Consider the following 288,358-nt stretch of genomic DNA (forward strand, 5'->3'; position numbering starts at 1 on the left):
TAGGAAAAGAACAACAAACTAAACCTAATACCAGCAGAGGGAAGGAGATAGTAAATATTAGGGCAGAAATAAACGATATAGCACTAAAAAAACCCCAATAGAACAGATCAATGAAAGCAGATGCTGGTTCTTTGGGGAAAAAAAAAAATCAGTAAAATTGATTAAAAAAAAAGAGAGAGAGAGAAATGATCCAAATAAATAAAATCACAAATGAGAGAAGAGAAATAACAGCCAACATCACAGAAATACAATTATAAGAGAGTATTAGGAACAACTATATGCCAAGAAACTGGACAGCCTAGAAGTGGATAAATTTCTAGAAACATATAACATACCAAAACTGAAACAGGAAGAGAGAGAAAATTTAAACAGACCAATTACCAGCAAAGAAATTGAATCAGTAATCAAAAAGCTCCCATCAAACAAAAGTCCAGGACCAGACGGCTTCACGGGCAAATTCTACCAAACATTTAAAGAGTTAATGCCGGGGCGCCTGGGTGGCAAAGCGGTTAAGCGTCTGCCTTCGGCTCAGGGCGTGATCCCGGCGTTCCAGGATCAAGTCCCACATCGGGCTCCTCCGCTGGGAGCCTGCTTCTTCTTCTCCCACTCCCCTGCTGTGTTCCCTCTCTCGCTGGCTGTCTCTCAGTCACATAAATAAATAAAATCTTTAAAAAAAAATAAAATAAAGAGTTAATGCCTACTCTTCTCAAACTATTCCAAAAAATAGAAGATGAAGGAAAGCTTCAAATGTATTCTATGACACCAGCATTACACTGATACCAAAACCAGGTAAAACCATACCAAAAAAAGACAACTATAAGCCAATATCTCTGGTGAATATAGACTCAAAAATCCTCCATGAGGTATTAGCAAACCAAATTCAACAATACATTAAAAAATCATTCACCACCATTAAGTGGGATTTATTCCTGGGTTGCTAGAGTGGTTCAGTATTTGCAAATCAATCGATGATACATCACAATAAGAACCATTTGATCACTGCCATAGATTACAGAAAAACCATTTGACAAAGTACAACATCCATTCATGATTTAAAAAAAAAAAAAAAAAAAAAAAAACCTCAACAAAAGTAGGTTTAGAGGAAATATACCTCCCTCTGAGGCAAAAGAAACAAAAGGAAAAGCAAAAATAGACTACTGGGACTACACAAAATAAGAACCTTCTGCACAGAAAAGGAAACAATCAACACAACTAAGAGGCAACCTACACAATGGAAGAAGATATTTGCAAATAACATAGCCCATCAAGGGTTAGTACCCAAATTTATAAAGAACTTAGACAACTCTACACCCAAAAAACAAATAATCCAATTAAAAAATGGGCAGAAGACATGAACAGACATTTCACCGAAGAAAACATCCAGATGGGCAACAGACACATGAAAAGATGCTCAACACCATTTATCATCAGGGAGATAAAAATCAAAACTACAATGAGGGGCAACCCTCTCAGATCCCCTCCCTCTCCAGGAGCTTTGTACTATCATGCAATAAACTTTACTATCGCTCAATAAACTTTGCTTTGTTGCCCACCTTTATAAAAAAAAAAAAAACCTACAATGAGATATCACCTCACACCTGCCAGAATGGCTAAATCAACAACACAAGAAACAACAGTTATTGGAAAGCATATGGAGAAAAAGGAACCCTATGCACTGTTGGGAATGCAAACTGGTGCAGCCACTGTGGAAAACAGTATGGGAGTTCCTCAAAAAGTTAAAAATAGAACTACCCTATGATCCAGCAGTCCCGATACTGGATATTTACCCAAAGAATACAAAAACACTAATCCAAAAGGATACATGCACTTCTATGTTTATAGCAGCATTATTTATAATAGCCAAGATATGGAAGCAACTCAAGTGTCCATCAGTTGATGAATAGATAAAGAAGTGGTATAAATACATAATGGAATGCTATTCAGCCATCAAAAAGAATGAAATCTTGCCATTTGCAACAACATGGATGGAACTATAGTATAACGCTAAATGAAATAAGTCAGTCAGAGAAAGACAAATACCATATGATTTCACTCATATGTGGAACTTAAGAAACAAAACAAATGAGCAAGGGGGTGGGGGGGAAGAGAGAGAGAGAAAGACAAACCAGAAACGGACTCTTCACTATAGAGAACAAAGTGTTCATTACCAGAGGGGAGGTGGGTGGGACGGGTGAAATAGGTGATAGTGCGTTTGTGATGAGCACTGGGTGATTAAAATAAAAACGTAAAAAAATAATATGCAAACATCGATTTTAAATAGACTGTTACAAATATAAGGTATTTCATGTAAGCTTCATGGTAATCACAAGCAAAAGCCTATTTTAGGTATGCAAAAGATAAAGGAATCTGGGGTGCCTGGGTGGCTCTGACTCTTGGTTTCGGCTCAGGTCATGCTCTTGGGGTTGTGACATCGAGCCCCATGTAGGACTCTGCACTCAGCGTAAAGTCTGCTGAGATTCCCTGCCTCTCCCTCTCCTTCTGCCCCTCTCCCTCCCCCTGCTCAAATAAATAAAATCTTCAAAAAAAAGGAGAGTGGTGATGGGCACTGGGTGTTTTACGCAACTGATGAATTGTTGAACACTACATCAAAAACTAATGATGTACTATATGTCGGCTAATTGAACATAGTTAAAAAATAAAAATTGAAAAAAAGAAAGGAATTTAAGGATACCACTACAGAAAATTATCAAACTACAAAGCAAGAAAAGAAGCAAAGGAATCACAAAATACAGAACAATTAACAAAACTGTGATAAGTACATATCTACCAATAACTACTTTAAATGTAAATGAACTAAAATTTCCAATCAAAATACACAAAACTGGGGGGTGGGGGGGAGTGGCACCTGCCTGGCTTGGTCACTACAGCATGCAACTCTTGATCTCAGGGTTGTGAGTTTAAGCCCCACAATGGACATGCAGCCTACTTAAAAAAAAAAAAATAAAGTACAAAATGGCTGAGTGGATTAAAAAATAAGACCCAATGATATGCTGCCTACAAGAGACTCCCTCAGCTTTAAGGACACACACAAACTGAAAGTGAACGGGCTGAAAAGTATATTCTATGCAAATGGAAACCAAAATAAAGCTGGGATAGCTATACTTGTATCAGACAAAATAGACTTTAAGACAGTTTCTAATAAGATACAAAGAAGATCACTACATAATGATAAAGGAGTCAAACAAAAGGATATAACATTTGTAAATATTTATGTACCCAATATACATGCACCTAAATATATAAAGCAAATATTAAAAGACCTAAAGTGAGAAATGGACAGCAATACAATAATAGTAGGGGATTTCATTACCCACTTCCATCAATGGACATATCATGCAGAGAGAAAATCCATAAGGAAACATGGGCCTTAAAAAGCACATGAGACCAAACACATAACACTTACAGAACATTCCATCCAAAATCAGCAGAATACACATTGTTCTTAAATGCACATGGAACACTCCCCAGGATAGATATTAGGCCACAATAAGTCTTAATAAATTTTAAAAGACTGAATTCTTCTCAAGTGTCTATTCTGACAAGAACAGTATAAAACTAGAAATCAGTTACAGGAAGAAAATGGGAAAATTCACAAATACGTGGAGATTACACAACACGTTACTGACCAACCAATGAGTCAGAGAAAAAAATCAAAAGAGAAATTTAAAAATATCTTGAGACAAATGAAAATGGAAACACAACATACCAAAACTAATGATGGAACCAAAGTAGTTTTAACAGGGAAGTTCATAGCAATAAATGCCTACATTAAAAAACAACAAAAATCTCTACCAACCTAAATTTATACCTCAAGGAACTAGAAAATGTACAATAGCCAAGACATGGAAAATGTCCATTGACAATAAATGGATAAAGAAAATGTGATACACACACACACACACACACACACACACACACACACACACATACACACAGAGGAATATTATCCATAAAATTAAGGAAATCCTGCCATGTGATACATCAGTGGAACTTGAGGGCATTACGGTAAGCAAAATAAGTCAAACAGGAACAGACATATACTGTATGATAAATCACTTATATGTAGAATCTTAAAAAATTTTTTTAATTAAAAAAATTTTTGAAAAAAACCCTGAACTTAAAGACACAGAGATCAAATTGATGGTTATCAGAGGTGAGGGGTAGGGGGTGTGCAAAATGAGTGAAGGGGGGTCAAAACGTATATACTTCTTGTTAAAATGTCATGGGGATGTAATAGTTAACTATATCGTATTGTATATTTGAAAGTTGCTAAGAGTAAATTAAAAAAAAAAGCATAAAATTCTCATTACATGAAAAAAATTTCTATGTGTGGTGATGGATGTTACCTAAACCTATAGTGGTGATCATTTTACAATGCATACATATATCAAATCGTTATATTGTACACCTAAAACTAATACACTGTTACATATCAATTATTTCTCAAAAATAAGATGAATTTATATTCATTTTATATATGTACATATTCAAAATACATATAAACACTACTTTGTCTATCTACAGATATCTCTAGAAGACACACAGAAATGACAATAAGAGTTGTTGCTTTAATGGGGGTTGGAGTTAAGGGTGAATAAAATCTTTTTAATTTACCTTTGTACTATTTGATTGTATTACTGCACACATAATACCCACTAAAAACAATTATGTGCTCTTGCTATTTCTCACTCCTTTATTGCTAGTGGGCTCCATTTATCTTAGCTGTTTGATCGGGTCCAAGAAGTCCACCCTTTGCACGGTACCTGAGCAGAGAGCTCCCCAGGCCAGCTGTGTGAACTTGCAGCCACGTGTCGGTTTTTTTTTTTTTTTTTTTTTTTTTGAGAGAGAGAGTGAGTGAATGTGAGTGTGTGTGTGTGCACACGTGCAAGTCGGGACAGAGGGCAGACAGAGAGGGAGACTCTCAAGGAGACTCCCTGCAGAGCGAGAAGCCTGATGCAGGGCTGAGATCCCAAGACCCCGAGATCATGACTGAAGCCAAAATCAAGAGTCGGCCGCTTAACCAACTGAGCCAGCCAAGCGCCCCGCAGCCACAGGTCTCCTTACTAATGTGTCAGGACAACTAAATGTTCTTGTGACACGTAACCTTATTAGCCTAGTCAGGGCGTCCTGCCCGGCCTTCCCAACCACAGTTATTAAAAACTCTTATAATTTCCTTTTTGTTAATGGTCTTTTACTAAATTAGTGAATATTACTTTCTGGATAAAATTTCCCATTTGTGGCCGCTTTATTTTGTCCTTTGGCTGAGTGGTTTGGAAACAATAATAATAAAAAGAGTAATAGTAACTAACCCTCATTATGTACTTACTATGTATATTATTAGTTTGCTAGGGCTGCCAAAACAAGTACCACATACTGCGTGGCTTAAACAACAGAAATCTTCCTCAAGATTCTGGAAGCTAGAAGTCTGAGAGCAAGGCATTGGAGGGCTGGCTTCCTCTGAGACCTCTCCCAGTGGCTTGTAGACGGCTGTGTCCAAATTTCCTCCTCTTATAAGGATACCAATCATGTTGGATTAGGACTCACCTTAATGACCTCATTTTAGCTTCACTGCCTCTTTAAAGGCCCTATCTCCAAATATTCAGTCTGGGCCACTAGAGGTTAGGACTTCAGCATAGGGAGGAGGGAGGAGGAGAGCAACACAATTTAGCCTGTCAACGTATGTATGGTGCAATATGCCAGATGCTTTACAAACATTACTTCATTTAAGTCTCACTGCCTACCCCATGAAAGAAAATAGAGGCCAAGAGATTGAGTAGTGTGACCAAGGTAGTAGGCGGCAGAGTCAGAATTCAAGTTCAGGCTGATAGACTCCAGATCCCACACTTAACCATCACACCACATATGTGCTTTTATAATGTGTTCTATAGGGTCCATTCAAGTTTCCCAAAAGAGAGAGAATGAAATGGTTGCTAGAGTGAGCAAATAGAAAAATTCCATTCCTCGAACCATTATCTTTTCCAGTGGGTGGTGGCAGGAGCCCCAGCCAACCCTCATGTCTGTGTCCTTGTAAACCACAGTGTCTTCCCCCGGCCTTCCCGCCTGGGGAGCACTGAGGAGCAGACGTCCTGGTCATTCAGCCTGCTCTCATCCCAACCAAATCCATGGAAGCTGAAGCAGGAGTGTAACCATACAGCAAGCTCCTGCTTCCTCAGGGAAAGCACTGGGGGCCCCTGGATATCACAGTCAGCTATACTCGAAAGCCCATCATATCTGGCTCAATGCCAAGGCTCTAGAGTTCCGTGTTTAGGAGGAGCCAGAACAAGCCGAAGTTTGCCCACAGTCCCTGGCACAAGGCAAAGGTACAAGAAGATCCCTGCCCGGAGCAAGGTGCACAGCTGTGAACTTAGATCGCTGAAAGCAGAGATGGCAGCAGTCAAGTAAGGACACCTACAGTGTCATTACTAACTGCTCAGAGAAGACAGGAGAGTGCGCCGTTTAGTTTCTCTCAGCTCAAAGGTTCCCACTTTAAAAATATCTTTCCCAAAGACTCCAGTGAAGTGTGAAGGGGGTGGAGCGCTTGCTGTCCACCTGAGTCACACTCCAAGCTAGAAGCATTTAACCCGATTAGCACTACAGTTGTTTTAAACAAGACAAAAAAGGCTGTGGTCACTAACAGCAGGCTTTCAGCTGCAGGTTCTTCAGAGAAGGGAAGCAAGGAGAAACACCCCCGGTTTCTGCTTGCCGTGCAATTTTGAAAACTTCCTTTCCATTCTGAAACAAAGACATAACTGTAATCATCTTAATCAGTAAAATATTCACTAGATGTCCAGCTAGCAAAAGCTTCTTCGGTGGACTTGTAAATTTAGAAGTTGGATCATAAACTTAAGAGAAACTGAAGGGCCAGAAATGTTAGATGTCATCAAAAATGTTAGATGTCATTTGTAAAATATCCAAGTACAGTGAAAATAATACACTATTCACACTTTAGGAACCCAATACAACTACCACATATATATTGGAACGCTCGCAATCTAAAATCTGGAAATATTCTTGACTAATTTCTGGAGAGATGCCAAATTCATTTTTAAGCTTCCATGAAATGAAACACCAAATTTATCTTAGACCAACGAGTATTTATTTATATCAATATTTTATTCAAACAAGCTTTTACATTGTACAAAGCCATGTAAGTTGTGAGCAGTCTTAAATACAGATGTAATCAATCTACGAGGCCATCCCTACCTCGTTAAGTCCCCCAACTCAAAACAGATTGGTGAAAACCTGGCTAGAAAGGCCACCTCCAACCGGTGCAGATTTGGTTTCATTTCAGGTAGGATTTCAAACAGAGCAAGCTCCCCAACACGTGCTCAATGACCATAAAAACGGGAAGCAAAGAGAACAAAACTTTGAGGTAGAGGTCTGATGCACCCTTTCATCTACTCAGTATGTGGGTGATACTAAGTTGACCATAATGGGCTAAACGTCTGCTTAGGGTTTGAAGCAATACTAACAAAGGCATGGATTTCTCTATCCTCTTCCTATAGCTCATTTCTTCTGGGAAAACTGAGTAGGACAATATTATCTTAGTTCAACAATGGAAGCACCCTAAAAAATTAAAAACAGAACATATAATCAAGGAATCGCACTTGTGGGGATACCCAAAAGAACTGAAAGCAGAAATTCAAACAGATACGTGTACATCGATTTTCATAGCAGCGTTATTCACAATTGCCAAAAGGCGGAAGCAATAAATGGATAAACAAAGTATACATTCAAAAGACTATTCCTCAGCCTTACAAAGGAAATCCGACACATGCTACAACATGCTAAGTGAAATAAGCTGGTCATAAAAGGACAAATACTGTATAATGCTATTTATATGAAGTACTTACAGTGGTGAAATTTGTAGAGACCGAAAGTAGACTGATCGTTGTCAGGGCTGGTAGAGGGTGGAATGGGGAGTTACAGTGTGTAATGGGTTACGGAGTTTCAGTTTTGAGGATGATGGCTGTGACGATTGCATAATAATGTGAATGTGCTTAATGCCACTGAATTTATACACTTAAAAATGGTTGAGATGGTAAATTTGATGTCTATTTTATCACAATTAAAAATAATTCTTTTGTTTTGCTTTTTAAGATTTTATTTGTCAGTTATGGGGCGCCTGGGTGGCACAGCGGTTAAGCGCCTGCCTTCGGCTCAGGGCGTGATCCCGGCGTTATGGGATTGAGCCCCACATCAGGCTCCTCTGCTGGGAGCCTGCTCTTGCTCTCCCACTCCCCCTGCTTGTGTTCCCTCTCTCGCTGGCTATCTCTATCTCTGTCAAATAAATAAATAAAATCTTAAAAAAAAAAAAAAAAGATTTTATTTGTCAGCGACAGAGAGTGAAAGACAGCAAGCACACAAGCAGGGGCAGTGGGAGAAGCAGACTCCCCGCTGAGCAGGGAGCCGGATGTGGGACTCGATCCCAGGACCCCGAGATCATGACCTGAGCCGAAGGCAGACACGTTAGACTGAGTCACCCAGGCGTCCCTGAAACTGATTCTTTTAAAAAGCACTCTGTAACCTCACCAAGTTGTTCAGAAGCTAAGAAGCCCACCACCTTAAGTCACTCATGTCATCGAACAACTTTACCACTTCTCCAGGCCATCCATTAACGACATAACCAAACACATCAAGGGCAAGTTGCCCTAAAGTCAGAGACAGACAGGAAAGGCACTCTGCATTTAAAAATATAAGCCAAAAGGAAGACAATACGTAAGAATTAACAGCCATGGTGCAAGAACCTACGCGATCTTTCCTGCAGAATTAAAAGAAATGAACAAGGCAGAAGTAGAGGACAGGAGAACACATAATTAAGACAACCACCCCCAAATGTTAGAAAATACAGAAAAATTCTCTTTGCAAAAAATTCAATGTTATACAATTTTAACTCATTAAATATGAAACTACTTATAGCTAAAGCAAAATCCAAGTTCAACCTAGCTCAAATGCCAACTGGCCAAAGTGCATAAAGGGAAAGAGCGTAAATCCTCCTGACAAACGAGGTGACCAGCCTCAGTCTACTTCCTTGACACACGTGGAAAGACAAACCTTCTCTTTTAGATTACTAAGCACAACTTTCTACCATCAGGACCCAGTAAAACCAGGCCTTTCCTAAAGTGCCATGATAATTTATATTAGGCCATTTGAGAAGGTATCTAGCACAACCTTTCTGACCCCAGATACTTGTAAATTTCTTGAATAACAGAAAATAAAGCCTTCCTGGAAACACCTTGTGTGATTATTTGATACTTGGTTTCTCCCGCTAGACCTGTGTTAATCCAATATGGCAGCCACCAGCTAATGCAGATATTTACATTAAAAATTCATTTTCTGTGTATTAGCAATATTTCAAAGGCTCGATTCACCACATGTGACCAGCGGCTACTGGGCAGTGCAGATATAAAATATTCCCATCATTGTGGGAAATTCTACTGGACAGTACTGCTTTAGAGGGTAGGGTCCACGGAGGTAGGAACATTCTGATCTTTTCACCACTGTAACATAGCACCTCTCATAGAGACTGACAAATAGGAGGCATTCAACAGACATAAGAAATAAATATTCAACAGCCAATGCAGTAAATGGAGAGGACAGAAGAGAACTCAGAATAGAGTTTGTGTGTAAGAGAGAGGAGGGGACGCATGGGTACTACAGACTCCTACAGATTTAGGGTCAGATTTAGAAAAGCAAAAACAAACTGAGTTCCCAAAAGTAGCAAAGAATTTGACCCTCTCAAAAAGTGAATCTTGCTACCAAAAATGTGGTCAGTCCACAGACCAATAGCTCCCCATCACCTAAGAGCTTGTTAGAAATGTAGAATCCCAGCCCCTAGTACTACTGAATTAGAATCTATATTTTAACACGCAATTCAAATGCACATTAACATATGAGAAGCACTAGTCTAGTTCTCTACTCTCCAGACTGAGCAAGTAGCCCTTGCTCAGCAAATTTGGAAAAAAACAAAAACAAAAACAAAACACAAAAAACTACAATGTACAACTGCATGCAAATCTATAATTGTAATAAAAATTTCAATTAAAAAAAAGGCCCATTTCTAACAAACTTGGACCACCTCTACCCCCACTGTACCCCCACGGTATAGGAAAATGTCAAACACATAATATCTGTGAGTTCATGTATGCAAACGCACACACATTCACAGCACTATGAACAAGTGGCACTTAACACAGATACAGGGTATCCCAGAAGAATGTATCTACTTCCAATGAGAACTTTAAGCTCTATTTTAGTAATAACTTTTAAGTGGCAGGAGTGATACACTGCTATGGTAAACCAGAAGTTCTGGTTATGAGAAAGCTATCCTGATTATTCGATGATCCTACCTGAAATGAAATCATTATATATGCAATCCGGGTCTCACACAGTTTTCAGGAGGGTGTTACTCCACTGATCAGTTAGGATGTTTTGTTTTAATAAATTACAATTCTTCAAACTAATAACCAGTCCATCAACTGCAGCATTAATGTCTCTGGACACAAAATTCAAGTTGTTTCTGAAAGTTTATCTGGTAGGAGGGAATTTTTTTTTTTTATCCCTTTACCCACGAAATTACATTGATGAGAAATATTAAGAAATTTTCCAGGTGTTTAGAATTATAAATTATTTATACAGGGGTGCCTGGCTGGCTCAGTTGGTAGAGCATACGACTCTTGATCTCAGGGGTTGGGAGTTCAATCCCCACAATGGGCACATAGCTTACTTAAATAAAAACTTTGTATAAATTACTTACATTTTTATGTCCTTCCCTAATCTTACAGCATAACCTTTTTTTAATACCTTCATTACTTTTATGATAAAAACTGATTTTTTAAAAAGGATTTTTCTTTAAGAAAATTGAAAGATGCTCTCAAAGTGTTCTTGGATTTTACTATGAAAATATAACTGAACTGAAATTTACCTACTTCTCTCATAGAAAGCTGCATTTGAACAAGTTAAAAGCACAGTGGGAAAGAACATAAAATGTCAAGGAGAAAAAAAAGCCTAACTGAGTTAGCCCATCCATTGCTCACAAACAAAAAGAATTTCCTCTATCAGGTTTATTGGCCAGGCCCATGGGGAGCCTTCTACCCCCACATCAGCTCACTCAGTTTGGTACCTATAATCACTTTCGATGACTGCTGAGGGCTTCTTGTTCCCAGCTCAAACTTTTTAGTTCTCTCAGACCTTGGTTTTGCAAGTACCAGATTGTAGCAAACACACTCTAAGTTAATCCCCAGTGAGTCACATCTCAGTACTAGCTTCTCCCCAGGAGTTTGGATAGAACCTGTGACTTGCTTCTAGCCAAGAGCATACGGCAAAGGAGATGGTATGACACTCCTATGATTGTATTATGTTAAAGAAGACTCCGGCTTAGCAGACGCGGGTGAGAGATTCTCCTGCTAGCTTTGACGAAATGGGCTGCCATGTTGTGCGAGATCTACAGAGGGCTGCACGGCAAAAGACCGTGGGAGGTTCTAGGAATTGGGACTGGTGGCAGCTCACAGCCAGCAAAAAAAAAAAAAAAAAAAAAAAGCACCTGAGCCCACTACAGCAAGGAACTGAATACTGTCACAACCACATACATGGCTCTGGAAGAGAACCCTAAGCTCCAAAAAGGGGCACAGCTCTATCCAACATCGTGACTGCAGCCCCACAAGACCCTAAGCAGAGGACCAGTGACGTCGTGCCCAAATTTCTGACTCGAGAAACTGGGAGATAAAAACTGTCTGTTGTTAGGGTGCCTGGGTGGTTCTGTCGGCTAAGCGGCCAGCTCTTGATCTCAGCTCAGGTCTCCAGCTCGTGGTTGCGAGTTCAAGCTCCACACTGGGGTCCCCACTGGGTATGGAGCCTACTTAAACAAAAATGTTGTTGTAAACTGCTAAATCTGTTATTCAGCAATAGAAAACCTCAGTATTGGTTACTTGTATATCAGCAGACACTTACCTAAGGACTGATTATTAGAATGAATGCTAATTCTCAGAATCGTACAAAGTCATATCCTTCCAATATGGAAATACATCATCAAACTTTAACAATGCCTACAAGCTCATATGGCCAATCACATTTCGGTTTGTGGAACTCTGGTGGATTTTCCAGTGTGGATTTCCAAATTTTCTGCCATGTTCTTATTATCATCCTTCTCTCCCTGAGCTGCAGATGAATCTCTGTTCTAGCAAGCCTCCCAGCTGCCAAATAGCACCTCTGCCTAACTTCCAACAACCTGAGAAAAGGCAGTCAATGGAACACAGGTGGCCTCCAAGTTCCTGCTAAGAGAAACGTACAATACAACAAGAGCAAAAATACGTTTTTTACTATTAATTTCTCCACTGGCCCTCCCCAAAATTGCTAGATTATATACAACCCCATATTGTGGCAGGTATTGAAGGTGAATGGGCAGTAGTCAAAAAAGATACTTCATTTCACTCAAGAAAAAACAAAGGCGAATTTGTAGAAATTAAATATGAGAAAGCAAACATATTGCAAGCAGGCAGAAATTACATGTTATTCACCATAAAACATGGTAAAGAGAAATAAACAAAAGCTGCAGTACTAGTCATTTATCAAAGGAGAGCTCATACCAGCTTTGCCACACTCATAAAGTACCTTTGTGATCCCTGACTCCTAAGCCACCAGGCCCCTTTCTAATCATTATTTTGGTTTCCCAGGTATTTCAAACTCAGGAAGGAAGAGCCCTGGGTGGGTGATACAAACATTCCAAATACTGGAAAAGACTGTGTCTCTTTGTAAATTATGCTAGCAGCCTAGTTTAGTGCTTACAATGTCATCACCAGCCAGACTCAATGAGGAGCAAATTCTGGAAGAGCAAGGCTCAGACCCAGACTTCGTTACTTAGGTAGGTCCCACTACTAACACAGTAACTCTGGAACAGCTTTTAAAGTCGGAACGTTGCATCCAAACCCCACTTGAACACCAAGAAAATCAGCATACAAAAATAACTTTTCTTTTTAAAATGTCTGTAAAAATAGTAAAATCTCCATAATTGAATGAATTACTGCAAGACACCGATTGTAACATGCAACATTATTTTGTATATCAATTACTGTCAATTAAATGTTGTCACAAAATGTTACGTGACCACTGACTTTAAGACATATTCTGATTTTAGAGATGTTAAAAATGTGGGAGAAAATGTAAAAAAAGGTACATCTTAGAACTGATGAAGCACAGTACTGAAAAATGTGTTTTGCAGGTAATTATTAAACACTGAGTCTCTTAAATTGACATGTATTCATAATCAGCATTCTCAAAACTATCAATTTTGTTTCACTTCTCATTTGAAATGAAGAATTGATGGCACTTATGTTAATTTCTAACAGATGCCTTGCACAAACTTTTTTTTTTTTACTTTTTTTTTCTTGCACAAACTTTGAAATTGATGGATTCCTAGTTTGAAAATCATCTCATTTTCACTAATAGAATCACAGATCAGGAGACGGATAAACAAGGCCTACTTAAGTGAAGTGACTGAATGCAGGGCCACAAAACTAGTAAGCAGCAATCAAGGTCTGAAGCTAGGTCTATAGGGTCCTGTTCCGTGTTCCCTTCACAGAAATCAGAGATCAAATGAGGCATCAGCATTCTCTGGCGCAACACTACAGGGAGGGCAAAGCAATTAATACAAATCTCTGTCCATTTTCAAAGTTGTTCTCTTATGAAACGACACTCCTCTACGTCCCTGGTGGAATACCGATGACTGATCATTTCTTCAGCTAAACGATTTGACTACTAGATGGTCTCGTTCTACTAGAACGGCACCCAACTTCTCAACAACAAACCCCTTCTTTGCATGCTCTGAGGGGTGGAGACCATAAAACATTACCTAACCAGCCCCATGCCAAACACTGGCCTCACAACAAGATCCTGCTGTACGAGACCATTTGTTCTTTATGGAAAACTCTAGGAATTACAGAACCTTTCAAAACTTTGTTGCGTTTGCTATACTCTGAACTAGAAGTTTTGATCCCCAAAACATGTTGAAAATCTGTTAATGCTCTGCTCTGACTGGCTTCTTTAGAACTGGAGATTATTCAAGGAGGTCAGAATAATCCATCTTCTCTAGGTGTTAGTCCCTTTTAGCCTGGTTTCTCGCAAGGTGATTCACAGGGGACTTGCCACTACTAACCGGAGAGGACTCCAACACCCCTGCACTGGAGTGGGATTGACTGGAGACTTCAGCTAAGGGCTCCGTCAGAATATTTCTAGATGTCTCTATTACAGAATTCCTCATTGTATCATTCATTTCAATCACTTCAAAATCCATTTCATTCCATTTTTCTGCATCATCTTCTTCATTCTCTTCCTCATAGTCATTTAGCTCGGAACTAGACAGCAAAGCTTTCTGGTCCTCGCTTTTTCTGTGTTCTTTTCGCTGTTGATTGAGAGGTGAGGTGGCTAATTTATAGAGCACAGGAAATAAAATAGCCGTGGCTATCGCTGCTCCCAAAGACGTGTACAAAACTACAGGCAAATCAGGGTATTGTCCTTGAAGAATCCCAATTATTGCAGGAATAGCCATTTCTCCCAGGGCAGCACCAACTACAAAAAATGCTGCAGATTTCCCATGGATGGTCGTGTACTGCTCAATCCAAGAAACACCACTGGGAAACGTGGTTGCCATCGAGGCCCCATACACCGAAGTCGCTATCCAGAGGCAAACTGGGCTCTTGTCGAAAAGCACCAGCAATAAGGATGATGTCAGGCTGCCAATGTTGCTTAACACAATCATGGTTCCAGGTTGTAAACATGTAGCAAAAAAGATTGCTAGGCCCCTGCAGGCTGCAAAGGTCCCCCAGAAGATGGAGTTCAACCCAGCCGCTTCACTTTCTTTCATGCCAGCATGGGTGGTCGCAAACGAGAACACGTAAGAGCCGTATGTTACCTCGGCTCCAACATAAAAAAAGAAGAACAGAAAAAGGAGACAAAGAAGGGCGTTGTGGTATTTAGCTCTTCGAGACCGCTGAGCAGATGCTTTTGCTTTTTCCTGCCTTGAGCTTTTCTTTAAAAACAGAGCCAAAAATAAGACAGCAACTACAAAAACGTAAGTACCGATAACAGCGTACGCCCACAGTAAATTCATATTGTCAGGTACTCCGAGTAGAGATTCTGAGTCAGCTTCGGATGACTGGTTGAGGGCAGAATGGTTAGAGTCAGCCTCTGTGTGGTTTTCAGCAGACACCGTCGTGCCCAGTGCCAACTTAGCCAGCAGTGGAGCCAAAAAGGCACCCAAGGCAAAACTGAAGTGTAAGGCCTGCATGTGTGGGGCTCCTCTGTCCCCCCAAATAGCCAAGATTAGGACGTTACCACCTACCAATGAAAGATGAGGAAAATGATTTAATCATTAACAGTTCATTACTATCAGAAGGAGGATGAGTCTATTTTACATGGCACAAGGATTAAAGTATTCTCAGTTATCAGATGTTGCAACTCAGTCAATGTCATGATTAAGGAATTTTTTTTTTAAAGATTTTATTTATTTATTTGACAGAGATAGAGACAGCCAGCGAGAGAGGGAACAAAAACAGGGGGAGTAGGAGAGGAAGAATCAGGCTCATAGTGGAGGAGCCTGATGTGGGGCTCGATCCCATAACGCCGGGATCACGCCCTGAGCCGAAGGCAGACGCTTAACGACTGAGCCATCCAGGCGCCCCGTGATTAAGGAATTCTAACCTACCACCACCAGAGAACTCTGAGCATCGGGAACATCACATACTCACAAATGGATGCTACAAGCCAGTAAACCACTACCTCCTAGAGCCAGGCACATTAGCCCAAGGCTTTTTACAAGACAGTTCTAACACCAGGCTGGCAGGGGGGAGAGGGGGAGGAGGCAGGAAAGAGGTGGATATTTATTTATTTGTAAACATTTTAAATATATATTATCATCAGATAATAGCCAAATTACCAAAAAGCCAGTTGAGGAAAATTATTTATGTACATAGCAGATGCAAAACACATGTTCAGAAATCTGAACACTGTAGAATTCTACTGGGCCCCTTACAGGAAACAAAGGTGAAAGGCAAGAAGCACCAAGTGTTGCATTTTCTTCTTTTTAACCTATTTGCAGATAAACATACAATTGTACCCCATAATTTCACAACCAAACTAAGCCTAAAGTATAAAATATCCCCAATGTATCAGATAACAGTAGAGCAGGGGAAGAAAAGAGCTGGCTTTAGGGGTAGACAAATGCCAAGTATGTTGTTTAGTAGGTTTTAAAAGATTACAAGACACATGGAGAGGATCTCCTGCAGGAAAGCAGGAGCTTTTGAGGGGGGTGGCAGGAGAGAGAAGGAAAATAATACACAGCACAGGTTTCTCTTAGTTCAAAAGGCAGAGTGCTTTTTAAATTAGCTTCTTCTATGATTCCTCAGCCAAACACAGTTTCAAAGTTGGTTTAACCTATTAACCTATCAATTCCTCCCATACTACATTGATAAAGTTCTGTCCCAAAATGAAAGCCCACTCACCTGCACCATAATTACCCACATGGGGTACCCTTTCCTGTTTGGATACTGCAAATCAATAATCTCTCACTGAACAAAATCGTTTAAATCCACTCCATGAACTGCTCAAAAACAGACACCCTACTTGGCAAGAAGAGCAGAGAAGAGTAGTTGCCAGAAGGTAGTTCTGAGTGGGTGACCGCATGAGCAATTCAGTAGGTTGGTGTCATTTTACACTGCAAATGACAGTTTGATGTCCTCTGCTCTACTTTTTCTAGTAGAAAGTCCCTAGTCTCAGATGACACTGAAGGGCTCACTGACCTGTATCCAGAATGCCAGCTGAAACACCAAAGACGGACATCATGACAATCAGTAAGACTGCCGTCTTACAAAATGGAACAAGGTAGAGACCAACTGTGGTAGTCAACATTGACACCCCTGAGAAGAAAGGTAAAAGTCAGCTATAAAAAACAATATTCGCAGAGTCATGAATCAAGTCAGCATCATAAAAACTCCCAGAAATGCAAAGTAGGTCACGTTTCAACTGAGTAATAGTGAGTGGATGAGAGGTGCAGCTTCTACAAACGGTTATTGCCTTTACAAGCTTCCATAATCTTTATGGACTATAAAATAGAAGTTAACCTAACAAGTACATTTCTAGCATTGCTGATAATCAAACCATATACTACAGGGCAAAGTTTTACAGCAAAGCTGACACCTCAAAAATTTCCTTAAGCTTCTCATATTTCAAAAAGATTTTTAGATATGAGGTAAAAAATTAAAAAGAAAAATAAAAGGCAGTTACGATAGTTTGTAGTAGAAATGTATTAAGTAATTTAGCTTGGGAATAGGGAGGGAAACACAAGGATCTATACATTCTCAACCCACTTTGGAAATCTCAGCAATTACTCATTTATTCATCAACGACAGTAAATTATTCTCCTTACTCCCAAAGCAGTTTTATCACATTAATCCAGATTTTCTTTAAACGTGTCTATTTACTCAAAAAAGAGTAAGTTAAAAGCTTTGCCAACTATTTGAAGGGCGAGGTCTGGGGCATTATTACCATGGGGTGGCTGGGACAAAAATTTAGCCTATGTCATTTCACCCCCAGTACTTCCCACCTTCATTCTCAGTTCAGGGCCTAGCCTGGGCAGGTTCAAGGAATTTATTCTGATCTATGGTGGCCCCAGGAGATCTGCCCTAAACCCTGATAAGCAGAGTTCTTTGGACAACTAGTATGTGATCCAGGGGTGGTGCCTAAATTACAGTGACTGTCAGGAAGGCTAAAGATAGTAACACATTCTAAGGCTAATCTAAATTTCCAGAGTGGCTCCGCACAGATTCCCTATAACTGCCGAGATGAAAACAGGCACCAAGGAAACCCGATTTCCACTGAGGACAACCACCTGAGTTGTCAACCAAAATGTTTCATATTTAAAAACAAATTGTAAATGCCTTAAAAGTCATAAAAAGCCAAAATTGATCTTTACTTACCCAAAAGTAGAAAATGATTCATATTGTCAAGAAGAACTCCACCAATCACAGAGCCACTCAAAAATCCAAAGGCACGGCCCACAAAAATCAGAGAAAGACTGCTAATATTACGGTTCACATTTGTTGCCAAATCTTGAAATGTGGGTCCCAGTATAGCAACACTCATTCCCTAAAATTTAAAAAGACAAAATCCTTTATTCACAATCATTAAAATAATGTCTATATGGTAGCCTTTTTCACTGTTAAAAAAGGAGGAGGAGGGGCGCCCGGGTGGCTCAGTCGGTTGAGCATCCACCGCTTGATATCAGCTCTGTCATGACCTCACCGTTGTGAGATCCAGCTCCGTGCTGGGCTTGGAACTTGCTTGAGATTCTCTCTCTCCCTCTCTCTCTGCCCCTCCCCCACCTCTAAAAAATTAAGTTAAATTACAAAAGAAAAAGGAAGGGGAGGGGATTTCAGTGTAATGTAGGGGATTAAATCCCACAGTCAGGAAAAATTCAGGATGACAGTACTAGGACTACTAGAACTATAAGTTCCTGTATCTGGTGTGTCAAACCCTACTGGTTTTCTAGTTTTGACAACTCTCAAGTTTAAAAAAAAAAATTCTTTAACTTTTTTGGCTCTCTGCTGCGATTTTGTTTCCTTTTTGAGTAATACCACAAAAAACTCTTGTATCAACAGTAAAATGTAACATTAAAATAATTTTTGAAATAGTTTTGTGCACTTTGAAATATACTACATGCACAAATAACACAGGAATTTAGATGTTAAAAATGTAAATTATCAAACCATTAAAATAGTATTCCTGTTTTTTGATGTTGTTAAAACAGCAATATTTCTGGATGCACATGGTGCCCCTCCTCTAACACATACAAAATACACAGAAAATAGACAATTCAAACATTTCTAAATCTGTATTTTTCTTCAAAGAAAACCCCAAGCCATCAGAGAATATTTGTTGGACACTTAAAAATGTTTCTAATGGGTCTATGCTTCAAGAATAATTCACTCTAATTGGCCTTCTCTGCTCGAAACAGGGGTGTGCATCTTGCCCAAGACAGAGCAGTCCCAAACTAAGGGCAGAGCAAGCGCCTGGTACATGGAGGGAAGGCTGAGCTCCATCTCCAATCAAATTACTCCCTGCCTGCAAAGCACTTAAAACAGGACCTGGCACAAGCTGAGGGCTCAAGAAGCGTCTGCAATGATTTTTCTTTTTTCAAATCAAAATACTCTAGGAATCTGTTGTGACTTAAGCGAAAGACGCTAAGTGACTTTCTCAGAGGATTCTCTGAGAAGTGACTCTCCTCAGAGGACTCACCCTCCCAAATCCCCAAGATCCTAATATTCCAGACAAGTGATGAGAGGGAGGTCTCCAGAAATAAGGGAATTGTGGGGGCAGTCAAGGGGTTTGTCAAAAGGCGCTTCTAGCCTTGCAGTTTGCTCTAAGAAAAGCACTGAAGGATCTAGAATTGTGGGCAGAGTAAGAGACATATTATTTCTGCCTCCACCACTTAAAACCAGCTGTGTGGTCCGGAAAAGTCATTTTCCCTCTCCGGGTCTATTTTCCCCATCTGCAAAAATAAGGAGTTGCCTGAATTGGTCAGACAAGAAAGAGGAAATCCCAGAAAAGCAGCTTTGTATAATAATTTGGGGTCTGCGTGGGCTCAAGGGGGCAGGAGCTACAGACCTGGCAACACCCCCTTGCATCTCTATCTCCCCACCCCACGTAGAAGAAGTAGGAAGGTTTGCTGGAGCTGGCAAATATATTAGGAAAATCAATTTCGCACTTGACAATAACCCTCCAACATTAGAACTGTGCCCATTTTTCAGATTAGGAAACTAAGGCTGAGGCAGACTAACGCGCCCAAGGTCACACAGTTTGCAAGCGGCAGAGGTGAGACGAACTCAGAAGACGGCGTTCTCTGCAGGACGCCTGCTCACGCCCCGGCCTGGGAGGATTCCAGCCCCGGCTCTCACCAGCCCCAGGAAGGCAGCACACAGGATCACGGTGATGAACCAGCGCAGCGTGCTTCCGGGCTGGCGGCTCCGCCGGGAGCCAGCCACCACCACCGCCTCATTCTCCGCCGCGGCGTCGGCCCGGAGGAGCCGCTGCCCGGCAGCCGGGGCCCCGGCCCCACGGAGTTCCAGCTCCAACTCCAGTTCGGCGGCTCAGGAGAAGCGGTCTTGCTGCCGCCCGGCTTCTCAGCGAAGCCTCGGGAACTGGGAGCCGAGCCCCGGCCCCGCCCCTCCAGGCCCGGCCGTCCCTGCTGGAGCCACTTCCCCAGGAACTGCCGCTGCTCAGGGCGGGGAAGTCGAACTTCGGAACACGCCTGGTGCTGCAGGCCGGTGACGCGAGCCCTTCAGCCCGCAAGGTGCCTGAGGGGGTCACGTGGCGGAAATGTGGCCCCTCGCCAACCACGGCGTCTCTCAAACCGGAAGCTTATATGGTTGCCTGGGAGACCGGACGTGGCGCCCGGGCCGCCGCATCACACACAGCTGAACCCACAGAGGCCCGGCCAGCGGGCGCCCCGTGGCGGAGTTGAACTGAAGCTGCAGCCTGGGACCCGCCGGATTGTGAGGTAAGACGTGGCCACGGGGTTACCGGCGAAAAAGCGGGCCAAGATTGGCAGGGTATGGCTTTGCACCCGCTCCCCGGGTCTCCTCGCAGGGCAAAGGGAGCCCGGGGGTCTGTCCCTTCTACAGCTTTCTAGACTTGCTTCCCTCGCTCCTTTGAGCTATGTCGTCCATCTGTCACTCCACCACATTTGTTGAACCTCATATGTAAGCGTTCACGGGTATTATCTCAATGAATCCTCATAACAACACTCCAAATTCCACGTTATCCTCGTTTTACAGATAGCTGGTTTAAGTCATAGAGAGTAAGTAGCAACGTGCCCGAGGTCAGTCAGCGAATCGGGGGCTGTACGCAGGGTAACAGTAGCTCAAGAGCAGTCCGGACCCAAAGCTGAGGTTTCGAGCACGCTCTGGCTCCAATCCCTGCAAACAATACCATTGCTGTGGTATTATTTGGAAAGTGGAGCAAGACGCGGACTGCCAGGATCCCTGAGTAAAGGTGTGCCAGCGGAGAAGGAAAGGTCTTGTCTTCATCCAGTTCCAGCTTTTTGATTCCTTTTGCTCTTTCACCAGACCACGGCCTCAAGACGTGTGAATATTTTTTGTCTACCGAAATGTGCTTTTGCACCTGAGTACTTTTACCCACTTAGGCTCCCAGACTGCAAACCGAAATCACATCATTTCCTTTCCAACATCTCTCCAGCCCCATCCTTTGGGTCATTAAGCCAGTACAGATGCTGTGAGTTAAGTGAACCTGTGTTAGATTTCAGAATCAGGGAAGGCCTCTTTGAGAAAAGTTTGTGGTTGAAACAAAAGGTATATGTATTGAAGAGAATAGGTTACATGAAAGGTAGGTTAGGTCCAAATTACCTCCCTGGAGTTCTGTCTTGAGCGACACACCTCCGACTTGTTCACTGAGATTTAATGTAACCAAAAATATTCTGTAGGAATTTAAGCTTCACAGTATTTCATCTTTATCACCTAAAACCAAACTCCTTTTTTCCTAAATAAATTTGCCCCTGCTCTGCGATGGTCCATGCCGATACCAGTCATCTGTGTAAGGAATGTGAGATCCTTTCTTGATGCTTCTTTCTTTCTCGCTCCTCACCAAGTTCTGACGATTTTACCTCAGTAGATATTTCTGAAACCAGCCCTCTATGCTATTATCACAGCCTACTTTTAAAACTTTATCACTTCTCACCAAAACTATTCCCCTAAGTTCCTAATTGGGTTTCTCTCCTCTAGTCTTCTGTTCCCCCATCTTTCACCCCTGAGTAGCTCACTGAAATGAAAATCTGCTACATGAAACCCTTCAACTCCTCAAGAAAATTCAACGTCATTTGCTCTCACCCACCCCTCTAGCTTTATCTCTTTAGTTACATTCCAGCAACATCAAAATTGCTATTAGTTCCCTGCATGAGGTTTCTCTCTTCCTTACCTTTGATCATATTGTCCCCTGTATCCAAAATGCCTCCTTTCTCTTTCTGCTGTGGGAGAGGCTGCTAACTATTCATCAAAATCCATTTGCCCTTTCTTCCTAAGTAATTGAGTTATAACCCAGAGCATGGCTGCCCCAGCTCCACTACATTTCGCAGCTGAATTTGCAATTAAGGGTGCCAATAGAATGTGAGCAGAAAGGCCAGGGCAAATTCTTCCCACTGACTATGAAAAACCTGTTGTTGTTTTAAAAATGTTATTTATTTATTTATTTATTTATTTATTTATTTATTTATTTATGGGGGGGGGCAGAAGGGGGCGGAGAAAGAGGGAAAAAAAAACCCTCGAGCAGACTCCCTGCTGAGAGTGGAGCCCCGAGACGGAGCTCAATCTCACAACCGAGATCATGACCTGAGCCAAAATCAAGAGGCGGGCGCTTAACTGAGCCACCCAAGCGCCCCAAACCTGTTGCTTAAATTACTGAATTCTTGTTACAGTAGCTTAGTCTCCCCTAAGAACACCTGCCTTATTCCTGCCTATTTTCTCAGTAATCATACATATTTTAAACAATTTAAGAGAAAAAAATAAGGATTTTTATACTAACCTAGATAGTTGAATTTTCTGCTGCTCTTCCTTCATTCCTGAGGTCTCCTGGTTTCCTCTCCCTTCACCCTCAGCATTTTTTTAGGGCGATTCTGCTGACAGTAGCTTTCTAAGTTTTCCTTCATCTCAGAATGTCTTTATTTCACCTTCATTACGGAAAATATTTTTACTGGATGTGGGCTTCTGATTCATAGTCACTTACTTTCCATGACTGGAGGTGTCATTCAAGTGTCTTCTAGCTATGCTGGACTCTGCAGTCATTCAATCCTTGCTCTTTATGTAGTAGTTCATTTTTCTCTGGCTGCTTGCAAGATTTTTTTTCTTTATCTTTGTCTTTCAGTAGTTTGATTTTGAGAGATCTAGGCATGATTTTCTTTGAATTTAAGTTCATCAAGTTCACCAAGCTTCTGAAATCTGTAAATATACATCTTTCACCAAATTTGGGAGGTTTTTAGCCGTTACCTTTTCACAAAATTTTTGTCAACCTCGTTCACCTGTCTTTCTGGGACTCAAATGACTTGTATGTTAGACCTTCTGAAACTGTTGCACAGGTCCCTGATGCTCCTATGTTCTGTTTTTTTCTAGCCTTTTTATCCCATTCTGCTCTTCAGTTTAGGTAATCTCTGTTAACTTAGCTATCTTCGGGGCGCCTGGGTGGCGCAGTCGTTAAGCGTCTGCCTTCGGCTCAGGGCGTGATCCCGGTGTTCTGGGATCGAGCCCCACATCAGGCTCCTCGGCTGGGAGCCTGCTTCTTCCTCTCCCACTCCCCCTGCTTGTGTTCCCTCTCTCGCTGGCTGTCTCTCTCTCTGTCAAATAAATAAATAAAATCTTTTTTAAAAAAAATAGCTGATTTAGAGTCTTTGTCTGAATACTCCAACACCTGTGTTATCTCAGGGTTATTATGGTCATTGTCTTTTCCCTCAGGATTTGACCACATTTTTCGTGATTCTTTGAATGACAGGTATTAACCTTAAAAATAAAGCAGCCAGTTATTTTACCAGCAAAAATGAATTTATTTGGGAATAACAGAGAATTGCAGTCTGGGACAGCAAGCTATGGCAAAACCATTAGCAAGTCTGGAGAACAAAGGAGAGGACTCCTCTTTTATGGGGAAAGGGAGAAGTTGGGAGAACTGTTATAAACAAAAAGTCCATTGGAGTAAAGTGGGAATTGAAAGTATAGTGGCTTTTCATTGGCTGAGTTGTGACAGTCTCTCACTGACTGGGCTGTTGCCAGAGGAGGAGGAAAACCTCTCTTCCTTCCTGCTAGGAAAGTAAGGTAGTATTTAGAAGTGGTACCCAACTTGCCCCATAGCAAGGTATGTCTCCTACTGTTGGATCTGCAGTTGACCACGAGTGGCAGGGCATGAGAGCTCCCCCTGCTGGCCCCCTGACTTCATTGTAAACAAAGTTTCATTCTGTTCATTTTTACACAAGTCATTTTCTATCTCATCCTGAACATAGTGACAGTTAAAGTTGTGCTGTCTCTGGATCCTGTTAAAATCCTCCTCTAGAGAATGTATGTTTGTTTAAACAGGCAATCAGCCTGGTTGAGTTCACATTACGGGTTTTGTATCACCTTCTGCGGGTGATGGTTTCAATCTCAGTTCAGTTTTCAAAGCCTCTGCTCTGTTGCTCTGGTCTGCCCTGAACATGTACCACTCAGGGGATAGTCTGAGATTTGGCCCATGATTTGACTGTTAGTTGACTTTGCTGGGCTGTGCTGCTTTGGGTCTCTTGCAGACAAGTGCAACTCAGCAGTGAACCTAAGACTTACAGTGGTCTCTACACAAGATTAGGAATCACCTTCTCTAACCCTGTCCTCTCCCTCCTCCCTAATCACTTTCCAACTCAGAGAGGACCCTTGTCTCAGTATCCCTGGATAGGGAGACAGGGTTTCTATCAGAGTGTTAGCTACGCATGCAGCCAAACAGTTCCCACATGGGGCCTCTCCTCAGGACAAAACCACAAGAAAAAAGAGGGGGAAAGGCCAGGAAACCCATCCCCTGGCAGGTGTCTTTTCCAAGTTGTGCCTCCCCTTCACAATCTTTTCACAGTCCTCAGGCAGTCGTTGTCTCTATTTTGTCATGAGTTTTTAGTTGTAATTAGTGGGAGAGATGGATGAAAGTAGGTTTATGATGCCAGAGCTATACCGGAACTATTCCTACCTTTAAGAATCTGCTTAGGCGTGGGGCACCTGGGTGGCTGTTGGTTGAGGGTCCGACTCTTGGTTTGGGCTCAGGTCATGATCTCAGGATCATGGGATTGAGCCCCGTGTGGAGCCCCAAGGCAGCTCAGCGTGGAGTCTGCTGGAGATTCTCCCCCTTGCTCTGCCCCTCCCCCGGCTCATGCTCTCTCTCTCTCTAAATAAATAAATAAATAAATAAATAAAATCTTTAAAAAAAAATCCACTTGGGTGTTACTTCCTCTAGCAAGCCTTTCCTGACCCTCCTCTCCCTCGAGGCTGTTGTAGTTCCGCTTCTTTGTGAATAATCCTAATGGTCCATCTACTGCTTCATACAGAACGTTCCTATTTATGTGTTGTCTTTCCTCCTATACTCAGAGTGTCTGAAGGGAAGGTACTGTGTGTTATTTATCCTTTAGCATAGTGCCTGGCACAAAGTGGGTCTTCAATAAATGTTTGCTGAATGTAGTAGACTTTCTCTGGTCACCCTACCCAAAAATCTGAATTCCTGTGTAGTTATGCCACTCCTCAATTTTCTTACACATTCTAGCTTGTATTATAAATACTTTAGAATTATCTTTAGTTTCATAGTAGAAGGTAACCTCAAAGTTTTGTGTCTCTATCTCCCCTGTAGCATTGTATTATATACTTAATAAATATTACTAAACTGAATTGAGGTTCAGTAAACTAATTTCAAAGTTAAAAGTTTTAATTCAAACTGATCAAACTTTGCAAACAAAAAACAAAAGACCTCCTCTAAATGGAAGGATCTACTTTCTAATTCTCCCTGTTTCACTCCTGAAAGCAGCAGGATACTTTGTCCAGTTGCCTCCAGAGGTCACTCATCACCTTTTAAGAAAAAAAAGTGTGGTGAAAACCTGTTTTGTGCAGGTTTCTCTTTAGGCTAATAGTGAGGATAAATTTTTTGTGTGAGATAATTCAGGAGAAATAAAAATGTTGATGGGCCATTTTTTCAGTTGAAAATATAGTTTTTTTTAAAGATTTACTTATTTGAGAGTGTGTGAGCAAGGGGAGGAACAGAGGGAGAGGGAGAGAATCTCAAGCAGACTCCCCACTGAGCTTGGAGCCCAACTCAGGCACACGGGGCTTGATTCCACAACCCGGAGATCACAACCTGAGCTGAAACTGAGTCCCAGCTCAACCACTGAGCCACCCAGGCACCCCTCAGTAAGATAACTTTTGTTTGCACTATGTACTTTGAAAAGTTCAAAATAATACTGAAAGGATTTGGCATGGGTATTTGATGGAATTTTTTTTATCTCATTAAAAATAAAAACTTAGGGGCACTTGGGTGGCTCAGTTGGTTAAATATCTGCCTTCGCTCAGGTCATGATCTTGGGGTCCTGGGATGCAGTCCCGCATCAGGCTGCATGCTGAGCAGAGAGCCTGCTTCCCCCTCTGCCTGATGTTCCCCCCACTCGTGCGCTCTCTCTCTCAAATAAATAAAATCTTTTCTAAAAACAAAAAAAAATTAAACCTTACTGATTTTTAAACTTCCTTTTTTTAAAAAATATAAACTTAGAATTTCCTGTAACTGGTTTCATTGTAACATTCAAGATTATAGGACTGTATGATCTGCCATTATAATGGTCTCCTATGCTGTTTTGATAAGATACAATCTTTGGCTTACTGTACTGCTATTAGCCAAAATTGACTTATCAAGAGAATAAAAACAAAGCAACACAAAGTGAGAGATTGGCTACTGTAGTCTCAAATAGAAATAGACTAAAATGTCTTAAAGTACTAACTGCTTCAGGAGCAATTAGAGTCATCTGCATTTAAAAAAAAAGGGGGGGGGAACTACTTTAGGGCTTTAAGGGCTCAGTGAGAGATACAATCTTCCTCCTCTGTGGGCAGAGGCATCAAGGTGGCCACTTACCCAGGGCTGGATGCCACTTTGCCCTGGAGCGAAGCCATTCTGGTTTAATCCCTGCCATCTAATACCACACTGGCTACCATCTGCTTGGGAAAAGTCCAACACCTTTGCAGAAATCCCACAATGCCTGGGACTGTTGTGTTGCTAAACCAGGAACAAACACCAATAGCAGGTTTGGGTTTTTTTTTTTTTTTTAATTTCTATGCAAACCATTTAAAAGCCCACCTGTTCATTGATTTTTAGTCTGTGCCATGCATAGATGTAACAGTGAAAAAAGCAGACGAAAGTTCTTGCCTTCCTGGACGGGGTAGAAAATGAACAAATGCATCTGTAATGTATCGATAGTGATCAGTCCCCTAAAGAAAAATAAAGCAGAATAAAGGGGATAGCGAGTGATGGAAAGGGGTTATTTTCAATTAAGGTAGTGTTGGGGAGGGCGCCTGTGAGTGACATTTGAACCAAGCATTAAATGAAGTGAGGGAACCAGCCCTGCTCGAAGAGCATGCCAGAAAGAACAGCAGGTACAAGGATCCGGTAGCCAGGGGCGCCTGGGTGGCACAGCGGTTAAGCGTCTGCCTTCGGCTCAGGGCGTGATCCCGGCGTTATGGGATCGAGCCCCACATCAGGCTCCTCCGCTATGAGCCTGCTTCTTCCTCTCCCACTCCCCCTGCTTGTGTTCCCTCTCTCGCTGGCTGTCTCTATCTGTCAAATAAATAAATAAAATCTTAAAAAAAAAAAAAAAAAAAGGATCCGGTAGCCAGAGTGAGCTTGGTGTGTGTGAGAAATGAAAAGGCCAGCATGGCTGGAGCAGAGTGAAGGGAAGGTTGGTAGAAAATGAGAGCGCAAGCAGGGTTCTGGTTGCATGGGACTTACATGAAGGGTTTTCCAGATGTGTGGGGAGAATACAGTAGAGAAGAGCAGGATGGAGAGCAGAGAGAGCTGCGTTTTAATAGTTCTTTAACAAAGTTGTTGTAACCAAAACTAGGAAATAAAAAGAGTCACTGAAAAGTTCCATTGTAGACATCTAGAAAGAATTGAGAGTGAACCCTAGATCAGTGAAGGAATAATTTAATAAAGTCTGAGGTAAACAAATTAGTCAGCACCTTGATCTTGGACTTCCCAGCCTTTGGAACCGTGAAAAATAAATTCCGTTGTTTCAGACACCCAGCCTGTGGTAGTTAGTTATGGCAGCCCAAGCTGGCTAAAATAAAATCTTTCATAATGTTTTGTGTTTTTAATGCAGGTAACAACTCTTCATGGTAATACCTGAATTGTTATAACTGAGTATTTTCTCTTATATTCAAATATTTTAAATATAAATGGATTATTAAACCTAAAAAGAAGCCCTATTTGGTTAGTAGAACATAGTAAATCCAATTAATAATAAAGATAAAAATCAGTATATGGGTGCTGTCATTTAGAGAAGGTGAAAAGAGGAAAAGAGATGGAGAGAGAGAGAGAACGATGAATGAATAAGACAGATGGGCTACTCAGGCTAGACCCCAAGATCAAGTCTCTTCAGAGATCAACTTTCCAAGGTTATGAATTCAACTGTTAGTTCACCTAGAGCTGCTCAGTTCCCAGAAAACTGACTCATGACCAGACCCAAAGATGCTGATCTGTAAACCAAGTGATATGCCCTGTATCTAGTGTTCCCAAGGCGCCCTTTCCCGGTGAGTTGGTTATTTGGACCAATCTGGACATCAAATGATAGGTTAAGTGGAGGTCAGAAGACTAAAGCCCACAGGCCACATCTGGCCACATCCTGTTTTTGTAAATAAAGTTTTACTGGAACACAGCCACACATATTTATTTACACATTATCTATGGTCCGGTTTTGCACTACAGTAACCGAACTGAGTAGCTGTGAAAGAGACTTCATGACCCGAAAAGTCTGAAATAATTACCATCTGGCCCTTTACAGAAAAAGTTTGTTGACCACTACATTTCAAGTTTTTCTATTATAGCAAAAAATTGAGGAGAAGGAACTTATATATGCCCTTTAACTGTAGAACCAGGGGCGCCTGGGTAGCGCAGTCGTTAAGCGTCTGCCTTCGGCTCAGGGCGTGATCCCGGCGTTCCGGGATCGAGTCCCACATCAGGCTCCCTGCTCTGTTGGGAGCCTGCGTCTTCCTCTCCCACTCCCCCTGCTGTGTTCCCTCTCTCGCTGGCTGTCTCTCTGTCACATAAATAAAATCTTAAAAAAAAAAAAAAAGAACTGTAGAACCAGATAAATTGCCACTTTCTACTGTCAGGCTTATTTTTTGGTTGTATTAGCAAAATCAGAATCCTGGAAGTGTTGGGGATGTAGTGATAAATTCCTATTCTCTAATGCTCTTTTTAAAAATACCCTTGAAAACAAATAAAATAAAAATAAAAATACCCTTGGCTTCCGAATTCCTAGTCTTCCCATCAGTTCAGCCCTGATAATTAGGATTTAAAATTTCTATCTTTTCTTTCAGGGAGATGACCTAGACCTGTCTGAGATTTAGATTGTGCCCTAGTCTCATCAGCAGTATCTTTATAACTCCTTACTGTAGTGTATTATTTTCGCAGATTCCCACAGATCTTATTTATGGCCTTTTCTAAATGGATGGAAAGAAATGAGACAGTAGCTGCAGGGGGCACATGGGTTTAAAAAGAGGTCTTTTCTTCCCCAAGATGGGAGAAATAATAGCATGTATGTATGCTGGTGGAAATGATCCAGGAGAGAGGGAAAAATTGATATAAAAGACAGTTAAGGAAGCTGGAAGTGTCTAATTTGCAGGATGGGAGATGTAGGGGCAACTAGTGAGCTGAATATTCAGAGAGCTGTTCGGATATTTTTAGATCCCAGGAGTAAGAGTAGGGAACAGAGTGAAGAGGGAACAGACGTGGTAGGCTGAGAGGGAGTGGGGAATGGGAGGGACGGAGTCAACAGGAAGAGCTCAGAGTTGAAGAGTGAGCCAAATGGAAGTGACAAAGAGGAAATAAAGTGATCATAAGTCACAATAAAAGAGAGGGATGAGGTTAAAGATTTCAAAGATGAAGCCATTTCCAGAGATGACAAGGTGGTTCCAAGTGTTGCTGTTGAGTGTGAGAGGACATAAAGTTGCTCCACATGAATACTGAGCACTGGACCAAAAGCCATTTGCTGGAGTAACGGACAGAAGTACGAGAGTGACCAGGGAGGTCCCAGATGCCTGCAACAAGGACAGGTGGTTAAGCTGAGTGGCGTGAGTGTGGAAGCAAAGGGCCCAGCTATGGAGGAAACCACTATTTGGGGTAGGGGTAGTGAGCTTCCTATCCCTGAAAGAGTTCAAGAAGGCACTTGTGACTCAAGGATTTAAAAAAAGAACTCTTAGATTTGTTAGTTGGAGATTTGAGAACTTTCCATGTTACGTCTGATACTGTAATTATTTGATTTGAGCTATATCTCTAGAAAAGTTAGATTTCCTATATACATTAGAATTCCTTTTTTTCTATAAAAATTATTTTCCCAGGAGAGTGAATTTTATCCCACTTAGGATCAGTAACAATTTCTCATATCCAGTCTCTCCTGGTTCTCTGAAAAGCCCTCGAGAGGCCTGCACATTTTTGCCTCTATGCGCAGGCATGTCAATAATTATTGGAGTTGGGACACCTGGGTGGCTCAGTCAGTTAAGCATCTGCTTTCAGCTCAGGTCATGATCCTGGAGTCCTGAGATCAAGCCCCGTGTCGGGCTCTCTGCTCGGCCGGGAGTCTGCTTCTCCCTCTGCATCCCCCCGCAACCCCCTGCTCATGCTCTCTCTCACTCTCAAATAAAATATTTTTATAAATAAATAAATAAATATTGAAATAAATGATATATCACAATTCCACATTCTTGAGTTTAATGTATAAAATCTCTTTAGCACCATTAAAGGAAACTGATGATTTGCTCTGTGGTTAGGGCATATCCAATAATAAACGTGCTCTGACTGCAGAGTCAATTTCTCTCTCAGCGGGTATCCACCAAAATTCTAGCCTGGTTCTTGATCATCCGCTGAAACTGTCAGTGACTCAGGGGTCCCAAGTAACAGCTGAAGGCAACAAACTTCACCAGTTTAAGTAAAACAGTAATGCAAGTCAAACTACAACAAAGGAGTCGCAAAGAGAATCATTTTTGGACCCTCCAGTGCTCTGGGATCATTTCTGTCCCTGTCACTTGTCCAGGAGAGAGAACGACAGCCAAGCACGCTTGGAAAACACATATGCAGCTTAACAAGCACACAGCTTATTTTTCTTTCATTCAACACAGACGGTTTCCTTCACTTCAGTAAGTTCTCCTTCCCTCAGCTCCCCAGGGAATTCCATAAATATAATCACAAAGCCTCATAGAAATGTGCTAAAAGTTGTTTATTGTATTTACTGAGAATACCATGTTGTTCCACAGTAAAGTGATTTTATTCTCCAAATGATTACAAAGCTCTTTCCATTAAAAATGTTTTGGTTATCTCTATGAAACTGCGCATTACAAAAAATCAATTATAAAGTACACTCTTTAAAAAGAAAAAAACATTTTTTAAAGGCAAGTACTAAAATACTGCATACTGATCAAACCCAGCATAATTATTTCACATAGTGATCTATATTTAAGCAACTATTGTGCCAAAAACGGCATCCTGCATGGGCAGAGAAGCAGGGCCATGCTGCGGCATACGGCGTGCACTTGGAATAATTTGGTTTTGATGTCTAAGATATAGCATGTTTTTCTAACTTTGAAAATATGCAAATAATTTAAAATTACCTTTCAGATGAACATTAAAATAAGTTGACATGAAAAATGTCATATTATATGAGGAGATACTTAAAATATCCAAGCTCTCTCTTAATACTGTAGGGTTCTGTTTGTTGTAGCTATCATTTTCAGGCTAAAATAAACTGATAGGAGAACAAACTGACAAAATGCAAATTGATCAAGCATTGCACAGTGCTTTGGGAATCTTACAGTTCTCAAACCACATAAATTAAGTTACATCAGAAGTTAGTAAAGGGATATTTAATCTCACTGTACAGTAACTTCTGATTAACAAGCCCCCATTCTCCCTTCCACATATAACTCATGTTGACAGTAGTAAGGAGTTATCATTAGTTAACAGAGAATCCAGTATACTCTAGTAGATTCTAAATGTATTCCTAATTTCCTAGAGTGTATCATTTTCCTAATTTAGATTTATAAAATCCTCATAGAGTTAAGGGAATCTATAAAAGCAGGATTAAATAAAATCCTGTTGTCCTCACTTCATCAGAATCCTACTCACAAGACAGTAAGACTCAGAGACCCACGTGGGATTTTAGGTGGGTGTCATACAGTCGGCCACAACCATGATGCTGATAACCCAGAATAAATCATAGTTCTGAGATTTGCTCAGACTGACCCGGATCAAAGACTTCAATTTTACTAATTTAAGTCTTTATGTTAAATCTGAAAGATGAACAATGATACTTTCGATGAGAATTTTTTTAATGTAACTCATTATCCAAGTTTTAAGACTGATGACTCCCCTAACTCTAATTTTAGCCTGAAAATAGCTTAAAATATCCACTTAAACAAGCTCACTAGAAAGCTGTTCTGTACATACGTAAATATATATATACAATAAAAAATATATACAACTTTCTATACACCCTCAGAGTTACAGAATACTTTGAATAGCTAACTTTGTGCTAGAAACATTGACAAGGGACTTATTTTTATTTTTTAATTGAGATATAACTGACATATAACATTGAGTGGGACTTTTTCCTTAAAGTTACTACCTTGGGGGGGCATATTCATTACTAAGTTTTCATTTGGTGATCATTTTCTTATCAGCTTCATACTTTAAAGCTTTACGTGTTAATGAAAATTATATACCTCTAAGTAGATTTCGGAACTCAATTGCTTTTTAGGTGAGGTTTTTTCCTTATACGTACATACAAAATACAACATACATAATACTGCTCGATCTACACATTTCCTATTGTGATATATATACTTAAAAAGAAAAATAATTTTGAAAGGAACATGAAATTTAGCACCAATTTTGACCTAATTTTTCTTTGGCAGGAAAAAAAGGCACCAAATATATAGACTGCTCATTGCATGGGGTCAAAAAGTAAGCACTCATGAAACCCTCAGTCCCTGAAATACTATCCAATATAGAATGAATTATGAAAGATCCTCTGACCCATTAACTTTCTAGTATATTAGAATATACTACAGAAGACTACATTTAGGGACGAGCATAACAGAAAATGTTTGTGTGTTTACCCACATTTAAAATATTTAACAAATTGACTCTTCTAATAATGGACAGATATTAAAAAGTATTATTTGGTAAAAAATAAAAGTCATATATCAGAGGCTCCAAAATAGTGTCACAGATTTCATTTGATTTCCAAAAGTTATTTTATACTGATAGTTCCTACCACACACAGGGTTAGTGACGTTCAACTCCAAAATCCTCTTCTTACAGCACTCATACTGAAAGGCCAGAAACATCTTTAATTAGATGGGGTTAACTCCTCCACCACAGCCACACTCAAGGACAGCATTTTTTTAAAACTCCAGTGAGACAAAAGTTCATTGCCACGATCCCTGTTCACTAGGAAAGGGGTGCCTCTTGCAGGAGTTTCACACGTAAGCTGTAAGGTTAAGACACAAGCATATCATCTGTTGTCAGTGATTATCCACTTGCCTGCCAAAGAAAACAAATGAAAAACAAGGCTTCATCGTCAAGCTGCCAGTATAGTTTGAAAAGCCACTGGTGAAACATTTTAGTAAGTGTTCGTTATTATATATAGATTGTAAATTTCTTCAGCTTTCCTGCTTCAGATGATCCACAGGCCACATTAGTTAATACTCCTTTTTTGTTTTTCTTATATCTACTTATCAGAACAAAGCACTTAAGAAATTTTACTGATATTTTGGCCCCTTTACTACTGGCACTCCCTTGCCTTTTAATCTGAGAGTCACTGTTAGCTCCTTTCTGATTAAGCAAGAATTGATTACGCTGGGCTTTTAATTGGACACCGAAAGCTGAGGTAGGTGGACTGTCATGATCAAGTACTTAGGAAAGGTTTTATTTCATTCCCAACGTCTAACACACTAACAAAAAATTGAAATCTTGTTTTGTAAATGAGGTAGCCTCCTGTATTACATGCCAAGAAAATAGTACCGTGGGAGCTCTCCTTGAATATATAGAGATCAAGATGCTTAATGTTTATTATTGAAAAATTGGCAAGGTAAGTAAACCAGATCCCAGGTTTCAAGGTTTCTTTGAGTGATTCAAAGATGTGGCAATGAATTGTTTCATGGGTCTTGGTTGTCTCAGGAGGAGTCATCTAAAGCCATCGGATTAAGTCCACATTTACGTAAGTTCAGGAATTGTGGTTGTTTAAGTTGTAGGTGGGTTTCATATTTGCTGTGGGCATTTGGCCCTTTATTTTTGAGATTGTCACCTATCACTCTACAGGGTATTTATAAAACAAAGCATTAGTGTCTGCCAACAAATAAACTGATAAAAAGGGCTGTGACTCTAAAATTATAGTGAGCCCACAAGCTGTCTATTGTTGCTCTCCATCTTGTTATTCTTTGCCCCACGAACCATTCTCAAACTCAGCTCCAGATGGTCTTTTTATTTCCTTTACGCCTAAGTATCAACAAAAATCAGTGAGTGTAATACGAGCAGAATTAATGATTGCCAGTCAAATAGAGTAGCAAGCCTTCCTTCTCTGCTGTGTTATTTCACATTAATCCACATCACCATTACAAATGGCAAACTTGTTCTTCTGTTTTAGTAACAAGGTAAAAATTTTGTGTTTTTAAGAGTTAATTTAACTGTGATGGTGATACTTTTTCTATTAGCCAAGATACTACTTGTCTTTCAAATTAAAGAATATAAATGTAAAATAAGAACGTTTCACTTCCTTCTCCTTTTCACACATTGGAAAAAGCAACAATTTTCAGCCTAATGCAAACATTGCTCCTTAATGTTTATGCCAGTAACAATGAAGTTTTCAGTGTTAGAAATTTCCTAAGGAGTTTTAAAACTAAAATTGTTTACATGTTTTTTAATTGGAATTAATTAACATATCCTTTCCACTTGTATATCCAGACTCTGGGAATTTACTCTAACACCATTCACCATAAAGTATAACACAGCCTGGGGCGCCTGGGTGGCACGGTGGTTAAGCGTCTGCCTTCGGCTCAGGGCGTGATCCCGGCGTTACGGGATCGAGCCCCACGTCAGGCTCCTCCACTATGAGCCTGCTTCTTCCTCTCCCACTCCCCCTGCTTGTGTTCCCTCTCTCGCTGGCTGTCTCTATCTCTGTCAAATAAATAAATAAAATCTTAAAAAAAAAAAAAGTATAACACAGCCTAAGGCAGATTCATTAGGAACCGCATCTGAGGGGCCCACTACATTCCAAACCATCCTCCACGATGTGCTCTCAGGACCAAGATTTAGCGAAACTTTAATAGAATATGAAAATCAAAGTAAAAAATTATGCCCTCCGAAAATACTCATGTTAAGAACTTGACAGTCTTTTCTCTGAAAGCATTACCTTAAACATTTAAATAAAGTTTTACATATTAGCACAAAAGATGCCAGTTACATGAAACATATTACTTCCTTCCCAGATTTTAATCACATAATTAAATCATGTTTTCAATGTAGACCAATAGAACTCTAAGTTCAAGGCTGAGAGCAAGCCGTTCACCAGGTTACGTGGAATCGCCTGGGCTTCCACCCTCTGAAGCCATAGGGACCAGTAAGCAGGGCAGCTAAGCAGCCAGTGGAACTAAGCAAGGAGGTTAATGGACTCCTCAGCAGGTTTTTGAAGGATAGGGGGAAGTAAAGAAAGAATGATAAGGAGAATGAGAACAGGAAGAGCAAGCAAAAGAGACATAAGAAAGAGTGGGAAAGTGCACTGCCCGGAACGCCCCTCAGTGCCACTCACGCTGGACGTGGCCTGCCCCTGATCACTGCATTTTCTATTCAGTTTTCCATTGATTTAACAACAAACGTCATCCGGACATAAAGTGGTTTACAGTGCAGTTAAAAGGATTAGAATTACCAGAAGTAAAAACAAACCTGTGTTTACTTTACAACTAAGTGTACATTAAAGTGTAGAAAGTTGAAGCTAACCGAGTTTGCTTCATACTTGCGCAGAGCCCATGGGATCTTCTGCAAACACGTATAAACAAATACTGTGGATTGGGAAGTACAAATGAAGTCCTGCTTCTGTTTATGAATAGAATTTGAAGCTTAACGCAGGCACTATGCAATCTCCAGTGGACATTACAAGTCTCTTAGTAGGACTGTAGACTTAGGATTGCAACTGTGATCAAAGAAATTTATAATTTTGAATGAAGTATCAATCTGGGTGGTTTATTATTACTGAAACGGATGGATACCAAGAGTATCTACTGCAATACAATTTAAAATGTTTCTGGAAGATCCATGGGTATCTGTTACAATAGTATCTGATTCAGAGTCTCTGTAAAGAGGAATAATTGCTCCCCTTATATTGTTGGCCTCAAATGCTAGAACCTTTTGAATGTGAGAATTTGCTGAGTTTTATCAGAATTAGGACGATGAGATAGAAGGCAGAGTTCTGACTCTATTCTTTTCCTCTCGAGTGCTAGATTGAACAAAAAAATTTAGGCCCACCGGGTCACTTTATTGCAAATAGTAACACTGCAGAAATTAGAAAGGATTTACTCTGAAAGATTAGGTAACGTTTCTTGGTCCAAAACACAAATCCTTATGAATATTAGTATTTTTCATTTTCTAAGTTTGCATAACTTTCAGAACTTCAGACTTCTAGAACTTTTTGTACCAAACATGTTATGAAATATACATTTTATAGAATTTAGCATCTTTTATACTCTTAAACTTTGTATTATTACAGCAAAGAACACTCCATAACAATCTATTATAGTGGAGCTTTTTCAGTATCATAGAACCTGTTTAATTCATTCCATCTGACTGAAAACTGCATGTGTAATACTGTACATGAACACAGTATTCTGAGATCTAAGTTTTATTATAAATACTTCAGCTACTTTGCTTTTTTTTTTTTTTTAAGTAATCTCCACGCTCCTACTAATGACCCTGAGATCAACACCTGAGCTGAGATCAAGAGTCCGAGGCTTAACCAACTGTGCCACCCAGGTGCCCCACTCTTTGCTCTTTGGAACCTAACCAAGCGAGATCGAGTCTTTGAGTTTCATAGTATTACTTTTTTTTTTCCTTTCTAAAATCAGCCAAATTTTGAAAGGGAAACATTTTGGGGATCTTTACAGAGTAAATTTTCTCTATTAGAACTCTTTCTGTAAAATTGGCAGGGGCAAGCGACAAGTCTTAGGAGTCTGTGCTAAAACTATAAAACATTTTATAATGGCAGGTTTGATGACTGGTCTTAGTTGTAAGTTTTTGCTGATCTCACAAGCACTGATTTTAATGAGGAAATAATGTATTATATAATTAGGCATGAATAAATGAAGAACCGAAAAATATATTATCATTTCTAAGTCTTTTTTTTTTTTTTAAGAGCATGTGTGCTTGGGGAGGAGGGGCAGAGGGTGGGGAGAGTGAGAGAATCTCAAGCGGACTCCACACCCAGCGTGGAGCCTGATGTGGGGCTTGAACTCATGACCCTGAGATGGTGACCTGAGCTGAAATCAAGAGTTGGTCACTTAACTGACTGAGCCACCCAGGTGCCCTTCTAAGTATTTTCCAAAAGTTTAAAATATGAAAGGGCAGAATGGTCAAAATATAGTTGTTTTTTAAGCGACATAACCTTCCAAAAAAACAAATTACCCAAGTTTCCTAAATATGAAATATAGAAGTACTAAAAGTTACAACCATGTGTATGTCGTGGTAAACTGCTGAATGTCTTCACAATCAAAAATCATTTAAAATCCTATTAAAAATAAGTTGCACATTTAGCATTCCTACTCCGAACTTCTGGGTTTTCTAGCTGTTTAATTAACCACCTCACTTCCCTCTAGCCCCCTATGTGGCCTGTCCCCCCCCCCCCCAACTACAAATCCATATGCTCTTCAGGTTTCTACATCCTCAGCTAAAGACAAAGAAAGAAGAGAAGCTGGAAAGAAAAGTAGGGAGATAAAAGATTAAGCTTCTGGCCTTCCAGAGAAATTCAAAACAGATGGCTCCTGGAGGTGCTTTAGGAAAAGATTGCATTCTTCCCAGGTGAACAAGCTACATTGGAGAAGCTCTAATACACATTTATACTTAGGATTTAAATATACTTTGCATATTATTAACTTTCAAAGACATAAATAAGAAACATGTACTAAAATATAATTTCAGGATGAGGAAAGTGTTCCTATTTTTGTAGAAGAGTATATATAGGTCATGGCATGACTTTGGTTTTAATTTTAGGTCTTTAAAATTTTAGTAGCTTTCATACAAGTGTCTTTGCATAAATGGAAAAAATACTGGGCATGTTAATGTGGAGCGTGCAGGATAAATACCAATGAGTGCAAATTTTTGCCAGAAAGTTTTATAAATACAGAAGTTGTTTCTCTTTATAAGTGCTTTTAACCTTTCAAGACCAATTAATTTTATAAACCAATTTGAGCAATTGTTTCTATCAGAAATATTTTCTGCATGAATACAAAGATTTTCTTCCCGTTTGTACCTGAAACTGCAACTTGATAACATACTCAGTAAGACTCCGTGGAAATGTCAAGTCCTCGTGCTAACAAATCCCGAAGTGAGAAAAATGCTACGTTAAAATGGCCAGAATCTCTTTCATTCATTCTATTTCACTTTATTGTTTCACTTTAAACAAGTTCAGAAATTTGGGGAGTTTCTGGCTACTTGAGTAAAACACACTGCAAAGCGAAAGGGAACAAAGGTGAATGGAAGAAATGCGCCTCCTGAATTGCTCCGCCTTATGACCAGGACCCCTCCCGTGTCACGCACTGCATCTGAACACAGTGCTACCATCTGCTCCCAGAAGCGCCCCGACACCGGAGCAAGGCAGAATCACTTAATTTCAGATCTTGTGTAACAGCAGGCAAGCAGCTTTAACACAGACTTGAGGTTTAGGTAGATCTGACATTATCTAGAATCCAGGCTTAAATCTTGTAAAAAGTTTCCAAATAGCAGAAGAAATTAAAACAGAGATACCAAAATTAAAAACATCACATGAGACAACAAACAGTATTTCCAGTCCTAACCAAACTGCAACCCTTCCATTATAGCTTGAGGTATTTTTAAATATTTGTACAAGCTTATTAGCCTTCACAGTTTCTAGAGTTGCTTTTTACTGAGATAGTGTCAATGCTCACAATATTTGACTTCCCGCCGTATTTTTCATATACCAGAGTCTCTGTCCCCACACTCATGGAAATATCAGACAGCTAGCTATTCAGTGGCAGAAAATGGTTCTTGTAGTAATAAGGGTTCTAGTTCCCAATTATTGTGCTATTCATAGGGTGTAATTAAAAAAATAAGAAATTTGCAATTTATATAAAAGGAAAACTTGCTTAAACTTCTGAAAGCAAGCTCAGTCTGGTGGAGGTATTTAAGACATTAAATAACAGAGTCAGATTCTTTCTTAAAGATTCCAGGTGAGCTCGACAGCAGAGAGTTCTGATTATCCAACATTTTCTCCATCTTTTCTCCTCCAGTGGTTTTATCAATCTCTCTTTGCTTCTTACTGTGGATCCAGGGGATAAAACAAAGGACAGCACCTCCAATAAGGGGGGGGATTCCAGCGAGGTAGAATGCCACGTCATAGGAGCCTAGCTTGTCACGAAGTAATCCTGGGAAGGGAAAAAACTGTCACCGAGAGAGAACAAGTGTGGCTCTTAGAGGTCTCAGATCAGTCACACATTTCTAAGGAAATGGGTCTGAAGTATAAACCTTTTCTGATATGACAAAGGAAAAGATCTTAAGACTTTAATCTTGTCACAGACTACAGGCCTATGGGTTTGTGTACCAAGATATTACGTGGAAAAAAATATTTGTAACCAAGTTTTGGCTTTTTCAAAACCATTCAGAGGCCTTTGGGGTATTCGGACCCAGGGTATAAACGGTCCTTATTTCAGGGGAAGGTGGATAAACCACCAAGCTGAAACTTCTCTCATACACACATACCTCACAATGTCTACTTTTCAAACCTTCTTGGGCCTATTTGTTTATGAAATAACATAAGACTATTTAAAATTAGAATTCAAGGGGCGCCTGGGTGGCTCTGTCAGTTAAGCGTCTACCTTTGGCTCAGGTCATGATCCCAGGGTCCTGGGATCGAGACCCACATCCCTGCTCAGTGGGGAGTCTGCTTCTCCCTCAGCCTCTACCTCTGCTCTTCCCCCTCCTTGTGTGCTCACTCTCTCTCTCTCCCTCCCTCAAATAAGTAAAATCTTTTTAAAAATAAATAAAATTAGAATTCAAAAGCATGAAAAATTATAGATTGAGAGTTAAAATGAAAAAGTTAGATTGTTAAATATATTTGTCAGCACACGGGAGTAAAATGTTTGGCATTCTGATAGGTCCTTGGGCTCTGCTTCTGAAAACTGTCATTCAGAATACTCCTTATTTCTAATTTTTCTAACAAAATCCAGATTTTTTTAAAGATTTTATTTCTTAAGTAATCTCTACACCCAACATGGGGCTCGAACTCCCAACCCTGAAATCAAGAGTCACAGGCTCTACCAACTGAGCCAGCCAGGCGCCCCACAAAACCCAGATTTTAAAAGTTATCTTAGTGTTTTTAAACTTTTGTAACTTTTACTATAAAATCTCAGTTATCTGAAATGTCCAGGGAACATACTGAATTGAGGATCTGACTTTTCAAAATAAACCGCTGAGAATTTGTCAAGTACTGGCACATTAAAAAAGTGTACATTTATTCTAGACAGAAATCTAAAATATACAATATATAGCTACAACTTTCCTATCTTCTGAATCAGAATATTCTGTATGTAACTAAACCTTTCCTCCTTCTGAACACTAATTACCATGTCTGACTGTAATACTATGATCCCTCAGAACCTTCTGGTGAGCCAAGAGCTTTCTGCTCCCAGCTGCCGGCGTGTCCTACCTACTTTGGAAGTTTCCAGTTATCTCCTTTGGTCTGTTCTCGGTTATTTCTAGTTGCAAACACCATTCCTACCAAACTGCTGCTTCTAATCTGCTGTAGACTTGGAAACCCTAAAAATCTAAGCTTGTATGGTATAAAAACAGGGGACAGGGGAAGGGCTGGAGGGTTCTCCTACAGGGAGACTGTGACCTTTAGTGACTGCTTGCTTGTTCATGACTAGGTTTCCATTTGGCAAAGTTGCTAGATGTGTGTGGTTCTGGACATGAGGATGAACTTTTTCTGAGCCCTTCACATGCCAGACACAGATGACAATACATACATTTGAATTTTATCTCAGTTTTATTGAATCATAACCTAGTAATTCACACTGGCACCCAAGTAATACTGAACATGAGGCACCTTTATACTATTCAGAAGATTTCTAAAGATGAAATTCATAGAACATGAAATTAACCATTTCTATACCATTTGCCACATTCACAATGTTGTACAACCACCACCTCTATCTAGTCCCAAAACATTTTTATCACACCAGAAGGAAATCCCATACCCATTAAGCAGTTAGTTATTCCCTAATCCCCCTTCCTTCCAGCCCCTGGAAACCACCACTGCTCTCTGCTGCTATGGATTTACCTATTCTGGATATTTCATATAAATAAAATCTTACAGTATGTCACCTTTTGTATTTGGCTTCTTTCACTTAGCGTAATGTTCTCAAGGTTCATCCACCTGGTGGCATGTATTGGTACAGTACTTCCCTCCTTTTTATGGCTGAATAATATCCCATTGTATAGCTACACCACATTCTGTTTATCCATTCATCCACTAGTGGACATTTGAGTTGTTTCCACTAAATGCTATTTTCCGTTAATTATTTCGGGGGGGGAGGGGATATGATCTCTTACACAAAGCATATATATTTAGAAATCTTCCAGAATATTCATCTTTTTTTAAAAGCAACCATGTTTCCATTTCTCTAAAACACATATTAAATGAAATACAGGAATTATGAAAGCTTAAAGCCCAGAAGCTTACAATTAAACATTATAGAGTGTGTTATGTATCAGTAAGCGTAAAAGGGACTCCTCAGCAAAATTTTTCAACATGTCATCCAAGGCTGGTCTTATTAAAAATGTTATCAGTAAGGCACACACAAAACCAAAAGACCAGTAACCAAAAAATTATAATATATTTTACATATAGTAAATTACTGGAGAATCATTATATTTACCTGCAATAGGTGGGCCCACAGTCATGGGTATAGACATGAATCCAAGTAGAAATCCAATTGCTTGAGAAACATCCTGGGCACCAACTAACTCAAAGGCAATGGGGGCCATAATGGAAATAAAGCATCCATCGAAGAGACCCATGATGAGACAGACAGCAATGAGGGCCCCAAAGACCCTACACAGGGGAATCATCATGGACATCAGACCAATGAAGAGAAAGGAAAGTACCTAGGACAAGACAGCACAATGTCAACTCTACTCTTAGGAAAAGTGTTACAGTTACTGACTTTTGGTCGATTATTGGTTAGTTGCCTCCCTGGCCCAATTCACCTTGATTTTATGTATATAATCAACTCCCATAACCATCTCCCCTAAGTTCCCCTAGCACTTTCTCAAAATTTCCATAAAGGGACAAGAATAAGTATTTTTATATACTTATTTTCCCTTCCAGCCTGTAAGTTCTTTGAAATCATAATCTATACAAAAGTCATCTTTGGACTAGATAATCTAAGGTTTATGAATCTTGTACCTGGTCAGTACTCAATAAATATTTGTTCTTTGAGAATCAGCTCAAATTCATTCATCAAACATCCGATTTTGAAACTCTATATACTCTATTGGTGTTAGTCCTTTGCAAAAGGAAAAATGCCAGCAAGATCAGTACTTCACATCACAGAGCTTCCAGCTTGGGGAATACGATGATGTAAGGTTTAAATATTTAAATAATTTAGATACGTTGCCTGCCAATATTCCAGACATATTCCAGATACTCAGACCAAGTGAGAGAGTAAAATAAGTAACTATGATATGTATTACATAAATATGTACTGAATTTCAATTATTCAAATTCCAATTAAGTTTTGACTATCATAGGAAAAATGTATAATATGCAAATGAAAACGTAAGTATATTCTACTAGAACATCCTAAGAGCTAAATTATGTAATCCAATTTTATTTGATAATGTAAATCAGGATTATCAAATGATATTTCCAAACACTGTCTTCTGGTGATACAGCACAGATATACCCTATTTAAGCCCCCAGAGTTAAGGCTGAGAAATATTGTAACCCATGGAACACTTTAATTTAATGGTAAAGTAGTTAATAGACCAAAACACTTGACTTTGCCTGCTATTTGGTAGCTTCTGTGCCCTGTGCTGTATACCGTGCCATGTGAATAAGCCCTGGTTCCTACCCTTGGGTTGTGGGGAGACGAACATGTAAAACGAGCGCACATCAAGTGTTCTAGATGTTGCCGCAGTTGTATATTCAAAGTATGGTGGGTACAAAAAAGGGAGCAGACAATTCAATAACTTTTTTAGGCAAAGAACTAAATAAAACTGGACAGTTCACCAGTCAGCAGAAGAAAATGTTTCCAAAAGCATCAGCCTTTTTAAAAATATGCGTACAAAAGCAGCTATCATTTATTTAGTGTTTATTAAATACCAGGCACTGTTCTAAGCACGTTAGCTGATGATCTCCTAACAACTTTATGAGGTGGGTACTAATGTGATGCCCACTTTACAGATGCAGATAGTGATGCTGGGAGATGTTTAGTAATGTGCCTAAATGTGCCCACCCAGGAACCCTTGGTCGGCCCAGGCAGTAGCAGCGAGCGGAAGGAACTGTTCCTAGAGGGTACCCTCCAATGACAAGAGGGCTGGGGAGGAAGGGAGAGACGATAGAATGCAGCCATCTGGGTCACCATCTTCTGCTCTTCTGTTTTTCTTAGGGAAAACACCCACAGCACACCAAGCTTGGTTGCTCGCCTCAGGGCAGCCGCTCACAACCTCCTACACGTCAGGATTACCCAAGGAGCTCCTGAAGCTGCACAGAGTGTAGGGATGCAGCAATAGCAGTTTTGCCGAGCTCTGCAGCGGACTTTAACACAAGTGGTCCACTGACCCCACAATAAGAAACATGCTTTTTTTTTATTCTTTTTTTTTTTTTTAATCAGTTAGCCACTGTAGAGTACATCATTAGTTTTTGCTGGAGTGTTCAATGCTCCATTAGTTATGTATAACACCCAGTGCTCGTCACAACACGTGCCCTCCTTAACACCCATCACTCTGTTACCCCCTCCCCTCTGAAACCCTCAGTTTCTTTCCCGGGGTGCATAGTCTTTCATGGTTCATCTCCCTCTCTGATTTCTCCCCCCTTCAGATTTCCCTCCCTTCCCCTATGGTCCTCCGAGCTATTGCTTACGTTTCACATATGAGTGAAACCATATGATAATTGTCTTTCTCTGCTTGACTTACTTCACTTAGCATAATCCCCTCCAGTTCCATCCATGTCCATGCAAATGGTATTCATCCTTTATGATGGCTGAATAGTATTCCATTGTAAATATGTACCACATCTTCTTTATCCATTCATCTGTTGAAGGGCATCTTGGCTCCTTCCACAGTTTGGCTGTTGTGGACATTGCTGCTACGAACATTTGGGGTGCATGTGCTCCTTCTTTTCACTACATCTGTATCTTTGGAGTAAATACCTAGTAGTGCAATTGCTGGGTCATAGGGTAGCTCTATTTTTAACATCTTGAGGACCCTCCACACTGTTTTCCAGAATGGCTGTACCAGCTTGCATTCCCACCAATAGTATAAGTGGGTTCCCCTTTCTCCACATCCTCGCCAACATTTGTTGTTTCCTATTTTGTTAGTTTTTGCCATTCTAATTGGTGTAAGGTGGTATCACATTGTGGTTTTGATTTGTACTTCCCTGATGGCCAGTGATGTTGAGCATCTTTTTGTGTGTCTGTTAGCCATTTGTATGTCTTCTTTGGAGAAGTGTCTGTTGATGTCTTCTGCCCATTTTTTGAAGGAGTTTTTTTTTGTTTTTTTTTTTTGAGTGTTGAGTTTGAGAGGTTCTTTATAGATCTTGGATATCAGCCCTTAATCTGTAATGTCATTTGCAAATACCTTCTCCCATTCCGTGGGGTGCCTCTTAGTTTTGTGGACTGTTTCCTTAGGTGTGCAGAAGCTTTTATCTCGATGAAGTCCCAAAAGTTCATTTTTGCTTTTGTTTCCCTTGCCTTTGGAGATGTGTCTTGAAAGAAGTTACTGTGGCCGATGTTGAAGAGGTTACTGCCTATGTTCTCCTCTAGGATTTTGATGGATTCCTCTCTCACACTGAGGTCTTTCATCCCTTTTGAGTTTATCTTTGTGTATGGTGTTAAGAGAATGGTCGAGTTTCAGTCTTCTGTATGTAGCTGTCCAATTTTCCCAGCACCACTTCTTAAAGAGACTGTCTTTATTCCATTGGATATTTTTTCCTGATTTGTCAAAGATTAGTTGACAATAGAGTTGAAGGTCCATTTCTGGAGTCTCTATTCTGTTCCATTGGTCAGTGTGTCTGTTTTCGTGCCGATACCATGCTGTCTTGGTGATCACAACTTTGTAATATAGCTTGAAGTCAGGCACCATGATGCCCCCAGCTTTGTTTTTTTTTTTTTTCACCATTCCCTTGGCGATTCGGGGTCTTTTCTGGTTCCATACAAATTTTAGAATTGTTTGTTCCAGCTCTTTAAAAATGCCCAATTGTATTTTAATAGGGATGGCATTGAAAGTGTAAATTGCTCTGGGCAGGATAGACATTTTAACAATGAAGAAACATGCTCTTGAAAAAAGTTTCAAACTCCAGGTTAGATCTCTTTTTGACACCAACATACAATACAGCTGAGTAAATTTTTCTTCTTTATTATTAAAATCTGACTTTATGATATAATTATTAGTTTAAGACTCTGAGTTAGTTATTTGAAAAGTAAGTCTGGCACTTCACATTTTCTAAAGAACACAATCTCCCATTCTCCTGATTTTTTTTTTCTTTTTCTTTGTTGAATTTTTTTTATTCATTTGTGAGAAAAAGAGAGAGAGAGAGAGAGCGGGGGGAGGGGCAGAAGAAGAAGAAGAGGGAGAAGCAGGTTCCCCGCTGAGCAGGGAGCCTATCACAGGGCTTACGACCTAAGCAGAAGGCAGACACTTAACTGACTAAGCCACCCAGGGGCACGTTTTTATTTTCTACTTCAACATTTTCTCCAACCCAACTTCAATGAAAACACATGCATAATTTCTTTGCATGGGTAATTAGTGGGCTTGCAGCCTGGTAGGTTGGAAAGAACTAAGGTTCAGAGGAACAAGACCAGGTTCCAGCTCTCTGTGACCTTGAGCAAGTAAAAAGGTTTGTGTAGATGTTTCCTATCTACACAAAAAGATCTAAAAATAAATCAAAATGTAGAAAGTGGTTTGAAATTCACAAGTAGGTAAAGATTTCAGGAGTACTGTCATTGATAAACTAACTATACTTTAATAGCCTAAATTATACATACATTTTTAACTCTACATACAAATATAAAAAGAGATAAACATGGAAAGTCATTTGAATCTTAGAAACTTACCTATTATCACAAACTCCAGAGAATCTAGAATAAAACTTCAGGACACTGTGGGGCCACATTCAATGGATTTAATTGGTAAAGCCACCGATCAAACATTCCCAACCATGCCACTGTAACTATACTAGGTTAGCTTTCAAGAATATTTTTTTCTTTGAATATGTTTCCTATTCTTTTACTATTTTGTTCAGTAAAAATCTCTCCCAAGATAAGAGAACCAGAGTGAATTACTGAAAGCCTAGCACACTACTTGGCACAAAGTCAATTGTGTTCAATAAATGAATGTTTTTCTTGGACAAATTTATATAACATGAGACCCAGGCGCTTTACCTCTGGTAGTTATTCTGACTTTTCTATACATTTTTGGTCCCTTTCAATTTTTGTTCTTTGGTTAGTTTTGTGAAAAATAATTCATTTAAGAGTTTCAAATTTAAGGGTGTCTAGGTGGCTCAGTCAGTTACGCATCCAACTCTTGATTTTGGCTCAAGTTTTGATCTCAGGGTCATGAGATCCAGCCCTGCATCGGGCTCTGCACTAAGTGTAAAGTCTGCTTAAGATTCCCTCTTTCTGGGGCGCCTGGGTGGCTCAGTTGTTAAGCATCTGCCTTCGGCTCAGGGCCTGATCCCAGGGTCCTGGGATCGAGCCCCACATCGGGCTCCTCCGCTGGGAGCCTGCTTCTTCCTCTCCCACTCCCCCTGCCTGTGTTCCCTCTCTTGCTGGCTGTCACTCTCTCTCTGTCAAATAAATAGATAAAATCTTAAAAAACAAAAAGATTCTTTCTCTCCCCTGCCCCTCCCCGCCTCTCTAAAAAAAAAAAGTTTCAAATTTATTATTATGTATTTGAGCTTATAATTTCTTAATACTTTTCCTGACTACAAGTTCGCCTCAGTTCAAACTATATTAACTATATTTTTTCAATTATTTGACAATAATTATTAGTTTTTATTCAAAATTGTTAAGTTTTAATAACTTAAATAGAATCTGTTATTTAAAACTAAAATTTCTTGGTTTTTCCTTAAGAATTGAGTTCATAGGCATTTACACATTTATCCTTTAGCATCTCTCAGAAAATAGCTAGCGAACCGTTCATATGGGAGTTTCTGTACTTCATCAATTCCCCAAATAAATATTGATCCATACATCAAATATTGATTTGTAAATACTGGGCTCCAGTTTGAAAGAGAAATAAATTTAGTATTACTACAATCTTCTTTCCCCTCCTCAAACACAGCAGCTCTGATTAGATTTAAATGAGGTATTCAAAGGTCCCTAATTCTCTTCTAGTCTCTGGCACTGACTTTTAATAAGGCATTGACAGTTGAGATGTATTTCTTGCTTTTGTTTTCTTAAAATCATCCAAGGAAATATCTTCTGTCACAATATAATAGGTTCTGTTATAGAACCCCTTGCTTGAGTTAGTTTACCTACATAAGAACAAAAAAATTGGGTTGTTTTGGGTTTTTTTTTTTTTTTTTTTTTTTTTGCTATTATCCTTCCCCATTTCTATCACAGAGAGAACATTCTTGGAGAAATGTCAGTGTAAGTTTTGCTCAGGAATCAAAGTATAGCTCAGGAAGAAAAATGAGCTGCACCTGAAAAAGCAAAAGGCATTTTCAGAGGCAGATGCACAACTGGCCACACTTCGATTCAAGTGTTGCTCCTACAAATTTATTCAATATAAAGTTTCCAGACTTTTCCAGCTAGGAACCCAGAGCAGAAAGCCTTTAACCATTATTATTCCATTTAATGCAGTTCACTCATCTCTTTGCTCAGCATTTTAAAAGGTTGGGCTGAAAATACCTGGAAACCAGGACCTTGATAGAGTTTACATTCGGAACTCTGAAGCAAAAGTGTGAGACTTCAAGCAAAGAGTTGAGGAGTCCATCTATAGGCAGAGGTCTCTGGGGTGCCTGGCTGGCTCACTTGGTGGAACATGCGACTCCTCATCTCAGGGTTGTGAGTCTGAGCCCCACGGTGGGTATACAGATTACTTAAAAAAAAGAATTATAAGCAAAGATCTCTAGTCCAGGATAACCAAGGTCTTCTTTCTTGAGATCTGTTCCAAATCAGGATCTGCTTCAGTATTTGATAGAATATTAAAACATAATCAAAGGAAGGATTTATTAATCATGCACTCTGGGCCGACACTACATAAGTTCTCACCATGAATGCTTACCAGCAGCCCTCTGCCTGTTTTGGAGACAGCTGGTGACAAGAACTGGGGTGAACTCATGTCTCACTCCAGAGCCTGTGCTTTTCTGCTCTGCAGCCTCCCAGACCCAAGATGACTGTGACCAGAAATTAGACCATGCAGGAGGCTGTGAAGTGTGTTCTGTGCCCAGCTGCTGGGAGACAGGGAGGGGAGAGAACTGTCACAGCCCTGTGAGGTTGGGCTATAACAGACAAAAGCAGGGAGCGGGTATGTGTGCACCACCAATGACAAGAAGGTAAGGAAGGTAAGCAGTGGGAGCACTCCCAACTCTTAAAGGCTAGGCCAAAAGGCAGACAGCCAGCGAGGCCAAGAAAGGGGAATAAGCAACCAGGCAGAGCTGGAGCTGGATGCAGCAGAGGACAGCCAAGAATCAAAAACCACATGAATGGTTGGGAGTTGGGCACGGAAGCCAGGAAAAAGGACAGACAGAGGAGGGGAGTGACACAAAGGAGCGAGTCCAGTAGCCATATGGGTTAGGCCTGTATTGACTCCTGTGCCACTGTGTTCACAGGAGGGGCCCACTGGTGGCTCCCCACAGCTACAGGACACAGTGAAGGCCTTCTTTCTCCTTCACAGGTCTCTCGAAATGCAGTCCTCTCACTTGTGACTCAGCATACGCTACTGTGGAGAATGGATTACAGCTTCCATCGCAGAAATCTCTCCTCCGCAAACGACCACAGTGACTTTAAAATGTGAAATTGGGGGATGCCTGGGTGGCTCAGTTGGTTGAGCATCTGTCTTCGGCTCAGGTCATGATCCCGGGGTCCCAGGATCGAGCCCCATGTCGGGCTCCCTGCTCAGCTAAGAGTCTGCTTCTCTCTCTGTCCCTCCCCCTGCTCATGCTCTCTCTCTCAAATAAATAAATAAAATCTTTTTAAAAAAAATATTTTAAAAATGTGAAATCGGGGGCACCTGACTCTTGATTTTAGCTCAGGTCATGATCTCAGGGTCGTGAGATCAAGCCCTATGTCAGGCTCCATGCTTAGTGGGGAGTCTGCTTGAGATTCTCTCCCTCTCCCTCCTCAAATAAATACATCTTAAAAAAAAAAAAGTGAAATCAGACCACGTCATTCTCCAACAAAGACCAACTACACTTAAAGTAAAATCTCTTCATTTTGGCTTTTAAGGCCCTGTATAATCCAGCCTTCCTAGCTTTCCAACCTCTTTCCATGTCACCCTCCCTGTCTTCTTGAGATCTTCATTTCTCCTGCCCCCAGTGTTGTTCCAGGAACTCAGGGGCCAGGCGTGTCTTGTGTGTATCACCCCGCCAAGGTCTAGGCTGAAGCACAGTAGACACAATCTTTGGAAAGAAGGAAAGGAAGCAGAAAGTCTGTAATGCACCAAGTGTCCAGAAGAGGGCTCTCCTGACCCTTGAGAACAAGACCAACTATTGCACAAGAATACCCACAGTTAGAGGAGGAGTTAAGATGGCAGAGGAGTAGGGGACCCCTTTTTCAGCCAGTCCCCTGAGTCGAGCTGGATAGGTACCAGACCAGCCTGAACATCCACAGGATCAGCCTGAGACGCAGGAAGATACATCTGGATCTCTACAAATGAACATCTCCAGTGCTGAGTATTGAGGTACGAAGCAGGGAGCCATGAAACCACGCACAGATATCGGAAGATAAACAGAAGGGGGAGGGAGCCGCCATGTTCGGGTGCCGGGAAGTGGTGGCCACCTGCACGGTGGACCGGCACCTGTGAGAGAGCAGACTGGGACCGTGAGCCGGGGAATGCGCGCCGCCAGACTGAAACGGAGCTCCGGTGTGCTCACTGGAACCAGACTGAGATCGGGAACTCCGGAGCGCACGGGGCGCAGCTGGCAGCTGGCAGCTGGTGGTGTTAGAAACACAAAGGACAGAGACGCGCCAGCCCTGGAAGTGAGGGCTGGGACGCCGGGTGTGGGACGCACATCCCGGGACGCTGCAGGCTTGAGCAGCACCAACAGTAACAGAGTTAAAGTGGCCAGAACATCAGTGGAGAACAGTCCGCGATCCCTTTGTTCTGAGACAGAGTCTGAGATTCGGCCCTGCTGCTCTGACTCTCAGAAGAGGCACAGCAAACCTCCAGAGAAAGCTGCCAGAGAACAAAAGCCTGGAAAGACCGGCTCACAGTGTGCCCACCCCCATCCCCCCTCGCAGGGGACACGGAGACTCCACCCAACAGGGTTGCCTGAGTATTGGCGCGGCAGACCCCTCCCCCAGAAGGCAGTCTGAAAAATCAAGAAGCCCACATCCCTAAGATCCCTATAAAACAAGCACATGGCCTGGGTCCCGGTCAATAATTTGGGCTCTGGACAACCCCGCAACGTCTCCTCATCAGAATGACGAGAAGGAGAAGTCCCCCCCAGCAAAGAAAAGACAATGAGTCTGTGGCCTCTGCCACAGAACTAATGGATGTTGATATAACCAAATTATCAGAAATGGAATTCAGAGTAACAATGGTCAAGATGATGTGTAGACTTGAAAAAAGTATTAACGAAAATGTTAATGAGAATATAGAATCTCTAAGGGTGGAAATGAGAGCGAATCTGGCAGAAATTAAAAATTCTATGAGCTGTCAGAAAAACTAAGAGGCAGCCCACGGAATGGGAGAATATATTTGCAAATGACACTACAGATAAAGGACTGGTATCCAAGATCTACAAAGAACTTCTCAAACTCAATACACGAGAAACAAATAAACAAATCAAAAAATGGGCAGAAGATATGAACAGACACTTTTCCAATGATGACATACAAATGGCTAACAGACACATGAAAAAATGTTCAAAATCATTAGCCATCAAGGAAATTCAAATCAAAACCACACTGAGATACCACCTTACGCCAGTTAGAATGGCAAAAATAGACAAGGCAAGAAACAATTGTTGGAGAGGATGTGGAGAAAGGGGATCCCTCCTACATTGTTGGGAATGCAAGTTGGTACAGCCACTCTGGAAAACAGTGTGGAGGTCCCTTAAAAAGTTAAAAATTGAGCTACCCTATGATCCAGCCATTGCACTACTGGGTATTTACCCCAAAGATACAGACGTAGTGAAGAAAAGGGCCATATGCACCCCAATGTTCATAGCAGCAATGTCCACAATAGCTAAATCATGGAAGGAGCCGAGATGCCCTTCAAGAGATGACTGGATTAAGAAGTTGTGGTCCATATATACAATGGAATATTACTCAGCTATCAGAAAGAACGAGTTCTCAACATTTGCTACAACATGGACGGCACTGGAGGAGATAATGCTAAGTGAAATGAGTCAAGCAGAGAAAGACAATTATCATATGATTTCTCTCATCTATGGAACATAAGAACTAGGAAGATCGGTAGGGGAAGAAAGGGATATAGAATGGGGAGGTAATCAGAAGGGGGAATGAAACATGAGAGACTATGGACTATGAGAAACAAACTGAGGACCTCAGAGGGGAGGAGAGTGGGGGAATGGGATAGACCGGTGATGGGTAGTAAGGAGGGCACGTATTGCATGGTACACTGGGTGTTATACACAACTAATGAATCATCGAGCCTTACATTGGAAACTGGGGATGTACTGTATGGTGACTAACATAATATAATAAAAAATCATTAAAAAAAAAATTCTATGAGCCAAATGCAGTCAAAACTAGAGGCTCTGATGGCCAGGGTGAATAAGGCAGAAGAACATATCAGCGAATTGGAGGATGGGTTAGTAGAAGAGAAAGCTAAAATAGAATCTGGACTCAAAAAAATCCACACTCATGAATGTAGATTATGGGAGATTACTGACTCAATGAAACGTTCCAATGTCAGAATCATCGGCATCCCCGAGGGGGTGGAGAAAAACAGAGGTCTAGAAGAGATATTTGAACAAATTGTAGCTGAAAACTTCCCTAATCTAGCAAGGGAAACAAACATTCATGTCCAAGAGGCAGAGAGGACCCCTCCCAAGCTCAACCACGACAAACCTACGCCACGTCACGTCATAGAGCAATTCGCAAATATTAGATCCAAGGATACAGTATTGAAAGCGGCCAGGGCAAAGAAATTTCTCACGTACCAAGGCAAAGGTATCAGAATTACATCAGACCTGTCTACACAGACCTGGAATGAGAAAAAGCGTGGGGGGGGGCATTTTTAAAGCTCTTCCAGAGAAAAACACGCAGCCGAGGATCCTTTATCCAGCAAGGCTGTCATTCAGAATTGATGGAGAAATAAACACTTCCCAGGATTGCCATTCATTGACCAATTTCGTAACCATGAAACCAGCCCTACAGGAGATATTAAGGGGGGTTCTATAAAGGTAAAAAGGCCCCAAGAGTGATACAGAACAGAAAGTCACAACCGACAGAAACAAAGACTTTACTGGCAACATGGCATCATTAAAATCATATCTCTCAATATTCAGTCTCAATGTAAATGGCCTAAATGCTCCCATAATGCCACAGGGTTGCAGATCAGATAAAAAGACATGACCCATCCATTTGCTATCTACAAGAGACTCATTTTGAACCTAAATATGCATTCAGACTGAAAGTAAAGGGATGGAATACCATCTTTCATGCCAATGGACCTCAAAAGAAAGCTGGGGTAGCAATTCTCATATCAAACAGATTGGATTTTAAACTAAAGACTATAGTTAGAGACACAGAAGGGCACTATATTATTCTTAAAGGATGTATCCAACAAGTGGGGATGACAATTATAAATATATATGCCCCCAACAGGGAAGCAGCAAGATACACAAACCAACTCTTAACCAGAATAAAGAGACATATAGATAAAAATACGTTAATAGTAGGGGACCTCAACACTCCACTATCAGAAATAGACAGAACACCCTGGCAAAAAATCGACAAAGAAACAAGTGCTTTGAATGCCATACTCGACGAGCTGGACCTCATAGATATATATAGAACACTACACCCCAGAACCAAAGAATACCCATTCTATTCTAATGCCCATGGAACATTCTCAAGAATAGACCATGTCCTGGGACACAAAACAGGTCTCAACCGATACCAAAAGACTGAAATTATTCCCTGCATATTCTCAGACCACAACGCTTTGAAATTGGCACTCAACCACAAGGAAAAATTTGGAAGAAACTCAAACACTTGGAGACTAAGAACCATCCCGCTCAGGAATGATTCGATAAACCAGGAAATCAAAAATCAATTTAAACAATTTATGGAGACCAACGAGAATGAAAACACAACGGTCCAAAACCTATGGGATACTGCAAAGGCAGTCCTAAGGGGGAAATACATAGCCATCCAAGCCTCACTCAAAAGAACAGAAAAATCTGGGCCACCTGGGTGGCACAGCGGTTAAGCGTCTGCCTTCGGCTCAGGGCGTGGTCCTGGCGTTATGGGATCGAGCCCCACATCAGGCTTCTCCGCTATGAGCCTGCTTCTTCCTCTCCCACTCCCCCTGCTTGTGTTCCCTCTCTCGCTGGCTGTCTCTATCTCTGTCGAATAAATAAATAAAATCTTAAAAAAGAAAAAGAATAGAAAAATCTAAATTGCAGTTTTTATATTCTCACCTCAAGAAGCTGGAACAGCAACAGAGGGACAGACCTAATCCACGTACGAGGAAGCAGTTGACCAAGATTAGAGCAGAAATCAATGAATTAGAAACCAGGAGTACAGTAGAGCAGATCAACAGAACTAGAAGCTGGTTCTTTGAGAGAATCAATAAAATTGACAGACCACTGGCAAGACTTATCCAAAAGAATAGAGAAAGGACCCAAATTAATAAAATTATGAATGAAAAAGGAGAGGTCACAACCAACACCAATGAAATTGGAAGGATTATTAGAAACTTTTATCAACAGCTTTATGCCAATAAGTTAAGCAATCTGGAAGAGATGGAGGCCTTCCTGGAAACCTATAAACTACCAAGACTGAAACAGGAAGAAATTGATTTTTTAAACAGGCCAATTAATTATGAAGAGATTGAGTCAGTGATAAACAATCTTCCAAAAAACGAAACTCCAGGCCCGGATAAGGTTTTCCTGGGGAATTCTACCAAACATTCAAAGAAGAAATAATACCTATTCTCCTAAAGCTATTTCAAAAAATAGAAACAGAAGGAAAGCTACCAGGGCGCCTGGGTGGCACAGCGGTTAAAGCGTCTGCCTTCGGCTCAGGGCGTGATCCCGGCGTTCTGGGATCGAGCCCCGCATCAGGCTTCTCCACTGGGAGCCTGCTTCTTCCTCTCCCACTCCCCCTGCTTGTGTTCCCTCTCTCGCTGGCTGTCTCTATCTCTGTCAGATAAATAAATAAAATCTTTAAAAAAAAAAAAAAAAAAAAAAGAAGGAAAGCTACCAAACTCATTCTATGAGGCCAATATTACCTTGATCCCCAAACCAGGCAAAGACCCCATCAAAAAGGAGAATTACAGACCGATTTCCCTAATGAACATGGACGCCAAAATCCTCAACAAGATCCTGGCTAATAGAATCCAACAGTACATTAAAAGGATTATCCATCATGACCAAGTGGGATTCATCCCTGGGATGCAAGGGTGGTTCAACATTCGCAAATCTATCAGCGTCTTAGATTTTATCCAGAATGAAAAATTCAAAACTCATATGATTCTCTCAACAGATGCAGAAAAAGCATTTGACAAAATATAGCATCCTTTCCTGATTAAAACCCTTCAGAGTGTAGGGATAGAAGGTACATTCCTCAATCTCATAAAAACCATCTATGAAAAGCCTACAGCAAATATCATTCTCAATGGGGAAAAACTGGAAGCCTTTCCCTTAAAATCAGGAACACGACAAGGCTGCCCACTCTCGCCACTATTATTCAACATAGTACTAGAAGTCCTTGCAACAGCAATCAGACAACAAAAAGGGATAAAAGGTATCCAAATCAGCAAAGAAGTAGTCAAAATGTCTCTTCGCGGATGACATGATACTCTATATGGAAAACCCAAAAGAATCAACTCCCAAACTATTAGAAGTTATAGAGCAATTCAGTAATGTGGCGGGATACAAAATCAATGCTCAGAAATCAGTTGCATTTCTATACACGAATAATGAGACTGAAGAAAGAGAAATTAGGGAATCTATCGCATTTACAATAGCACCAAAAACCATACGTTACCTTGGAATTAACTTAACCAGAGACATAAAGGATCTATATTCTAGAAATTATAAATCACTCTTGAAAGACATTGAGGAAGACACAAAAAGATGGAAAAATATTCCATGATCATGGATTGGAAGAATTAACATAGTTAAAATGTCCATGCTACCCAGAGCAATCTACACTTTCAATGCTATCCCGATCAAAATACAGAGGACATTTTTCAAAGAACTGGAACAAATAGTCCTTAAATTTGTATGGAAACAGAAAAGGCCCCGAATCGCCAAGGAACTGTTGAAAAGGAAAAACAAAGCTGGGGGCATCACAATGCCGGATTTCAAGCTGTACTACAAAGCTGTGATCACAAAGACAGCATGGTACTGGCACAAAAATAGACACATAGACCAATGGAACAGAATAGAGAACCCAGAAATGGATCCTCGGCTCTTTGGGCAACTAATCTTTGATAAAGCAGGAAAAAACAGCCGGTGGAAAAAAGACAGTCTCTTCAATAACTGGTGCTGGGAAAATTGGACAGCTACATGCAAAAGAATAACTTGACCACTCTCTCACACCATACACAAAAATAAACTCCAAATGGATGAAAGACCTCGATGTGAGACAGGAATCCATCAAAATCCTAGAGGAGAACATAGGCAGCAACATCTACGACATCAGCCAAAGCAACCTTTTTCATGACACATCCCCAAAGGCAAGAGAAGCAAAAGATAAAATGAACTTGTGGGACTTCATCAAGATAAAAAGCTTCTGCACAGCCAAGGAAACAGTCAAAAAAACTAAGAGGCAGCCCATGGAATGGGAGAATATATTTGCAAATGACGCTACAGATAAAAGACTGGTATCCAAGATCTACAAAGAACTTCTCAAACGCAATACACGAGAAACAAATAAATCATAAAATGGGCAGAAGATATGAACAGACACTTTTCCAATGATGACATACAAATGGCTAACAGACACATGAAAAAGTGTTCAAAATCATTAGCCATCAGGGAAATTCAAATCAAAACACACTAAGATACCACCTTACGCCAGTTAGAATGGCAAAAATTGACAAGGCAAGAAACAACAATTGCTGGAGAGGATGTGGAGAAAGGGGATCCCTCCTACATTGTTGGTGGGAATGCAAGTTGGTACAGCCACTCTGGAAAACAGTGTGGAGGTCCCTTAAAAAGTTAAAAATTGAGCTACCCTATGACCCAGCCATTGCACTACTGGGTATTTACCCCAAAGATACAGACGTAGTGAAGAAAAGGGCCATATGCACCCCAATGTTCATAGCAGCAATGTCCACAATAGCTAAATTGTGGAAGGAGCCGAGATGCCCTTCAAGAGATGACTGGATTAAGAAGTTGTGGTCCATATATACAATGGAATATTACTCAGCTATCAAAAAGAACAATTTCTCAACATTTGCTGCAACATGGACGGCACTGGAGGAGATAATGCTAAGTGAAATGAGTCAAGCAGAGAAAGACAATTATCATATGATTTCTCTCATCTATGGAACATAAGAACTAGGATGATCGGTAGGGGAAGAAAGGGATAAAGAAAGGGGGGGTAATCAGAAGGGGGAATGAAGCATGAGAGACTATGGACTCTGAGAAACAAACTGAGGGCTTCAGAGGGGAGGGGGGTGGGGGAATGGGATAGGCTGGTGATGGGTAGTAAGGAGGGCACGTATTGCATGGTGCACTGGGTGTTATACGCAACTAACGAATCATCGAACTTTACATCGGAAACCGGGGATGTACTGTATGGTGACTAACATAATATAATAAAAAAAACATAAAAAAAGAAAAGAAAAGAAACAAAATTTAAACTAATGGAAAAAAAAAAAGAATACCCACAGTTAGGTCCTAGGAAAAGGGGAATGATCATAATACCATAAATGCTTTCAGCTGTGGACACTTCCTTCCATCATGTGACCAGACTCCTTTCTGCCGCTGTCTGCCGGGACCTACACATAGACACCCCCAGTGAGGCCACCTCTCTGTTCCTCAGGGTTCACACCTTTAAGTGGAAGTGAGCACAGTATGGCCCTCAAGGTGGCAGCAGGGGAGGGGGGGTTTGAGGAAAACCAGAGATTGCACGTGGGGCACTGAGCTCCTTGTCTGGCACATGGAAGTGCTCAATAAATGGTGGCTGCTGCTATTTCAAATCAATTAATGGAAGTTACTTTATCTGTAGTAAATGCCTTTTCCAATCATTTTCCTGTGCTCACATCCCACTTCTTCTAGGCCCAGCTCACATACTGTCTCCCATCGACAGAGTGAGGAGACATGCTCAATTCCCCAATCCCAAACTGCCCCCCTTCCTGGGCTCCCCTTCACCTTCCCTTCACAGCTAAGCTTTTGGGCAAAGTAGTCTAAGCTGCCATTTATTCAGTGATCGTGATCAAGCTTTAGCACCTGCCACTCCACTGAAACTCTGTTGCTAAATTCAGTGGAAACCTTTTAGTCCTTAAGGTGCTTGCCCTTTCACTAGCTGCCGACACTGCTGACCTCTCCTGTCTCGGAAAACACTCTGTGCCCTGCTTCTTTCCCACCAATCTGGCCACTCCTTTCACTCTCCGCTGTATACCCCAGTCCCCCACTCCCTCCATACAGCCCATGAATGCTGAAGTCCCACAAGTCTCTCAGACTCTCTCGGGAGCTCCAACCGGATTTCCCACAAGCACCACACATTTAAAATGGCAAAAATGAACTCAGCGTCTCCCTCCATTACTGAATTACTGACCTTAATGAAACAGCACAACCATCCACTCTGTGACCGGAGCCCCCGATCTCAGACCAGCCGAGGTGGCTCCGTCAGACTCTCATTCCCAGAACCCTATTTTATGCCCTGTTTGATTCCCGTGTTTCTGCCTTGGTTCCTCCTGCCGAGACTACTTCAGTATCTCCAACTAGACCCTCTGCCTCCACTTTTTTTAAACAACAGCTTTACTGAGATAATAAATTCGTCTGCCATAAAATTCACCCCTTTAAAGTAATGAGTGGGTTTTAGTTAACAAAGCTGTACAACCATCACTACTGCCTAATTTTAGAATATTTATATCATCCCCAAAAGAATCCCCATACCCTGTAGCAGTTACCCTCCAATGCCTGCCCCCGGCCCCAGGCAACCACGGATGCACTTTCTGTCTCTGTGGCGCTGCCTATTCTGGCCACGTGACAGAAAGAGAGCTATCCAGTATGTAGCCTTCCGTGCCCGTCTGAACTCTTGCCCCTCCTCCACTTCATTCCATCCTTCAGTTACTGGATGAAGCTCAGTAAAATGCAGCTCACGTCATGTGACTTCCTTGGTTAAAATCCTCCAGTGGCTCCTGGTAGGTTTCAGGATAGTGTTCATCTTCTTCCGAACCTGGCTCCTGCCTCTGCCTCCAGCCAGTCGATTTAGTGCTTTCCCTTTATTCCCTTTCTCTCTCCTTTTACTCAGTTTCCCAGACACATACTCTACTGTGTCACACCTCCACCTCTCTGCCCATGCAGTGTCCTCTGCTTGGAACACACTTCTCTGACTTATCTATCTGACGACCACTCACCTCTTAACACCCGACCAGCCCAGGAAGCCTGCTCAGACCCTCACTAGTGATTCAGATGTTTGGTGCCTGTGTTTCTAGGGCACCCATCTAGAACAGTCATTATTGCACTGTGCTGCAACACTGTTTCATCTGTCTCCCCATGAGACCATTAGCTACTAACCGAGGGCACAGATCATCTTTCATGCTTTATCTGCATAAGTCAGCCCCGTGTCGGGCATGGAGGAGTCATTTAAGTGCCTGTCAAATGAGTGGCAGTATGATCTTGGAATTAGCATTAGTTTAGGGCACACCCCTCAACACCCAGAAGGCAGTCTGCAATAAAGAAGTTCAAAAGAAACACACACCCCTGAATTTCACAAGATACTGCAAAAGGCACACAAGTATGAGGATGATGCCAAAAATGAAACATTCTTCTTAGAAAAAGCAATGGGCAAAAACGTTCTGATTTGGTGGCATTCCAGGACAAAACAAATAAGGTGGTTGGTTCATCGCCAATGTCCCATGTTGAAAACCCAAAACTCATAACCGATTTTGCCCTTGAAAAACTGCTGGTAGAAGTTAGGTTCCAGAAAATATTTGTCGTTTTACAGAAGAAATTAAGCAAATAAATACGTATAACGAGACATGAGGAGATAAAGGTAATTTTGCTGGGAGAAACATGACTCAAGAAAGTACCTGAAGATAAACCTTCTTCACACCAGGCACGTAATCCGCAATCCGGCCGAAGAGCAGCCGTCCAACCCCGGAAGTGATGCCAATGCACATGAGAACCACCTCTTTGTTTTTTCCGTCTTGAAATCTTTCATTCACATGTTTCATCTGTGGACCAAAAAGAAAGAAGCGGCACTAAATATGGTAGGAAAAACTGACAAGTTTTGACACAAAATGCCTTTGTGTCTCCACAATGTTATGGACTCTCACCCCCTTCCAAATCCAAATATTTATAAAATTCCTTCTGTGATAGTTTTTCATCAGAACATATGAAGACAAGGCTAACGTGATTTAGCGTGCATAAAAGAAACAAGACTCCTTATGAGAGGTCTTAGTTCAAAAAAGGGTTACCAACACACATTTTATTAGTTAACATTGAGCCATTAGCTAAAGAAGAGAACATACCTTGAACGTACCAGACAAACTTGCTCTCTCAAGGTCACCTAAGGACCCAATATCTGCTCTCCTTAAAGGCAGTTTAAGGCAGTTTCACATCTAGAAGAAGCTGAACCAAACTGGCACCCCTGAAATAAGCTGTCCTGAGGCTTCCAGGATAAAAGCATGGGGTTCCCTGCCGGCGAATCTGCCTATCTGTGCGGCATCGGAACAGATAGATACCGAGGCCGCTGCACTTAGCGGTTCAAAGCAAAGCCTCTCAGAGAGACAGCTTGGGTCCAAGTCTAGGGTCCCTCCCTTATCAGCCTGGCGACCACTTGTAAGTTTTTAACCCCTAAGTCCTCAATTTCCTTATCTACAAAATGGAGATAGCAACAGTACCTCAGGAGAGTCATTATGAGGATTAAGATAAAGTATCTGTGTCAAGAACTTAGAACAGTGCCTGACACAGTTAATAATGATCAGATATTAATTTTAGGGGGCACCTAGGTAGCTCAGTGGGCTAAGCGTCTGCTGTCGGCTCATGATCTCAGGGTCCTGGGATTGAGCCCCACATTGGGCTCCCTGCTCAGCGGGGAGCCTGCTTCTTCCCCTCCTCCTGGCTTGTGCTCTCTCGCTATCTCTATCTCTGTCTCTCTTAAATAAATAAATAAATAAATAAATAAATAAATAAATAAATAAATAAAATCTTTTAAAAACAGATATAATTTTAGCCTTTTTAAAAGGACCCTTTCCCTTAATTTACAGCGTACCTAGAATAGTGACTGTAAAACAGCCACCTGACAATGTTTTGTGGGTTTTTTTTTTAAGACTGACTTTATTTATTAGACAGAGAGAGGGAGGGAGAGAGAGCTCAAGCACAAGCAGGGGGAGTGGAGAGGGAGACTGAGCCACCCAGACACCCTGACAATGTTTTAAAAGGCAGCGTGACCAGGCAGGTGTTATCCTGGGTGACAAAACCTGCAGCCCAGTCCCCGCTAGCATAAGCTTTGCTCCATAGCCCCTAAGTGTCACCCCTATCTTAGCACTTCCATTCTCTCAATGATCATCTGTGCTCACAGTAAGGATAAAAAGCATGTCTGTACTCCTACTGTTTTCTCTGAAATCACAGAGATGTTTTAACAAATCCAAACAATTGCTTGAAACAATCAGACTTACTGTTCCCTACACCAAACTTTGGCCTGAATTCCAGAAGCCTGCAAAGCAAATTACCCAGCAAGTTCAACGGCCCAATGTTCCCAGGTGGTCCTAGTAGCCTTCAGGGATGAATGACATCCCCTTGAGAGACTTCCATTTTGCATTTTTAGGCCCACTTGCATATGCCAACACCATCATATCTGCCTTCTCCTTTTCGAAACTGGTAACTCTCCTCCCCAACTTCTGTATTTTCACACTGGCCCAAACAATCCTTCTAAATAGGACTTTAATCTCATCAATCCCTCATTCATCAGTTGCCCACTGCCTGCATTTATATTCTTTTCTTTAAAGCCCTTCATAACCTTTCACTAGTCTTCTCTTTGTGCCTTTGTTACCTACTCATCCTCGACTCAAAAGCAGAAAATGCAAATGTCTACAGGACTCAGGCAAGTTAACATTAAGGAGTGAAACCGACTTTTTGGAGAGAGGGAGCACATACTTAAGTTGATTATTACCATATAGGACCACTACGTTGCCAAGTCTATCTCCCAGTCCCCTTTTACTTTAAAGGAAAGTCAGAAATTTTTTTGTGCGGAAATGTTGGCACCTACCTTAAATTTAGAACCCAGCGTGATCCAACCCCATGCAAGCCAAACAAAACGTGTGCAAACTGCATTAGGCCGGCTTTGATCTTAGCCCTAATCCCACCTGGCCCAGCAGGAGAGGTTTATTCAGTGTTGCTTAAACACGTCTCCTACTTTCTTACCTCTCCACATTTCTGCTACCTCTTCTATCTTCTTTGACTTTCTGAATCCCACCCATTCTTTCAGACTCTGCTCAAATCCCACCTTTTCTATAAAGCTGTCCTTGATTACCTCTGTCTTACATCCCCTTCTTGTTACTGCCTGACGTTTTCACTGGCACCTTAAGTACTGAATGTTCCTATCCAGCCTTTCTAGCTTCTAAGGCTACACATTCTCTTGTGTCAACTCTTAACATGCCAGACTAGACCTATCCACCTGCCTGTTCCAAAGACACATCAAAGTCAGCATGCCCCATGCTGAACTCCCCTCCCGCTCACTACCTGCCCTCCCTCCATTTCAGGTAACACTACTACTGTTGGCCCGACTACCCAAGGGAGAAACTGGATAACCATCCTAGATTACTCCCTCTCCATCCCCCCAAGATCCAGGAAATTCCCCCAAATTCTGAAGATTTTACCTCCTACCCTTCTCAGACACGCTCCCTTCGGTCTTTGTTCCCGTAATTTAGTTTAGGTTCCTAGCATTCCTTACTCAGACAACAACAGCCTTCTCGCATGCTTCTTGCTTGAGCCCCCACTCCTGAATCTCTGTTCTCTGAGACCACCAGATTAAATTCAAAATTAAAAACACTTCTCTGCCTAAGATCCGTTGATGGCTCCCATAGCCTGAAGGGTAAAGCTCCGACTCCCAACTCCCGGTTTGACAGATAAAAGCCTTCCTCCTCTGCTACTGCAGCCGCACCGCCAGCGGCCTCCTTACTCACCGTGCTGACACTGTGCTGTCCAGTGTGGTAGCTACTAGCCATGTGGGGACTACTGAGCACTGAAAATGTAGCTAGTTCAAACTGAGATGTGCTAAGTATAAAACACACAGCAAATTTAGAAGACTTACTGAAAAGAAAGCATGCAAAATATCTCAATAATTTAAAAACTGATTCAAGTTAAAATATTTTGCCTGTATTAAATAAAATACACTGTGAAACTAATTTCATATAATTTTTTTAAACACGGAAACTAGAAAATTATAAATTACATACGTGGCTTGCATTTACTTCTATTGAATGGTGCTGGTCTAAGAAATCCACTTGTGGCTGTACAGATAAGACGGCTGTTGATAAAGGTAACACAAACTGGCTTATTCCTCTAGGCCCTTATCATTCCCCCTTAAGTGAAATTAGACAAAGTGGAAAGATGGATTCCAGCTCAATTCTGAGGAAAATGAATAACCTGACTGAAGGCAGGTAGGATATAATTATGTGTATTCATCAGCTTTATTTTGGAATTTGATCCAGACTTAATGTATTAATCTACATCAGTAAGTACCCAAAGGATCTATTACAACTTTTTAAAAGACATTCTTTAGTATTCAAAAAAACTAAATTCACTAGTTATTCTTTTGATAAAACTAAGAACACCTGCCTGCCAAACTATTACTCTATATTAGTGGTTTATTTTTTCCCCTTTCTCTACTTTATAATCCTTAAAAGGAATATTAAGGTGAAATATTTTGAGTCTTTTGAAAGTGGATAGGTTTGGTAAATTCAAATTATGCTTAAGTGGAAACTTAGCTCTTCAACAATAAGGGGTGTTATTTCATTGAAATTTGTTGCTGTTGTGACTGTTAAAATAAAACGAGAACTTCAGCTTCTAACACCTCCTCTCCACCAGCAGCCAAAATCTGCAAGCTAAAAAAGTTTCTTTGGTAAGTAAGGGAATCTGAGGGGTTGGAGGACAGAATCTAGGAATGCTGGATCTCTGGGCCCTAGAGATCCTTCCTCACTGAGGTACCAGTACCTAGAAGCTCTGGTGTTTTCTACTTGCAGCCTGGGCCTCCCATGACTACTGCACACTATTTTATGAATCTCTGCCTATGTCTCATACTCTGGAGACTGGCACGCACTTTAGTTTAGCAGAAAGCATAATATTAGGCAAAATTGATATGCCTAATGAAGAGTTATAGGGATAAGAATATGAAAATGTTGGACAGATGTTTCCACATTTAATCTAACTTTTTATTTTAAGTTTGGGGGGGGGGTGTGAGCAGAGGGAGCGGCAGAGGGAGAGAGAGAGAATCCAAGCAGGCTCCATGCTCAGTGCAGAGCCTGGCGTGGAGCTCGATCCCGTGACCCTGAGATCTTGACCTAAGCCGAAATCAAGAGTCAGGCTTAACTGACTGAGCCACCCAGGCACCCCCTAATCTCCCTTTTTTTAAATGAGCATTTTTAAAAAGGATTTATTCTAGAGAGAGAGAGAGAGAGAGAGTCTCTTAAGCACTCTTAAAGGTAATTATCAGGCTACTACTACTCTCTTAAGAGTCTCTTAAGCACTCTTAAAGGTAATTATCAGGCTACTACTACTCTTAAGAGAGTCTCTTAAAAACTCCCCACTGAGTGCAAAGCCCAAGGCGCGGCTTGATCCCAGGACTATGAAATCATGAGCTGGACACTCAACTGACTGAGCCACCCAGACACCCCATCGAACATTTTAAACCAACACAGAGCTTAAAACAGAGGCCACTAGTACATAAGGAATAACATCATTCTGTAGAGCAGTTGTTTCAAGTAGACTTTATCTGAATGTGTAAGTGCTTCCAAGCAGGAGTTAGCCTTTTATTTCTGTTCTAAAACATGTGTTTACTCCAGGGCTGCACACCTCTCAGAGCTTACCAAAACCTTGCTGACAGTTTGAATGCTGCCTGCACCTGAAACATTTTTCATCATTCGAGCAATAACTTTTGTTAACCACAGAAGCCATTTTTGGATTGTGTGAAACCCTATTCATTGTTTTGTTATCCAAAGTAACCAAGAACTCATATCCCTAAATATCTGCTCGTTCTACATCATGGGTGAAAGAAAGAAAAAAAAGACAAAGTGGTTCACAGTTTGCCCTTCCTCCTAACCATCCCCACTTCAAGTAAACAGTATTCAACCTATATCTACGGATGACATGTTTCTGACCAGCCAACTGAAGGGAGAGGTTCCTCTCCCCTCACTAGAGCCCAGAGGCAGATTTCTTTTTGAGAGGTTGGGGCAGGAGCCTAAGAAAGTCATCTTGCTGGGTTGGCTTCTCTCCCCTCTCCATCTCTCCCCTGCAGAGGAGCCACAGTGCCAGAATAGGGAGACATCAGACATAGTGTTCTTCCATGGAGAATCCAGGCTGAATCCTCTGGCTTTTAGTCAACCATGAAGGAAATTAAATGGGTGGCCATAGTATAAAACCAGCTCTGATAAAGCTGATGTAAGCACAGTAGACACTCAAGCTTCTCCTTGACAAATAGTTGCACAACAGAAGAACACCCAATAAGAGGGAACCCTAAACCACTTTATTTGCAGAAACCCTCCAAGCCCAGTGGTGGTGCATACCAGCAAAGCAAGGAGGTCATTGGTCAAAGGCCTGATAATTACCTACAGTTATTTTCTAAAAGTGTGTGATTTGGCCAATGCCATGATGGTCTTTAGCCTCAACCGCCCTTTGCCTCCAACTTTTTAAGGGGATGGGTGGTTTTTGCTTAATGTCTTTTATGACTTATTACATAAAGAAGATGATCAAATTTTTGTATATAGAGGTTAAACTATATATCTTTGGGGAATAATAAAAGAAGAGGAGGAACTATGGAACACTTCAAGATAACTAGCTCTGATGCTGGATGTGCAGTAACGACGTGCGGTAACAGCCGCTGACTCCTGTTCTGAGTGCTAAAAAAAAAAAAAAGACAGCAAAGTCAGGAGGCTGGGAAAGCAAGACAGAAACCGCTCCAACAGAGCACAGCCGGCTATGGCGCTAACAGAGCTGCAACTACCTTTGCAGAGCTGAGCGGGGGAAAATCAACAGTGTTTGTCACCCATGGTGTTGCCCTTACTGTGCCCTTTGAGAGAGAGACAGATTCCAGTAATGCAGCCCTCATCTGTCCTTGCCTGTGAGGGTTCTGATTCCCTGACCTTCTGCCCTTCCTCCACGTCCGCATCATCAAACTGGACACATGCACTCATTTTGTGCCTAGGAGAAAAAAATCTTGTGGCCAGCTCAGGGGACCTATACCTTTTAAGTTACATGCTACATCCAAAATTGGGGTGGTAAGCGCTGCACAATATTCTCAGTGGTTCTGTAATAATGATTTCTGCAGCTCCCTACTTTCCAACAAGGATACAGAGTTCAGAGCACGTCTACTCCCTTGATCTTCACGCTAGACATCAGCGGCTTCAGCCTGTTGCCTCTCACTCGCATGCGGCTTCGTTTCTAACACACCCATTCAACATTGGAAAAGCTATTCCATCACTCTAAGAGACGTTCTGCTCAAAAACACTTCTTTAAAGATAAACTCAAAGAAAAGAGGCTGGCCCCTTTAAAAATTAGAAAGGGAGTAGAAAGCCTGCTAGTTAATGGATAATCTTAGAATTTGTTGCAAATCAAAACTTTACACTACCCTTTGACTTCAAAGTAAGATGAATAGAAATCTGAGTAGGAATGAGGGTCTGCTCTGTTTTTCTTTTTTCTTTTTTCTTTTTCCTATCTTTTTTAAGCAACTATGTTTTCTCTCTGTTTTTCCTAAGAAAAGAAAAGGAAGTAGATTAAAACAAGTGGGGCACTCACTTACAAAGTTTGTTCACGCTGCCTGGCACACCAGCACGCCCACTGAGGTGATCAAAGGTGGAAGAACACTACACTCGCCGATTTGGAAACATAAAGTCAAGTCCTTTACATCACACAATACTGAAATAGTTATGGCTATTACAAGATATTCCTTGATTAGCTCAGCCTCAAAAGTCGTTACATTTGATCAGCTGTGCTTTGAGAATAAAACAGCGCTAAGACTTGCTTGAAGAGAAAACATAAAATTCTTTGCCTACCAACATTTTTAAGAACTACCATCTTCAGGCAGCGCAGTGTCTACTGACTGACAAGATGTTTCTGTCGTGACTAAACCTGAGGAGCAGGTACCAACTGCCTCCTCGGCAGCTGAGCAGGTAGGGAGCGGACCTTTGGCCTCACGGGGCTTTCGGAGGCACGGGGAGCTGGCTCTGCACTTGTTTCCTGAAACGGCCAGTCTTTCCATTTCGCCACGATGGGCTCCCGTGATGTCGGTAATCACACGTGGCACTGTTCAGACACGTAAAGGCCAGGACAGAGAAAACAGAGGGAAGAGTTTCCAGAGTCAAGGTTACCTAGCAGCCACCAAGAAGCAGAAACAGAAGAGTTTAGAAGGAAAAAAGATGGCTGATGGCTCAAAAAACCCTGATCTAATTTTGAAAACATTTCTAACTCTAAAATTTCTTTAAAACATTTATTTTTCCTTTTTTTACAAAATAATTTCCCTGAGATTAAAAGAAAAAAAAAGGCAAAAAACATAAATAGTCCATCCCTGACATAGCATTAATTAAATCAGATCTAGATTTGGCAAAATGTTCTAGAGGTATTATCAGTCAAAACCAATTTGGATTTAGATGCCAGTTCAAATAATCCTGAATTTTAGAAGATGGACTTCAACCTAAAGGAGAAAATAAATCACTGGGGTTTTGGAGTAATTTGAAGTTTAGTAACCCTGACAATTTCTATGCCAGATATCTCACAAATTATCAAAAACTGTTCTAGTCCTTCCTGAGCAATGAAAGATATTTAACCTGTTGGCTTATTTAAATTTATTCATTCCACCTACATCCAAATTTGATTCAAAACAGTCTTCTTCTTGGAGTCTCATTCTTGGCACAGATTCGGCACTCTCTCAGACCCTTGGCTCCTAGCTAATTTGGATGAACACAACCACTGTGAATTAAGACAGTGTCTGTCTGGGGGTGGGTGGGTGGCTCACTTGGTTCAGCATCCAACTCTTGATTTCGGCTCAGATCATGATCTCAGGGTTGTGAGGTCAAGCCCTGTGGGGGGGGGTCAGGCTCCATGCTAGGTGTGGAGCCTGCTTGGGATTCTCTCCCTCTCCCTCTGCCCACTCTTCCTCTTGTTTTTAAAAACAAAAACAAGAAAAGAGTGTCTGTCTGTGATGGAGTTAGACCATCTCCCCTCCGGTAAGATGGCTCTAGAGGGCTCAGCCACAGTCCACAGCCTGCCTGCGCGACCAACTCATACTTCAAAGAGCACTCTGAAAATATACCCCGGCCGCAGCAGCTCTGCATCCATGGGTTCCCGTTTGTGATGAATGCTCTTTTGAGGTATCATGTGTTTCCACGTTTGCATTTGTTTAGAAAAGGGGATGTGCCTCCTCTCCTCCAGGCTTTGTAAGGCATAGTGATGAGTCTTCGCTATCAATTCTAAGAATCATCTCATTGCTAACCCACTCCCCAGTATCACATCAAATTAAAAAAAAATTTTTTCTGAATGATGATGAAAAATTGTTAGGATTGGGCCTGGATCAGTTTTCCTTCCACTAATGTCATTTCCAATACTTCTGAGATTGTCTACACCCAGTTTATTTATTTGTTCGCTTTACCCTTCCTTAAGAAAAAGCCTATTTCAGAGTTCTGGGGTGGATGGTGGTGGGAGGGGGGCTTGATTAACATTATTTTAAACGTGTTCAGTTCCATTTTGTGGTTTTAAAGTGTTCAGGAAGAAAAAGACCACACCACTAGAGGACAGATAGGAAAATGGAAGGCCTGAGTGGTCTGGATTAAGAATACTGGCATGGCAGAGAGAAAACTTATGTGACTGAGAGTTGGGAGGCCTAGGCATAGTGAGGGGGCAGGGATCTTTAGAGCTGAATTATGAACTCTACTCCTTACTGATTTTAAGATCTTGGACATCAGTTTTCTGATCTGAAACCAATACTGCATGTTGGTATACAATTTGGCCAGTACCATCCCCTCAGAGTGTTTTGGAAGTTTGTGGAAAGCATTTTTATCTTTCTGATAAGGTTGTACTCAAGTATTACCTTTTTTAAAATTTTTAAATAAAATTTATATCACCTAGTATTTACCATTTTAACCATTTTTTTAAAGATTTTATTTATTTATTCGACAGAGATAGAGACAGCCAGTGAGAGAGGGAACACAAGCAGGGGGAGTGGGAGAGGAAGAAGCAGGCTCACAGCGGAGGAGCCTGATGTGGGGCTTGACCCCAGAACGCCGGGATCACACCCTGAGCCGAAGGCAGACGCTTAACCGCTGTGCCACCCAGGCGCCCCTATTTTAACCATTTTTTAAGTGTACGTGGCATTAAATACACTCACCTTGTGTAGCTGTTACCACCATCCATCCCCAGAACATTTTCATTTTCCCAGACTGAAACACTGTATCCATGAGACACTCACTCCCCATTTCCCCAAACCCCTGGCAACCACCATTCTACCTTGTTTCTATGAATAGGACTACTAATCTAAGTGGAATCAGACAGTATTTGACTTTCTATGGCTTATTTCACTTAGCATAATGTCTTGGAGTTTCATCCATGTTATAGCACATATCCCAAGCATGAATACTAGAGGCCGCTTTTCGGCAACAGGCTTGAGCAATGGAAACTTAAGCAAGGCAAAAACACCCACAGCGACCACTGACCCAAACAGGCTCATCAAGTGACTCACCTTGAAATAGCCATAGGCTATTCAATTACAATTACCAATTACAACCAGGCACAGTTCCTAAGATTACCAAAAAAGGGAAAATTCCCTAAGTTCCATACTCCCTCACTCTGCCCTGTAACTGTAGCCCCTCACCACCACCTCGTCATAGACAGTCCCTCCTTTGCTGTCCTGCTGCTGCTCCCTTGCAGTGTATTCAATAAACGTCTATCTCCTTTGTTCTGCCTTGGGTGAATTCTTTCATACCTGTGCCACCAGCCCCCACCTAGTTGGGATGCCCCAAATTGGGTGGCCAGAATGGGGACCCTCTGTCAGCCCTGGACTCTCTCTAGATTCTCCAGGAATTTCTCGGGACTTTCCCTCAATGGACTGACTCTAGTACCTCTGACCAAAGTTACCCTTGGTGAGGATCTGAAGCTCCATGGGGAACCCACCAGACCACCCTTGCCTGAAAGGATTAGGGATCCATCCCTCCCTCTCTTTTCTTTTCAGCCCTTCAGCAGCCAACCCTAATACTCCTTAGACAACTGAAGGTCTCTGAGCAAGATGGCTCCCTGATGTGGTCTGAAGGTCTGAGGGCAAACAGGTTGGACTGCCCATGCCTGTGAGGGTGAAGGACCCCTTTCCATTCCTCTCCCACTCCATTTACAGTTCATCTAGGGTGAATGTACACACCTTAGAGACTCAGTTGGGACCCTTTCTTGATACTGGCTGACTCTCAGCTACCTTGCTCCCCTTTTTCCTTTGTTCTGGCAGATCCAGCAACCATCTTGATCTACAGGCTAAACATACTTCCACACATCTGAGGGATGAGTCCTCTTCCTTCTTTTTCCAACCTGGTTTGGCAACCACGTGTCCAGCTTTCCCTGTTGCAGGGGATACCCCAGCAGGGATTGCTATTGCCATTTGCCATGACCCTCTCCTTGGTGGGATGCCCCAGTAGGGTCAGTTGCCCTGCATAAGGTCCCATCTTTTTCAGGTCAGTGGGATACCCTACCGAAACTGCAACCAGAAGTTAGAGTTTCATTCCCTTTCATGGGACTCCTCTTGGGAAACCAGCAGCCAGTCTTTCCCATTCTGGGACGAACCCCCTATATTCCTTTGGACTCACTCTTGGGTTGTATTCTTAAAAACTGGAACACATTTGACCCCCAAAGCCTGAGGAAAAACATTTCACCTTTTTATGTAATGCTTCCTGGCCTCAGTACAAACTCCCAGATCAAGAGGTATGGCCCCTCCACAGAACTCTTTCTTATAATACTATTTTCCAGCTTGGCCTCTTTTGCCGGAATTCCTCCAAATGGCCAGAGCTCTCGGCATTGTCCCCCAAATCCTGACCTCCACAAAAACTATAAAATGTGTCTTGCTCGGTTTCATGGCCCATCTGACCCTGTGTATAGCTTTCAAAGTCTGTGGTAACCTGAAACTTTAAAGTTTTGCTTGGATAATAAATTGAAATCATTGAACAATGAAATCATTTCCAAATAAGGTAAAATATTAAAGTATTGATTACTAAATACAAGTTTTTGCTTTTGGCTTCTCATTGCAGATAAATGAAAGATACTTGGGTCTGTTGGAAAACATGCTTTGTGCCTTACTGAATGTTTTTTAAAATTATGAAATCTTTCATAAATTTCAGATCTAAAGAATTCTGGTTCACAACTGGTTACTATTTAGTTTTCACTGGAGACTAAGGTTTCTAAGTTAAGATTCTATTACATAATTAGGACTGATGGAAATAAGGAAAGCAACTCTGTATGTAGAAAATTAGGAGATATATGAGGAAGATATAAGGAATGCGAATACATTTTTGTTGAAGGAAAAAACAATTTTGTCCTAAAATGAGTCTGGTAGGTTGGAGAGAAAAGGCTTGGGACAAAATCTGAATGCAAAAGTTGTAGAAGGTTTATGAAGGGAAAGCTTTAGAAAGAATTCTGGTGGGGGGGCACCTGGGTGGCTCAGTCGTTAAGCGTCTGCCTTCAAGGCGTGATCCCGGCGTTCTGGGATCGAGCCCCACATCAGGCTCCTCCACTGGAAGTCTGCTTCTTCCTCTCCCATTCCCCCTGCTTGTGTTCCCTCTCTCACTGGCTGTCTCTATCTCTCTCAATAAATAAATAAAAAATCTTTAAAAAAAAAAAAAAAGAAAAGAAAAGAAAGAATTCTGGGCGCCTGGGTGGCTGAGTTGGTTAAGCATTCAGCTCTTTTCACTCAGGTCATGGTCTCAGGGTCATGAGATGGAGCCCCACATCAGGCTCCTTGCTCAGTGGGGAGTCTGCTTGAGATTCTCTCTCTCTCTCCCTCTGCCCCTCTCCATTCCACCCATGCCCCTGCACACATGTGCACACTCTAAAATATTTTTTAAAAAAGAATTTTAGGGCCACCTGGGTGGCTCAGTCGGTTAAGCATTTGCCTTCAGCTCAGGTCATGACCCCAGGTTCCTGGGATCGAGCCCCACATCGGGCTCCCTGCTCAGCACCTACCTATTTGCCTTTGAAATCTCTTAATGCCACCTTGGTTAAATAAGTTTTAAGTTTTGTAATGATCTGTAATCCTATTTAGGCATGTGCTTTATAACTTTGAGGGTTTTTTTAGACAAAATTCCCAAGATTCAAATTCTAAATGAAATCTTTTTCACTAACTGAGCTTGTTTATTTGGTATGTTAACTTAATTCAGAAGCTGGTATATTAATTTAACCCAGAACTTAGAAATTATATGAAATTCCTAAAGTTTTAATGTTTTGGTATAGGGTCACCACTTGACATTGTAATTATCAAAATGCTAGGTGTCACAGAAATAACTGGATTTCCTTGTCTGCTGCATTATAATGACCTCTTATGTCAGATTTTTAACCATGTCCATTTCTGAGGGTTTTTTTTTTTTTTGTCAAAGTTGTTCCGATGCTCTTGCAAAACGAGTTTTGTCTTCGAGGAGATTCATAAAAAGGACTTTTGAGGAATATAGGTTTTTGAGATCTTTAAAATCATAAAACTAAAATGGGTAAGAATTTCCAGAACTAACTAAAAAACCTGCATTCCAACTGAACAAGAATTAGTAAAATGGGACTAAGTGAACTGAGGAAGATCATTATAGTTTTTATGACTCTTGTTTAAAACATGGCTTAAAACATTGTTTAAAAAGCTGGTTCTCTAATGTTTACTCTTCCAGATTAAGGAAATGTTCTCTTAAAATATCTATGACTTCAATTAAGCATCTGCCTTCGGCTCAGGTCATGATCCCAGGGTCTTGGGATCAAGCTCTCTAAGTCGGGCTCCCTGCTCTGCAGGCAGTCTGCTTCTCCTCTGCCTGCCACTCCCCCAGCTTGTGCACTCTCTCTCTCTGTCAAATAAATAAATAAAATCTTTAAAAAATAAATCTATGACTTGCAGAGATTTGATAAAGTATTCCTTTGTGAACAAATGGAAACATTTAACTTTTCTCCCTACCTGAACCCTTTGAAATTCAAAAACTCTCACTCAGTATTCTTCCTCTCACGGCAATTATAGTTATTTGCGTAAGTTCAATAAGAATCTGTTCTCCTTATAACAGGACACCATCAGAAACATTGGTTATTTTACCAAGGCTTCGACTGGAATGTCACATTTGAGAGAGACATGCACAGCCTCCAATATGACTGAACAGCTCTAAGGAATAAGGCTCTTTACGGAGCCATGAAGCCCTTTGGAAATGTTGGCCTGCTACCTTGCTTACAGAGTTCTCAGCAGCCTTACCAGGTGAGTCAAGAATGTCACTTCCTGCCAGATACAATAACCTCAGGATATTTTGGGATCTCAAGAAGAGGAATTTGCCCAAATCTACAGGTATTGCAGGCATGTCTGACAGCACATATTTGGCTTGGCTTCTAGCCTAGAAAGGCTACTAAAAGTTCAATCTAGAGATTCCTTATAAAAAGTTCCAGCAAAACTCGATTTAAAGAATCTATATGATCAATCACTATTCTTACTGAGTTTACGTAAATAATTAGGCCAAGTTTTGTTTGGGGGTTTTTTGTATGTATGTATCTTTTTATTCTTATTTAAATTCAATTAACTAACATATAATGTATTACTAATTTCAGAGGTAGAGGTGATTCACCGGGCTTATAATTATTATTTTTTTATTTTTAAGATTTTATTTCAGAAAGAAAGCGAGAGAGAGAGAGTGCACGAGCAGGGGGATGGGCAGAGGGAGAAGCAGACTCCGCTGACCAAGGAGCCTGACACAGGGCTCAATCCTAGGACCCTGGGATAGCTCATGTATAGACAATCTTCATGTTTGTTATTCTGTGGGGATAATAACAGGACCCTATGAGCATATGATTATTTGAACAGCTGGAAAATGGGATGGATTCCCCAACAACTGTATAACTCAACTATCACTTTGACCAATCCTGTGTGGCTGGGAGGACAAAATCACTCCTTAAAAGCTGGAGTGTATCCCACTCCATGCAGTTAACCATGGACTTGTGGAGATAATAAACGGCCCCACTTTCCGTATGATTGGATTGGATGATGCACTTGGGGATGCCCATATCCCCAGACAAGTCTGCTCCCCTTGCCAGTGATTCTTCATAATTAGGATATTTGTTAAGCCTGGACCTCAAAGAAGACTTCTTGATGGTTTTATCCCTTAGCTGTATTTGTCCTAGGAGTCACCTCTATTGATGTAAAAGTCCAAGTAGAGGGTTTAGTCAAGCATAAAGTGGCCAACTTTAACTACGCCCAACATGCAGTCACTCACAAATTCAAAAGGTGGCCCTCTGAGACCAAATGGTCCTTGATATCCTGACTGCAGCTCAAGGAGAAACCTAAGCTTTATTAAAACAGAATGTTATATATATTCTCCAGATTTCCATAAAAATGTAACAGGGTTACTAGAAGACATGAATATTCAAATTGGTGCTTTAAACAATCCCTCTTCTCCTTTAATTGATTAAACTCCTGGACTAGAGGAAGATTTCATCAACTATCAAAGGTCTTTTATTTGGGCTTCTCTTTCTCATAATAACAATATTACTACTACTATTATTATTATCATTATTATTACTTTGTTGTCTTTTCTGAAGTCTCTCCACCCGATGTCAAGATTCCTTCACTGCCATAACTCCGAGCTGACAGATGATCTTTTCTACTCAGGGAGATTCATACATGCTGTTTACCTTGGATTCGGCCGCCTCTGCCTTTTATAATTCCTACATATAAGGACATTTCTGTGCCCCTCATTCAGCAGGAAGAAGCTCCTGAAGATGAGACCTCTGCCCAAATGCCAAAGATTTGTCATTGTCGATCTGTCAGGGGGGAATGTACAGTCCACTTTTAGGAAACAGGCTTGAGCAATGGAAACCTGAGGAGGTCACAAGGGCCCATAGCAACCACCGAACACCAAGCGGACCCAAAGAGGTTCATTAAGTGATCCATCTTGAGATAGCCAGAGGCCCTAACTGACCAATTACAACCAGGCACAGTTCCTAAGATTACCAAAAAAAAGGGAAAAGTCTGTAAGTTCCACACTCCCTCACTCTGCCCTATAACTGTGGCCCCTCACCACCACCTCGTCATAGACAGTCCCTCCTTTGCTGTCCTGCTGCTGCTCCCTTGCAATGTATTCAATAAACGTCTATCTCCTTTGTTCTGCCTTGGGTGAATTCTTTCATACCCGTGCCACCAGCCCCCACCCAGTTGGGATGCCCCGCATTTGGTGGCCCCCCATCCAACTGGAACGCCCCACATCAACTTTTAAAATATATATGATTTAATTAAAAAATATTTCTTTTATTTCTTCTTCTATAAAGGCATTATTTTCATTGAATTATGTGTTTGGGTAGCTTGTGTGATCTAGGTATTTTATTTCAGGAGAGAAAAGGAGGTCCTGGGTCTGACACACTGTTCTAGATATGTGACAGGGTTGCTGTGAAGGTAAACGGGATGCAGAGCTCAGAAAGCACCTCACGAGGATGAGGTGGGACAGGGACAGTAGGACTGAGTAATCCTGACCCCAGGATCCAGTGTCCTACAAACTGAAGAGCAGGAGCAAAGCAACGTCTGGCAAGGAACTGTGAAAAGTCCCTGAGGCAGCTCCTGAGGAGTAAGCAACAGAACAGAAAACCATGTGTTCGTGTAAAAAGAGATACAGTGAAGTAGTCACAGACGCACTTGACTTATGTTGAGGTTATTAAAATGTTTCATAAATTTGATAATCAATATACGGTGATGTTTTAAACTCGACAGACGTGTGTGAGGGTCAAGAGAGGCATGGCCAATCCGTTAGCCTGCTTGCTGGGCTGTGGTCACCCTCAGTCATCCCAATCTTCTGGACGCAGCTAGAAGGCACAAGGCACAAGAGGTACCATCTCACCTCAACACTCATACCTCAACGCCATGTACCTCTTACCACTGGATTTCCCTATCTTTAAATTACTCCACACTGAAACTAGACAAGGGTATTTTATTCCTATTATTTAAACCATACCCTCACACTGTATGTGTGTGACCAGAGAAAGTCTCTAAACCAACTAATGTCTCTCCCTATATGAGGGAGATAAAACTGTTCTTACCTTCAGGGTTTATTATACTGAAGAGCAAAAGAAAAAAGAACTTAAAGAACATAAAGTGCTATTAGAATGAGAATAGTCACAAGTAGAGAAATTAGTAGAACACATACTTCAGCGATTCAACCAACCTACAAACTCAGGGTGAAACTGGCCAAAAAATATTTTGAGTGCCTTGCACAGGCCAGGTGCTAGGGATGGAGCAAAGGAAAGGGGGCTCTGTCCCTACCTTTTGACACATCCAGTCTACTTTACCCACTTATTTTTTACCATTTCCTGAGGTGTCATGACAATTCCCACACAAAACTCCCCAATATATTTTGTAGAAAAATCCACAGTTTTCACCAGCCTTTCCCATACTTACATTGAATATATTATATAGTATAAGCGCCTGACAAAAATACACTATTGCTGGTTTCAGCTGAAGTTTGAAAGATGTCTGTGGATTTCTTTCTCCCCCATAAATTCAAAATCTCTTAGCAGTTTGGGGCCTATATTCTAGGGATAATTTTCATGACTAAATAAACCATGTATCACTTCTAAAAGCTACTACTGAATTATCTACAAATATTTATTTTTGTCTAAATACAATTTGGAACATATGACAACTTACTGCCTTACTAAAAGCAGCAGCTCCGTTTTAGTTAACTTATTTGCAAATGATCAGTTTTCTAGGCTTCTTATGTATTATGTCCTGTCCTATCAAATTCCTATGTCAGTATATTACACTTTGAAGGAGGAAAACAAAACAAAACAAAAACCCCAACTAGCTTGTTTCGATGAGTGTTCCGTAGCTATTTAACTTCCACCATTAATGAATCATAAGTGGCCAGAAGTAAAGATCCTTATTCATCTTAAGTAGGAGAACACTGGTGAATACTGCCTGAAGCACAAAACTGATGAATGGGCAAATTTTCACTAACCTGAGCAGTCAAACTGCCGCAGATGTTGAGATCTGCAGGAAAATAAATGCAAGGTTAGAAAAGCAAGAAAAGCACAGACACTACTGGAAAAAAAATCTGAACAAAGTGGGGATAAGGTGAGGGAGAGAAGAGGTCTAACCATTAACGTAATAACCACATGACAACTGAGGAAGCCTAGTGTATTTTTAGAAGATATAAGTAGTAAGTAAAGTATCTGAAAAAAAAAAAAAGCAATGTTTGGGCCCGATGCAAGAATTTTAAATTTTCAACATGCAGATTTCAATACACCAGATAAAAATAAGTTGGATAAAAAATTCATCAACTGTTGGCTGGCCTTATAGATAGAAACTAGAGAGGTTCTTGGTCATAGGCGTCCCAAGGGCAACAGGAAGCAGTCTTATTTTTAATATCTTCCACATATCTAATTCTGCCCTTCACCAATACAATGCACTTACTGTCACCTCCTCAAAGAGGTTGTCCCTGACTTACCAAACTGAAGTGACCTTCCATCGCATTTTATTTTCTTCAAAGAAAATATCACTATTTGAAAACTACCTTGCTTCCTTATTTACAAGCTCTGTGAGAGCAGAGATTATATCTATTCTCACCACTGCATCCCCACACCTACAAAGCTAATGGCATCCAACAGGTACTCAGTGAATATCTGTCAAATGAATGAATGCTTGAATCTGTTCGAGTGAGTAGTCATTAGAGGAAGACACGCACACGCAAGGAAAAAAACATCAGAATAATGGGAATAACCCATTCTAATTCTAGTGACAACCCTGCCACTTACTGTGCAAGCTTGAGCAAAATAAAACCTCTCCAAATTTCAAGGTTCTTAATCTACTCAGTGTTAGTGCTGCTTTCCTCATAAAAGGTTGCTACGAGAATTGAATCAAAAAATGTGTGAAACGGGCTCCTGGGTGGCTCAGTTGGTTAAGCATCTGCCTTCAGCTCAGGTCATGATCCCAGGGTCCCAGGATCAAGCACCACATCAGGCTCCCTGCTCAGTGGGGAGCCTGCTTCTCCTTCTCCCTCCACCCCTCCACCCCGTCTCGTGCTCTCTGTGCTCTCTCTCTCAAATAAATAAATAAAATCTTAAAAAAAAATGTATGAAACAAACTGAGGGTTGCTGGAGGGGAAGTGGGTGGGGGGATGGGGTAATGGGGTGATAGGCATTAAGGAGATGTAATGAGTACTAAGTGCTATATGCAACTGATGAATCACTAAATTCTAACCCTGACACTGATAATAATAATAATAATAATAATAATAATAATAAAATAATAATGTATGTGTGTGGGGTGCCTGGGCTGGCTCAGTTGATAAAATATATGACTCCTGATCTTGGGATTTTGAGTTCAAGCCCCCCATTGAGTGTAGAGATTTAAAAAAATGTACGTGTGAAATAAATACCTGCATATCCTTTTTGGAATTTTGCTGGGAAAGGAAAATGAATGAGATAAAATGAATGAACCAATAAATAAATGAATGAAACATTTCCAGACCGCATAACAACAAAAAACCCTGCAAGAAATGTATGTAGGTGTTATACATGTGTATATAAGCAACACAGTGAATCTCAATGGATGAATCCTGATATTTAAATTAATCCACTATACAAAGAAATATCCTTGTGTCAAAGAAATTTATAAGCCTATTTTTATTTTTATTTTTTTATTTTTTTTTTATTTAATAATGATTTTTTATTATATTATGTTAGTCACCATACAGTACATCCCCGGTTTTCGATGTAATATAAGCCTATTTTTAAATGAAAAATAGAAAAATAAAATAAAAATTACACTTGACTCTTGAACAACATGGGTGTGAACTGTGTGGGTCCACTTACACAGTTTTTTTCAATGTGTACAGTATAGTACAGTAAATGTATTTTCTTATATTTTTAAAACTTCCACTTATTAAGCAATCTCTACACCCAACATGGGGCTCGAACTCATAATCCCGAGATCAAGAGTCACATGCTTTACCAACTAAGCCAGCCAGGCACCCCTCTCTTTTAATCTTAACATTTTATTTTCTCTAGCTTACTTTACTCTAAGAACACAGTATATGATATATATATAACATACAAAATACGTCTTAACTGACTATTTATTATCAGTAAGGCTTCCTGTCAACAGCAGGCCATTAGTATTTAAGTTTAGAGAAGTCAAAAGTTATGGGCAGACTTCTGACTGCATGAGGGTCCAGTGCCCCTAACCACTGCATTTTTCAAGGGTGAACCGTATTTAAATTAGAAAATTTGGTGAAAAAACAATGTGATTACGCTTTATTCTGCAAAGTACCAAAACATTCTGCATTAGCTAATAAATGTCAAAGTAACAATCAACATAATTAGAATAAACCAAAACCAAGAAGAAAAAAGAAGGGAGGAAATGAAACCATTAGCCCCTAGTATTTAGTCTCCAGTGTTTAGCCTCTAGACTAAAAATGAAATTTAAATGTTAACTCAATATTGGGTTTAATCTGATTACAGAGTAAGTAAGACTGACAGGAAACTCTTCAGACTATACAGTTCTATCCTAAATCAAATTTAAAATATTTCCAAAGCATGGCAACCGTCCTCCCCAAGGCTGGGGGTGTTTCATGGACGTCAAGGCTTTTCTCCCCTAAGAACCTGATTGTGATCAGTGAGAAATGCAGCAGGAGAGATCAGCTCAGCAGCCCAGCAGCCCAGTTCTGGCCCAACGCACAATAACCCTTGGTTTACAAGGATCCTACTAGGAGGCCTGCATTCTCAGGGGCACAACAACCCTGACCCTGAGCTCCAAATAGGTCCACAAAAGAAAGACAACAAAGCCAGTTTAACTGCTACTGGCATCTCTCAAGAACTGGAATGTGTCAAAATGGCAAAGCAACCCCTGACTAGGAAATGAATCCTAGGAGTTGACTAGGGTTATGTTACATGAGAAAACTATTGTGTTCCTCTAAGAATTCTGTTTCTACTACGTACGCATTTACATTTTAGGCTACGATAAGCTTCCATTTATTTCCCATGGATATTCTCGATTATGCTGGTTCTACTGCTTCTTTAACTATGTGCTGCAACCAACTTAACACTTGTGCCTTTACTAGTCTAATAAAAAAAAAAAAGTGCAGTTAAATCACCCGTATAATCCCTTTCAACTCCTAAATTACTGTTATATCTTTGCAGGTATGTAAATATTTTATTTAAAAGCCACACTCTAAAGAGGAGCCGGGCTCAAGCCCCAGCTATCCCAGGTGTGAGCCTTGCATCGTGCCGATCTCGCGGTGTGGCCCCAAGACACCAATGAAAGGTAATGTTTGTGGGAGCTTCTTGTAAACTACGTGTTAATAAAAATGTGGGAGGTCAACAGACGTTACATCTATTTAAAAGAAACGGGTAGTTTAAAACGAACCCTTGCGTGGCTGTGAGACCCGGCTGCAGGGTCTGAAACCACGCGTGGAGCTTTGGATGCGGCAGCTGTTCTCGCCGTGTTACTCCGAGAATGAATCAGTTCAATCTGACACGGATGCAGACATGGCTGGATTGCATAACTGCACACCAGCTGTCCATGTTTGCAATTCTGCCTCCAAACGGTAGGCACTACCTACCATAACCTGAGCTTTTCTCCCATTTGTTACAAGGCAATATAAACTTCCTGACTACAAGTGAGCTGCCAACGGGTAGCTGAAGGGAGAAAACTAGATACAGATAATGGGAACAAAAAGCAGGAAAAGCACAGGGGAAAATGGACAGTGGCACGGGCAGTCTGGGGGCTAATATGTAAGAGATGTGCAGCCGTCAAACGTTCTTTGGGTGCTAAAGACTCTTCCCTGCAGGACAATTATATAACTTGGGCCTGTTTCGTCTTATACTCTGTAATCCTTGGAGCTAGTGTCTGCAAGGGCTTCTCCAAAGAGATGCTCCAGAACTTGAAGGTAAGGGTAAACTAGCAGAAGTGCACTCTCAGTGCATCGGACAGCACTCTCCACCTTCACAACCACCTGATAAATATGAGGTAAAGCCAATGTCCAAGCACGGCCTCGTAAAGGGAAGATTCTTCTATTCCTATTCCTCTCCTATCATAGTAACTTATTTTCTAATGGATATGAAAATCACAGTAGGACCCCTACCAGCTAATTTAGGTTCTTCAAACTTCAACAAACTTTATGCTAATCCAAGCATCTGAGGGATAAGCAAATACCCACATAACAGTTAAATTCTGAAATTATTCAAAAGTATACTTTAACAAATAAAACCTGAGAAACTTAAAAACAAAACAAAAAAACCTGGTGAAATTTACACATTAACAAGAGAGAAGGAACAACTTTCCAACACAAGGACTTCTCAGGACACTAATGATCTATCGGTGGTCTCAGTTTATATGTAACTCTAAAATATAAGTAATTTATTTTCCCCCCTTTTCCTATAATAGTACTTATGTTAACCAAATATACGACAGATCTTGCTAAAAATTTTTACATTTGTCCATTTTTTCTTCTGCTATGCTTAATGTTTATTATAGAAATCAAACCCCAATATAAGACTATGTATATTCTATGTTCTGCTTGTCACAGACTGTGAAACGTGATTCAGTTTTCTCACACTCACAACATGCTAGAAATCAGAACAGGAGATGAAGGGGCTAAAAATATGGTTACATGACATCCTCATTCACATTACATTAGAACAGAAGCCCATTTCCTCCACAGTCCTCTCCATGGCTGCGCAGAGGCTCTCAGTGCTGGGATGGTCCCACACCGCCTCTTCTTAATTCTGAGAATGGAAGGGAAACTTGCAAGGCAAAGAAAACTTTGCCTGATAACAGGCAGCACTCCATCAGTGAAGTGACTTGACGAAGGAACAGCAGACTCTTTCGTAAAAAGAACATGAGACTCAGAGTCCAACACCTGCGCTCAAATCCTAGCTCTGAGCATAACTCAGCAAGTGACCTTGAACCAGCATAATTTAGCAGAGTCATTTCCTTAGCCCTAAGTTTGTAGTTATTTATTATACTTGATACACTCATTCTTGTGATGGTTACATGAGATTTTGTGAAAATGATTGACATATTATAGATTCTTGACAAATGTTACCTGAATCTCCCCAAGGAAGCCACAAATTGATGAAAACATGTATGCTGTTCCCATTTGCATGGCTCAGCACTCTGAGCTCTGGCTTGGAGTAGATTCCTGCTTTCACAATATGAACAGAGGGGCCCTGACCGGTGAGGCCTAACAGTGACGTTCCTGTACTGACCCATGAGAGCATGTCGCATTAGTCAAAGCTATAAATCAAAGCTATATATAGGTACTACATGCCTCATTTATTGGCATGTTTGTCTCAAAATTTCAGTTCTAGTTTAAAAATACAACTTCTTTGTTCCCAATTACAACTGGACTTGGTGTCCACTTAATTGCCCTGTCAGCAGGCAAATGATCGGGTCTTTAATCATCACATCAGATAAATGGGTCTTTCTACCAGATCAAAGTTTCTTTTGAGAACAATCACTTCCTGACACAAAACTGACACATTCCTGTCTTATCACACAGTTTTTGAAAGCAGGCTAATAAACACATATACTGCAGATTACAACACGAGTCAGTCATCTTCTCTTTGATAAAGAACTATGTGGGTCTAAAGCTTAAAAACTAAAATTCGATCCAACTACCGTATGTTCTAGAATCAAAGAACACAGGTACTTAACAGCTGCTTTTCAAGCTGAGTAGTGATGAAGAAATGTGAAAGTAATTGAAACTAAATCGTCACCCTGGTATTGAGGATGGAGAACTTCATGTCACTGAGCCAAGTTAAACTATCATTGTCGTTCCTAGGCGTTTATCAGTCATCTGACTGATGTGGTCCTGGGCCTACCAAAGCAGACTTTTAGTCAGGCTATGGCTCCTGAATCCTACCCTACTCTTACACACACCACCCAAGGCTCTTTGAGATTTTCCGTTACTATCCAGTAGGGCAGACACCAACTATCTAGCTTTCCTAATTAATGGGGACGGCCACCAAGTGTTCCTATTTCCTCCTTCCCTATACTTACAATAGTGACAGAGACACAGAAATTTCTATTTATCAAGTGACAATTTCAACATACACATATAAAGGTGTGGGTCAAAGCAAAACACATCAATTCTTTTCTCCATTAACAGATGGCATTAGTGTTAATTATTCTGAGGTTTGCTGAGTTTGAGTTATTAACTGTTTAATGAATATGATACCATCAGGTCCTATAAAATGTGAAAAATGTACAAATGTATAAAATGTCAAAAATCGGGGCACCTGGGTGGCACAGCGGTTAAGCATCTGCCTTTGGTTCAGGGCGTGATCCCAGAGTTATGGGATCGAGCCCCACATCAGGCTCCTCCGCTATGAGCCTGCTTCTTCCTCTCCCACTCCCCCTGCTTGTGTTCCCTCTCTCGCTAGCTGTCTCTATCTCTGTCAAATAAATAAATAAAATCTTTTTTAAAAATGTAAAAAATCATTATGGCATTAAACAGAATTTTAAAGACTGAAATGGTGAGAAAATGAATACTGCTTATATAGTGTTGCTTTAGACTTACCCATATATATTTAGTCATTGAACAAATACTTGAGGACCCACTGTGCACTAGGCATTGTGCTACGTGTTTGGGATCTCTCACTGAACAAAATAAAAAGATCCTTAGCCTCATTAGGTTTATATTCTGGCAGAGATAAACATACAGATAGCAAGTAATAATCATAATAAATAAATTATGTTAGAAGGTATTAGGTGCTATGGAAAAAGACAAAGCAGTGTGAGGGGCTTTGGGAATGCTGTGTAGGGGAGAGGGAAGAAGGGAGTTTTAGCCAGGTAGTCAGGGTATGCCTCATTAAAAGGTGAATAGCGGGGTGCCTGGCTGGCTCAGTCAGAGGAGCGTGCAACTCTTGATCTTGGGGTCGTGGGGTTCAAGCCCCATGTTGTGTGTAGAGATTATTTAAAAATAAAATCTTTTAAAAAGTGAATAGCAAAAAGGACAGTGTGGCAGGAGCAGAGTGAGCAAGGGAGGCAATGACAGAAGATAAGATCAGACAGGGAAGAGGGGCCAGATCATGGAGTACCTTACAGACATGGTTTTTACTCTCAGAAAAATGGAGAGCCAATGAAGGATTTTGAGCAGAGTAACTCATGTGTTGAAAGAACACTGGTGGCTTCTGTGTAGAGAATAGACCGCAGTGGGCAGGGAAGTTAGCAGGGAGACCAGTTATGAGGCAAGTGCAGGGATCTGGGCTAGGGACGATGGTAGCCTGGTCTATGGGGTAGTAGTGAGGATGATGAAGGGTGGTCAGATCCCGGATATATTTTGAAAGAAAAACCACCAGAATTTCCCAGGATCAGGAGTGTGGTATGAAATAAAGAAGAGCCAAGGATGAACCAAGGTTTTGGGCCTGATCATGCAGAAGGATGAAACTGCCATCTCCTGAGATAGGGATGGCTGGAGGCAGAGCAGGTTTGGAAGGGGTAAGACCAGGACTTCAGGGTTGGACATGTTAAATCTGAAATACCTAGCAGTCATGTAAGTGGGGATATTAAGTAGGCAGTTGGTTCTGAAAGTCTAGTAGAGAATTTAGGAAAGGTGTCTGGGGGAGAAATACAAATTTAGAGTCACTGGCTTATATACAATGTTTGAACTCAGGAGACTGGATGAAACCACCAGCGGAATGAGTAGATACAAAAATCAGGGAGAAGCCCTAGGACACACTGATATTAAGGGTCAGGGTAAAAAAGGAACCAGCAAAAATACGACAGAGTAATGGAGAGGTAGGAGGGAAACTAAGAGAGTCTTATGTTTCTGGAAGCCAATGAAGAAAAACTGGATAAGGAGAAGTCATAAATATGTAGTCCAGAAACAAAGCAAAACAACTCTCAGGCAAAAGGGGCAGATATTCAAAACTGAAGCAGCTGCCACTAACAATGGTTATTTAGAAAGTCAGGCCTCACCTAAATTGATCTATAAGATTTGTAGCCTCACAATGGAGATTATAAGTGGGTAGGCCTAAAGAGAGATGATTTGACAGCTTTTAGGAAGCAATATGATTCTTCATCTTTAAAAGTCAACTACTAAAAGCTAAAACCTCCAACCCTGCCTTAAGAGCAAGACTGACACAAAGCAGACATATTCTCTCTCAAATCATCATGTACAGTCTAACAGGTAAAAATCCTAGAATGTTTAACTTAACCACTTCATTGTATTTACGAATCTTCAAAGACGACCTAGATAAATTAGTTCCCTAGTTGATTAAGAATCTGAATTTAACACCAAATCTCATGCTCAAGGCCCAACTCCTGCAATCCTGTGAAGCTTTTACTAACCACTTTTCCAAATGGGTATCATCTTTCTCCTTTGACTCTTCTATAGCCCTCACTTAAAAACCACTCAATTGGCAATCACATGGTCTTTAAATTAAAATAATTCTCGTTTTAATACCAGAACTGGATAGATGCTTTACATACAATTTCTGTAATCCTTACACCAACTCTACAAAGTCTATTTTATAGAAGAGGAAACTGATTCTTACAGACATTACTCAAGGTCATGCAACTAGTCAGTGACAAAACCCAGATCTGTCTTACTGCAGAGCCCTTACCATTACCCAATATGCAACACTGACTCTGGAATAAAAGTGCCACACCAATATTTACCAATCACCATTTCTGTGACCCTGGGCAAGTTTTTAAGTCTCTCAGTTCCTCAGTCTTTTAATCAGTGAAATGAAGATGTTACATCACAAGTATTTCATTGCTGTGAAGATTAAATAAGATAATATATGTAAAAATTACCAACTATAACAGCTTTTATTATTACATTTACTAGATTTTATGCTCCTTCGACAGGTTCTTACACCTCCCATGTGTATTCCCTTCAACACCCAATAAAGGGTTTAATAGGAATTGAACATCATCTACTTGTGTTTGGAGATGACAGGAGACACCTTTTCCTCCTCTAAGGGGAAGCTTGGATCCATGAAGCCTGGATTAAGTCAATACCCACGATCCAAATCTTTATTTACAACACAGTGACAAACTCCAGGCACCCATCAAACACGAGATTTAAACAGCTCACGTAGCATTTAACTGTCTGGTGTTTCCTCTCCGACATGGCTTTTAGTGCTATACCAGTTTGACAAAGAGAAAATCACAAGTGAAAAATAACAACACATTTGTAGGAAAACATGCCTAGAAGGAGGGAAAGCAGAAAAAAGACCTGGTTTGTTATCAGAGTTAACAGAGACCTTATTGTTCTGTGTACTATCTGATTTACAGCCTCCTGATGACAATAATATCTACGATACTGTCTAACTCATCCCACTTTATGAAATTTATTTACTTTAAGAAGACGACGACCAATAACATATTTATTAAATTTCCTTAGGCATACTCATTTCACTTCACATCTTTGAATGGGAACAGGAAGTCACTTAACATCTTTGCTAATGATGGATCTGTTTTCCAGTCTGCGCAATGTGGGCTGATATTGTTTATTTTGCCTACTTCACAGGTTTTTTTGTGAAGGTCAGATGAAATAATATATGTGAAATTATTTTACAAATTATAAATATGTTACCAGAAATAACTAGACAGTCACCTACCACTTGTCCTTAGGTAAATGTCTGGTATTAACAAAACCGAGATACTGATTTCTCTGCATGTGCTCACTTTGTAGTACCAAAGAAAAATTTTTTAAAAAATCTTCTCATCTTCGAGAAGGACACCACAAATGTTTTAACCATAAAAGCTACAGAAAAGATAGTTGATAAAGTAGGCCCTTCCACAAGGGATCTATATTCCAACAAAAAATAGTTTCAGATGGTTTAGATATGCCTTCCTAAAAGTGTGAAAATGGACTATCAGGTGAAGATGTAGCCACACACTACATATGTGACAGGGGTCACATACTAGGTCATTTGACCCAGTACCTCACTCTCTGCAATATGCCAGGTAACTCAGATTACTAAAAACTAGTCCTTCTTCCTGCCTCACATTGGTCATCCCAGTTGCTTCTTCAACACTTGTGGCAAAATAAGAATAAGAGGAATTGAGAAAACAAAATTATTCTTAGATCCAGGACTGCTTATCACTTCTCTTCCTGTTCCTTGACTTAATTCCTTTCTGAACTAAGCATAGGAACCCACCAAGAGTTGATGACATAGTTTACTAGCTGACTCCTTGAGCCCAGAACTCCCTGAGCTGTTACCAACTTCCACCAAAACTTTAAAGAAACATTGCATGAATGTCCAAAAGTAGACTGAAAGCTATAAAGACCCAAGTCCATACAACAGTTTACAGATAAAAGTGTGTCCTCGCATCATTTTTATCATTTATCAGCCACCTTGAACTAGAAATACATTTTTAGCCACAACAGTAAGAAAAAAGGAAGAAACATAATAAGCACTTTGAGCAAATTTTGCTGGGGGCAAATACTTCAGATACTGCTAATTCTTGTTTCAGTACCAAGAGGCTTAAATTTGCCTTTGGGATAGAAGTGAACAATATAAATTGCTTGAGCACTTGAATTCTTAATTTCCTGTGAAATCTTGTTCTCCCCACATTTGGAACTTGCTAACATTTCTCTCATTTCAATAATCCTCTGAAAAGAATTCCCATTTTCCCAGAAGTATCCCCTAAGTAGATGTAATGCTTCTTTGTGTCAAGGCCATTGGCTTTTACAGTTTACCTAATTTCTGTACCCTTTTGCCAAAAAATAATTTATTGATGTTGGCAAAATCACTGCACCATCTTTGTCCCTGATTATGATTTGTAAGCTACTTAAAGAAAATGTGACCTATTAAGTTTTTGTATTGATGACATCTGTTCTAGTATTTTATTCAGCCTTCCTTTTTTTTTTAATTTTTAAAAGTTGTTTCTGTTTATTTAGGTTTGGCAATTTTTAAAATACCAAAGCACACCACGAAACGTACCCTCTGTTTAATGGTCTGATGGATGTGTTGACCTTGTCTTAAGGGACCCTGAATTACAACCAGGTTAATGTTTAAGGCCAACTTCAGTGTGATCTGTCTTGCTTTTCTAGGAACTTTTCCTGTATGAAATAATAATATGCATTACCAGCGAAGCCAAAGAAGCATACTCACCAAGTGAACATAAGGCACAAAGTATCCAAAAAGTGCAAGTGGTATTCCAACCGCCCAGACCGCATAAGCTGTCACCTTGAAGATGGCAAAATTGAAAATTTTTGTTGGAGGACTAAACTTCCTCCTGGAAAAGAGGGAGAATCTGTTGCCTCCTTTGGTTCCACTCTCTTTATCTTTGGCATTTGAAACAAGAGGTCGGTAAGTAAAGCTAGCCAGAAAGAGAACAAACATGAAGGCGCAGAGGACCCTCAGTGTGTAGAAGAGGCCCACGCTGTCAGTCAGAACCCTTAAGAGGAAAGGCAGCAACACTGTGAAGATGCTGCTGCCGGCGGTGACAATGCCATTCACCAGTCCAAGGCGCTTCTTGAAATAGTGTCCCAAAATGACCAATGAAGGCTGGTAGGCAAAGGAGCAGCCACAGGCAAAGAGGACTCCATAGGTAAGGTACAGAGGCTCGATGGAACTGTGTAGAGATGAAGAAGATGGAGAGCAGCTTTCATTATTTGTACCGAGTGCTTGGTAGAATAAAACCTCACAGTGAAGTGGGTTTTAGTTCATCGACATCTTTTATACAAATAAAGACTTACCAAAAAGAGGAGAAAAACTTAATACATCAAGAATCTGACACTAAAAATATTTTAATTTAACTTGAATGGATAATAAAATGCCTCAAGTATGTGAAAAATGACAAGTAAGGCCATCTGTGATTTTGTTCCTCTTCCTCTTTCCACGGCTTTCAGGTGAACCAAGCAGCACTCGGTAAGACCTGCTGTGCTCGCCACCACTCAGAAAGGGCAGTGCCGGGAAGGGCTTCAGTGACACTGACAGTGATTAAACTCACAAACAAAAAACCTCGTCTCCATAAAAGTTTTGAAAAATTATAATTTTACAATGAAAACTCATTATTTTATTGAGATTTCCCAGGCACTTACTAAGCAATCTATTCAAAGGAAAAGGTGCATTTGAAAATTTCTCCCCAAGGTTATGTCAGAAACATTTGCACAGAAAAGCAGTTGTACCTCATTTTTTTTTGGCCTAAGGGCTGTAGACCAACCTTCGCCCTGCATGGCACTGTTCTCAGTGTTGTGCAAGATAACAAGAAATTATATTCTGATTGCAGAAAGACTAAGTGAAGTGGGTTATTAGTGATCCCACTTTGTAAGTTTTAAGGCCAGGTAGACCTCAAAAGAATAATAAAGGATTAAGAATTTTATAGTTTAACCAAAAATAACTTAACTACACATCTCTTATGAATGCAAAGGATCATATTATTACATTCTTTCAAACAATTAAGGTAAGGCGTAAAAGAAAACTTAAGTTTTTTCTTTTGAAAAGTCCATTCAAAAGGCTATATATCAGTAGTAAAGGCAAATTATTTATTAGAAACTAACACAGATAAAGTTGGTTAATAATTAAATTTTGAACAATAATACTCGTCTAGCAATATGCTAAGGTAATCATAAGGAACTCTAGAATCTGATAAAATCAAAGCATGTTGGCAATCCTCTCTCCAGGAAGCCCTTCCCCCTCTAGTCACCCACGGCTGGAACAATCTCCAGAAGAGACTCTCACCCACGGCTGGAACAATCTCCAGAAGAGACTCAAGAGTCACTCCTAAGCTTTCCCAAATTAATTTCACCTCACTCTGATCACCCTTTACTGAATCTCCACTCTATTCCATAACATATATTTAGCAGCTATATATTCCAGGTACTTGGTGAGAAAAAAATATTAAAAATGTGAAAATGCCCTGCTCATAATCTGCTTAGTGAAACAAGACATCTACCCCAAATAATAATATAGAACAAAATAAAAATAATACTTTATTCATTCTGCCTCAGTTTTTCTTCATAACTGCAGTCTTCCAGGTAACTGCAACTTACTTTTTAAGGTGCTAATTTATTTTTATTTAACAATTTTAAGGGGAAAATCTAGATCCAGTATACATTTCTCTGCCTTTTTCAAAGCATATATTAAAAATAGTACTGACAACACAGTATCATCACGAACATCTGTATCTGAACAATTATTCCACAGCATTGTAAAGCTGTCAGTTGGAAAGCCAGGGATATAAATCAGAAACACTTTCTTGCACACTATTTTAAATAGTGAATGCTGTAGGAGAGAGATACTTCCTATCTCTCCTACAGAGTAAAGCACATAAGCACAAATGATGCCATTTTCACTGCTACTGAGCCTCTTTCGCTTCTAAATTTTCACCTCAGTAACAGCTCATTCCAGCTGCTGAAGTTTGACAACTGAAGTGCAGGTAAATCAGTAAATAACAATCGTGTGTGAAAAGGATTCGGAGCAGGAATCTTGATGTGACCTGGAGTTGCCAGAGAAGGCTTTCCGACGAAGGCAGAACTTGAACTACAGGAAAGTGGGTTCGACACCTGGAATTTATATCACATTTCCCCTTGCTCCCCTGAAAGCTTGGAAGCTTTCGAGCAGTGGGTTAAAAATGAAATTGAATGAAAAGTATGAGAGAGCTCCAAGCAAAAGCATTCAAATTATGAAGCTCTGACTTGCCGCTCTAGCCAACACTATTTAAGTCATACTGCTTATAGCTTGTGCAATGAAATGGAGGATTTCTCCTTGTAAACAGCAAAGTTTCTGAAGGAACAACTTTATGGTATCTAACAGTTCTTGAAAAGCAGCATGAAGAACCAAGTCCTTACCTTACAAAAGAACTGGACATGAGTCCAATGAATCCAACAGCAGCACCCACAACAGCTGTCTTCCGACAACCAAACATGTCTGTGAAGACACTGGCTATTGGGCAGCAAAAGAAAATCATTCCCATGGACAGAGAACTTACCCATGCTGTAAAAGAGGGACAAAAGGGACATTATGATATGGCAAACTGCATTTGTACTTATCCCATAGGATATAATACATATTTAGAACAATATTAGCGCAAAAAAGCTATTACTTTGGAATGGGAGGGAGTTGGAATAAATTAGAAACAAATCTGAATCACAGCTCAAAGGACGTGCCAGTACTAATTATAACTAGCACAACAGTTATTTGTGTTTAACTGAATTCCTGAAAAGTTTGTATTCTTGACCAAATCTTTCTCCTATGACCCAAACACTATTAATCTCTAACCCGCTATCTATGGTTTAAGCAACTTCTAGTCTATGGAAAGAAAGTCATTTTTTAAAAAATGAGAATATATTTAGGAATGCATGCCTCGGTGGTCAAACTGAAGAAATGATGACCACTGCAAGTCAGGATAGTGGTTAACGCTTAGGGGGAGGAAACAGAATCATTTGGACCCAGTAGTTAAGAACTGAACATCTGCCTAGAGTCTGGGCTTAGTTCCTGTGCTAAGGGAATCAAGACATACACAGGTAGACTATTTGTTGACCTGATAATAGCTCCTGGGTATCACTTTATTTATGAAACCACACATACATTTTTTTTTCTGAAAGTATGTTTTCTTTCACAAAAAAACTTAAGAATCAGAAGTCATAATTTCCTGTCCTGACTCTGTAAAAACTAAAATAAAAGGGAACCGAAAAAAAGAGAAATAAACACTGAATACAAATTAGAGTAATTTTCTGCCAAAGAAATGAGTGATCTCACAAGATATTAAGTCTATAAATTCTTCTTAAAAAATATAAAAAACAAATGGGACCTAAGTGAATGTGGGCTAAACAACAAACAGATTTAGGTCCAAACCCTTGGCCCTATAACTACAATATATCCTTAGGCAAGTCACTCCCCCTGAGTCTGCTGATCTTGAAAGAGGATCTAACACCTACCTTTTTTCCCAGCCCCAGCTTTGTCTCTTTCTGTGACCTCTTCTCCCCTTCCCTAGCTGCCATACTCTTTAAAGTACGTATGGGAAAGAGAGAAGCTGGAACTAGGAAGGCAGGTTCCATCGCAAGTGGTCCCGCCAAAAGACCTGTCAGATCATGTCTGAAGCGGACTCTTTTTTTCTCAGATGCACCTTTGTGGGTTCTTCAGAGTCTCACCTCAGAGACCTCTGGCTCTAGCTCCACTGAAGGATAATTCATTTTCCTCCTGGCTTTCTTGCTGTCACTTAAAAGGCCAACGGTTGGAGCTTCCTTGTCCTTGTAGACAGTGTATCTGGGCAGGAATCTAAACAGCTCCAGACTGCCCCTCTCCTCCACTAGGCCTGCCTCTGATGTACAGGAAACATTCATACTGCTTTGCCCTGACAAATGTGGGAGTGTAGACAAATTCCAACACAACCACCCCTTGGATAGCTTTGCCTATGGGAGCAGTTAGCCACAGCTATAGTTCTCTCCTTGTTGGATTTCTCAGGGGATTCAGACCCCAGTCCGCTGTGCCCCCTAACTGAAGAGAACTCTTTAAATCTCTAAATGGTCCCTCTCAAGTTCCTCTCACTAGATATCAAGTGAGAGAGCATGCACCCCTACTTCTCCCATGTCGTAGGAAGAAGCCACAGCATAACTTTCTGAAAGGATCCTCACAAAATCTTCTTCCTTGACCCATAATTGTCCTTCTTATGGGTTTTAGAGCCTCTAACTGGTTCTTGAAATATGTCACTTCTGAATTTCACCCTATTGTACCGTAGTGCCTTGGCTAAAATCCCAGCAGCACATTCTGTTATAATAATTAGCAACAGATGAAGTTAGTCCATCTTCTGATTGAATTCAAGAAAAAACTAATATTTGAATGAATAATTACTTGCCATTGTTAAATCACAAAATTTCTAGCTTTTATAAACTTTTAGCATGGCAACCCAGAGAATGCAAGGTCTTATGGGTTATGACTCACATCATAAAAATAACAGACTGCTATTGCCTTTCACCCCTGCCAAGTCTGTGATTATTATTAATAAAAACTCAACAAAGTTTCAAAGTAATATATTTGTATACTCAGAGATGATCTCATTTAATCCCCAAAAGTCTAGGTAGGTACTCTTACTAAGTTCACTTAACAACTGAGAAACTGAAGTACATAGTCACTACACCCAGCATGGTAAAATTTTTATTTAAAAAATGCAAACTAGCCCAGTCCCTCGATGAAATTCAACCAAACATCCACACAGGGTTTCCTATTATTGTTGAGAAAACAAATCTTTTTCAATGGAAAAGGTGTTATTTAAATTATAAAAGAGCAACATTCTCTCCCTTCCTATTAAAAGTGCCTATTACCTTCAAGGCACTATCCTAAGCTGTTGAGAATATAAAAACAACTAAGAGATTTCTCTACTTTCCAATAATTTCAGTCTAGTAACATATGCAAACCAAAATCCAATCAGAACACCATATAGAACATGATAAATGCCTTAAGAGATACAAATGACAAAAAAATATATAATACAGTCTTTAGAATGTGTTTGTATACATGTGTATGTGATATTATATATAGAGAAAATGTATAATAAAGTCTTTAGAATGTGTTTGTATACGTGTGTGTGTGATATTATAGAGAGAGACATCCAAGAAAGGCCATGTCGGGGAATCTTTTTCAAAAATACCAGGAAGCTTTCCAGTTTTCCCATTCAGATCCTTTGTTTCCTACTCCATACCAACAATGAATCCTCAGCTCTCAGTATATGGCCAAAGGAGAATACACATCACCCAAGGGAAGTGTTAGGTTTAATATATAAGATTTTCCTGCAGGGGCACCTGGGTAGCTCAGTCAGTTAAGTGTCTGTCTTCAGCTCAGAGCACGATCCCAGGGTCCTGGGACTGAGCCCCATATCAGGCTCCCTGCTCAGTGGGAAGTCTGCTTCTCTCTCTCCCTCTACCCCTCCCCCTGTCATGCTCTCACTCTCTCAAATACATAAAATCTTTAAAAAATAAAAAAAGATTTTCCTGCATATTAAGTAAAATAAAGGTGTTATAATTATGCAGATGTAAATGACTGCAAGGGCAAAGTGTTTACAATTGAAAATACTCAAAGGGAAGAACTACTATAGTTAGTTTAAGGTTGATATTCTTTTGCCCTTTTTTGGTAGATCCAACCCCCATTTCCACTTGATCTTGGCCTCTTTCAAGACATCTTTGCTCTGTAATATTTCAACATTGGTCTAATAGCTTCAAATAAAATGCAACAATACTATACAAAACTGAGATTAAACTGCAAAATATTATTTAATAAACACCCAATGACTCCTGGGGCATAGAGCTGTCTGGCAACTACACAAAAATTCGAGAATGAGTAGACTGTACTTGACCATTTCATTGCCACCCTAAATTTTATTTGGTAGTTATATTTCCACTAGGGAGTGGTTTTTAAATTATTTGCTTTGAGGGCACTTAGGTGGCTCAGTCAGTTGAGCGTCTGACTCTTGATTTTGGCTCAGGTCATAATCTCAGGGTTGTGAGATCAAGCCCTGTGTTGGGCTCCATGCTCAGTGGGGAGTCTGCTTGAGACTCTCTCTCATGCTCTGCCTCTCCCCCCACTCACACGTGCACACTCTCTAAAACAAATAAATCCTTTAAAAAAGTACTTGCTATCAAACATCTGTTAAAAGCATCAGAGTAAAGTGGTCGAGCAAACCCCGCTGCAGAGAACAATTATAATGTGTATGTTGAAAAAGACGTATTGAAACACACTGGAAAATGTCTTAAACAGTCAGAAGGTGGACGAGAGTTTACCCTTGAAAAGCTGAAACTAAAGAATTAAAAACTGTAAGTCTGTGGGCTTTTTTGAGAATCAACAAACTATAAAGGTGCTGGATAGACTATTAGAGACCAGACTAAAGAAAAAGTAGCAGCTAGAGAAAAAGAAAAGCAGCAGCTAGGAGCTGTAAAAACCAAACAGAGATTATGAGCTGCTGCACATCACAGAGTGACAGAGTTTGCAGCCTGAGTCCAGGCAAGCTAACTGCCTACTAGGAACAAAAACTCAATCTCTGGAAGAACACAACAGAATCAGAGTCTTACTTTAAAATATTGTCTATAATATCCATGTTTCAACCTAAGACTATTAGACATTCAAAGAAATAAGTAATATTAATTGACCCTGAATGAGCTACATATTGCATTTAGCAAAGATTTCAGAATGTTTATTATAAACATGTTAGAAGTATTAAAGGATAACATTTTCAAATAATTAAATGTAAAGTATAGTCTTACTGAGTATGCAGATAGGGAATCTCAACAGTGAAATGGAAACTACAAAAAAAAAACACGGAAACTCTAGGAGTAAAAAGCATAATAACTGAATAATGCATTCAGAGGCTCACTAGCAGATTGATAACAAAAGATAAAAGAGAATATGGAAATCTGGGGACACCTGCATGCCTCAGTTGCTAAGCATTTGCCTTCGGCTCAGGTCATGATCCCTGGGATCGAGTCCTGTTTCAGGCTCCTTGCTGAGTGAGGAGCCTGCTTCTCCCTCTGCCTCCTGCTCCCCCTGCTTGTGTGCTCTCTCTCTCTCTGATAAATAAATAAATAAAATCTTAAAAAAAAAAAAAGAATATGGAAATCTGAAGTCAGGAAATAGCCAATATCAAGAAGAGAGAGAAAAATAACATTAAATAAGATATTAAATAAGAATGAAAAAAGTCAGAAATCTGTGAGACAAAAATCAAAAGGCCCAACATAGGCACAACTGAAGTCCTAGAAGGGAAAAAGAGAAAGAAGCAGAAAACAAATGAAGAAATAATTAACAGACCCCCCAAAATCACAAATTTTGTGAAAAACATTAACAGATCTAAGAAGCTCAAAGACCCTCCTTAAGCAAACCACTCCTAAGCACATCAGAAACTTCACAATGCCAAAGATTAAGAGAAAATTTTGAAAGTGTCAAAAGAAAAAAATGACCTATTATATCCAGGGTAAACAATGATGCCATTGTCAGTTGGCGACTCATAAGAAATAATGGAGGAACTGTCCTATTCCATGTGCTGAAAAACGAAAAACTGTCAACCATGGATTCCATATCCAGTTAAACTATCCTTCAAAAAATGAAGACAAAATAAGAACATTTTTAGATAATAAAAACAGAGAATTTGTCACTAGGAGACTTCCACTATAAAAAATACTAAAGAAAGTGTTTCAGGCTGAAGGGCAATGATACCAGCTGGCAACTTGGGTGCAAAGGAAGGACTGAAATACACATACACATGCTTTTTCTGCATAATTTCTCTACAAAAACTTATGTGACTGTTTAAAGCAAATTATAACACTGTACATACATACACTACACAGTAACAACAGCACAAAAAATGGAGATAAATGTTATATACTGTTGCAAGTTTCCTATATTTCATCTGAAGCAATTCTGTATTAACTTAAGATGCATTTGGGTAGCTTAAAGATACATATTATAATCCCCAGAGTAAGCATTAAAAAATAATGCAGAGATATAGCTCAACAGCCAACAGAGAAATTAAAATAGATTACTAAAATTCTTTGATTAATGCAAAAGAAGGCAGAAGAGAAGGAACAGAAGAACAAAAAACAGATGAGACAAATAGAAAACGAATAGCAAAATGTCAGACCCAAATATGACCATATCAGTAATTACATTAATAAAAGTAGGCAAAAGACTCTAATCAAATGGCAAAGATTATCTGACTGATTAAAAAAACAAGAACCAAGTATATCCTGTTTAAAGAGATGCTTTTAAGTACGGATACACGAATCAATTGAAAATAAAAAGATGGGGGGAAAAGGCCATGTAAGTAACCTTAAGAAGGCTGGAGTGGCTCCCCTCGTTTTAGACAAAGAGACTAAGAAAAGAAGTATTACTAGGAACAAAGAGGGATATTTTATAACGATAAAAGTGTCAATGCATCAGGAAGATATAACAATGATAAATTTATATACACTCAATAACAGAGCTTCAGAAATACAGGAAGCAATAAAATTTGATCCCTACTTTATACCATATTTAAAAATTACCTCAAAATAGATAAAACTTAAATGTGAAGACGAAAACTATTAAACTTCTAGAAGAAAACACTGGAGGAAATCTTTGTGACCTTGGGTAGGCAAAGATTTCTTAAATACAATATTAAAAACAATCCATAAAGTAAACGTCATCAAAACTAAGAACCTCTCTTTGAAAGACACTTTTTTAAACATTTATTTATTAAATTCAATTACCATATAATATATTATTGGTTTCAGAGGTAGAGGTCAGTGGTTCATCAGTCTTATATAATACCCAGTGCTCATTACATCACATGCCTCCTTAATGCCCATCCCCCAGTTACCCCATCCCCCCATCCCTCTCCCTTCCAGCAACCCTCAGTCTGTTTCCTACGCTAAAGAGTCTCTTATGGTTTGTCTCCCTCTTTGATTTCATCTTCTTTTATTTTTTCCTCTCTTCCCCTATGATCCTCTGTTTTGTTTCTTAAATTCCACATTATGAGCGAGATCATATAATAATTGTCCTTCTCTAATGGACTTATTTTATTTAGCATAACACCCTCTAGTTCCATCCATGTCATTGCAAATGGCAAGATTTCTTTTTTTTTTTTTTGATGGCTGAGTAGCATTCCATTATGTGTGTGTGTGTAAGAATACACACACACACACACACACACACATACACACACACATCTTCTTTATCCATTCATGTGACGATGGACATCTGGGCTCTTTCCATAGTTTGGCTATTGTGGACATTGCTGCTATAAACATTGGGGTGCAGGTGCCCCTCCGGATCACTACATTTGTATCTTTGGGGTAAATACCCCGTACTGCAATTGCCCAACACATGTCATAGGGTAGCTCTATTTTCAAACTTTTGAGGAACCTCCATACTGTTTTCCAGAGTGGCTGCACCAGCTTGCATTCCCACCAACAGTGTAGGAGGGTTCCCCTTTCTCTACATTCTTACATCTGTCATTTCCTGACATGTTAATTTTAGCCATTCTGGCTGGTGTGAGGTGGTATCTCATTGTGGTTTTGATTTGTATTTCCCTGATGCTGAGTGATGTTGAGCATTTTTTCATGTGTCTGTTGGCCATTTGGATGTCTTGGAGGGGGGGATGTCTGTTCGCGTCTTCTGCCCATTTCTTGATTGGATTATTTGTTCTTTGGGTGTTGAGTTTGATAAGTTCTTTGTAGATTTTGGATACTAGCCTTTTATCTGATATGGAAAGACACTGTTAAGAGGATGAAAAGACAAGCCACAAACTGGGCAGAAAGATCTGCAAATATCTGATAAAGAACTTATATCTAGATTATATAAAGAATTCTTAAAACTCAATAAAAAGTATGCAACCCAATTAAAAAATTGGTAAAAGATCTGAAAAATCACTTGACAAAAAAGATATATAAATGGAAAATATGCATATGAAAATGCTCAACATCATTAGTCATTACAGAAATGTAAACTCATAAAGCAATAAAAAAACCACATACACCTATTAGAATGGCTAAAATGAAGGGCTAATCATACAAGTGCTGGGGAGGACACAGAGCAACTGGAACTATCACACACTGCTACTAGGAATATAAAATTGTTCAGTCACTTTGGAAATCAGTTTAGGAATTTTCTTTTTAAGTTAAACTACCCCTACCATATGACCCAGCCATTACTAGGTATTTATCTAAGAGAAACAAGTACACAAAAACTTGCATACAGACATTTATAGCTGCTTTATTTCTAATAGTCAAAAACTAGAAAGAATCTAAGTGTTCAGAAATAAGTGACTATATAAACAAATTAAGGTGTATTCATACAATGGAACACAACCCAGCAACACAAACAGGAGTGAACTGATAAATACAACAACATGAATGAATACCAAAATAATCACACTCAGTGAAAGATCAAAACAGTACATGAAGTATGATTCCATTCATACAAAATTCTAAAAAATACAAATTAATCTATAGTGACAGGAAGCACATCAGTGTTTACCTGGAGGAGGGAAGGAGCTAGAAGAGGGATTACCAAGGGGCACAAAAAAACCTTTGAGGGTGATGGTTATGTTCATTAGCTTAACTGTAGTAGGGGTTTCACTGGTATATACATATGACAAAACTCATCTAGTTACCTACTTTACACATGCAGTTTATTACATATCAATTATACCTCAATAATGCTGATTAAGAAATGAACCTATATAGATTTCAACAAAAAACAGATGTCATAAAAAACAAACACATAAAACAAAACAGAACTAAACAAATCCACAATCACAGCTGTATCGTTAGCACATCTGTCTCAGTAGTAGAAATAAGAAGACCAAAAAAATCATTAAAATACAAAAGTCTGAGGACACTATAAACCATTTTAACCTGACATTTATAGAACACTATATCCAACAACAAATGCCAGGAAAAGTGTTAATCACCAATGATTAACTCACCAAGGGTGGAGTTGAGACAGATGGAAGAGAACATTTCTGGAATGTCTCCTAATCCATGGAAAGGACCTGCAGAGAATTGTCATTAGCTCCTCGGGCAATCCTGTGAGGTATTATCTTCATTTTAAAGATGGGGAAAAAGAGATTAGGGGTCCTAGGCAACTTGCCAAGGTTATATAACTTTGGTGGGATTCAAACTAAACATCCAGGTTGAAGACATGCCCAGGGCACCTGGGTGGCTCAATCAGTTAAGCATCTGCTTTTGGCTCAGGGCATGATCTCATCAGGGAGCCTGCTTCTTCCTCTCCTGACACTCCCCCTGCTTGTGTGCTCTGGCTCGTGCGCACGCTCTCTCTCTCTCAAATAAATAAAATCTTTTTTAAAAAGTTTTAAAATAAAGAAGACATGCCCAAGAGTCCTTCACTAAAAAACACCCACCAGGCACCCACAGCCAGGCACCATGTTTGAAGTTGTTGATAAAAAGTTATCCCTTCCTGGAGAAGCTCACAATCCAGCTAAATGAAGACAAAACCCAAACCTCAATCAAGATGGCACAGTGAATTCACAGTTCCAGGCATCATGCTCTGTTTCAAACACAAAGTAATGATACAATTAGAATACACATATATATTTTTTAAATGATACAAAAAAGACCTAGTCATGGGCTACAGACTACCTGCAAAAAGGGATGGGCTAAGGTGAGCCTGCTTTCTGGAGTGCAGATCTGGAAGCAGGCATTGGCCATTTTTAAGAGGACTAAAAGTACTCCCCGTGAGACAGAAGAAAGCCAAGCTCACTGACAAGGGCCAGAGCTGGAATGCCCCCACACCCTGCAAAAAGGAGACTGGAGGCAAGAGTGAGCTGCGTGGGAATTAAGTGATTTCTATCCAGATTAAAGATTTAGAATCCTACAAGCCTCTAAGGGAAGGGAGGATACAGCCTCAGCCTCATGAGTAGGCCTGAAACAAGGTCCCAAACTGGCTCTCTGGCTGGTCTGCGAGATTTTTAGTGTTACTGTGGAACAAGAAGCTTAAAAGACCTTGTTCTAAACTGGGAATTTAGGGAGTCCAGTAGAAGACCCATTAGGAAGGGAGGGTGAGGAAGGAGGGAATCAAACAAAACAATATACCTCCCACTCAGAATGATTCTGTAAACTCAAAGTCCAAAAAACTAAAGCCAGTCCCATGCGCACAAAGATTGCCAAAAAATCACCAATTAGCAAATATAGTCACTCCAGATGAAATTAATTCTGTAGACCAGTGTGACTACCACTACGAGTATGTTTAGAACTTTCAAAGAAATAAATAAAAGAATATTTTCATTAAAAAAAAAAAAACTATGAAACAACCAAATTAAAACACAGGAAAGTACATTTAAAAAAGAATATTAATTAGAAATCCTGGATATGAAAAAAATAGCCACTGAAATACAAAAATTCAATACCTGAAGAAAACTTTTTATTCCAGATTATAACCTAAGTATGAAAATCATTTTTTAAAGATTTTATTTATTTGAGAAAGAGTGAGAGAGAAAGTGAATGACAGACAGAGAGAGAAGGAGCAGGGGGAGGGGCAAAGGGAGAGGGAGAAACAGACTCCTCACTGAGCAGGGAGCCCAATATGGGGCTCCATCCTGAGACTCCAGGATCATGACCTGAGCCGAAGGCAGATGCTTAACCGACAGAACTACTCAGGTGCCCTCCCCCTCCAAAATGTCTTTTTTTTTTTTTTTAGATTTTATTTATTTATTTGACAGAGAGAGACAGCCAGCGAGAGAGGAAACACAAGCAGGAGGAGTGGGAGAGGAAGCAGCAGGCTCCCAGCGGAGGAGCCCGATGCAGGGCTCGATCCCAAAACGCTGGGATCACGCCCTGAGCCGAAGGCAGACGCTTAACGACTGAGCCACCCAGGCGTCCCCCGCCCCCCCGCCTCCAAAATATCTTGAACTCATGATAGAAAAGTATTTCCAGACATAGGCACAAACCATGAAGAAAAACATAGATAAAATTTATAATTCCTATGGAAAAAAGGACCCTAGAACCAAAGCAAAAAGAGATGAGCCACAGGATGGGAGATCACTGCAGGGCATATAAGTAGTAAATTATTCTCATCTTGCATTTATAAAGAGAGGTTATAAATCAATAGGAAAAAAGACAACCCAATAGAAAAATGGGCAAAAGAGCTCAGCGGAAATATACAGAAAAGAAAACCCAACAGCCAATTGACATTTACAAAGATGTTCATTAGTAATCAGAAAAATGCAAATTAAAAGAATAATAACAGACCATAATTTGGCAACAAATAAGAAGTCTGACCATACCAAATTTTAATGAGGCTATGGGAAAATGGGAACTCCTATGCATACCAACCACTGAAATAACCATTGTGAATAGCAAGTTGGCAACATCCAGGAAAGCCAAGGACATGCATACTCCACATTCTAGCAATTCCACTCCCAGTTATGTACCCAGAGAAATTTTATACATGTGCACAAGAAGAACATGAATAAAAATGTTCAATGAAGCGTTGTTTGTAATAGTGAAAAAAAATGGCAACAGCCTAAATGCCCATCAGCATTAGAATAAAGAAATGTCAGTGTTAATATCCAATGGAATACAGACTCACACATGTAGTAATACTATAAAACATGATGGGAATAATAAAAGCAAATTCAGCATGGTGATTACCTCTGGGAAGGCATAGATGAAGATTAGAAATGAAGAAGGAGTACACAGGTGACCACTACAAGTGAGTCTAATATTTTATGTTTTAAAAAGGAGAAAATATTAGAATCTGAGTACTGAGTAATAGTTATCTAGAACATGCATTTGTTGTTTTATTTGCTACATTTTTGTTTGTTTGAAATACTGAACAAAAAAAGAGACAAAGTTAGTTTTCAGATCCTCAAAAGGTTCCCCATAGTATTCCTCTAGAATACTAGAGGAGGTAGAAGAACTATTAAAAAGGGCTAACATATGGCGCCTGGTTGGCACAATGGGTTGAGCAGTCACCTCTTGGTTTCGGCTCAGGTCATGATCTCTTGGTTGTGAGATGGAGCCCGCGTAGGTCTCCACGCTCAGTGTGGAGTCTGCTCAAGATTCTCTCTCCCTCTCCCTCTGCCCCTCCCACTCGTGCTCTCTCTCTCCCTCAAATAATTTTCTTTTTAAAAAAGGGCTAAAATAGGGAAAACAATTTCAAACTCCTTCCATTTATAAAGCTCACTATAAAAATGACAGACTATTCTGGCAAAATTGAAATCGTCAAATCCCATATATTCCACTGCTCTGGAATTAAAGCTTCTCTTCACATTATATCATCAATAATTCTTTTTAAACATCAAATATATATTTAAATATATGTTTAAAACATTGAATTAAAAAAATACCAAGTAACAATAGAAGAGCTATTATCCGGAAGTGATGGAGGCATCACTCCTGTATAGCCATTTTATGGTTGCTTACAGATGAGAAAGACTTTCTTTCTTTTTTTTTTTTTTTGGCACTTTAAGTTCACAGGTGCTGGCAGTTAGGAGCATAGTTCCAACGCTTGTTGTGGCACAGATCTGCCTTAAGACTACAGGTAGTTTGAGGTTATATTTTTATGGTTTCACTGATACTGCGTGGCTAACTTGTATCTACAACTCTTGGACACCCCATTCTCAAATAAAAATACCCAAGTCTTACCTCATCAACAGTAAGATAAAAACTTGAGACTTCTCTGCTTTTTTACTTTTTTAAGGTTTATTTATTTTATAGAGAGAGTGAGTGAGCGAGCATGAGTGAAGGGAGGTGCAGAGGGAGAGGAAGAAGGAGAGAAGCAGACCCCACACTCAGCAGGGAGCCCCACACAGGGCTCCCTCCCACAACCCTGAGATCATGACCTAAGCCAAAACCAAGAGTCAGATGCTCAACTGACTGAGCCACCAGGCACCCTTGTCTTCTCTACTTTTTTAAAAGTAAACTTCTTAGAATAGTGTTAGATTTATAGAAAAAGTGTGAAAACAGTACAGAGGGTGCCCATATACTCCACATCCAGTTTCACCCATTATTAACATCTTACAGTAGTATGGTAGATTTGTCACAGTTAATGAACCAACATTGATACATTACTCAGTTTATACAAAGTCCATACTTTATTCATATTTCGTTAGTTTTTACCTAATGCCCTTTTCCTGTTCTAGGACACCACATTATATTTAGGCATCTTGTCTCCTTAGGCTCCTCCTGACTGACCGTTTGTCTGACTTTTGTTTTTGAAGACCTTGACAGTATCGGGGAGTACTGATCAGGTATTTTGTAGACTGTCCCTCAACTGGGATTTGTCTGATATTTTGCTCATGGTCAGACTACAGTTATGCGTTTTTTGGAAGGAAGACCACAAGAGTAAAGTGCCATTTCATCACATCATATCCAGAACACATAGTATCACAATATGACTTATCACTTTTGATATTAACCTTGATCACCCGGATGAGGTAGCATTTGTCAGGTTTCTCCACTGTAAAGTTTACCTTCTTTCCCCCTTTTTCACCCCACATTCTTAGAAGTCACCAAAGACAACCCACACTTAAGGAGTAGGGAATTATGCTGTACTTCCTTGAGGACAAATTATCTACCTACATAAATTACTTGGAATTCTTCTGCACAGATTTGTCTATTCTCCCACATTTACTTATTTGCTCAATCATTTACTTATATCAATATGGACCAATGGGTATTTATTTTATACTTTGACTTACAATCCAGTACTACCTTATTTATTTTGTTGGCCATTGGGAACTCTTTCAGTTGGCTCCTGTGACCCTTTGACACACCCCAAATATTGTGGAGGAGGGTTTTGTGTGTGTGTGTGTGTGTGTGTGTGTGTGTGTGGATTTTGCTTTGTTTTTTGAGCATGTCCTGGCTTTCAGGTACTATAAGATGCTCCAGGCTCATCTTATATATTTTCTGCCCCAGTCCTAGAATCAGCCACTTCTGTAAAGAGCCCTGGTTCCTTTTAGATAATGGTATTAGAAGTCAAGACCTGGGTGCTTAGTGTGCTTGTTGCTACGCTTCTAGGCCCTCTCAGGTCACAGAGCTAGGTAATGCATGTAGGTACATCAACCCATGTATATACACATTTCTATAAATACTGCCTATACCTAACCATCCAGATCTATATTAAACTAATAAACAAATTCATGTTGATTCCTACAACCCTAACCCATTATCACACAAATCATCCTAGCCTTCTCCATTGCTTGTCTGTAACCCTCCATTACCACAGTGAAAAATCTCAGAATCTCCTATTTTTCACCTCAGAAAGTTACACAAGTAAAAGAAGAAATGAACTTACGCTTTAAGAGGAAATCTCTTCTCCAAATAACCATATTTTTCTGTTTGGTAAATACAGAACTTCAAAGCAGCACTTTGCTTTGGATGAACACCCAGATGTTCACTTCCCGATATTTCCAGGTCATGGCATACACAGAAAATAATAACACTTGTAGAGACCACTGAGGTAAAATGGACAAGGTTGCTCATGGCTGCAGAAAATGGCTCAGGAACTTGGGACTTGGGAGTGCTGAGGGGATCAGCACTGACACTCACCTGCAACCGTTTACCTCACTTGGGAAGCACTGAACTGAAGTAACATGGCTCTAACAACTACAGAGATTTCTGGAATCGTGTACCACAGACTACTCCCAAAAATATGAAAAGTAACAAAGTCCAAGGTTGAAAAATTCACAATACAGCCTACTCATATCAACGCTGGGTCTCCGGGGTTCATCTTTAATTTACAGCTCTCAGAAATTCGAAGATAGTTGAGTTTGTAGGGTTTTTTTTTTTTTTTTCACTCTTAACTTGACAATTCCAGCTTCTATTGCAAAGTCCTCACTCCGATTTATTGAAACTCACACTAAGAGTAATGAACATTTGGGGTGCCTGCGTGGCTCAGTCAGTTAACTGTCTGCCTTTGGCTCAGGTCATGATCTCAGGGTCCTGGGATTGATCCCTATGTGGGGCTAGCAGAAGCCTGCTTCTCTGTCTCCTCCCTGCTTGTGCGCGCTCTCTCTCTCTCCCTCTCTCGCTCTCAAATAAATAAAGTGAGTCTGCTTAAGCTTCTCGGTCTCCATGAGAGGATGCCAACCTGACAGCCTGCTAGTTTGATCTCTAAAGGAGATAAATCCAGTGTAATTCAAAGTAAAATACCCACAGGACAAGTCCTAAACTCCTGGGCAGCTCTTATCAAAAGCCCTGTTGAAAGCAATGGCATTTAAAGATGGGGAAATTGTGCAGTGTACTCTCCACATCACCCTTAGATTAGGCCAGACCTGGAACCTGTGAACTCGGTCAGATCACACTGGACCCTGATAGCACTGCTTTCAGAGTTGTCCCCTGATGCCACAGCCTCAGCTGTCATCAAGAGACACTTAGAGAAACTGCCTAATGAAATCCATTATTACATCCACCATAAAGGTAATGCCAACATTCTTTCCTTCATTCCTCAGTGCTTCCCACAAGAAACTTCAAGTTAGGAAACCCTTCACTTGCTTGAGTAATAAGTAAATTTTCTCCTCTTTAACCACCTCCACCATATCTCCCTTTTCATTCTGGTTGCCAGGAAGCCTGGAGTCATTTTTGTTATTGCACTATAACAATACGGGCCCTGAATGGTTTACATATTAATTAGGTACTATTTTCCCTGATCTTAACCCCACACTATACATTTTCAATGGTTCCTGATTTCTTATTTTCTGCTCCTATCTTACCATTTTATTTGTGTAGTGTTCCATGCTTCTGAAAACCACCTCAAATCCTTTGTGGAATGAGGTACTTAAATTAATACAAATATAATCCTATTATTACTATAGTTGTTTAAACTTGGCAGTAATGACAGGATTAATGGCCTACAGTGGGCAACCTGGTTAAGAGGAAAATTTTTACTACATTCTTATAGAAGAGATTGAAAAATATTCTCCAAAATACAAAGAAAATAAACAACTATTCTTTCCCTGAACATCATTTTCTTTTAAGACACTAATGACATAATTTTAAATTCTAGGCCATGAAAAAAAATACTTTTCTAATTAGATCCCCGTCAAACACCCATTTTCTCTATACCCATTTCTGTGTATCTCTTCTCCACCATGGTGAACTTTTATCTCTTTTCTTAACCACAAGAACTATACAAGGATTAAACTCTACAAGAATTAAAATCATACCTGTCGGTAGGAACACTAAAAATATACTAAGGACAAGCACCTTGTCTTGTAAGGAGAAAGGAAAACTAGCATTTAGTGAGTCTCTACCACGTGGCAGACAGTATGTGGGGCACTTTATATTCACCACTTGATTCAATCTTTGAAGCAACCCCAGAATATAGACAATATCCCTGTATTACAGTGTCTGAAATAGCCAAAGCTCAGGGATTAAGTGGTTTGCCTAAGGGTACTCAGCTATTTAAGTGGAAGCCTCTAGACTTACACCCCATACCGTCTGGTGTAAAGCTCTGCTCTGTCTATTCCTTCACCCCTTGTAAACGACCATACTGCTTTTATAAGCTCTCGTCAGCGCACCTAAGCTAAAGCTAGGGAACATTTTAAAGCTAGGAGAACAAGTCAATAACCCTTCAACAGGATGACAAGGATCCATAAAAATGCTTCTACGGAAGAACAGGTTAGAACCAAGCTTATCCAACTGGCCTTCGGTGTTCTCTCCCTCCTCTGCTTCTGCAGCACTTACAATGGGTGCCACTCACGGTCACCGACCGGAGGTTCTTCACCCTATGCATTGTCTTCACACACACACACACACACACACACACAATCTTGTCTCTCCAAACCTCAATTTCCTAAATGCCACCACCCTATGTTACATATGCTTTCCCCCTTCCATTCTCCATATTATAGTAGGTAATCAAAACGGTATCAAATGAATGAATGGGAACATTCAGTCCTTGAGAGGGAAGTGACTGCTGGATATACACTGTCAGATCACTCTACTTTACTCAAAGAAGGCTGCATCTACCTCCTTTGTCCACGGTAAGATATATCTCCCTTACTGCAGCAGCAGGACCTCTGAGAAGCCAGAAGAGAGCTCCTTCACGTACAATTAAAAGTACTTACAGCATAGCATCAACAATTTCTGTATTACTTTACTTCTCCCACAATGAAACAATCCTGATTCATTAAGACGTTTCTTGAATTTCTCAGTATAACCTGTTCTGCTGTAAGATTCACAGAACTAAGTCCTCAGTAACACTGAAGGATTTTTTTAAAGTTATCTCATAAAATGTTGAAAAGAGCATAATTAAGGTAAGGGCCAAGACATGAAAGGAAACAAGTTCCATCAGATTTGTATGTGACACATTCATTCATTATTTATCAAAGGCCTGTAACACATATACTGTTGCTGTTTTAGGTGCTGAGGAGACAGAGCAATGAACAAAACAGACACAAATCCCTGCGCTCATGGAGCTGCCCTTCCACTGGGGGACAAAAGGCTAGGGAGAATGGTTGATGTACTGGCTGGAAAAAATCAAGACTTGAAATCAGTATCAAGAGAAGACCAAAGCAACAAAATCGAATTTAATGGAGAAAATATATATATAGCATTTTACATGTAGAGTCCAGCAAATTAAATGGACAAATATGAATGAGAAGGGGTAATACAGCTTTATTCAGGCAATAAATATGTACTGAGTCACAGACTCTGCTGGGCACTGGGGATCTCAAGTCCCTAATCTCTAGAAGCTCATAATCAGGAAAGACAGACAGACAACAGAGCAGTATACAGTGTGATAACCGACCAAGGTATGAACCATATATTGGCACCACTTAGAAGGGGTACCCACCCCAGGACACTCTTTCCTCAGGGTAACACCCAAACCATCTTAAAGGGTGAACGAACAGCCCTTAGTCAGGCAAGGACTGGGGAAAAGAGGCAGGAACATTTCATGTAGAGGGAACAGCATGTACAAAATTAATATCTATATTAATAGATATAATATTGTGGCTCTTGAAAGGTGCAACCAGAATCACAGTACAGGTGTGTCTGTTGTTCTAAGAAGTCAGAGTTCATACATTAGATGTTAAGGAATGATCAAGTTTTAACCTGGGAATTACATGAGCAGATGGTATTCTAGAAACTCCACTCTGTGAACAGTTTAGAGAGAGGACTATTCATGGAGGAGATTGGGAGGGAGGCAGCTGCAGGCTGCTACAAGCGGCGAATGACGATGGTGCAAACTCAGAAGTAGCAGGGCATCCAAAGGGACAGATTGGAGATGTGGGTGGTGGAATCAACACAACTTAGACTGGTTAGTTATAAAAATAAATAAATAAATAAATGGAGTAGCAGTAAGGTTGACACTTAAGAGATCTGGCTAGGCGACAAAGTGAAGGGGAGGCAGAGTCTAAGAATAAGGAAAATGAATGGGTTTGGGGAGCAGGGAAAGGGAAAGATGAGTTTATTTGAAAATGCCAGCAACTACTCAGTATGCCTGGATGTAAGGCAAGATTCTTCTGCCAAAGCTGCTCCTCAGGAGTAACTGAAAGAACTGCTTTATATTAAAGCGGTAGCTGCTTTATACTAAACTCTCTTTCAAAAGTTTCCATACACGGGGCACTTTCTCAATCTCTATATTTTGAACAAATTACTGTTAGGGAAGTTACAAATAAGCCTCAAACTACCTCAACCACTACCTACTGTTGTTGGTTTTGGATCATACTAGAGATCACCTGATGGACGGGATTGGTAAAAAGGAACAAAAAAATTTAACACGTTTTAACAAAATAAAAATTATAAAAACAAAAAAATTAACACGTTTATGTATTTCCCTGAGAGCACACTTCACACTTGCATGTTTGGATGTTACAAATTTCAAAAAGCAACACAGTGAGTAAGCACTTACGTTGTGGAGATCACAAATATGCACCCAAAGGACAAAACATCTGTCCTCATGATGTACCAGTAGAGACTTGCCACAAGGAACCTTGCTGGTTCCTAGCCTTTTGCTTCCATTCAGGGACTTCCCAGCAGAGACAAGGCCGTCTCCAACCCCTCAGCAACTGCTCCTGCGGGAGATGACTGTCTGCTTGGTGCCTTTGCTGGGAGGAACTGAATATGCTCTGTCAGCCCCTTCTGAGCCTCAATGCTTAGTAGTGGCCTGTCCTCAAGAGGTCCAAATTCTCTGATCATCCATGATATAAGCTTACAAGGCAAAGCCTGCAGGAGAGATTTACAGCTGACCTGTAACTGCCACACCAGCCCTGTCCCTTAATGCAGAGAGAGATATCAGGTGGCCATAGACCACAATGATATTGATGATGATGACAGCTGGAATTTACTTAAAACTCACCATATGCTGGACACTCTACATGCTTCACATATATTCGGTCATTTAATATTCACAGCAATCCCATTAGGTAGGATACTCCTGAGAACACTGAGATTTAAAAACCTGCTAAAGGGGCGCCTGGGTGGCATAGCAGTTAAGCATCTGCCTTCGGCTCGGGGCGTGATCCCGGTGTTGTGGGATCGAGCCCCACATCGGGCTCCTCGCTATGAGCCTGCTTCTTCCTCTCCCACTCCCCCTGCTTGTGTTCCCTCTCTCGCTGGCTGTCTCTATCTCTGTCAAATAAATAAATAAAATCTTTAAAAAAAAAAAAAACCTGCTAAAAATCACACAAATCTAGTAGGAGGTAAGGCTGCAATTCGAGCCGAAGGCCCTCACTCTTAGCCACTAGGCTATGTTGACTTAGAAATGACCTAACCAAAAATCGTTGTATTAAGAGGATGAGAAAAAAGGTAGTATGAAAGAGTTGTATCTTCATCCTCCATAGAAGGAAGTCTTCAGATAAGTTTGAAAATTCAAAATACAGCCATATTCTATAGAAATTTTTTTTAGAAATATGAAGACAACCATAAGAAATTGTTAAACAAGTTGGAAGCAGTGCCTTTGGAACAGAATAACCAGGGTGAGGGGGAGTGGGATAGGGCAATGCTACTTTTTATTAGGACTTCTAGAAAGAAGTCTTTTACACTATATACATATATAACTGATAATCATAATTAACTTTAGCAAATTGATACCAAAGTTTGTTAGAATTAATCAGGGTATATGTCTAATCTGCTTTTAAAAATCATATGACCCCATTATGATAGAATAACTCAACAGAACTACCCAGCAGACAGCCTAAGCTGAGAAGATACCACTGGGAATGGAGGGTCATAATGGTGATATGCCCTGGCTCAAGATTTGACAACTCTGATCCAAATTCCTAGGAAGAGAAGAAATCCAGATATCAAAGAAAAAGGTAGATTCCCTAAGCCCAGTCAAAACACAGCTTGTCCTGAAGAGGGGTTGAAGGGGTAACATGAAGTAGTCTTATGCTAGGGGGCCCTGGGTGGCTCAGCCGGTTAAGCGTCTGCCTCTGGCTCAGGTCCAGCCGATATCCGCATCTGGCTCCCTGCTCAGCAGGGAGCCTCCTTCTCCCTCTGCCCCTCCCTCTGCTCGCCTGCTCGTGTTCAATCTCTCTCTAAAATAAATAAATTAAATTAAATTAAAAAGAAACATTCTTATGCTTGGAACTGGTTTTATCTGAGCTAAAAACCTACTTCAGTTACTAACTTGTCTTTCTGTTTTCCAGGGTTAGATGTTCTGGCAACTATCCTTCCGTTAACAACACAAGAATATCTGCAATGTTAAGGGGAAGAGGAGGGTTAAAGTCATTACCATAAAGCAAACCAGAGAACAGTCCTGACTATGAACAGGCCATTTGCCCGGCAATGTCAGTTCTGCAAAGGAAGGTAAATATCAGGCCAGCAAAAGTAGAGGAAGACAATTATTTCAAAAAAGTCCCTTGTGAGAATTGGGAGAATTTGAAATTATAAAGCTTTATCCTGCTATTTAATACTTAATAGTATTAAGCAACATGTTGTTTTAAGAGGTAAAAAGGAATATTCGACCTCACAGAATTGAGTAACAAAGATCATTCTGGACAGCTACAATATCCCCATTCCCTTAAAACGGGAAGAAAGACCTGTTTACTCCTTTCAAAGGGGTTTATCTGAGTACAAGTAATTTAAGTAGGTCTAGGATAAACTCTACAGTAAAATTTCCTATTAATCACAAACCATGATCGCTTTGGCACCCCAGAACTTTGTATACGTTTCCTACAGAGTTTTGTGCTAAAGCAACATTTAGTAATGCTTACTATGTACCAGGAACTGTGCAGGTGCCGCATACGCATAACTCATTTAATCCTTACAACAACCCTAACTGAAGCACTCTTACTATCCTTCTATAAAGGGGGAAACTGAGGCAAAGACTTGTTAAACAACTTGCCCAACGCGAGACACAGGTGGAGGACAAAAACCCAGACAGTCTGGAGGCCATGTTCTTAGCCACTACACATACCCACCAAGAACCCAGTTTTTGTAAAGTGCTACAGCAAACCTTTTGGAGACACATGAAAACACCTCCTCCTAAAACGGTCATGTACAAACAAGTCTTGATGTTCTAAGAAAGCATCAACCTACACAAGTTTGTACCTAACAGATGGATTTCTGTCTTGGTGAATCAAATGTCTCCTTGCCCTGCCCTAAGTACCAACTAAACAAAGATGCTCTGATAAGAACATTCCTTGCCACAAGTAATTCTGCCAGGGAGTTATTTACTATTGAATGGCAGGAAATCATGAGAGAAGTTAAACTGCCAAGATAAACCACAAACTGCATATATGGCTGGGTTGCAAGCCAGAGCTCTCACTCACATTCCTGCTTGACTGGAGTTAGGACCTAGATCATCTTTTACATGAAGAATTGATAAAAACAAGTTGAATTGATGAATGAAAAAAAATACTTAACAAAACCACTCATCCTTTGTTCTGTTCTACTATATTTAGAAATCTTGGTCTTGCCATAGCATAAGATGAAAGACTGTTCTTAGCCAAGTCAAAACTAGCTCTGCCATTCTGCTTAATCTTAAAATCAAATTTAAAAAATACACACCTACTGAAAGTATAACAGTAAAAAAGTAGACTCATGATCAAGTAAGGCCTAAAGAAAGGCAGGATATGATGAGAAGCAGTCCCTTAGAGCCCCACAAGAGGGACCCCGGCCCTAGACTCCTGCAGATCACATGCTCCTAACAACTCTCCTTAAAGAACACACGGACGCTCAGTACTGACACAGTGAGACTTGTAACTCTGAACACGTGTTCTTGTTCAGGCCTCAGAGAAGCACATCTCCATATATGTTGTCCTATGTCCACAAAAAAGGGGATCTCATCTAAATTCCATGAAGTTGCAGCTGTGCCACTGCAAATCACTTAGGTAAGAAAAAAAAAACCTTATAAAAAAGCCTTCTTCTAAGAGAACATGATTGCAATAAATTCTTGCACAATGAAGTTTCACTTCCAAGTAGAGCTAGGTATTCATTTTCTTGCTTTTCTTCCTGTTCCAATTCATGGTTCTGGTGATACTCACTAATTAGCATGAAATTCACAGCCATTACACATGGAGAAAAACATTTTGCAGCATTAAACATTTCATATTACTCTTAAATACATACATATGTCATTGGATCTAAAACAAGTAAAACATGACACTGATGGTTTATAATGGGAATTAATAGACCCTAAATGTTAGAATAATTTTGATTTTACAAAACTATTTGATAAGACTTATTAAATTTCAAAAATACATCAAATTCAGGGGTGCCTGGCTGGCTCGGTCAGTTATGAACTCAGGGTCCTAGGACTGGGCCCCGTGTTGGGCTCCCCACTCAGCAGGAAGTCTGCTTGACCCTCTCCCTCTCCCTGTGCCCACTTGTCACATTCTTTTTTAAAAAATCAAATTCAGCTATAAATACTTTGTATTTAAAATTAAAACTTGAATATATTCTGTATTTTGCCCTTTTTCTCATGTAGCTATTTTAATGAGATCTAATTCACATACCATACGATTTGACCTTTTAAAATACACAAGTCAGTGGTGTTTAGTATATTCACAAAGTTGTGCAACCATCATCATTATCTAATTACAGAACATTTTTCTCACCCTAAAAAGGAACTCTGCACCCATTAGTAGTTACTCCTATCCCTCCCTCCACCCAGCTCCTGTCTACATGAACTACCTATTCTGGACATTTTATATAAATGGAAGTACAAAATATGCTTCCAATTTGTGTCCGGCTTCTTTCATTTAGTAGGTTTTCCAAGTTCATCCTCATAACATGTATGAGTAATTTGTTCCTTTTTGTGGCTAAGTAAGGTTCCATTTGTGGATATGCCACATTTGGTTTATCCATTCATTTGTTGATGGACATTTGGGTTCTTTCCACTTTTGGGTTATTATGAATAAAAGCTATGCTGAATGTTTGTACTCAAGGTTCTCCACTCATATAGCTTTTCAATTCTCTTGGGTGGAAATTGTTGTGTCATATAGTAACTTATAGAGGAACTGGCAGACTTTTCCCAAGTGGCTATACCATTTTACATTCTCACCAGTAATGTATGAAGGTTCTAATTTTTCCACATCTTTTCCAACATTTGTTATTATTCATCCTTTTTTATTATAGTTAGCCTGGTAGGAATGAAATAGTACTTCATTGTGATTTCTATTTGTATGCCCCTAATGACTAGTGATGTTGAGCACCTTTTCATATCGTTGGCCACCTTTAGATCTTTTTGGAGAAATGCCCATTCAAATCCACTGCCCATTTTTAAATGTGTTCCTTGTCTTTTCATTGTTGAAATTTAAAAGTTCTTTATATATTCTGAGCACCAGTCCTTTAAGATATATGATTTGTAAAACATTTTCTCCCATTCTGTGGGTTTTCTTTTCACCCTCTTGATAGTGTCCTTTGAAACAGAAATTTTTAATTTTGATGAAGATCAATGTATCCATTTTTTCTTTTGTTGCTTATGCTTCAGATATCATATCTAAGAAACCACTGCCTACTTTGAGGTCATGAAGATATGATACCTATGCTTTTTTCTGAGTTTTACAATTTTAGCTCTTATACTTAGGTCTTTGATCCATTTTTAATTAAGTTTTACATATGATGTGAGATAAGGATCCAACTTCATTCTTCCTCATGTGGCTATCCAGTTGTCCCAACATCTTTAGTTAAAAAGACTATTCTGTCTTGGCTTGCTTTTTTTTTTTTAGCTTGCTTTTTTGTCTTAATAATTTTTCATATTTAGGAAAAATATATTTTAAAAACACAATTTTCATTTTTTTATAGTTTCACAGACCAATTGTTGTACAATAGACTGCATATAAAGGGCTCAATGAGAAGCTTTGGCAGGTGTATACACCACTGTTACAATCAAGATAATGAATATTTCTATTCCTCTAAAAGTTTCCTCATACCCAACTGCAATTCCTCACTCCTGCCCCTTCCCAAACAACTGCTGATTCATTTTCTGTCACTATAGATTAGTTTGCATTTTCTAGACTTTTCCATAAATAGAATCATACAATATGTATTTTGTTTCTTACTTTTACATTTTACTTTAATTTGCATCATTGTTGAAAAGTATTCAAATATTGTGGTTCAATATAATTACCTTATTTTTTAACCCTTAAGTCATTACTGTGACTATATCTTGTTATTAATACCCCAAAATGTCTTGGTTATAATAGCATGCATTTTTGTTGAAACAAAGGCAAATAATTTTATAGAATTAATCTGTGAATATATCTTATTTTATTAAACTTTATTACTCAACCAAACATCACAGGCCAACCAAAAGAATACAAAGATATATGAAATAATAATTGAATTCAGTCATCTTTGATATTCTGCTAACATTCAATTAAAACCATAAGTTTACATATTTCCTAATTTTGTTACTAGGAAGGTTTATTTTTTAAGGTACAGAGAATATTTTAACAGATTTTAGACATAAGGTATATAAGACTTCATTTGTACTTTAGAGGCAGGCTGGGCTGGCAATGTTCTGTTTCTTCATAAGAGTGTTCATAATTATCCTTTATAGGTCTGTTTATACATATATATATATATGTAGAGAGAGAGAGAGAGAGAGAGGTTATATTTCACCGTGAAAGAAGAGGAAAAAGGAAACAGAATCACAGAAGGTCATAATATGTGTGACCCTGGTGGACAATGTAAATCTAACTAACTTGGTATAAAGTACAGGTGAAGTGGAGTCATTTTGCTCACTTTGCTCATGTGTGAAATCAGCTTTTGGAGGATCTGGGTCACACCCATACAACTCTCCAGGATCCCTGCTCCCTCAGCAACTAGGGACCTAGAAGAACACACATTACACCTCTAATATGGTCAGAGGAACTGGGAAGGAATCAAGAGAAAGGAACATCCAAATGGCACTCTAGTAGGCCAGGCACAGGGCCAAGGACTTTCCCTACACATGTTATTTAATCTTTGCAGCAACTCTGCCAGACAGGGACTACTGACTCCATTTCACTGGTAGGAAAACTGAGGCTTGCAAAGATTAAGTAATTCTCCAAAAGGCCACAGAGCTAATTAGTAAGGCACTAGCTTCAAGGCCAGCTTGCTGAAGATTCATTCATCAAATATACCAAATGTATTAATTTATCAGCAGTGGAAGAAAGATGTAGAAACTGGAGAAACGAGCAAACAACCATGATGAATAAGACAACCAGTCTGAGTTCAAAGACCAGATTCTAGTCTCAGTTCCTTGACATCACACACTTCCCTGCCTGAAATACATTCCTGCCATTCTGACCATCCCATTTATTTATTCATTTCAACTCTTACTAAGGAATACAAAATTCTCCAAGTTCTCTGTTAGCGTATTTCTTTTATAAGAGGAAAAAAAGTATTTTACTTTATGTTTATATAGTGTTTACCATATACTAGACACAGTCCTAAATGTTTTATAAATATTAACTCACTTAATCCTCTTTACAACCCTATGAGGATAGCATTACAAGTACACCCTTTTACTAAGGAAGTCAAGGCACACAGAGATCAAGTTACTTACTTGAGATGACACAGCTAGTAACCCAGCCAGGATCCAAACACAGTTTGGATCGTGCTCTTAACTACTACACATTGCTGCCTATTAAAAAACAGGTGATTCTTGCAGGAAAAAGGTATGTTATTATCCTAGTGGATTCTGTCAGAGCAGAGGTGGGCAGGTGAGAGCATGGATGGTGGCTAAATGGAACCCAAGTCTGCAGCCCCGGGAGGAGAGCCAGGAGCGTGTGCAGAAGCAGAGGTACCTGAGAAACGGCAGCAGCAAAATGGGAGCGGCCCTCCGGCCTGGTGAGGCTGCAGCCTCCCTGAGGGCAGATGTGATGTCTACCAAGCCACAGGGCCGCTCTGCTGCACACGGCAGAATGTGCGGTGCTTAGAGTGCAACAGTGGCCATTCAACTAGAGCACCCACAGACAGGTAGAGGCAACCAAAAAAAGAACAACTCGTGAAAAGATGCTTTTTTCTAGTCACCGTTTAAAATGTAAACACAGGGGCGCCTGGGTGGCACAGCGGTTAAACGTCTGCCTTCGGCTCAGGGTGTGATCCCGGCGTTCTGGGATCGAGCCCCACATCAGGCTCTTCCGCTAGGAGCCTGCTTCTTCCTCTCCCACTCCCCCTGCTTGTGTTCCCTCTCTCGCTGACTCTCTCTCTCTCTGTAGAATAAATAAATAAAATCTTTAAAAAAAATTAAAAAAATAAAATAAAATAAAATAAAATGTAAACACAAAGGAAATGGCCATATGCCAGTGAACAGGTTCACTGAAGGCTGTCACATGAATAAGTTTCCGTAGTAGAGAAGAAAGCCTTTATGTGAATTTAACAGGAAGACCCGCTCCCCCGGAAATCAAACTGTGCTGACTGCACCGTGGTGGCATTTCACCTAGAACGCATCCCCCCACCTACACACATGTGCCAGGGCCGACACATGCCTCAAATTTTTGTTATGACAAAAGTAGACGGGAACATCTTAGGGAATAATGTGTCGCATAATTAAATATTCCAGTTCATAACTATAGGCATCCTTACACTGTAATGGCCAGAACTTAACCAAAAAACCTGACTTTGGAATCCTCATTTTGGAAATTTCCCAGAGATACGCTGTGTAAGAGGACTTCAATCAGACCAAATCGAATGTGCAAAAGCCAAAAAAGCATAATAATAATTACTTTGAATTTTATTTACTTTATAAAGGAGAAAAGAAGAAACGAGTATCTCTATCAATTGTCTCAGGCTTCTCCAAACAGGTTTAACAGGATTTCTACTTTGTCCCATTGCCTTTCACTCAAGTTACCTCTTGTCACATCCAGAGACACAAGAGAAAAAGGCCAACCTGGATAAGGGAGCTATCAGTAAAGATCCTGAAAATGGGATTGCACCCTTTAGGGTGTTGGAGTTTGGTCATGGAGGCCTCTGAATGCATGTGGCATTGGCTGGTCTACAGTTATATGAATTTGAAAGTTAAAAACCACTGTGAATTAAACTGAATTTAAATACAGAATAACAGCTTTATCACTAAAATAATATTTGTCAAGTACTCTGTGCTTCCACTCTGATAAAACTAGATTTGTAACCAATAAGTAACTATTAAAGCCACTGAAAAGAGCAAAAATACTGGTGATTTTGACAAACCATAATGCATTCCCTATCCACTAAAGTTTTGCTGTCATTTAAAGTACCATATCAGCATGCAACCATCAAAAAAAATGAAATCTTACCATTTGCAATGACATGGATGGAACTAGAGGGTATTATGCTAAACGAAATAAGTTAATCAGAGAAAGACTATTACCATATGATCTCACTGATCTGTGGAATTTGAGAAACAAGGCAGAGGATCATAGGGGAAGAGAGAAAAAAAATGAAACATGACAAAACCAGAGAGGGAGACAAACCATAAGAGACTCTTAATCTCAGGAAACAAACTGAAGGTTGCTAGAGGGGAGAGGGGTGGGAGGGATGGGGTGGCTGGGTGACAGACACTGGGGAGGGTATGTGCTATGGTGAGTGTTGTGAATTGTGTAAGACTGATGAATCACAGACCTGTACCCCTGAAACAATATATTATATGTTAATTTTAAAAAAGAAATTACCATTAAAAATAATAAAAATTTTTAAAAAATAAAGTACCATATCAGGTAGGGACTGTTTTTCCTCTTTCCCAACACTGAACTCAAACAGCATGTTAGTTTCACATGGGCTCCAAATCACTGTATTTTTCCATTTCTCCCCTGACTTTCTTGGAAGCCTGACAGACTGGATGGAAAGATGAAGACTTTCCAAGGTCCAAACACACAGCTGCTCCTTCCAAGGCCAGCTCCAAAACTGACGTGGCAGCTTGGTAGGCATTGCCCCCAATTGATCATGAATGCGTTATAGCGTTTCATATTCCAGTCTTCTCGTTTTCACTGGAGAGACTTAACTGCCTAACTAAAAAACCCATTATAATATAAAGTGAAAAATTAACACTGTACAACTATGTACAAATTATATATAAACAAGAACTAGGACACGTGAAAAGATAAAAACAGTTAATTTGTTGAGATAAAGATTTTTCTTGATTTATAAATTATTTATCATATTGTTTGTGCATTAAAAACCACTAAAGATGGGGCGCCTGGGTGGCTCAGAAGGCCGAGCATCCAACTCTCGATTTCGGTTCATGTCACAATGTCAGAGTTGTGAGATCAAGCCCACATCAGACTCCATGCTAGGCATGGAGCCCGCATAAGATTCTCTCCCTCTCCCTCTGCCCCTTCCCACCCCATTCTGCTCGAGCGTGCACGCGCTCTCTCCCTCTCTCAAAAAGAAAAACCACTAAAGAGATAATAATCACAATCTGTCACTGGTAAGCCCCGTTCGGTAAGGGACAACACATCCCCTTTTGAAGAAACAGAGGTATTAGTTCTCTCCTCAATAATGGCCTTCATTAATGCATGTCATTTCATGCGGTATGGAGGTGAAATTCTTCAAAATAGAAAGGTTTACAGTATAGTGCTATGGAATTAACTTCCATGTTCCTTAAAACCAACTGGTATCATCGTCAAGTAGGCTACATTCACCAGTAGAAGAGGGTCACCCCTTCTTATCAAACCACTAAATAATCAATAAATAATTTAAATATGTAAGAGAGTGAAGAAGCAATTGAGAGTATCATGTTAACACTAAAATTAAGCACAGCTTTGAGCCCTGAGCTTCAGTGACCTGCTCTGCGACCACACGTAGATTACTTAACCTCTCTGTGCCTCATTTTCCTCATCAGTAAAAACGCAAGGTTAGCAGCACCCACCTCAGAGGGTTTAAGGATTAATAGGATGGCATAGGTAAAAGAGCGTGTAACTCTTAGGAAGTACTCAATAAATGTTAGCCACCATAATAATTACATATGATTATGTTAATTGATCAATTGTCATGGCTAAACTGATGGAATGATTCAAAGAAATAAACTCCTAACGGATGAGAACCTTGTCCTAAGAAGGAAACACAAGGGTCTCGCTGCCCCTTTTGGCCTCACAGGAGACGGAGAAACTGCTAACAGTCTCAGGCTACAGAACCAAGGCAGCAGCTTCTGGGCTGCACTGCCTGGATTAGGATGAGCCTGGGAGAAACACGGCCCAGCCTGTGCAGACTCACCCCTGCCACCTCAAGAAGCCACAGTTTAAACAGCATTCCTCACCTCCACCCACAACAGGGTCTTGCTTTATCCTTCACTCCCCTACCTCCTAATCTCTGTTTCAGATCCAGTGCTCAGAATTAGCCTTTTCACCATTTTCCCCACTCTGTCTCCGCCCTCAATGGCCTTCAGACTGTTAGAGAAGCAGATTCATCCATAGATAACAAAAACCATAATGTCACTTGAAAGATGCCTGCTGTGAGAATACAAGATAAACAGCATCCATTATCAGATTCGGAGTACGCCAGCAGGAACAGCGTGCGGTGCTCACTGCTATCTGCTATGTGCTAGTTTTAGGACACAGAAGACTCTAAACTACAGGAAGACAGAAAGGTTTCATCTATTCCTTTCTTTCATAACACCTCCCTAGTGCTTGCCCAAAACTGAACATATTCCTCCCCTGCTCAAAAACCCAACACTTACAAGAAACCCGAGCTCTTTTCCCTGGCTTACAAACCCTACACCGATCTGGCCCTCCACCTCTCCACACTGGACAATGTCTTTCTGTTCTGTGCCACCCTTACACAGCCTCTCAGCCTTTGCACTTCTGTCTTCCTCCTTCTCCTGGAAGCCTGTTTCCCTGGATCTATACATGACTATGGCCGCTTGGGTCTCAGACCAAATGCCACTTTCTCCAACAGGACTTCCCAACGAAGAATGCCCCCTTTCACCTTCCTCAAAGTTCTTGTCACTCCATGAAATTCTTATTGACCCATTTACCATTTCTACCACTAAAACAAATTCTATTAGAGTAAGGACTATATGTGTCTAGCTCACCATCATGTACCTGACGCCTAGCCCAGTAACTGGCACAGAAAAAGGGCTCTCGATTTTTGTTGGGTTAAATAAATGAGTAATAACCTCTGAAGATGATAATGCTGCCTAATATTTATTGATTCTGAACATTGTCTACCCATTATCTCATTTAAGCTTTCCAGCAAGCTTCCAAGATACCCCATTTTACAGATTAGAATACCAAGGCTTAGAGAGAGTAACTTGCTACAGAGTCACTTGGGGTAGTATTGGCAGAGCCAGGGTTCTGGTCTCATTCATAAAAAAATATAAAAGTTTATATTCTTAACCATGATGCTATACTTTAAGTCATATTTCTTCATGTATAATATGATAATAACCATGCCATTCCACTTAACAGGTTTATTGCGAGGAATAAACATAAAAAACAGATTAAAAAGAATAAAGTGCTATGCAATGTAGTACAGTATCCTAAAATAGTCACAGACAGACTAACATAAATATAACTAGGTAAAAAAATAATAATAAGCAATAAAATTCTTTAATCTCACACTTCATCTCTGGCACAGCTGGTAGTACGAGCGTAAATCTGACACTCTAGATATATTTCAATGGAAGTCAATGCATGTTATATCCACCAATCCTTCAGCTGCAACTGCACAAATATGGGAAGTATGGGAAGAAGCTAACCAAAATATTGGCATAAAAAAGAAGACATATAAAAAACACTCGTGGTGAAGTCAGCCTTATCTTTATAACCAAACACCAGCATATTGGCTCCTCATGCATCACATGAAAAAAAATAAAAGAAAAGAAAACACTGCTTTGAACAGTCTTCAAAATCTTAATATCTCTTATCCTAGGACTTTGACATAATTCCATTAGAATACCGAGTGGTTCTTAACTCAATACCAAAAATAAAGCACTATTGGGGCACCCGGTTGGCTCAGTCAGTTGAGCACCTGACTCTGAATTTTGGCTCAGGTCATGATCTCAGGGTTGTGAGATCAAGCCCTGCAAGGGGTTCTGTGCTCAGTCTGCTTGAGATTCTCTCTTTCCCTCTTCCTCTGCCCCTCTCCACCCCCCATGTGCACACACTCTCTCTAAAATAAATTTTTAAAATAAATAAATAATAAAAATAAGGCACTACTGATTATAATTCTGAAATTTATGAAAAATGTTACATATATATAAACACATACCATAAAATATACACATGCCTTGTCTGGACAAAGCCACTACTGATTCAGGTGGTGCCCGGACTGTCTTCACTAAGAATTCATAATGTAAATCAGTATACAACAGTATTCAGTATAGAGTAGTAGAAGGAACACGGAGCTTGGAGTCCAAAGAGCTAGTTTTCAGGTACCTCCTGTTTGATCTAGTCAATCTGAGTCTCAGTTTCCTCATCTATACAGTGAGGATAATACCACCACCATCCTACATGTTGGTCAAGTTAGGATTAGAGGTGATATTTATGTAAAAATACAATAGAAAGTGTAAACAGTTTACATTTGTTATATAGCAATTGACCGCAATTCTAACAGCAAATATACAGTACACATGTAATGTTTTACTGATATTCAGAATAAAGAGAGTTGTAGGAAATATTTAACCATAGCAATATCCAAGAAATTACACTTCGTTATTCAGACTGTCTAGAGAAACTTAACAGAGGCAAAGGGATTTCAAGGACAGTTTGATGAGACATGGAGAGAGTAGTTTTTGGAGAACTCATTAAGTCAGACAGGTTTTTCAGTAAGTCTTAATCATAACATCTTACTGTAAATGTGTCCCTATTTTCCAGAAGTTTCATTTGAGGTAAGAGCAACCACTCCATGCCCATACATATTTATCAAAGCATACTACCATTTCTACAAAGATTCACCCCAAACTACTCCCCTTGGCCCTGGAGATGATCTAATAAATTATCTATAATTTAATAACACTGCTTTTAATGCTGATGCAATCTTTAAGTGTGGTTAGTTATAGAAGCACAAAGATCTTTGAACTAAGATAAGTCTGCAAATTTCATGACCTATTTAGGTCTAGCTGAGGAATTACAAAAATGAAACTCAGGGTTAAAATGAGTTTTATTAATAAAATTTAAGATACTTTAATAAAATCTTTTCTAACCGTATTTCCTCTTCCCAGTATACTACTATTAAGGTTGAAGTATGACTATCTTTAATGAATGTGCCACTTAGCCATCAGTACTTATGATTCAAAGTCTTACTAATTAACAGTGAGGAAATTTTCCAAATACTGTGCAATGAACTGAACTTGAACTCTGACAGCCATTAATGGATAAAATTGCAGAGGTAGGAAAAACAAACAGCTGATAAGCAGAGTTTATAAACATTTATTTTTCCTATAGAAAGTGTATAAAGAACATTTTCTACTTCATGCTTTCAGAGATTTTTACATCATACTAAAGATCACACTAAATATTACTATACTCTCTCATTCCTACTCAATAACCTAAGCCAGAATAAAATTTTAGGGATTCAGTGAAGGCAAAGCACTCTGTTGGAGGAAAATTAAAAATTAATTTTTTTTCAAACTAGAAGTACACAAGTCCATTTCTCAGCCATCGACCAACCCCAAATAATTAGGTTCAGAACAAACAGATAAAAGGCCCTAACTTAACAAGAGTTGAAAGCATAGAGTCCTTTGTATTTCTATGGCCAATCCCACCACTCAAGGTTTACTTACCTTGTGACAACTAAAAAGCCCACTGCTAATCAAGAACCCCTCCATCTTAGGTGTTAGAATGAAATTATCTTGGATTTAGGGCAATTTTCTGTTTGAAAAAGACCAAGAGGGCTTGGTTTGGTCTTCAGGCAGCCTCTCAACATGCCCTGGAGTAGAGTACTAGAGCCCGTGACCCTTGCCCACCTCTGACTCTCCTACTTTCCTGCTTCTTCTGATCCAGTCCTGACCTCAACTCTAGGACTTCTTGGAGATTTGAAAGAGGACAGGGTGGGATTTCAGCCAGTGTCTCCCTAACAGTAACATAACACAAACTCTACTGCTCTTGTACTGACGATTATCAGTGCCTCCTTCAGGAGGGCTTTTATGTGATAAAAGACCCCCCCCCCCGAGCTGAGGGTCACAGAAGTTAGTATGAAGGAAGACAAAGACTCAAATCCAGCACCCTTGGGAAACTATCTCTGATGAGGGGCTCCAATTCAGACTACTATTTGCCCCTTAGATCTAGACTGGAATATTCAGGAACTTTTACCGAACAGAATCGGACAAAGATTACCTCCTGGTTCTAGGGCTCAAAGCATGAACTGAATAACTGAGGGAGCAGTGCACCTCAGCCAGCAGGTCTCCCTGACTTCAGTTACTAAATTAGACCCTGAGGAAGGAGGCCAATACCAGATACAGATCCTTCTCCAGAGGGAGCCACAGTCTTAGAGCTACGCTGGCAAATACCTGAGCATGGACATGAACTACACAAGTATATAAATAATTGATCCAGTAAGCAATGCTGAAAGGGAAAGGATTCTTTTACACTGTAGTAATCTGAAGAGACTTCCTTGCAAGCATCAAAACATCCCAGGCTGTGGCCCTTACACCAGGACTGTCGGGCACAGTTGCTCAGGACAAAATTATATTTGACAGGGAAAGTTAAGAGTAGGTAGGACGAAGAAATAAAACTCCAAAAGCAAAGTTACTATGGAAGGAGGCAGAGAGCAGCCTGACAGGGTGACAAGCGGGAGGTATGGGCTAGAGTCCAAAGAAGCACCTGATGATAAAAACACACAGGGGAGTAATAAGATCCAAATCACACCAGGCTCCAAGATCATGCTGATCTTCTCAGAAGGAAAGTTAATATGCAACATGTGAGTGAAAAGCAAGTGTAAAAATATTATGCCATGAACAGGTGAGGCAATGTTTATTTTCCAAATCAGTAATGATGAACTGGCAGGAAATAAAATATCAGCAGCAGTGTCTAGTGATTACACTCAGCACCCTTCTCCCAGGAGATGGGTGACAGCCGGCAACGGAGGGTGAACTCCAGCCATGCAGAAAGGCCTAAAACAGAACCCACCAGTTCTCTCTGGGGAAGCAGGAAGCAGGAGCTGTGCAGAGTGTGATAAGAACTTGATAAAAACTGGGTAACAAGAGCCCTTACCTAAACCAGGTGCTAAGTCTGCAGGGAAAAGCTGCACCTAAAGGATCTCAATCGTGTCCCAGACTCTTTAAAGAGCACAGTGAGATACAAGGCCAGAGTTCCTCCCCAGCCAGCTCACTGTGGAAGAAGTGGCTGCTTCCACTCGCTGGTGGGCAGTCCAGGCATTAAAAGTTTCTCTTGCCTGGAAAATCAGTGACCCAGTCCTGCCAGAATCTGAACTCCTTTCTGATAGCCTATTGGGTTCCATCTTTAAAATCCCAAAGCATCTCCTTATCTCTGGAGCCAAGATGAGTTCTGGGGAATGCTGAGAAGCAGACTAGACTAAAGTCCAAGCAGAAAGTCAGGTCCAAGTTCAGGGCACACAAGAGCAAGACACAGGATGCTGTCAATGAGGGGAATGAATGAATGAAGGGCCATATCTTCAAGGCCAGGGGACTCACAAGCAAAAAATGAGGGCAAGCCGTAGTCCAAAAACCCCTGGGCTCCTGAAGTTGGAAACTAGGAAGCTGACAAGCATAGGGACAGGAAAGAAACTCAGCTTGGAGCAGAAATCATCCCTAGCATTACATGCTCACATAAAAACCACATGCTTAATAAAGATGTGTTCTGTCAGAATATACCTATATTTCCTATATAGGAAAAATACAGTAAGCTGAGTGAGATTACTCTTCTGACCAAAAAGCCTCACAGGTCCAGTTTATCACACATCAGATTTCATGTATGTTTGTATAACCCTACTTGAAGAGAACTTATTTTTCTATGAAACATATTAAGAGAGACCACTGATACTGTACAGTCACAGTAAAGAAAAACTAAAATGTGTAATTATTAGCATGAATTTTACCATTATCTCTATGCTATGCAATGCCACCCTTAAATGCAAATATGAGAGCATTAAACTCATATGCAGAATCAGTGAAATTACACAATTTATATTTCATAGCTTTTTCCCAGAGGGTACCTCAAGCCAGCCAGAAGAGACAAATTCAAGCTAGACTCAAGAAGGTTGGAAGGAGGAGGAGAGGGTGCCCCAGGCACATAGCCAACCCAGTGGAGCACTTCTTTGATTCTCATGGGAAAAGTCTAAACCTTTAAGGGGCTGGGGCGGAGGGTTGCAAGTATATGCTCAGGACTGACGGCTGCTGGGTTTTCCCTTCAGACCACCTACGAGACTGAGAGCAAATAAAGCCAGGCATTTCCCCTGCCCATTGGCCAGCCACCAGAATCCATGGCAAGGGTTGCCCACAGGTTTTTAAACCTCCACACCTGGACACACTAGATACCTAGATTGGGAGTAAGCTAGGGACTGGCCCACCAAATGTGCCACTGTGCTGCCAGCCGGGGGCAGGGTTGGCTCTCATGGCTCTTCACAACACTACAAGATGTGGGTACCTGACCCCAACCCTCCCTAAGCCTATGCCCAGGCCCCAGCAGAAGCTGGAGGGTCACAGCAGAACACGGGCCTCCTCCTCCCTAACATGATCCAGTTACCACCGCAGGTGAAGGGCAGCAGCAGACAGGGGGCAGTGGCTGGGAAGGGGAAGCAGAACAGGGCCGAGGGAGGTAGAAAGGCAGACCTGTACATGAGCCAAGGCCCCCAGCCAGGCTCCAACGACCCATCAGACTTCATTTACAAAACAAGATAAAACATAAAATGAAGAATTTCGAGATGCTGATTGCAAAGCATTAAACCAAACATGGGATCCTTTCGAGCACTGAGTCCTGCATGACTGCATAGGCTGTATGCCCAGGAAGCTGGACTTGCCCGGTTCTCTACTATAACATGAAAATCAAAGGTAAAGGAGGTTAGCTTCTTCGAATTACACTTTAAATGGAAGTAGAAGAGTAACACAGAATTTTTCTAAAAACTATGTTCTTCCAAACACAACAAAATGTTGATAATGCTGGTGCCAAAGAACTAAACTAATGTAGGCCTACAGGGTAACCATGCTACCTCCGACCCTCCAACACTAAGTGGGAAGCATGTGTGCTATATTTTACACGTCGTTTTGACCCTTGGCTCAGTTAAACTGGAGTTTTAAGAAGCTGGTTGTATTGTATGTGTCTGACTGTGAGGCACTGTGGATCTGTGATTGCCGGAAGCAAGTTTGGGATCAATTTAGGGTTAATTGTCTAGGTCTGGCATTTAAAGGGAGTGCTCGCTCTGGCTAAAACCTCATAGGCCTTTTCTTCTTCAAAATTTTTCTCAGGACCTTGATTGGGAATATAGAGGCTTAAAGTAAATATATAATAATGCCTCTGTCTGATGGGCCTTATCTGTTTAGTGGAGAATTACCAAGTACCCTCATGGAAGCAGAATTTTAGAGTTACACTGTCCAGTACAGCAGCCACTAGCCACATGTGGTAATAGAGCACCTGAAATGTGGCTAGTCAGAATTGAGTAAGTGTAAAATACACACTGGATTTCAAAGACTTAGTACAAAAAAAAAAGATCTTAATATTTTTATATTAATTAAGGTTGAAATATCTCAGATACACTGGATTAAATAAAATATATTAAAATTTAAAAAATTTTTTAAACTGAAGCTGGTTGTATTGTATATTCCAAAATCACTTGGCAATAAACATTCCAAATACACTTTGAATGTATGAATAAAAGAATAGATGAACAGAAATACTTAACACTTTATATTTTTTCATTAGGGAAATAAAATTCCTACTTGTCTCATATCCCACACATTTTAAAAAGTATTCCCCACAAAATAAGCTTTATTTCAGAGTAGTTCAGTTTACAGCAGAAGTTCTAAAGAATAAAAATAACCCTGACACCTTAAGATACTGCCAATTCTTAAATTTAAAAAAAAAAAATCACATTAACTACTCTGCAGTGACTGAGACAACCCTAATCTCTTGTTCAAATACTAGAAATCAGCACCATAAACATGATGTTCATCCTCTTTGTGAAAAGGCTGTCAAATAATCTATACTAGCTGTTGGTGCTCAGCATAAGTTAAAAAAACTGAAACCAATGCTTAAAGTGAGTGGTCCATGGATGGGTGCCAGTCTGCAAACTAATTACCAGTTCACAACAAGATAACTAAAGAAACAGAGTGTTTAGACAGGTTTATAGCAATTTGAAAGGGTAATTTTATGTCTGATAAATCTAATATAAAATACAAATCCAAAATCATTACGTCTGCTTTTTTTCCCTTTTTAAATAATTCTAGACTGGAGATACGCACACAATAACAGATTCTAACTGACATTTTACTTTGCTTCCATTTAAGGTGTGAAATTTATATTGTGTAGAAACTATAAAAAAACATTTCGAAACAGCAAAGGCTGCCAGAGTTATCTGGCCCTATACTAGTCCATAAACCAAGTTAAATCTCTAAAACAGTGACATGTAGGAAAACTGACATTAGTCAACTTCCACCTCTCTTTCACCACCGATTTTTGGATGCTTATGTTTATTTTTAAACACTACTGATGAGCACTTTTCACACGGGGCATATGCCTGTGATTTATAAGTAGACCCAGAGGAAAATGTCTTGATTGTTTATCTAAGAATCTGAAAAAGTGTTACACACAGAAAAAGGAGAAATGGAAAAAAATGCTTCATGACCGAAACTAGGGATGTTGGAAGAACAACGTCAGCGTGTCTGTCTGAATACCGATGTAATTCTGCAATGTGAAGACATGTGCAAATCAGCTTTTATGGAAACAGATACAGGCGTTACAGTTATGACCACATTTTTTATATTTCTAAATATTTTAATAACTATGATGGATGTCCCCATTAATACTACTTAATGGTTTAAACCAACTTCATATCTAAAAACTGCACCTTGGGTGCCTGGGTGGCTCAGTCAGTTAAGTGTCTGCCTTCCGCTCAGGTCATGATCCCAGGGTCCTGGGATCATGCCGGGCATTGGGCTCCCTGCTCAGCCGGGAATCTGCTTCTCCCTCTGCCCCTCCCCCCGCTCATGCTTGTGCACATTCTCTCTTTCTCAAATGAATAAATAAAATCTTTAAAAAGTAAATGAATAAAAAAAAAACTGCACCTAACCGGCTTTAAAAAATTCCTTTATCATAAGAATTATGCGTTTAGATATATAGTATTTGAAGGAAACATCCAAAATGATAAAAGTAAAGACCAGAAATCCTGCCAGTACCATAGTCTCCAAAACAGTAAGGTTATGGTACTCTCTGCAATGTTATTTAGTTTCCAAAATTCCAAGTCCTAGGTAGGGCCTGGATATGATCAAGTTCCAAACAATATTAAACACATTCATCATAGCTGGTTTTTGTGTGGTTTTTTTGTTTGTTTGTTTGTTTTTTGTGGTTTTTTTGAGAGCCAGAGTGAACAGCCATGGAACCATGAGGTAGCAATAATTATTTTAGTCCAAAATAAATATGTCCCATTTTATTTGGTTTATTCACCTCTTATACTGAAAGGTGAAAGCTTGCCTCTTCCCTTTTTATTGCTCCACTGATATCCTAAGGGCACTTGTGGATTTGACTTTGAAATCTACATACAAAATACTCACAGTTCATCCCACCAGTACATCATGCTTTCACAATGCCCCAAATAGAACACAACTAATGAATCATCGAGCCTGACATCGGAAACCGGGGATGTACTGTATGGTGACTAACATAATATAATAAAAAATCATTAAAAAAAAAAAACAATGCCCCAAATAGAAACAAACAGCAACAACAAATGCCATAAGCAAAAATGAAAAACAAATGACAAACTGGCAGAAGTACTTGCAACTCATATCACTGACAAATGGCTGAGATTCTCAATAAATTAGGAATTCCTACTAATCTATAAAAGAAAGCCAACATCCCAGTAGAAAAATAAAGGATATAACAGACAATTCACAAAAAGGAAATACAAATAAGTGACACTTTATACACAAGAGAAGATCCTCAACCATAATAAGAGAAACGCAAGGTATAAGGAAATACCATTCTTTCCCTAACAGATTGTCAAAAAGTGTTAACATAATTGTGTTGAAGTTGAAGGTACATTGCATTCTTACATACTATTTTAGGGAATGTAAAGTGGCAATATAGAGATAATATGGTTATTTTTATTAAAATCAGAAGTATAGACCAGAGCGCCTGGGTGGCTCAGTCAGTTAAGCGTCTGCCTTCAGCTCAGGTCATGATCTCCGGGTCCTGGGATCAAGCCCTGCATGGGGCTTCCTGCTCAGCAAGGAGTCTGCTTCTCTCTCTTTCTCGCTCTCTCTCTCTGCCCCTCCCCACCAGTCATTCTCTCTTTCTCTCTCAAATAAATAAAATCTTAAAAAAAAAAAAGAAGTAGTACAGACCAAAAAGGACATTATTGGGTCAAATGACAAAATTGGAATATGGATTATATATATTAAAAAAGTATATTGTATCCATGCTCAATTTACTGAAGTTGATAACTTATTGTAGTTATATAAGAGAATATTCTGAGGAAATACACACTTAAGCATTTAGAAGGAAAAGGCCATAATATATTCAACTTATTTTTTTTCCAACTTATTCTTTAATGGTTCGGGAAAAATTTTTTCTCACGTATATATGTGGGTGTATGTATGTGTACACACACATCAGAAAGAGTGTACAAGTATGCACAAATGGTAATGCAAATGGAATAAAAATGTTAGGAGGTGATAGAGGGTTTACAGGTATTTTTATACTATTCTTATTCTCGCAAACTTATTGCTAAATAGTTTTTAAGTCAGTCAAAAAATGCACATATACTTTGACCCAGAACTTTCGCTTTAAGAATATATCTACCAATATATGTTAATAATTTATATGTACAAAAAATATTCATTATAACATTGTAAATGCAAAAGACTGGAAACCACCTATGGTCCATCAATGGGAACCAGTTAGTTATGGGACATCCATACAATGGAACTATGCAGAGCTGCACTACGGAAGCAGCCACTGAGCACTTAAACCTAATACTCAATTTCTGGGAATTTTCAGTTCCCAGAAAATTTTTAAGTATGCTTGGAACAAATTATGTATGTGAATCCATTTTTCCCAACTGAACATTTTAAGAAATCTAAATACAAGATGATCAAGCATTCAAACTGGAATGTGCTATAAACGTAAAACACACAAGAATTTCAAAGATTTAATATGAAAAAAGAGAATGCAAAATATCTCACTAGTAATTTTTTACATTGATTACATCTTGAAATAGCATTGACATATATTAAAATATAGTATTAATTTTACCTGTTTGTCTACTCTTTAAAATCTGGCTACTAGAAGATCTTTATTTACATACATGGCTTGTGTTCTATTTCTATTGGCAGGGCTCTAGAGCAGCGGTAAACAAACCATTGCCTACAGACCAAATCTGGCCTGCTGTCTGTTTTTATACAGCCCCAAAGCTGAAAATCGTTTTTACATATTCAAATGGTTGGGGAAAAAAGTCAAAAGAAGAATATATCATAACAAATTATTATGTAAAATTCAAATGTCAGTGTCCAATAAAGTTTTACTGAAACACAGTCATACCCATTCATTTACATGTTGTATATGGCTGCTTTTCTGCTACGACAGCACAGCTGAGTAGTTGTGAAAGAGATCATTTAGCCTACACTAAAATATTTACCATGCAGCCCTTTACAAAGACCACTTGCCCACTCTTGCTACAGAAGATAAAAAAGAATGAGGCATCTCTATATGGTCTGATTGGGCCCACCTCTAAAATATATAATTTAGTTAAAAAGCAACACTGAATATTTATTACTTTCACCTTGCTTACTTCCAAACGGGATTTGAGGGGAGCTATTTTTGTGTCAGTAATAGTAAAATATTAAGTTCAATCCTCTTATCAGAACTCCTGGACTGGTTTAGGCCAGATGATAAGGTCTATTCAGAGATGTGGCACATGGTTACCAAGGACAGATAACCCACTCAGTCCCCTTACCTGGCTTCACAGAATCATACCTGGCTTCAGAGTTACCGCACAGTCCAACCCCTGTCTTCATCATGACACCCTCCAATAACTATACTTTGGTCCCTTTCCTATTTTGACGATTCTCTTTCCTTGGCTTTGTCTTCCTGGGTCCCTGCAGTAATCTTCTGAATGGGGATGAGGGCATTCCTTTAGTCAGATCTGAACCAGCTTCTCTATTTGAGTAGGGCACAGAAGGAAAGGAAAATTAGGTGCCAATACTTAATCTCAACTGCTTTGAGCCTTTCATAGCTTCCTTCCTTGTGGTGCATTGTCTGCAAACAACACCTGAGGTAATTCATCTATGGATGCCAGATAGGATGAAATGAATGAGTAAAAAGAGGTTTTAAAGCTACCATAACTTTCATGAAATTTAGTGACCAGGTTGTCTTTGTCTTTTACCATTTGCATTGCAGTTTTTTCCATTATAATTACATTTCCTAAAATTAGAGTAGATTGCCAACAAAAAGCCCTGTAAAGCCAATGGTCTTAATAAAGTTTGTATGAAAATTTTTTTACCGTGAGGTAGCAATATGCATTTATTACTTATACTCCAATTATGTTGCATATTTTTTCATGTTTACTACATTTCTTCTTTAGTGAATTGTCTGTTCATGTCTTTTACCTATTTTTGTTTTGGGGTGCTAGCTTTTGTAAAAACTATAACTTAAGACAATAATGACATCAAGTCCAATGTTCTGTCCTTTCTGAAAAAGTAGCCTCTAAAATGCCAATAATTTGGCTCTGCTCTCCCTTTCCCTTCTCCTCTCCTTGCAGTACAACAGAAAGGGCGTTAGATTTGAAATTAAGACATTGGTTTATTGCTGCCTCCCTGGTATTTACTTACCTACAAAGTGAAGAAGCTGGATTAACTGGCTAGCAACACCTTGAAGGTCTAAAACTTTTTCAGCCTATTACTCTTTTCTATTCTCTCTTCAGTCATTACCAGCCCCAGTCTACCTATGATGGCAAGATGATTTAACTGTGAGTTAATTATGGGACTTTTTTTTTGGGGGGGTAGCTATAAATCCATGGTTATATAAAAATCAAAAACAAGAAGTACAGAGAAAAGAAATGGTTGTCATTTTTCTGTGATAAATTATAAATGATAAAATTCGCTAAGATTCTACCATCTCAGGGTCAGACTGTGGCTCTCATGAGGATGTTAGTGGCATTACTGCAAACAAATAGCTTCAAAGCAAATAACCAAATATTGACTACAGCAGACGCAGCCCAAAAATTTGGTTTATTTGGTAGTGGAAAAGAATAAGCCAGTCACATTGGCTTTGATCCTCCCACTTCTTTTTACCAATCCTCTTCAATATTCTGATTTCCACACAATTGCACTAGGCCAACTTACTTTGAAAAAACAAAATTAAATAATCAATATGTGCAGTGCAAACGCAAACCTGGTTTAAAATGTTTTAGTTTTATCTTCAAAGGGCCACTACTTTTAGTTTTCTAGTATCCTCCAACCTACCATCTGCCATTTTCTTAAAGAGAAATTCAAATTTTTCTTTAAAGGATTCGGTTCCCCCGAAAAAAATAAGTACTTTTTTTTTTTTTTTAACAAATGGTGAGGGGAGAAACCCACTCAAAATTCTACCATTTGAATACAACTATTTTTTTGTTTTTGATTTTTCATATTCCCTTCATCTTTGTTCATGTTCACGTACATTTCTAGAGTCATAGCATGGTACATCTGCTCGTTTCACCAAACATTTCCTATGTTGCTACATAGTAATCATTATCATTTATAGTAGTAATATAATCCATAAAACAAACTGTCATCATTTATTAAGTCATTTCTGTATTTAGGGACATTTAATTTGGCTCTGAAGTTTCACTTTTTTATAGTAGTAATATAGTGGAGATCTTCATGCATAGAGCTTTTTCTTTCCTATGAGTCATTAGGCAAGATCCTAGGGAATGAGATTTTGGGTCAAACAGTATGACTATATTTGGCACTTTTTTACAGATCTTGCAAAATTTTATTTTAATCAAACAATAAGGACTATTAAATACCCAAGTGTGATACTAATATTATGGGATATGAAAAATATTCCTTTTTAATGGACGTAGGAGGTTAAGGACCCCTAAAGGTAATGTGATCAAACAATATCCCTTTCAGCCCCTGGATTCCTCACAGCTTGGGGCATAATAAGCAAACATCCTACTGCAGTCCTTTCATCTGGTGGTAGCATGGCAAAACTCAAACACTTTTCAGGTTTCAGTAAAAGGATAAAAAATAATAATAATAAAATAAAAGGGATTCATAAGCTTCATGACCCTATTTTAAAAGTCTCTTTATCCGATTTCTAGGCACGATAGTATTTATTTTTTTTTAAGTAAGCTCTATACCCAACATGGGGCTCCAACTCACAACTTCCAGACCAAAGAGTCGTTTGCTCCAGCAGCTGAACCAGCCAGGAGTCCTGACCATACCTACTTTTGTTCAACTTGTAACAGTTATTCCCATGATCTGACCTCTCTAGACACCTTATGACTAAGAAAGAAAGAGTAAGGGAGCAACCAGAAAAATGGCTTCAAAGAAACAAAAAATGGAAACATTTTCTTACTACTTAATTAACACCAAGAAATAATGCCAGCCAATCCTCTTCATTCTGTGACATCTTTAGCATTAAAAACTTTGTCCTTTTTATCATTACTGAAACAACACATGATAGGTCTCTTAATTCATACAGAAAAATGGAAATGTAGAAAGCCCCCAGTCTTCCCACAAAGGCAGGAGCAACAACAAAACCTGCTGTGGTATGACAGACAGAGGAAAAGCCTGAAAGAACACAAAATCAAATACTGCTAGAAGATAAAATAGGATCCACTATATATAGACTTTTGCAACTTGCTTTTTATGTAGCTTTTAAATATGTAATTTTCATTATGAAACACAGCATACAGAAAAGTACAGGAATTCACCAACCAGCTTTGTCTAATCTTAATTTTTTGTAATACTTGCTTTAGATTTTAAAAAATAAATTATAGGGTTGAAGCCCCTTCTGTGGCCCTGTCCTCTACATCCTTCCCTTCATAGAGATGAACTACATCCTGAATTTGCTATCATTTCTATGCATTTTTTTAAAGATTTTATTTACTTATTTGAGAGCAAGAGAGAGTGAGAGAGAGCAAGAGAGAGCAAGAGGGGGTGGGGAGGGCAGAAGGAGAGGGAGAAGCGGGCTCCCCACTGAGCAGGGAGCCCGAAGAGGGGCTGGATCCCAGGACCCTGGGATCATGACCTGAGCCGAAGGCAGACACTTAACCTGCTGAGCCATTCAAGCGCCCCTCTATGCATGTTTTTATATTTTTATTACATGAGTCCATTTCAATAAAATATATCTACCAGGCGCCTGGGTGGCTCAGATGGTTAAGCATCTGCCTTCAGCTCAGGTCAGGATCCCGGGGTCCTGTGATTCAGCCCCTCCTCAGGCTCCCGGCTCAGCGGGGAGCCTGCTTCTCCCTCTCCCTCTACTATTCCCCCCTGCTGTGCTCTCTCACTCTGTCAAATAAATAAATAAAATCTTTAAAATTAAAACATATCTACCTTATTTCTTCAATTCTAAGATGCATTTTTTCATATTAAAACATCTATAAAATTAGGACGTATCTTACAAGCAATGAATTCAGTGTATATAAAATAGTGGTGCAGCTTAGCATCAATAGTGTGTCAGATTCTATGAAATGCAGTATTGTTCTACATGTTTTTAAATGAAATGTTGATGGTATCATATTAAACATTCTACAACTTCATCTTTTCACTCAGTACTATGTTCTTGAGATTTGCCAATGTTATTACATGAGTGCAACATCTTTAAATGTCGATTCACCATTACACACCACAGGATTAGAAGTCAGTGAGGTAAGGAGGAAACGCTTGCTAGTGGAAATGGTAACCTTGGTGCTTAAATGTGCCTGCCTGACTAAAATAAAGAAAAGGAGTAACAGACATGACAGAAATGAGAAAAAAAGGAAGGAAAGAAGACCAACAGAGGAAGCTTCTTGCTTGATTTCTGGGTAACTGGCAACACCAGACAGCTGAGTAACTAAACATGACGACTCAGGAATAAAAGTGATGACAGGAAAATTTCTTTCCTAGATGTTTGTGCTACCGTTACCCCAGCGCCGGGCCCAAGATGCAACCTGTTCAGGTCAGCCTAGCAGGCACTAAGACCCCCAGATCCCGCCTTCGCACAGCCGCCACTTCTCATTCCCACCAAGTGGGCACAACACCAGCATCAGGATAGGGCAGGCCTGAGGGATGAAGAGACAGAGCGCATTTACACAACCGAGACTAGAACCTCCGGCTTTGTTTCCTTTCATTCTGCTCCTCCCTGCCCCTCCCCTGCCCTCCCCCAGCCCCCCTTCCCCTCACTGCCCGCTGTATTTAGCGGAGGAAGTCCATTTCAGAGACCTATGTCTTTGTCTGTCTGCTCTCCTACACGTGCATGCATTCACACACACACACACACACACACACACACACACTGAAAAGCCTTAATAATCCATCACTCAGGATTAGATTTTGCTGATGGTACATACGAAAATTTCCATTACTGTTCCTAAAACCAAACTCCAGTTTCAGCTTATTGAGAGTGAAAAAGAGTAAGAAAATAATAGAACTAGAGCTCCTAATAGCTTTTCTTTATTCCTTCCATATGATCCAAAAATACCTTACTGGAGGCAGATTTTTTTTTAAAAAGGACCTCTGTGGGTTTTTCTACACACAAACACAGAGCCCTTACCTTTCAGAATCAGAGGACATATTGTGATTATTCTTATAGGGCTGTTATTTTATTGCTAATTAATTCTTATATGTGCATTTTGCCCCTTTATATCCATTTAAACATAAGCCAGTTGGGAAAAAAAAAATACTTTATCTAATACCAGTTAACAGAGAAATCCCCATATTCGTGCATATTTCTTAAATAAAAAGTATTACTGAGGGGCACCTGGGTGGCACAGCAGTTAAGCGTCTGCCTTCGGCTCAGGGCGTGATCCCGGCGTTCTGGGATCGAGCCCCACATCAGGCTCTTCCGCTATGAGCCTACTTCTTCCTCTCCCACTCCCCCTGCTTGTGTTCCCTCTCTCGCTGGCTGTCTCTATCTCTGTCGAATAAATAAAGAAAATCTTTAAAAAAAAAAGTATTACTGAATCCATTAATAAATGTAGCTATAAAAAACATAATTCCTAGTTTATTAATACATTAACTATATATTTTCATATTTAATAAAAAAGGCAATATTTTAAACTCTAGTGTTTTTTATTTCATACAGGGTAATAGTACCAAACAGTCCCAAACAACTTTGTAGGTTTTCTTTCTCCAAAACATAACCATAAGCCATAAAATCCACTGGCATTCCGCTGGTTTGGAGTATTCTGCAACTATGGTTCCTGTTACCTGCTGATATATTTGAAGTGTGTGTGAACATAAATTATTGGGACATTCCTTCAACTCTCAAATTTGATTAACTCACTTTCTGTCAAGTTATCCTAATTAACCTACAGCCTTCAAGCTCTGGGATTATTGCTGCCAATTCTGTACAACCATTTGTTTAATGCACAATCTTCTCTAATACTTTCCAAGGTGAAATTGCAAATATAAACCCTTTTTGATTTCTACTAATTAACTAGACATTGGAATGTGGCATGCACTATAATCTGTATTAATGTGTGAATACAAGTCTTGCCTACTTTATATGAAGCATTCAGAAAGAACTTATTAAACTGAAATAAATTCTTTCAGTGAAGGACTTCCACGTGTTCAAAAACGCCACTGAATGCCTACTATGTACCAAGCACTATGCCAGGCAGTACAGATATAACTGTAAAGACACACACAGATAGCCTCTGTACTCACGGACCTTACGAGCCTAGTACGGAAGACAGACATTAACAAATAATTACTACTAAGTATCAAGAAAGCTAATGCCATAATTTGTGCCTTGCACAGCACCTGCCAAAGTTAAGCTCAGTAACTACTATTATCAATATCTCAATCTCAAAAATACAAATACCGTATCCAGTAAAGGACTATGTTGAATTTACAGATCAGGAGTAATAGAAAGGGAGGAAAAGAGATGACAAAGTCATGCCTCAAATTAAAATTGCAGGACAGTGATGGGTGCACAACATGGTGAATATACTCAATGCAACTCAATTGTACACTTAATAGTGGTTAAAATGATAAATTTTATGTTACATATATGTTACCACAATTTTAAAAACTACATTTGGTTGTTAAATGTTTAATCAACTTTACCAAAAACATGAGGTGTATAAAAGGTAGAGTGAAGAGGAAGCCACACAGCACAGAGCTGAAAAGAGACAAAAAAACGTAAAATTACTTTGCTTTGATGCTTTTCCAACTTTACATCAATTGTTCAGTTCACCTTCCCTGGTCACTTATCAGGCTGCAGAGCACAGTTGGGGGGCAAGGGGTGGGGCAGAAAAAGCCACAATCTTAGAAACTGGTTTCACCACAAATTCACATTTTCCAATCTTGGTTGAGTTCTCAGAGCTGTTATCATTCCTTTTTCTTCTCACTACTCAGTTCCCAAACCTGCCACTCTCTTCAGACCCGCTCCTCTACCCCAACACGTGACACTTAACAAATATCTTCTCAGAGAAAACAAAAGCCCCTCAGCTTCCTGATCCTCAGCAATCCTACCTCCACCTGCTCCTGTTTTCACTTTCTTCTCTCCAGGTCCTGAGTTGGCGGCACCTCTGGCAACCCCCCAGCCCTCCACCACCAAGCCCCCAGCCCTCCACCACCAGCAGTGCTTGGATTCCTTATGGGACTTGCTCAGGAACCTGATTCTATTCATCAGCCACTTGGTAACCTCATCTCCCTCTCTACAGGCTCCCTCTCCTCAAGCTACTCCCATCTTCTGTAAAGTTCATTATTAATCTCCCCCATGCTAACCCTCCTCTAGCTACTATGCTATTTCTCCTCTTGTCATTTCTCAGCCCGCACCTCCATCACTGCTCCCCGTTCACGGCTCCACAAACTAATCGAGCCCCACTCACCTCCACCCACACCAATGAGTGTAAGCTAGCTGAAGTCATCACTGATTTCCCACAGACTCACTTCAATGGACCCTCTTCAGTCTTTTTAAAAAATAGGAAATTTCAGGGGCGCCTGGGTGGCACAGCGGTTAAGCGTCTGCCTTCGGCTCAGGGTGTGATTTCAGCGTTATGGGATCGAGCCCCACATCAGGCTCCTCTGCTGTGAGCCTGCTTCTTCCTCCCCCACTCCCCCTGCTTGTGTTCCCTCTCTCGCTGGCTGTCTCTATCTCTGTCAAATAAATAAATAAAATCTTTAAAAAAAAAAAAATAGGAAATTTCAGGGGTGCTTGGGTGGCTCAGTCAGTTAAGCATCCAACTCTTGATTTTGGCTCAGGTCAGATCTCAGGGTCATGGGATGGAATCCTGGTTGGGCTCCACACTCAGCAGGGAGTCTGCTTCTCTCTGTCTCTCTCTCTGCCCCTTCCCTGCTCAGGCACACACACTCTCACGGGTGCTCGCTCTCTCTCTAAAAAATAAATAAATCTTAAAAAAAAAAAAAAAAGTAAATTTCAGCCATATTTGACGCTCTCACCCAATTACCCAAGTGAAAAATCTGTCTTTCCGGAGTCCTCCACTCACTGTTTCACCTCCTCATGTAGTCACAATTTCTTTTAATTAAAAAAATAATAATAAAATAAATATCCTCTTGTAAAATTTAAAAATACAGATAAGCATACAGAATAAAACTTAAATTAAAATAAGGTGCACAGGAGACATGAAAACATAGGTAACTACACACAAATGTTCAAAGCAGCACTATTCATAACAGGCAAAAACTAGAAACAACCGAAATGTCCATCAAGATGTGAATGGAGGGACAGCTCGGTAGCTCAGTCGGTTAAGCATCTGCCTTCGGCTCAGGTCATGATCTCAGTGTCCTGGGATCAAGTCCCGCATTGGACTCCTTGCTCAGCGGAAAGCCTGCTTCTCCCTCTGCCTGCCACTCTCCCAGCTTATGCTCTCTCTCTCCACCCCAATAAATAAATAACATCTTAAAAAAAAAGTGTGAATGGATAAAAATTTGTAGTATAGGCATACAAAGGAATACTACTCAGCAATAAAAAGGAATTAACTACTAATATATGCAACAACATGGGTGAATCTTCAAAACCACCATGCTGAGTGAGCACTAGAGACAAAGAAAATATACTGTACAATTCTATTTATACAAAATTTTATAGCAAGCAAAACCATAGTAACAGAAAGCAGATCAGTGGTTGCCAGGGGCCAGGGTAAAGGGAAGACTGACTGGAAAGAGACACAAGAGAACATCTTGGGGGTGATGGAAAGGCTCGATCATGATTGTGACGGTTGTTCACAACTACATGCATTTGTCGGAACTCATCAAATTGTAGACTTAAAATTGCTGAATTTTATATGAAATTATCCCTCAATAAAGTTGGATTTTAAAAATTAATTGAGTCAGGGTGCCTGTGTGGCTCAGTCGGTTAAGTGTCTGAGTCTTGATTTTGGCTCAGGTAATGATCTCAGGGTCATGAGACTGAGCCCCACATTGGGCTCCGCGCTCACCGAAGAGTCTGCTTAAGATTCTCTCTCTCTCTGCCCCTCCCCCATGCTCTTGCTATCAAATAAATAAATCTTTTTTTAAAAACGAGCCTTCTAAAATGTGTCCTAATTAAGATTCCTAAACCTTCCATTGTTTTCTAAAGTCCTAACTTATATTTTGGTTCTAAAGCCAGTCAGTCCCACATACGGTCTTTTATGTTTCTCATAGTGACACAAACCCTTCTCTAGTGACTGGAAACAATACTTAGCAGAATTCTGTTTTGTTTCCAGAAACCTTATAAAAGCAACAACTTGTAATATACACAGATGAATTTTATCAAAATGGTTTGATTGTGATAAATAAGTAATAGGTCTCTGATTCCACCCACATAACTACCTCATTTACTCTTAAATATAAAGATTAATTGGGAACCTCATGAATGAGGACCTCAAACTCCAAAAAGTGAATACTAGTCTGCATTTGAGACACCATACCCATGCTGAAAACACAAGGCTAAGAGTTCCTCCTTTTTTTTAATTCCTTTGGGACTGAAATGTATACCTTTCTTTATTCCCATCCCCATCCCTAGCATCTAATACAGTACTTAAACAAAGTTGACTCCTTCAAAGTATTTAGTCAATGCACAAGTAAATGGAATTGCTGTCCCCAAAAGACTCACTTCCTAACAACCTATATTCAAGCCAATGTTATAATGTAATTAACTTGCCTAATTCTAATAACGAACACCAGATACACAGGTCACAAGGCTTTACCTGTTATGAACTATGTTAATCCTCCACTAACAGGCTTTGAATGCCCACCTGAAAACCCCAAGGTAGTGTATTAATATATTTTCCCGTTGTTCCATTTACAGTGTCCAGAGTCTTAGAATGATCAAGCTACAGTGCAGGACAGAAAGGGTTGCAGGCAACCAGCTTCCATTCACTTACTATTAGACTTAGAGAAGCTGATCGATTTTGACAGTTCTACTAACTAACTTTTGCTTTCCAAAAAATTAAGGATATTTCTAGCTAAATAGAGTAATTATCCAAAGATTAGTGACCAATGATTAATTTATCCTCTTAAGTGACCATAAATAATGGGGATTACATTGCCTTGACATTTTTCCATAACCCATTCTCAGTTGCCACCAGACACCTGAAGTTATCATGATGAATTAGAGGAAGACGACAGATTAATTGGATTAAGCATTACTTTTACTAAATTTTTTTTCCAAAAAGAGTAATAGTCTGCCTTTTGATTTAGGTGACTCGTTATCTGTTTCCTAAACAAAGTTACAAAAAACTACCCCATATACAAAACTTTAACAGCATACATATAACAGATGAACGCGAAGTTATAGAAAACAGCGTGTTCTGAAGTCAATACCAAAACTCTACACTGCTCTTTTGTGATTCCTGACCTTTGCTATTAGCAAGTCTTTTTCTGCCTGGTGTGTTGCCATGGGATTTAAAAGACTACACGGCTTCTGTTTATCAAACTCTGAGAAAAAAGCGCTTTCATTGGACTTCCCTTTTCCTCCCCTCCCCATAACCATTAGATACCAAATGTACTTGTCAGCAAACCAGTACTTCAGTTCATCCCAGAGAGCACAACAGGAGACAAGCATGGTCAAAAGACCGCATTAGACCTGGACATTTGTTTTAATACAGACCTTGTAAATGAAGCCAAATAATACTAAAAACAAAACAGTTACTGGAAAGGTAAGAGTTTCTTACCCAAAAAGGCAGATAGCCTCTTCTTACACAACTATCAATTCCCTTTCATCCGCCCCCTGTGCTTACAGGTTCTTCCGCCAGGGTCACTGCACTTCCAACACCTTCAGCCGGGCTTGAATCACAAGAGAGCAATTCAGGACCTGAGTTCTGGGAGGTGACAGCACAGCACGTGAGTCAACACACACGCCCACATGATGGCTCTGTGCCAAGGTGCTCGATAACAACACCATTTGACATATCCATGGCGCTTTATGCATCCGAAAGCACGCAGACCTTCTATTATCTTGCTGGAGTCTCGCTGCTATGCCATAGGACTCAGAACTAAGGCAAAATACACCTGGGTGTGGCCAGACGGCAGGTTATTACCCGAATTAGGACCAACTCCATTCCCGACCAGCGAGCAGGTGAGGACACCTCCTCCTCCCCCTGCCAAACCTCAGATGTCTAGTGTGATGGAACTGCAAGAGTCAGTCCTGGTTCTCAACAAACGGTGCAATACTCCACCCTACTCCTAGTCAGAGAACTTAAATTCATTTATACTCGTTCTCCAGTTTTCCTAGACAATTTTTTTAAAAGGGAGCCTACACTGAAAAGTTAGCTGTTTTCATTATGAATTGTAAATGAAGTAGCTGACTCAGTTACGAAACTCTGTGAAGACGAGTCTACAAGGTAACATCTGCCTGTCGAACGGGTTTTCCACCACCGTCAATACTTTAAATTTGCAATACATAAATTAATGAAAACTATTCTAAGCTATTCTCATAGTCTCTTGGTCTAGAACATCTTGAAAACAAGACTTACAGACTGGCTTAATTACATCACGGATGAAGGAAAGAGTAAATGCCAATAGCCTTAGAGACTGCACTAAACTACAGGGGAAAAAATAAGTCTTAGGACTACACTTTGGAAATACTTAAGACAATGATAATAATATAATTCTGACCTTTGGGAAGTTACAGATCTCAATAAGAGAACTCTGAATGCTAGAAAGACTTTTCAAAGGAATGAAGCTTTGTTACTTTCATTTTTAATTTTTTTTTAAAGATATATTTATTTACTTTTCAGAGAGAGAGACAAAGACAGAGAGAGCACAGGCAGGGGGAGCAGCAGGCAGAGGGAGAAGCAGGCTCCCCACTGAGCGGGGAGCCTGATATGGGACTCGATCCCAGGACCCTTGGATCATGACCTGAGCCCAAGGCAGACACTTTAACCAACTGAGCCACCCAGGCATCTCGAGATTTTGTTACTTTTAAATAAGATGATTTCAGCAGATTCAACTAAACGCCTTAGGAGCAGCCCCCAGGTCTGCTTGACACAGAATTTCCGGATTTCTCTTATTACATCATGTTCCTCTTAGAGACACGTGCTCTTTCCAAAGCTCTACCTCTGGCTTCAGCTTCAGTCTGAGGCTCCAGGTATACATTTCCAGTTATCTGCTTAACATCATCCCCTGATGTCCTGCTGGCATTTAACACTCAAATGTCTAACATCTGAGTCAGTCTTTCCCTGTCAATTCCCCCTCCTCGTGCCCCTGGTCCTGGCAGTGGCACCATCCACAACTGTCTACATAATTTGTAGTGCCAGTACAGGAATGAAAATGTGGGGCTCCCAGTTCAAAAAGCATTAATGCAGAATCCAGATGCAGGCATCATCTCTGCTTCCATGTCACTGTCTACATACAACATTTGCTCAAATTCCCTCAGTCTATCCTTTAAAACGTCTCACATCTGTCCCTTCCTTCCCATTTCAACTACTGTGCCTCCCATCTCACCCAGTTCTCAGCCAACGACTTTACAATTGGAGTTCCTCCTACTTCTTTCCCTCTGCAACCTAGTCACATTTTTTAAGGCACTACTTCAGACCCCTTCAATATCTCCCCATTGCCTCTCTATTAAATCACATCCAAACTTCTTAACTCAGCATCCAAACCTTCCATTCCCTAGCTCCACCATTCTTTTCCACCCTTATCTTCCATGAATTTCCTTACATACAAATCCTGGCTCTAGGCAAACCAAACACCTTCCATTCACTAAAAAAGTCCAGGGGGTACTCAGGTAAAAACAGCCTGGGTCACGATGCCAAAAACAAGCTCAAATCCAGCCCCCACTACTCACTAGCCTTAGCTGCCTATCTAAAACATGACAATCATAATAGCAGTTATACCATATAATTATTGGATAGATAAAACAAGATAAAATATAGAGTAAAGCACAGTAAAACATCCATTATTAGGCTGCCTCCTAGCCCTTGCCTAGGCCTCACACTCTACCTGAAATAGCTCTTCCTGCTAAATCTGCTGAAGAAGAGTCTATTAATACTTTAAAGCCGAACTCAAAAGCTACCTCCATGAAGCCTTGCCTGATCAACTCAGAAGTCATTCTGCCTTAATACCCATCATCAGGCTATTAAGGAGGGCATGTATTGCAAGCAGTACTGGGTGTTGTACGCAAACAATGAATCATGGAACACTACATCAAAAACTAATGAACATAACATAATAAAAATAAATTTAAAAATTAAAAAAAAAGTCATTTTGCCTTCCTCTAAAAACCTACATCTTATTCGTACTGTGCTTAACATGTGTAGCATATTGCCTTAGAGTTATTTACGCTTTTGCCTCCTCTCACAACCCTCATGTGTATGGAATACATCAAATTTATTCATTTCCTGCATGACCCCTACCTACATAGTTTGTGCTCAAAAAATGAAATGATTTCTGTATCTTTTTAAAAATAAATAAAATGAAAACATTTTTTAAGCACACATACACCCAAATTAAAGCTATTTTCAACTGAATTGGCTGGGACTGGAGGGGGCAGAGGCAAGACGACAGCACACAGAATGAGACAGGGCTGCTCCTGCAGACTTGATCCTCTGAAGGATGAGGTGTCACCCTGAAGAGTCAGGACGTCCTTCCAGCCAAGTCTCCAGATGGTTCATTTCCATCCCCACTTTTAACCCCAAAAGAAGGCCTTGATTAACACCTGTGCTAAGAGCAGAGGAATGGGAACAAGGGTATACCCCACCTGCTAGGTGTGTCAGGTGAGAATCTAAAAGAATAATCTCAGGCCTTCCTAGCATTCCCACTTGTGGTAACAAATTTACTCTAACATATTTACTGGTATGTGTCCCCTTGTATTTCCAGGTATTATACATAATTGCCAGGCCATTTTGCTGCTTCTAAAGAACTCAAAAACTGGGAAAACACATTGCCCTACAAGCAATGAAATAAAAAGTTAATTTTTAAAAATAGCATTGACACTTATCATATTAGCAAATATTAATAAAAATAAAACTTAATATTGGTAGGGTTTTCAGGAAGCCAATATATTGCTGGTGCTGTAAGTCTTCCAAAGAACAATCTGGCAATGTGTAACAAGTGTTATAAAATTGTTCATACCCTTTGAACCAGTAATCTCACTTTTAGACATATACCCCAAGGAAGCAATCCAAGGGAGAAAAAACAATTTCTTTGTTCAAAGATGTATACAGATAGAATATTTACATTGCATAACACTGCCTGCAATTCAAACATCTGTCAAAGGAGGCCTGGTTAGTAATCTAGGATACAGCAGTATGGCAGAAGGCCACACTTACTGAAAACCTTAAGTAGGTATACTATGTGGTACAGAAAAATGTACCTTAAAAAGAATGTTCACCGAGAAATTGAAAACAAAAGTTTTTTTGTAAGATGGTATCAACACTCACTTGGAGGCAAAATATAATCTGAACTGACATGAGACTATTTATGGTCTTTATTTGTCCACTTGCTCTGAATACCCACAGATTTTGCTGCAGAAATAATGTATTTGATTCCAGGGTGCTATCTCAGATCCCCCTGTAAGATGTTAAAAAATTGAGATATATGTAACAGTTTACTTTTTTTAAATCCAAAAAAATGTGAACCCTAAAGATATATGGCCCCAAGAGTTTCAGATAAGAGACTGCGGCTCTGTACTAATAACATCTATACACATGCAAGTACATTTGTATATATGTATCTGTTATAAATTTGACGTAAAAGAGTTAGTTTGGTATTCCTTGGCTTTCCATTTCCAACCTATTCCATAATTAACATTTTTCTCTGAGTAGAAAAAGACAAAACCTAACACATATATCTAAAACTCCACACATCTATCATCTATTCCTACAAAACAACTATTCTTAGGGCAAGTTTACTATTATAGTCATGAAAGGTAATATTTCTAATGGTAATGGTGAATTATTTTTAATATTAGTATTTTTATTATAAAAGTAATACGTGTTCAACATGGAAAACTTAGAAGCCACAGAAAAACCAACAGAAAGCAAGAAATCCAAAAACATGGCACTCAGGGATAACTATGGAGTTGGGGGCATTGCTGCCAAAGTTTGAGTGTTACATTAGTGTAGAACAATGGCAACATTCTGCCCCCATTTGCACTAAAACATCAATTAACTTTGTGGAATGTTATTGTTTAAACAACTATTGACAAATGTGAATCCTTTGAGATGCTGCCATTTGAAAACTGGAACATGAAGTCAAAACTAATAAAAAGGATAATTAAGCAAGATGAAAAGGTGTTTACTATTAAAAAGTCACAGACTAACCCTCTCGACTTGGCATTAATACCAATCCACCCTGAAGAGTCAAGAAATATCTCCACTTAATTAGTGGTTTTCTGCTTTTATAAAGCATAGCTCAGAATTGGTTTTGGATTCAGTCTAAGTTTGTCACAAGAATAAATTTTGACTCTCTGAATACATACAGAACACCATTTACGCAATTCACTCTTTAGCAAAAAAAGAGAAAAAATGTCATAGATGAACAACAGACCAATGTATAAGCTCTAGTCGGGTGCTTCTCCTTCTTCTGGGGGAGCAGCATTTCTGGCCGACTTTGTTCCCTCTTGATAAACATAAAAGTCTCATAATCCTTGAAAACTTTAATGCACACCGCCAAGGGTAGTTTTTTGTTTTGTTTTTTTTTAATAAACGTGCCTTGGGGCACCTGGGTGGCTCAGTCGGTTGGGCGTCAGCCTTTGGCTCAAGTAATGATCTCAGGGTCCTCGGATCCAGCCCTACATTGGGTTCTCTGCTCCGGGAGGAGCCTCCTTCTCTCTCTGCCCCTCCCCTCTGCTCGAGCGCTCTCTCTCAAATAAATAAATTATAAATTTATAAATAAATAATTTAAAAAAATAAAAATAAACTAAATGTACCTCTCCGGAACTTCTGATATGTTTCTCCCAGTGGGGGGACACCGTGCTGCCTTCTCTGACCCATACACCTCTCCCGACTTAATTTAAGCAGAAACACAGCTTTGGTCCATGTGCATTATTTCACATCTGTATTTCATATGTATTCCCATAACTAAAAATTAGTGAAATGAAAAAAGATTTCCAACTTGGAAATAAGGCATGTCGTTTCCTCAGTTCTTTTAGCTCTAGTTCCTATAGGAAAAGTGGGGAGTTATTTCTGCTGTTACTGAAGATACCTTAGCAAAGTACAATCACACACATTTGGTACATGTACATGTGAAAGCACTGCTTTCCTCCATCACTCCAGTCTCAGAGGGACTGGCTCTTGTGTGGTGGGTTTGCACAACTCCCCAGCAGCACTGGAGTCGCTCATTCAGAATCACTGTCAAGAACAACACCAGAATGCACGAGTGGCACCGGGCTAGGCTGGTGCTCGGAGCTGAGGTGAGCCAACTGTTCACGGAGTGTTTGGGAGTTAGTTTGTTTTTGTTAAGGTTTGTTTGTTTAATCTGAATATGAGATCAGATCTCTAATTGGATTGTAATAACTCTAAATGGAATTCTATTCCAAAAGCAACTTCCCAGGATTTCTGATAGAAGATACTGGCTAGAAGATACCATTAAGGTTCTAGAGAATATATAGGCAAATATGCAGAAAATAGTTTCAAGGGAGAAAGAAGGCAGGGTTCTACACTTCAGGACAACTTTAACACAAGTACAAGTTTTTACCCAGCTGAAAAGATGCTCTTAAATTCAACGTAATAGGTGTAAATACTGATATCATGTGCCACAACCCTAAACTGTGCAAGTTCCAACTTTCTTATCTATAAATGGAGGTAACAGCTCACTATAAGACTACTCTAAAAAATAATGTATAAATATGTATGAATGTATATGAAAGCCTTTATGATAAAGGAATATGCAAATTAACACTTAAATATGAATTATTCTTAAAATGCCATTCACAGAATGCTGGATTAGAATAGGTTGCAGTTAGGTTCTCTGTCTTCCACTTTCAAGTTTGTTTTTGTGTTTTGGGTTTTTGGGGTGTTTTGTTTTGTTTTTTTAAGTAATCTCTAACCCCAACATGGGGCTCAACCTCACCACCAGGAGATCAAGAGTCACATGCTCTACTGACTGAGCCAGCCAGGCGCCCCTCTGTCTTCCACTTTAATCCTAATTCATAACTCATTTGAATTCATGCTAACCCCCAAACGTTCCAGTGCATCAAAAACGTAACAACAGGGGCGCCTGGGTGGCTCAGTCGTTAAGCGTCTGCCTTCGGCTCAGGGCATGATTCCAGGGTCCTGGGACCGAGCCCCGCATCGGGCTCCCTGCTCCGCTGGGAGCCTGCTTCTTCCTCTCCCACTCCCCCTGCTTGTGTTCCCTCTCTCGCTGGCTGTCTCTCTCTCTGTCAGATAAATAAATAAAATCTTTTAAAAAAACAAAAAAACAACAAAAAAAGTAACAACAGTTGTATAAAATCATTGTTTTGCCCCATGGTTGTGACAAAAGGAATACCATTCACCAGAATCTTATAAGGATTAACAACCACACTGCAGAGAGGAGGGGCACACTAAAGGCGTAAAGGCAAAAGATAGCAGGGTAAGTTCAGGAAAAAAGTGCAAGGCTTTCAGCTTGGCCAGAGCACAAAGAACAAGAAGGGAGAGAGGTGAGAGGCAAGGCTAATGGATCAGGAAAGGGCCAGAACTCGAAGACCTTTGGTGTATGGAGTAATGAGTATCACTGATGCCTTTAAAGAGAAAAATGATGTGGTCCTATGTTTCACATTTAATCACTCAAGTGTATAACTGAGGACAGAGAGACCAGTTAAAGCATTAATTGAGGCATTAAAAGGCATGAATTAAGACAACACTAAAGGAAAGAAAGGGGACTGATTTATGAGGCATTAAGGATGTAAATGTGAAAGGACCTAGTCTAGTTTAACAAAATAGAAAAAGGGAGAAATAAGAAATTAAGATGAATTCAACCAGAGGTGTCAGACACCAAGAGAATTCAGAAGGAAGGATAAGTATATTTGCAAGTGGGCTGTTGTTTTTGGTGGCAGAAGAAGATTGTACGGGGTGGCTAAAAAATGCGTTCATTTTGAGTATGATATACCTGTGTACCCAAACGGAACTGTCCAGATATAATAAATATGGGTCATGAACACAGAAGAAATTCGGAAATAACCCCAACAGAGCGGCTGGAGCCATGGGGTGTGTGAGACACCCAAGGAAAGCAGGAAAAGTGAACCCAAGTACGTGGCCTGGGATGGAGCCTCAAGGAGTTGCAATATGGATTCAACAAGAACCCATACAAAAAGATACAACAAATCACAAGAGCACAGAGTACAATTTATTCTAAAAGATACCTCAAAACCCCTCCTGAAGTAACTCTAGTATGCTTTTATTTTTGACTGATTTCGTTCTTTGAGCAGTTAATTTTATTGATAAAAGTTCAATGATAAAACACCACAGGAATACTCCTATTGTATTTGATCAGAATTCATTATATACTATTCATACTGCTCCATCTGGCTCTGAATTCAGAAACATTCTGGAAATGGAGTCCAAAATGCTCACATCATACTCATTTCTTTATTATTCCAAAATCCTGGAACCATTTTTGTGATCTAATGACCTACCGTAACAGGCAGTCTAGGTGAATTTACATGGAACATAAGATTGGATGTTTTAAGGTGGAGGAGAACTAAAGAGATTAAAGCATAACAGCCATAAGTGAGCTCTCTTAGTTTTTCAACCTCTTCCAGTGCAAATAACAGGCATTTTTCCTATAGTAAAAGATGTATTGGACCATGAACCAGATCATTCATTCACCGTAATCAGCTCAACAAAACACCATTACTAAAAACCTTCCTAGGATATAGAAATTATTAGTTATACAGGCAGCTTCCCCATCCCCCTCCCACCACCACACACACACAAAGCCCTTAGCATAAAGGCCAGATATAGCAGTTCGGTTCTGAAGAACTACAATCAACCTCCTACAAGCTTAGGTGTAGCAAAAAACTGTAGTGTGTAGATATCAGCATAACTGCAAATATGAAAATTAAAAAAAAAAAACCCTTCAAGAGTATGCACTGACTTGAAGTTTCAGGGGTGCCAGTAAGACGATATTGAGAGATGTTACAAGATGCATTGTTCCCTAAATGTTATTGAAAATCCTACTTCATGATGTAACTGTCTAAAGAACAATCTACCTCCGTGTAGGGAAGGCAGAGTTGCATTAAAGACTGTAGCCAGAGAGCCTCCCTTTGGAGACCTTTTCAATAATCCACTTTTCGTTAAAACTACTGAATTTTTAATACCTAGATTTGTACTTTAAATACCCAAGAAGGGAGGATAACGTGCAGTGTTTCCCAAACTTATTTAACCACAGACCTCCACTTTAAAGAAAGGCTATTAAAGAACACAATTTGGAAATTACTAAAAGAAGGAAGAGTCTACTTGACCAAGCCTCTGGACCACAAAGACATAATATCTTCAAAAGGATATCATTAACTACCCTAAATACTGATTCTGAAAACACACTTGTTTTAAATAAATATATTTTAAAAGTGAATATACCATTAAAATATTTCTCTTTTTTCAGGAAGAAAACAGATAAAGAAACTAGATTAATATCCTAGTAAGATCCCAGAATGTCCGTAGCGCTGTATCTGAAGATAAAAGAACCCTTAATTCTTTTCCTTAATCAGTTCCATGAAGGAACTAAAAATGGGTTTTCCAATATCCAGCACACTTGTGATTTCTAAGGGAAAATAACGTTTCAGTTAATTGTAGGAGCTGTTTTAGTTTTCCCTAAAGCATCTGATATACCTGTGCACATGTGAACAGGTAAAAGGGGAACTGAAAAGAGACAACTCAAGTTCAGCCTGCTCCCTCCGATGCAGCAGTATGTGTGAAGCATAGCTCTGAGTATCCTGTCATTGGCAGCTAGGATAACTTAGTGGGGCTGTGAGGCACTCCACATTTTTCTCTCTTTCTACTGCCAGCTTGTAGTTCAGCTTGCTTCCCCCTTCCAGAGTCCTAAATTCACAAAGTAAGATTTATTACCATAGAGAAAGAAGCCATCAAATGCCTTTCCCAGCCCCCACCATTCACAGGAATTTCTTAGAATTTCAGCTTTTTAAAATTAGATTTAGTCCTGATATATTGCAAATGCCTCAGGGAAATATTCTGTTTACTCATTTGTATACCACAGCAGATCAAAAAATCCTTGGGAACTGCTGACCTTGTTTCTCTCAGTTACCATCTCCGGTGCCAAGCACAGAGAGTGTCAGAAACTTGGTAAACATTTGTAGAATGAATAAGGAGTAACATTAAGATGTATAAACTAGCCTATATTTTAGTGTGAATGAAATTCTCCTTTTCTGAGAAGTTTTGGGTAGATCATCAGTTGCATTGGAAGAGTTAAGATAGCCCTGAAGAGGGCCGCCTGCGTGGCTCAGTCAGTTAAGCCTCTGCCTTCCTCTTCGGTCATGAAACTGGGGTTCTAGGATCGAGCCCTGCATCAGGCTCTCTGCTCAGTAGTGAGTCTGCTTCTCCCTCTCCCTCTGTGATCTCTCTCGCTCCCTCTCAAATAAGTAAATAAAACTACAAAAGATAGCCCTGAAGAGAAAGCCTGAGAAAGGCTCCTTTTCAATTCTGTCTGGAAACATCATCCTACCATGGATCAGTCTAAAGGAACATGGTTCTTCAAAAGAAACCCCATACTTCTGCTGAAGGCCATATGAAAGTATCTTGTGGGGCGCCTGGGTGGCACAGCGGTTAAGCGTCTGCCTTCGGCTCAGGGCGTGATCCGGCATTATGGGATCGAGCCCCACATCAGGCTCTTCCGCTATGAGCCTGCTTCTTCCTCTCCCACTCCCCCTGCTTGTGTTCCCTCTCTGGCTGGCTGTCTCTATCCTGTCGAATAAATAAATAAATAATCTTTAAAAAAAAAAAAAGAAAGAAAGAAAGTATCTTGTTTCTCCATGTAAGTCCCTCTACAAAAATCTATTTCAATGAGACATCAACAATTGGCAATCCTTTACTGACAGCAAAGTAAGACCAAGAAACAGGGACCCTAATCTTCAGACTTCTTTTCTAACCCTAGAATTCCTGGTATAGTACTCAATCAATTGCTAATGCTTGAATTAATCAACAACATAAAGAACGCTGGATTAGCAGGTTATCTCGCCAATGCAAAGGATCAATCATTAAATACCCCGTTTCTGGAGTCAGATAAACCTGAGATTGAATCCTGGCTCCACTGCTTACTCTGTAATACTGAGTTTCCACATATGAAAAGAAAGATATTAAATTAAGCCTGTATCATGGAGTTGCAATAAGGTTTAAACAGGAATGCATGCAGTTCTTTGCACTAGGCCTGGCACACAGTCCTCAAGAAAAGTGAGCTATCATTTAGAAACCTAGATTCACATTCCACCACTACCTCCCTACGTATCCTTGGGCTCATCACTAGGAAGAAGGCAATGAAAACATGAAAACAAAATTAAGTGCTCTCTAATGCTGGGATTATCAATCATAAATAAGGTATCAGAAAACGGATCAAAACTTCCTGAAAAATAAAAGCCTTAAACAATTCAGGTATTTTTTGGCATTGTACTTCAAGTTTGCATACATTTAATCACAGATGACTCAGCATCAGAATATCAAAATGAAAAGGCCTGAACAGGCCGACTTCGGGTATTCTCAAATACTTCGGTGCCTGCTGGGAAGGATGGACCTGATGAAACACCTGTGTGTGCTGGCGGTGGGGGTGCAGGTCTCAGTACTAACTGCCTTAAAGACAATCTTGTTTCCATTTTTTTTCCACAGATGAGGTTAAATCTTTTTTCTTAGACCTTAAAATTTATCACTTATCAGCTCTGTATAGCATAGCATCCAAGTAAAGGTCACTGTTCAATCTAGCTGCTGTGTTATACAGAACCATTACAAGTGCATAGGCAGGCACCCACAGCACGGTCTGGTTCTCAGTCACCACTTACCCTGCGGTGGGCACCTTTGTGCAAGGGCACAGCCAAACACAGCAGTCAGGCAGATAAGCACAAAGATCTTCAGTATTCAACTGGCATAGGTATACCTGTATAACTATTTATACAATATACACCCACACATACACAAACATGACAAAGTTGTCAGGATTTAACTGAGTAAATGAAGAAGGATATTCATCAAAAATGAAAATACAGAGCATCAAAAAGTTCAGGAGAGCAGATTCCTGTCCCCTCCCTCACCTTCAGCTGGCCAGTCCTGGGATACTGTAGCCAACAGGAACTTTGGGGGTGGAAGATAGGTAGAGGCTTCAACATTGTAAAACTCCAACCCTCGGCAAAACTATGGCCTTTCCCCAGCACCTGCTCACTCACACGCTCACTCTCATAAAATGAAGATAGGGAAAAAAACCCCACAGATAGCAAATGACCTACTCACCTGAGTTTGCAAGAACAGTGGTAAAAAAAAAGACTGTTGTCTTGTTGTTTGAACTGCATTAAAAATCTGCAATCCCAGGCAAGGATATGCTAAATGCTGAAGGAACCAGTCTTAAAATGTTGACTGTCAATTCTGCCTCCTTGAACTTTTCCCTACCAGATATCCAATGCTCATATAAAAAAATTATTTTTGTTCAATATTGCATATCAATCCTACTAAACTTTACAACAGTTGCCTTCCATTAAAAATAAATACACGACATTACATTTCTAACACTGTGGCCTGTGTAACACCGTAGTTCAAGAGCTATTTAAGGAACAGAAATTCCAGGTTAAATATGGTATATTATCACATCTGCAAAGAGAGAATGTACAAGAATATTCATTGCTGCACTGTTTATATTAAGTTTGGAAGTAATCTAAATGGTTTTTTAAAGGGAGAATGCATTAGTAAAGTATAATACATTCATACAATGGAAAACCTTTAATTAAACTATAAAGAATTTAAGCCACCAGCTCAAATTGAAGTATTATGTGGGTAAACTGCAAACAATGCAGAGTAGAAGAAAAGCAAGCTGCAGAATGATACATGCAATACTATTTATACAAGGTTTTAAAAGTCCCAACATTACCTCTGCCCTAGAATTTGTTATAACAGTCTTGCATGTTCCTTGTATGCACAATAAAGACCTAAGGAATATTCACTCTAGAAATAGAAAATTAAGGTTAAAAAAAAAAAGACTATTAATCATATAAAGTTTCCCCAATGGCAGGGAGGAGCCTTATTTAGTAATGGAAATCACTTACCCCTTTAAGTCATAAGATGGGTGTTCTATCTCCATTCTACTACTCACCAAGACACTATTTTACCAAGCTTCAGTTTGCTCACCTAAATGGGGTTGACACCTGCCTCACAATTGAAGTGAAATAATGTATGTAGAAGAGTTTATACAAAAGGTCTTGGACTTGTTTTTTTGCCTATCAGTCAAGAAATCACGTAATAATGCTCTACAGGGAAAAAGATGTTGAGTCTGCACTTTTTCATCTAGTCTCATATATGATTAAATATGGCAAAGAACACAACAGGAAAGGGCAACCCCTCACCTTCCTCCTCCCGGTCCCCGGATCTGGCTGCCTCCTATGCTTTCTATATTTAGCACACAGTGCCCCCCCCCAAAAAAAAAAACAACAAACAAAACACGAAACCGTGGCTCTTGCAAAGGCTCCCTTTGGAACTCCCCGTGACCTTGGAAAAAATCTCTTTAATCTCGCCAACCCTGCCTCCCCTCACCACACACACCCCTCTGCAGCCCCGGAGGCAGATAACCGAAAACCCAACGGTCATGGCCAAATAAGAGACCGTAAAAATCACAGTGCAATGTTGTTGGGTTTGAAAGGTTCTGTTTGTTTTCAAACATTCAGAGGAAAGTATACCTTAGACTCAAACCCTACTCCTAGAAAGAAGATCTGGGCAAGTAAGTTCTGCAACTTGTTTCCAAACACACAATCCCCACATCTGGATCCAATACAGAGCCAGGCACACCGAGGCCCCTGAAGCGGCAGGAGGCGTTTGCAATAGGACAGACCCACCTCTCACACCCTCCCGCACACAGGCACCCACCCAGGCGCAGACGCTGGCGCGGACACACACTCCGCACGCGGGATGCGCCCAGAGGCCCCGTCCCCGCTCTCCCCCCACTCCCAGCTGGCGCGGCGGGCTCCGCGCCTCACCTGTCTTGAAGACCATCTTGTCATCGTCCTTGGACCCGAAGGTCTTCAGCATGGCCACGAAGAGCACCCCGCAGGCGTTCTGGATGCCGAACACGGACCCGTTGCACCACATGGCGGCAAGCATCACCAGCCAGCCCCAGCCGCCCTCGGGAGGCTGCGGGGGCTCAGCGCTCGCCGGCCCCGCCAGCTCTACCTCCACCTTCTCGACGGACGCCTCGGGGCCGTCCGAGAGTCCCGGGCCGGGCAGCGGGGCGGCCCCCACGGTGGGCGCGGGACCCGGTGGCTGCGCCTCGCTCGTCCCCCGCGCGGCGGCGGGCTCCTCGGGGAAGGGCACCATGGCCCGAGGCGGCCCCCTCGGGCGCCAGGGGAGCGCGAGGGGTGCGAGTTGCCGGCTGGCTCGCCGAGGAACTGCAGAACGCCGAGCGGGCGGGCCGGTGAGGCCGAGGCGAGGGCGGTGGAGCCCCCGGTGGGCGGGCGGCGCAGGGCAACGGAGGTTGCAGCCAGGAGGAAGGCGGAGGCGAGCGAGCACCTCAGAGCTCAGGGACTCGGGCCTCCAGTCCACAGCCCCGCACCCCCCACTGCGTCGGGGGCCCGCCAGCAGGCTCTTAAAGACGCCCCCCGCCCGCCGGCTGGGGGCGTGGCCGGAGCGGGACGTGCCCCAGACTCTCCAATGATTGGGCTTCAGGAGAGCGGAGGCGGGGCCCACCGCCTGGAGGAGCCAAGACCCAGGTGCCCGCGGGTGGCCGTCTCTGCGCGCGCGCCTGCGGCAAGGCCTCCTCCTACCCAGTGGGGGGTCACAGATGTGTAGGTTACCTCGCGGCAAAGTATTAACGGAAGGGGCGCGAATCCTCCTAGGTACAGGCTGGGTGTGTCATCACACAGCAGTACGGGAGCTTCTTTAGCCTTAGCTCTCTGACAGCTTCACAGCCAAACTAACATTGCCTTTTTGTTTAGTTTTTGTTTTGCTTTTTGGCATTCACCTCTTATTACTAATTATAATATATAAGCTACGTAATGCCACCTGCTTAATTAAAAGAAAGTCAGAAGAGGACTTACTGAATTATTTCATTTCTCCTGCTTTCATACACAATTTCCTATAAATACTTGGCACGTTAAAGATCCCCATTTTGTTAGACGCAGACTGTATAATACCAAAGCCTTCAAATAACAAACATTTTTGACAGCTGGAAAACGTTACTTTTAAACTACAGCAAGTTGTTTTCACTTTAAACAAAAATGAGCACGTATATTCAACTCCTCTATCTCCCCTAAACGTGGAGCAGCAATGTATGTGAAAGAAAAGGAAAAACGGCCGTGCAATATTGAGCACACTTCTTAATTTCTCAGTTATTCAGATTCTTCACTTCAAAGTCAAAATATACTAGTTATTTTGTATTATGGTGGAGTACACGGGTAAGTGTGATTGATCGTATTTCTTCCTCTACCTGTTAATGAACTCGTAGGAGAAAATCCTGGGATAGAACAGGAGGCTCAGATGGTATTGCAATACATATACAACAAAGAGAAGTGGGATGGAACCCTAAAATTCTCTTCAAAACACTGCAGAAGAGCTTCTACAGCAAGTCGCCATGGAGCTGAGCCCGGAATCCAACAGGGAACTTGAGCAGGCAAAGATAGGAGAAGAGCATTCTAGGAAGAGAAAATCACCTAAGATGTGGAAAGCAGGGTGTGCTCGAAGAACAGGAGACATAATTCAAATATAATGTGTCTTAGGGATGGGGTTAGAGTAATAGACTAAGATTAGTCTTACAAGTGCACAAAAATGAATCCACAAGGATGTTAATCCAGCATCGTTGGAAATAAGGATAAAGTGGAAGCGAAGATACACATCAGTGACTGGTTGATTAAATACTTACTACATATTCTCTAGAAGTTATGATGTTTACCTCTATTGACTTTAAAAGTTACATGCAACATTTTATTTAGCAAAGAAAGCACATCATAAAACAAGGTATGGGTTATAACACAAAATATAAAATAAATATCCATGAGTCAATACTGATATAAGTAAATGATTAAGTATATTAAGTCTTCCTCTCAAAACCCATAATCCCAGTCTAATTGTTTAAAAAAATAAATTAGACAAAGGTGCCTGGGTGGCTCAGTCAGTTAAGCCTTGAACTCTTTTTTTTTTTTTTAAGATTTTATTTATTTATTTGACAGAGATAGAGACAGCCGGCGAGAGAGGGAACACAAGCAGGGGGAGTGGGAGAGGAAGAAGCAGGCTCATAGCGGAGGAGCCTGATGTGGGGCTCGATCCCATAGATCCCATAACGCTGGGCTCACGCCCTGAGCCGAAGGCAGACGCTTAACCGCTGTGCCACTCAGGCACCCCAAGCCTTGAACTCTTGATGTCGGCTCAGATCATGATCTCAGAGTTGTGAGACTGAGCCCCTGATCAGGCTCTGCACTGTGCGTAGAACCTGCTTAAAATTCTCTCTCTGTCCTTCCCCCTGCTCCCACAGGCATGAGCACACTCTCTCTCCCTCTCTCTCTCTCTCTCTTTAAAAAAAATTAGGGGCGCCTGGGTGGCTCAGTCAGTTAAGAGTCTGACTTCAACTCATCTCGGAGTCCTGGGATGGAGCCCCAGATTGGGCACCCTTCTCAGCGGGGAATCTGTTTCTCCCTCTCCCTCTGCCCCTACCCCTGCTCGTGCTCTCTCTCTCTCTCTCTCTCAAATAAATAAATAAAATCTTTTTTTAAAAAATTAGACAAGTCCCAATTGAGGGACATTCTACAAAATACCAGACCAGTACTTCTCAATGCTGTTAAGGTCATCAAAAACAAGGAAAGTCTGAGAAACTGTCAGATCCGAGAGGAACTGAAGGCAGTCTGACAACTAAATAGAATGTGACATCCTAGATGCAATCCTGGAACAGGAAAAGGACATTAGGTAAAAACTAAGGAAATCTGAATAAAATAAAATAAATTATTAATATTGGCTCATTAATTGTAACAAATGTGGAATACAAATTAAGATGTTAATAATAGGAGAAACTGGGTGAAGAGGTGTGGAAACTCTGTATTATCTTTATGATTTTTCTATAAATCTAAAACTGTTCTAAAAATAAAATTTGTTTTTTAATTTTTTTTTTTAAGTAGGCTTTAGGCCCAGCATGGAATTGAATTTACAACCCTGAGATCAAGAGTCACATGCTCTACCAATCGAATCAGCCAGGAGCCCCTAAAGTTTATTTTTTAAAAGTTTATGTATCATGATCCCATTCTTGTAAAAATATGTATACATGTACATAACAATTTTTAAACATGATACGGTTTATTTCTAAGTTTCACTTTATATATGATTGTTATACATATAGCATTTATAACATTATTTCTAAGCATTATATAGTGTGCTTTATTTTCAAATTAAAGTTTGACATTTTTCACAGGGATTGATTTAGGAATAACTCGGACTTAAAGGATTAAAAAGTTAATGCCCACAAGCCACTTAGTGCCTGGTATATAACAAGCTCTTATGAAATGTTAGCAGTTACTACCATTATTATTACTATTAATGACATCAATGATTCCTTCTAGTGACTTCCCAATACCAGCATTTTATTGGAATCAAACAATTTAAATGGATGTTTGCATTTTTATAAATACAACCTTTATTTAATTACAAATATATCAAGTTAGGAAATTAAAATATGAAAACAATGAAATTTAGGAGCTTAGATGTCCTTGTTCTCAACTATTATGTTATCTATTCCTTAAAGAGAAATTTATTTTCCACTAGTTACTCTATCCCCAACTCACAAAGGTACCACTTAAAAAACCTGATACACGGTCTACAACACAAATAAATGGAAAGATACTCCATGCTCATGGAATGGAAGAAGTAGTATTGTTCACATGTCCATACCACCCCAAATCAAACTACAGATTCAGTGCAATCCCCATCAAAATACCAATGACATTTTTCATAGAACTAGAACAAATAATCCTAAAATTTGTATGGTGCCACAAAAGATGCTGAATAGCCAAAGAAATCTTAAGAAAGACACACAAATCTCCCTAATTTCAAACAATACTACAAAGCTATACCAATAAAAATAGTAGGATACTGGCACAAAAGCAAACAGATAGATCAATAGAATAGAATAGAAAGCCCAGAAATAAACTCATGCACAGAAGGTCAACTAATCTATGCAAAGGAGGTAAGAATATACAATAGAGAAAAGACAATCTCTTCAATAAATGGTGTTGGGAAAACTGAACAGCCACATACAAAAGAATAAAACTGGACCACTATCTTACACCATATACAAAAACCAGTTCAAAATGGATTTAAGATTCAAATATAAGACCTGAAATCATAAAACTACTAAAAGAAAACATAGGAAGTAAGCTCTTTGACATTAGTTTTATATATATATTTTTGGAACAGTCTCCTCAGGCAAGGCTACAAAAGCTAAAATAAACAAATAGAATTACATCAAACTAAAAACCTTTTGCACCGCGAAATAAACCATCAACAAAATGAAAAGGCAACCTGAGTGGCACAAGATATTTGCAAATCATAGATCCACTAAGGGGTTAATATCCAAAATTTATAAAGAATTTATACAAGTTAATATTAAAAAAAACCCCAAACAACCCAATTTAAAAATGAGCAAAAGACTTGAATATACATTTTTTCCAATGAAGATGTACAGATGGTCAACAGACACATGAAAACATGGTCAACATCACTAATCAAGGAAATGCAAATCAAAACCACAACGAGATAGTATGTCACACCTGTCAAAATGGCTAAAATCAACAACACAAGAAATAACAGGTGTTGGCAAGGATGTGGAGAAAAGGGAACCCCTGTGCATTGTTGGTGGGAACGTAAATTGGTGCAGCCACTCTAGAAAACGTTATGAGGTTCCTCAAAAAAATTAAAAGTAGAACTACCATACTACCTGGCAATTCCACTTCTAAGCATTTTTCCAAAGAAAACAAAAACAATCAAAGAGATATATGCGTCCCTACATAATGCAGTATTATTTACAATAGTCAAGACCTGGAAGAGATCTGGGGATGCCTGGGTGGCTCAGTCAGTTAATCTGCCTTTGGCTCAGGTCATGATCTCAGGGTCCTGGAATCAAGTCCCACATTGGGCTCCCCGCTCATCAGGGAGTCTGCTTCTCCCTCTCCCTCTGCCTGACACTCCCCCTGCTTGTGCTCTCTCTGTCTCTCTCTCTCTGACAAATAAATAAAATCTTTAAAAATATATTAAAAAATAAATTTAAAAAAAAGATGGAAGCAACCTAAGTGTCCATCAATAGATGAATGGATACATATATGTCATGGGATATTATTCAGCGATGAAAAAGATTAAATCTTACCATTTGGAACAACACAGATGGACCTAGAGGGTATTATGCTAAGTGAAATAAGTCATACAGACAAAGAATTCTGTATTATTTCACTTATATGTGGAACCTAAAAAAGACAAATGAACAAGCAAAACAGAAACTGACTCATAAATAGGAGAAACATACTGTTAATTACCAGAGTGGGGAGCAGTTGGGGGTTGGAGAATGGGTGAAATAAGGGGGATTAAGAGGTGCAAACTTCCAGTTACAATATAACCATGGGGATGTAATGTACAGCACAGGGAATATGTCAATAATATTATAATAACTGTATGGTAACAAGACTTATGGTGTAGGTCATTCATAATGCATAGTAATATTCAATCATTATTATGCACACCGGAAACCAATAGGATATTGTATGTCAATTATACTTCAATTAAAAAATTAATCTGATACAAAATTTCTCTCTCGTTATTAACTTGATCTGTTTGGAACTATTGGCTCATTTACACTAGGGGAAATTATTCTTCTAGACTATGTTCTGAGTAAAGGGCATATACTGAAGATTACCAGTAAAAACAGAAGTTCCAGTCTGGTTAAGCCACGGATTGGCTTCGCCTTCATCTCCACTGCTTTGCCTTTCTCAAATGTCTAAGTTGGTGAAAGAAAAGAAGATGTCATGATATGAAATGAAATAATCAAGCAAAACACTTTAAAAATAATAAAGTACCTTAGACATTAAAAGTCAAGAGTTATTTAAGGTTTCTATGCTCTTTGAAAAAGATATTCTGGACCACCAGTTGGATTCTGGGTTGAAATCTTATTATTAAATCTGGCAAGTTTGTGCTTGGCATTTTGTTTTTCTGTATCAAAGGGGGAAACTTGAATCAGATTTCTTATCTGAATGCTTTTTACAAGAAAGTTTTTACTTATGTTTTTTAAGATTTTATTTATTTATTTGAGAGAAAGAGCATGGGCAGGGGGGAGGCGGAAGGGCAGAAAGAGAAGCAGACTCACAGTTGAGCAGGGAGCCTGAAGCAGGGCTTGATCCCAGGACCCTGGGATCCTGACCTGAGCTGAAGGCAGACACTTAACCGGGTGAGCCACACAGGCTCCCAAAAGTTTTCACTTCTGAATGCCAGTAAGCTACTGACTGAAGCAAAGACTTGGGTGTGAAGAGAAACTACATTCTATTTCTATGTCTACACCTGCCACTAACTTACATATTGTTATTGGATTGACCTCTTGCTTCACCTTCTCCATCTGAAAATATGGAACTGTTTATATATAACTACCTCCTAATAATGCTATGCTCTTTAATGAGTTCCTATTTATTAAGCACTTTGTGATCATGAGATAAAAGGATTTAGAAAATACAAAACAATATAAATGTTCTTTAACTCTAAATGCCAGCAGTAACTTCATGGTTAGGCCTTTTCATCATAGTTTATATTAAACTTATTATTTATAGGGGCACCTGGGTGGCTCAGTTGGCTAAGCATCTGCCTTTAGCTCACATCATGATCCCAGGGTCCTGGGATTGAGTCCTGAGTAGGGCTCCTTGCTCAGCAGGGAGTCTGCTTCTCCCTCTGCCTGCTGCTCCCCCTGCTTGTGCTCGCTCACTCTCTCTCTGACAAATGAATAAATAAAGCTACACTTACTATTTATAAACTAATTATTTAGTAAAATATCCTTACTTGACTCTTCACTATAGTCAGAAATGTCATTCTTTCCTACTTAGGAGGGTCTCATTTTTTAGCTAAATGTTAACACTTTCCACTCTCCAAGGAATGTTCTCCATCTAGTCCGGTTCAGCATAATGCTCCTTAAACATCAGAGTTAATCTGAATATACTCAATACTAAAGTACTAAGTTATGTGGTCATGGATTTCCAGTTATGCTCTATGTAATCCTGTACATAATACCTTCTTTGATGCCATTTTAATTACTGTTTTAATTACTGTTTTAAATCTAGTGGCCAACAGTAGCTTTGGACTGCCTTAGTGGCTATGGACAAATTGTAACACATAATCTTTCTGTGTCTCTATTCTCCAAATCACAAAATAGGACTAGTACTATCATGGTGATTATTTGGTAGGAAGTTGAGAATGTTTGGTAGGAAGTTAGGAACTGCTACAATAAAATCAAATTTAAACATGCATACACAGATATGTGACCTAGAAATCTTTTTGTGAATGCTTTGATTAAAACACATGCACAGAGATTCTCCAACACTGACTTGCACAAATGATAAATGAGGATTTTAACACTTAATACTGCACTTTATAAATGACACTGAATTAACTCTCTGACCTCCACTTCCTCACCTCTTTTAAAAATCCCCTCAATCTGCTCCTCCCCTAGAATCCTCCTAATCCTCCCAAATCTAGGCTAATAAACTAGAGCTCTTCCTTTATATACCTCTACCCTAGATAGGGGCCCAGGGCAGGCTACCCCCACATGTACCCCCAGGGCATATTGATTATTTTGAATTGAAGTTACTTAGAAACAGTAGTGCAAGCACACTCAGACCCTCCTCTGTCTCCCTGAAAGCAGGAAATGAATCTCCCATATGACAAATACCCTCCCTATACTAAGAGGTAAAAAAAAAAAAAAAAAATCCTTATCACCAGAGATAGGCACTTTGAAGTGGAGAAGCCATAAAAGAAAACCTTGTTACTTTTTTCTAATCCACTAATTTGGCCCAAAATCCACTTAGAATTCCTTTCTAATTAAAAATCCCAAACACCTGTTTTCCTTATCCTGTAAATTCCCCACAAATTTATTCTCTCTTTGTCTAAAATGTACAAGAACTGCATGCCTTGGTCATTTGTTTGGGTCTCAATTTCATTATTGGGCCTCCATGTGCACGTAATGAATCTGGTTTTTTTCCTCCTGTTCATCTGTCTCATGTAAATTGAATTCTTACTCCAGCTGGAAGAACGTAAAGGGTAGAAGAAGAATTCTCCCTCCCCTACACCTAGTTCTCCCAAATACAATCCAAAGCCAATTCCAGCTCCAGAAGGTCTTCTGACTGGCCCCCTCCCCTCCATTTAGTTGCTAGTTCCCTAATGAATCCTTATGATTTCACATGGACTGCCAAAACGACCTCCTAACTAGTCTTGCTGTCAAAATCTCTGCCTCCATCAATTCACCCTCTACCCTATCTCTGCCCAAACTCTATTCTCCAGGCTTAAGACCAGCTCCTTGTTTAAAGAACAGGTATAAACACCTCTATGCCTGACATCCTGCAGACTCTGCTTTTGAAATGACTTCCTTTCCCATTTCTGAATGGTGAGATCTAACCTGACATTCAAGGCTCAACTCTAAAATGGAAATCACCCCTGGGAAGCCTTTATCCATTCAGTGGTTTTCAGTTTCCTTCACTAGAGTAAGAATTTTCAGACAGGTCAAATCAGCTCATGAAGCTTTGACCCACAGCACCAAGAACAACATAGGTGCACAACAAATATTTGTTGAACCAAATTGAACAGAATTTTTTAAAAAGTTCTTTTAAAGAATCACAAAGCATGAAATTGAGGACATCGAGTCTGGTCCCATATGTTCGGGTGGAAATTTTTCAACATTTTTTAACAACATGGCTTTGTTTCCTAATTATAAAAGTAATACATGCTCATTATAGCAAACACCATAAAAACAATGAAATCAAGATAATTTATTATTGCATCACTCAAATAACCTCTCTTAACCTTTAATGTTTTTTATAATTTATGTACTTATGGGAGATAGTCAGTTTTGTAAATTCCTTTGTTGCATGTTTACCCTATAAAATACAGATCTGGTATAACCAAAAAAATGTAAGTGACTCTTTCAACCCTTAATGAAAATTGCTGCATCCAAGATGATGAGTGAGACATAAAGAAGCCTGCTGAGGTGATGATGCCCAATGGGCAGCTAGAATCACTTACTAAATAGGGGCTCTTACTAAATGTGACTCAGATTTGTATGTCAGTAAAGCTATTTACCAATTACCATGTATTACAAATTTTCAGCATTGCTCACAAAGCCATAGGTCTACTCTACATCCTTCTAGGTTTTTTTTTTTTCTGTCCATTTTTAAACAAAATCAGAGTCACAGTGTTGTGGACTAAATTGTGCCCCATGAAATTAGAATGAGGTCATTAGAGTAGACCCTAATACAACCTAACTGGTGTTTTTCTTTTTTTTTTTTTAAACAGGTAAACTTTTCTTTTAAGATTTTATTTATTTATTTGAGAGAGAGAGAGAGCACAAGCGGGGGTGAAGGGGGGAGGGGCAGAGAGAGAGGGAAAAGCAGACTCCCCCCTGAGCATGGAGACCAAAACAGAGCTTGATCCTAGAACCCTGACATCATGACCTGAGCTGAAGACAGATGCTTAACCAACTGAGCCACCAGGTGCCCCTCTTTTTTTTTTTTAAGATGTATTTATTTATTTGAGAGAGAGAGAGCACGAGTGGGAGTGCCAGAGGGAGAGGGAGAGAGACAAACCCAAGCAGACTACCCACAGAGTGCAGAGCCAAATGTGGGGTGCAATCTCACAACTATCGTGACCTGACTGAAAACCAAGAGTCAGAGGCTTAACCGACTGGGAAACCCAGGCATCCCTTACTGGTGTTTTTCTAAGAAGAAATTAGGACATACAATGAGAGACACCAGGGAAAGGCCAATGTGAAGATGGAGGGGAAGGGAACCATTTGTGAGCCAAGAGAATGGCCTCAGAAGAAACCAAATATGCTGACACCTTGACCTTGGACTTCTAGCTTCCAGAGCTGTGAGACAATTTTGTGTTGTTTGGGCACCCCAGATTGTGATATTTTGTTATGGAAGTCCTAGTAAACTAATATACATCATAAAGCACAATTTTATGTCTTGCATTTTCTTCATTTAACCCTCATATCACAAATAATTTCCCATATTATTAAATATTCTTTGGGTCATCTGGGTGGCCCAGTCAGTTGAGTATCTGACTCTTGGCTTCAGATCAGGTCATGTTCTCAGGGATGTGGGATCGAGCCCCATGTGGGGCTCAGCACTTAGTGTGAAGTCTGCTTGAATTTCTCTCTCCCTCTCCTGCTCGTGCTCACTCACTCTCTCTCTAAAATAAATAAACAAACCTTTAAGAAATATTCTTCAAAAATATGATGTTTGGTGGCTATAAAGTGTTCTACTATAGAGATGGACCAGAATTTATTTAATCATTTCCTATCACTGACATATCAGTTATTTCAGGTTTTCCCTATTATAAATAATCTGCAGTAAACATCCTTACACACAAATCTTTGTCTGCATCTCTGATAATTTTTTAGGATAGAGTTCTAGATGTGGGATTACTGGCAAAAAGCATATGAATACTTTAAGGCTATTAATTTATTGCCAAATTTTTAAAAAAAAAATTTATTTATTCATTTGAGAGAGAGAGAAACAGAGAGAGACGGAAAGCACCAGCAGGGGGAGAGGTAGAGGGAGAGGGAGAAGCAGACTCCCCGCTGAGCTGGGAGCCAGACGTGGCTCTTGATCCCAGGAAATTTTAAAGCAACTTTATCAATTTACCCTCCCATCAATGCTACATAAGAATGCCCACATTGGGGACGCCTGGCTGGCTCAGTTAGTGGAGCATGTGACTCTTGATCTCAGGGTTGTGAGCTCAAGCCCCACGTTGGGTGTAGAGATTACTTAAAAATAAAATATTTTTTAAAAAAAGAGGGGGATGCCTGGGTTGCTCAGTTGGTTAAACATCTGCCTTCGGCTCGGGTCCTGTTCCCAGGGTCCTGTGATCAAGCCCCATGATGGGCTCCCTGCTCAGTGGGGAGTCTGCTGCTTCTCCCTCTGCCCCTTCCCCCACTCATTCTCTCTCTCAAATAAATAAAATCTTAAAAAAGAGAGAGAGAGAGAATACCCACATTAGCGTACCTTAGAAAGTATTGAATAATATGATTACTTTTAAATCCTGCCAAGTCAGGTTTAAAATGAAATCTCAACGTTAGTTTATGTTTCAGATCTGTAGTTATGAGTGAGATCATGTTTATTGATGACCTGTGTATCCTTTTTTATAAATCATCTCCAGTTATTCTCCACATTTTCCAACAGGGAAATTGATGTTTTTCTTATTGATGTTCACGGGTATTTCTCCATATAGCTGCCATGCATTTCTTGCCAGAGTTAGTCCCAGGCATTTCATTTCCATGTTGTCCCTGCTTTAGTGAATGAAATTCTTTTCCATGAGAACTTCTAACTGGTTATTGCTAATATAGTAAATGGCAATCAAGTTTTTATATAGTTATCTGATCCCACCGCTCTAGTGTATTACCTTTTTGAGAAATCTGGAAGAATTTATCTATAGTGCTTCAATTAGGATTAAATGGTTATTTTTACTTTGGTCTAACTTTGACAATAAGGCAAGCTCCACTAGATTAACATAACTAATACAAGCCTAATAAAAACCTTTATCATTTTATAGTTTTTGTTAGATCCTAATTCTACACCTTAAATGGATAAGTTTTAACTGTGTGTGTACATTTATGCAGGTCACATTTCTAATTGCAAATAACATCAACATTTTCTTTTTTTCTAATGCAACAACTTTTGACACAGTGACTTGCCTTCAAATATCTGCTTCTCATAGAAAGTGTCTTTAAAAACAAAATATTCTGCATCAGTGTGTATACTGTTGACTGTTCCTTCAGCCTTCTTAAACTCTGTGCTGTGGTGGTCTGTAGGACAGGGCAGAGACTGACCGGGGCTTGCTGGACACTGCTCAGGCTAGCGTCTGAGCATCTGTGCCCTGGTGGGTGCCATGTGGGTCCAGAGTCTGGTTTTCAGCAATTTGTGTTCCAGAATTCAATTATTTCCCCTCACCTCAGGGTCATTTGTCTTCTAGAGAGTGACTCAATCAAAGTAAATCCATAGTAAAACTAATTAAGAAACTGGGATATAGTTTTTAAACGTAATTATATACTTTCAGGCCAACTTGGATATTCTTAGGGGTTGCACAGTGCCTTATTTTCCCAGAGGGAAAAATCTGCATCACAAAACCTATTACTATCAAAAGGCTGTTAGGGGATCCTAAGCCAGGTTAAGAAGGTTGAATACTCTTCAGAGAAAATGTGTTCAAGCCTATGCTACCCGGATGCCCCCTAATTCCACTGTAGAGGACACAGGCTATTATAGCAAGAATACTCGGAATCAGAAAACGGGCTTCTGTCATTTCACCATGTGTATGACCTCTTTCCAGTTACTTGCTGTCAGGAGCCTATCTGCAGGTCAGTGCTGGAGAACCAAACAGCATGTAACCCCAATCCACCCACCCCACACACTCCATCTTCCCAGCCTCACCCAGTACCTCAGCCGTGCTACAGCTTACCTCAAGTATGTTTTGGTATCACTAAAGGTATTTGGTGAAACCCTTTCTTTTTTCCTTCCTTCCTCCCTTCCTCCCTTCCTTCCTTCCTCTTAGGAAGTGGGATCTGGGTATATTTTGAGGAACGGAAACTCATTCTTCAGTAGCATCATCTCTGCGAATATTCTGGAATGAGAACATGTGTATTAGATACTAAATCAGCTTCATTTGCAGAGGGTAACATTGTCCAACCCTATCCTGAATTTTGAGAGTATGCCCTATTGGTGGCCCATGGCTCTCCCTGCCTTGTCCATCTGTACCAAGTGTCCCCAAAGTATGACTGCTCAACAAAAATCTCTTGAGTGCAGTATGCTACCTTTAGCACATATTTTTAAAACATTTTTTTTACTGTAATCAACAGTTAGAAATACATTTAATGTAATAACCCAGTACACACACATACACACAAATTGGAACAAAAGTTTAACAAAACAATATTTACTTTATAAATCACGTTCTGATCTATTTTATTTCATTTAAAAAAATAACTTGCTAATCTTAAAAATAAAGAGCCAGTGTTTTTACTGAGTAAAGCAAATGGCTTTACTCGGGGATAGCAGAGGATTGCAATTGGGGACGCACAAGCTACGGCAAAACCATAGGCAAGTCCAGAGAAGGAAACAGAGCAGCACTCTTTTATAAAGGAAAGGGGGGAGTTGGGACGGGCTGTTACAAACAGAGAGGCCGTTGAAGTAAACTGAGTTGTGACAGTCTCTCATTGCCAGGCAGGGGGAAAAACTTCTTCCTCCTGCTGGGGTAGTAAAGTGTAGGCTTCTTCCTCTTGGGCCTGAGGAGCTGAGAAGGAGTGGTAAGGCATGAGAGCTTCTCCTGCTGGTCTCCTGACTCCATTTTAAATGAGGTTCCCCTTTATTAATTTTCACAACCTGCTGGTGAAAATTCTAAATTGATTTTACAACCTACTAATGAATTTGGATTTGAGGTTTGAAAAACACTGATCCAATCCAATGCTCTCATCTTACAAGTGAAAAAACTGTTGCAGGGGAAGAGGAAATGACTGTGTTTTGACCACTCCATGAACACACACACAGTGATGGCACAATAGTGACAAGACTCCAGGCCCCTGATCCTCATCATGACCTTCCCTCAGAACTTCCTAAGACTTCTCCTGTCTTCATGTATAGAGACAAAATTACCTATTTCTATTTTAAGAGTTTTTTAAGCTTAAAATAATTAAAGCTAGAGAAAATTTAAAGTTCAGTTTCTCATTCTCATTAGTCACAGTTCAGATGCCCAATTACTACATGTGGCTGGTTAGACTCCCATATCAGACAGCACAAAAATAGAATATTTCCATCGTAACAGAAAGTTCTGTTGGACAGCCCTGATCTAAGGAGCAAGATAACAATCCCCTTCCACTCTGATACATTCAGTCAGTCTGGGCATCTCTCTTCAAATGAAACAAGGACAGAGAAAAAAAGAAAAACTAGAAGAAGATAACAACAAAGCTAAAAGACATCATTGGACAAATAATCTGAAGGATCAGAGAGATTTAGTCTGGAGAAGAGGAAAACCTAGTGTAAATGTGAAGATTATCTTCAAATATTGAAGGACTGTCATAGGGAGAAAGAATTAGCATTGTTCCATGACTTAAGGAATAGAATTAAACCCATGGGTCAGAGTTAGAGGGGGAAAAGATTCTGGTTCAACAGAAGGAGGAACTTCTTCCATGTCAGAGCTTGGACAGGGCTCAGGAGGTTAAGTGTCTGACTCTTGATTTTGGCTCAGGTCATGATCTCAGGGTTGTGAGATCAAGCCTCACATCGGGCTCCATACTGGCATGGAGCCTGCTTATGATGTTTTCTTTCCCTCTCCCTCTGCTCCTCCCCACTCCCTTTCTAAAAATAATGATAATAAAATAAAAATAATTTGGGGTGCCTAACTGGCTCAGTCAGTAGAGCATGCAACTCTCAATCTGAGTTCCTAGTTCGAGCCCCACATTGGGCATGGAGCTTACGAAGAAGAAGAAGAAGAAGAAGAAGAAGAAGAAGAAGAAGAAGAAGGAGGAGGAGGAGGAGGAGGAGGAGGAGGAGGAGGAGGAGGGAGGGGGAGGAGGAGGGAGGGGGAGAGGGAGGAGGAGGAGGAGGAGGAGGAGGAGGAGGAGAAGAAGAAGAAGAAATGTAATTGGAATTAAATGGAGCAGAGGGACAGAAAAGAAGATGCAGGAGGAAAAGGAGATCTTGAGAAAAGGAAAGACGAAGAGAAGAAGGAATTGGGATGGGGAGAAAGAATGAAGGGGCCCCTGGGTGGCTCAGTCGGTTAAGCATCTGCCTTCGGCTCAGTTCATGATCCCAGGGTCCTGGGATTGAGCCTGCGCCGGGCTCCCTGCTTGGAGGGAAGCCGCTTCTCCCTCTCCCTCTGCCCCTGCTTGTGTTCCCACTCTCGCTATGTCTCTCTCTGTCAAATAAATAAAATCTTTAAAAAAAAAAAAAGAAAAAAGAATGAGATATTTGTAAGAGGTCTGTGATAAAAGGCACAAATAGAAGCTTCATTTTTGACTCTCCCTGACTCAATAAGTGACCTAGTAAGTTTGCTTAAAAAGGAGTAAAAAAATATGAATGGGATATGTAACCAGAAAGCTTGATAAAGGGAGAGACAGAAACAGAAGAATACAATAAACACAAATTATTACTTTTTGAAATACCAAAGTGGAAAATATTTGACTACCCACAGAGCCAACAGGATTTCTTCTACTACTACCTATCCACCCTCTAGATTAAAATAATACAACTATTTTGAAATGAAGGTTGTATTGGTTTTCTATTACTACTATAACAAATAACCACAAATTTAGTGGCTTAAAACACTAGTAGCTTAAACAAATTGATTTTCTCACAACTTTGGAGGTGAGAGGTCTGAAAGGCATCTTAACTGACCTAAAATCAAGGTACCTTCAGGGCTGGTTCCTTCTGGAGACTCCAGCAGAAAAGTCTGTTCTTTGCTTCTTCCAAATTCTAGAGGCTGCCTGCATTCCTTGGCTCATGGTGACATCACTCCAATCTTTGGCTTCTGTGATCAGATCTCCTTTTCTGATTCTGACACTCCTGACTCCTCCTGTAAGGACTCTTGTGATTACTTTGGACCCATCCAAGTAATCTGGGATAATATCCCGATCTTGAAATACTTAACTTAATTACATTTGCAAAATCCTTTTTACCATGTAAGGTAACATATTCACAGGTTCTTAACCAACTAAGCTACCCAGACATCCCTAAAATATTCACAGGTTCTCAGAATCAGAATGTGGACTCCTTAGGAGGTCATTATTCTGTTTACCATAAGGATGGTAAGCATTTGCATGTAATAGTTAGAAATATTATATGAAAGTATTCAAAATTAAGGTCACTGACCCAGCATTTGTAGGACATACTCTATTAGGGAGCATGGTGGTAGAAAATGCAATGAATCAGGATGCAGAGGTCCCAGGTTCTAGTCCCACCTCTGCCATTAGCTATGACATTAGGCAAGTCGCTCCCTCTTCTCTGGAATTCCCCTTGCCTGTGAAATAAACTCTATCGTTCTCTAATGCAGAATTGTCAAATTAGTACTCTTAGCTTAATTTTTTCTTCCTTGTGAAAAAGGGCATAAATCTTTCCTGAAAGTTATCAGTTCACTCATTGTTGTTATGAAGCAAATTTTTCTCTTAATGACCAAATGGTCTGGGCTTCTAGATAAACTCAAGGGCACTTTATGAAACATGTCACTTAGTCCCTGGAATAGTGTGTGTACTTTGTGTGTGTCAATCAAGACTCTTAAGAAAACAATGCTCTGAAATTTATTAAGATAAGACCTATGAATTTTATATGAGTTCATCATCCTAGGCTTGTCCTCTCAAATAATGATTGAAACTATTATTTACACACATATATTCACTTATTCAATAAACATTCATTAGTACACCGAGTACCGCAAAGCACTGTGCCAGGCTGATTCCTAGCAACCTCGGTTCTTGATTATAATAAAGCTACTATACTTTAGTCTTACCACTCAACAAACAATTCAAAAAACATTTACAAGGAGTAAGCACAGGAAATAGGAACTCAAGTTCTCTGGCCTCAAGTAATACCATACAAATATAATATGAAGTAACATATTAAATATGCCTTAAGATCAGGATTGGTTTTTTTCCAAATTTTTCATTTTCCTTTGTATTTATAATTTTTTTAAAAGAGGAAGGGATGGGCAGAGGGAGAGAGAGAATCTTAAGCAGGCTCCACGCCCAGCGCAGAGCCCAACAGAGGGCTTGATCTCATGACCCTGAGATCATGACCTGAGCCAAAATCACAAGTCAGACACTTAACCAACTGAGCCACCCAGGCACCCCATGTATTTATAATTTATATTAAAAAAAATGTCAGCCTCCACCTCCACTCCTTTCCAGGTGCTCCTTCTTCTAGTACAGGAATATGAACGTAGACTTCTGATATTAGGTTCTGAGTATTTTTCCAGTTACAAATAGGATAATCCCTTTCTTTCATTTTTAAAAGTATGTGTGTGTTTTTCCCTTCAGGATAGGATTTTGAGGGGTTTTCTCCCCTGTTTTGTTTATCCACGTTTTCTAATTTTTCAGTAGTGAACATTTATTTATCATATAATGAAATATATCAAAATGTTTTCATGGAAAATAGATCCTTACCACTTATGATAAATTTACTGCCCAAATGATCTCTCTGTTGGAAAACCTAGAAGTACTACTTGATTTCCCCAATGGTAGTTAGTGCATGTCTATACCACCTGATAGCTTCAAGGAATAATTGTAGTCATAAAGTATTTATGAGATTGTAAGATTAAATTTTGGCTCCTCTCTGACTCATTCTGGAACTGAACAACTGTTAAACTTCTCTGCACTGTGATTTCTGGCCACATTTCACTCTGGGAGTTCTTCCCTAACCTGGCACAAATTAAGAATGATACGGGCTTTGAAGGTCAAACAGCCTTCGAAAGCTTTCTATTTATTATATTTATATCTGCTAATGGTCACTTATGATATAAAAAATTGCGGGAGTTAATTTGGCACAATTATAAATCTCTCAAAACTAGTAAGTCTCAAAACTTGACTAGCTAATTAATGTCCAAATTACATACTAAATCCTCATTGCAGCTTCCTGAAGGTCAACAGGTGAAAGACAGAAGCTAACGTAAGCACCAGCGTAAGGTTATAATTTAACCAGTGGTTCCCATTAGAGATGACCACATTCCTACACAGAAAACAAAATGTTTGTTCAACAGTTTTATCTGTTTTCTTCCATGAGATTTGAAGGGATTGACAACTGAGAGCCAGTAATGTATTATTCTAACTCCAGCTACTTTCTTTAACAAACTTCAGGATGGAGCCCAATTCACTCATAAAGCCCATCAAAGGTGGTAGTCTAATATTTGATTATACTCCTTGACTCAACCCCCGAAAGATTAAGTCACCCAAGGTTACATAGTTACAAGAAGAGGAGGGATCAGAACATAGAGTTCCCAGTCTCTGGAATAATCAAGGAGCCTTGTTTGGTGTTTTACTGAATCACACAATCCCCTTTTTAGTTTCCAGCCATGACAGTCTCCAGTTCTCACGTATCACAGCTTATTGTTTCAGTCCTTTGCTTTCTTCATTCACTCAACAGTTATTTTTGAGCACCTGCTCCTTGCCAGTCACTGTATAAAGCATTGATAGGATAACCAGCACATTATAGTGTTGTGCCATTTACAAGCCACTGTCACTAACACCATATCATTTGGTCATGTAGTGTGAATAGTGTGACCTACTCAAAGTCAGGCACTGGGACTCATTCATCATTGCATCGCCTGGGACTTAGTCTATTGCCTGCACAATGCACCAAACATGCATTGAATGGATGAATAAATGAAGGAGAAAATGAAGGGGTGAGTGAATACAGAAGGCCTCATATCTCTGGTCTATGCCATTTTTTGTTTTCATAGGATTGGCAAACATTCACTTTTCTCCTTAACTCTTTTTTCCTTTAGAAAATCTTTCTGGTTCCTACTCATTGCTTTCTCTCCTGTAGAGCAACACCTCCTAATTATGCTCAGAGGCACACCTCAGTTCCCCAGAAGTTCCTAAAACTCCTACCTGTGTTCCTTGGCCAGGACCCTTGCTATTAGCTTTCAATCTCTGGGTAAGGGGATGCAATGGATCAGTCCACCTGTTTTTAAAACTGATCAACTCTCATAAAGAGTTTAGGGGGAGAAAAATTTGGCAATTGGATTATAATACAAATTCTTGTCACTTGTCTTACTACCGTGGAAGAATAATTTAATTGGAATAAAAAGCCATGAAACTAGGTTTTCCTTGTTAGATTTAGAAACCCAGAAAGCAACAAGTCAAGAAACCTAGAAAACAATGGTGGAAACCACAAGTTAAGCTGATGTGCAGTTAGTGCTCAGGGTGAAGTCAACAGACAGAATCAGGAAGCAGATTGTGTCCAAGGATTGCTAAAAGAGTTCAAGCAATTATCTATTAGTCTCACAAACAGAAAGCCTTTTTTTTTCCTTTTTTTTTTTTTACATACCTCCAGATCACCCTAAGATTTTAAAACTTTTCAAGGCATCACCTTGAAAACAGCCCAGAAGACAGATAAGACCCCAAGAAAACGAGGCACACCTTTCCCATCTAAAGTGGCAATGGCCAACTTCTGGGGAAGGTGGCAGAGTAGGAGGATCCTAGGCTCACCTCATCCCATGGCTACACCTCGATAACACCCATATCAGTGTAAACAACCCATGGTAGGACTCACTATCCACAGCTAAATGGAGAGAAAAGGCCACATCGAAAAGGGTAAGAAGGGTAGAGATGCAGTCGGGAGCCAAACAGACCTATGGGACTGTCCACGGGGGAAGAAAACAGATATCCAGATCCAGGAGGCACAGAGAGCCCCCAGTAAAATCAACCCAAGGTGGCCTACACCAAGACACATAGTAATTGAAATGGCAGAAAAAAAAATAGAGTGATAAAGAGAGAATTTTTAAAGCACCAAGAGAAAAGAAAATAGTTACATACAAGGGAAACACAATAGGGCCATCAGCTGATTTTTCAGTGGAAACTTTGCAGGCCAGAAGGGCGTGGAATGGTATATTCAAAATGCTGAAAGAAAAAAAACCTGTAACCAAGAATACTCTATCCAGCAAGGCTATCATTCAGAAGAGAAGAGAGATAAAGAATTTCCCAGACAAACAAAAGTTAAAGGAATTCATCACCACTAAAGCAGCTCTACAAAAAATGTTAGAGGGTTCTTTGAGTGGAAAGGAAAGACTATAAGCAGGAGTAAGAAAAGTAGAAAGCACAAAAGCAGTAAAATTAAGTATATCTATAAAAATCAGTCAAGGGATTCACAAATTAACAGGATGTACAATATGATACAATATACCTAAAATGTGGGGGAAAGGAGTAAAAATTTAGTGCTTTTAGAATGGGTTCAAACTTAAGCGACCATCAACTTAATACACACTGCTATTTGCATAAGCTGATATACATAAACCTAACGGTAACCAAAAAAAAAAAAATCCAGTAATAATCAAAAATCAATAATAGACACGCAAAAAATAAAGAGAAAGGAATCCAAGTATATTGCTAAAGAAAGCCAACAAACTGTGAGAAAAAAAAGAGTAAGAGAAGAAAGGAACAGAGAACTATAAAAACAATCATAAAACAAGTAACAAAATGGCAGTAAGTACAGACCTACCAATAATTGCTTTGAATGCAAATGGACTAAGCACTCCAATCAAAAGACAGAGGTTGATGGAATGGATAAAAAGTAAAACCCACCTATATGCTGCCTACAAAAGACTTATACCACACCTAAAGATAACATGCAGTTTGAAGACGAAGGGATGGAAAAGCATTTATCATGCAAATGGCAGTAAAAAGAAAGCCAGGGTAACAATACTTATATCATACAAAATAGACTTGAAAACAAACAGTGTAAAAAGAGACCAAGAAGGACACTATTAGAACCATAAAGAGAACAACCTAACAAGAAGATATACCAATTATAAATATTTACACATCCAACATGGGAGCACCTAAACACATAGCTAATAACAAACATAAAGAAAGTAACTGACAGTAATACAATAATAGAAAGGGACTTTAACACCCCACTTAAATCAATGGATAGATCATCCAAACAGAAAACAACAAAGAAACAGTGGCTTTGAATGACACATTGGACCAGGTGGATCTAACACATATATTCAGAACATTCCATCCTCAAACAGTAGAATACATATTCTCAAGGGCACATGGAACATTCTTCAGAATAGATAACATGTTAGGCCACAAAACAAGTCTCAACATATTAAAAAAGATTAAAGTCATGGCATCCTTCCTGTCTAACCACAACACGATGAAACTGGAAATCAACCACAAGAAAAAATCTGGAAAGAACACAGATATGTGGAGGTTAAATAAGATGCTATTAAACAATGGATGGGTCAACCAAGAAATCAAAGTGCAAATCAAAAAATACACGGAGAGAAATGAAAATGAAAACACAATGGTCCAAAATCTTTAGGATGCAGCAAATGCAGTTCTAAGAGGGAATACAGGCCTACCTCAAGAAACAAGAAAAATCTCAAATAAACAGCATAACCTTATGCCTAAAGGAATTAGGAAAAAACAAAACAAACCCCAAAACCAGTAGAAAGAAGAAAATAATAAAGATTAGAGCAGAAATAAATTAAATAGAAACTAAAAAAACAAAAATAAAAACCAATAGAACAGATCAATGAAACCAGTAGCTCGGCCTCCACCTGAGCGTGGCAGGAGGTGCGGTCAGCCCCACCCCTGCATCCTTCCCTGGACAGAAGAGAAGGTCTTTCCACTGCTTCATGACCCCGGCCCTTCCCAGTTTACCTCATCCTCTCTGCTTTGTATGACCCTATCCCTCTATTATCATTTGGATGGTTAGGTCACTGAGGAACACAAAAACACTAATTTGAAAAGATATATGCACCCTTCTGTTTACTGCAGCATTATTTACAACAGGCAAATTATGGAAGCAACCCAAATGTTCATGCGTAGATGAATGGGTATAGAAAATGTGGTAGGTGTAGGTGTGTGTGTGTGTGTGTGTGTGTGTGTGTATACATATATATTTGGTATATATATGTATACACACACACAATTTATACACACACACACCACACACACACACAATGGGATATTACTCAGCCATAAAAAAGAATGAAAGTTTGTGATTTGCAACAACACAGATGGATGGATTTAAAAGGTATAATGCTAAGTGAAATAAATCAGTCAGACAAAGACAAATATATGATTTCACTCATATGTGGAATTTAAGAAACAAAACAAATGAATAAAGAAAAAAAAGAGACAAAAAAAGACTCTTAACTACAGAGAACAAACTGATGGTTACCTGAGGGGAAGTGGGTGGGGGGATGGGTAAAATAGATGAAGGAAATTAAGAGAACACTTATCATGATGAGTGCCAAGTAACATATAGAAGTGTTGAATCACTATATTGTACACCTGAAACTAATATAACACTATATGTTAATTACACTGGAAACTTTAAAAATAAATAAAAATAAAAAATAGCCAAGAAAAGTGGCAATGGTCCAGGTCCTTTGCACACTTGTTCAACAACTATTTATTGAACATCTATTTGTCAAGCAGTCTCAAGAATATAGTGTTAAAAAAAAAAAAAAAAGACAAACAAGGACCCTTCTGGGTGGCCAGGGAAGAAGATGACACTTCACCTCAGCCCTGAAGTACATGCAGAGCTCCTTGGGCAAAAGGTTCTGGCCGGCTCCCCCAGCCAGAGACCAGAGAGGGACAGAGGGTAGGAGATGAGATCCACAATGGACGCAGATGAAGAAGGGCCTCAGGTCCGAGCAGGCAGCTGAGTTTTATTCTGAGTACAATAGAGAGCCATAAGGCGGCAAGAACTGAAGGTAAAATGGCCATCCAAAATGGCACAGAAGTTACTGACTATCCCTTTGCATCATTTCTTTGGATACCATTTTAGAGGATTAGCTAAGTCAGTACATTTCATTACTTTACTAAGCTCTTCCCTTTTGATGTAGGTTTTTCCAGGTTTTGTCCAAATTATCACATTAAATCTTCATGAAAACTTGCTCTATGTCAAAACCATCTACCGGTCTTTGACAAGAGACTTCAAAGACTTGGCCACCCCAGAGCACGACTGGGCTGTGCCTTGTTGAGATGATATTTCAATAATGCTGCGGGAGAGAGTCAAGACGAAGATCTGCTCCTGCGATATCTTTCACCACCAGGGCAAATGCATCTGCTTGTAGATTTTCACCAGGAGTAAAAGTTTATTTCCTCACTCAGCACGTAGTCATGAGCACTAGAGATATGAAAGTGGGGAGAACATAGCCCCGATTCTGTCCTTAGTGAAGTAGGATGGACTCTTGTAAGAGCTCACATCTGTTGCCCTCCTTTTAGTCACTCTCCTCTCCAGCTACACCCCTCATGTGTTTAGTCACTCTCCTCTCCAGCTACACCCCTCATGTGTTTAGTCACTCTCCTCTCCAGCTACACCCCTCATGTGTTTCTGTGATGGATAATGGAGGAGAGCTTGTGGGAGAGTCACAGGGGAAGAGGCAGAATTGTGTCCTTCAGGCAGCTCACGTCTGGTAAACGCATCCCAGAAACATTAAGCCTGAGACCAGGTGAAAATCGAGATCAAAGTTGACCGTCGGAGAAAAGAAGGCAGGCCAGGGTAGTGGCTACAAGCATGGGCTCCGGCATTATCCAGGCGAGGGCTTGGGGAGTGTTCCGCCACTAACAATGACAGGACTGCAGGCAACTTACTTAACTACTTTATGTCTTAATGTCTCACCTGTAAAATGGGAACAACAGTACCTACCTCACTGGGTTGCTGTGAGGACTAGAGGAAGTAGTATGTGAGACACCTACCTCAGAGCCTCACGGGTGGTACGTGTTCAACAATCTGTGGAGAGGGGCGCCTGGGTGGCGCAGTCGTTAAGCGTCTGCCTTCGGCCCAGGGCCTGATCCCGGCGTTCTGGGATCGAGCCCTGCATGGGGCTCCTAGCTCCTCCACTATGAGCCTGCTTCTTCCTCTCCCACCCCCCTGCTTGTGTTCCCTCTCCCGCTGGCTGTCTCTCTCTCTGTCAAACAAATATATAAAATCTTAAAAAAAAAAAAAATCTGTGGGGAATATGGCCCCAAAGAATACCGCAGAGACCCGGATGCGGAGAGAAGAGGTTGTCCCACCGCTGTGCTCTGCAGGTGGGCTGGCAAAGACCGGGCCCACAAAGCCGCCCGTGAAGGGACACGCACGCGGCCTATACCAGCTTGCACACATGCACATCAGGTCAGAAGGGAGCTAGGCAGGGTATTGGCACCAGTGGGAGCGCTGCCTTCTCAGCCCCCTCCCCCTTCCCCCGTCCCAGGAAGCACATGGAAGGTGGCGGCCGCAGCAGCCACCGGGAGATCCTGGGAAACGGGGTGTGTTTACTTGTTCTGTTAAGTTTCTGTCTCCCTCAGCCCACGAGGCCCACTCCACCCCTCCAGCCACGCAGAGGAAAACGGACACTTTAACTGGGCCTGGAGGAACACGATGCGGCCCAGAACCGGCTGCCTTCACAGCCTTTACCTGTGCCACAAAGAGTTATCCAATGCCTGGAACATTCATCCTGCTCTGAATCTGGAAGCTAGGACGACATCAAACAGGACAGGGACAAACAGAGCTTTGAGTTTTAGAGGAAGGAGGGAGGGACGAGTGACTGCGTCCTGTTGAGGGGCCTGGGGGTGCTCTATGAGACAAATGACTTCTGAGGGGATGGAAAGGGAGGGTGTGTGTAGATCACAGACACTATTACTCAAGCAGCTCAGCTAATGAGGGAGAGAGAGAGAGACTCGGGAGTGGGGGGAGGTACAGAGAAGAGAGAGAGAAGGCATTAACTAGAGAGAAGGAGGATCAGAGAGAGGAGGATGCATGTTCTTAGACCCACCTGATTTGAGCAGGGGTGCAGGCTGAGGGAGAGTGCCCGGATGGCTGACGGCGCCAGCTCCCAGAGGGGCTGTCAGGGGTCTGGACTGGCCTGAGCAGATGGGGCCGATGTGCCATGCGGAGAGGAGGTGAGATTAGTTGTAAATGTAGGTAAAACAGAGCGGGGGCAGGTTGCTCAGGTCCTTGAAGCTCCGTGGTTCAATTTTCTGGATGAAGTAGGGAGTCAGTTCCTGAGACAGAAGGAGGGTCGGTCAGGTGGAGCTTGGGGAGATTTTGCAAGAGTCACTGAAGGTTGCTGATTGGTACGGGAGACCCGGCTGCCACTGGAGACAGAGGTTGCCTTGCAGCCAGAGTCCTCACAGGTGTGCGCGGTTTCCTTCTGCAAATGAGAGAAGCCTGTGTGTCCCCATGTAGGCAGACTACAGAGTGAGCAACAGGAAGTTGTGAGAAGGGTGGTGAGGTTCAGGTCGTCAACCGTGTGGTCAAATCTGGATAGAAAAGACGGAGGTCAACAGAAGACTGACACACTCGGACAAAGTAGGGAGACAGTGAAACTGGAGGTCCCTTGGGGGACAAAGAGAAAGTGAGGGTGGAGTGAGATGAAACAGCTGGGAAAACTGTGTACTGGGATGAACAGTGTCCTCCAAAAGTCCATGTCCGCTGGAACCTCAGAATGTGACCTTATTTGGAAATAGGCTCTTTGCAGATGTTATTCGTTAAGATGAAGTCATACCGCAGGAGGGTGGGCCCTAAATCCAATGACTGTTGTCTTTATGAGAAAGCAAAGACACAGAGCTAGCCACGGGCACAGAGGAGACTGCCCTGTGAAGACAGAGGCAGACATGAGTGCTGCATCTACCGACCGAGGAATGCCCAGGATTGCTGGCAACTACCGGAAGCTGGGCAAACCGCATGGAACAGATCCTCCTTAAGAGCCTCTAAAAGGCAACTACCCTGCCAACACCTTGATTTTGGACTTCTAGCCTCCAGAACTATGAGACAACACATTTCTGTTGTTTTAAGGCACTCAGTTTGTGATAATTGTCATAGCAACTCAATGCTGTGTTAATGAAGACAGGAAGAAGGTCACGGTTTAAAAGCTGGGATTGACGATAACTGCGTCACCACTCCTACTTTTGTGCTCTGTCAGGGCAGTGAGGTTGAAGAGGGTTGGTGGATGCTAGAGAGATCCCGTGGAGGTGGTCTCAGCATGACCTTGGCAACTCAGTAGAGGATGACCGGAGGAGGGGAGAGGATGTGCACAAAATGAGCAAAAGTGACCAAGGTTTCACAGACAGTAAATGAGAGACCATCTTCCCTGATCTCCTTGCTCTGTGAACGGCACTACTATTCTCCCAGAGGAAAACAGGATATAGTCTGAGAAGATTCAGGAGTCCTGGTGTCTTCTCAGGAAAGACGTGGGGGAGGGGCCACACTACAAAGTGACGAGTAGGTTTTGATGAGGAAATGGAGGTGGTTAGACGGGATGAATCGTCAGATGTTTAGGAATGAAAGAGGAAGCTCAAGTCACACTAGTCTTTGCTGGGCTAGAAAAGACATGTCCTTTGGACATCGGTGTGGTTTGTCTGCTAAAGTTTACCTTGGATTAAGAAAAATTAATGTTACTCTCATTTTTTTCTCTCCCGCCCATATGTATGCATAGATAGAGGTATAGAATATATGTTACATAGGACCACAGGCCTGGCTATTACAACCTGGTACTTGAGTCAGCCACAGACAGTGAAACAGACTCACAAAGTGCACGCCTGTGACCATGAGTGTGTGTGTTGGGGGGGGCGGTGAGGACACAGGGAGTGATTAGAGACAGGGAGTGCCCTTTGGTACACTGGTATTGTTCTTCTAAGACTGTGGCTCCCTCCCACTGTCCCCACCCTGCCTACATGCTGGTCTCTCTCTGGAGAAGTGGGATAGTGGCTGCCTTCAAGAGGTCCTGGGCCTGGGTCTTCTCTGGTCAGCAGGGGCTGTGGCTCCAGGGGAAGCTCAGGGATTACCTCCTCCCCGGTTTCTAGATCACAGCCAAGGTGGTTCCCGCCTCTTATCTCTGCTAGATAAGGGCCCATCTCCTAAGGTTGTGTATGTCTGACTCTGACAGCAATTTGTTGTTGTTATTCTTTATTACTTCTAAGTAGGACCCCTTGGCATACGTTCCTGGCATAGAAACAAAGAGCTGGTTAAAGCTAATGCCTTGTTCTAATGGAGCCCTGGAGATCAAAGCCAGAGGATGGGGATGGGCAACTCTCTTCCAAGAGCCTGATAGGCATCTCCCTTCCAGCACAATTTTCACACTCCCCTTTCCTCTGTTTGCTCAGAAGATTCCTCACTGTAATATAGTTCTCTTGCTCCACTTGCAGTCTGATGCCAAGGGGAATTCACACTTATTTATTAAAACTTGACAAAGAACAGAGTTGAGTAGGATGAAAATTAAGAACAGAAGAATCAAATCAAAGGCATAGGTGTTTTATTATGCATTCCACCACCCACACTGACCAGTCTGACGATGAAAAGATAAGGGGTAAAGGGCTGAAGGGGAAAAGCCAGAGAAACTGGTGAAGGAAACTTTTCTTTACTAATCGTTTCTCTAGGCCACAGCTCCATCTCATCCAAATGATGGGACAACATGGGAGGGATAGAATAATATACTAGGAATACTGAAGAAATGCAAACCTTTTATTAATTCATTCAAGGTCTTGAGCACCTGCTATGTGCTGGGCATTGTGCAAGGAAGGCTCAGGGAATATGGAAAATAATAATATACAATCCTTGTTCTTGTGTAGTGGCAAGGATTAAGGATTAAGGCCTAGACAAAGCACACAGAGAAGGGAGCTGCAGATAACCTCCTGGGGAAGTTGGGAAGGCTTCAGGGAGGAGGTGATAATTCAGGTAATTCTGTGAGGTTGAGTAGGAGATCACTAAGTATTAGAAACAGGTACAGAGGGGTGCCTGGGTGGCTCAGTCATTAAGCGTCTGCCTTCGGCTCAGGGCGTGATCCCAATGTTCTGGGATCGAGCCCCACATCAGGCTCCTCTGCTGGGAGCCTGCTTCTTCCTCTCCCACTCCCCCTGCTTGTGTTCCCTCTCTCGCTGGCTGTCTCTCTTTCTGTCAAATAAATACATAAAATGTTTAAAAAAAAGAAACAGGTACAGAGTTGTAGAGAATATATTTGTTCAAGGAACATTACGAAGCTGAAGCTTGAGGTAATTCAGGCAGTGGTAGGGGATGGGGCCAGAGAGGCAAGCCGGGAACATACTCTGAAGAGCCTGTTCTACCACACAAGAAATTCGGATTTTATGTAAAGGGAGCTCTGCGGGGAGTATTTAAGTAGGAGAGCTGCTTGGTGAGACTTTCCTTTTAAAATGGTAGATCAGATGGCGTGCCTGGCTGGCTCAGTCTATAGAACACTAACTCTTGATCTCAGGGTCGAGAGTTCAAGCCCCACGTTGGGCATAGAGCATACTTAAAAATTAAAAATGAATTAAAAATAAAATGATGGATTGGACTAAAGGCTGGGAGACTTCAAGGCTGGTGAGCTGGGAGACCCCTGGGTGAGTGGGAGTGCTCTTAACAAGAGTACGCGGCAGCCAGTAGGCTTGTTGGCGGGGAGCTGTAGGTACAATTCAAACCCACTGAATGCACTAGGTGCTCTCGGGTGCAGCTGACAATATGAGACGGTTGAGGTAAGGACTTTTAGCACAGGCAGGGACAGGCCTACAGGTGGAGACCCACCGGAGGTGGAGAATCAAAATGGACACTGGTAGACAGTATAGAGGGTAAGTATGAAATTATGAGCGACAAACTACAAAGAACTTAGAATCTGAGTCAGTGATCCAAGGAGGAGAGCACTGTAGACAGAGAGAGCTTTAAGGAGTACCTGTGTCTAGCCAGGAACGCCTGACTCTCCCACACTGGATGAAGTTGATGAAGATGAAGAAAATTCCTCAGGGGAAGGCTGCTGAAATCTTCCTGTCTTGTCTTTGTTTGGCCCTGCCCTCTGCCTCTCACCTCGGCCTCCTCTCTAGTCCATGTCGAACCCTTCACGCCACAAGGGGAGACAAGACCATGTGGACAGGTCAGCCCTCGGACAGCTCAGTTGCTGCCACCTGGCAATGAAAAGCAATTTATTTTCTCAGTTATAAGATTTGTTTATTTTTTTGCCATTATGAAATAAAACATACCAAAAAAGTTGGAAATAATGGAAAAAAGAGAGAATACCTCTAGTTTCAGAAACCTCCTTCCAGTCTTTTTCTACATACATAGGGATACTGCTTATTGTTACTTTTGTTTGTTTTATACATACCCATAATGGTTTATTTAAAATATTTTAAACATGTTATCATACATGTTTCATAAATATCACTTTCAGGGGCTGCATAGATTGCTTTGATTGGAAATAATTTATTTCAATAGGTTAAAACACATACGTGGTAAAAAAAAAAATTCAAAATGCAGAAAGGATATACATGAAAAATTAGTTTCTCCCATGCCTATATCCCAGCCACCCAGTTCTCTCAAACATAATACCAGTTCTAGTCTGTTGTGTGTTCTCCCAGAGATAGTCTACATATATTCAAATATGCATTTACAAATAAATAACCTTCCATCTTCTCCCCCTGAGGTTAGCTAGCATATTATACATACCGTCTACACTTTGCTTTTTTCACTCATCGGTGTTTCTTGGAACTTTTTCCAGGCTGCCAAATTAAAGCTGCCTTGTTTTTTTTACTGGCAAAGGAATTTCTTAGCAGGCAACAAATACGGTGGCTCTCTCAAGAGTGGCCGGACCCTCCCTTGAGCCAAAGTGACAGGAAGCAATAGCCTGCCTGCCAGGTCTTGCTCATGTGAGCCAGGAATGTCAAGTCTGAGATTTCCACTCCCCACCCACAGAGTGGGGATATTCGGAAGCCCAGGAGACAGTCATGTCTGCTGTTAATAAATGAAGACAGCAAATACAGAGAAAATGAGACAGGAAGAGTGAACTTTGCTCAAGAAATGAGGTTGTTTTCTGTCTGGCGGTCACTAGCTTGTGCAAGTACGCGTGTTCCAGGAAACCTCCCCAGACCTCCCTGTCTTCAGTCGCTCCAAAGCTTCAAACGCAGATGGGCTGCTCCGACGATAGTGGGACAACGTTGCCCACAAATGTCCCCCTCCTCCTTGTCATGGCCCTTTTCCCTTAGTTTTCTTGAAATCTCCCAGCTAGAGGAACAGCCTTCTGCCCTAGCTTTTATCCTGCTAGCCTTTTAGGGTGTGTTACCTTACCAAATCAACCAATCCATGCATTAAACATTCAGAAAGGCACCAGAAATCTAAGGTTTGATATAATAACAACATTGAGTCCTAAAAGGAGGGAGATTAACAAAGAGAAGTGTGAACAGCAGCCTGAGGTCTTTGCTGGGAACAAGATTTTCCTTTAACTTCTACCACCTACCCAACCCCAGACAAACAGAAAGAATGGTTTATCATGTTTATAGTATCAAGGAGACCCAAAATTCCGTATTGCATGGCTCTTGATCTCAAAGAATGTACAGTCCTAGCACAATGCTAGGCACTATGGACAGAGACAAAAACAAGGTGGGGAGAAGATCATGGTCCAGATGGTAAGACAAGACATTGGCATGAAAAGTCAAGTATCAAGGTAAGAGATGGCACTAGGTGGTGAAGAACAGATGTCAAAACAATAATTTAGATCAAGTTTTCAAACTATGGTTCTTGACTCCTCACTGGATCATGAAAGCAAATTTAGTGGGTGGTACATGTGACCAGAATCCTTTTTTTAATGGAGTAGAATAGAAGGTGTGGCATATATTTTTGATTACTGCTTTGTAAGGCTTTTTTTTCAGCTATATATCTGTATGTACATATGTGTGTGTCTGTATGTCTCTCTCTTTCTCATATATATATATTTTTTTTCTTCCCAGTTACATGTGTTCTGGCCATGAGAAAACATATTTATTACTGTGGATTATAGAATAAAGCTTGAAAACAACTGACTTCCCAGGAAGAATTGGTCAATGTACGTTTGAGTAGCCAGGGAAAAATTCCTCAAAACTACAAGAGCAGCACAAAGTAGGTACACCAAAAATGTTTACTGAGGCAGCACATGCTACAAGACTTTGAGAGAAGGCCAAATAAAGCAAGTTTGGGCTCAGTGGCCCTGATAAGTATGGGAAAATTCTTGGTGTCCACATGGGGGTTGCTCAGGCAATGCACCTTGTATCTGGAATTTGTCCACTTTGCTCCAAGTCTGCCATTCTAATCCAAGTCCTTGTTATCTCTGGTTCTGGACTCTGGTCAGGGCCTCCACACTGGCATTCTTCTTCTGGTCCAGCCCTCTGTATCAGTTAGGAGTGCATTCAGCTGTAACAGGAATCCCTACTGCCGTGGTTTAAACAAGCAGGGGATTGTTCTCACGTAGCAAAAAGTGTAGGGGGAGTCTAATAAGAGCTTGCATAGCTGCTCAAAGGTGTCATCTGAAAACCAAGCTCCTTCTATGTTCCTGCTGTATATCCTCAACATAAAACCTTCATCCTCATCGTTACAAGATGGCTGCTGCACCTCCAGGCATCGTATCCTCTTCCAAGATAGGAAAAAGAAGAAAGAGTATAGGGCAAAGGAACGTAACTTTTCATCAGTAAAACAATAGCCTTTCCTGAGACTATTAAATTCCACTCAGTAGACCTGCAAATTATATCCATTAGCCACTTGTAACACTGTCACATGGCCACCCCTTGTGCCAGGAGAACCAGTCAGTTTGCATTTTTGGCTGAACACATCGATGCCTTGAGCAAAAAACAAGGTTTTGTTGGCAAAAAATTAATATCTAGAAGCATCTGCCACATCCCCTTCAGCATAGCCCCAAACTCTCCAGTGGTTTTCCACTGCTCTTAAGTGCAAATTTGAAATCCTTACAGTTATGCTGTTATGGACTGAATTGTGCCCTCCAAAATTCATAACCTTAGCCCCCTGTTGAAAGATAAAGTGAGGCATACTAAAAATTTTAAGGGTTTATTTAAGCAAATAGCAACTCAACTTGGGCAGCATCCATCTCGCAAAGAGAAAGGAACCCTGAGTTGCCGCACAAACGACTTTCACAGCCAGAAGGGGGCGGAACACGGAGGTTGTACTAGGCACAAAGGCGGTTGGTTGTTACAAGGTTACTCTCCTTTAGGGGACGGCAGGGGCCTATCAGGCAAATCACCAAACTAGCGCTGATCAGGCAATTCCCGATTGGTTTAAATTTCCATTTCTGGGAGAGATGAAACTGTAATTAAGTCAAGTCTTGGTTTGGTGATGCGAGGCTTAGCGCAAGCAATTCCATTTTGGGCCTGCTGTCTTGCGTTTCAATACCCCAGTATTTCAGAATGTAACTGTATTTGGAGGTAGGCCTTTAAAGAGGTAATTAAGTTAAAATGATGCCCACGGCCAATGGTTCAATCAATCATACCTAAGTAACGAAGAAAAGGACCACGTTCAGAGAGCTTCCAGGTTGATGAACACGTGGATATTTGGGAAGAGTGGTGCACCCAGACAGCAGGGACTGTCTGTGCCCTTTCCCCATACGTTGCCCTACACATCTCTTCCATCTGGCTGTTCCTGAGTTACACACTTTTATAGTAAACCAGTGTTCTCGTCAGTAAAATGTTTCTGAGTTCTGTGAGCCACTCTAGCCACTCTAAATTAATCATACCTAAGGAGGGGGTCGTTCGAACCTCCGATCTATAGCCAAGTTGGTCAGAAGCACAGGTGACAGCTTGGACTTGGCAGTTGGCATCTGGAGGATGAAGGGATGGGGCAGTCTTATAGGACTGAGTCCTTAACCTGTAGGATCCGATGCTGCCTCCAGATAAATAGTGTCAGAACTGAGTTAATTGCTTAGAGGCATAGGGAACAAAACACATATCCTACAGCCCTAGCAAACTAATACAGCTGCTTAAAGGAGCTAAGCATGATCTGGCTTCCCACTAACCTTAGACTCCCTCTGACGCCATGCTCCCTTGCTCACTGCCTTCCAGCCAGGCTGGCCTTCTCTCATTACTACAACAGGTAAGCCTTGTTCCAGGCTCTGGGCCTTTACATGCACTATTCCTTCTCTCTAGAGCTCTGTTCACCCTGCTGTTTAAATGACTAACTCCTTGCCCCACAGATCTCAGCTAACATACCACTTCCTCAGAGATGCCTCCTTGACCACCTCATACAATGAAGGTGGTTCCTTGATATTCTCTATCCCAGACCAGGGTATATTTCTTTCATAGATCTTACAAAAGATTACTAGGATTTGTAATAATTTCATTTGCTTACTTTTGTCATCATGTTTTTTGTTTGTCTTTTCCAGTAAAATACTTCAAACTCCATCAAGGCAGGAACACGTCTAGTTCATAGATGTGTCCCTATGGCCTAGCACATCCTATACTTTCAATAAATAATTTCTGAAAGAGTGAACGGGATGTATGTTGTCTGGTATTTCCTGTTGGTTAAATTTATTTTTAACTAAGTGTGAATGAGAAGAAGAAGGGCAAGCCTGGCCCTTCTGAATGGAAGATGGGTAGCAGTTAGATATAGTCAATACCCACAAATATGCCCTTGGGGCTTGGGGGATAACATCCTCCTGTTTCCTTTGAGCCATTTAATGCTTTTTACTGACCTCACTGGCACGGAATGAAGCTGATCTTCCAAACAGTTTGCTTGTTAGTGATTCTAGCAACAGCTTGGTGAAGGAGAAGTTTGGAGGTAATTGTGACTTAAAATTGGTCAGAATTTTGTGAACTGTAGCAAATCCCCCTCTAACTCTGTTCTAAACTCCACTAGCTCATTAAACGAAGACATCCAAAGATATTCAAACCCTCATGTGCTCCCTTTGCAACAATCTAACAACAAAAAACAAAACCCAAGCTATTTAAAAAGTTTTGTAGAAGGGGAGGATTATTCCAACCATCACATGTCATAAAGGTTGAACTGTTCAACAAAAGACTACCAGTGGAAATTGGAATCTGCTCCAAGTTTTTAACACTGAGCCAGGAGTAAAAAGAGTCTGTTATAGTCTCTACATCTAACTTGAAACCTCAAGATTCAGAACACTGATTGCCCTGCCTCAGCTGGCCATAAATGTCTCCTTGTCTGAAAACTCCACGTCTGCCAGATTGTTGGAACAATGCAATATTATTTCAAAGCATCTAAGTTTGTGCAAAAGCAGAGAGACTAACTAACCAAAAATAAGGATATAATAAAAGTCACAGGAGTTCCATTAATAACATTTATTTCAAAAGGTGTTTGTAGTTTCTAACCCAAAGGTTTTTGTTCTTCTGAACAGGTTTGAGGGAACCAAAAATATTGTATTTTCATGTTTCTGCTAAATGATAAAATAGGGACCGAGTTGGCTAATCGTCAATATTAGATCAGAGTTTTACCTCTAAAAGAAATCCAAATATTAGCTTTCCCATTTCTCTCATTTTATAATGTGACCAATAACCAAAGAAGGTGAGCCTTCTTTGAAAGGATCATTGTGTTCCTGGAAGGTTATGTACAAATAATATTTTTGGAAGTGGAATGATCTAATATCTAAAGTTGCCAACTATTTTAGGGATCCTTATAGTGAATTTTGCTTGTAATATTAATAACCATGTTTGTAATGAAAATATTCACCTTTTGATTCTTCTGTCTTTGAAAAGCAGAATTTAGAGGCTCAGATTTGTCTTGTAGGACTATACACAATGACCAAGTAGGATTTATCCCATGACTGCAAGATTGGCTTAACATACAAAACATCCAAAATACATCACATTGATAGAATAAAGGTCAGACCCCACAGGATCTTCTCAATAGATGCAGAAAAGCATTTGATAAAATTCAAGACCCCTTCATGATAAAAAACACTCAACAAACTAGGAACAGAAAGGAATTTACTCAACCAGATAGAGTGCATCTACAAAAAAACCCACAGCTACCATTATACTTAAAGTAAAAGACTGGGTATTTTTCCCCTAAGATGAGGAACAAGACCCCACTTCTATTCAACATAGTGCAGGACATTATAACCAAGGCAATTAAGCAAGAATAACAAATAGAAGGCATCCAGATTAGAAAGGAAGAAGTAAAACTATCTATTAACTGATGATGTGATCTTGCATGTAGACATCCTAAGGAAGCCACTAAAAAACTATTAGAACTAATAAGCAGGTTCTGCTAGTTTGCAGAATACAAGATCAATGTACAAATATAAATTTTAGGGCACTGGGTGGCTCAGTTGTTTAAGTGTCCAACTCTTGATTTTGGTTCAGGTCATGATCTCAGGGTCATGAGATTGAGCCCTGCCTGGGCTCCAAGCTCAGCAGGAAGTCTGCTTCTCTCCCCCTCCTTCTCCCACTGCTCTTTCCCCCACTTGCACACATTCTCTCTCAAATAAAGAAATCTTTTGAAAAACAAAAAACAAATATAATTGTATTTCTATACAATATTTACAATGAGCAACCAAAAATGAAACAAAGAAAAGAATTCTACTTACAATAGTACCAAAATAATAAAATAATTAGGACTTAACAAAAGAAATACAAGACTTCTGCACTGAAAACTACAAACATCTTTGAAAGAAATTAAAGACCTACATCAGGGTACCTGGTGGCTCAGTCAGTTGAGCGCCCAACTCTTGATTTCAGCTCAGTTCATAATCTCAGGATCATGGGATTGAGCCCAGTGTTGGGCTCCATGCTCAGCTCAGAGTCTGCTTGAGATTCTCTCTCTCCTCTCCTTCTGCCCCTCCCCCACTCATTTTCTCTCTCTCTCAAATAAATAAAATATTCTTTAAAAAAAGACCTATGTAAATGGAAAGATATCATATGTTCATGGATTAAAAACTTAAAATCGTTGAAATCTTGCCATTTGCAAAGACATGGATGGAGCTAGAGAGTATTATACTAAATTAAATAAGTCAGTCAGAAAAAGAGAAATACCATATGATTTCACTCATATGTGGAATTTAAGAAACAAAACAAATGAATATGGGGGGAAAGAAAGAGAGGAAAACCAAGAAACAGAGTCTACTACAGAGAAAAAATTTATGGTTATGGGCAGTCGGTGCAGGGATGTGATGGGTTAAATAGGTGGTGGGGATTAAGGAGGGTACTTGTGATGAGCACTGAGTATTGTATGGAAATGTTGAATCACTAAACTCTATACCTGAAACCAATAACTATTATTACACTGTATGTTAACTATCTGGAATTTAAACAAAACCTTGGAGAAACAAAAAAAACAAAAAAACAAAAAAACCCTTAAAATTGTTAAGATGGAAATACTTTTCAAATTGATCTACAGATTCGACACAATCCCTGTCAAAATCATAGGCGACTTCTTTGCAGATATTGGCAAGCTGCTCCTAAAAATTAATATGGAAATTCAAAAGACCCAGAATGGCCAAAATAAACCTGAAAAAGAATAAAGCTGGAAGACTCACATTTCTCCATTTCAAAACTTATTACAGAGCTACAGTAATCAAGACATTGTGGTACTGGCATAAGGAAAGACATATAAGTCAATGGAATAGAATCAAGAGTCTAGAAATAAAACCTTATATTTACTGCCAATTGATTTTTGACTAGGGTGAAAGACCATTCAATTGGAAAGGAATAGTCTTTTCAGCAAATGGTGATGGGACACTGGATATCCATATCCAAAAGAATGAAGTTGGACTCCCTACCTCACACCATACAAAATTAATTCAACTGGATCAAAGACCTAAATGTAAGAGCTAAAACTCTGAAACTTTTCAAAGAAAAACACAGGAGTAGGTCTTTGTGACATTGGAATAGGCAATAATTTCTTAGATATGACACCAAAAGATAACAAAAGAAAAAACTGATAAATTGGACTTCATCAAAATTTAAAGTTTTAGTACTTCAAAGGACATCATCAAGAAACTGAAAAGACAACTCACAGAATACAAGAAAATATCTGCAAGTCATATATCTAATAAGGGACTTGTGTGTCTAGAATATATTTTTTAAAAACTTTACAACTAAGTAAAAAAAGACAAATAACCCAATTTAAAAATGAGGAAAAGGATCTGAATAGACATTTCTCCAAGGAAGACAGACAAATACCAATAAGTGCATGAAAAGATGCTTAACATTACCAGTCATCAGGGAAATGCAAATCTGCCTGAAAACAGCATTATGACAACCTCTTATTTACTGACAAAGAAGCATCCCTTTTTGTTGGCAGACAAAATAAAAAGCATCCCCAAAATACACAAAGAAGTAGAATTTCATATCCACTAGAATGGCTATAATAAAAATGGAAGGCACCTGGGTGGCTCAGTCCATTGTGCATCTGGCTCTTGGTTTTGGCTCAGGTCATGATCTTGGGGTTGTGGGATCAAGCCCCACTGCAGGCTCTGCATTCAGCAGGGAGTCTACTTGAGTTTCTCTCCCTCTCCCTCTCCTTCTGCCCCTCCCCCTCAAATAAATAAATAAATCTTTCAAAAAAAATGGAAGATAACAAATGTTGGTGAGAACGTGGGAAATTGGAACCCTTGTACATTGCTGGTGGGAATATCAAATAGTACAGCTGCTGTGGAAATAGTTTGGAGATGTCTCAAAAAGTTAAGCACAGAATTAACCATATGATCAGCATCCATTTGTCCCACTCTAGGTATATATCCCAAAGAATTAAAAACAGGTATTCAAACAAATACATGTACATGAATGTTCATAGCCACATTTTTCACAATAGCTGAATGGTGAAAACAATCCAAATGTTCATTAACAGATGAATAGAGAAATAAAATGGGGTAAATCCATACAATGGGATGTTATTTGACAATAAAAATTAATGAAGTGTAGCTACATTGCACAGAGTGGATGAACCTCAAAAACATTATGCTAAGTGAAAGAGGCAGTCACAAAGCATCACGTGTATCATTGTTTGTATGAAATACCCAGATTAGGCAAATTCATAGAATGCAAAGTGATTAGTAGTTGTCAGAACTGGCAAAAGAGAAAGAAGTTGAGAGGATGATGGCTCAGGGGAGGTGGTTTCTTTTGGGATAATGAAAATGTTACAAAATTAATTGTAGTCATAGTTGCACAACTCTGTGACTATTCTAAAAGCCATTTAATCATACCCTTTAAATGTGTGAATACCCCAAATAACCAAAGCAATCCTGAAAAAAGAAAAGCAAAGCTGGAAGCATTACAATTCTGGACTTCAAGTTGTATTACAAAGCTGTAGTCATCAAGACAGTATGATATTGGCACAAAAATAGACATATAGATCAATGGAACAGAATAGAAAACCCAGAAATGAACACGCAACCATATGGTCAACTAACCTTCGACAAAGCAGTAAAAAAATATCCACTGGAAAAAAGACATCCTTTTCAACAAATGGTGTGGGAAAAACTGGACGGCAACTGCAGAAGAATGAAAGGGAACCACTTTCTTACGCCGTACACAAAAATAAATTCAAAATGGATGGAAGACCTAAATGTGAGATAGGAAACTATCAAAACCCTAGAGGAGAACACAGGCAGCAACCTCTTTGACCTCAGCCGTAGCAACTTCTTACCAGACATACCACCGGAGGCAAGGGAAACAAAAGCAAAAATGAACTTTTGGGACTTCATCAAGATAAAAATCTTCTGTACAGCAAAGGAAACAAACAACAAAACTAAAAGGCAGCCTATGGAATGGGAGAAGATATTTGCAAACTACATATCTGATAAAGAGTTAGTATCCAAAATCTATAAAGAACTTATCAAATTCAACACCCAAAAACAAATAATCCAGTCAAGAAATGGGCCGAAGACATGAATAGACATTTTTCCAAAGAAGACATCCAGATGGCTAATAGACACATGAAACGATGTTCAACATCACTCATCATCAGGGAAATACAAATCAAAAACCGTGATGAGATACTTACACCTGTCAGAAGGGCTAAAATTAATAACACAGGAAATGACAGATGATGGCAAGGATGCAGAGAAAGGAAATCCTTTTACCCTGTTGGTGGGAATGCAAACTGGTGCATCCACTTTGGAACAGTATGGAGGTTCCTCAAAAAGTTAAAAATAGAATTACACTAAGGTCCAGTAACTACACTACTAGGTATTTACCCAAAGGACACAAAAATACAGATTCAAGGGTGTACATGCACCCTGATGTTTATAGCAGCATTATCAAAAATAACCAAACTATGGAAAGAGGCCAAGTGTCCATCAACTGATGAATGGATAAAGATGTAGTGTGTATCTATATATTACATTTATAATATTCCAAAGCATGTATATCAAAAAGAATGAAATCTTATCATTTGCAACAATATGGATGGAGCTAGAGAGTACTATTCTAAGCAAAATAAATCAGAGAAAGACAAATAGCATATAATTTCACTCATGTGGAATTTAGGGAACAAAACAGATGAACATGTGGGAAGGGGGAAAAAAAGAGAGAAAGAGAGAAGGGGAGGCAAACCATAAGAGACTCTTCTTTAAAAAGATTTTATTTATTTGAGAGTGAGAGAGCATGTTCTCTCTCTCTCTCTCTCATTCACTCTCTCTCTCTCAAATAAAAAAATAAAATCTTTAAAAAAAAGAGAGAGAGAGCTGTTTCTTCTACAAATGTGTATAAAGAGGATCCTGTTAAATGTAGTAAATGACGGGCCCAATGATATCCTTCAATAAACTCAGCAATAGCTTAAATGAGGATATTCTTAGAATACTCTTTAACACAGGTTAGGGCACCAAAATAAATGCAGCCAACCCCCTGGCTAAATCGAAGAATGCACTCTGGGGAAAGAGATTGTACATCTTGCAGAAGAACTTTCATAATTGTTTCTCTCAGCTTATTTCTTTTTCTTTCCTCCTCCTCTTATTTACAAATACAAAGCATGTCTGTTGAGGGAAACAGAGACAAATGAAAAGAGGAAATTAAAATCACCCATAATCTCACCACCTAGAAATGATTACTGTTAGCATTTGGGTCCTTGAAGTTGGGAGATAACTAGTATTGGAAAAAAAGTTTTTTTAAAAGAAATCCACTTAAAACAAGAACCAATATTTTCATAGTAAATGGTGTTTGGAGTGGAGAGGAAAAGGTTTGATTTGGATTCTATCTGGGAAAATAAAACTAAAAATTATGAAAATGTACACAATTTAAACTGTTTTTGCAAGTGTGAGTGAACCAAACTTTTAGATGTGTGATTTTATGACTTTATTTGTTTGATAGCCTGAGTACCTAGCCTTCATTTCATTGTTTGCCCTTACAGCACAATTCCATAAAGAGTGTGGTTCTTACAAATATATTTGAGTATTTCACCCATTTTCCAAGGGCCGAGCTTATCTTTGCTAAATATAGAGTGACAGTAAGTTCAAGATTACACTCACTGGTATATCCATACAGTGGAATATTATTCAGCCATAAAAAAGAGGAAAGTACTGACACATGCTACAAAACAAATGAGCCTTACGCGAAGTGAAAGGCCAATCACAAAAGACAACACACTGTATCATTCCACTTATGTGAAATTTCCAGAATAGGCAAATGCATAGAGACAGAGAGTAGATGAGTCAGAGAAGGAAAGAATGAGGAGTGACTGCTAATGGGAAAGGGATTTCTTCCTGGGGTAATTAAAATGTTCTAGAATTAGATAGTGGTGATGGTTGCACAACTCTGTGAATGCACTAAAACCACTGAGGTATATACTTTGAAAGGGTGAATTTGATGATATATGAATAATATCTCAATAAAGAGTATACTCCCTGACAACTTCATGGAGAACAGCCATGCTCTGCTCCTAGTAAATGACCCATATTCTTGCACAAATTGAGGACCTTGAGGATGAGAAGGGCTAGTAAGTAGCCCATACCACATTCCCTGGAGGCGACAGGGAACCACAGACAACAGCATGACGACCCCCTCTTGGGGAGTTGTGTCTTACTCCTATCCATTTTGTGCCCTCCCCATGCATGGCATGGAAACTGCCAATAAGTTCCTCTGTGAAAGACCCTACATATACTGCTCTTTTATATAAGAAACTGATAATTAACGATTTGCTTTATTGAATTAATATGACACAAAGTTATATAATATGAAAATTATGCTTGCACTCTTACCTGACAATTCCAGATGTGTATAGGCAAGGGCTGAAGGAGATCATGAAAGAATGAAAGCAACCGTTTCTTGACAATGGGATGTTTATTCCTTCTCCTTCTCTCTCTCTTCCTCATCCTTTTCCTCCTCCTTTTCCTCCTCCTTCTGTTCCTTTATTGTTCTTAAGTTTGCATAGTAATTATAGTTAATGATATAACTTAGTCCTCCAATACATTTTCCAATTGTACAATTGCCTCTTTTATCTGGGTTAAAACCCTGGTAGGTATCATTTGAAATCACTGTTATTACTTTTAAATGGACAGATGCAGGTAAATGCTGAAGGATCCCCCTCATGTTTATCGTTAACACGTGCTCACACTTTATATACACTGACTACAGAAGATGTCGTTTGACTGAAGGAAGATAACACATCCTTTCTTTCGCAGCCTTTCAAGGAATACTTGAAGGTTTTCTGAGTGCCTATTGTTAAACTCAGACTTAATGGGAAAGGAAATCAATTGCCTTACAAATTAGTGCAAATTACTACAGTTGGGTTATAAACTGGATTTGTATTTGCTCAATAATTCACTTTGAAAGACCAAAGTCACAAGTTTAGTTTCAGTTCCATCTAGTTGTAGTCGTTATTCACATTAGTAGGAAATGTGTTTATTAAAAAAAGGAAAAAGAAAAAAAAACGCAACAACAAAAAAGAACTTAGAACTTAGTCACCTTCTTATACCTCAATGTCCCACTATTAAAAGGTTAGACTAAACCAAACCTTTTCTCCATCTAACTTCCACTCATTGGTTATATTTATGACTCTGACATTTCACAGAATAACTGTAATCCCTTTTCCTCCTGATTTATTTTTCAGATACCTGGAGACAACTATTATACCCTTAATTCATCCATCTTCCATTTCACAAAGACTTTGTGCAGGCAGTTCCCAGTTCCTGGAATGCACGCCCCCAAATCTTCATATACTGCTTTCTCCTCAACATTCAGGACTCAGTTCAACTCCTGTGTCACTTTTACAGAGAGATCTTTCTTTGTTGTTCTAGTTAAAGGAAACACTTCTGAGTCACTCGTCACCTGTTCTGTTTTATTGTCCTTTTCTCATTTATCACATTCTAAACTTATGCTATCCGCTCACATGTTTTACTGCCTCCTTCCCTTAACTAAAATATGAGCCTCGTGGCACCTGGGAACTTCTCTCTTGTTCTCTCTAATGGAACTGTATGTCCAATATAACCCAGCCATTCCACTCCTAGGTATCTTCCCAAAAGAAATGAAAACATTTGTCCACAGAAACTTGTAACATGAATATTCATAGCAGCTTTGTTCATAATAGCCAAAAACTGGAAACAACCCACATGTCCACAAACAGATGGCTAGGAAGCAAAACAGGTGGTACCTCCATGCAAGGGAATACTACTCAGCAATGAACTACTGAGAGATGAGCAAGATGTATGAACCGCAAAATCTTCATGCTGCGTTCAAGAAGCCAGTCACAAGAGCTGTCCTTTTCTATTTACTGCATAAAATTCCAGAAAATCTTCACCAATCTGTAGTGACATAAAGCAGATCGGTGGTTGCCTGGACTTGGGATAAAGAGATAATGAACTACAAAGAAGCATGAAGAATCTTTTTGGGGTAATGAAAATGTTTCCATCTTTAATGTGCCAGTGCTTTCATGGGTATATACAATGTCAAAACTCACCAAACTATATACTTTAAATGGAGGTACTCTTTTAAAGATGATATAGATAGATAGATAGATAGATAGATAGATAGATAGATAGATGATAGATAGATAGATGATAGATAGATAGATAGATAGATGATAGATTTATCTATCTATCTATCAGAAAGAAAGCACAAGCAGGGGGAGCAGCAGGCAGAGGGAGAAGCAGGCTTCCTGCTGAGCAAGGAGCCTGATGTGGGACTCGATCCCAGGACCCTGGGATCATGACCTGAGCCAAAGGCAGATGCTTCACTGACCAAGCCACCCAGGCATCCCAGGTACTCTTCAAAAAAAAAAAAAAAAAAAGATTTATTTATTTATTTTAAAGAGAGAGAAGGTGTGGGAGTGGTGGTGGTGGGGAGGAACAGAGGGAGAAGGTGAGAGATTCTCAAGCGTACTCCACACTAAGCATGGAGTCCAACATGGGGCTCAATCTCAAGACCCTGAGATCATGGGGCGCCTGGGTGGCACAACGGTTAAGCGTCTGCCTTCGGCTCAGGGCGTGATCCCGGCGTTATGGGATCGAGCCCCACATCAGGCTCCTCTGCTATGAGCCTGCTTCTTCCTCTCCCACCCCCCTGCTTGTGTTCCCTCTCTCGCTGGCTGTCTCTATCTCTGTCGAATAAATAAATAAAATCTTTAAAAAAAAAAAAAAAAAAGACCCTGAGATCATGACCTGAGCCGAAACCAAGTCAGACACTCAATCCACTGCACCACACAGATGCCCCTAAATGGATGTACTTTATTATACATAAATTATATTCTGATTAAGCTGATAAAAACAAATTTTGTTCAGTGAACGCTTTTCTTCCCCTGGGAAATTATTTCCATAGCTGACAAGGTTTGGAGATTTTCATCACCCTCATTGCCACCTTCTGAACACACTCCAGGTAGCTGAGGTTCCTCCAAGGGTGGTGCCAGAGCTGGAACCAATACTGTAGATGTGGTTTGGGCAAATCCGAGACACTGGGTCTCTGTTACCTCTACCCTTTTACTAATTTTCGTATCAGGCAGTGCCATTTTCAGACTTCCTTGTCTGTCTCATGTATACTATTTCAGTCAACCTGAATGTTCTGTCAGTGCAGCTTCTATTTCTGTGGATCTTTCTGGAAGTCTCCTCACACTGATGACTGACAATGGGTTTGTCCCTTGGGTCATTTCCCAACTGTAGAACCATGTCTTCCTTATCCTATGTTTGTTTAATTTAAGTAATCTCTATGCCCAACATAGGGCTTGAACTCACAAACCCAAGATCAAGAGTCACATGCTCTACCTACTGAGCCAGCCCAGTGCCCCTATCTAGTTCCCCCTCTAGATACTGAGCTTCTCACTTATCTTACTCAATTTCTCCTTTTGGCCTCAGGCCACCTTCCCATCCTGCCGAGATATTTTATATCCCAGGATACTTTACCTTTACATCATCTAATATTCCCATTGCTTTATGTCATCCACAAATCTAATAAGTGTGTCATCTTTGTCTTCGTTCAAGTGGAAGATAAAATTCTTTAGGAGACAAAGGCCAAGGACAGAGCCCAGTGACTTGCCAATAAAGATTTCCTTTGCAGATGCCACAGATTTATTCATCATTTATCAACATTCTTTGGGTACAGTAGTCCTTCAAATTGCTATGAAGTGGCCTAAGTGTTTTAGTTTTATCACATTTCTCCATTTGATTCACAAGAATACTTTGAGAGACGTAGATGTCTTGTTGAGAATCCACTAGACTAGAGATGAGAAGACAGAGGGTCTAGGACCGGCTTTACATCTTTCAGCTGTGTAACTTCAGACAAGTTACTTTATCTCTCTGAGCCTGTTTCCTCAACTGGAAATTATATGTAATACCAACTGCACTGTACATCTTACAGGATATTTTCAATAGCAAATAAAATGAACATACAAAAATGCTTTCTAAAAATATTTCTGTCCTTGTCTGGGATTGAAACTCCAAGTCATTTCAATTAGCCAGGTACTTCTGTTACCACATCTCACCCACCTTGACGGTAGGAGGATTACTCTCTGGAACCCTCCTTCTCAACCACAATGGCTCTACTCCTCTCATATTCCAAGCATGGAAATAACATAAGAATTCTGTCAGTTAGTATCATATTACCTGCCTTATTAGGCACTTTAAAAAGTCATACTTTGGCAGCAGCTCTTTCTGTCCATGGGTCCTGTCCCCATGCTTTAATAAGATCACCTTTTTGCACTAATAAATAAATAGTCATACTTTGTCATCCTACTGCCACCACAAAAAAACTCATTTGTTTCCTCTGCATTTCTGAGAAAATGCTGGGAACTAACAACTCTAACACTACTCTTAGAGAACCATACCAATAATTGGTGATGACCATGGTTTTTTGCTGTCCTTAATTGGATCCCTGTCCTTTTAAATCTCAGCTGAGCTCTCAGAGAGCAACAGCAGAAGACGTCAGTTTCTTTTAACGTCACAAATCCCCCCCACAACACCACACTGTCTGCTCTCCTTCCCTCCCACATTTTCCACAGCCAGAACTCTTTTGAGGAGCTCCCATGCCACTTGAGCTTTGTTTATTGATTTTTCAAGACTCCATCTAGTCCTTCCCTAAGGTCTCCCTATATGGAGGAATGTGTTGGGAGTACAACTCAAACCATTTGTGACCTGGACTACGTTTCAGTGATGAGTCAAATGAAAAGAAATGGGCCCTAATGGGGACAGCAATGAATTTTCAAGCTCTTCCCTCCAGTGCCCCAAACCCCAGAGCTGAGTCTGAGAGGCTGAACCACAGGTGCTGTCACAGGTTGTCATCTAAAGAGATGTCTCTAATCTGTTGGGTCACCTTGCCATCTGCTTTGTCAGGTGACTCTGGGGAACCAGCTAAGGGATTGAGGTAATAAGCTTCTCACGTGGATAAATGTGAATCTTCCAGGTCTTTATCAAATGCACCAATTAAACAGTTTGTACTTTACTTCCAGGAACCTCTGAGCTCATCTGCAGTGTTTTGAGAGGGACAGAGGTGTTACCTGAATACAGCCACAACTTTTGCTCAGCCCTAACTCTGGTTGCAAGTTCCTTACCCTGATCTGGCATCCAGAGGTGGTCCTCTGAAGCCCTGGGTTCCAGCTGAGTGGGAGGGCATGCCTCACAGAACCAACATCTGCCACTCTGCTACTTGCTGAGCCCTCAGAAACCCAGTTTTGAGTTTGAAGAATCAATCCAAATCCAGTCAAGTACTTAAAGTTCAGGGGCTTTGATCTTTGCTTGGCAAAAGCCCTAACTGCGGAGTTCTAGAAGTTTTGCTATTTCCCCATTATCTGCCTTCTTTCATACTGGCCCCAGCCCTGCTCAGCAGGACCCTGCAGTGTTGTACCTTCCCCCTGTGTTTGGAACCTACTTTCTGATACACAGAGTGTGTCTGAAGGGTGGAGGTGGGGGTGAAATGGGTTGAGGGGAGGGAGGAGGGAAAGTTGTTTAAAGGAAGAAGCAGAACAAGAACAGATTTACAATGCATGTTGGTTATCTTAAATAAAAAATAATTAAAAAAAAAAAAAGACCTACCTTATTTATCTCTCATTTTATTTCCCAAAGGGCTTTGAGATGGAAAAGTGCAAATGGCTCCACTCCAACCAAGGCAGTTAAAATTCCTAAGATGGGCCACTCTGGGTGATACAGGAAACACACAGTGATAGCTTTGCTGTCTTAAAGTTGAACAACTCAAGTTGTCAGTTTGAGAGAAAAACAATACATATTTAAAAGCAAGTTGACTGGGGTGCCTGGGTGGCTCAGTCCGCTAAGCTCTGCTTTCAGCTCAGGTCATGATCTCAGGGTCCTGGGATGGGCTCTCCACTCAGCTCACTCTCCCTCTCCCTCAAATAAATAAAATCCTTAAACATAAATAAAAGCAAGTTGACTTTCTTGTCACAGCTAGCATAAACTTCAAACCAGCTAGGCCATTTTACCTCCTTGTTCCTAGTAGCTTATTTCAATGGATGTGAAGAATATTCTACCCAATTTCATTAATATATATATATATTTTTTTCACTAGGATATATCCACCTTTAATGCAGTTATGGGATATTGTGACCATGTTGATGACCTGTTAAATGTGCTCTAAGAACACAATGAAGACCCTGTATATTTGCAGGATCTTAATTTTATAATGGACAAAGCAACCAACAACTGAAATTTGATTAAAAAACAAGCCTTCCTGGGCACCTGGGTGGCTCAGTTAGTTAAGCTTCTGCCTTCGGCTCAGGTCATGATCCCAGGATCCTGGAATTGAGCCCCACATTGGGCTCCTTGCTCAGTGGGGAGCCTGCTTCTCCCTCTCCCCTGTCCCTCCTCCCTGCTCACGCTTGAGCGTTCTCTCTCAAATAAATAAATAAAAATCTTTTTTTTTTTTTTTTTTTAGATTTTATTTATTTGACAGAGAGAGACAGCAAGAGAGGGAACACAAGGGGGAGTGGGAGTGGGAGAAGCTGGCTTCCTGCTGAGCAGGGAGCCCGATGCGGTCATGACCTGAGCCAAAGGCAGACGCTTAACGACTGAGCCACCCAGGCGCTCCTAAGTAAAAATCTTTAAAAAAACAAGCCTTGGGGCGCCTGGGTGGCACAGCGGTTAAGCGTCTGCCTTCGGCTCAGGGCGTGATCCCGGCGTTATGGGATCAAGCCCCACATCAGGCTCCTCTGCTATGAGCCTGCTTCTTCCTCTCCCACTCCCCCTGCTTGTGTTCCCTCTCTTGCTGGCTATCTCTATCTCTGTCAAATAAATAAATAAAATCTTAAAAAAAAAAAAAAACCAATCCTTCCCTTGTTGGTCAAATGTTAACAGTGATTTGAACTTCCAGTGTAGTTTCCAAGCCCCACCTGGGGGGAAGGGGGGATATGAAGTGGCTTAAAATAGAAACAAAAGGAAAAAGAGATCAGAAGCTAGATCATCAGATAACTGAAAACTGACTTGGGCTAAGTTCTTTTTACCCCCCTTCCTTTCTTGAGTAATGACAACTCTACTTTGGAAAATGTTTAATACCAAGAAAACAAATAGCAGCATTTAGGTTATAAAAAGGAACCAAATTTCATTAAATTATATGTAGCTTGGTATCAGTATTAACACCCTAGAAAAAACAAAAGGAATTTGGTATTTAAAATCAAAAAACCAGGGGCGCCTGGGTGGCACAGCGGTTAAGTGTCTGCCTTCGGCTCAGGGCGTGATCCTGGCGATCTGGGATCGAGCCCCACATCAGGCTCTTCTGCTATGAGCCTGCTTCTTCCTCTCCCACTCCCCCTGCTTGTGTTCCCTCTCTCGCTGGCTGTCTCTATCTCTGTCGAATAAATAAATAAAATCTTAAAAAAAAATAAAAAAATAAAATAAAATAAAATCAAAAAACCTGTTTTCTTCATCTACCAAAATCCAAAGGGTTAAGTAAAACTTAGTTAAGTAAAAATTGAGGCAGTTTACCACCTCTATTGAAACGAATATACATTCTCCAATTTATGTATGTTGTGTCCTAAAGTTCAAAGACAAATGGAAATTAAAATGCACTTCCCACAAAACCGGTGACATAAATGGTGGATCAAAGGTTCTAGATGGCCCAACAACTTCAACAAAGTTTTCTCTCCCCGCCCCCCCCAAAAAAGGCTTCTAAGTAGATCTCAGTAATACTGTATAATACTTTTCTTACTGAAGAGGATGCATTCAAATACTTACTAGACATTCTATAATCTCAAGATAAAAATTACATCGGAAACAAAAGGATGCATTACCAAACCTCAAAGAGGATTGATTAAAACAAACACCCTGGGGTGCCTGGGTGGTTCAGTAAGTTAAACGTCTGCCTTTGGCTCAAGTTATGATCCCAGGGTCCTGGGATCTAACCCCACGTCAGGCTCCCTGCTCAGTGGGGAGCCTGCTTCTTCCTCTATTCCCTCTCCCTACTTGTTCTATCTCTAAAATAAATAAAATCTTAAAATAAATAAATAAATAAATAAATAAATAAATAAATAAATACACACCCTAAGGGGCACCTGAGCATGTGACTCTTGAGCCCTGGAGTGGACGTTTGAGCCCCACATTAGATGTAGAGATAACCTAAAAATAAATTTTAAAACAAACACACACCCTAAGACAATGTCCCACATACCAAAAATGTGGCCATCTCTATCAGTTGAATTGCCGGGAGAGGTCCTCCTGGTAGAGAGGTCAAGGTATGCAGGGTCCTTCCTGTAGGTGGCTAGGAAGACTCATTGCTTTGCAGAATCATGATTTCCGTGAGTGTTAGCTAGAAGTAGGGGATCAAGCATTGGGTAAGAACTCTGCATTCATTGTTTCTGATGCCCCTTTCATGGCTCCTCTTCTCCCCAACTATCGTCCATTTACTTTTGGATGGCTTATTGATGAACTATTTTAGCCTTTCTCCGCATCTAGACATAAAATGCCTGCTTCAGATCTAAAACTCTGTGGTCTTTGGGTAAATGTATAATCAAGGAACAAGAGCTAATGAATGATACCTGCTCCCTTTTCATGGGGAGAGGTATTAACCATCTGGAAAGGGATGGGGAGAGACAAGGCTAAGGAATGGGTTTATCAGAGGAGGGGAAAGATATGGAAGATAAAATTGAGGCTCTAGCTTTTGCTTAGCGTCAGCAAACTCACATAAATGTACGCACACACAGGCGTAACGGAGCTCCCTGACATGGAATTGAAAATAAAAGCATTTCCACCTCATATAACAAATTAGTTTATGTATGTTTGTGTTTTGCAACATGGTTGGTTTGCATTTGTATAAAGGAGCTTCTTTACCAGGAACCTAAATTTGAACATTTAGGGAAAACAAGTATGCAACACTAGGAGGAGGAAGTAGAGTTTCTTCCCATTTTCCTAGGCACAAGGTCCATTTTTAAGAAAATTTCAAAGTAAGCTATTTGCCTTTGGCACACTCCTACTTGGTATGAAAACACCCAGGGTCTTCACGTGACCTTTAGCTGCCAGAGCTACTCAGTACCCTAAGTGCCCTTTGTCTCAAACCCTACCCGCCTTTCTCACTTCTAGCTCTACCAAAACTGCTTTCCTCTCACAGAAGGGAGGGGTAGAGCTAAGTGGCAGAATCTCTTAAGATAACCAATAGTATGGTAGGTAATATGTCAATGATCAGGTAGTGGAATGTTTGTTTTTCTACTTATTCATAATTTTAATTTAAGCTTTATGATTTATAAATTAAACTTATAAATTGATTTGTGAAAAATAAAAGTTCTAAAAAGTGTGTATCTGATTTAGAACATACTGTTTCTTTCCATTTATATGTCTCTCTTTCTTAATAATGCTCTGCTGTTTGAAGATAATTCAATTTATTCTTGGACTTGTGTTTTTTTATTATAATGAAAACCTTTCTTTCTGAGACATATGGTAAAACTTTATATGCATGTACCAGACCTTACTATTAGTAGTAGATTGCACAAAGGCATTTGAACTCATGGCTAATGAAGAGATGATGTGCTACCAACCTCCCTGCCGCTTGTTCATGCGTGACTGAATCAAACATTACTAACCACAGCCTTCTTTTTAACAAAGTTATTCTCTAGTGTTGTAATCAATGGAATGAAACAAACTGAGCAAATATCTAATCTAATTCCCTCATTCTCCCACCCCTGCTCAAGGTAGGCTCCTTTCAAGGTCTGAAGTCTTCCTAACAAGGGATATAATTGGCAATTGGCATGTTGAGAGTTATTCCTTTTAGCGGAATTATGGTTGTTAGTTATTTGCTAACTGGCTTTTTCTTACAGGAGAAGTCCTCGGAGTAAATTCGGTTTAAAACATCTGAACAAAGGAGGCTGGTACTGTAGCCCAACACCTCAACAGCCTTGATTCTTTCCCTCCTGCATAATACCGCCAGCTCCTGTGCAAAAGGCAGGCGACTCTTGATTGATCCATTTCCTCCATGCCTGATAATGGAGTCAGAAGGAAGCATGCTTCTGTATCACTAGTTTATTTCTTCTTAAGTCAAGGTAGAAGCGAGAGGATACAGTTCCTACAGGTTTGAATGCTTGATCATACTTAGGTGGGAACTGATGCAGTGAAAGAAAAAAAGTGCTTTAGCCAGCGTGCAGTGAATACATAGCTCAGATCCAGACACATTCAGGCTTTAAATCTTCACCATGGTTGGCGTATTTGTTTCCTACTGCCTGGGACAGTGTAGTACAAACCGTAAGGTCTTCTCTTGATCCTGTGAAGCCGCTTTCTCTAGGACGGCGCTGACTGAATTTGTGTGATTTCTCCCAATCTGGGGGAGAGGGGCTGCTTTCTGCACACGCTCCCTAGCCACTTCCAGAGGCTCACTCATGTTGCCCACCTGTGCGCGCTGGTGGCAGGCCACAGGGTGGGATGATGTATGGGTGAGGGACTGAGTATTGTGTGTGCCGTGGACCATTTGTGGGGGTCATCTCCAGTGACTCACGGGCAGATTCCTAATGGAGACTGTGCCATGGTTTGTATGATCCATGTTGGCTTACTGCCCTCCAAGAGCCGTGGGTGCTGTTCTCCTAGGTGCACCCCACTCCCCAGCTGAGCAGTACATCTCAAGATTCTGGGTGGGGCTAGAGAGAGGGTTCTCTTTGGCAGCATCCTGCAGAGCTGGGGGAGCCATGTGCTCACTCACATGTTCTCCCTTCCCTCCACGGGGAAATCACAGGCTGGGAGGTTTCTCTTGGTGGGGAGCTGTGTCACATGGGCAGGGCTGATGAGGTTAAAGCGAAATTATTCTTCATGCCCTCCTCAATCTGTCCAAGATCAGATTTGTTTTGCTCCACAGTGTGCTGTGTCTTCTCTGCTGGACTTCTTCACAGGCACTTTCTTTAGTTTTGTGTATGACTGTGAAGATCAGTGGGGTTTTTTTGGGGGGGGGGTGGAGATGGTAGAAAATTAGTGGACACACTCTTAAGAGAAATGTTTTAAGACACAAAGTTAAAAATCTCAAATGAATCTCTAACTGGCAAAACTTCAGGCAAAATAACAGAAGAGTAAAAAACAAAAGTCAGGTTATAGATATGTGTTGGGAGATGGGGTTATCTTTCCAGGTAACTCATACTAAGTGTGTATACAGTTCCTTTGGGCCATTTCTACTTTCCATGGCTTTCTCCCTTTATCGAAAGCTTAACCCAGAAATTCTTTAAAATACCAATGGTTGTTCCGGAGATCCTCTTCACCTACCAACCTAATGAGACTGGGGGGGGGTGGGGCAGAGGGACTACCATAACAAGGAAAATGGCCCACCAGGATAGATCTCAAAAAGGCTTACTTTCAAATTAATACTAGTAGATTAGTGTACATAATATATGTAATATATAGTTTAGGTAAATTACCATGCTATAAAAATATTTAATAAAATCTTGTAAGAAACTTAGAAATGACTGATGATTGAGAATTCTCTTAAGTAAACAGACTACAATAACATTATAGTCACTGGCTAAGTTCTATCAGTTTTTTTTAATTCTCTTTGATTTTTTCTCCTGGTCTTCTGTTATCCTTTCTGCAGGTCGCTTCTTCAACCCCTTCATTTTCCTGGTTTGTAGTTTGCTTAGGTCTTGCTTCTGCATATGAATCCTTCCATAAGTTGTTCCAAAAGTATCATGGGAGACATTTTTCTTCTTCTTTGGCTATGAAACAAGAATGTATATATAAATATATAATTATATATATTTATTATAATGGTATCTACTGTATAAACTGGTAAAAATCTAGTTTACAACAACTATCTTACTAACAATTTCCATTAATGAGCTCCTATTCAATAATATAGTGTATAACCCTTTCTTCTCAAACTTAAGTATTTCACTTGAGAATCTTGTTAAAATGCGTATTATAGGGGCGCCTGGGTGGCACAGCGGTTAAGTGTCTGCCTTCGGCTCAAGGCGTGATCCTGGCGTTCTGGGATCGAGCCCCACGTCAGGCTCCTTCGCTAGGAGCCTGCTTCTTCCTTTCCCACTCCCCCTGCTTGTGTTCCCTCTCTCACTGTCTGTCTCTCTCTCTCTGTCAAATAAGTAAATAAATAAATCTTAAAAAAAATGCATATTATAATTCAACAGGTCTAGGGTAGGACCTGAGATTCAGCATTTCTAACAATTCCCAGGTAAGCTGTCAGACTACACTTTGCAAAGCAACACTACAGACTATGCTAACCACTGTCATGCGCTGACAGAATTCCTGTGTTTAGCTTAAAGAATTGTGACTATCGTTTTGATCTTTATTGGCGTTCCAGAAATGCCATTTCTACTTCTTTTTTAAAACCATTCGAAAGTCAAAATACATTTTATACAAGTATGGGTTACATACACATCCTGTACTCTAAATCCCCAATCTCCACAATGCCCCAAACAATTCTTTCTTGCTAAAAACTGGCAGTCTTGGCTACCAGAAAGCTCTTAGCCATAGCTGATGCATGGTTTCTATAACTTTTATTATCCTTTATTTGCATCTTCCTCCTTTTCTTTGTCCTGAAAGTCTAATTTTATCTATATTATTGATCTCTTTCTGTATGTTCTTTAGTGTCCTATGCTGCAAACCTTTTTTGGAAAGAAGAGTGGAATATACAAATAAACATGGCATCAATTTGCAAGTTACAAACCTTGAGGGCTTTTGGCATTTTCATAGATAATTTATAAAGATCATCTGATGCCAGATGTGTCCTCCTCAGAACCAGATCCAATGAGGGCCCCATCTCTTCCAATTCAATCCTTGGTGTTCTGCAACCAGATTTCTTCAACAGTAACCTTTATGAAATAGAAAAAAAAGAAATGTTGCTTTGACTCTGATGGAAGTCCTATCCCCTCAAATATTTTTGTTCAAGAGAATTACAGTTCCATAAAATGACACTGTCATTTGGAGGTTAAGCTTCCTAAATACTTCCTGCATTGAGGCCAAGTATATTCTTGGTTTGCTACTTTTTAAAAATAGAACACAAAAGAATACAATATTGTTGGGCGCCTGGGTGGCTCAGTCAGGTAAGCGTCTGTCTTCAGCTCAGATCATGATCTTAGGGTCCTGGGATTGAAAGCCACATCTGGCTCCCAGCTCAGTGGGGAGTCTGCTTCTCCCTCCCCCTCTGACCCACCCCCTACTCGTGCTCTCTCTCAACTAAATAAAATCTTTAAAAAAAAAAAAAAGAATACAATATTGTTGAGAAACAGCAAGTGAGACAGACAATTCTTCTAAGAAATGAAATCCCTTTTTTTTTTTTAAGAAAAAATTATTTATTTATTTATTTATTTATTTATTTGAGAGAGAGGAAGAGTATAAGCTGGGGGGTGGGGAAGCAGGGTCCCTGCTGAGCAGGGAGCCTGATTACACAGGGCTTGATCCCAGGATCTTGAGATCATAACCTGAGCCCAAGGCAGATGCTTAACTGACGAGCCACCCGGGTGCCCCAGAAATGGAATCCTTTGATTTGATTTCTTCATCTTACTTATAGATTTACATAATAATAAAAACAATTTCAATTGGGCCTTTGAAACATTACGTTTACATAATTAACAAATTCTTATTTCTCTAAGACCCATTCAGAATCCGCTTTGAGCATAGTACAGACATTTCCAGTTCTCTATAGACTGGAATGAACTTTAAAATCCTAATATAACAAAACCACAACTTTCTAGACTCCATATGTCCAAATAGCTCTGGATCTGGAAACAGATGGGGGACACAGGAAGGAGGAGAGGAGACTAACAAACTCTTTTTGTGAGTGATACCACAAGAACAGCTCAAAGACCTGAAGATTATTTGAGCTGACTCAATTTGTTATAGTGGCCAGATCTCTACATGGAATAAAAGAATTAAATTTTTAAAAATGTTTATAAAAGATCAAACATTTCAAAAGAAAAAAAACGATCAAACTTTTTACACCGAAGGTGGAATATGAGAGAGGCAACAAATGACATGAGAAAAGAGACAGAACTAAGAGTAAAAGCACAATAAGGAATACCCAAGAACAACAAATTCCAGGAAGCAGAAGTGAGTGTGCAGAAGCTCATTTACAGCCTTTGGGCCCCAAATGCATCACATGCAGACAGTCTACCCATGTCCTGGCTGTAAAAAGAGTCTTAATGATAGATATGCTGTATCAGGCACAGTCATTTACATCAACCCGAACAAGGCAAAAACAAAACAAAACACCAACGTAGGATATGTAAAAAGCAGAAATGTTAAACAATAAAAAAGCTCTAAGAACAGTAAAAGATAGCATGAATATCAGTGTGGGACTTGAAGGGAGCAAGCAGAGGGGGAAAAAGACAAAACAAGAGTGCTTAGACCACTCTCTTCATAGTCGTTCCAGAAGAAGAGAGTTGACAGTACTCCTGTCTCAGGCCCACGGTGGGGGAAAATATTTTTAGAAGCTAAAGCTGGTGATATCAGGGCATCTTCCCTAAAAGCTGATTCAAAGCATGTGGCAGCAGTGACCGTTTGACTCTGTTGTAACTCATGTATTTCTGCTTTTGCATCCACGTTTTCAATACCTCCAAATAAGTATATTTATAAAACTGAACTCATAACAAGATTAGTAAATTGAGTGACATCTTATGTTCAGCAGACTACTTAAGAAATGAGGGAAACTGTATATATAAAAAGGGCAAACTGAAAGTGTTTCTACCACTTAAAATGCTAATTTTCACCTAAATGAAAAGTTGTAGACCAAGAACAGCTCATGGCATGCCTGATGGATTCACACCACCCAAGTACCTTTTTATCTATGCACATATCCTCCTACCAGAGTAATTTTTTTTAAAGTGGTTTTTTTTTTTTTTTTTTTTTGACAAAGATAGCCAGCAAGAGAGGGAACACAAGCCGGGGAAGTGGGAGAGGAAGAAGCAGGCTCCCAGTGGAGGAGCCCAATGTGGGACTCGATCCCGGAACGCCGGGATCACGCCCTGAGCTGAAGGCAGACGCCTAACAACTGCGCTACCCAGGCGTCCTCAAAGTAATTTTTTGAGTGGTGTATATAATTAATATTATTTCCAAATAGCTATATATATATATATAGATAGATAGATATCTATCTATATATATATAGATAGATAGATATCTATATATATATCTACACATGCTGTTATTTACCAAAGAATTAAGTTACAGTGCCATACTGTCTGTGTAGATGATCTTTCTAAGTAATTACTCAAAAAATGTGTAGATGATCTTTCTAAGTAATTACTCAAAAGTAATTTTTTGAGTGGTGTATATAATTAATATTATTTCCAAATAGCTATATATATATATCTATATATCTATATATATATCCAAATAGCTATATATATATATATATATATATATATATATATATATACACACACGCTGTTATTTACCAAAGAATTAAGTTACAGTGCCATACTGTCTATGTAGATGATCTTTCTAAGATTTCATTTATTTATTTGGGAGAGAGAGCACAAGCAGGGGGAGTGGCAGGCAGAGGAAGAGGGAGAAGCGGACTCCCCATTGAGCAGGGAGCTAGAGGCGGAATTTGATCCCAGGATCCCAAGATCATGACCTGAGCCCAAGGCAGACGCTTAACCAACTGAGCCACCCAGATGCCCCTGTGTAAATGACCTTATCTGAATTACTTCAATGGGCATGTTTATTGGAAGATCAAACTGATAGAAACAGAAGAAAACTTTCTCCAATTTTCATATTTCTATGTATGGGTTTCTGGTGATAGACCTATAATTCTTTTTCTTTATTAAACTTTTAACAGTGAGGGGTGCCTGGGTGGCTCAGTCATTAAGCGTCTGCCTTCGGCTCAGGGCATGATCCCGAAATCCTGGGATCGAGCCCCGCATCGGGCTCCCTGCTCCGCTGGGAGCCTGCTTCTTCCTCTCCCACTCCCCCTGCTTGTGTTCCCTCTCTCACTGGCTGTCTCTCTGTCAGATAAATAAATAAAATCTTTAAAAAAAAAAAAACTTTTAACAGTGAAATCTAGAATCTAAAATTATTATTTTACAATCTAAAATTATTGTTAATGTTTTTAAAAAACCTATTTACTTTTTCTCAGAGGGAATGTATTAATAAAGAACTTACAAATGATTTTTGATATCACACTAAGCAAAAAGAAGAGACTGACATTGACTCATTAAAAACAAAATTAAAACCCTTTCCTTCATTCCCATCCCATCATACACACTCACTTTTTTTTAAAGATAGACATTTCATTTCCAGGCCATCATGTCTCCAGCCAAATACCTACGCCCAGAACTGTTACATCATATGCCTATTAATCTCCATCTCAGATCCTAACCTCAAGCTTTGTTTTGTCTCCCTGTAAGCTCTAAATCAAAAGTGACATTCAATTCTGCAAGGTTCTATGGTACAAAATACAGGGACACAAAGACAACCCAACTCCTTCCTTTTCAGATGGGCTCAGGCTATTAGATATGTCGATGGGTAATTTCCATATATTTTAAAACATTATTTGTAGGGCGCCTGGGTGGCTCAGTCCGTTAAGCGTCTGTCTTCAGCTCACGTCACGGTCCCAGGTTCCGGGTCCTGGATCCCGGGATCGAGCCCCGCATCGGGCTCCCTGCTCGCTGGAAGTTCTTGTGCTCTCTCTCTAATAAATAAATAAAATCTTTAAAATAAATAAATAAATAAAATAAAATATTATTTGCCTATTTCTTGAGAAAGACTGCCATTACCACTCTTATTCAAGTTGTAATTTCCCTATTTTTCTCCCTTCCATATCCCTTTCTTCTGCTGTTCTGTTTTCATTACTTAAACTCCTTGCCTACAATGCTGTTTGCTTTTTAAGGTATGCTAATACTTCCTTGTTTTGCTTGTTTCTCCCCATAAAACCTAACCAATGCCATGGTAAAGGCAAATGTGGCAGTTACTAAAAATTTCCTGTTTTATATTCATGGCTTTGACTTTGTAGTGAATAAAATTCTCCAAGGAATATAAACGGTCACTCACATATGAGGAATTAATTATTATACAATACATGGGAAGAGGTCAGTAACAATGATTTATTCCCCCCAAAAGGTCAGATCAAAGGTTATATTAATATAATTTCATGTTTATACTTTCTTTCATCCAAGAAACTCAAAGCCATTTTCTAAGATTAACCTTGTAAACTCCACAAAAAATGTGTATCAATGTTAACTATTACCTTTTACCAATTACTTAAGGGCTGGTTCCAAGTAAAAGAAAGAGGGCAGGACATCAAAGCATAGCCTGCAAGAGTGCCTAAGGAGCCACACTAAGTCAGACACACGTCTCCAGCATATTTCCACCTCTATCCACAATTCTCTCCCTTTTTTTTTTTTTAAGATTTTATTTAGTTATTTGACAGAGAGAGAGACAGCCAGTGAGAGAGGGAACACAAGCAGGGGGAGTGGGAGAGGAAGAAGCAGGCTCCCAACAGAGCAGGGAGGAGCCTGATGTGAGGCTCGATCCCAGGACCCTGGGATCACGCCCTAAGCTGAAGGCAGATGCTTAACAACTGAGCCTCCCAGGCGCCCCAACCCTCTCCCTCTTATAAAGGAATTACTATTGATCTTAGAGGGACCGCAGAATTACATAAATGTTATCACTACCTTTTGCAAAGGAAATATGGAGGCCTTAAGAAGTGACCTGACTAGGTCATGTGGCTAAGCCTGGCCCAGAGAGCCCGCTCACTGGGCTCAGAGGTGATGCTCATTCCTTGGACCACTTCTTCCTTCCTCTCCCACGGGCAGCACAGCCTCTGCAGACTAACCTAATCTACACTGAATGATTTTTTCCCCCCACTAGCAGCTTACTCTCAATCACACAGTCCATTTCCTATTATAAATCAATAGCTAGCAGGTATTACAGGGCCTGTATAAAAAACCTGGGATTAAATTTACACTAGTGTCTCTGATCTCAAAAGTCTAAACTTTTTTTTTTCATTATGGGACATGCCATGCTAACCTAATGTGATTCCAGCAATTCTTCTTAAAGTAAGTAGATGGGTGGATATGTGTAATTACACTGCTAGTATATCCATGTTCTGAAATCTGATTTGCTAATTTTCTGTCCATTTTATTTTCTCTGCATTTCTTTCTTTACAAATTTATCTTTCTTTTCACTAAATGTAAGTTCTGATACAAGTGAATATTTTCTTTGAAACTGTTTACAATGAGAGTTTCAGATCACTGTTATTATTAGTTTCTCATTCTCAAAGATTTTGATCTTTATATTTTTAGCTCCTTCGTATCCCCAGGTGGGCTGAGCACAAGTTTTCAAGAAGATTTTTTTTACGTTAGTGATTTTCACCTTTCTTATTCTATAAATTGGAGTCATCTACTTCATAATATAGTCTTCAAAGCACCAAAGTTAAGTTTGGAAACTCAAACAGACTTAAGGCTTTCAATCTCTACAAGCTCAAAATGATTATAAAATCCCTCTTGCTTTAAAAAATAAATAAATACATAAAAATAAAAATGATTATAAAATCTCTAACTACATCTTGCAACCATGTGGATATTTTATTGCATTTTGCCTACTATTATTATTACTATCTAAACAAAAGGAAAATAGAAGAGATGATACCAATCATGGTGAAAAGAACAAAGCATTTCTGACTCAATACAGTTGAGACAAAGACAGGAATTACTGACAAGAGGTGAATATTTAGTTTCATTTGTACATTCACTAACATAAGTTGGTCAACCAGGTATTCCATCATGAAGAAAAAAAAAATTAGGGGCCTGGCTGACTTAGTCGGTAGAGCCTGTGACTCTTGATTTCAGGATCATAGGTTCGAGCCACACATTGTTGGTAGAGTTTACTTAAAAAAAAAAAAAAAAGTAAGGGCACCTGGGTGACTCAGTTGGTTAAGCGTCTGACTCTTGATTTCAACTTGGGTCATGATCTCGGGGTCATGAGATTGGGCCCTATGTTGGGCCCCACGCTGACCATGGAGCCTGCTTGAGATTTTCTCTCTCCCCCCTCCCTCTGCCTCTTCCCCCGTTCACTGTCAACACTGAACGGCCAGTGCCTCTCAAGCTGCACTGCCATAAGTCAAAACTGCACATCAGTCTGAATTCAATGTACAAAGGAAGGCAGTTTGTGGGAGCTGATATATTCTCCAGGAAAGTGTGGGCTTGATCAGCCAGCGCCAACGCTTTATCTTAAAGAATACACACACACACACACACACACACACACACACACAATTACCTCAAAAGGCACAAGTGTAGCATGTCATTAAGCTTTTTAATGAAAACAAAATCAGTGTTAGGATTTATATTTATATTGTGGTAGGAGTAGGGCTAGAGGGTCTTGGCTGGAGAAAGAGGGTAAAATGAATCTAGCCACTGAATCTTCTCATTCCTTTTAGACTCCAGTTTTTAGGTTCAGTTTTGAGATTTGCTTTGGCTGACCTAAGACTTGTGGCTTGGTGCTCTAAATCCAGTCAAGAAAAAGAAGGAAGGGGGGGGTGCCTGGGTGGCTCAGTCGGTTAAGCGTCTGCCTTTAGCCCAGGTCATGATTCCAGGGTCCTGGGATTGAGCCCCACATTGGGCTCCTTGCTCAGCAGGAGCCTACTTCTCCCTTTCCCTCTGCTTGCTGCTCCCCTTGCTTGTTCTGTCAAATAAGTAAATAAAATCTTATAAAAAAAAAAAAAAAAGGGAGGGGCACCTGGGTGGCTCAGTTAGTTAAGTGTCCAACTCCTGGTTTCGGCTCAGGTCATGATCTCATGGGTCATGAGATCGAGCCCCAAGTCAGGCTCCATGAGGCGTCTGCTTGGGACTTTCCTTTTCCCTTTGCTCTTCTCTCTCTCTCTCAAATAAATAAAAATAAAGATCTTAAAGAAAAAAAAGGAAAAAAAAGAAGGCGGTATCCCATAAAGTACAGTCAAGACTGAATTAGTGTTCTAAGCTCAGAAGAGTGCAGCATCAGGTGCCCTGAGGCCCTGGAAGAGCAGGGTTCCAGAGGCAGAAGTGAGCAGGGGAATGACAGATTTGAGGAACAACATAGACCTGCTGCATGCTGCTACTAGTTTGCAAACTCTCCAAACAAACTTTTGACCAAACACCAATTCTACGTTTGAGCTCTACAAAGGTCACACTAAAATGCTAACCCTGGATTCAAAAATATGGTAAGAAATGTACTTACTTATAGCTTCGAAAGTAAATCTTCCCATTCAGTGCGGTGAAGTGCAGAACATACTCCAAACCAGCCAGGCGGATATTTGGTACTGTGGGGCCTCTGAAGAAATCTGAAAACAAATTTGAGATTGTTAAAAAGAAAAAAAAAAAAAGACTAACATGCTTTTAAATTCAGTTACAGAAAGCCAGATTGTAAAATGCTCTATATTGTATCAATATATACTTAAAAAGGTAAAAAGGTGGCACAAAAACTGATCCCTGAAGAATGTCTGAGAGTCCCACCCCTCTACCATGTAAGCTCATGACTTTATTTCTGTGTTCAGTTCACTGAGCCATGTAATTTTTCAGTTTTGAAATTCTCACTCAAGGGGCACCTGGGTGGCTCAGTCGATTGAGCGTCTGCCTTCGGCTCAGGTCATGATCCCAGGGTCCTAGGACTAAGCCCTGCGTTGGGCTCCTCACTCAACGGGGAGCCTGCTTCTCCCTCTCCCTCTGCCTGCCGCTCCTCCTGCTTGTGCTCTCTCTGACGAATAAATAATTAATATCTTAAAGATTTTATTTATTTATTTGACAGAGAGACAGACAGACAGTGAGAGAGGGAACACAAGCAGGGGGAGTGGGAGAGGAAGAAGCAGGCTCCCAGTGGAGGAGCCTGATGTGGGGCTCGATCCCAGATCGCCGGGATCACGCCCTGAGCCAAAGGCAGACGCTCAAAGACTGAGCCATCCAGGCACCCCTAAAAATTCTTTTTAAATTAAAAAAAAAAAAAAGTTCTCACTCTAAGCCAATGCTTAACATATGAGTACATCATATTTATCATGCATATTAACTTTTTTAAGAATGTAAATCACAGGGCCCCTGGGTGGCGCAGTCATTAAGCGTCTGCCTTCAGCTCAGGGCGTGATCCCGGTGTGGGATCGAGCCCCACATCAGGCTCCTCCGCTGGTAGCCTGCTTCTTCCTCTCCCATTCCCCCTGCCTGTGTTCCCTCTCTCACTGGCTGTCTCTCTCTGTGTCAAATAAATAAATAAAATCTTTAAAAATAAAAATAAATAAAATAAAAATAAAAAATGTAAATCAAAGCATTAAAAAATTTTATGAGAGAGGTAGGTTAAGATGGCAAATCTCTATGGGGCGCCTGGATGGCTCAGTCAGTTAGGCGTCCAACTCTTCATTTCGACTCAGGTCATGATCTCAGGGTCGTGAGATCCAGCCCCACATCAGGCTCTACGCTGGATGTGGAGTCTGCTTAAGATTCTCTCTCTCACGTCCCTCTGCCCCTGCCCCCACATGCTCTCTCCCTCTCATAAATAAAGTGTTTATTTTTTTAAAGATGGCAAATTTCTATAAAAACAGCTGTTCAGGGGTGCCTGGGCGGTTTAGCTGGTTAAGCGTCTGACTTTTAGTTTCAGCTCGGGTCATGATTTCAGGGTTGAAGGATCAAGTCCCGCGTAGGGCTCTGCATTCAACATGAAGTCTGCTTGTCCCTCTCCCTCTGCTCTTCCCCCTGCAGTCTCTCAAATAAATAAATTCTTAAACACACACAAAACAGCTGTTCAAACTTTGACTATTAAATCAAATTAGCCTTTGTTTTATGGCAGAGGCCGACATGGAAGAAATTCTAACAAGAAATCTCAATTATAGGTAATAAATTAAATTGTTAAAGCCAGAAAAGAACCACTGGGATCCGTGAGTAGGCTGTTTTCCCATAGTGTGGTAGTCATACCACTACTGGGACATGAGATGATCTTAAATGATACACAGGCAGATGTAATCTTCTATGTATTATTTATTTTATCAGATACCACTTTCCATTCATGGTAGGGACATAAAGTTTCCTTTAAAAAAGCAAAGGAGTCAGGGTAAAGAAACATCTCCAATGAACAACACTATGAATACCACATGGACTTGGCTAAAGTTATGAAGATAGCACATGAATGAAAGATTTCTGAGAAACAACAATCAAGTGTGGTCCCCTCATTATATAGCTACAAAGACTGATCCCCAAGAAGGCTAAATGGAAACACACATATTTAGTTAAGATACAGTTACACATGAAAGTTTACCCAACTTAATTACTCAGGAAGAGCTGCAAGGCAAGTGATGTCGTAAACAGCAAAGCTCATTCTGTCCCCATCTGCAGCCGCCCAGCCACTTTGTCTCTTCTGACTAGCTCAGAAGAAGGGAATCATCTCCTTGGGCATGGACATATACATCCTTTGTTGTTTTCTCTTTTTCAGAGTTAATTGAAAGAAAATCACTAATTTGCATAAAACAGACACAAGCGTGTATGCACATGTATATGCCACCCTTCCCTACTTCCCCAAATACAAATCCCTCAGGGATATTTTTATAAACAAAGTATGTACTTTTTCAAGGTGTTCTGATCTAAATTTGCAACATAATTAATGAACAGGTTTCCCATGATTTTATCAAAATCAGACTCTCCTTCAGGGGCCAAGTTATTAATAAAGCCCACTCACTGTCTTGGTAGCATTAGTGAAGTCAGTCTTTCTGGGGAACAGACTATGTACATTTCGGTTTCTCCTCAAACAGCTTTTTACACACACACACACACACACACACACACACACACACACCCCTTATTGCTCAAGAGGACAAGTAACCTCCAAAAATAAATAAATAAGGCAAAGACTTGAATAGACACTTCAACAAAAATATATGAATAGCCAACAGGCATAGGAAAAGATGTTCAACATCACTAGTTATCAGAAAATGCAAATTACAACTTCAATAATAGCACTACTTTACTTCGTAGATTTGACTTTAGGAACACATTACTATCGGCATGCAACACTCATTAAAATAACTAAAATTAAAAAGAATGGTCTACCAAGTACTGGCAAGGAAGTGGAGCAACTGCAGCTCTCATATACTATTGGTGGGAATGTAAAACAGCATAACCATAATGGAAAATAGTTTCTTTAAATGTTAAACACACACTAGTCAAATGATCCAACCATTTCACTCCTAGCTAAGGATTTACCCACAGGAAATCAAAGCATATGCCCTTAAAAAATTTGTACACAAATGTTCACAGCAGCTCTAGTAATCAAAAATTTTATCTAATCAAAAGCTGAAATCAACCTAAATGTCCATCAACAGATGAAGAAATAAAGAAATTGTGGAACAGCTATAACTAGAATACTGCTCAGCCATAAAAAGAAATTAACTAATGACACAACAAATCTCAAAACTGAGTGAAAGAAACCTGACCAAAAGAAGCACATACTGTATGATTCTATTTATCTAAAGTTCTACAAAATGCAAATAATCCATAATGACAGAAAGCAAATTAATGTTTGCTTAAAATACAGAAATAGGGTAGACTGCAAAGGGGCACAGGCTAACTTTTGGGTGTAATAGGTTCTGTATCTTGACTGCAGTGGTGTTTTCAGAGGTGTATATATATGTCAAAATCCATCAAATTTTAAAACCTTTAAATATATAGACTTGCCACAGACCTGTACCCCTGAAACAAATAATACGTTAAATGTTAATTTAAAAACATAATAAAAAAATAAAAAAACCTGAAACTAAAAAAAAAAAAAAAAAAAAAAAAGACTTGCTTGCATGTAAATTATACCTCAAAAGTTTTTAAAATATAATTTAAAATGAAAAAAATTAAAGTAATCCCTAAAAATCAACAACAAATGAACCTGTGTAATGAGCATAATCATACAGAAAAGAACTATTAAGTAATTCAAAACACGGTGATCTTGGGGCACCCAGGTGGCTCAGTCAGTTTAGCATCCGACCCTTGATTTCTGTTCAGGTCATGATTTCAGAGTCCTGGGAGCCCCGAGTCGGGCTCTGCACTCAGCGTGGAGTCTGCTTGAGATTCTCTCTCCCTCTCTCCCTCCCCACGCTTGTGCTCTCTAAATAAACAAACAAATAAATAAATCTTAAAAAAAAAAAACCCACAGTGATTTGACCACATATTCTTTTTTTTTTTTTTTTTTTTTTTAAGGGAGAGCGAGCAGGGGAGAGGGAGGGGCAGAGAGAGAATCCAAAGCAGGCTCCACACTCAGCTCAAAGCTCGATCTCACGACCCCGAGACTATTATCTAAGCCAAAATCGAATCAAGAGTCAAATGTTTAACAAACTGAGCCACCCAGGGGCCTCTGACCATAGTCTTAACAAGATATATTTTATAGACAAAAAGAACGGCAAGAAAAACAAAAACAAAACCACAAAACTTTCAACTCAATATTCATATTACCAGTAGTAACAGTGGTATTTTATTCTGAGACTACTGTATGCTTAGTACAGCATAAAATAAATTCATAATTGTGCTGGATCATGGAGAACCTGGATTTTTGTCACGGATGAAAGAAGGTAGATATGTGAAGTCAATGAAGTTAAAATCCTCTTGTCCTAAATTTGAGTTAGAAGTTTCGGTATGAACTCAGGATACATTTTATCTTAAACAAATTTCGAAGTTCTGTTCACTAAAAAAGCCTACTAACAATGACTAACCATGAAAGAATTCCTAGCACCCAGACTGTGATTTCTATTTCTCAATTTAAAAAAGTTCAGATCTCCTTAAAGAAACAACTGATTCCAGGAATGGAGCAATGGAAGTATAAGAGGAGGCTGAAACATCAAAGGGGTAATGAATTAAAATGTGTTGAAACTCAGAACATTGCCAAAAAGACTGACCCTAAAATGGGCAGGAATGATGGCTGAGATAAAGAGAGATATTAATGAGTAAGGATAAAGATTAAAAACCTGGTTAAATACAAGCAAGGGGGTGTATGAGGTAGAAGACAAACTGGTTATGGTCAGAAGGAAAGCCCCAGCTTGGACCTTTTTTCAATGGATCAATTCCAAGTAAAAAAATAAGGTCTCAAGCGTGGCTGTGTCCATGAATAAATATACTGAGAAAAGGTACAGAAAGCTGACCAGGGTGTTGATGGGAAAGACCAGGGGATCCAGAATTAGAGAATAGATCAGATCCTGATCCTGCTGCTTACTAGCTCTTTACTCTGGACAAGTAAGTTAACTGATCTCAGTTTCTTCATCTACAATAAGGGACTATTACCATAATAAACTGAATGTTTGCCCCCCCACCCTCCAATCCCTGCCAAATTCATATGTTAAAGTCCTAACCCCTAATGAAGTTGTATTTGGGCCTCTAACGAAGAAATTAAGAAATCAAGAAATTAAGAAATTAAATGAGGCATGTTGTAAGGCTGGGGTTCTGGTCCCATAGGATAGTGTCCTTATAAGAGACCCTACAAAGCTGACAACCTCCCTCCTCTCTCTCCCTCCCTCCCTTCCTCCCACGCACAGACATGAAGGACAAGCCAGGTGAGCACACAGCAAGAAGGCAGTAAGAGTCCTCATCAGAACTTTTGATCTTGGACTTTTCAGCCACCAGAATTGGACGAAATACATTTCTCTTTTTTAAGCCACCCAGAGTATGGTATTTTTTATAGCAGCCCTAGCAGACTAATACGATTACCTTTGTAAAGCTGCAGATTACCTGACCTAAACTATGGCAGTTATTTTCATCATTATATATTTTTCAAGTGGAATTTAAGAATTAGGAAATGAAAAAGGTTAAAAAAATTAAAATGACCACTGATACGGAGAAAGGCAATAAAAGTAACCCCCTTAGGTAGTTAAATTTTAAGATAGACTTTAAAGGAATATTTAATAAAACTAACCTATTACTTGATTTACTATCATCTTTGTATATAAGAAATAGTAATATTAAGAAGTAACCATAAAAATTAGGATACACGGAATCTAAAAATAGATATTCAGTGATTTTCTATAAAGAAAAGCAAGACCACTATGAATAACTGCAAACTATACAGTATTTAAGAAAGCAAAACAGAAGCAAAATTCAGAATGAACAAAATGGGTACCTGGCATAAAAACACTGAAGTTAATAAGTTAACTTTTCTTTCTGGCCAATTGCCAAAAGAAAAAAAAAAAAAAAGAACTTCCTAAAAGGAAGCAAGCCCTTGATAAAATTCTTTCCCTACTGTTCTACTTTATTTCGTATGAACACAAAACGTACACCAAGGAGTCTGCAGGTGGTCTTACTTCATATTTACATTAAAGACTCACCTTTCCTTGAGGCCCGACAATCTCACTTCATCCTCTACCTTTCTTTTTCCCCAGATTCCTTTTGGGTTTTCACTCCCTCCCCCTCACCACTGCATTATGTGGTTAGTCCTGCCATCTAGTGGAAGCACGAAATAATACAGTTTTCATAAATACCACTTAAAAGCAAATGAAAGCCTTCTGTTTTAATAAATATATATTGCTAATTAATAATTAATGGAAGAACTCGGGGGAAAAAGGCAGAAAAGCTGGGCCAATGGAGTACAAGAATGAGAAATCTTGGCTAAAAATCACCCTTCGTATTTTGGGGTAACACTGAAAGAAGGAAATGTTCATCACTGTCTTTCATGAATTTTTTTAATTCATGAAAAATTCAGGTAAGAACCTATAGCAAAGACTGCAACAAGTCAATTGTTCAGCATGGGCAAGATGGATGGCAGAGGCAGAAAAGCTGAGCCTTTGGTTTTCATTTTGGCTCAGCTACTTAATAGCTCTTAACTTCTCTAAGCTTCCATTTTCCCATCTGTAAAATGGGAGATTGCTAAACTCAAGAGCTTTAATAAGAACTGAACAGGTAACAGTGGTACTCAGTTCTTTAAAAAATAGCCACTTTTTAAAAGTAATCTCTACACCCAACATGACTTGAACTCATGACTCCGAGATCAAGAGTCTGATGCTCTACCAATTGACCCAGCCAGGTGCTCCCCAAACAGCCATTATTAATAAGAGAAATGAAATTTTGAAAATTGCAATCCCAACAATAAATAATCACAACAAGGAAAAATGAAAGCAATGTGTCTGCCCACAAATGTTTTTTAGTTGGTTCAGATTTGATTCTTTTTTTTTTTTTAAACTTTATTTATTTTAGAGTGAGAGAATGAGAACACAAGCAGAGAAAAGGGCAGAGGGAGAGAGAGAATCCTCAAGCAGACTCCCCGCTAAGAACAGAGCCCAACACAGGGCTCAATACCAGGACCCTGAGATCACGACCTGAGCCAAAATCCAGAGTCAGCTGCTTAAACTGACCGAGCCACCTGGGCACCCCGGTTTGCTCAGATTTGTAAAGAGCATGTGTACAATTTAATTTACTTACAACAGGCAGTGCTTCCTGCCCACAGGTCCTGTCCCTGTGCTTTAATAAAAACACCTTTTTGCATAAAAAAAAATTAATAATAATTTATTTATAACATATACTCCATCAACTTTCCAAAGTGATCTAAGGCAAAGTATATAAAAATCTAAAAGAAGGGCAACCAAAAAACTATAGCAAAACTTCTAAGAACGATTCAAGAAGGGACGCCTGGGTGGCTCAGTCTGTTAAGCATCTGCCTTCGGCTCAGGTCATGATCCCAGGGTCCTGGAATCGAGTCCCACATCAGGCTCTTTGCTCAGCAGGGAGCCTGCTTCTCCCTCTGCCTGCTGCTTGTGCTCTTTCCTCTCTCTCTCTCTGACAAATAAAGAAATAAAATCTTAAAAAAAAAAAAAGAATGGTGCAAGAAAAACTCAGATGAATAAATTATTTAAATTTGAAAAAAAAGGTTGTTGAGTATCAGAAGAGTTTATACCTCTAGGGACAAACTAAATTACTTTCTAGAGTTAGAAAAGAGCTGGCAAAAGTGATCACAAAATATTAAGCAGGATTAATATTAGCAACCTTTAAGAAATTACAGAGAACAATAATGCCAGCTTTTCAAAAAAGGGGAGAAAAAGTGATTTAAAATAGGTATTTTTAACATTGATCCCAGATAATGACAATAACTGTATACCGGATTTTAAGAAGGTGACTTGTGAACACACAGGAAAAGATACAGTCATTACATAAAGCATTAGGAACTAATGTAGTTCACTAAGAAGAAGTCATCTGTAAGACAACTTTACAAGGTCGTGAGAATAAAGTGATACATATAAAGTACCTAGTACATGCCTGGCACTTAGGATGACAATGATAATGAGATAATAGGACCTAGGAAGTCACTGAAGGTTTCCTTGGGAAGAAACTTGATCTGAAACTTGCAAGAATGAAAGAAATAGGTAAATAAGAATGAAATCAGAAAAGATAATAGGAATGTGCAAAATATATTTTCAATAAACCACTTTTTTAATATAAAAAGGAGGGAGGAAACTGAGAGAGATAAAAAACAAAACAAAACAAAGAAACCAAGTTATAGGGGTTATAGTGTAAAAACCCTTGCACATCAGCCTAAATTAACAGAAGTTTTTGAGTTCCAAGCGGATGTAACAATCTTGAAAATTTAACTTTTCAATTTTCTAAATTTAATGATGCCAATAATGACAGGAAATGCGTGTAAGCATTTTATAAAGCATAAAATGCTTTATAAATAGGTTGATACTGAAGTTTCTATAGCATCAAAAAAAAATAATGGTCTATGCAATATAGCATCCCTTAACCTCTCCCCTGCTAGTTGGGAATAAACAATAAATGAAAAGGGGGGAAAAAAGAAAGATCAAAAAGAAAAAGCTGTGTACCTACAGTGAAGTGGCAAAGTGTCACCAATGACAGTCCTAGATTGCCGACCTCAGCTACCCTGGGGATAATAAGTATTAAAATGCTTACCAATAAGAAGACTTTTCAGCCTTCTGTAGTCTTCTGTTACATCAAAATCATCACCAGCAAATATTAACATGGGTTTTGTTCCCTCGGGACATTTACTATTCTATGAAGCAGAAAAAAAAATTATAATAATTATCAATTCTAAACTGTTTATAAGCTGATTTTAAAGTAATCAATACTTATATACAGTGATTAGTTCTCATATTTTGACTGTCCTAAAACTATGTTTATGAATACTGATTAAAATCTAAAGACTTGGGTACCTAGGTGCCTTAGTCAGTTAAGCATCTGCTTTTGGCTCGGGACATAATCCCAGGGGTCCTGGGATCGGACTCCCTGCTCAGTGAGGAGTCTGCTTCTCCCTCTACCCCTCCCCCCTGCTCGTGATCTCTCTCTCTCTCTCTGTCTCTCAGATAAATAAATACAATCTTTAAAAAAAAATCTAAAGACTTAAGACTACAGTTGCAACTTTTAAACTATAGTTTTTTGTTTCATTCCTTCACATTTTCAAATTAATAAGTGGTCAAAGAATGATGCAAGCTACTTTCTAACATTATTCTATTCAAAGAATAAAATAAAAAGCTAAAATTGCTGTAAAACATACATAGCCCTTTAATAGCCAGAGTCTCAGAGTCTAAACCAAGTTAATTTCTTTGAATTATTTACTACACTGTGCCTTTCCTACTGTATCACATATACAGTATTTTTAGGGGCGCCTGAGTGGCTCAGTCTCTTAAGCGGATGCCTTCGGCACAGGTCATGATCCTGGGGTCCTGGGATCAAGCCCCATCCTGAGTCGGGCTCAGCAGGGAGTCTGCTTCTCCCTCTACCTCTGCCCCTCCCCACTTTTGGTGCACACGTGAGTGCTCTCTCACTTGCTCTCTCAAATAAATTTTTAAAGACTTTAATAAACAGTATTTTTAAATGAAAGCTAATCTAAACTACCAACTAAACATTCACATGGGAAGCAACAGAATTTCATACAAGCTACAGAAAGTATGAGCAAACCTTCCTCAGCATAACGAAGATCTTATTATAAAATCTTATGACCCTGAAAGTATTTTATCCAGTTTTGGATTTTTTTTATACAAAGAACGTGATGTGAATAATAAGAACCTTTAAAAGCCACAAAATAAAAAAGAAAAAATCTAATAAAAAAATTCTTTAACTGAAGGATTAATTTCTGAAGGCAAACAGGTGTTGGTCTGAGCTTTCCATTGATTCTAGCACCTCTACTCTGGTTCCAATCAAGGACTGCACAAATCTAGAAACAAACAAACGCACGCACAAGAAAACAAACATCCTCTGCCCTAGGACCAGAGGTCACCTGGTGCTTTCCTGTTCACCATGACCACTTTTGTTGACACTCTCTGCTTCCAAACTCTGAACCTTAATTGTCTGTACTTAGCAGGTGTGCCTAAGATCTGTCTGTGTGATCTAGGGCCTGAATGGACCTACAGACCCAGTGACTCTTCCACTTTCTGTCTGTACCGACCTGACACTGCTACTTCTACCCCTATGTTTATGGGGGCTGTTTAAGTATACAGAAGGTAGGAGAAAGTGATTAGACATCCTGATCACAATGCATCAATGCATAGTAATAAAAAAAAAAATCACCTTAAGTCATGACCCAGTATACACATCATAAAAATATAAATGAACGAGGGGGCGCCTGGGTGATTCAGTTGGTTAAGCGTTTGCCTTAGGTTCAGGTCATGATCCCAGGGTTCTGGGATCGAGCCCTGCATCAGGCTCCCTACTCAGTGGAGAGCCTGCTTTTCCCTCTCCCCTCTGCCCCTTGCCCCTGCTCGTGCTCTCTCTCTCTCTCACTTGCTCGCTCTAGCTCTATCTCAAATAAATAAAATCTTAAAAAAAATATATAACTGAACAAGTTATATGAAACAGTACTTAACATTTAGGTCACTGATATTTTCCACAATGTGAAAACCCGGAACTAGAAGAAACTGCAACAGATGAGCTTTATTTGAATAGTCTGAAAGGCACTAAAAATTAGAAAAACTATATATGTACTAGGATTATAGTACACTAAAAACATCATAATTATGTGACATCCTTGAGCTAACCTTCTGAATTGTTTTTATTTTAAAGATTTATTTATTTGAGAGAGAGAGAAAGAGGACGAGCTCAGGGAGGGGCAGAGGGAGAGAGAAACTTTAGCAGACTCTGCACTGAGCACGGAGCCCAATACGGGGCTCAATCTTATGACCCTGAGAGATCATGACCTGAGCTGAAACCAAGAGTTGGATGCTTAACCTACTATACCACCCAGGGGCCTGAATTAAGTTGTTTTTTTTTTTAAACAAAGGGGAAAAAGGGAAATAATTCCTATAAATCATACACAAACTCCCCAAATAAAATATCCCCAGGCACCTGCAATTTATCTTATCCTGCCTAAAATAAAAGCAACTAGCCTTAAATTTTAATCATCTCATTCACTAAGGCTTATTTTATATAAAATAACCATCCCTAGAAGTTTGGCCACATCTGAGAAAAAAGTCCTAGAATAATCACTCACTTTCCTGGTAGAATTGAATCATCTGTTGCTTAAGAGTAAACAGAAGGATGAGGCTTGGCTTGGTGATAAAAGTAGGAAAGTGAGAAAAGAAATACCAGTGAAAAAGTCTTAAAAGAGGTAGATGTAAAAAGGAAATAAATATGAAGAGAAAGTATAACAAACATGCAATTCCAAAACAAACTAAAAATAGATCATAATGGAATAATGAGGTAAAAGTGAAGGTCTGGCTAATAGTCTATGTAGAGGGGGGCGCCTGGGTGGCTCAGTCAGTTGAGCATCTGCCTTCGGCTCAGGTCATGCTCTCAGGGTCCTGGGACTGAGCCCCACGTCCAGCTCCCTGCTTAGCGGAGAACCTGTTTCTCCCTCTTCCCCTCCTCACTGCTCATGTTCTTGCTCTCTCAAATAAATAAATTAATAAAAATTTTTTAAAAACTTAAAAAAAAAGTCTATGTAGGAACTGCCAATGTAAGCATCATCAATCGTCATCAATTAGTGACTTTTATAGTTATGGATATGCTCCATGAGTGAAAATTCAGTATTCAATTTCAATAGTTCTTGTTAAGAATGAGATCTGAAGAATCATCGAACTTTACATCAAAAACCAGGGATGTACTGTATGGTGACTAACATAATATAATAAAAAAATCATTAAAAAAAAAAAAAGAATGAGATCTGAAAATAACGTTTTTGTGGTCTGGCATAGAAGCTACACAGGCACAGAAGTATTCTTTTGTTTAGGAAGTGAAATGCAAAGAGTGGAGGGGTTGGCATGCTCGGATCAGCCAATGCTTACTCCCACTAACTGGTGACCAAGTAGCAGCAGCGGTGAAGGTGAAATGGGGATATGCTGCTCATCTCCGAGGATTCAGGCATTGCCCTGAAGACAAACTGTAATAAAATGATAGCTTCCACCACGATAAAGCACATTTTATACACATTCCCAAACACCTTCCAAAATATTATCTTCACTGATTAGCATTTTCACATATATTATCTCATTTGATATTGTTATACCTATTTATTTAATTTTTTTAAAGATTTATTATGTTTTTGAGAGGGGGAGAGCGAGAGCAGGGGGAGGAATAGAGGGAGAGGATCTCAAGCAGACTCCCCACTGAGCAAAGCCCAACAAGGCTTGATCTCACAATCCTCAGATCATGACCTGAGCAGAAATCAAGAGTCGGACGCTGACCAACTAAGCCACCCAGGCACCGCCGATATCGTTATACCTATTTAATACTTGATTGCAATGGAAAGTAAGGAAGTAACTGACTTGTCACGTCACAAGTCATCTAAATGGCCAACACAGGCCTTCAATCCAAATGTTTTGCCTCTAAATCCAATCTCAGGCCACTGTGCTACCTTGTACCCAAAGAAGCTGCTATAGCTAAGTCAGGAGTTCGTAAGAGCCTTTTTCAAACCCACAGAAAACTTGGAAGGCACATCCTCTTTTTAGGGGTGACTAGGGAAAGGAGTCATTACGTATTTTACAATTCTTTCAACTATACCATGACCTTCAAAGCACCATAAACTAAGAACAATTATGTAACTTTCTATTACAAACTTCAATATGCATTCTTTCAATATTTGTTTATACCATTTACTATACATATGACTCCCAAGTCACCAATAAAATTCCTCTGGGCCTTGATCTCCAACTTACACAATAGGGAAAGTAATTTCAGCCTTGCACAGGGTAGCCATGAAGTCTAAATAAAATAACTATTTGATGAAATATTTGATGGAACAGATTAAGCCAGAAGCAGAATTCTGAAGAAGCAGAAGCCCAATTTGGACCCAGGAACTAAATTAGGACAGTTTTCTTGCCTTTCTAAGACCACTTACTACTTTCTATTTTATAATCCCATTCAAACAAAGGAGACACAAAGATGCGAGTCCTGAAGCGAAGCACTGAACTAGCATTTTAGTGGCCGGCAGCCTAATACTGTAGGATCAGCTAAAGCATCCTAGGTTTAGGACAGGGTTCACTTTGAAAACTCTGGTGTTGGGATGCCTGCGTGGCTCAGTCAGTTAAGTGTCTGCCTTCAGCTCAGGTCATGATCCCAGGGTCCTGGCATTGAGTCCCACATTGGGCTCCCCACTCAGCAGGGAGTCTGCTTCTCCCTCTGCCTCTCCCCCCATCCCTGCTTGTGCTCTCTCTATCACTCTCTCTCTCAAATAAATAAAATCTTAAAAAAAAAAAAAAAAGGAAAGAAAGAAAACTCTGGTATTTCTGAGGTCCCATAACATAGGTGCTGTGACAATTCAGAGGGAGAGGACAGCATTTAAACTACGGGCCCAGACAAGAGTTAATAATCGCTCTGAAGTCTAAGTGCCAGAAGATCCACATATGTGTTATATGCTGTAACTATATACTTCTTTTTAAAGTAAAGATAAAATTAAGTTTGCTTTTATCTCAGAGTACGCTAGGATAAAGTTCTTTCCTATTTAAGCTACAAAACTGTAACAGTACTCTTCACCACAAGATGTCACTATTGCCTAAGAGCAATATTACAAAATGCCTTTCATTTTTAGGCTTAGTAGCTTACCTTAATATCTTTTAGAGAGACAAACTTCTCGATACCTAATTCAATCATATCCAGCACATGGTAGTCATACATACGACCTAGAAGGAAAATACATTTTCTTTTAAGCATTTATTTTTTCCCAAACAGCCACTTTATATGTACCCACTAAATCTGCATGTTCAAAATGTTAAGTCTCTGCCTCTTTTTTCCCCTCATATCCCACCAAACATGTTCCCTCTTTCTTAAACTTTCAACTCTACCTAGAATAGACTGTTGCAATGTTGGCCCTGAAAGAATCTTGGAAATTATTTAGCCAAACTCCCTTATTTTATGTAAGAGTAAATAAAGACCCACAGAAGGAAAAGGGCTTGCCTACACCAGTGACCATGCCAGACCAAGTTGCGATACTTACCAGGGAAGGGTTAATTTATGTGGGAAGGTACGCTACTTCGTGTTTTTTCTCTAACACTTGTAAGGTAAATATATTTTATATTAAGAAAATATCTGCAACTTTAGGTAAAGTAATATTTACGCGCCTAATTGTTTACCTGCAGTCTGGTAGATAAAAAGTTTTATTCAAAGTCACGAGGAAAATTTTTTTAAAATGAGCTTAGAGCTTACTTGTTACTCCTGAATCCTAAACACCATCAATTAATCTGAGTCACAAAACTGACTCTGTAAATAACAATATTAGAAAGTAAATGATAGGGACACCTGGGTGGCTCAGTTGGTTAAGCATCTGCCTTTGGCTTGGGTCATGATCCCAGAGTCCCAGGATGGAGCCCCACATCAGGGTCCCTGCTCAGCGGGGAGGAGTCTGCTTCTCCCACTCTCTTTGCCACTACCCCTGGCTCCTTCTCTCTCTTTCTCGCTCACTCTCTCACTCAAATAAATAAATAAATAAAAATAATAATAAATACTTTCTTTTAAAAAAGAAAGTAAATGATATTTACCGATTACTAGATTATTTGGCCGCTTCTTATTATGGGAGCCAAACATAAATAAAGAACAATCTGACTTCTTTGAAAAGAATTCCTGTAAAACCAAAAAAACTCTAATTAATGCATTAATAAAAGAACTTTAAGAACTGTACTTCCGAACTTTAAAAAAAAGTAATGAATACTTAATGAACTAGATAGGAATAAGAGGAAAGGGACTTTATTTCTAGCTTTTTACTTCCATTTTTCTGATTTGGGGTACCTCGGGAAAAGAAATAAGTTCAAGACTAAAAATATGTTGAAAAGTTTAGATTAATAAATAAAATGAGACTATTTATTCTCAGCTGTGCAGTTTTGGAACAGCACACTAAGTATTTCATTTGCTGAACAAATGTCTTTACTCATTAGACGTTACTGCTATCATCAATGGTACATCTTACTATGCATTTAAAATACACATGAATAGGGGCACCCGGGTGGCTCAGTCAGTTAACTACAACTGTTTTTTTTTTTAAGACTCATTTATTTATTTGAGAGAGAGAGAGCGCACACGTGCAAAAGCAGGGGGCAGAGGCAGAAGGAGAGGGAGAAACAGACTTCCTGATAAGAGCAGAGCCCAACTCAGGACTCAATCCCAGGACCCCGAGATCATGACCTGAGCCAAAGGCAGCAGCCACTTAACCAACTGAGCCACCCAGGAGCCCCTACGCCACCAACTCTTGATTTCAGCTCAGGTCATGATCTCGTGGTTGTGGGATCAAGCCCAATGTTGAGCTCTGTGCTCAGCAGACCGTAGGCATGGAGCCTACTTTAAAAAAAATAAAATAAAGTTTTTTAAGTGTCCAAATAAATTTCAAATAAATGAAACGCTTTCTTAAAATTGTTTTTCAAGATTTATTTATTTATTTGACAGAGAGAGAAAGAGAACACACGAGCAGGGGGAGCGGCAGGCAGAGGGAGAGGGAGAAGCAGGCTCCTTACGGAGCAGGGAGGCTGACGTGGGGCTTGATCCCAGCACCCTGGGATCATGACCTGAGCCGAAGGCAGATGCTTAACTGACTGAGCCACCCAGGCGCCCCAAAATGTTGTTTCTTTTACATTCTCTTACTATGACTAACACCCCAAAGCTATCCACGAACTACCTTTCACATACATGTATAGTACTCATCTCTGTTGTTCTTCTCCGTAAAAGTCCACTTCTTATTAAAATTCTAGAGCAAGCATAATCAAATTATCTGCAAAAGGCCAGACAGTAAATATTTTTAGGCCTTTTATATGCTTTTATAAAGAAACCCTTTAAAAATACAAAAACCATTCTTAGTTTACGGGTCTCACAGAAACAGGGATTTGACCTACAGAAGGGATATTTGCCAACTCCTGTTCTAAAGCACAGTTCCAAAACCGTAGAAGAAATGTGCTGGGGGAAAAAGTGCTCCTGGAGGGATACGTGGTCAGGAGAAGGAATTCAACCACATTTCCAACATGACCACTGTTTCCACAGCCATTTTGAGCTCTAGTAGTGTGAGGTTTTCTACACTCAGTGAAATATCTCCTATCTCTGGAGGTGGGATATCAAAGAGAGGAAAGTCACAATTTCAAGTGTAAGAAAAACCGTCATATCAAAACAGGATTGAAAAAGAAGTACAGAGGGGCGCCTGGGTGGTTCAGTCGGTTAAGCGTCTGCCTTCAGCTCAGGTCATGATCCCAGGGGTCCTAGGATGGAGCCCTGCATCGGACTCTCTGCCCAGAGGGGAGCCTGCTTCTCCCTCACCCTCTGCCTGCTGCCCCCCCCCCTTGCTTGTGCTATCAAATGAATAAATAAAAGCTTAAAAAAAAAAAAGTACAGAATGCTACAGAGTCTACATCACAACACTGCTGCAAGTGGTCACTCAGCTACAAGCATCATGGTGCCAAAACGAAGCAAGCCCTTGATAAGCGGTATATGAAGAGACAGAATTTTGGGTTAGAGCCCTTATTTTCAATTTCACAATCTCTTCAACAGATGACTGGGAAAAACCCAAGACTATAATGAAAGTAATTTTGCAAAAAACTGAATATTGGGGTACCTAGGTGGCTCAGTCAGTTGAGTGTCTGCCTTCTGCTCAGGTCATGATCCCAAGGTGCTGGGATCAAGGCCAGCATCAGGCTCCTTGCTCAGTGGGGAGTCTGCTTCTCCCTCTGCCCCTCCCCCTGCTCATGCTCTCTCTCTCTCAAATGAATAAAATCTTTAAGAACAAATTTTTTTAAACCCTGAATATTGATTTTTCTTAATATGTTATAATTTTCAATGCAGTTAGTTGCTACATTAGGAGAAGATGTTTAATTTTAGTCTTCTAATTAATTACTAAGATTCTATTCCAAAGTTCGTTCTTTCATTTTTTTTTATTTTTTTATTTTTTAAAGATTTTATTTATTTATTTGACAGAGATAGAGACAGCCAGCGAGAGAGGGAACACAAGCAGGGGGAGTGGGAGAGGAAGAAGCAGGCTCAGAGCGGAGGAGCCTGATGTGGGGCTCGATCCCATAATGCCGGGATCATGCCCTGAGCCGAAGGCAGACGCTCAACCGCTGTGCCACCCAGGCACCCCCAAAGTTTTCTTTTAAATTCACTAACTAGGGGTGCCTGGGTGGCTTAGTCAGTTAAGCCTCCGAGTATTGATTTCAGCTCAGATCATGATCTCGGGGTTCTGGGATCAAGCCCCATGTCAGGCTCCGCGCACTCAGCAGGGAGTCTGCTTGAGGATTCTCTCCCTCTCCCTCTGCTCTTCCCCACTGCTCATGTGCACGTGCCATGAGTGTTCTCTTTCACTCTCTAAAATAAATAAATCTTTAAAAAACAAATAAATTCACTAACTAAAAGGAAAAACAAGTAATGGTGTTCCCCTCAAGAGAACATAATCCCATTCCAATTTTTTTCAGTATCTTTTAATCTTTTTTTTTTTTTCTAAAGTAGCTTTACACCCAATATGGGTCTTGAACTCACAATCCAGAGATCAAGAGTCACATGCTCTACTGACTGAGCCAGACAGGCGTCCCCCATTCTGACTTTTTTTAAGTCAATGTAGTTTAAACCACTTATTCTCTTAAGATTTTCTTTAGAAAGAAAGCAATACCACCACATACCCAAAGTCCATTCATCATTCACCATTTACTATATACCATCCTTTATCTTCCGATTTCATTCACTAGCTTTTTTCATTTAGTTTGGTTGCCAATACATTCAAATAGGAATTTGATTAGTGAAGCAACTGACAATTATTAGCAATAATTCAGGTAGCATTCCTTGTTCTAAAAATATCCAAAGAAAGTCAGATTTTTAAAAATCAAACTTGCTTTATAAAAATAGACCTATTAACAAGCTTCCTTTTGAAAATCCATTAATTAGACACATAAAATATAATTCAACTTTTAAAAATTCTGTTGATATACTTGTAAGCAGTGAATAATACTGGTCATTGTGAAATGTAAGATCTACAGTCATATTTTTGAAAGTATAAAATCTTATTTCAAAATAATAACTGTCTTATTTCCCCTCCACTTCACATTAAAATTCCCTCACATAGGATGATTTCTAATTCAGAAACATCACAAATTAGGAGTACTAAAGGAGTAGTAATTAGTCTGAATAATCATTTACATGCTCTCTTAAATCAGAAAGATTCTTGGGGTGCCTGAGTGGCACAGTCAGTTAAGTGACCAACTCTGTTGCAGCTCAGGTAGTGATCTCAGGTTCCTAGTATTGAGCCCCACGTTGGGCTCCACACTCAGCATGGAGTCAGCTTGAGATTTCTCTCTCCCTCTCCCTTTGCTCCTCCCCTGCCCGCATGCACACTCTCTCTTTAAAATAAATAAATTAAAAAAAAAAAAAAGATTCTTGTACTCACCAATGATGTCTGATCCTCAAATGGTCTTGTAATGTTTTTCCTAAGAATATTTTTAAAAGGTGACCTTAATTTTCATAATCTTAATAGCAATTCACCCATAACAAGTAATATATTAAAGAAAATTTTACATTCAAATAATCAAAAATAAAGCTGGAGGGATATTCATTCATTCAAATATGTATTTAGTGTTTATTATGTGCCAGGCACTGTTGTAAGAGCTAAGGATCCTAGAAAACAAACAAAATCCTTGCTTTCATGGAGCCTACGTTCTAGTGGAATAATAAAAATTTTTAAAATAACTGTAGTGGCAAAAATAAAACAAGGTATTCTATTAGCATGAAGAGTAGAAAATCACTATTTGAGCTAAGACCTGATAGATAAGGAATAAGCCATTGAAAAGTTTTGAGGCTAAGAGTATTCTAGGAAGAAGGAACAGAATAAGCAAAGATCCTGAGATGGGAACAAGCTTAGACTATTCAAGAAATGGAAAGAAAGCAAGTGTCACTGAAGCTTAGTGTGCAAAGGGAAAATGGTGGGGCATGAGGTCAAAGATGAAGACATGGCCCAGATTATGTAGGGCCTTGTTGATCAAGGTAAGGAATGTAGGTATTAATAGAGTAACGGGAAGCACTGAAGAGTTTCAGGCAGAAGCGATAAGATCGGACTCAAATTTTCTTTTTGAAGGACTGTTCTATCCACTATGTGAGAACGCAGTGTAGTATGGCAAGACTGAAAAGAGCTTGTAATAAGCTATTGCAGTAATCCAGAAGGGAAAGAAAAAAATGGTGCACTAGACCAGGAACATTAGTAGTAGAGCTGGAGAAGCAGTAGGTAAAATATGCTATCTTTCATGCAAAAGGGAAAGAAATACAAATAAATATTTTTCTTTGTTGAAATATGCATAGACAAGTTCTGGTAAAGTATGTAAGAAATTAATGAGAGGTGGCTGTTCTGTAAAGAGTGTTTATATTTTCACTTAAAATTTGACTTCTAACTATGTAAATGAAGTTTCTATACAACAGTACATAATTTTTATGAAGCAAAATCTATATACAACATAATATCGATTTTGCTTAAAGAATAAAATGGACTCCTGGGTGCCTCAGTTGAGCAGCCAACTCTTGATTTCAGTTCAGGTCATGATCTCAAGGTCCTCGGATTAAGCCCCACCTTGGGCTCTGTGCTGAGCGGGGAGTCTGCTTGAGGATTTGCTCTCTCTCCCTCTGCACCCCCCGCCCCGTTTGCACAAGTGCGCTCTCTCCCTCTCTCTCAAATAAATAAACCTTAAAAAAAGAGAGAGAGAATAAGATAAATATACAGATATGAAAATATCTGTACAGATGTGAAAATGGGTGCAAGGGAGTGGGAAATACAGCTTCCAGTTATGGAATCAGTAAGTTACAGGAATAAAAGATACAGTATAAGGAATACAGTCAACATCGTAACAGTGACAGATGATATAGCTACACTTGTAGCGACCACAGCATAATGTATAGACTTGTCAAATCACTATGTTTTACACTTGAAACTAATGTAACACTGTGTGTCAACTATACTCAAATAAAAGAAAAGAAATATACAGGGAAAAAAATATGTCAGAATGTACATAGTGCTATGGGTGACTATTTATTCCATTTTCCCAATTATCTAAGAGAAAAAAGAGTATTATTTTTAATGATGCAAGGCAAACAAACCAAGAAAAATTATTACAGCATTTATGATTAACAGCTAACTGTAATTCACAAGTAAGCAAATATGACCTGTTGGAAACATAGAAAATGCAAATTAGACAAAGTATGATTTTCACTTCTTAGCTTAAAAATATAAACCAAAAATAGATAATGGCCCATGGAACTTGTATATGACACTCTGCCAAAAGGGCCATCTTTTCAAAAAGCAATATAATTAATATGCCTACCAGGCATGAAGCTATAGAACTAATTCAAAAGGATAACTCATTTGTATAAAAATGGCCATTTTAGCATTATTTATAAGAACAGCAAAAAAGAAAAACCTAAATTTCCTCAAATTAAGTAAAGTTACAAGCAAATTTTAGTATAACCATTTAGTAGGTATTATACTAGCAATGAAAATAATACCTAAGGGATCGCCTATCAATAGAAGAATGTTTACAATATAAATGAAAAAGGCTTGATATAAAATTTAATGTATGGGGGCGCCTGGGTGGCTCAGTCGTTAGGCGTCTGCCTTCAGCTCAGGGTGTGATCCCGGCGTTATGGAAGCCTGCTTCTTCCTCTCCCACTCCCCCTGCTTGTGTTCCCTATCTGGCTGGCTGTCTCTCTGCCAGATAAATAAATAAAATCTTTTAATAAATAAATAAATAAATAAATAAATAAATAAATAAATAAATAAATAAAATTTAATGTATGGCAACAACACAGATAAACTTTAGGCATTTTGTTAATGAAAGAAAATAGACTCCAGGGGCTACCTGTTGCATGATTCCATTTATGGGACATTCAGAAAAAGGAAAAACTATAAGGATGGAAAACAGTTCATTGATTAAAGGGGTGGGGAGGAGGACTACAAGAGCACACTGCACAAAGAAATTTTCAGGATGATGGAACTGTTTCTGTATCATGAACCGCAGCGGCAGACACAGTTCAATGCATTTTTCAAATCCCATAAAACTGTAGACCACGAAGAGTAAATTTTACATACATAAATTAAAACAACCACCAAGATGTGGAGAAAAACCCAAACAGAATACAAGCTGTAATAAACGACTCTAATTGTGGTTTAAAATAACACAATCACATTAAAGAGGCAGAAAACACTTAACCTATGTTATACTAGAAAACAGTATTTGAACTGGATACCCTAAAGCTAAAGACACAAAGAACTATGCACACATTCTATACTCTAGTTAATTTGTTTCTTAAAGGGTTAGAAATTCTGAAACTATGTATGTACTAGAAGTATACAAACGAATAAATATGTATACGATCAATAATGAAAGCCAGGTTTCTTACTGTCAGAAGAAAAAAGTTACAAGTAAGGAAAGAAGAAAGGCTGGAATGAAGTCTGTGGCATTGGGTTGGAACTAGAGGTATTAGTATGAACACGTGATTTTTTATGAAGTACTGATATAAACTTAGAGTTTTAAAAATTCATAAATATAAATTTAGATGTGCATGTATGCACAGGTTAATATGCATAATACATATTTTCAAGCTCTGTCTGAGGGGATCTAGAAACAATGACACTCCCATAGCAACAGAGCATACTTAGTGCCCAGATCTTCGTTTCTAAATTATCAGTCTCTGATATATGGAAACAGGGCTCCATAGAGAAGGGGTTGATTCCCGGGCTGTTGCAAGGAAAAATAAAAGATGAGTGTGGAGCAACTTGTGACACCAGAAAAGAAGTACTCAAACACAAGGAGCATGTTGAAAAAGCACAGGTGCCAACCGAAAAGAGATCCCAATGGCCAAAGGGAGAATTTGAGCAACAGAAAAATGACAGCACTGGATTATAACTCCAAAGAATATAATAAATACCTGCAAGGCCACACTAATATAAATGAGTAATTCAACAGAAGAGAAGATAGAGATTTTCCTTACAAAATTCCAATTAGTAAATGTATAAGGAATGAGGGAGATAGAAAACCACCATTAGAACACCAGAGTAATCACCTCTGTAGACAAGATCCACTGATGGATGCTAAAATGAGTAAGAGAAAGTGTGAGGAGAAAGAGGATTATTTGCATAGTCTTTGCAGAGTCTCAAAGTATTTCCTCCAAACATTTACTAATTACAAAGGGAAAAATAGTAAATTTATAGTGGAGAAACCAAGCAGACACCACTTTAACCGAGGTTAATGCTACCAGCCTAACACAATCCTGTATTCTTGCCAAAAATGCATAAGGCTCAATCTATTCATGAGAAACTTTAGGCAAATCCAAACTGAGGGACATTTTACAAAATAATTAACAAGTACTCATCAAAAGTGTGAAAGCCATCAAAAAAGGAAAGACTGGGGAACTGTCACAAATGGGAGAGTAAGGAGACACGTAACTAAATGCAATGTAGGATCCTGGAAGAGAAAAAGGATATTACTGGAAAAACTGGTAAAACCGAATCAAGTCTACAGTTAACATTATTGTACCAATGTTAATTTCTTACTTTTGGTAACTATGGTTATGTAAGACGCAACATTAAGAGAAGCTGGATAGTTATGAGAACTCCACTAATTTCTGCAAGCTTTTCTGTAAGTCCATAATTATTTCAAAATAATATATATATGCTAAGATTACGACTACGTAAGTATTCAATACAAATGAAAACACAAACTGGAAAGAAACAAATTTTAAAAATACTAATAGCTATATGTAAGGAACTGGCATGTTTTTTAAACAAAATACTTTTCTAAATCTCCCATAAAGTAATTGTTACTTTTACAACAGAACAATATAAGTTAAAATAAAATAAGTCATTACTTACTTTTTATACAGAACGCCATATGGTTTTTTCAGTGCATACTGTAAAACATAATTTATAGCTTTCAAAACAAATTACATTTTGAAAAGCGAAGTAAAAATTAAATTGCATTGTATCAGTCGTTATATAAGATTACCTGGTCCCTGAATCCTATTCTGATGTCTTCTGCTTGGCTCTCTTTTAATCACTTATATAAACCTAAACATAAGCTTAATATCCTAATTTAGACTGGACTTCCTTAATCTAAAGTTCCTATGCCCTTTCAAAAATCTATCCAACTTAAATGATTCCTTTCATTTCTTTCAATTCTACATATTCCATTCTTTCCAGGCAAACTATTTATTTGAGAGTAGAAAAAAAAGCAAAAGAAAACTTAAAAAAAATGAATCCTGTCAGGAAAGGGTGACAAAGTTGAAATGTTGTCTGGAGATGAGAGAACAGAGAGAGTCCCAGTAATGACAATAAGAATACTAGTTCGGAGTTAAAACACAGACCTTTAAAAAATTCCTGTCATTCAACCCTCTTTTCATTTTTTTCTTACTTCTTTCCCCTCATACATTAATAACCACTTATTACCTGTATGGTAGAGTTCTGCTCTACCATAAGGAATAACAAAGTTCTAAGGCATTCCCTTGCGTTAGGGAAAGGGGTAAATGAGGGAAACAATGAAAATAAAAATGATCATTCATCAACAATCAGAGCAGACAACAAAGGAAATTCAGCAGTAAAACCTACCTTTTTAAGTACTAAAACTTTTCTTTTTCTTTTTTTTAAGTTTATTTGTTTCAGTAATCTCTACAGCCAACGTCGGGCTTAAACTCACAACCCCAAGATCAAGAGTCAAACGCTCTTCCGACACAGCCAGCCAGGCAGGATTCAGTACTAAAACTTTTGATGATTCTTGACCAAATGTTTCCCCGCCTTGGTGTAATGCACATTACCACAGTGACAACTCAAGAATCATCAATATGAATGTTAACTACTGCAATAATCTGTAATATTGTGGTATTCTTAGAGCTTACTTAAATATAGGGCCAGTACCCTACCAACACAATGACACTGAGACAAAATGGATAAGCATGTATTAGACACTGAGATACCTGAACTATTGTGTTTAACAAGCATAGAGAGTTTAGTAGAGTTTAAAAAGCTATTCAATTACTTAGTTGATTTAACTCAAAGAATCTATCTGCTGTATTCAAGGCCTAAATATTCAACCACCAAATAGGTATCTCCATAGACTCTGCCTTTCAATCACCGATTAAACATTTACTGAGCATCTACTATGTGCCACACACTGGGCTACACATCAGGCTAAAGAGGTAGAAAAAAACAAAGTTTTTATCTTCATCACTTATATTATAGGTCCTGAACATATCACTTCTCTCTCCAAACCTGCTCCACCTGGTATACTCTCAAATTGGCATTATCACTCATCAAGAATCCAACCCAGAAACCATGCCCAAACTCTTCTACCCTCAACATCTAGGCTCTGATCATCTCTCATTTTCACTGGCACTAACACACTCCACATACTCGTTACCTGCCTGACAGCAATGGCTGAATTGGTTTCCTACATTTGCTCTCAATTTTCTCTGGTCAATCGATTAAAAGGGCTAATGACATCTGCCACCTCCAATCTTTCAATGGTTCCTTCGAGCTTTCAGAACAAAGCTCAAACTCCATGTTACTATCTGATCCCTGTCTATTCTTCTAGTTCCATCGAGCCCACTTTCCTTTTAGCCATCCCCAATTATTTGCAGGTCCCCAAATGCATCATTCTCCTTCACATTCCCTTTTGCACAAGTATTTTTCTCAGCCTCGGAAGACTTCTTCCTCCTCTTCCTCTCCTCCTACTTGCTCTAACTCCTCCTTCAAAATGAAGTTTAGGTGTCTCCTCTGGGAAGCCCACCCTGTGTGTGGCTACCCTTATGGGATTTTAACCTTGCTTTCCATCCTACCCTGTACATGCCTCCAGCACAGCACTTAATTCACAATGCTGTAATTTCTTACTTGCCTGTCTCCCTCATTAAGCTCACTGAAGGGACAGATGTGTCTTATATAACCTCAACACCTAGCACAGTACTTGGTATTGCTAAAGGAATAAACAATAATATATAGTTATTTCACTTTACCAACTAGATACGTTCCTTAAATGTGAGTAAATCAAATTCTAGTAACTGAAATCAGTTGAAATTTACTAAGGGAACTATAGTAGTTGCTTTAAGGAAAACCAGTGGTTAGTGTCTTGCCAAGGCAAATAACCTCCAACTTGAGCCTTTCTCTAAAGCTAGCAGTTCTTAAGGCAAGGCAAACTTATCCATGTATTTCTCCAGCAGCCTAAACTAGTATGCTGAAAATTTCCTAAAATAATTTCAATACCATTTGAAAAGTAAGTGTGCAGGGGCGTGTGGCTGGCTCAGTCGGTAGAGCGTGCAACTTTTGATCTCAGAGTTTTAAGTTCAAGCCCCACGGTGGGTGTAGAAATTACTTAAAAATACAATCTTTTTAAAAAATTAAAAAATAAGTGTATATAGGGGTGCCTGGGCGGCTTAGTCATTAATCGTCTGCCTTCGGCTCAGGGCATGATCCCAGGGTCCTGGGATTGAGCCACGCATCGGGCTCCCTGCTCTGCGGGAAGCCTGCTTCTCCCTCTCCCACTCCCCTTGCTGGAGTTCCCTCTCTTGCTGTGTCTCTCTGTCCAATAAATAAATAAAATCTTTAAAAAAAAAAAAAGTGTATATAGATACATACCACATCTTTAAGTACTTGTGTCACCATTGAATTTGCATTTCCCCCTTTAATCAGCATAGCATTTTTAATATTTTCACTGAGCTTCGGTTCTCTCTTCTCGAGGAATCTCTTGGCTCTTTTCGTTTTGGGCTTTCTGTTCAGAAAATCACAATTCATAACAACTTAAAACGTTTTCCTCATAATACAAAACAATGACTTGACTAACGTGCAAATTCTTAAAACCCAACAGATATTACATAACATTTATCAGTTAGGATTCCACTACTAAAACAAAATCTCACTTTTTAGGGACATAATAGTAAAAGGTATTGTTATTACTATGAAGTGTTAATTTTATTAGCTTTTGATTTTTTAAAAAGGCTTTTTCATTTTTTTATATCCCCAGCATTCTTTTATTACTGCTTTTTTCTAAACCTTTATTAAGAAAAAAAAAAAAGACTCAATGAATACTATTGCTATTTTTACTCCATTATTTTTTCTTCAGTCTAAAGCAAACAGTACTCTTACCCTAACACAAAGAATTGCAAACCAACTAGTGATCAATCTGTGGGCAGTTACTAAACACAGAGAGGCTACTCACTGCCTATCTTTCATCCAGGTTTAAGACCACAATGCCTACCAGGAAGTATACACTATCCAACATCACAGCTGAGAAAGTCAAATATTATTGCCACCAAAGGGGGATAATAATGACAATTTTATAGAGTCACTCTATTAAGGCTTATCTTCACCCAGATCCCACAACACAGGTAAAAGTATTATCTTCATTTTACAGATGAGGCAACTGAGGCCAGGGAGGTAATGTGGCCAAGGTCACACAACTTACACAACTAGGCCAATCTTCAAAATGAGCTAGATTTAAAAACTCATCTAGACTAATCACTCTGCAAAATATGAAGGGAAAACAAATTCGTTATTCTGATTTTATGATGTGACAGGAGGAGTAGAATGTTTTTATATATTTCTGTTCAGAAAAAGGGCTTCACTTCTGCTTTTACTATATCTTGCTTTTCCAACAGTTCTCTGCTATCTACTGAAAGAATTCCTCCTCTCTTAAGTAACTATGACCCTCCATCCCCTTTCAGTCCTATGGGCACTCTGGGCAGGAAAAGAAAAACAGAATATACACACACTCAATTTATCACACAGAGTTTACAAATTCTCCAGATAAAATGTCAAGCAATATAAAGCTTCCAATCATTTATTGTTTGATAAAGATACACGTTTATTAAACCAAATCAAGAAATACTTAGCATGTCTAAACTAAAAAAAAAAAAAAAAGTGCTCTATACTATTTAGTCCATGTGGTTTGTTACTTCTGGCTAGCCAGCAACTAATGCAAATAACATCTTGTACGTTTTATCAGCTGTTTGTCCCCCAATCAGATCGTAGTCTTACTCATCTTTGCCGTCCCGGTACCTGTAGGAATATATTGCAGATCTGCAAAAATCGCTGAATTAATGACTGAAAGAAGAACTTGTTTTGATTGCCTGTTAACCCAAGCAAATCTCAAGAAATAACAGCAGAACTATTTAGGAGACCAACAAATATTTTCTGAACGCATTTAAAACAAACATCAACTCAAGAAGAGAAAGAAAAAGCTAGCCATAATCAACATTTCTACGTGCTGTAGCAAAAGCTGTACATACATTCTCGCCAATAATCCTCACAGCTCTTTGAAGTATGATTATTACGAACGCTATTTTACAAAGTAAACTGAGGTTTAGGGGGATTATATGGCCCGAAGTCACAAAGCTTTGCGAACGCGCCGGGACTATCACCTACATCTGTCAGATTCCGAGGCCTTGTGCTGGTGACTACTCATTACCTCACACTTCTTGGAAGCCCAGGACGTTTCTAACTGGCCAAGATAAAAGCAGCCAACATCTCCGTGCTACCGCCTGGCAGCTCCCATTGGTGGGCTTACTGGGTCTCCGTCTCCCGGAGAGCGGCACCACCAACGGAGGGAGACCCGGGCTAGTGGCTAGATCCGCCCACCGCAGGCCCAACTGGCAGAGTGGGAGGCACGAGCGGCGGAACGGATACTTTTTCACTCCTTCCCACCACAGGAATCCCACTCTCCAACGTCCCCCAGAGAAAGGACCCAGCGCGCTTACACAACGCGATCCAAAGCGTCCATGGCTACCGCAACACGAACCGGGAACGCACGTGCACCGCGCAGTTCCGCGAGATAGGCCAGTGCCCCGGAACAGGCGGAACCGGAACTTGCGCGTGACGCCACTTCCTGAAACCACCCGGTCGTAGATGCCTAGACCACTAACGCGTTCCCTTGGTTACAGATTTTTGCCCTGTCTCTTAGACGGAAATGAACACTCTAGGTAACACCGCCTGTAGCTGCTTGATGTACACGCCTGTGTGTATACACGGAATAAGATATTCAAGGACCAGATGTTATTCTTCTGGGAATCTCCCAGAATGTTAAAAAGGTTGACAACATGGTAGGTATTCACGTAGTGGCTAAAAATATCAATGTGAAATGTGCACTGCTGACTGAACTGTAAGATCAGTGAGGCAGAATTTAAAACTACCACAGTGCCTCGCTCATAAAAGGTGTGCAGAAAATAACACTGCTGACCCCCATTTCCCCCCCCCCAATTTTTAAATTGCCATATACTTCATATACCATAAATTTAACCCCTGTAAAGTGTACATGTCAGTGGTTTCTTAGTATATTCGCAAAGGTACAACTATCACCACTATCTAATTTCAGAACATCTTTATCACCCACCCTCTCAGCCCAGTAGTAATTTTCCTTACTTGTCAACCTCTGGCAACCACTAATCTATGTCTCCATAGATACGTCTATTCTGAACATAACATAAAATTGGATTCATGCAATATGTGCCCTTTCTGTCCGGCTTCTTTCACTATGTTCATACATGTTCATGTTTAAGGTTCAAACGTATAGCATATATCAGTACTTCAGTACATTCATTTTTTTTTTTTTTTTTTTTTTTTTTTTTGAGAAAGAAAGAGAATGAGCAGAGGGCAGAGGCAGAGAGAGAAGCAGACTCCCACTAAGCAGGGAGCCCAATGCGGGACTCTATCCCAGGACCCTGAGGTCATGACCTGAGCTGAAGGCAGCCACTTAACTGACTGAGCCATCCAGGCATCCCTGAAATCAGTTTTGCAGATCTAAAATTAAGATGTCACAGTAACATGCTTTTTATATGAACAAATAAGGATCATTTACTTAATATCATATAGCTACATCTTTCTCTTAGATTATCTTTTTTCTCATGAAAGTAAAACATTTCCAATGCCCCATCTTGATACTTCTGGTGTTTGTAGTGTTGAAATGTTTTGCAAATATACACCAATGACATAGACTACTCCTTCCTTGTGGGAAATTTATGTTCTTATAAGTTTACCATGAAAGTAAAACACTTGAAATGCTATATGTACTATATTTCCTGAATTTTCTGTATTTAATGTCAATGACTTAATCTCAATCAATACTATAATCATATTTTAATAACTAGAGTTTGTTGTGCTTTACATTGGGCAAGAAAAATTTGATTTTCAATGATAGTATTTTCACCTATGTAACAAATTTTTTCTAAACCCTTATTTGTGAATCCTACCCATTCTTAACATTACCAATTATGTACAGAGTGACTGCACAACTGTACTTTCTTAAAAGGAAAAAGGAAAACTTAAAACAAGTTTTTTTGTCTTCCAAAGAAATGAAATAAACATGTCAGTAGGGCTGCATTCCCCCTGGAAGCTCCAGGGGAAAATGTTTCCTTGCCTTTTCCAACTTCTAGAAGCTATCTGCATTCCTTGGTAGTCCTCCATATTTAAAAGGCATCACTTGAACTTCTGTTTCTATTGTCACACCTTTCTCTCTGACTCTGGCACTTTTGAATCCCTCTTATAAGAGCCTTGTAAATACATGTGGCCCCCCAGGATAATTTACAATCATCCCCCATCTCAAGATCCTTAACTTAATCGTAGAGCAAAATCCCTTTGGCCAAGTAAGGCAACATATTTACAGATCCCTGAGTTTAGGACACGGACATCTTTTGGGGGCAGCACCATTCTATAAACCACAAGTTTCAATTTCTCCACTCTTTAGCAAAATTTGCTATTGTCCATCCTTTTTTATTAAGCAATCCCTGGGTGTTAAGTCGTTTTCATTTGCATTTCCCTGAGGGCAAATGACGCTGAAATCTTTTCATGGGCTGATTGGCCATTTATATGTATACCTTCTTTAGGGAAAATGTCTATTCAATTACTTGCCCATTTTTAAAATTGTGTTGTCTTTTTATTGTGGAGCATACATAAATTCTTCGTATATTCTAGACATGAAACCCTTTTCTGATATACAATTTGCAAATATTTTCTCCCATTGAGTGTCTTCTCATTTTCTAGATAGTGTCCTTTGAAGCAAAAAAGTTTTCAATTTTAATGAAGTCCAATTTATCCATTTTTTTCTTTAGTTGCTTTATATTCTTTCATATCTAAGAATCCATTTCCTAATCCAAGATGATAAAGATTTACACCTTTATTTTCTTTCTTTCTCTTTCTCTCTTTTTTATTTTTTGGCCTTAGGCATGGTCTTTATTCACTTGGACATTGTACAAATATTCCAATTTTCTTTTGCTGAAAAAAGTATAAAAATAGTTTTATATAGGAATCCATTCGTTACTGCAAATCTTCCTAAATCTCTGCAAATGGCTCTAAATGAGGGTAAATGAATGAACAAGAGGGAGACCTAGGGGGCAGGGAGAGGTTGGGCCAATCCTCAGGCACTTACCCAGATTCCTGCTAAAGACGTCTCTGTTCCTTCCTTGTTAGCACCCACCACCACCACCACCCACAGGTTCTCAGGGCTAAGGGCCCAGCAGCAAAGGGCATTTGAAAAGATCTAGGAGGAGCTGTAGAGTCAAAAGGAGGGGGAGAAGTGAAGTCTAAAGGTGGTGCAACAAATACCCAGTTCCATCCCTCCTGGGAGTGGGAGGATCTGGCAGGCACAGAACAGTAGGGCTGGACAAGGTGCCCTGTGGGGTGATGGTGGGTCTTCGGTTCTGTGCCACTGAGTGGCAGTCAAGCCTGGGTTCTGGGAGGACTGGGGGAGAGCAAGAAGGCCCCAGAGAAAAAGAGGCAAACACCTTGGCTCCGCAGTGGACAGGGCTGAGCCTCTTTCCTCTGCTTTCCTAGCATAGTACAGATGCTGGCGCAGGAGTGGGAGTTGTGGCCACAGCTCTGCAGTGAGGGAAGGCTGGGTCTGTGGCTCTCAAGTTAGGAAGAAGTAGTGTTGGGGAGGACTCCAGGCAGCCCCCAGGTCAGACAATCTGTGTCTCAGCCACATAGGGCATGTCTTTGTCAGTTCAAGATTGAGATCAGTCACATCGCAGTCACATCACAGACACCTTTACTTTTGTCCAAGTTATAGATGGAATTGTGGTCTTCAGGGGTGAAGAAAGGTGGAGGAGGGGGGCAAACACTTCTGAGGACATCAGCTCCTTCAGCAGCTCTGAAGCTCATGCACCCTCAGGTGGGACTGAAGATTTCTGAAAGCTTTTTGGGAAGTTCCAGAACCCCTGTAGGGTCTGCCCTGATGGACTCAAAGGAAGTAGAAGGGTTGGGTCCAGGTGAGCTATTGCTGCTGCTGCTGCTGCTGCTGCTGCTGCTGCTGCTGCTATTGTCCAGCGGGGCAGAGGATTCAGTCTCATGCTGTAGGGTCCAGCGGGACGAAACTGAGTTCACCGTTGTCCTTATATCAGTTCCAGAGCCACCACTCATTGCAATCTCAGCTGTTGGACCAGCCACCCACTAGGCTTCAGTGCTGCCAGGAACAGGGCTGAGAGTGGCCACCTGAGCACTGTTTGGGTGAGAGGCATCTTGGTGCTAGGTCAGGGCAGGCTGGGGCAGAGGTAGGGGGCTAGAGCCAGCAAGGGGGATCAGGAAAAGATCTGCAGGTGGCAGCACTGGCACCACCATGGGCAGTGAGCTCCGCGCCTCCTTGTTCACCAGCAGCACCTCAATGGGGCCACTCACATTTTTCAGATGCTTCTGGTACTTGAAATCTGGTACCTGAATCTGGTACTTTTCCCACTGAGACCCTCTGGGATGGGCACCTGGAGGTGCTACTACTGCCTGGCAGGAGGATGTCTCAGCAAAACATCTGCAGGTGTTCTCATGAGTGACACAGGCCAAGCCGCTGTTCTGCCCTGTCCTCTGTGAACCTCCAGTTGCTCTGCTGCACCCATCTTGTGCTTGTCCAGTTCTTGCTCCTGCTACTGCAGGTCCCTGACATCTGTCTTGAGCTCAATCAGCTTTTATGTTTCTATACAATTTCCAGGGTATTGCAGCCAGGTCCCACACACTTTCACTGGATGCTATTCTTAGATTTTTTTCTGGATCAGCCCTACCTTTCAGCACACTGGTAATGTCATACACCTGGCACAGAGGCTGTCAGCTACCAGCTTGATGTCAAGCATGGCCTCCTGCAGAAGTGACATAAATTTGGTGGTAAGAAGTCCCAAGCTCTTCTAGAGCTGTCTTGGGGTGCCTAGGGGCATCGGCACCTGTGGCCCAGCCTCTGCCATTGTGCCTGCCTGCTGACTTCTCTCAAGCCAGGCCAGACCAGCACCCGACATTTTCTTCAAAGAATCTTATAATTTCAGCTCCTACATTTAGGCCCCTGGTCCCTTTTGAATTAACCTTTCATATTGTTTAAGACAGGGGATCCAACTTCATTCTTTTGTATATGGATATCCAGCTGTCCCAGTGTCATTTGTTGAATAGATTATCTTTTGCTCCATTGTATTGCCTTTGCTCCTTGGTCTAAAATCAGTTGACTAGGGGCGCCTGCGTGGCTCAGTCAGCTAAGCGTCTGCCTTCAGCTCAGGTCATGAGCTCAGGGTCCTGGAATCAAGCACCTGCTTTGGGCTCCGCTCTCAGCAGGGAGTCTGCTTCTCCCTCTCCCTCTCCCTCTGCCCCTCCCCCCCACTCTCTCTCTCAAATAAATAAATAAAATCTTTAAAAATAAAATCAGTTGACTATATTTATGTAGGTTTATTTCTGGGCTCTGTATTCTGTCTACTCTGTATTGTCTATTCTTTTGCCAATTCTCACTGTCTCTATTACTGTAGCTTTATACCAAGTCTTGAAGTTAGGTAGTGTCAGTCCTCCTACTGTTTTTCAATACTGTGTGGGCTATCTGGGTCTTTTGCCTCTCCATATAAACTTTATTTTTTTAATGCCTGATTGATTTTAACAAAAGTTTATTCTGAAATGTACAACAGCATCTAAGACAACACTTCATTCTAGCTATAGGTGGCAACAGATACTATGACAGGGAATCGAGATGTTTAAACAGGAGTGGAATTAAGGATCACCATTGCCTCAGGCACAAGGAACAGCTTACTTTTGTCGGATTTCTTAATTCCACCTGTGGCCAGGAGGGCCCTCCCCCACAGCCTTCACTTTTAGCTCCTCGGGTTTCTTCTGCTCCTTTTTCTGTTTCTGATTCAATGCCCTATCTTTCTCTTCTATCTGCTTGGCCCGCTTCTTGGCCTGCTTCAGGGACTTCTTCTTGCCACCTTCCACCTACCACCCCTTCCACAGACCCTGCCACCGGAAGCCTCTCCATATAAACTTTAGAATCGGTTTGCCAATATCCACAAATAACTTGCTAGGATTTTGATTGGGATTGCACTCAATCTGTAGAGCAAGCTGAGAAGAACTGACATCCAGACAATATTAAGTCTTCCTATACATGAATATGGAATATCTTTCCATCTAGTTCTTTGATTGCTTTTATCAGAGTTTTGTTGTTTTCCTCATATGGATCTTGTATGTACTTTGTTAGATTAATACCTAATTTTTTCATTTTGGGGATGCTAATAAAAATAGTATTGTGTTTTAAATTTCAAATCCCATTTGTTCATTGCCAGTATATAGGAATGCAGTTGTCTTTTGTGTATTAACTTCTATCCTGCATTTCAGCTACAATTGCTAATTAGTTCCAGGAGTTTTTGGGTTTGTTTTTGGGGATTTTTTGTAGATGCTTTCACATTTTTTATGTAGATGATCATGTCATCTGGAACAAACAATTTTATTTCTTCCTCCCCAATCTGTATGCTTTTAGTTCCCTCTCATTTGATTGCATTAACTAGGACTTCCAGTGCAATGTTAAAAAGCAGCGGTGAGAGGGGACATCTTTGCCTTTTTCCTGACCTTAAAAGGAAAGCTTCAAGTTTCTCACCCTTAATATGATGTTAACAGTAGGCTTTTTGTAGATAGTCTTTATCAAGTTGAGGAAGTTCCCCTCTTTCATTTCTGATATTAATAATCTGTCTCCTCTCTTTTTAATTAGTTAGCCTTGAGTCTTAACAATTAACGATCTTTTCAAAGAATCATCTTTTGGTTTCATTGATTTTCTCAACTGATTTCCTGTTTTCAATTTCATTGACTTCTGTTCTAATTTTTGTTACTTCTTTCTTCTGCCTACTTTGGATTTAATTAGCTCTTTTTTTTTCTAATTTCCTAACATGGAAGCTTAGATGATTGATTTTAGATCTTTCTTCTTTTCTAATACATGCATTCCATGCTGTAAATTTCCTCTAATGGCTGCTTTCACTGTATCCACAACTTTTGACAAATTGTGTTTTCAATTAGTTCAAAATATTTTTAAGTTTCTTTTGAGAGTTCTTTTTGCACTGTGTTACTTAGAAGTGTGTTGTTTAATCTGAGTATTTTGGAATTTTTCAGCTCTCTGTTATTGATTTCTAGTTTATTTTCATTGTGGTTTGAGAGCAGACATTGTATGATTTCTATTCTTTTAAATTTGATAAGGGGTTTTTTTGTCCCTAAATGTGGTCTATTTTGATGAACGTTCCATGTGAGCTTAAGAAGAATATATATTTTATTGTTATATGAAGTAGGCTATACATGTCCCGCATTCCCGTTGACTGATGGAGTTGCTGAGTTCAACCATGTCCTTATTGACTTTCTGCCTACCCAATCTGTCCATTTCCGAGAGTTGCTGAAGTCTCCAACTATTAGTGGACTCATCTATATCTCCTTGCAATTCTGTCAGTTTTTGCCTCATGTATTTTGATGCTCTATTCTCAGACACATACATGTTAATGATTGTTATGTCTTCTTGGAGAATTGACCACCTTATCAATATGTAATGTCCCTCTTTATCCCTAATAACTTTCCTTGGTCTGAATTTGGCTCTGTCCGAATATACCTACTCCTACTGTTCGGATTACTGTTAGAATGGTATCTTTCTTCATCCACTTACTTTTAATCTTTATATGTCTTTATATATAAAGTAGGTTCCATGTAGACAACATTTAGTTGGGTCTTGTCTCTTGATCCACTCGGACAATCTCTGTTTTAGTTGGTGCATTTAGAGCACTGATATTCAAAATTATTGTTGATACAGCTGGATTCATATCTATCATATATATTACTGTTTTCTATTTGTTGCCCTTGTTCTTTGTTGGTATTTTTGTCTTCCATTATTTTTCTGTCTTTTGTGGGTTTTTTAAAAGATTCTATTTTCTTTCTTTTTTTTTTTTTTAAGATTTTATTTATTTATTCGACAGAGACAACCAGCGAGAGAGGGAACACAAGCAGGGGGAGTGGGAGAGGAAGAAGCAGGCTCATAGCGGAGGAGCCCGATGTGGGGCTCGATCCCACAACGCCGGGATCACGCCCTGAGCCGAAGGCAGATGCTTAACCGCTGTGCCACCCAGGCGCCCCTAAAAGATTCTATTTTCTAATTTTTAAAAAAAATTATTTATTTATTTGAGAGAGACTGAGAGAGAGTGGTGGCAGCAGAGGGAGAGGGACAAGCAGACTCCATGCTGAGCATGAAGCCCAATGCTGAATCCCATGACCCTGAGGGACACAGGAGTGTAAGAATCAGAGATGTGATGACAGAAGCAGGTGAAAAAGAGAGAGAGACTTGAAAATCCTACATTGCCAATTTTGAATATAAAGGGGCCTCAACCTAAGGAATGCAGGGAGCCTCTAGTAGCTAGAAAACACAAGAAAATGGATTCTCCCCTGCAGTGTCCACAAGGAATGCAACCCTATCGACATCTTGATTTTAACCCCATAAGACTTAATCTTGGAATTTGACCTCCAGAACTATAATAAATTTAATGGTGTTTTAAGCCACTAAATTTGTGGTAATTTGTTACAGCAGCAATCGGAAACTAATTACAAGCACCAAATGGGAGCATGGAATACGAACACAAAATAAGAGTCTGTAAAGACATGACAGTGAAAGAACTCTTATTTTGGATTTGAGAAAACTAGGATCTTTGCTACCTGACATCCTTGTTCATGATATGCAAGTATGGCTACATTAAACCCTGAACAAAGTACCAGTTGTCCCTCCTACCCCCCCAAAAAAGAAAAAAAAAATTTAAAGATTTTATTTATTTATTCATGTGTGAGAGAGAGAGAGGCAGAGGCAGAAGCAGGCTCCCCACAGAGCAGGGAGCCTGACATAGGACTTGATCCCAGGATCCTGAGATCATGACCTGAGCCAAAGGCAGACGCTTAACCGACTGAGCCACCCAGGTGCCCAAAAGAAAATTTTAAAAGAAAAAAAAATAGGGGCACCTGGGTGGCACAGTCAGTTGAGCGACTGAGTCTTGGTTTCAGCTCAGGTCATGATCTCAGGGTTGTGGGATTGAGCCCCGCCCCACATCGGGCTCTGCACTCAGTGTGGTCTGCTAAAGACTCTCTGCCCCTCCCCTCCACTCTCTCAATCTCTCTAAAATAAATAAATAAATCTTAAAATATGTATATATATATATATATATATACATATATACACACACACACACACACATATATATATATAGCGGTATCAACAAACTACATATTGTCATTAACGAAGGTGTATATTCACTCTGTATTGAGTCAATGTGTACTTCTAGATAATTTTATAAACAGGATTCTCTTATTCTGTAAGGAAATAATGGTGGAAGTCATAAAAGAGAGACGGCAAACCCATTTTTAGAATCAATGACATTTCTGGAACATAACTGGATGCAAGCCTGACACATTAGGAAGTCTGCACGGTTTCATATGAGAACAAAATGAAAACAGTAGATTCTAAAAAATTACAGCTGCTACTGAATAGCTAACCACATGGTATCATCAGTAATTTCACTCACCTGGCCATATCTATCAATAAGTTTGTTACGATCAACTATGTAGCACATAATGAACAAATGCCTGGATTTCCTAACATTTCCATAATGGCCTTAAGGAATAATTGCCCGTGGTGCACCTTAACAAAATAATCCTATTAAATAGAATATTGTTATTTGTAAGCAAAAGCCAACCGCTGCATTCAGTGTCAGAAGTAGTACTGTGACAGCTACATCGAGACTGTAGTTCCAAGATTAGTTTGTAAGTAATTCTACTAAGTCACTAAGGCAGATCAATGGAAAAGAAATTCATTTGTGAAGTTCTAGTCTTACAAAATATTTCATAGTTGAAAAATAAGATTTATTTTACTAAATTCCAAACATTTACAGGTAAGGAACTAAAACACATTATGTTCTCTTCAGAATATAAGACTTTATTATCCTCTTCAATTTAGGGTACAACTACATCAGTCTAGATCAGTTTCTTTAGCAAGATTAGACATCTTAAGAATCTTCCATTCTACTTCCTTATACTTTATTGTTCAAAATGCGTAATGTAGTAAATAGGATTAAGTGCGGCTACTACGGAGTGACTTAAACAAGAGACAAGTTACTTCTCTCACATAAAGGCCAGAGGTAGGTAGTTGCAGTGCCTTCTCTGCCAGAACAGCAGCAATCGTCACAGGTTTGGAAGGACATTCACACTCACAGGACCCAATAGGCCTTATGGGACTGAACCCCGCACCAGACTCACTTAACTTCATTGGAAACAGCACAGCAGCATGAGGTTTGTCTCAACAGGAGGCTTTACTCTGGCACCCAGGTGTCAGTTCAGGTGTAAGGAGACAAGATCATCTGGGTGGGTGCAGAAGCCGTGCTGGCTTAGAAACTTCAGGCTTCCCAAGAACCAACATCTCTTGAAATAGTCATGACTGTAGCTTTCAGGAATCTTTGTAATAAGAAACACAGTGCTTGGGGTGCCTGACTGGCTCAGTCAGTAGACCATGTGACTCTTGATATAAGGGTCGTGAATTCAAGCCCCGTGTTGGGCATGGAGCCTACTTAAAAATACAAACAAACAAACTACACGGTACTTAAGTAAGTCCAAAGTCCATATTTTCCAATGGGCATTTATAGCTGTTGTAGTCTCCCTGGTCTAGACACAGTTTACCAATAAGGGGTCTTTATTTATTTAGTTTTTTTAAAGTAGGCTCTGCATACAGTATGGAGCCCAACACAGGACTTGAACTCACGACCCTGAGATCAAGACCTGAGCTGAGATCAAGACTGGGACACTTAGTCAACTAAGCCACCCAGGCACCCCAATAAGGGGTCATTTTTAATCATAAACAATATTGCCTGACATCACAGTTGACATTCCATTATTACCTTCTCTAGTAGATTTCCAGAGCAACAGTGCCAAAAGGTAAACTTGAAACCATTTTACCAGGAAGGAAAAGAAAGATTAACCTTTATTCTTGGCAGTCCAGGGCAGCATCACATCAGGATCCAATCTTCTATCTTGTTGCTCTGCCACTCATGGCTTGTTTCCAAGGTTTCTTTACAGTCCAAAAACCCTCCTGAAGCTCTAGCCGCCACATCCATGTTCCAGCAGGAAAAAAAGAAAAGATGAACTGGCCCATCTCCCTCTATGCCTTAAGTTTAAGGAAACGTTCCAGAAGCATCCATCACTCAACACTTATAATGCCATGGCGCTGGCCAGAACTTAGTCATATGGCCACATATTTACACATATATGGGAACATTGCTAACCTGAATAATTCTGGGATTGTTACAAAAGAAAAAAGAAAAAACAGGTACTGGGTCAGGTAATTAGCAAGATGGGTCAGAGACAGGCTGATGGAAGAAGCAAGAGATTTACTGGCTTTGAAGAGAAGAGGACCATAAGCCAAGGAATGTAGGCAGCCTCTAGAAGCTGGAAATGGCCATCAATGACAGCAAGAAAATGGGACACTGATCCTTCAATGGCAAAGAATTGAAATCTGACAACAACTAAAGGAACAAAGAAACAGAGTCTCCCCAACCCCCAAACTCCAGAAAGGAATGAAGTTCGGCCAACACCTGGATTTTAACCCAGCCTATGTCAGCTGACTTACAAAACTATAAGATAATACACTTGTATCGTTTTAAGCCACTAAGTCTGCAGTAATTTGTGATGGCTGCAATAAAAAACTTACATACTCACCTTAATAAAGCTTCCAATTTAAAGAAATTTAAAGGGCCCCTATAGTCATTTATACCAGATTTTTAAAAATTCAATTCATATCTGGTCCTTAATGACTCTGGTATATTAAATTGTGCTGTAGTCAAAAATCATGTATAGGAACAAAAATAGTAAAATAGTGAACTGAAAGTTACACAATTATTTTATATAAAAACTCCAAAAAGTTCACTACTAGTTATAATGAGAAACATTTCATCTAGGAGTGATTTCCAAGGCAGTGTCTTGAGGTTCCATAAAAACATAACCTTCTGTGTCAGAAGAAGGGGTATCAATAAGAGGACCAGAATTCTCTACTTCCAAGTTCAGTGATTTCCCCTGTTCATAACTCAGGTTTGGATTATCTTTCGTTTGAATCTCTTGCTCTTCCAACTCCAAAGATTTATCTGAGGCTGCAGCTACCACGTCGTCGTCTTCATTTTCATGCAGAAAGCTACAAATCATGTTGGGTCTATAGGAGAAATCATTGTCCTTGATTTGCAGCCATTCCACACCACCTAATGAGGGACGGTGAGGGATAGGAGGACAAACCAGGAAAGGAATATGGAAAAGGAATTTCAGTTACTTACCTATATTTCTCTTTAATTTTTTTTTTTTAAAGTAGGCTCCATGGCCAGTGTGGAGCCAAATGTGGGGCTTGAACTCACAACACTGAGATCAAGACCTGAGCTGAAATCACGAGTCAGACACTCAACCAACTGAGCCACCCAGGCGCCCCTCTCTTTAAATTTTCATCCTATGAATACATGTCAAAATAAAGCCCCAACATAAATCAATGAACATGGTGCCATGACTACTGATAAACAATCACATTATTTCCATCTTACATGGAGACTCTGGAATGCCCATAGTATATGCAACATCAAAATCACTATAAGTGAAATACAGTCAATAATATTGTAGTAACTATATGGTGACTACACTTACGGTGAGCACTTTGTAATATATATAATTATCAAATCACTATGTTGTACACCTGAAACTAATATAATATTGTGTATCAACTATACTTCAATTTAAAAAAATTTTTTTAAGATTTTATTTATTCATTAGAGAGAGAGAGAGAGAGACAGAGAGAGAGTACATAAGCAGGGGGAGGGGCAAAGGGAGAGGGAGAAGCAGACTCCCTGCTGAACAGGGAGCCCAACTTGGGGCTCAATCCCGGGACCCTGAGATCATGACCTGAGCTGAAGGCAGATGCTTAAACTGACGGAGCTACCCAGGTGCTCCCCGAATTAAAATTTTTAAAAAATAATTCAGACCATAAAAAAATCACTAAAACTAATCAACTTCAGTTACTATTCCAAGCCTCTCTTCCACAGTTCAATTCCCAACTCACTGAGATAATCTGAGCTCTCACTGCCACCTCATGCCTCATAGAAAAGTCTTCCAGTTCCCCACAATTTTCTCCTCAGTTTCCATTATAGATGATACTACCCTATCATCTTTCAACTCAACACTCAAGTGCCATTTTGAGTGAACATCTAACTTTGAAATAAGACACCTCTCCAAAAAAAAAAGAAGAAACTTGAAAAAAATTGTTATTCTTTTCATACTTACAGTCACAGCCCTAACCCATCAATGAACCCCCATAATCAAGAACTGTTTCAATAATGCTAGTAATTTGGGGGCACCCAGGTGGCTCAGTAGGTTAAGCGTCCGACTGTTGGTTTTGGCTCAGGTCATGATCTCAGGGTTGTGGGATTGAGCCCTGCATCACGCTCCGTGCTCAGTGGGGAGTCTGCTTGAGATTCTCTCCGTCTCCTTTTCTCTCCCCCTCCACCCTTCCCTGTGTGCACTCTCTCTAAAATAGATAAATAAAATCTTTAAAAAAATGTTAGTCATTTTTCTTTTATCCTTATGACCCCTTCAAATATTTTCAGTGGATCCTCATTAATTTCTATAGCAAGGCTGAGCTATTTACTGTCATCTTCAAAATACCGTTGGATATCTCTAAGACACCGCAACTTATCCTGCCCCCCGTTCACACTTCCAACTGCTCCTATTCCTCACCATAAACTAACTCTTGTGTGACTGCTTATTGAAACATCCTTATGGGGCGCCTGGGTGGCACAGCGGTTAAGTGTCTGCCTTTGGCTCAGGGCGTGATCCCAGAGTTCTGGGATCGAGCCCCACGTCAGGCTCTTCCGCTATGAGCCTGCTTCTTCCTCTCCCACTCCCCCTGCTTGTGTTCCCTCTCTCGCTGGCTGTCTCTCTCACTCTGTCAAATAAATAAATAAAATCTTTAAAAAAAAAAAAAAAGAAAGAAACATCCTTACAGCTGATACCATATCTTCTCATATGTTATTACCATAAAATCTCCTTCTATCAGAAGTTGATTAGTCCTTCTCTAACAGCTTCAACAATTCTTTCATTTTTTTTCCCCCTGCAATAGCATCATTCACCTAGTCACCAGGTTAAAAACCTTGAAGCCATCCTGCATCCTATTCTGTTATTTAGCATGATACGTGGCACATTCCAGATACTTAATTGAATGAAAAGAGTGTTGAGTCACATTCATACATGTGTTTCAATGTGATTTACTTTAGAGTGCAAATTCCCAGAAGGTAAGGACCACATCTCCTTCTATTTTGTTCTGCCTACAGCAGATTGCCATGTTTGGTCACCAGCCTCCAAGACGGTCCCCAAAGATCTTCACCTTCCTGGTATTCATGCCCCTATTTCATCTCCTCCCACAATGAATAGGACATGGCAGAAATGACAGAATGTGACTTCTAAGGCTGGTTCATAAAACATATTGTGGCTTCTACCTTGTTCTCACAGATCACGTGATCTGGAAGAAGCCAGCTGCCATGTCAGGAGGGCACTCGAACAGCACTGTGGTGAGGCGAGGAATGGAGGCCTCCTGCTAAACGCTGGCACAAACCTGCCAAGCATGTGAAGGAGCCATCTTCTTTTTTTTTTTTTTTTTTTTTTTTTAAAGATTTTATTTATTTATTAGACAGAGATAGAAACAGCCAGCGAGAGACGGAACACAAGCAGGGGGAGTGGGAGAGGAAGAAGCAGGCTCATAGCGGAGGAGCCTGATGTGGGGCTCGATCCCATAACGCCAGGATCACGCCCTGAGCTGAAGGCAGACGCTTAACCACTGTGCCACCCAGGCGCCCCTTTTTTTTTTTTTTTTTAAAGATTTTATTTATTTATTAGACAGAGATAGAAACAGCCAGCGAGAGACGGAACACAAGCAGGGGGAGTGGGAGAGGAAGATGGAGCCATCTTCTAGTTAGATTTTCAGGTCACCGTAGTCCAACCAACATGCTGACTGCAACATCAAGAGACATCAAGCCAGAACTGCCTGACTAAGCTGATCCCTAAATTCCTGATTCACGGGAACTGTGGAAAATATTTCTGTTGTTGTCTTTTTAAACCATTAAGTTTAGAGGTAATTTTCCATGCAGCAATACATACCAAACCCAGCCTTGAACGGTTGGCTAACTAATTTATGTGATTAAACAAAATACCCAAATCTTCCCAACGGCCTATTAGATTATTAAAGACTACAGGAAAGGAAATTGTGTAACTTTTTTCTTTAAAAAAGAATATCTAAATAATAGCTAAGCTATGTATCTACCTTTCAAGTTCTTTCTAGAGCTTCGAGTACCTCTTTCTTCCTGTTATTTTCACAGAGTGCTAAAAAGGATAGTTTTGGGATACACATGCTAGGAACAAAGATTTTTTATGTACTTATGTGTAATTGGTACAATCAATTTCTACATGATTAATGTACCTTCAAATGTTTATTCCTTAAAATACAATAAATCAAGCCATAAATATCAAGCCATAACTATTCATCAGTAGAGTCAGGTTAACTGCAGTTTGAAATATGTCTTTGAGCAATGAGATTTTTTTTTCAAATTATGTGAATTTTCTAAAGCTGAAGTATAATTTGAGGGGTGCCTGGGTGGCTTAGTCAGTTAAGTGTCTGACTTTGGCTCAGGTCATGATGTCTAGGTCCTGGGCTCAAGCTCTATGTCATGCTCCCCACTCAGTGGGGAGTCTGCTTCCCCTCTCCTCCTATCTTTGCCCCTCCCCTTGCTTGTCCTCTGTCTCTCTCTCTATCTCAAATGAGTAAATAAAATCTTTAAAAAAAAAATTGAGGGCGCCTGAGTGGCTCAGTTGGTTAAGCGTCTGCCTTCATTTCAGGTCATGATCCCAGGGTCCTGAGATCGAGTCCCACATCAGGCTCCTTGCTCAGCAGGGAGCCTGCTTCTCCCTCTGTCTGCTGCTCCCCCTGCTTGTGCTCTCTCTGTCAAATAAATAAATAAAATCTTAAAATAAATAAATAAATATTTTAAAATTTGAAAAATTTTAAAAATTTAAAAAAATATTTTAAAAATTGAAGTACAATTGACATACAATGTGATGTCAGTTTCAGGTGTACAACATAGTGATTTGAAAAGTCTATACATTATGCTATGCTCACCACAACTGTAGCTACCATCTGTCACTACACAACACTGTTACAACACCACTGACTGTATTCCCTATGCTGTGCCTTTAACTCCCATCACCTACTCATGTACAGCTGGAAGCCTGTATCTCCCACTCCCCTTCAACCATTTTGTCCATCCCACCACTCACTCCCCTCTGGCAGCCACCAGTTTGTTCTCTGTATTTATGCATCTGTTTTTGCTTTTTGTTTATTCGCTTTTTTTTTAATATATTCCACATATAAGTGAAATCGTTTATCTTTCTTTGTCTTACTTCATTTATGAGCAATGAGCTTTTAAACTATCAAGTGATTATTCATTGTTTCTCTCCACAAACATGTGCCTGCTACGGCTGCAAGAAGCACTAGTCTAAAGTCTCTACTTTGGGATGACCAGCAACTGGAGAAGGCTCAGTGGATGCACGTTAAGAATGAAACTGATGTCCAACAACTGTGGTCCCAGAGTCCCTCCCTCACATGTAAAGCCAGCTTCTTCCAGTTATTAGCTTCCTGGGGAAGGTTGCCACCACTGCTGCCAAGTTTCCAGGAGATCCTCCGGGGTTTCACCTTAGAGAATCCAGATCCTGTCATATCCACTTACAAAGAAGTTTCAATTAAAGGGGTGGGGAGGCTGGTGGCTGCTGAATTCCCTAGGGGTTGGAAATCTATCAAGTTTCTTTGACAGCTCCTCACAATGGTTTCCAGTGCAAAGCAGATAAGAAATTTCTTATATGTCACCAGCGCCCTCTGCTACACTAAAGTCCAAATGAAATTTTTGACTTTACCTTTTTTTTTTAAGTAGTCTCCATGCCCAGGGCAGAGCCCAACACGGGGATCGAACTCAACCATGAGATTAAGACCCGAGCTGAGGGATGGCCTGGGTGGCTCAGTCTGTTGGGCATCTGCCTTCAGCTCAGGTCATGACCCCGGGTCCTTGGATCAAGCCCCACATTGGGCTCTCTGATCAGCGGGAGCCTGCTTCTCCCTCTCCCTGCTGCTCCCCCTGCTTGTACTCTCTCTCTGTCAAATAAATAAATAAAATCTTTAAAAAAACAAACAACAACAAAAAAAAACACCTTAAAAAAAAAAAAAGACCCGAGCTGAGATCAAGAGTCGGAAGCTCCACTGACTGAGCCACCCAGGTGCCCCTACAGTTCAAATGAATTTTAAATCTATATCTGGTACTTTTCAGGGAACATTCTCAATTTCCATAAAACATAGTTGTTACTACAAAGTACAAGGAATGTCCTGGCAGCAATGTGTCATTGTCAAAGCCAATAGTAAATCACCTACTTTCAGAGAACTAAGCGAACTAACCTATGCTTTCTTCTCCTTCCTTCTTTTCTGTCAGAAGAGTTCGTGTCATGCTGAGTTTCTTCATTGTATGGCATGTATATTTTAGCACTGTTTTATTACTGCCTTCTGTGTCACCTAGAACAAAAAACGAATTCAATTATTTTACTGCTGATGCCACCAAATAATCACACCAAGCCTCAATAATTCCAGTTCAAAGAGTTAGACTAAACCACTTCCTTTGAGATAGGGTAGTAAGTCCAAAATTTAACTCATCCCTCCTGCTCCCAGCACAGAAGAATGACAGATAAAATACGTCACAATGAAGGCACAACTGGACCCCAAAACAACAAATATCTCCAGAGGACCGGAGCACAAAGCTGGGAGTGAAATTAAAGCTATCTGCCTGCTAGGCTCCGGCCCTGAAGGAGGGATGTGGGACCAGGAATGTGGCCTTACAGGGTAATGAGGTCTCAAATTCTACTACTCGAAATGAAGCACCAAAGTCAGACTTACTACTTGAAGCCAGAGACTGGAGCGATGACATTCTCAGTCATGAAAAAAGGCTGAGAAAAAACCTGCAGCCAACCTGCTGCCTGCGGTTACAGCTTTATAGCAAACTGTGGGCACAGGCAGGAGGGAGGATAAGGCTCTGAGCCGGAGGTGTGAAGCACACTGAAAACTTCCCCACATCACTGACACCACACTTTAGAAAAGATCATACCACCACCTATTAGGCTGAGCCAAATGAAACTGTCCATGTTCAGTTGAAATTGGTCACTTCATATGGCTAAACCTAACACACACTCAGCAATCTAGTAATTCCATTCCTAAGTGTATATCTTAGAGACATTTTTGCATACATGCACAAGGAGACACAAAATACTCATGGCCGCATTTCTGCAGTGAGTTAAAAGCATAGTTCAGATCATGGGCTCTGGACCAGACCACCTGGGTTCAAATCCCGACTCTGTCTCTCGTGTACGACCTTGGGAATGTTATTTACCTCTCTGTGTTTTGGCTTCTTCAAATATAAAATGAAGACAACAATGGTACCTACCTCACAGACTTGTGATGAGGATTAAATGAGTTAACACATGCAGCATTTAGAACAATGCCTGACATATACAAGGCATTCAATAAATTTTCATAGTTACTAATAATTACTGATAAAAATGGAAGCAATCAACATGTTCAGTAACTCGAGAATACACTGTGGTATGGTCACAAATAGAATACTTAGCAACAGGGAAAATAGAATTATACATACCAACATGTATAAATCCCAAAACCTATCCCTACCTGTAAGAAAGATACACAATTTGCTGTAATTTGTATCAAGTGTGAAAGTATACCGAAAAATGCTACTCATTGTTTGTGGATACATATATATGTAATACAAAATCAGGTATAGGAAAGGAAAACATCAAATTCAGGAGCGTAATTATCAAGACAGAGGAAGGGAGTATACACGAGGCGTATCCAAGAGGCGTATACACGAGGCTTCAAATGTATCTGGAATGTTTTTTAACTATCTGGCAAAACGGTAGGATTTGATATAGCTAGAAAATGGGCACATGAGATGTTTAATTTTAATATTTACTGTACAAAAGTAAGTCTGCAATATTTCATAGTAAAAAGATTTGAGTCAACAATATAAGCACTTACCATGTTCAACATTTTCTTCAAATATAGCACAGGTCCCAAGAGTATCTGCAGAAAAAGTGAAGGCAACTTGTTGACAAGTAACTAACTTTCTCTGAAACGCATATAAAAAAAGGAGTTCCATCTATCTGACATCCTCCTACCTTCATACTCTCCAGCAAAGACATAGTTGTCCACTTGCAGAATGGGCCTCTCAGTGTCAATTCCCTGCAACAGAATACAGGATCATTAAAAAATCATCATTAGAAAAAGCCTTGCAGGGCCTCCTGGGTGGCTCAGTTGGTTAAGTGCATCCAACTCTTGATTCTGGCTCAGGGTGGGTCATGAGATCTAGTCCTACCTCGGGCTCTGTGCTGGCCACGGAGTCTGCTTAGAATTCTCTCTCTCCCTCTCCTTCTGCCTCTCCTCCCCCTCTATAAAAAACAAAAAGCCTTGGGGGTTTGGGTGAAATGGGTGAAGGTAGTCAAAAGATACAAACTTTCAGTTATAACATAAGTAAGTCCTGGGGATGTAATGTACAGCATTAATCTACTTAATAATACCATAGTGTACACTTAACAGTTGCTAAGAGAGTAACATCTTAAAAATTATTATAACAGGGTGCCTGGCTAGCTGTCTTTATGTAGAGCATGCAACTCTTGATCTTAGGGTTGTGTGTTCAAGCCCCATGTTGGGCATGGAGCTTACTTAATGGAAAAAAATACTCATTACAAGAAAAAAATTGTAACTATGTAGTGATGGATGTTAACTAGACTTACTGTGGTGATTGTTTCCCAGTAAATACAACTATTATATCATTATGTTGTTCACCTGAAATATAATGTTATATGTCAATTATATCTCAATTAAAACCAAAAAAAGAAAGAGCCTTCAATATGTAACCTTGCTACCAAGGAGAGTGATCTCCAAAACTGGGGAACCTCTGGAGCTTGTCCTAGCAAGTACAAGGTAAGAGCTAAAAATGCTCTGATCACAGCAGTTAAAATCTGAAGAATACTTCATTCATATCCAAATAGCCGGCAGTATTTCAATCAACATCCTCGTCAAGTTAAGGTAAGAACAGAAAAAATTTTGTCAACAGTAGCTCAAAGATTTTAAAGTGATAAAACAGATGGTAACATGACACCACAGCTCAAGTCGACAGGAGAGTGTGAGGTCTTTAAAGTCTTTTCTTAGTAGGCATCTTTCCTCCCTTCTCCAGTTAATCTGTGCGCATATCTAAGAGCCTGTCTTCACTGTTTTCTCTCCCCGCTCACGATCTAAAACAATGTATTTTTTTCTAAATATATAGGTTGATAACAAAATGCTACCTTCTCTAAATTTTTAACTCTCCCCAGGCACACATTCAGACACTCAAGCAGAGTATGGCATTTTCTCCCATAGCCCCTCTGTACTTTTCTATGATTGTCCTTAGAATTCAGTGCTTTGTAAGGAGGAACAGATCTTTGGGGATACGTACTGCACTATTCATTCTTGTTTAAATATAAGAAAATCTACAGAAATCCCCAATTCTAGAAGACTCACCAAAATCTTGCATTTATTTTCACATTTTGATAGAAAGTCTGAATCAAGAATTCCGGACAATTCCACCAGAACCAACTGCTCCTGGTGGAAGAAAGAGGAGTTAACATGCTAGCACGGGAGTGTGCAGGAAGAGGCAGTTATCAAGCGAAGCCAAAAAGTCCCACTGCAGCAATCTCAACCTTTGTGAACACTAGGTCCTGCTTTCAACGAAAGGAAGCAAGCGACGTTACCTAAGGTAACTTCCTCTACTTCCCCATTCCAACTACGGTGTGGCTGCTAGGGCCGAGGCCGGCGCTCCCGGCTCCGCGCGCCCAGAGCTCTCCCTTCCGCCAGCCGCATCCCGACTCGCTGCCCCACACGCCGCCCCCGCCGCGGAGGCCGCAGCTGTGCCACTTACTGCTTCCTCTTCTTCCTCTTCACCGTCCTCCCGGATCCGCTCCTCGGTCGCCGCCATGATTCCGCACCTTTTCGGAACCTCCGAGTCGCTGGCCACGCCCTCCACGGCCGCCATCTTGAGTACGGGCAGCAGCTCCCCTTGTCTGGCTGCTGATCTAGCCCCGCAGACCGCTCCTGCCAGGACGCGAGATGGCCGCTCCCGTGCCCACGTGGAGGTCCGCTCCAGGCCTCCTCCTTGTTCTTTTCCTGAGAGCTGGAGTGCGGCTCTGGTGGCTACCAGCCTGGGTTGGAGGAGAGGGCTGGGGAGGGAGAGAGGATAAGAGGGTGCAAACAAGGAGACCGCTGTGTGAGAGGGAAACGAAGAGGCCTCGCTTTGGCCCGACTCAGCATTTCTTGAAAAGAAATTCTTAATGTCGTGCGAGCACTACTCCTCAATTCAAGTTCTCCTTGAGTCGAGTTAATGTGACATTTCAATGTCACACGTAAGAAGCGCGCACAGAGGGCTTGAGTTTCAGGCCTGCCAGCCTGAGCTCTAAGAGAGGTAGAGAGAGGGACCCAACCAATTATATGCTAATGAGATTGCCGTAGGTGCTGTAAGACAAACGTTGTTAGGGGAATTCCGAGACCTGGGGAAGTGGAGTTTTGAACCGAATTTTCTTAAACTCGTGGGTTTCTCTGATTATAAAATAAATGATCTTTGTATATGAGACAGGATGATCTAGCTCCGAAGAGCATGAGCTTTGGGGTCTGATACTTGTCCAGGTCAGCTGCATTTTTAGCAGCAAGGTCCTAGGCAAGTTGGTTATTGTGAGGACTAAATGACACAATACATGTAAAATAGATTTAGCCCAGCATTTGGCACAGATTAAGCATTTAATGCGTTTTATCTATTAGTGGTAATATACAAAATTTTAGAGTCTTTGTTTTTAAAAAACACTTTCACGTATATCCTTCTAGCTTCTTTCTACACATAAACAATTTTTTTTAAGTGTTAAATGTGTACCTCTTTTTAACTTGCTTTTCTCACTGTATACAGTGTCATGGATGTTTTTCCAGGTTTTCCATGGTAAATACAGATCTACATCATAGTTTTTAGTAACTGCGTAGTATTTATTGTATAGTATTATTTCACAACACTTGCGTGGCCTGGCTGGCTCAGTTGGTAGAGCATTCAACTCTTGATCTCAGGGTTTTAAGTTGGAGCTCCACCTTGGGTGTAGAGATTACTTAAAATATTTTTTTAAAATATTACACAGCACTTTACTAAGCATCTTTGTACATGTTTACCCAATTGCCCCATTAAAGAAATAGGATTTCATTGCTTAAAAAAAGAAAAGATAGAGCACTTAACCTGTTAGTAGTTGTAGATCTGAATTCTAGCTCTGAAATGCAGTAATCGCAGGGAAAGCCTGCTACACTTTCTAAGCCTCAGTGTTCTTATTTACTAAATGAAGATAAAAATATTTATACTTACTGTGTATTTTGCATTTGAAGATTGGATCAGGTATCTCAAAGTGCTTTGGAAATTGAAAAATTACACAAGTTGTCAGATTTTATTGGAGTAAAAGGGAAGATAAAGAGGAGAAGGGCAATCCAAGCTAAGGGAACAGCAGTCACAAAGGCTTGAGGAGTGAGAGTATGTGTGTATATGGTTTTTTTTAAAATAAGATTTTATTAATTTATTTGACAGCACAAGCAGGGGGAGTGGCAGGCAGAGGGAGAGGGAGAATCAGACTCCCCACTCAGCAGGGAGCCGGACGCAGGGCGTGATCTCAGAACCCTGAGATCCTGACCTGAGCCAAAGGCAGACACTTAACTGTCTGAGCATCTGAGCCACCGAAGCACCTGGAGAATATGTGTTTTGCAAGGTCAGTGTTACAATTTAAGAAGTCCCTTTCAGGGACACCTGGGTGGCTCAGTCTGTTAAGCGTCTGCCTTTGGCTCAGGTCATGATCTCAAGGTTCTGAGATCACACCCTGTGTCTGGGCTCCCTGATCAGTGGGGAGTCTGATTCTCCCTCTCCCTCTGCCTGCCACTCCCCCTGCTTGTGCACTCTGTCTCTCTCTCTGACCAATAAATAAACAAAATCTTTTAAAAATTTTTAAAAAAGAAGTCCCTTTCAAATAAACAAGCCTCATACATCTAGTCAAGGTTATTACTGTTTACTATTTATGAAGTAATTATTATTTTTATTTATTTTGAACAATTTACAAAAGGTTGTAGAGTGAAAAGGGATAGAGTAAGAAATAAGATTTCCGTCCCTGTCCCCCTACATCCCCTTCCCAAAGACAACCAATTTTACCAGTTTCTTACATATCCTTTCAGAGATACTCTATGTATTTACAAAAACATGCGTATACACAGTCTGTAAAGTAATTTTAATATTAAAATGTAGCACACAAACTAGAAAACCATTCCCTTGGGAGGAAAGGAGACATAGCATCGGCTTCATAACCTAGAGCTCATGCCCTCTCAAAATTAGCTTAAAGGTTGAAACATCTTGGATAGAAAACAGGTAGTTGTTGGGCACAATACCCCATCAGCAATCGATTTTGAAAGAGGGAGAAAAAGAAGCCTTTTGCCTTCCCAAAATGCCTTTGAGAGGCATTTCAGTGGTTTCTAAATGGAGTCCATTCTTTTTTTTTTCCTAAGATTTTTTTTTTCACTAATGTCTACATCCAACATGGGGCTCGACCTTACGATCCTGAGATCAAGAGTCACATACTCTATCAACTGAGGCAGCCAGGTGCCCATTCTTAATACTTTCTATTCTCAGGGTGCCTGGCTGGCTTAGTCCGTAGAGCATGTGACTCTTGATCTTGGGGTCATGTAGTTCAAGCCCCATGTTGGGCATAAAGCTTACGTTAAAAAAATAATAATAATAAAATAAATAAATAAAAATAAAAATAAACCTTCTATTCTCAATCCTAAAAAAGATAATAAGTCCCAGATGCCAGTTTTAAAAGACTAAATTATCTTTACTTAAAAATAGAAACAATAGAGGCGCCTGGCTGGCTGAGTTGGTAAAGTTAGAACATCCCATCCAACTCTTGACCTCGGGGTAGCGAGCTTGGGCCCCACCTTAGGTGTAGAGATTGCTTTAAAAAAAATAGAAATAATAAACCAAATCTGGCAGATCTATATATGGAATCTTATTTGCCAATAAGAAGGAATGACGTACAGATACATGCTACAACATGGGTGACCCTGAAAGCATTATACCAAGAAGGTAGACACAAAAAGCCACATATTGAATGATTACATGTATGAGATTTCCTGTTAAGTGAGTCTATAGAAAGAAAAGTTTGATTTGTAGTTGCCAGGGCCCCGGGGGGGGGGAGGGGAATGACTGCAACTGGATGTGGGGTTTCTTTTGGGGGTGACGAAAATATTCGGGCATTAGTGGTGATGGTTGCACAACTCTGAATATACTAAAAACCACTGAGTTGTACTTTAAAATAGTCCATTTTATGTTATGTTTATTATATCCTAATGTAGCTGTTATTAACAACAACAACAACAACAATAGAAGCTGCTAGTTTGAAACTGAACAGGGAAGAGAAATTGCTTAAGCGATTAAAAAAAAAATCTTTGAAGGCCAGATGAGGGCCAAATACTATGGCAACTATGGAGCAGAAATGTAATTTGGCCCTGGATCCAAAAAGATGGCTTAAGGATCCATGCTGGAGGGGGCAGGCAGGAGTTGGTAAGGGTCAAGTGTCAGCATGTTTTGACTGAATCCACTTTAAGCCTTAAAACAGTCTCAAGAGATAATTATTATCAAGAGTGATGTTCAAAGTATTTAACTGCTAATATTTAACAAGATGGCAGGAAAATTTAATCTCTGTCAGTTTTCTCTCCTTTACACTCCCAGATCTTACACAGTACTTGGAGAGAATTTTCCAGTCTCCAGCCCACATTGGTTACCACTGAAATTCCCATGGTTGAAGCCATACAGATCCTTGAAATGCAGGGACTGTTTCCCAGAGCATGGGAATCCCTGCTGGGTTTGGGAACCTCGGTGTTTAAAGCTCCAGCCTTTCTAAGCAGATCATAGGTCTTGGCACCTGTCCAGGGCTCTGGGAGGGGATTGAGGACATACCAGTTTATGCTCCTTCCCAGCCTCCAGTTTTAAATAAAGGCACCGCCTCCCCTCTTCCCTCTCCGACATCTAGCATAATTTCTTCAGTGAGCTCAGACTCTAACAATGGACAGGAAAAGGCACGGTGTTCAAGTAGCTTCAGCTTTCCATTCTTCAGACATCCCAAGACAATGGAATACAAATGGCCTGGCTACCTGCTTGGAAGGGTTAAAGGGGGACATGTGGGGTATTAGTATCTCCATAAATTATCCTGCTACATCAATAAAACCCTTTGGGAAAAAAATCAAACCTTGTCTTGTTGAAGAGTCAAAAAAATTTGTTCACACCCTAGGTCAGTTATAGCCTGGGAGCTTAAGGGCTCAAAGTGCCAACTGAAAAGAGATTTGGTGGCAGTGGCTGTCCCAGTACTCTGAAGATCTTTGTGGTTCCTGGGGCATTGCAAGAAAGGGGGTGATAGCGAGAAGAATAAAGGATAGTGACCTGGTGTCCTTCAGTCCTATAAAGGAAAAAAATGCATTTCAAAGTGGTCTAAGTAGTGAGATTCTACTGCTAAGAAGTAACAAAACGAGGGAAAATTTACAAGTCATTTTAAAAAGAGCCATGTTGGAGACAAATTTCATGATTTTCTGCAGCCACAGTTAGAGCGAATAGAGAAGAATCTATGGAATTTGGTGGAGAGGGCCAATGATTTTAATTGTAGTTAATAAGAGGAATCTTAGGGGAAAAATCAGAAATATAATTTTTAAGAAACATAAATAGGGTGTCAGGCTCAATATTTAAAAAGCCTGCCACTAGGAGGAGACAAATGAATTTCAAATTGTTTAATTGGCTCTTCCTCCTCTAGGACACATTTTCTAAATTGAGAAGAGCCTGTATGTATGTAAATATACTCAAGTATATTTAGTAGCAGAATTCTAGTAAAAAAAAAAAAAGCCTTTAGAGGAGAGTGAGGAGGGGGGTGAGTATTAACATTTGTCTTAAAAATTAACAGGGGTGCCTGGCTGGTTCTGTTGGTGGAGCCTGAACTCTTGATTGAGGGGGTTGTAAGTTCAGGCCCCGTGTTGGGTGTAGGGATTACTTAAAATTTTTTAAAAAGAGAATAATGTACTCTTAAATAATAGCTCATAGTCCATTAAGTTCCTCTTTCTTTTTAACCCGCGTTTTACTCTGTTCTAGATCTGAAAATTAAATGCTAGACCAGCGGTCCCCAGCCGCATCAGAATCACCTGGTGGACTCGTTAAAATGCAGATTGCCAGCGTCACACCCAGAATTCCTGATTCAGCCAGTCTGGTGTAGGACGGAACAGAATATATGCATTTCTAACAAGTTCCCGGATGACGCTGATTCTTCTGGTCTGGGGAACACACTTTGAGAACCACCACGCTAGATGACTACGGAAGTAAGCCATTTGCCGATAGCCAGATTTAATGAAATGTTGAGAACCTACTAACTAAAATATTTCAATTTGCAAAAAAAGTAACTCAGTATCAGAAACGAGATTTGAATGATCATTTTTTGGAGGGGTTTGAATTCAGAAGAAAGCAGTTTATACTTAATTTGGTAGCAGTGTGGCACTTCTGGAAACTCTTGGTGAAATGAAACAGACACGGAGGGCAGACAGACCAGGTGGTCTACAGGGGTTCTCCTCAAACCAGGACACAGGTACGCCATGTGAAGGTCCTGACAAACCCAAGATGTTTCCAAAGCATCCATTTGGCTCCCTGACAAATAACTAAAAGCTTCCTTTAATGTGAAAATAGGTGGAAAAATAAAATAAAAATAGATGGAAGAGGTTGCAAAATCTGCCTAACTTTTTAAAGATAACAGGAGTCTACCAAGAATTTTCTCCAAAGTGGGGAGAGGAAGATTTAAAAGCTTCTAAGGGGTACAATCCCTAAGGATACCCTCCTCCTCACCCTTTATATTTTCTCTGCAGTTAGAGGCACTTTTGGGAGAAGTTTGAGAAATACTGGTGTAGGGAAAGGACAAGAGGTCATGACGGAAAGGAAATATCAGTGTGGGAAAACAAGCATTTAAATATTATTGACTTAGGGCGCCTGGGTGACTCAGTCGGTTAAGCATCTGCCTTCAGCTCAGGCCATGATCTCAGGGTCCTGGGATCGAGCCCCTCACGTCGGACTCCCTGCTCAGAGGGGAGCCTGCTTATCTCTCTCCCTCTGCCTGCCATTCCCCCTCCTTGTGCTCTCTCTCTCTCTGTCAAATAAATAAATAAAATCTTTTAAAATAAATAAATACATATATAAATCTCATTGACTTAAGAGCACAAAGTTTAAAGGTGTTACAGTGTTTAGGTTAATGAGACGGGCAAAGGGAGCCAATGGACACAGCATCTAAGGGCTTTCGGGGTAGGTAATCTGGCATGTGGGTCTGGGTGGCTTGGAAGAGGAAGCTTTTCTGTAGCTATTCAGGTACTGGGAGATGAGACCCTGGACTGGGGCAGTGACAGAAGAAGGGAAAAGGGGTCAGAGACAGTCCAGGTGAAAAGCAGTAGGACCCAGGAGACTGCCTACATGAGGAGGCCAATAAGAAAAGGAAGTTTTTTTTTTGTTTTTTAAGATCTTATTTATTTGAGAGAGAGACAGCCAGCGAGAAAGGGAACACAAGCAGGGGGAGTGGGAGAGGAAGAAGCAGGCTCATAGCAGAGGAGCCTGATGTGGGGCTCGATCCCAGAACCCTGGGATCACGCCCTGAGCTGAAAGCAGACGCTTAACAACTGAGCCACCCAGGCGCCCCAGAAAAGGAAGTTTTTAAAAATCTCCATGTATGAGCCTGGGAGTCAGTTGGGAAGGACGGGGTCGGTGACATGAAGTAGAGCCCCAGCTGCTCTGTCCAAACAGAAAAAAAGGCGATTAACCATGCCCGTGGCTCTCAAGAGTGGTCCCCAGACCCATGTAGTCAGCATTACTCTGGATTCTGTTAGCAATGCACGTTCTCAGGCCCTGCCCCCGACTACTCAATCAGAAACACTGGGAGTGAGGCTCAACGCGTCGTGGTTTAACAAGCTCTCTAGGGGATTCTGATGCCCACTGAAGTTGAACTCTGAGTGAGGCTAGTCAGGTTTCCATATTTTTTTTCTCCTTGCAAGAATTTGAAGTGAGATATACAGAGAAAATCAGTCTGTTGATTGTGGGGAGAGAAGCTGAAAGTCAGTTATAGAAAGACTATGAGTAAGCTGGAATTATGAGTAAGCAGAAACTATAGCTAAATGAGGTAGTCAGCCGGTAGTCATAGAGACAGAGGAGGGATGGTGACACCCCGTGGCTGGGTACATTCCCGCTGCCCCCGAGAGTGACAAGTCAACCCGGGCTCTGGATGTGCAGGGACTTTGTCTACTTCCCAGTTCGTTTTCCTTCCCCATTGAAGCCCGATCATACTGCTATTCTTAGGTTCCTATGATATTCTTATCTCCTTTATAGTCACGTGTATCCTTAAAATAGCGAGACTTCCCTTTACTTGAGGTGACCTGAGTGGATCTGCATTCCTCCAACATGAAAAGCTGACAGAGCTCCAAAGTAGATGGAGCAAAAGTTTAAATTAATGAAAAGAATTCATGGACACTTACGTTTTTGTTCTTCCTTAAAAATGAAATTAACCTTCTGAACTACTTTTTACGGTACCTTCAGTAGTCACGTATATTCACAGTGTTGTACAACCAATGTCCAGAACTTTTCATCTTGCAGAGAAATAGTTTTTAAAGAATTACTTTTTTGATGAAATGTATTTTTTGTTATTAAACATTTTATTTCGGGGTGCCTGGATGGCTCGGTTGAGCGTCTGCCTTCAGCTCAGGTCATGATCCCAGGGTCCTGGGATTGAGCCCCACGGCAGGCTCCCTGCTCAGCGGGGAGTCTGCTTCTCCCTCTCCTCCCCGCTGTGCTCTCACTTTCTGTCTCTCCCTCAAATAAATGAATAAAATCCTTAAAAAAATAATAATAAATAAATAAACATTTTATTTAAGTTTTTCATTTTGTCCAGTGTAGTTAACAGTGTTCTATGAGTTTCAGATGTACAACATAGTGATTCAACAATTCCATACGTCGCGCCGTACTCATCATAAGTGTAGTCTTTAATGACGAAATCAATTTTAATGCTATCACCTCTCCACCTGAAAAACTGAATAACTTCTACAGTTCACCATCAAATCTAATACTGCTCAAGTTCATCCGTGGAGATGTTTTGTTTTGTTTTACTATTCTTATTATTTTTTTTAATTTTTATTTAAGTAATCTCTATACCTGACAGGTGCTCAAACCCACCACTCTGAGATCAAGCGTTGCACGCTCTTCTGACTGAGCCAGCCAGGCGCCCCTACTATTCTTATTCTTACCTCCTTATTCAGGCAATTACTGTAAAAAAATACTATTAGCTTTTCAGCTGGAATGTCTTTTGATCTGTCGTCTCATTTCCCTAGGGTATTTGCCCTAATCCACATCTAAACTTTCCACCCTTCGATTTCAGCATTTTCCATGTATGGTGTCTTTATCTTTTCCTTCCTCTAGTTTTATATTTCACATTCTTCTTACTGATCTTCAAGTAAAATAATCAAGCCATTCAGGTAGAGTTGTCCACAGTAGAGATTCCAGCAGCTGTGGAGAAGTGAGGCAGCACCCTAGCCTGGCGTAGTCAGTACTTTAGATAGGACCCCACTCTGCGTCCTGGATCCTTGACCTCTCTCTTCTGGTAAAATAGGGGTTGGATTAAAATAAATAGTCTCTGAATGTTTTCCATCCATGACATTGCCTATACCATTATATTTTGCTTTATCATCTTTTTTTTCTTTAATTTCTTTTAGAGGAGAGGTTGGGAGGGAGAAGATGGACAGAGGGAGTGAGGGAATCTCAAGGAGGCATGGAGCCCAATGTGGGGTTCAATCTCACGATCCTGAGATCATGACCCGGGCTGAAATCAAGAGTCGGACGTTTAACGGACTGAGCCCCCCAGGCACCCCTTGCTTTATCATCTTGATGGCATTTCCCTTCAGTCTATTCACAAATATTACTTATTTAAGTGGCTTGGTCTTGTAAAATTAATGTTTTACTATCAATACATTTCAAGCAAGGTAGTCAGAGTTCTGAGAACAAGACTGTTATACTTAGGGTCCCTGTTACAAAAGTTTTCATTTGTTACGACAGCTTGGTTTGTATCAGAATGTACATACCTTATCAAACTTCACACTCTTCCTATCCACCCACCAACTAACCCTTTTGTTCCAACCAAACCAATCTGTTGAAACCCTACATCCTGCCTTTTATTTTATTTTTTTCTTTTTGCCACAGGGCCGGCCATTGCTACTGTCATTTGCTCTGCCAGGCTGACCTTTGCTCCTCAGTCCTGCGCATTACTTCTCTCTCACTCCAAGGAACTTGCTCTGACTAGCTTACTCTAATCTTACATTCATTCATTAAGCCCACATTTACTGAGCACTTAACATTTGTTAGGCCCTCCTTCCACATTTCCTATGAGTTTCTGTATTCAACTGTTACATTTAATTAAACAAGGAGAACATTAGATTGAGGTGGCTGTAATGAACCCACAATAGGCAAACCAAAAATCTAAGCCTGTAAATGCCTCAAGTTTACAGAGTTGGAACCAAGGACAAGGACGCACAAAGAGCCAACGAGGCTTTAAGGCTGTAGCCAATCAATGAGTTCCTTGCTTTGTTTCCACCTTTTCTAAGTCTCTCCCTAGCCCTTGCACAGCACTTGTAACCATTTATGGTTTGGTGCTGTTTCAAATAGGTTTTTGCTGAAAGGTTCCTGGCTGGCTCAGTGGGAGGAGCCTGTGACCCTGATCTCAGAGTCACGAGTTCAAGTCTCACATTGGGTGTAGAGATTACTTAAATAAATAAATGTTTTTTTAAAAAACCAATTTTTGCTCAAATAAACGCCTAAACATTTTAATATGCCTCACTTTAATCTTTTAACACAACTTTAAATCATATTGTTTGCATTCTGCTTTACATTTGTTTGTGTATGTGTATTTTTTTTTCTCAACATGATTTTAATTTTTTTGGCTTCTTTGTCCAGTACTGTGAGTTCATTAAGGATATTGAATAAATGGATAGATGAATGAATTAAATAATATGAAACTGGTTTAATTCAAAGGAATTTGAAGGAAATACTTTTTTTTAAGATTTTAAAATTTATCTTATTTATTTGAAAGAGAAAGACACAGATAGTGAGAGAGAGCACAGGTGGGGAGAAGAAGAAGTAGGCTTCCTGCTGAGCAGGGAGCCCATTGTGGGGCTCCATCCCAGGACTCTGGGGTCAAGACCTGAGCTGAAGGCAGACGCTTAACCGACTGAACCACCCAGGCACCTTGAAGGAAATACTTAACTAGAACTTAAAAGGCATTCCACGGGCACCTGGGTGGCACAGCGGTTAAGCGTCTGCCTTCGGCTCAGGGCGTGATCCCGGCATTATGGGATCGAGCCCCACATCAGGCTCCTCTGCTGGGAGCCTGCTTCTTCCTCTCCCGCTCCCCCTGCTTGTGTTCCCTCTCTCGCTGGCTGTCTCTATCTCTGTCAAATAAATAAATAAATAATCTTTAAAAAAAAAAAAAAAGGCATTCCAAGTCCAAACAGCTTTGAGGGCTACATTGTAAATGATTCAGTTGAGTGACCTATCTCTAGACTGTGCACTCCTTCCTAAGCATTTTTGACTGGAATCACTCTCTTTTTTTTTTTTTAAGATTTTTATTTTTATTTATTTGAGAGAGAGAGAGAGCATGAGCAGGGGAGAGGCAGAAAGAGAGAGAAAAGAGAAACAGACTGCTGAGCAGGGAGCCTGATGTGGGGGCTCTATCCCAGGACCCTGGGATCCTAACCTGAGCTGAAGGCAGACATTTAACTGAGCCACCCAGGTGCCCCTGGAATCACTTCTTTTTGACTCTTACTCATTCACCATTTATATTATTTCCTCTATAGAAGTGAGTGACTGACACATGTTAAGCATTCAGAAGATGTTTGTTAATTATTAAAAGAAATTAATGTGTATTATTTAACCTTTACAATTAAGAGAACAAGTTCCTTCATGACAGGGACCCAATATTTGAAGTAGTCTCTCTCACACACACATATTATTTATTTATTTCATAAACTCTACACCCAATGTGGGGCTCCAACTCACCACCCCCAGATCAAGAGTCAAGAGTCGCAGGCTCTACCAACTGAGCCAGCCAGGCATTCCACACACACACAGATTTTAGAATTATGGTTGGCCCTTGAATGACACTGAATGAACTACATGGGTCTACTTATATGCCTGTGGTGTTTTTCAATAAATACAGTACTGTATTCTCTCTTCCTTATGATTTTCTTAATAATATTTTTTTCATTGTAAGAATATAGTATATAATACATATAACACATGTGTCATGTATAGTATATATAACATGTACTATATATACAGTATATAATACATATAACACATGTGTCATACATATAGTATATATAACATGTACTATATACACAGTATATAATACATATAACACATGTGTCATATATATACTATATATAACATGTACTATATACACAGTATATAATACATATAACACATGTGTCATATATAGTATATATAACATGTACAATATATACAGTATATAATACATGTAACATACAAGATATGTCTTAATCCACTGTTTATGTTATTAAGGCTTCCTGTCAACAGTAGGCTATTAGTCATTAAGTTTTGGGGGGAGTCAAAAGTTATCTGCACATTTTTGGCTGTCGAGGGTGGGGGTTGGCGCCCTAACCCCTGTTTTGTTCAAGGGCCAACTGTAATACAATTCTGAGTTCACCGTGGGTACTTAGTAAATGCTTCTTGAGTGGATGAATGGATTGCAAAGAGAAATTTTCCCTTAGAAGAAAGAATCTTCTTTCCCAGCACGAGCAATGGTGCCCTTCAGGATGAAGACCCTGCCGGGGTCCCACAGCCCAGGAGCCAGCAAGAAGGGTCCCCATTCCAGGAACTGTCTCATTGCGCACACTCCACGGGACTGGTATTGAGTTTAAGCGCTTTGTGAAACCATCGGTGCTTTACGTGGAGGCACGTCTGCCGGGAAAGATTTTCAGTCCAAGCAGAGTCCTCCTCCCGGGGATCAAACCGGAGTTCAAAGTCCCGCTCCCGATGGGAGAGCCCAACTCTGGAGGGCAAGGTTGCGATCTCCATCATCGGGAGACGCCGGTGCGCTGCGCGTGCTGCAAGGCTGATGCGCATTTTGGCCGGAAACCCCGAAGGGAGCGGTGTGGAGACGCAATGCCGCTCAGCCTGGAACCCACGAAGTCTCTTGAAAACGAGAATGTTCATCCCGTGCTTTTCTCTCCACAGGGACGAGCAGCCTGGATGCAGCCACGCAGTCACTGGAAATAGGTCAGGAGGCTGTCTAGGAACCTGTTACCAAAGCGCTGTGATTTTTGTGATTGGGATCTCAGTGCAGGGGTCAGTCTGGGTCAGGAGCCTTAGCCTCAGACGCCCCGTCTCAACTCTGCCTTTGTTCTGTGGCTAAGGGCAAACAAGTATTGTCGGTGGCCTACCCACCTTTCCCCTGCATACACAGTGGTTTAAAGATTCAAACGTGAGTTATAATTAAAACAAAACAAAACAAACTTTAAAAAACATCTATAAGGGCGCCTGGGTGGCTCAGTCGGTTAAGCGTCCGCCTTGGGCTCAGGTCACGATCCCAGGGATCTAGCCCCGTGTTGGGCTCTCTGCTCAGCAGGGAGTCTGCTTCTCCCTCTCCTTCTCCCTCTGCCTGCTGCTTTCCCTGCTTGCACACTCTCTCTCTGTCAAATTTTTAAAAATCATTAAAAAAATTAAATGAAAAGTAAAAATAAAAAACATATATAGATATATACGTAGATATAGATTAGTATTGTCAAGAAAGGCAATCTTGCTTTGCAGGCTCCAAGATGCGAAAGAGCTAAGAATTAACAAATGGTTGGTTCTGCTTTTTCATAGTGTTTTGTATTAGGTGGGTGTGGCTAGGATCTTTAATGTTCCAGGGAGCTTTTGTAGGTAAGGAAGAACTTTACTGTTTATTCTTTCATTAATGCTAATTTTGAAAAAAAAATGTTACATTATTATTAAACAAGCTTTATAACCCCCCCTCAAAAGAATCTTCTTCCCAGTGTGATACTGGCCTCCCTATATTAGAGTCACTTGGGATGCTTGTTAAAAATATAAGTTCTTCAGCCACCACACAGACCTACTGGAATCAGAATCTTGTGGGAGCAGTGTTGGGTGGGTGGGTGTAAGGGCCAGAAATAGGCACTTTTAACAGGTGCCTCAGATGATTCTGATGCTCCCATAATTTTGAGGACCCTTACCCTAAGTAAAAGGTAGAGCAAACAAATAAGGCTCAGGAAGGTAGGGGCTCAGCAGCCAGATGGCCTGCGTTCCCCAAGCTCTACCTCTTACTAAATATATGTTCTACGCATGCCGTTTAACCACCCCGTGCCTCGGTTTCCTCATCTACAAAATGGGAAGAACCGTATAATTATCTTGTAAAGTTGTTGTGAGGATTAAATGAGTCAATATATGTAAGGTGCTTGGAACAGTCTGATAGGATAAACCTATGTATATGTTGGCCATTATCAGAATTATAAGTATCCGCTTTCCAACAACTGGTACATCTCTGTATAAAGCCTGTCGTGTTGTAGAAAACCTAACCCACAACGCTTTTCCTTTCTTTCTCCTTCTCTGTTTTAGAGAAGTGGACAATTCAAACCAGAATGTTGCCGTATCGCAGGGTAAACCTGCACAAAGAAAGCTTAGATCTTTCACCACATGCTGATGAGCCAGGGGTCAGTCCTCAGTCTTTTCTACGGCTTCCCCATAATTAAAATCACATAAAAGGGCAGGGATTCCAAAAGCCTAACGTGTTTTCTCACTTACCAGAAAGTGTTTGGGGAGCTACGAAGGGCCACAAAACACAAAGCCTATTGTAGTAACAGTCCCATGGCCCAATCATCTCCTGTCCCGAGTCTGGAGACCATGCGGACTCCAAGGCCTTCTTCCTCTTGTCTCCCGGAGATTTGCTAGCCTCCGATAGATGGAAAATATTCCCAAGACCAAACCGAGAGTGTACAATTCCCCAGTCCCCTCCCTTTATGAAGTGAGATGAGCTTTGGCAACCGATCCCTTGAGGATGGGTCCTTGACAGCGGTGCGCCTGGGAAGTTTAGGACAGTTTTCCACAATGCGCTCCTCGTTGGTGTGTGTATCCAGACTGGATATAATTAATTGACTCTTTTTAAATTGGGCTTTCTTCTTCTCACATGACTTCTGGAAAGTTAGTTAAGATTAGAATTTCCATTTCCCTACTCGTAAAAAGGAACTTACATTAGAATATTAGTACTACAAGGAATTTTTTGAGACAACTTAATATAACTCTTTAAATGTTTATGAAGAAGCTAGATCCAGAGGGGTTGAGGGACTTACTTAAGGTCAAAGAGCTTGTAAGTGGTTAGGTCAGGAATAAAGCCTGTGGAATGTAGTTAATTTTGCTATTAACAGAGGACTAAAATTGAGGAACTACTGAAATCTTTGCTTGAAAGCCAAACTTTAAATGCCATTGGTATTTTACTTTTTTGGTATTAATTATTTCTGACAATACAGGTCCTGAATAAAAACATAAAACATTATTTTCTATTGTTTCATCTGAGACTATAACCTGAAGCCTATGTTAAACATAAGATATAGAATTTTCAAAATTTCTTTAGATACATATTTTTCATAATAATTTGGAATCATAACTTTAATTTATTTAAAAAATTTTTTAAGATTCTATTTATTTCAGAGAGAAAGAGGGAGGGAGAGCACACAGAGGCAGAGGGAGAAGCAGACTCCCTGCTGAGCAGAGAGCCTGAGGTGGGGCTCAATCCCAGGACCTTGAGATCATGACCTGAGCCAAAGGCAGATGCTTAACTGACCGAGACACCCAGGCTCCCCTTAATTGATTTTTTAAAACATTTATTTATTTATTTTAGAGAGAGAGAGAATGCAGTGGGGAGGAGCAGAGGAAGAGGGAGAGAGAAACCCAAGTGGATGCCACTGACCTCAGAGCTGTGGGGCTCAATCCCACGACCTTGAGATCATGACCTGAGCCGAAACCAAGAGTCAGATGCTCAATCGACTGTGCCATTCTGGTGCCCCAATTTTAATTGATGTTTTAATGAATCTATTTATTTATTTGTTATTAGAAAGAGGGGGAGGGGAAGAGGGAGAGAGAATCCCAAGCAGACTCCATGCCCAGCATGGAGCTCTACATGGGGCTCAATACCACAGCTCTGAGATCATAACCTGAGCTGGAATCAAGAGCCCGACACTCAACTGACTGACTCTCCCAGGTGCCCCATAAATCATTTTTTAAAAAATTATTTCATTACAGGGCACCTGGCTGGCTCAGTTTGTGCAGCATGTGACTCTTGCTCTTGGGGTGGTGAATTCAAGCCCCATGTTGGGTTCATAGAGCTTACTTTAAAAAGAAGAAGTAGAGGGGCGCCTGGGTGGCACAGCAGTTAAGTGTCTGCCTTCAGCCCAGGACCCTGGGATCAAGTCCCACATTGGGCTCTGCTTCTCCCTCTGCCCCTTCCCTTGCTTGTGCTCTCTGTGTATGTCTCTCTCTCTCTGACAAATAAATAAATAAAATCTTAAAAAAAAAATCATTTGTTCTTTTTAAGGAAGGAGGTGCTTGCTTCAACTCTACAGAACTCTTCTAATGATTCCTTATATCATTTTCTATGTGGAAGTCACTCTGGTAGGGTGGGAACACAAACGAGCACCATCAGTAGCTTTTCAGAAGCCTCTTGATAATTTTAGATACAGCTTTAGGAAGAAGAAAAAATATTTTACTCACATTTTTGCTAACTTAAAAAAAAAAGATTTTATCTTATTTTTTATCATAATCTCTACACCCAGTGTAGGCCTTGAACTCACAACCCTGAGGTCAGGAGTTGCACGGTCCACCTACTGAGCCAGCCTGGCGCCCCCTCACATTATGCTAAATTAACAGTATCTATGTATCCTTCACGAACTTGTGTTCCATGAAACACTGTCCAGAAGCTGATAAACAATTTGAGAGTAAGAGACCATGTGTCACTTATTATCATGTCCTTTGGTGTCAAGCATTACAACAGCCTACATAGTAGCGGATTGATATATATTCGATGAAATGGAGCAAATTCATTACAAAATGCCAGTTTGTAGATAAAAGTTCAGTACATAAGGGCAAAAAAGGATTAACTTGGGGAAACAAACTTACCTTAGTTTTTCTAGCTTTCTTAACATGAAAACCACATATATTTCTATTCAGAAGTATGTTACCAATGCAACGGGGTGTCATATAAAGTTGAAGCTTAGAGGGGTGCCTGGCTGGCTCAGTTGGTACAGCATGAAACTTTTTGGGTTTTTTTAAAAGAGTTATTTATTTATGTTTTAGAGAGAGAGAAAGAGAGAGAGCACATGTGAGTGGGGGGAAGGGCAGAGGGAGAGGGAGAGAGAGAATCCCAAGCAGACTCCCTGCCCAGCGCAGAGCCCTTCGGGGATGGGGGGTGCAATCCCATGACCCCGAGATTACTACCTGAGATCATGACCTGAACCGAATCAGGAGTCAGAGGCTTAACCAACTGAGGCACCCAGGCGCCCAGAGTGTGCAACTCTTGAGATTGGGTTGTGAGTTTGAGCCCCATGTTGGGTGTAGAGATGACTTAAAAATAAAATCTTAAAAATAAATAAAAAAAAATAAAGTTGAAGCTTGGAAAAAAAGATAAAATATAACAAAAACTAATTTCAACATTCTTCTGTTTTATTGTGTTTGACCGTACTGATGTTCTCTTGGAGAAATAACAAAGTTTTTTTTTGACTGGCATGGAACGAAAGTCCCGCACTGCTCATGGGGGTGTGGGGATGGGCCACAGAAGCTGCATACAGCACTTAATCATATCGGTGCTAACTTGCTGTCACAGATGTCACATCCTGGAGAAAGTCGTGAGATGCGAAGTTTAAGAAATGTCCAAAAATGACAAATTACAGTACAAAACTTAAATATAAGTGCCTTTATCATCAAGGAAATGAATGAAAGAAAAAGCCTCACGGCCCTTAAGCAGTTGTTTAGCACATGTCAGTGGCCTCGTTTATAAAATGAGAAAATTGGGTTGGGTAATACTGTGATCCTTACTACATAGCTTGCTTCATGCTTTTTCAGGAACCAAAAGTTCTTGTGGCTGAGACAAGGAACTGACAAAAAACCAGGTATGGCAAGAACAACAGTAAGGATGGTGCCAGAGTCATACATGGTATCACCCTTCAGTAACGCCACCCAGCGGACCTCGGTAGCCCTGCACCCGACCCTGCGGTATCCCCTGATGCTATCCACGATGATAACGTGGCCAAAATTCGGCATTAAAGGGGTTTGCTGTGTTCTAGAGCTAGATGACACAACAGTGTGGCAGTCAGGAAATCTTTGTTCCAGTCTGGGGGTTCTAGCTTTCTGATCTTCAATCATTCTGCAAGTTGTTAGGCGGGTGTTTACATGTTGGTATTCTCCACTCTATTGTAATCCCATCCAGCGCAAGGATCACCCCCTCTTCACGTCTATATCCCATTTCTACCGTGCATGTGCTTTGCAGATAGTAGATACTCAGTACATGTCATTTGAATGATCTGTCTACAAAATACTATTGAAACTGAGTTTTTAAATGGCATTTCACATGAAAGAATATAATATTCATATAGTATCTACCACCTAAAATATTTGCTTTGCCTTATGCGCGTTAAACATTTGACCCTTTCTTCGAGGGTTAGATCATGAAGCACTCATTCATTGTTACAGCCCTTGATGATGACTTCTTATTTTTTGTACCGCTCAGGTGTCTTAGCATATTGGGTTGATATCACATTAGGTTTTTAGTTTATCACAGGAAGAATCGTTCCGTGTCTCCTGGTATCCTGAAGCATGGTGCTTTCACAACAAAGGTGCTAAGTAAATATTTGCTAACGATCATAGTGATCATAATGACCCATCATAAGTGACCGACTGTTATGCTTTCAGATAAGTTGCTTATAGAAAATCCCCAAAATACTTACACTGCGTGTTTTCTGGGAGGAGAGTGCTTGGGGAGTAGCCCCTTTGTCACTGTGTTCTTTGGTGCAGGCCTTCCTCCCAGACCCCTGCAGCCTGCTTTAGCTCATACCCAGGCATAGCCTTCTCTATATTTTATTGCTTTTATTTTTCTGGAAGCCAGGGGATTTGGAGGAAGATCAAATATTTTTAAAAAGAAAGAGAAAGAAAATAAAAATGTTTGTCCATGAGTTAATTGTGAACATATTGTACAAAGGGTAAAAAGAGAATAGACATTGTAGACATTTGAGGTCACTGTAATCTAATGGGATAATCTGGATCACACCACTGAAAATATCTAAGAATGTATAATACAGAAATATAAATGTACTATATCTTGGGGCCCCTGCGTGGCTCGGTCCGTTGTGTCTGATTTCAGCTCAGGTTATGATCTCAGGGTCCTGGGATGCAGCCTTGTGTCGGGCTCCCTGCTCAGTGGGGAGTCTGCTTCTCCTTCTCCTTCGGCCTTTCCTGCTTGTGCTCTCTCTCAAATCAATCAATCAATACATAATCAAACTTTAAAAAAATGTACTATAGCATACATATACAACTGTATCTGTATCTCTACACTCAGAGGCAGAACTAGTCAAAGGAGCGAGGAGGAGGAGAGGAAGGAAAGCAGGAAGAAAAGGCAAGATGAACATGGCTACTAAGAGGGAGGGATGGTGCTAAGTGAGGCTTTGGGGTGAGTGGGTATGACCTTCATGTGGTATATGGAGCTGACTGGCTTCCTAGAATGGAGCTCACTCTCAGCAGGTTAAGAAGCTGGTTGAGTAAGGGGGAAAAGGTCAACTGAAAGGGGGCCTTAAGCCTCAGTGTGAATAGTCGACAGTTTCTGAGAAAATCATAAGCATTACACATAACTTACCTATATTCGAAACAGTGCTTGAGGAAGAGAAGCTGTGCTATGCTAGTATTAGCTAGCTAACATTTAGTGAGCGCTGACTGTAGGTCAGACGCCTATACGTTAACTGTTCCACGTATTAGCTCATTGCATCTTACAGCCACCCTGTGAAGGAGGCACTGCTACCTCTGTTGTACAGGCAAGGAAAGGGACGCAATGATCTGTTCAAGTAACATATTTCCCCAAGGTCCCATTGCTTCTGAGTAGCAGACCTGGAATGCGAACGTGGGCAGTCTAACTCAAAAACTGGCGCTCCTACCCATTATGTCCCATGGCCTTGTCTTTCCACAGAGCTGTTTATCTACACAACAGGTAGCGAGGAGATTCCATTGGAGTTGGTAGTAGTATGAAGCATGTAGGGAGCTTGCACTGTGGCCACAGAAAAGAAAGGAAGGGATGAAACTGAAAAAAATTCCCAGTAGAGAATCATTTTTTTTAAAGATTTTATTTATTCATATGAGAGAGAGAGAGAGAGAGAGAGCACTAGCATAAGCAGGGAGAGGGGCGGAGGGAGAGGGGGAAGCAGACTCCCTGTGGAAGGTAGAGCCTGACATAGGGCTGGATCCCAGGGCTCTGAGATCAGGACCTCAGCCAAAAAAATCAGACACTTAACCGACTGAGGCACCCAGGCGCCCCTCATTTTTTTCTTTTTAAATAGGCTCCATGCCCAGCATGGGGATTGAACTCACAATCCTGAGATCAAGAGTTGGGTGCCCTACCAACTGAGCCAGGCAGGTGCCACCCCATTGGAGAATCAATTAGACTTGCTAGGTAGATCTGAAAAATGGAGAAGAGAGCGATTAGAGAGGTAAGGATGATGTTTGTGTTTACATGATTTCATTCCAAAAATATTTATTGAGCACTTCCTATGTGCCAGGGACTGTGCTGGGGAAGAAACACTGAACCAAATAGGCAAAGTCCTGGCACTTATGGAGCAAGATTGTGTTACTAGTAAAACAAAACAATAAAAACAGTTATGTATGCATTGGCCAAGTCTAGAAGGAAATACAACAAACTGGTAATACTAGTTGTTTAGGAGGGGAACAAGATGGAAGCAGGGGCACATATGGAAGGGAAATTTCAGTGTTATGCTTATTGAATTTTAACACATCTGTTTAAAAATAACTTTTAAAAAGATTTCATTTATTTATTTGAGACTGAGCAAGAGAGAGAGAGAGAGAGAGAGCATGAGCAGGGGGTGGGGCAGAGGTGGAGGGAGAAGCAGGCTCCCCACAGAGCAGGGAGCCCACCATGGGCTGGATCCCGGGACCCTGGGATCATGAACCGAGTCGAAGGCAGACACTTAACTGACTGAGCTACCCAGGCACCCTGTCATTATTATTATTATTATTTTTTAAGATTTTATTTATCTATTTTACAGAGAGAGAGACAGCCAGCGAGAGAGGGAACACAAGCAGGGGGGGTGGGAGAGGAAGAAGCAGGCTCCCAGCAGAGGAGCCTGATGTGGGGCTCGATCCCAAAACGCCGGCATCACATCCTGAGCCAAAGGCAGATGCCCAACGACTGAGCCACCCAGGCGCCCCCATTATTATTTTTTTAAACTGAGGTAATAAGACTGTGTGCTAGGTCCTAAGACATATGTACGTGTGTATGTGTGTATGTTTGTCTGTATACGCATAGACTTTCTGGCAGTTCATACAAGGAACTGGCAAAACTGGATGTTTCTGGGGTGGGAATTGGATAGGTAGGGAATAGACGTAGGAGAGTGACTTCACTCTATGCTTTTTACCATTTGCATTTTTAATAAATTCAGTTATTGATTTATACATAAGTATATTTTTAAGATTTATTTATTTATTTGAAAGAGAGAGAAAAATAGAGACAGTGTGAGCGTGGCAGGGAGGAGCAGAGAGAAACCCAAGCTGACTCTGCGCTGAGCGAGGAGCCCAACACAGGGCTTGAACTCAAGACCCTGAGATCGTGACCTGAGCGGAAACCAAGAGTCGGATGTTTAACCAACTTTGCTAGCCAGGTGCCCTGAGTATATGTAAGTTTTAATTAAAAACTCAGTTTTGGGGGCGCCTGCCTGGCTCGGTCGGGAGAGCAAGCGACTCTCAGAGCCGAGGGTCATGAGTTCAAGCGCCATGTTGGACATGGAGCCTACTTTAAAAAGAAATTAAAATTTAAAAATAAAAATTGAGTTTTGAAAATAGCAGAGCCCTAGGGAATATAGGTTTTCTATAGAAAGAAAATCACGTAAGTCTCTTTTTTAACAAGCTTTTTCTTTTTGAGTATAGTTGACACACAATGTTCTATCAGTTTCAGCTGTACAACATAGTGATTCAATATCTCTATACATTATGCTGTGCTCCCAAGTGCAGCTGCCATCTGTCACCATGCAACACTATCACAGTATCATTGACTATATTCCCTATGCTGTGCCTTTTATTCTCTTGATTTATTCATTCCCTAACTGGAAGCCTGTATCTCGCACTTCCCTGCACCCATTTTGCCCATCCCCCTACCCCTAAAAATCGCACACGTTGTTAATATGTTTTATATACTCCTGTGCTTTCTCCAAGTTGTAACTTCTTTTTTAAAGATTTTATTTATGTATGTATTTCTTTGTTTGTTTTTTAATTTATTCGTTTGTTCAGAGAGAGTGGGGGGAGGGGCAAAGGGAAAGGGAGAGAGAATCTTAAGCAAGCTGTAAACAGGCTCTATAGCCAGTGGGAGCCCGACAGGCTCGATATCACAGGCCCTGAGATCAGGATCTGAGCCAAAACCACAAGCGGAAAGCTTAACCGACTGAGCCCCCCAGGCGCCCCTCCAAGCTGTAACTTTTACCAAAGTTTACATTCAAAGAAAAAGTATGCGTGTATGAGCGCACATGCAATCTAGGGACCCCCCCCCCCAAAGTTGGTGGTTGTGAAAATAAGAATTGAAATGTTTTGGCCTTTGGCTAATGTGGGAAAAACTCCTCAGCTATCAAAATTCTCTAGATAAGCTTTCAAAAAAGGCCCAAGGCAGTTTCACTTCATACAATAGATAGACTGTTGAAACAGGTTCAGCTGGTGGCCAACCCCCACCCGGAAGCTTCAGGGATTCTGTGCTTTCTCGTAGAACTAACTCACCCTGACAGGAGAGCTGATACTCGACTTTACATCGCAATTGATCCACTCAGTCTTCACCAACTTTGGATCATGAAACCCCTCAATGTTTCACAGGAGTAGGATGGTCAATTTGGTGAAATCATGCTTAGGAAATTTAGTTTTGTTGCAGATATTATAACTTCCACGGCTTTACCAGCTTTATCGTGGTATAGTTGACATACAATAAATTGCACACACTCAAAGTGTTCAACTTGATAACTTTTGGTATGGGTACAGCTATCACCACAGTCTAGATAAGGGACATAGGCATCACCTCTAAGAATTTCCTCCTGCCCTTTTATACTCCTTCCCTCCTACCCTTCCAGACCCTCTCCCTTCCCTGAGCAACTGTCAATCTGCTTTCTATCTAGAGTGGTTTGCATTTTCTAGAATTTTATACAAGTGGAATAATATAGTTTGTACTCTTTTTTTCTGCTTCTTAACCCTTGGCATAATTATTTAGATTCACCTATGTCATATGTACCAATTTTTTAAAATTAAAATTTGAAATTCTAAGTCCACATGTGGTTGTAAGAAATAATACAGGGAGAGATTGTGTACCCTTTACATAGTTTCCCCCAGTGGTAACATCTTGTAAAACTATAGTCTAATTGGGGAGTCTAGCTGGCTCAGTTGGTAAAGCACGTGACTTGGAGTCAAAAAGTGAATTCAAGACCCCTGCTGGGCCTAGAGCTTACTTTATTTTTTTTAAAGATTTTATTTATTTATTTGACAGAGAGAGAGAGGGAGAGCGAGCACGAATGGGGAAGGGGCATAGGGAGAGGGAGAAGCAGACTCCCGGCTGAGCAGGGAGCCCAATGAAGGGCTTCATCATCGTGACCTGAGCTAAAGGCAGATGTCCAACCAACTGAGCCACCCAGGTGCCCTCTAGAGCTTACTTAAAAAAAAAAAAAAAAAGAATAGAAAAAATACAATAAACTACAGTATAATATCAGTCAGGATATAGGCATTATACAATGCATTAATCTTACTGTCTTCTGAGGGTTTTTAGTTCTATACAACTTTATCACACGTAGGTTCATGTATCCACCACCACCATCAAGATATAAGAATTTTATCACTGCAAGATTCTCATGTTACCCTCCTATAACCTCACAAACCTTCCAACCACACCCCTC

The 288,358-nt window shown here is 40.1% G+C and overlaps 4 protein-coding genes, 1 long non-coding RNA gene and 1 pseudogene across 8 annotated transcripts; all 6 read right to left on the minus strand.

Moving 5' to 3' along the window:
• Positions 1-7,094: 7,094 nt before the first annotated feature.
• On the minus strand, positions 7,095-22,009 carry MFSD4B (major facilitator superfamily domain containing 4B). Its single transcript, XM_026511599.4, is given in 6 exon segments — positions 7,095-14,133; positions 14,135-15,351; positions 16,812-16,928; positions 17,988-18,156; positions 19,965-20,155; positions 22,000-22,009. Coding segments are annotated over 6 exon segments (1,734 nt in total). The 3' UTR covers positions 7,095-14,103.
• Positions 22,010-31,024: 9,015 nt separating this feature from the next.
• On the minus strand, positions 31,025-156,443 carry SLC16A10 (solute carrier family 16 member 10). 2 transcript variants are annotated; one of them, XM_026511632.4, is made up of 6 exons: positions 155,841-156,443; positions 91,009-91,153; positions 88,328-88,790; positions 59,893-60,036; positions 41,979-42,207; positions 31,025-39,467 (listed from the first exon to the last, which is right to left on the minus strand). In XM_026511632.4, exons 1-6 carry the CDS (start codon positions 156,175-156,177, stop codon positions 39,235-39,237), a joined length of 1,551 nt encoding a protein of 516 aa, XP_026367417.1. In that variant the 5' UTR covers positions 156,178-156,443; the 3' UTR covers positions 31,025-39,234. The 2 variants fall into 2 exon arrangements, with proteins under 2 accessions (XP_026367417.1, XP_026367418.1); XM_026511633.4 differs by lacking the exon at positions 155,841-156,443 and adding an exon at positions 99,609-100,873.
• Positions 156,444-161,678: 5,235 nt separating this feature from the next.
• Positions 161,679-185,324, minus strand: LOC130543510 (uncharacterized). Its single transcript, XR_008958890.1, has 5 exons — positions 185,211-185,324; positions 184,444-184,672; positions 171,480-171,642; positions 168,535-168,696; positions 161,679-161,824 (listed from the first exon to the last, which is right to left on the minus strand). It is a non-coding gene; the product is annotated as an uncharacterized LOC130543510 (long non-coding RNA).
• A 19,760-nt stretch (positions 185,325-205,084) lies between these two features.
• RPF2 (ribosome production factor 2 homolog) lies at positions 205,085-244,466 on the minus strand. Of its 3 annotated transcripts, none has more exons than XM_026511634.4 (10): positions 244,359-244,466; positions 242,242-242,374; positions 239,491-239,528; positions 235,027-235,066; positions 231,158-231,239; positions 230,226-230,302; positions 225,144-225,243; positions 216,478-216,580; positions 208,988-209,132; positions 205,085-208,019 (listed from the first exon to the last, which is right to left on the minus strand). In XM_026511634.4, the coding sequence occupies exons 1-10, from the start codon at positions 244,379-244,381 to the stop codon at positions 207,840-207,842; spliced, it is 921 nt and encodes a 306-aa protein (XP_026367419.1). In that variant the 5' UTR covers positions 244,382-244,466; the 3' UTR covers positions 205,085-207,839. The 3 variants fall into 3 exon arrangements, with proteins under 3 accessions (XP_026367419.1, XP_026367420.1, XP_057167126.1); XM_026511635.4 differs by lacking the exon at positions 244,359-244,466 and adding an exon at positions 244,070-244,327; XM_057311143.1 differs by lacking the exon at positions 244,359-244,466 and adding an exon at positions 244,027-244,045.
• Positions 244,467-246,691: 2,225 nt separating this feature from the next.
• LOC113264646 (transcription factor E2F4-like) lies at positions 246,692-249,195 on the minus strand (annotated as a pseudogene).
• A 4,609-nt stretch (positions 249,196-253,804) lies between these two features.
• GTF3C6 (general transcription factor IIIC subunit 6) lies at positions 253,805-265,522 on the minus strand. The gene is made up of 6 exons (XM_026511636.4): positions 264,963-265,522; positions 264,566-264,646; positions 263,185-263,248; positions 263,045-263,089; positions 261,401-261,514; positions 253,805-256,130 (listed from the first exon to the last, which is right to left on the minus strand). Exons 1-6 carry the CDS (start codon positions 265,074-265,076, stop codon positions 255,829-255,831), a joined length of 720 nt encoding a protein of 239 aa, XP_026367421.1. The 5' UTR covers positions 265,077-265,522; the 3' UTR covers positions 253,805-255,828.
• Positions 265,523-288,358: the final 22,836 nt, after the last annotated feature.

This window comes from Ursus arctos, unplaced genomic scaffold (genome assembly GCF_023065955.2).
Source record: "Ursus arctos isolate Adak ecotype North America unplaced genomic scaffold, UrsArc2.0 scaffold_13, whole genome shotgun sequence".
In the NCBI taxonomy this organism is placed as follows: domain Eukaryota; kingdom Metazoa; phylum Chordata; class Mammalia; order Carnivora; family Ursidae; genus Ursus; species Ursus arctos.

What these genes read in the sequence shown, in the direction of transcription:
- SLC16A10 (XM_026511632.4), bottom strand. Translation starts at nt 156,177, where the DNA reads ATGGTGCCCTTCCCCGAGGAGCCCGCCGCCGCGCGGGGGACGAGCGAG. An exon ending in ATGTCCAGTTCTTTTGTAAG is followed by an intron (nt 88,791 to 91,008) that starts GTAAGGACTTGG and finishes ATCTCTACACAG; the next exon opens with TTCCATCGAGCCTCTGTACC. An exon ending in TGTGGGCCCACCTATTGCAG is followed by an intron (nt 39,468 to 41,978) that starts GTAAATATAATG and finishes TTCCCTTCCCAG; the next exon opens with GATTACTTCGTGACAAGCTA.
- RPF2 (XM_026511634.4), bottom strand. Translation starts at nt 244,381, where the DNA reads ATGGACGCTTTGGATCGCGTTGT. An exon ending in TCTCTCTAAAAGATATTAAG is followed by an intron (nt 225,244 to 230,225) that starts GTAAGCTACTAA and finishes TCTGCTTCATAG; the next exon opens with AATAGTAAATGTCCCGAGGG. An exon ending in GCTGAAAAGTCTTCTTATTG is followed by an intron (nt 216,581 to 225,143) that starts GTAAGCATTTTA and finishes ATTTGTTTTCAG; the next exon opens with ATTTCTTCAGAGGCCCCACA.
- GTF3C6 (XM_026511636.4), bottom strand. Translation starts at nt 265,076, where the DNA reads ATGGCGGCCGTGGAGGGCGTGGCCAGCGACTCGGAGGTTCCGAAAAGG. An exon ending in AAAATAAATGCAAGATTTTG is followed by an intron (nt 263,249 to 264,565) that starts GTGAGTCTTCTA and finishes ATTCTGTTGCAG; the next exon opens with GGAATTGACACTGAGAGGCC. An exon ending in TGAAGAAAATGTTGAACATG is followed by an intron (nt 261,515 to 263,044) that starts GTAAGTGCTTAT and finishes TTTTTGTTCTAG; the next exon opens with GTGACACAGAAGGCAGTAAT.